Source organism: Simochromis diagramma, unplaced genomic scaffold (assembly GCF_900408965.1).
Source record: "Simochromis diagramma unplaced genomic scaffold, fSimDia1.1 OVJJ01000590.1, whole genome shotgun sequence".
NCBI lineage: Eukaryota > Metazoa > Chordata > Actinopteri > Cichliformes > Cichlidae > Simochromis > Simochromis diagramma.
Genome location: NW_024387057.1, coordinates 156,117 through 394,504, shown reverse-complemented (window position 1 = coordinate 394,504; position 238,388 = coordinate 156,117). Strand labels below are relative to the sequence as shown.

Genomic DNA, 238,388 nt, shown 5'->3' with positions numbered 1-238,388 from the left:
GCAACGCAGACACACACACACACACTGATGCAGACAAGAGACATAAAAACATACACTCGCAGTCTCACACATGCCGAAAAGGGGGATGAGCACAGCTGTGACTTCCTGCTTTTTGGCTCTGGAGACCCCTCACCAGAATTCTGTGTTGGTCCCATAGGACACAGGGGGGTGGTGGTGGATGGAGAGGAAGTTTGTGAATGTGTCTGCTGATCACACTGAATATTTAGGGAAAATATGTGAAGGATTCCAACAGACTTCTGTGACACTGATGCTTTCTTATATTTAATCCCCTTGGTTTTCTTCCTTTTCTGGGTTTTAAATGCAGCGCACAGCCACACAAGTTGTGCAAATACCTTAACTATTTCTAAAAAAAGTAGTGGGATTTGTCATTGTTGTGGGATGGAAAATTAAACAAATCTAAAAAAGGGAGAATAAATAAGCAGACAAATGCTCATCAAGTCTGCCACAGATCAAATTTAATGTTCGCCTTTCTGAAATTGCCATCAATTTGAGGCCTTTTTTTAGACGCTGACTCTCAAAAACAAAAATTAGAACTTTCTGAGGATCTGCAGCAAGCACGTGAATGGGGCATACGTGCACACAGACTGAAAGCAAGTGTGCGTGGAGGCCCCGAGGCACGTCACAGACCATAGTTTCCCTGTGACCGGTGCTTGACTACACTGAACCTGTCTTGTGGTCTCACACAACTATACTCCACCTGGACAGCAGCTACAGTACTTAATCAAAATTCAGAGTCTTTAAAGAATAAATCATGTTGCACAGGTCTGGACTGCAGAGAGGAAGTTGTCTGTTTTTCTTTAAGATACTCTTACAAAAAAAAAAACGTTACACCTTTTCCTTCATGTGTCTGACCCTCCTGTCAGCAAGCATAAGCTTCAGATACAGTAACTACAGCTGACAACACATTCCTCATATTTCCCGGCATTTCTCGCCTGAAGGATAAAACACTAATCTCAGCACAAGTATGGCCTCTTCTAAACATTCCTGCAATGCTCATCCTGATCTAAGAACCCTTCCCACATCTGATGATTTACAGTAAATGTGGACATTTAAGGTTTATGCACCTATGTTTCCTTAACTTCTGATCAAGCCTAATGAAGCTGATCATTTATGACAGTTATAACACACAAAAACAGCTTCTTTGCTTCTTTACACGAGTATAAATTATACATCGTTAATCTCTGGACTCAGACACTGTCACCTGGAAACTGTGACGCATTCACTATTTATTAAATACGTTGGAGCTTTAATTTTTTCCTCTAAAAAGGATTTTGTATTGATTTGTCCTCAGCATGTATTGAATCTTTGCAGCTCTCTGGATTTGGACTTTGGCCACTTATTTGTCAAACAGATTTGTGTGTTCAAAGTCCCAATGCTTCAATTAGGTGGAGCAAAATGCAACAAATGCAGTTGTTTTGTTTTATGTCAGCTAATGAGCTTTTAGCTTCGCTAGCCTGCCATCTAACATAAAACCTGAAACTGCCTTTGTGCATGAAACTTAAACGCTTTCTTTTTCTATTCCAGTCTATTGTCATCATTCGAAAGAGTTACAGAGCGTTTAAAACAACCAGAAGGAGCCACCACAGACCAGCAACACCAAGGCTGTCACTCTTTGTGGAGCTTTATAGTCTTAATTAGCTAATTAGCAACAGTTGGTGATGTAAACCCTACAAAGATGGTTCAACTGGCGGCGGCGGCAACAAAAATGTTTTAATGAGAAACCACTTGCTTTCATCCAAGTCACTATGGATCTGTATACAAACAAAAATACAACTTTACTAACCTGTTAACCGCCTGCTGCTTCGCTGCTCTCATATGCAGAAAAGGGTTGTCCAGGCTGGTACAGACTTGTGCTACACCGCCCCCTGCCGGCGGTTGCACATCAGTACATGATCAAGGATGTGCTGACACAATGAGACCGCTAGGGGGAGAACGCGATGAACAAGATACAGGCACCTGTACCCAGACTGGTACTGGGTACAGGTGCATTAACTACTTAAGCAATGCACAGTGTTACTTTCCACTGTGCATTTTCTCTGCTGTCATTAATGTTTTTTGTTGACAGGTTTCATCAGCATCGTGTCAGAAATGACTTGTTTTGATACATTTAATACATATAGAGAACATTTTATTCAGAAAATGCAACAAATAAATAAATAAAAGCTAATTGTTCTACTAATGATATGCAATAGGAGGCTTTATTAAGCAAAACGTAATAACTATTTAACACCTCTATATTCACTGGGCACTTTATGCTAACCTGCTCGTTGATGCAAACATCTGATCAGTACACCCAATAGCAGGAACTCAGTCTACATGACTCAGTATGACCTGCTGAAGTTCAAACTAGGGATCAAAATGAGAAAGGAAGATGATTTAAGTGAGTTTGAACGTGGTGTAGCTATTGGTGCCTTGTTGATGTCAGAGGTGAGACCAGGCGCAGTGAACTACCACATGTGTCCTTCTATACATCATGTTGCCCTGTTATTCAAATAACCACTCATTACAGCCAAGGTCTGCAGAAGAGCATCTGTGAAGATAGAACAAAACAAACCCTGAAGCTGGGCCACAGCAGCAAAAGACCACACTGAATACCACTCCTGTCAGCTAAGAATAGAAAACTGAGGTACGGTACAGAAAAGGTGTAACCAGGTACTTGCACACTGTATCTAATTAAGTGTCAAGAGTATATAAGTTCAGTACTATAATATAATTGAAATCTCTTCCATTTCAAGTTTCAGTTGTTGCTGCTGTTAGTATAACTGAAATGTGAGTATTTTTGCATGTTTGTGGTTGTGTGCATATTGCTGAGAGAATGTGTGGGGAAGAAAGAAGTAAGATTTTGTGCATATGACAAATTCACGTCTGCTGATGCAATACTTTGGTTTGCAGTTTTAAAACCAACTGAGCAGCTGTCGCCGCAATTCGTAAGACACAAATGTTGGCATGTGTGTAAGCTGTGGCCTTCACTTCCTGCAAAGCTAGCAGTGTGCATGGCATTACTAAAATACACCATAAATGAAAATGGAAACTGTAAATGAAGATGACAGAGTATGCTGTAATTGTATGTAGTTTTCACTGCCATATAGATATACTGCATATTTAGCCAAGTCATATTATCAATATTATATTTAGTCTCCCGTTGCCTGTGCAGGGAAATGTTTAATATTGTAGACAAGTGGGTCAAAGTTCCCCTGCTGGCACTACATGTGCGTTCGATCAGTGCAGGAGAAAAATACAGTTTTCATTCGTTATCACCATTTCGACTCACATTAAGCATTTTGTGAAACTTCTTCCTTAAACAGTCCGACTAAATAAACATTACTTCCTTACTGGAATAAAACACAGCCTCAACATTACTGACGCAGCGTGGCATCATCTTGACGGTGAACAGCTGCCCACTTTGGCTGATTTCTGCTGATAACACGTGTTAAATGGACTGATAACATCAGAAGCAGGTGGAACAGCACAGACTTGTTGAACAACTATAAGATGCACACCCCTTTTCCACGATGTCCAACGAGGGGTGAATGTTAACTGACTGACCGGTGAAGTCTTTCAGCCCTACACAACAGAAACTGTGTCACATTAAGAGCAAAACATCCATTATTCAAATTTTTCATATTTAAACTCATTTATGATGTATCTTTTTCAATTTATTCAGTCACTTCTAGTGAGTGACTTGCAGCCTTCAGTGTATTCTCTCCTTTCGTGTGACTCATGATTCAGCCAATCATTGATGGAAGAAAACCTTATGCTGCATATGTACTCTGACCTTTACCATTTTTTTCTGCATCTTTGCAAAGTTCACGTCCTTTGGAAAATCTATTAATGAACAAAGCAGAGCGAGCCCCTATAGGCTGGTAACGCCCGTGTAACCCTGCTCGTACAGATGCTGCACAGCAAGCTTGACACTGGAGCAGACTGCAGATTGTGTGAGTCTTGCGCGGACATCCAGAAGATCAAATATGCCTGCATGATAACACGCATAACACGGCATCTCGCACGACAGTGTAGATGTGAATGAACGTGTGTATTTGTGGGTAAAACACAACTGTGTGTGTGTAAGATGGCTGTGGTAAAGCGAGTGGCTTTATGTTTAGCTGAAGCTATTTATAGCTCAGACTGCACTCACACACAGCATAAATAATTTAAAGTCCAACCAGCCTGCAAGAAAACATCATCCTTGAGAGGATCGACCCCAAGGACTCACATTTATTTCAGTTTATAATTAACCTCTAGTTAATCCTCCAGAATAACTAATATAATATGACCACGCTTGCTGTCAGCTGTCATTACGTTATTTGTCCATCATGTCCTGTTTTGTCACTGAAAATGAATTGTGTGACCAATCAGTAGGTGTTGTTGTTCCAGCAAGCAAAAGCAAACCCAATTTAAAAACCTGTGAACGGACTGATAATCACATTCATATCAGGCGCAGCAGGGATTCAAACATGCTCTGCGATCTAAATGTTGCACAGTCTCTGAAGCCGAGTGCACGTGACTTTGTCTAATGAAACTTCTGCAGCTTTGACGTTAACTGCTGGGCGATGGTAAGCGAGCAAAGACTAACAGAGAACAAAATGACTCCAACGATACAGACGATGTCTGCGTCTCTTTGTGCTGCTCAGATCTGCATCTTCATCTTTAGTTTGAATCTTTTTGGGGCATTTTGTGTCTCTGCAGCTGCTTTGCATCTGTCCGCATGCAGATGTGAACACAACCGAAACAAGAGTTTAGTACATTTAACGCAATCGGCGGTTACACATCCTCTATGAATATGAGTGCATTGTGTTCTTGTTGAGGTTTGCATCCCTTTCAGTTCCACATTTCCCAAATGGCTGTGGTCCCTCCTCCCGTAAGAATCTCATCTTGCTAAATGAGCAGGAATGGAGGTAAAATAAAAAAATTAAAAGGTAATAAAACTGCATTTTGCCTGATAGAATGCGTAAAAACCAAAAATGACACCTGATGAGACCAAGTTTAGGAAAACAAACGCTCCCATGTAATAGATTTACTACATTTCAATCCTAATCCACTGAAAACTAAGACTGAACCACGCTGAGAGAGCACCGTCAGCCAAAGGAAAAGTCTGGTTTGAGTTCATCCACTGAAGATCTTCACTGGTCTTTTGACATATTTCTTTTGCTAAATGATGCGGGGGCTTGTAATGGGTTGTAATTATTTGTGTTCTGTGTGATCCTCTTTGAGCCCACTTTACTAATCCTCCCATCCTAAAGGATGATTTATGCACACAGCAGAGTAGAGAGAAGCCGGGAGAGAGTCATCGTGGGAAAGGTCCACGAAGAAGAAAGGTGTTAGATTCTACAGCTTCACGAGAGTGGTAGATCATATAGCGCACACACACATGACTGTACATACACACAGTCCTGCTCCCATCATTGAAATCCTGAAGACTTCCTCTGATCTTAACCGTGCCGACTCCTAACCCTCTAAAAATACGCACTTCATCTCTATCCAATTTTCACTGGAATGACCTTTTTGTCTCCACGGGTCTTTTTTCACTTAAGCCGTAACTATGCATCACATCAGGATAAACACAGTCATAGTAGTCCTGCTCCAGTCAGTGTTTAACTCCAATCCGGTGGACCAGTAGTGCAATATCCGGGTCCTGGACCATCTGAATGGAAGAAGAACCATTTCTAAGCTCATTAATTACTTCCGTGTTTACTGCCCATTAACATGTCCAAATGAGGTCTGTGAAACCGATTTATGTACCATCAATGTAAGTAATATATCAAATACAAACACAAGTCAAGCAAGCGTCCAAGACTGAGAATGAACATGTGCGTCAATGTTAGCATTTTTGTAGGAATTAACACTTAGCTTTGTGTTGTTTTGTGTGTTTTGTTAAGCAGGCTTACACTGCCTGTTCTCTGGGCAAGCTCACATCACGAGTAACTGAATAAATTTTCCATTTGTGTAGCTATTTTGTTATGTACGGTGAAAAATATGCAGATGAAACAAGCAGATCTGTCATCCCTCAAACAACAGCGATGATGCTGTGCATGAGTAGACGGCTGATTGGTTAAAACCTTTCATCGAACATAAAGAGGAGGGGCATCAAAGTTCTACACAAAGGGGAAGAAGACTGTAAAAAGATCCCCAAAAGCAGTGCGAGAAGCACACACAGTGGTCAGTTTTCATTGTTTAAGACTGTTTCACTTCACTAGGAAGCAGTGTGGCTCTGCTCAAGGAGCTAAACTGGAGGAACAAGAAGATCACAAACACAAACGAGAGCAGCCCACATCATCGTAATCATAAAAGTCTGCTTATGTGGTCATATTTTCAACACTGTTTGTAACCTGTTTCAACCAGATAAATGATCCATGGTTTCCCTTTATTAGTATTTTTATGCTCAAACCTGTTCAGGCCCTTTTGCTCTTAATTAAATAACAAGTTTAAAAAAATAATGTTTTTGTTTCTGTTTATTTCAGTTTTAGATTAGTTGTGCTTTTCTGTTCATGTGCCCTCTGCCTGCTGCAGAAACAGAAGCCCTGGCTGACCACCTGAGGGAACCTGAAGGACGGGGACAAAAACAACAGCTTACCCAGCAACTTGGGGCTTCCACACTTTAACATCCTGTATATCTGGACAGAAAGCAGTGAGACATACGTGTCTGAATATACGAATACACTCTATGCTCTTTAGTTCATGTTGTTTTTTGTTTTCTCAACTTGTTTCTTTGGACAAACAAGAGAAAAGAAAAAAGGAAAGCTGGTGACAGGAGAAGCAGAAGAGCTCAAGAGACAGGAGAGGAGGGTAAACAGTGGGGGTGGGTAGGGGGGGTTGACAGGAAGCAAAAAAAAAAAAAAGAAACGGAAAAAGGGGGACAGAAAAAGACGATGTGAAATTAAGTGGTAAACAACAGTACACCAAGGACAATGACAAAAATCAAAGGAACGATGATAGTAAGCAAAAAAAGGGGGAAATGTTGCAATCGATAGATGGAGAGAGGCTGGGAGGAGCGGGAGAAGGGGTGTAAGATGAGGTCGTGTCTTGAGGCAGTGGGAACTGGATTCAGCCAGACTTCCATACAAACAGCTGGGTAGTGCTGACAGTCAGGGAGGGCCTTCACCGAGGGGGGAAGTGAATACACGCAACACGCACAGACGGAAAAAAGAGGATACTCTATATGCTGTCTCATGTGAAAAACAACTCACTCTGATTTTTTTTTTATCTGTCCGTCATCCTCTCTCCACCACAGTCGAGTATCTACAGGAACAAAACAAACTCAGCTGATCGGGGTGACTGCGCTTCCTTGTTTTTCCTCGTATTTTTGTATTTTAATCAATGAATCCAACACGCAGAATCTCATTTTCTGCACCTCACTTTGAATTTTCACTTTTTTTCCCTAACAGATATCTTTCTATTCTCTTAGCACAGAGATCAAATCACTGTCCTTTGTCCCAGTGTGACCCAGTGTGAATTGTGAGTGTGAATTTGGCTATCTGAGCAAATAAAGAGCCGCGTGAGAAACATTAAGCGTGTCAACTGTGATTAAGTTTAATGGGGCATCACCGTGCAAGACAAGCAATAAGACAAGACGCAAGTGAGTTCAGACTGGCTCGAGTTTGATCCAGAGACGCACGCAGCAAGATCCCGAGCACGGGAGGTGATGTTTTATTCAGACGTTTCATTAATACAGATCAGGCAGATCGGCATAACTGTGAATGTGTGTGGTATAATATTAGCTCAAGAATCACTCAGTGGGACTAAACAATAAAATGATTGGATGGGCCTGGACCCTCAGTCAGGTTGATGCTGCTTGATGTATTAACTCATCTCCCTTTAACCCTTTCTTCTATTTGGCTAACCCTCACAAACAGAAGGTTTGAACAGCAGGTGGGTGGGGATTATGTGTATGAAACAGTGTGTCTAGAGCAGCCTGAAACCCAAGCTTTTGGTTCACTGGGATTACCTTTGCACACACTGATCTCATTATTTCAAACTGTGGCAATGTTTAATATGAGCAGCCACAACTGGAAGAGTACACACATGATAAAAAGTAAGAGAAAAGCTTTATAAATCCACATCAAGATAGCGAAAATCAAGGAGGAAAACAGACGAATGGATGGAAGCTGTGAAAAAAGTCACAAATCCTTTCAGTTTGTAAAATAATAAATTTAAAAAAATGATAAATGGGATTTAATGGATGGGTAAGCTGAAGTAAATGAGCTAAAACACGAAAGTGTACAGTGAGTTTCCATTTCAAGTTGACAAGGAAAAAGGCTTCTTCCTATATAATGATAAGTTGAGCCTTTAAATAAGTGCAGTCCAAGAAAAGCAGCTGGACATATACCGGAGAGTAAAATTCTTCTTGGTGTTTACCGCTTACAGAATGTCCCCAGGACCTGAAACCAGCCGTACTCATTCAGCGTATTTAGGTCTCATTCTCAGTATGTGTGATTCGAACACATTGTCCCAGGTACTCTTATGTTTTTGGGAACATGGTAAACACATGGCTCAAATTTCCATCTCCACGCCCAGCCTCACACACCTCCTTCTCCTCCTCCTCCCCGCCTCCTCTCACTGCCTATCAGTCTCTGCTTTCTCTTCTCTTCGCTCCTCCGTCTTTTCTCACTAGAAAGTCATACATTCCTTTCTCGTGTGCACAATTTCACAAACTTTTTCCCCATCCTTCCCTCTTTTTCCTCTCTCTGCACCTCTTCGCTTCCCACACCTCTCTTTTTGTCCATCCACCTTTCCCCTCCTCTCCCCTCTGTTGTGCAACCCCCGTCTTATGTTTCTGTCAATAAGTGTTTATAGATACATGAATGTGAATAAGCACTACGTCATGTTGCTAACCCCACACGCCTCGGTTAGGACGTGCGCTCAGCGTCCCCCAGGCCTGGAAAGACAAGGAGGTTTCTTGGAAAACAATAAGCAGTGAGACGGGATGTCACTGTTCTGCTCCTTATTTGGAGTTTGCAGCAAGCAAAGCAAAGGATCTATAGTGGGAGTAAAAACATCATTGTAGGAACACCGATTTATCCTAATGGAAACAAACAGTCGGGGCTTTTTCTTTCATCAGTTGCTTTCCCTCAGATTTAAATAGCAGGCTGAGGAAGGCTGGATGTTATTTCTTCCTTCCATTCATTTCATACACCGGTAAAGCTGAGGCGTCCGTGCCAGAAAGCACAAAAGAGCTGTTTTCATGTTTGTTATTATAACTATTACACTATGTTCCCTGGGAAAGTTTTTTTGGTCAGGAGTTATGACATTCTGCATACCTCACACCTCCTCTTCCTCCTCTTCCTCATCCCCTCCCAGTGCTGTCCTTCAGTCCCAAATGAAGATGTTTTGACTTGCTCCCTTTGCTTGATCAGATGGTGCCATTATCCAGGGCTTAGTATTGTTCACCTGCCATCGCTCAGTCACAATCAAATTGCAGGCAAGATCGTTTTTCACTTGGTATTGGGTGTCCAAAGCTGCAGCCTGCTTGTGAAGAAGCTGAACAGGCTCGTACAGGTGAAGGATTGAATTTACTGTAACTAGAGGAACCCATAATCACTCATCAACAGCTGAGGATAAAGGAAGGAAAAGACGTATTAAGAAAACGCAACACCTAAAATGACCCAGTGACCTTTGCTGCTCTCAACGAAAAGCAAACCAGCTGAATAAAAGCCAGCGACTGCCTCTAAAATCTTTTGTCTCAGTCTTTGTCCTAATTCATCTTTTTTCTGATTGACAGAGCAAACTCTCTGAACGCCTTTCTGTGTGGAAGCTGAGCCCTCGCCCTTCGGCTGGGTGGGTTCTGTCCGGGTACTCTGGCTTCCTCCCACAGTGCAACAAGATGTGCATGTGAGGTTAACTTAGCAAGTAGCTTAACCTAACCTCACAAGGGTTAGGTTAAGTTGGAGGAAAGAAAAGAGAGATTTATTCTATCCATCCTTCAATTTTCTTTCATCTATCCAATTTAGGGTCCTGGGAGCCTATCCCAGCTGCCACATGGACAAATCACCACAGGGCTAACACAGAGAGACAGACAACCATTCGCACCTATGGGCAAGATAACCATGAATTAACCTAAAACTGCATGTCTGGAGAAAGTTGGAGAACATACAAGCTCCACCAGAAAGGCCAGATGGTGGCTCAAACCCTGGACATTCTTGCTGTGAGGCAACAGCGCGAACCACCACGCCGCCATACTACCCTGGTGATGTAATCTAAAAACTAAAAATCAAATCATCGAAGCATTCATATATGCCAAAACCGTTATTTCTCAGTCAATCTGAACACGCAGTCTTCTTTATTGGTGCTTTTACTAACAGCGTACATTTAGGGCTTTGTTTCACATCCAGAGCCGCTCTCCCGGCCTGAGTTATCGTATGGTCCCTTAATAAACAACGAGACACAATAAAGAATAGAAGTGAAGTCTTCCAAGAAGAAATAGGATCTTTAAAGCTAACTCTGGTGGGGTGTGGCTTGAGGCGTGGCTGCAGGGGAGTTGAGGAGCATTGGGTTTCGGGCGGTGGCAGGGGAGGCTGAGACACACCGGAGCTCAATCAGCTATTCATGTCTCGCTTATAAAAGGATGTGCTGGGACCTGAGGTGTGGTTGTTGTGTGTGTGTGGCTGGCAGCTGAAAAGATGCGATCGAGGGTTAGAAGAAACAACAACCAAATAAAACGTGTCGTATATTTTGTCACACTAACATTTAAAAAAAAACAGTGTTTGGATTTTATCTATTTGACAATCACAAAAAACAAGACTCGAGTCAGCTCGTGTTGCATCATTAAGATTATAAGGTACTGCATGCTGAGGGAAAAGGCAACACATGTGGAGCTGTTGTTAAACAGAGCAGAGAGGCTCAGCTCAGCAGTGCATTAGCCAGATGAGCTGCAATGGCTCTGCCGCATGTCCACGTTCATGGCTTAACAAGATGAAGATCAGCGTAATTTTTCTCCCAGGACTTCCCTGAAGAATCTGGTGGCGTGTCATTTTTCATTTAGCAGGGCAGTAATCTTTCCTCTTTCATCTCTCGTTTAATTGGCTTCTGCTACATCTGACCGGAGCAAGGATTGGGATCATGTAAAAAAAAACAAAAAACTTTTGACTTAATCTCAAATTTTGTCACATGATTGCAAAGCAGAAATCAATTCTGTACGTGAGGGTAAAACTCTCAGCTTCCAGAATGCAGTCAACACAGTTTGTGCTTCCAAGAAGTGTGCTATATTTAGCAGAAGAGGCCATTCAAGCACAGCATTTTTCTCTCTTCATTAAATCAATATATGATGATGCAACAGTAAACTGTAATGCCCAGACGGTAGAGCTGTGCAAAGGTCTGCAGACACATGAATGTTAGTGTAATGAACTAAAGTGGATTCTCTTAATGCTATTTGAGATTTTATGGATTCAATTAAATTCAATTAAAGTAAAAATTAAAGTAAAAAAATATTTTTTTCCACCTTTGTCCTTGTGCCTTACTGCTTCATTGCTGATATCAGTAAACATAATGAAACAGACGAGTCTTGAATTCAGCTTGGCTTAGCCTATTTCAGTGGACAAAAGCACTGGGTCACACAGACTCTTAATCTTTTAATTCAGGTGTTTCTAGCACCATTACCACAGCTGTATAAAATCAACCTACATGGCCCTGTGGGAAAAAGTGATTGCCCCTAAACCTGGTTGGGCCAAACTTAGCAGCAACAATCAAGCATTTGCGGCAACTGGCAATGAGTCTGTAACAGCACCAAAGAGAATTTTTGATCCACTCATGTTTGCAGAATTGTTGTAATTCAGCCACACTGGAGGGTTTTTTTGAGTATGAACTGCCTCTTTAAGGTCAGCATCTCAGTATGATTCAGGTCAGGACTTAGAATAGGCCACTCCAAAGTCTTCATTCTGTTTTGCTTAAGACATTCAGAGGTGGCCTTGCTGGTGTGTTTTGGATCATTGTCCTGCTGCACAACCCAGGTGCGTTTCAGCGTCAGATCACCTCCTTTACTCACGGTACCGGATCTCACGGTACTGGGTTTTTGACCCAATTTGTCTAATTTTGGTTGAAGTTATATTCTTTGTTATATTTATAGTTCCTAGTTTTGTGTCACTGTGCCTTCCCTGTCTTCCACGTTTACTTACTCTTGTCTAAGTGTTTCCTGTTCCCTCTGTTCCCCCATGTCTGTCACGGTTTGCTGGGGCAAGCCGTGTGGAGTTGGAGAAAGGACCCAAAAGGCGGCAGCTCTGGTGCAGGTGAGTATTTATTTACAGGAGTGGGTACAAACAGCAATGGTGGGAAAACATGAACCTGGAAACCTAAACTGGGTAAAACTAACAAAACCAACCAGAAACGAAGATGCAGGGAGATCCAGGGAAATACACATGGAGAGATGCAGGGAGACCGAGGGGAAACAACACAGACGAACCAGCAACTACCATGACAGAAGACACAACTTAAATACACTCAGAGAACACAGGGAGATTACACACAGGTAGGGAACACAGCTGGGAGTGATTAACGTGACGAGACTAGGGAGGCAAACTGAAAACACTCACATAAGACGCAGACCTTCACAATAAAACAGGAAACACATACACGCAATGACATAACACACCAACTTAACACAGACTGGGGGACACAGAACATAGGAACATGAACCATGAAACAGAAGAGTACAAACACCCAAGGTAACCAAAACCACAGAATACTAATAAACTAAACATAAGAACGGAGTCGCAGGCTCCGGACCATGACAGTGTCGCCATGTCACAGTGTCAAGTCTGCATCTTTGTGAAGGTCTCATGTTTCTTGTTTTATTTTGATAGCTTCTTGTCCAGTGTTCAGTGTATTCAGTTTTTTCTCTGTTTGTTGTAGTGTCGTACCACATTGGCTGTGTGTTCTTGCATTAGTTCCATGTTCTCCAGTCCAGTCAAGTCCTTAGTTGCTAGTCAGGAGATTTTTAGTTTGTTTCTTGAGTATTCATGTATTTTGTTTTAGAGCATTTTCCCCAGCAAATAAAGCTGCCACTTTGAGTTGGGTTTTCCATTTGAGAGTCCTGCGTTTGGGTCCTAACCTTGCTGCCACACAGTTTACCATGACACAAGGATCTTTTAGTTTCTTTTGACAATGCAATGAGAAATGCGAGGGCTGCCTATTTTTCATACCTGGTTGCAAAGAGCAGAGGTAATCCTATCCAGTCGTTAAGTCTGACGTCACTAGCCGTGTCTGGGCCTAAACTCCGCTGCAGGTCCATATATCAAACGATCACTATGGCATTACTGAGAGTTGAAAAACTGTCTAAAGTCTTTCATCTTTAATAAAATGATCAGCGTTCTGCTCTACCAGGTGTAACAATTGAGTTTAACATCCAGGCATCCATGAAAACGGAATTTATGACATTTAACGGAGTTAGAAGTTAGCAGGAAGTTAGCTCGCTAGCTTCTATCTAAATACAATATAGCATGTCCTGACTGCGGGGTTTTGGAAACAAATTAAAACATACAGCTCTGTTATCACTTCCAACATAAATGAAGACAGAAAACTAAAAAGCAGTGACGTTTGTAGGGTTACTGAAGTTTGGCTAGCTGGTATATAATGATGTGCTACTTGACCTCTAGCGACACAGCTATGTTAGCATAATATAAACAAGCTAACTTTTTTTCCACTCGATAAAAGTTAACGTGAGTGTTCTCGGTGGTCAGGAACAAATGTAATCGCATGGCAGGATGCTGTAAAAGGACCAAACTTCAGCCAGGAGAACAACTGAGATAATCCATCCACAATACGAGGTTAGTCATTCATATACTGCTGCATGGGCTGGGCTGTAGTTACAGCCTAAGGTTTTAAAAACTGAGCTTAAATAAATGATTAGTGGTAATAAAAGCCGAGGGAGGTCAACAGTGATCACTGACTGTTTTAGGAGCTTTTTGAGATCAAATAGAAGAAAATACATAACATTAAACATGTTAACAACAGAAAAGCCATATTAAACGCAGACTACTTTAGGCCCGGAAGTAGGATTCGTCACGTCATCACTTAACGACCGGATGGTGTTATTTGACACCATTAGTGATATTATTACCCCTGTGCAGCTGCTGCTCCTATTTCTTCAAATGAAGAGACAATTTTCTCTCTTTCTTCCTAGAAAAAAATCAGTACTGTTAGAAAAAAAAATTCTCCATAAGCATCTTCATTGTCAGGTCTCACTCCAGCTCGGCCTGTTATTTTAGAAAGTTTTTCACCTTTTTCTTTACCAGAGCTGGTAAAATTAGCTAACTCAATAAAAACATCTTCCTGTTCATACGACATTTTACCTGCATCTTTATTCAAAAGTGTCTTTCAGTCTATTGGTCCCTGTGTGATCACCATGATCAACACTTCACTGGTTTCTGGCAAAGTCCCTGCTTATTTTAAAAATGCTGCTATTCATCCCCCCAAAAAATATATAAATACAGTATTTGTGATAAGTGTCAGTCTGGCTTTCCTAGAGATTGATCTACTGAAACAGCTCTTCTTAGAGTCTTGAGTTATATTTTGATGCAAAATGATGCAGGAAAATGTTCTATTTGGCTGATGTTAGACCTCACGTTGGCCTTTGATATGGTTGGCCACCAAATTTTGCTTGATAGGCTGAAGTATTGGGTCGGTGTATGCGGATCTGCCTTCGAGTGGTCCTCCTCATATTTTTCTAAACGATGCTTTTCTGTGACGGTTTCTAAGTACAGGTCATCTTCCACTTCCCTTACCTATGGTGTCCCACAAGGTTCTGTATTGGGGCCCCTATTATTTCTATTATGTCTACTTCCTCTTAAGCATATTTTAAAGAAGACATTCTGTTATACATTTAATTTAAGCCCCAAGATGTTTCTGAATAAGTGCTTAGACCGGATTAAGGCTTGGATGGCTGACAACTTTCTCCAACTTAATGAAGGAAAAAAACTGAATTCCTTTTATGTCCACCTGACAGATCTGGTATTTCTTTGTGAAGCACTTTATGATCTTTGTCCTAAAGGTGCTCTATGAATAAAATTTTACTTATTTACTTAATTCAGGATGTCTTGGTAGAGAGCAGAATTCATGGTTCCATTTACCACAGCTAGACTTTCATGTCCTGAGGCAGCAAAACAGCCCCAGACCATCACACTACCACCACCATATTTTACTGTTGGTATGATTTTCTGCCAATTTTGCCCAGTCTCTTTCTAATTATTGAATCATGAACTAGAAGCTTAACTGAGGCAAGTGACACCTGCAGTTCTTTGGATAGTGTTCTGGGGTCTTTTGTGACCTCTTGCATGAGTCATCGATGTGCTCTTGGAGTACTTTTGGTTGGAAGGCCGCTCTCAATTATGGCTCCCACAGTGTTAGAAATGGCTTTGTAACCTTCTCCAGACTGAGAGATCTCAATTACTTTGTTTCTCATTCATTCTTAATTTCCCCCCTTAACAATAACCCCTTTATTTAGAAACTGCATTTTGTGTTTTCTTGTCTTATCTTTGTCTAATAGTTAAATTTATTTGATGATCTGAAAAATTTAAGTGTGACATATATATATATATACATATATATATATATATATATATATATATATATATATATATGTATAGGAAATAGGGAAGGGGGCAAACACTTTTTCATACCACTGTATGTGTCCCAGGCTGCTGCCAGCTAGCGTAGCTCAGTTTCCCCACTCCACTGTTAAAGGTTACTAAAATTACATAATTTTTGTTTAATTGTTTAATTCATGGTCTACAAATGCTCATTGCACAAATTGATTGTCATAGTGCCGCACTGGTTTGTTTCTTTTGTCTGGGGTCTCTGTCAGGATCTGCGATGGCAGATAGTGTGCAGTGAATAACCCAAATGCAGACTACAAGAGGCAAAACTAGATTTTAACAAAAAAGCTGCCTTTTATTATTATTATTTATTTATTTTTATGGCAGTCTCTTGGTTACAGACTGGTTTGGGCAGGTCCTGTGTTTACGCTTGGGTACCTTTCAGTCACCGTACCTGCTCAGCCTTATTAGGAGCACAATGTATAAACCTGCTCATGCCTCCAATCGTCACCTGTATGTCAGCGTCCTCAGTGCTGGTAACCAGGTTCTTACATACTTTTTTGTACTCTGTTTGTGTTCTTCTATCTTATTGTTTTTTTGCATGGCTGAAGGACAACCTTGTACCCAGACTGGTTTTTCTGTCCGAGCTGAGTTATCCCCTCCTAAAAATAACTTCCGCATAACTTAGGTCTCATCCTCATCTGCACCATTTCTCCACGTACCTTTCCTCTCTCCCAGAGTCCCCAACTCCTGTGGCTGGCACAGTTTTCCAGATGATAAACTTGTTGCCTCTAATCACTGTTCTAAACCACTTTCAATAACTTAGTTTCAGCAGTCTGTCTCTGATCCCACCTTAGAGTCCACTTTAGACTACCTCCATCACCAACACCGACAAATACACCGCCTGAACACTCTGCTGGTTTGCACTTGTAAAACAAGCAAGATATTGTGTGATAGTGGGCACTGGTGTAACTTCAGAGGTACCAGTAGCTGTTTATGATATGTTTTCAACTTGTGTGCCAAGCTAAACACCTGCTGGCTGAGAGAGAGACTGATATATATACCTCCTCTTCGGATTCTCCTCAAGAAAGAGAAAAAAAACATCAACTAAAATGTCAAACTACTGCCTCTGAAAAACATCTCATTTTACAGCCATGTCTTGTGCCTCCCAGGATCCTGAAACAAAAACAGCTAATCTTTCCTATGATGATCATGTGATTATTTTTCAGTTTCTGTTCAAGTCTGGTCTTGTGCAAGACACTCAGATGTCTATAATCCCTCTGGCTGAGGTATTTGACCCAATGCACTCATATGATGCTTTTACAGCTTTCATACATGACTCTGGTCAAGCAGCCATTACTGTTGGTGTTTACTGTCCTGTCTTTCATCTCCTGTGGTCTGCATGCCTGACTCCACAGCCATTGCCTCCTGGGTTGGATGTTATTGTTCCAATTTTCCAGCCACTGAGTAGCAAACAACCTGGAACAGCGGGGTTACTCATTAACTGCCATATCTGGAGAATCTTGGTTGTTCACTGCCCAATCTGCCACCTGCCAGGTGTGCATGTGAGTGCAGTTTATGTGAATGCATATGTTACAGGTTATTACATCAGTATCCCTGCAATTAAGTAGGAAAGCGTGTATGTAAGAAGTGAGAACCTGAAGAAAGAGTGAAGAGCTGCTCTTTTCAAAAGCACTGAAAATTATCTAAAGAGTATATTTTTCTATATGTCAGCGCATGTCATTGTGTCTGTATAAGAACAGTCCTGTGTGCACATTTCCCCCCTACACAGGTATGTGTATATGTGCAGCACTATCTGAATATGAGAGCCACGGCAGGCTTTACCACACTGATAAGCTCCCAGCAGCAGCTGACTCAGGACGTGCTGCTGAAGTTCAGCTCACGCTGCCACTCCTCTAACTTTGTGTCTGTTTCAGTACTTGTTCCTTAAAACAGCCTCCCAAAACTTTCAGTTCTAGACATATAAACTCTGGTCTTTAGACTTATTCCTGATTTCAGTACAGAGTTTTTCAGTATAGATATAGAGTGCATGCATGTCTGCAGCATATTGGATTGGAATTTAAACAGTGAGTGTGAGGCAAAGCAAAGACTTTCACCTTTCATTTGAGGTAGTTTAACAATGATCATAAACGTCTTAAACTAACACTCAGAGTCAACAGGTCTGTCACATTCTGCCAGAGGCTGCAGGTCTGGTGCAGTTAGGTCCATAATATATTGGACAAAACACAGTTTTTGTAATTTTGCCTCTGTGCACTGCCACAGGGGATTTAAGGCGAACAATTAGGACACGACGGAAGTGCAGAATGGAAGATTTAATTCTAAAATTTATGAGACATTTATGGGATGACTGGCTGACGAGTAGTATCTTGGCATGTTCCCTTCAGAATCACAGTCAACTTTATTGACTAAGTATGTGTACACATATAAGGAACTGGGCTCTGCCGATTTCTTTGCTCTCAGTGTACGCAACAGAATAGACAATACTGACAATGAGACATAGACAGCAACAACATGTAAAGCATATTTATTGAGCAATGGTGCAGAGTGTGAAGATGTTGGAATAAATTATGGAATAAATAAGGGATAATTTACTAGTTACTATAGATTCAGTATATTAAAAAAGCCTGAGCGAGTGCATAGAATATGATAAAGATAAGAAACTCTCCGTTACAACATCAAACCAAGTCCAGAACACTCCTGAGAGATGCGTTCATGAGTGTAAAACAAGGTTCAAACCACTGCTTACACTCAAGAACAAGAAGGCCTGACTAGACTTTGTCAGGAAACATTTTAAAGAGTCTGCACAGTTCTGAGAAAAAAAATCTTCTGACAATTGAAACCAAGATTATCTTTTAAAAGAATGATGGGAAGAGAAAATCACGGAGAAGGAGAGAAAGAGCACACAATCAGAAGCAAAGTGCATCATCTGTCAGACATGGAGACGGCAGTGTAATAGCATGGGCGTGTATGAGTGTGATGAGTTGTCTGAATCAGAGGCATCACAATCAAATATTTGCTGAGACCTTTAAGAAAAACATTAACATGTATCATGGTGGGATTAAAGGAAAAGCCAAATGATGACTAAGGTCATTGAAAAGTATTCGTATCATACTCTGAATAAAGTCCTTACACCAGCGCTGTCAAACATAAGATTCAAGGGGAAGAATTGGCCCTGCAAAGACTTCAATCGAGCTCACTGGATGACTTTGGAAAATGTGAAGGAGAAGATAAAATTTGGACTTTTAATTGCATTTTAAGGTTTTTCAGCCTCCCAAAGGCCATCAAAACAGATATCAAGACATCAAGATACATTTCTTTCTGTTGAAGTAGCACTTCCTGTTTTTATATAAGATACCTCAGGGATTAAATGTGCAGTTAAACTTCTGTGCACTAATAAAAAGTGCACTTTCATTGATCCATCCCGCAAAAAATCAAAATGGGCTGGATGTGACCCATTATGTAAAACGAGTTTGACATCCCTGGTTCACACTGTTCATCTAATAATCACTTTCTGACTCAGCATGCTTAAATATTTTTTAAGCCTCTTTCAACTTCCACGCTTCTTTTCCTTCACTGCTATCTCGGTGCTCGTGTCCAGGGTTTTATCAGGAACTCTCTGAGCCTTATCTCTTTGCACAAATGCTGGACAAACACACACATGTGCACACACAAATTTAACAAAAACAAGCCATTTATTGTTGAAATGCCCGAGACCTCTGCAAATACTGACCCCCTCCTTTAAGCTGTTTGCAGGGCACGTGATGAGTAAAAGCAAAGGAGTGTTTACCGAATACTGACCCTGCATTAGATAACATTTCCTTTGCCTGTTTTAAAAAGAGAAAACCAAAAGGATCGCTGGCATCAGAGTGAGCACTGTATGGGATTTTGCAAGCATTGTTAGGTAGAAATGTTATTGATTAGATGACCAGTTAAGCAGCTATGGCCTTTTAATTAAACAGATTAAATGACTGACCTAGTTATATCTTTTCTTTACAGAAGCAGTGTTGGTCAGTTCTCAAACCTATTTTCTGGTAAGTGTTTTATCAGAGCTCTTTATCCTGCTACAATTAGAGTGACGTAATTAGAAACAGTCCAATCTAATCAGCCAAACAATGCCTACAGAAGGCTGCTTTGTTTCAATCAGCGAGTGAGGAAGACGATCAAGGATCAGGTGTCCTCTGTATCTGCAGCCCAGCACAGTCAACACTATCAGAAGCAAAGGGGCCAGTGTTTGATCACAAAGTTAGCTTGATCAGCCGATAATCGCAAGGGTTTTTACACATAATGAAGAAAGAGAGCAATCTAATTCCCCTGCCTGTTTTTATTTATATTAGAATATATTTAATTATAAAGCACTTGAGATTTTTGTAACTTGACTTCATTGTGTGATATTTAATTTGTTGTTAATGTGGATCAGAGTGTTTGGCAGCTTTCTGCTGGTTAGCTGATGATGGTGACAGAGGAAAAACAGACCCAGAGCATTTTACTTTGAGTAACTAAACCTCTTCTGGAAAAAGAAATTATAAATAAGAACCTTTGCACACTGTCTCATTTTATCAAATCACAACGTTTCAGTCCAACCGACCTTCATCAGGTACAAAAACACAGAGTACCTGATTCAGTTAAAGCCGTAATTAAACCTCTAAAGTGTCGACCAAAACCCAGACACACAAGGGTGTTTGAGGCTGAGCTTCAGTCTTCATTATAGCCACACATTACATCTTTAAACTAATCATTAATTCAAAATTAAATTAAGGAGGTCGATTTCTTTAAAGGAACTTTAATTAGATTAACTTTTGTTCTGTCTGATACATTTAAATGAAAGGCGGTCAATACACTAACATAATCAAGTGATAATGCTGAATTCATTTATTGGTTATTGGATTCTTGTGCTTCTGAATCCCAGAGAGAGAACACCTCCAACACGCTGTGTATTACATATATATGTACTCTGTTTAATGTGCATAATTTTCTGAGTCATGAAAGGAGGAAAAAAGTAAAAGTTGGACTATTAATGTTTTAATTTCTTTTCAGGCACGACTCTATAGCTAAAGGGAGGTCTAGTTTCTGTTCTTGCTGACCCACTAAAACCTGCTCAGTGCTCAGTTACTACAACAAACTGGTCCACTTATTTTTACTTTCCTAATGATGAAACACATGATGAATGTGTTCGTGACTAAAGGTGGATTTGCAGTATGAACTTTTTTGTCTGCGATGACAAAAATCTGGGTCATTTCAATCCAGTCTGCAGCGATTCGGGTGACCTTGTTGTTTTGTTCACTCGGCACAGAGAAGCAAGGCCTCGCACAGATTTGTAGATTCAATAACTCAAGATATGTAACGCCTGTCGTCTATTCCGCTATCATGAGTCAACAGTTGTTCAGGAAGTGCTGCTGGGGGTCTCTCAGGTGAAGCTTTCCTATAAAATCAGAGGAAATGCGAATAAAGGGAAAGATGTTTGACAGTAAATGTGTTGTGAAGCACTTTGGCTCAGGGCTTCTCATCCTGCCAGCTAGCTCCTGCGCTGAATGAGTGTCCTTGTGTCTCCTACACCGCCAGGGACTGCTTATTCCAGCTGTCCTCTTATCTCTTCAGGGAGAAAGGAAAAATGAGAAATTCCCACCAGTTATTGAGACAGTGAGGGGAAAATCTGGAAGAAGCGGCAGTGCTTTGGCTTTTAAAGAGACATGCTCGTGTTCTGCACAATATTCAGTTAGGTGTGAGCTCAAGAAGGATTAAGATATATTTATATAGAGATCTTTTCTATTTTAGCTGAGCACCTACAAATACTGGTGGTTGGACACGCTACAATAAGAGGTAACAATGCAAGTTTTTACAGAGAAAGAAAGAGAGAGTGTAATTTCGAGTAGTGCACACAAATTGGTTTTTTTTCTCTTCATATTCTCTGACCCTTCTCTCTGAAGGCGCCAAATTGTTTTTAAAAACACATTTTTTATCATTATAACTGATTTTCCAAGAGCAACCATCATTATGTGAATTCTAAATATAGATTTATTTAAAAAACATGCAGCCCAAAGATTCTGAACCAACAACATCACATGCAGGATGTTTACAATGTTGCTGTGTAACCAGTGTATTTCGCTCTTTAGCCCTCAGTCATAAAGGCTTAAAGGCTGGTTGGTTTCCCCCGGCAACCTCAGCTGGTTTGTGAGTGATTGCTGGAGGTTGCAAGGAGATGTGTGGTGCAGGATCAAAAACCTCCTTCCAATCACTGTGAGCTCGGGATGCTGGCAGCGAGTTTGCACGGAAGTTCCTGATACGTCTGCAAACACTCGCCAACTGCTCCTGGTAGAGTTCTACCTTTTATGCTGTGCCTAAGCGCCTCGTGTAATGTTCACCTACACACTCACTGGGGGCAGCTCAGGGTTTATGGAGAGAAAATATTCTCAGAAGGTTGATACATGCGGATGATGTGATCCACTGCTGTAAACTAAAATGTATAAATGTGTGTAATTCTAAGTCTTTCCAGATGTGGGTTCCACATGTGAACAGGCACAAAACCATTTTACATCCAAACCGGATAAGCAGTGATCACAAGCATTTTTAATTTCAGTGTCACATGTTTTTCACGTTCACAGAGTAGCTTCACACCATCACCGTGCACGTGCACTCCAGGATTTGGGACGATTTGGTGTCAGCTTCACGGAGCCACATGTTTAAGAAAACTGGGACATATGATAAAAAAAAAAATCTCAATTTTTAGTCGTGGAATGACGAGTTATCCACTTTATTTAGAAGAAAAAAGAGTTTTGTTTTTTGGCAGTGACACGGGAAGTCAGATATGCCAGTTTTCCGGTTGTACTTAAACGCATTTGCATTTGTTGACATGTGAAACTGACACTGTAAAAACTGCAAGCCTGGCGTGCACGTGCAACGTGATTCGCCCGTATCAGGTGATCATTTTAGGCATATTTGATGATTTATAGGCGAGTGAAAAAATGTCACAAACATTCTTAGACATCTGCAGACACAGGAAACTCTTTGGCCCGGAAAAACACCATATATGTGGTGAGGTAGAAATAAAGAAAATATGTTTGTTCAGGTCCGGATCTATTTGTAAAATATATGTGTGTATGTGGATTGGAACACACACACACACAAACACAGATTTACACACAAATCCCTGTGAACACTTGTACATCTTGGTTCATGTGAATCATCAGACTAATTTCTCTCCACAGAATCAAAATAAATGTTACACCCCCGATTTAGGGAAAGGGGTCTGTGACTATGTAAAGCTGCACAAACCCCACGGATGAAAACACACCGGCAGTGCTGTGGCGTGCAGCGTGAGGTGTGACGTCTCGGCGAAAGAGCTAAATTTAGACCGCATCTTGAATAATAAGCGAGAGAGTATGACAGAGGAAGGGGAGCAAAGGGAGCAGAAGCAATGAAGACTGAATCTACATATATAGCTTTTCTTTTCTTTTCTCTTAATCAAAAAGCGGTTTTAGTTGTTTATTGAAGGAGGAATGAGTAACGCAGCACGAGCTCATGGTCGTGAGAAGAAAAACACAGACTCGAAGTAGACAGGGGGCTGGGAGTGGGGCGGTGCTATGAAGAACGTGTATCTACTCAAATTCAGAGTGTTCTGTTCAAGGTTTTCACAAGTCGGTGTTTACGGCAAAGCTGAGCTACTTCTGAGTGTTTCCTGCACTGCTGGAGCAGCTCTCTGAGAGGATGTTTTTGTCTCTCCGGCTCACACCTGGAACAAGGAAAGACTGAGAGAGCTTCTTCTTCTTTCTTGTTTTGTTTCGAAGTGTCTCTTTGTTTGACACAAGGACCGTGTCACTGTATTTATTACCTACCTGACACTGGAATAAGCGTTTTTCTCTCGATAAACGGACTTATCATCACGCGCTGCTTGTGTCAGGCTCTACTGCGCGAGATCACTTTGTTTGGTTTGTCGGCTGCGCGGAAATCTTGAAGAAACTTAGCTGTCAGGAATCTGCGCTTTTTTATTTCTTTTTGCACACGGTTTCCAAAAAGCACTTCACATTTTTTGCTGACCTTATGCTTTTTAATATAGAGATTTTTTTTTCTTAATCTGACAAATTAATCAAGTTGCTGAAAGCAGCAACGATAAACGTCCTTTATCAGATAAGCGGGGCACGTTTCCTGTACGCACAAGGAAGACGCACAAGGAAGACGCTTGCGCTCAAGCACTCCCAGCGCACGGGCAACACCAAGTGCATAAAAAAGACATTTAAAACGAAATAAAATCGTCCATCTAATAAGATGACGGACGGCCCAAGACAACGCAGCAGCACGGCGGGATCTGCCAAGGATGGTGCCGCTGTGAAGGAGTCAGGAGGAGGTGTTGCGCTCAAGAAGGAGATCGGGCTGGTGAGCGCCTGCGGTATTATTATTGGTGAGTGTCACTGCTGTTGCGTGGGAATGACATGTGGTGCAGGCTGTTGTCTGACAGCACAGCGACGAATCTTTATGTTGAATGTCTGAGGGTCTGAGACTGTATGAAAAGTGTGTAAAAATGAGAATATGACAAACAGGGACGGGACTAAGCACTGCAGAGAAAATCAGAGCATACAGCCACCTGCTCTTCAGTTATGAGCAGGGTAAAAAAAAGCTGCACTGGGATCAAATTCCAGATTTGAGGAATGTAGTTTACAAGTTCATGATAATGATGATCATTTGTGTGACTCTAAAAGCAAGGCAGAAATATTGCCAACAAATATAGTAGTTAATCAAAAAGGGCGTTAAGTCTCCATCATGCTTAAAATGATTAAAACAGGCAAACACACTCTCTACAGAGCAACCTCACATGACACCTGGAAACAGCTGAACACAGGTAGACACCACAAACTAAACTTATATTGTAATTGAGTCTGCCCTGTAACAGTCTCCTGCCCTTTGCCCCTGCAGTCGTTAATCACTGAAGCTATCATCATTTTTCTGTAGTCAATTTTCTGCAGCAATCAGGATGTTGTCACTTTAACTCATCTCTGAGGATTGGTGCATGCAGTTTTTAGGCTCATGTGACTGATCTGAGCCTGCAGCTGTAATTTAGTTAGGATTGACTGGAAAATGCACCTTTAGCCCATTATAATGCACACACACACACCAAAATACACGCTCAAAATTTCAACCCTACAGTGATACTGGATCATATTACTTCTTTCAATCCGCTTACCATATATGGTTCATCAGATAAAGGGTTAAAGACATTTCTCCAGCCACTTTAACTTTTAGTTCAGTTATTTGACTCCTTACTCCTGTAAAATGCAGGAACCTTTGCACGGGAATCCACCATTCTTTGTAATTACAGCTGAATACTGCACCGTGACACTTTTGAGGAAAAGTAGTAATAGAAAGCTGCTTTGCTGTGTATTTGAGTATCGTGTTGAGTGCAAAGACCCACAAGACTGTAAAGTTTAAGATCAAATCAGTAACATTTTGATATTTTCATTATGGATTTTCAAAAATTTTACTCCATGACTAAGACTCCTGTAGTGATAATGCCCACTGTTCATGCTTAGAGTGTTTAATAAAGTATTGAGTACTCTAGCAGTCCCCTAAACTGCACGGAGTGAGGAGTAGGGAAATGATGACAAAGGCTTAAGTCTTCGAATCGTTCAAAGTGCTGTTTTATATTACACGAGGCAAATTGTAAAATAAGCTATATGTACTGCAGCGTAACATAACATGCAAACTTCTCTTGGAAGAAGCTTTCCGAGGTCAGAGATAGAAGCAATGATGATGAGGATCAGGTGTGTGATTGATTAGCATTAGAGTTTTAAATGTTGACTGATTGATTTTCAATCAAAATAGTTACCAAATAACCAGAAATTGCTTTTCATTTCAATTCAAATGACCACAATCAGCCTACTAGCACTGTCACTATCCTCATGGATTAGATGGACTCAGTTAACGCGAGCGGTGAAAGTCATCCCTCATTTGTCTAACAGCAACAGGGGTCTCTCGATGCATTATCATCATCACATGACAAACTGATCTATAAAAACTTTGGGGTAAAATATGGCACAGGTTGTCCTGCCAGAGTGTGCGGTCCTCATGCTGACCTTGCCAGGAGGAATAGAAGGGCGGGGGATGAGTCACTCATTCACGTGTTTCCACGGCAACGGGAGAAGAGAGGGGAGACGGCGGGGTGGGTTGATATCCCGAGAGGCTTTCAACAAGAGAGGAGTACAAAAAAAAAAAGACGTGGCAGGGAGAGATGAGACTGTTACTCTGTGAAATCAGACGCTGGAGATCCCTGCGCATGCTGACAGCATCCTTACTCCACCAGCTCAGCTCCACCCTTCAACACACCCGCATTCATCATAATCTAAACTGCTTGCTTTATCAATCTCCATTTACCTGCCAATCGTTAAGAAATGTTGGGGCAGCACAGGGCCGGGAGGTTTTTATAGCCCTCCATAGTCCACACTCCTCGGCGCTCAGCCCTCTTGTCCTTGGCCAAGTAACTCATTCATGCCACTTCAGTTCACGCCGTCATGTGCGAGGGAGACGTGAGCTCAGGTGACTCGACTGATCCTTTGGTTCACGAACATGCCCTGCTGGGTTTCCATGAAAAGGGTCGAGCACACGAGGACATCAAATGTTTTTATGGCCTATTGTACAGTTCAGGCATTTATCGCTCATACACGTACACACACACACAAATGAAGACACGTAACTGCAGAAAGGTCCAAAGCCTGGGATTAGAAGTGAACTTTTGGCCATTCCTGGCTCCACCCTGATAATGCTGTTTTATTAGCTTGCCTGGCTTAGCCATGCCTGAGCTGCACTCCAGTCTTTGTATTATGTAAAGAAATTCCTGGATGAATCGTACTTTTATTAAATATTAATTTCTTTTTAAACTGACTCACATTGCAGAGCCTAAATCCAGGAATAATTGGCAGGATTAATGATAAACAGACAAACAAGGCTGCCTTTATTTTGCTTCCTCTTTTCCTCTTCTTGCTATCAAAACCATTAATGCGAGTTACGTCCGATTAATTGCTTCAGTGTAATAATACCTTCCTTTCATATTCAAAAGCATGCACGCATGCACAGTCTGAGGCTCCGGCTGAGGGCCAAGCAGCAGGTTGCCTCAGCTTGGTAGCTGTTTAAACAGGGATTTGCAGCTGAGGGGAAATACAAAGACTAATTCTACAGAGCTTTGCAAAGGCTCATCTGGGTTATATCATAATGCTGCACAAACACACACACGCTGCCTAACATTTATAACTTGTGGATGCTGTTTGGTTGAGTGGTATCTTTAGGGGTGTCACAGGCAAGCTAATTTATACAATAGGCTGTATATAAAAGAGGGACATAGGCATCATTTATCTACAGTCTATGTAAAAGACTGCATATATAAACAGTGGTTAATGTCGAAACCATTGGCTTATAAACTACGGTTTCAAAGTGTTGAGTGTAGCATTTTAGCATTTTCTTTTTTCTTGTGGAAAGTTGTCTTAGCCACTTTCTTGAGCAACGTGCGTCTGTAATCCGCTGTGACATTAAGACTGATGCTGACTTTGCAAAAACACCCTTGGAACAAAATGTACTTACTGGGGGGGATGAACACCAGACTCCTCAGAAGGTCTTTCAACACAGCAAAGCAGCATGTTCCTGTCACTCAAAGTGGCCTCGCCCATAATTATGCACAACTAAGCCTGAAATTTTTTTAAATGGGTTTATATGTTGTTGCAATGTAGACTAAGACCTTGTTTTGTACCAGATTAGAAAAATCTTAAATCTGTTTTAAAGTCGGAGTTTTAACATGAACACCGCCTCATTTCTGTATCCAGCATCAGGTGTTTTTGTGTTTATTTTTCATGGCATTGTTTAGATTTTGGTTGTCGATGCCAAGTCTTACAGAAATATGCTCAGAGGGCACAAACCAATCCTCTTCCTTTATGAAACAACGATCTAATAAAAAATATATTATTTATATTTTGTAGTTAAAAATGTACCTGAATATGTAAAAAAAGAACAACTTTGTGGAGATTCGACAGCTCAGACTTTTTATCGCCTGCTTCTTAAAGGTGATGCAGCACTCAGCTGGTCAGAGATTGCAAAGAGTTTAGCAACTCCACATTAAAAAACCAAAAAAAACCTCCCAAATCTCTTTCCCCTTGGCCTGCTTGGAGACAAAGGGGTGTAAAACAACAAATGTAAGAACAGGAAACATGCAGATTCCACATTAGTCAGCAGTCTTGCACCGTAGTGCGCAATGATGCACATGACATGAATGCACTACATGCACGTGCACATTTGATTGCCTCTATAAAAAAGTCTCCATTATCTAAAGCTCAGAGCATAAACACATTCAAAACAACATAAATCAGACACTTTACACTCAAAAGCCTCTGGAAAGTCTACCAAACGTTATGTTGCACAGGCAAATCCACCCATCCAGACCGTTTTACAAGAAAAGCAACATTAATGCTGAGTCAGCAGATGGCTGCTTTCCCCCCCTGCCTCTAGATGTTAAAGGTGAGGCACTTTCTGTCATAAAGATGTCAACAAAATCAGGGGAGAAAGAGTTTGTTTGTCGCCTTTTTACCTTTAAGCTGCAACTAGCGTTATGTAAGCCAGCGGCTGCCCCCCCCCAACTCGCACACGATCCATATGGAGTCTGTTACAGCTAAAAAACAATGTGCATGTTTTTAGTTGTGCACATGCCTTTGACTTAGATTAGGCTAATCTTAGAAAGCCGAGGTACCACAAGCGCTTAAATAGAGCACCATTGTGTGTGTATGAGTGTGCAAACAAGGGATGATTTTTAAAAAAACATATTGTTTGATTTAGATTTATACAGGCCTGAAGAATCAGTCCTGTATTACACAAGAAATTAAAAAAGGCCACATGATTTCCTGGAAGATAAAATGGAAGTAGTTTGATAATATTCACAACTTAGAGCCCTAATCCCCCAGCTTGGTATGAACAGGAGTCGACAGCAGCTTAAATACTACACTTTATCTGCAGTTATAGCGGCCACAAAGGATCCACCTGATGATGTCTCGAGGCACAATATGATAGCATCGTTCATATCTCTGACTTTTTTCTCTGACCCTGTAACACTGCACTCACTGTGATTTAACCCAGCCAACCTTTGACCCCGGCACTTTTCCCCATGGCTGATGGCATCAAGCCTTCAAACCACGGTGAGCTGAACTTGATCAGTTCTCGTGACCGCCAACGTCAGCCTTATCAGAGGAGTGAACGCTTTCGTGTTAGACCTGAACCCAACCATCCGTCTCTTTCATCTGCTGTGCAAACTGCTCTCTGACGCTCATTGAATATGTCAGGGCATTATTCTCCCCCCTCTGCGTCCACGTTTCAGTCCTCCTCCCTCTTTGCACTCGTTAACCCTGCTCTCGGCCCTCTTCCATCTCCTCATAGCTATGCCAAGTCAGCATATCGCAGGTTCCCACTTTGCCAGGCAGCTCGACTGATTCATTGCTGTTGAAACTCTGCTCGTTCTCTCTCTTATTTTTTAAAGCATCTTTTCCATTTTACTCGTGACCTAACTATTTATTTCCTGTCTAGTTTGTCATATGTCTGTTTCCTCAGTCTTTCCCGTGGTGCTTCTGGGTGAATTCATACACCAGTGATCAGCCATCCACTTGTATAATAATCACAAGATAGTAATAAATTGGTAGAGCAGTTGCCCTTATAGCCACACTTTGTTTTCTAATAACATGGGTCAAGCCCTAAAGCTAGACAACTACTTCCCATAATGCTTTTGGACAGCACTTCTGAAACGTGAACCCTTTCTCTCTCTCTCCCTCCACCCTCCACCAGGTAACATTATTGGCTCAGGTATCTTCGTCAGCCCAAAGGGTGTGATGGAGAATGCCAGCTCAGTGGGCGTGGCTTTGATCGTCTGGATCATCACGGGCATCATCACCGCCATCGGGGCGTTGTGCTACGCCGAGCTAGGCGTCACCATCCCCAAGTCTGGAGGAGACTACTCCTACGTCAAGGACATCTTCGGCGGGCTGGCAGGGTGAGTGAGTCGTTCGTTCTTTTATAGATGTCACACATCTTCAGGGGTAAATCAGCACCTGTGTTTTAACTCTTCCCCCATTGGAGGTCTACTAGGGGTAACTCTGTTTTGTTTATTTTAACTGAGGAGTTTCTATCATTGGCCTGGTCATTGAACAAAAGGCCTCAGAGTAGCTTACTGGGGCCACCCTTCGAAAAAACAGAAACTTATCCTAATGGCCCTGAAACCATGTTTTTATTGATTATATACTGAGGTGTCAAAACTCAACATTAAGGATACAGGTGGGGGGGGGGGGGGGGTCGCCAGCTGTCTTCTTTATGCTGGAAAAAGTTAAGACCATGACGTACAAAAAATAGGACACCATTTGTTACTAATTGAAAGCTGATTTTCTCCATAACAAATGTGTTTTCAAAGGATTACATCTTTGTAATTGGAATGATTTATAGTTCAGCTTCTCTCTTGGGACTTTTTTATTCACTCTCACATCAGTGAGGGCTAAGAAGCCCCCAGTCATTCCACAAAAGGTCTGGTTATTAACTGCATAACAAAGAGAAGAAGGGCCTGAAATGGGCCAGAAACGACTAAAGTTAATTTGACATGGATTTGACGAGTCCTGGTGGATTATCCAGCTGATGGAGCTCAGATGTATGGATCCAAAGCAGGTCCAGAGGTACAAGCACAGCAACCAGATATAACATATTAAAAACACTAAATCCCACAATGACGTTAATTTTGTGAAATTTTTGCATCTAAAGTCCACCGTAGAAAGGTGGACTTTAGCTTGTAGCCAGCTGCAGATCTTAGAAACAGACATTCACCCAACTGACTCATATTAGTTGCCAGTAAATGAGCTTCCAGGTGACTCAGAGAAACCCAAATGGCACGCCACTGTGGGGGTTTTCAATCTTTAATGGAAAGTTTTGAATTGACTTTCCGCTCACGGCCTCCTCCCATTCATCCATAAATGGCTTCTTACAGCAAGAGCTTGGGAATCACGCTAAGTTAGTTTCCTAGCAAAAACAATATCGTTTGTTAGCGAAGATTTCACACACACTAGGCCTTTTCTCAGAAAGTAAACACACACCAGACCATTGTTGTTTTTTTTTCCAACTATCACAAGGATGCATATTATCAAGATATTCTGGGAGAGGAATTCAAGCAGACCAAACAGACAATGATTGTTTGTGTCTCTTTGTGCGCAAACTATCAATACACATCAATGAACATCTAACTCCAGAGACTTTGTACTCTGTGGCTTCACATGCTCAGTTTGAAGTGTTGGGGCCGCACCGCTTCCATGTGCCCTGGGTATAGCATAAATAAATCCATGTTCAAGGGATGTTTGTTTTTGTTTTGCTGCTCCCTTTGTCCCCATCTGTGTATATGGGGGCGTGCTTATAAGTCACTAACTGGAATGGTGGGTGTACTTACATCACCTTCGCAGCTGTGCGAAGGCGAGCTCGCAGAAGAAAGAATTTGAAAATTGTATCGTCAAACACTTGAATGGACAGCGCTTCATGCACAAAGGGCCTTTGTTGTATCAAACTGACGAGGGTTACGTAACACCTGTAATGTCCCCTACACGGAATATTGTAGGTGTAGCTGGTTTCAGTGGTTTAAGTGGAAGTTAAATGGAAACAAATGATTCACAAATTTCTCATTACATTCCATCATCCTAACTGCAAACCCTTCTGAAACTCTACACCGTAACTTTGCTGTGCCCGACACCGTAAACTGACGTGCATTTACTTAGAAATGTAACTGCAGGCCATGTTGTAGCCTCGACAAGTGGGTGACGCCGACAGCTGCATCTGTAGCTGTCGAGGGCGATGTATGGTTACATTTCTAGGAAGGTGCACGTCAGATTACGGTGTAGGATTTCCAAAGGGCTTGAAGTTATGACGTACCTAATGTGTAGGTTTAAAACAAAGTCGACTGAACACTAGCAACAGTGTCAGCCACTTGTGTAGTCTAGGTCAAAGACTCTACATAGACTCAGTGCAGAAGAAAGGCATTAATGTTAGCATTTTAGTTTTTAGGTGCAATGCTAACTTATGAGCTAACAGAATCTGACATTGTTTTCTAGCTGCATCCACAAACTTTATACACTGATATATTTAAATACTACTTAGTGCTAAATAACTTACAGATTGTTCTTTTCATAATTTATTAACAACCTAATATTCAACAAGTCCATTTTATAATATTATAGATAATTTATACATTAATTAACATTAAAATATTGCAGCTAGCTTGGTGTGCTTCAAAGTGTAATGGTAGATTAGCTTGTTTCATCGTTGTCACCTTAGTTTATCATATATTTACACATTAAACCCAACACATTATTTTTTTACTGTATTTAACAGTAATAAATGTAGGTTTTAGATCCTTTTAGTAAAGTAAAAAAAATACAACATTTACCTGAAATATACTGAATTTGAGTTTTAAAAATGCTAAAAGTGAAGCGAGCAGTGTGAAAGGGGAGTTATTCGAGAGTGACTTTCAAACACGGGTGTGGACGTTTTTTAACAAACACTCACAAATTCCAGCGAGCCGCCATCCCATTAATGCACTCGAGTGTAATGATCCCTTTTTAAGCTTCCAGAGAATTTAATGGAGATATCACGTGTACGGTTGTACCTGTCACTCCGTTAAGCCCCTGAGCTCTGCTAAATCTCGTGTCATCAGCCCGATATTCATTTTATTCCACTATTGCTGATATCTGCCTGTTTGCATGTTTTTGTTATCATGCTGAGGCGAGTGAGATAAGTATTGTCAGGCATGTCTATCTAAACAAATCATGTAAGATGAAAACGAGGTGAAAATTACAAAATACATCAATGTGAGTAAACACAATAAAAAATGTAACAAAAAACAATGGGCTGATGTGATATTAAAGCAGACAATGAGTAACATGCGGCGTGTTGGTGTATTGTTTCACTGTTGCGTTTCTCCATGACTACTGCTACTTTGGCAGGTTAAAAGACTGGATGAGTCACCCCATTTTAAACTGTTGCCAGGCAGAAATGTTAGTGGTCTGGGTTAAACTAAATGTCGTTTCCCTGCACAAACACAGGAAAATAACGGGGCAATGTGCCGGTAACCTAACATCAAAGTAGCTGCAAAAAAATGTTACTATTTTAGTCACAAGCAGCATGAGATTTCCTCTCTTTGCTTTGTTCTGAGTGATGCAAGGAAGTGGTTCTATTCAGTAACTGGGTCATTTGTTTTTTTAGTGTTAGCTGAGTATAGCAACTGAAGCCATTCATGGCTCCTCAGAACCCAAAGGTGACACTATTGTGTAGCTTCTTTTCCTAGTACAAACTATTAAATTAATGTAATGTGGAGAAAGTGAAATAGGCACTGGTACTTTCATAAATGATTCACTAATCATTGACTGTTACAAGCTTAATAAACCATGAACATATGAACTGTTTTATTGACTTGTTATTTTTGTTCGCGTAGTCCATTAATACTCAGTTAAAGTTCTTTCATAACTATCCCTTCTTTTTGCGCAGGTTCCTGCGGTTGTGGATCGCTGTGCTTGTCATCTACCCGACCAACCAGGCTGTGATCGCGCTGACGTTCTCCAACTATGTCCTGCAGCCTCTGTTCCCCACCTGCTTTCCACCAGAAAATGGCTTGCGTGTGCTGGCTGCCGTTTGTCTTTGTGAGTAGCACATCACATCTAACTCGTGTGCACACACCCAGACACAAATGAACCACAACCCAGAGGTGTGTTTTCCACGTCATGGAGGACAGACTTCCAACAACTAAGATAAACTGAACTACAAACTCTGACTGAATTTAATGGCGTTAATGCTAAACTCCTGAAGGCACTGACTTCTAAAGGTTACATAATAATTTGTGAAACACAAAAACATTTAAGCAGTGATGTCTGTGAAGGTTCTCAGTCATCCAGGTCATCGTAGTCTAAGGAGCTTGGAAAGAAAAGCGTCTGGACTTCTTTACGTTTCTTGAAGACGTTTCAGCTCTCATCCGAGAAGCTTCTTCAGTTTTAAGAGCAATTGGTGGAGAGTCCCAGATTTTTTAAGACCTATTGGGTGTGTCCATAAGAGGGTCGTGGAGTCCCTATTGATCCTCTGCCTAATCACACGGTGTGAAAACGGGTGTTGGATCTCATAACTGGATTATAGATGGCAGACAGTTGGTGTCGTCAGCCCATTGGTGTCGACACCAACTGTCTGGAGTTCTTCAAGAAACGCAAAGAAGTCTTTCTGAGCTGCTTAGAGTGGGGGTTTAAATTTGGCTTTAAGTATTGGTTATAGTTTCCTTGACGCATTGCCATCCTATTTTTCTCGGGGTCTCCGAGTGGTGTAAATGTCATCATCGGATAATGAGCAGAAGGCTCTATGGAGACCCTGTGGTTGTGTGATTGCTCCGAGTCTTACGTGGAGACTTGACCTTACAGCGGACTTGGAACGATGACTTGATCGTCTTGTCTCCGGCGCTCCGTGTCGGCAACAATCGAGTACAATCGAGGGTTTGGGAGACATGTTTCACCTATTTTAAGGCCTAGTTCACTTCTCTTGTGGGAGGGGCTTAGAGCAAATATCTGCTTCATGCAGCTTTAACAAATGAGTCTAATAACAGCATTTAGATGTTGTGGAGTTCAACATTTGAAAGTCCTTTCAAGCACATTTTCCAATGCAGCAACTGTTGCTTTGTTGACGTAATCACATCCAACCTATTTATAATTCACTGACTGGTTGAGTTATGACTTTGTTTATCCAGTTTATGCCTTCTATCCCAGTTTTCCCCTGTTTTATGAAGCACTTGTGTTTTTTAACCCTCAGTTAGAGGTCATGTGAGAGAGGAAGTGCACAGGGAGCTGGCAGAGTTTAGCCGTGAGGAGTAAATGTGTGGAGACAAATGGAGAAATGTGTTGGCGCCAACATGACTGTGGTAGATTTGAGTACTTTGACAAAGTTCACACACACTAGACAAATACTTCAGGGAGCCTTGAGACACAAAAAGAGACGGTCGTGAAGCCTGGAGAAGAATACGTGCACTGTTTGTGTTACCTGGCGGCGATTCGTGCGTTTCATGTATACATTGTTTTTATTGGGAGCTGTGGTCTAACCCCTGCAACTCTAATGAAATGTACTGGGGAATAATGAGAGCAACAATATTTTTAGGTCATCTCTTCTAAGGTACTGCAAAGTGCTTTCAGCTCTCAGGAGGACAACAGTTGTGTTCAGTGTGGTGTTTTCTGGATGCAGATTGATTTAAAATATCTCTCTCTGAGTTAAACTGCACACTAGTTCCTTCCTCGAGGCATTCTCACTCACTCATCTTGTATACTGCAGCTCTCTCAGATGTTTCCTGCATCTCCCTACTAAATCCAACTCTTGTTGTTTTTAAACTTTCTTTCTTTTTCGCCCTCCATCACTTTTTACCTTTACACTCAAAAAATGGTTGGATTTAGATCCTGAAAGTGAGTGGATGACTGCAGCATTTCTAATCAAAAGGCCGGTGGTTTGATCCCTGCTTCAGTCTGCATGCTAAAGCGTATAAAACATGCATAATTAAAAATGGCAAATACAAAGTTTCACTTTGTAAGTTTTTCAAGGGAGAGTGAAACTTTTTGCGGAGTATTGTATATTTTGATTTGCTTCCCATGATGAGCTCAGCTCGCTGTCCTGTTTGGCTTAATGATGCTGAAAGCTCACTTTCCAAAGACTTGCATGAGAATGCATGAAAAGACATTTAAATGTAGTTAATCAATTGATTGCTGCTAATGACCATAGCCAAAAACACTACTGCTACTTTACTAAGCTGGCAGAATAAGCAGCCTTATGCTCTGAGTTATTTGGCACCAAATGGGTGGAAAGCAATAATTGCTTGCTTACATTTGAAGAAATGTCATTTGAAATTGGCAGAAGAAGCCCTGTTACAACAACAAAATAGCTACATGGCACACTTCTGGTTGGAAACACTTGCAGCTTAATGCGGGAAAGCCTGTAAATACGCCTCTGAAAGGGCTGAAAGGGATCAAACTTGATAACCATCATGGTCATTGACAAGATATACAACAAGTATCTTGGTGCTGACGAAGCAGGCAGGAAACAGCTTCTTTGATATTGTTTAGTTTTTCTGTTTCTGTCTGAATACTTTGCTTTTTGTGTTTCTGACACATTGACCTGTATTAACCTGCCTTTTTTTAATCCAAAAAAAGGCAGGTTAATACAAATGCCTTGAAGCCAAATGTGCTTAGCTCTACCAAGAACTGCTAGCACATGCTTTATTGCGTAATTCTAGATTTTCTTCTTTCTTGAGTCGATTAGACAGATGTTGCCAGGCAGCTTTTAAGGGGGAAAAAAGCTTGCTGATGATTTGTTGCTCAGAGAAAAGTTGGTTAAAGGTCACCTGCTCATTTCCTAATTTGTGGATCTCAGCACTTGTTTATTTGGGTCTGTGTTTAGACGTACCTGTGATTTCCTAAACATGGCCTTTGCAGAATGGTATGTAATAGTTTGCAGGATATTGCCTTACTTATTTATTTCCGGATTAGGTGACAGGCAAACCAGACAGTACCAGTCACTGGGCAGTTTGACAGCGTCATGCTGCATGACAGGCTTTTATTTTTTAAATGGTGTACCATTTCAAAGACATGCAGGGGGATTCTTCGTGAGGTCTGCCTCTTCCTACAGATGGCTCCGTGCAAGGTCATAATTCTCCAATGTTTTCCTACAGGCTCATGGTTAATTCAGGACATTTTCCTATACACACACACATGCGCACGGAGCAAATAATGTCTTCATTTTGTATGCTGTGCTTAGAAAAAGCTCAGCAGCTCCAAGTTCCAATGGTGCCTTCAGGTGTTTGTCCACAATCTGCCAGTCAGCAGCAGAGCAGGAGGGAATGTTTATGCTGTAACTGAAATGCAGAGCAGTGGGAAACATCATCTGGCTCTTAAAACAGTTGTTTACCACCAGATCAGTTTGGGGATTTAATATGTAGTTAATGAGAGTTACATAAGAATCAGTCTTGAACTAATCTGCATGTCTTTTGTTTCCTGCTTTTGTGTGGAGGAAGTAGCAGCAGGAGATGCACACATTTCTGCGTAGCTCCACCACAACTATGTCCGATCTGCAAAGCCCATCATGTGCCCCTCTTTGTCTGCATCGAGCACACACCTGCAGTATGTTAATATCATGCATGTCCGTTCACGTGCACCTGGCTTTGTTCCCCGCAGTGGCAGCTCCGCTCAGAGTTATTTAATGTGATGAACTTAATCCCACAAAGTCAAACAAGCTTATTCTTTGATGGCACCCTATTGGCCTGAACCCACTGGCTTGTTGTGCTCAGCAGTACAGATCAAATCCATTATCTCTTGTATGTGTTAACTTTCCCATGAGGTCAAAAGCTTTTCTAAATACATTTTAGGACTTTCTAAAAAAAAAAAAAATTCTGCTAAATGCTAGATGAGCAGGATTAGAGAGCTCTGAAAGGACCAGACAGTTAGAAAAACATCCCTACCAAACTTTAACATGTCGAGTAATTTCTCGAGGCCGCGCTTATCTGGCTTCATCACATCAACCCTGATATGAAGCTCTCTAGTAAATACATCGACAGGAGCAAGTCCACAAACTTTCAAAAAGTAGCAAACACATGTAATGTTGCTCTATATAAACATGCAAGCATAGAAGTACTCCAAAGTGCATTCACACATTGCATTATTCATAAATTGCCACTCGTGTTGTAGCAACTAATTGCTTCCTTTTAAAGGGAAACTGCAGATGAGGCACACGACGATAATGGGTGAATGTGATGATGCAGCAAGGGAGTCAAAGGTTGCTGCTGTCCTACATGTGCGGCTTTAATCTAATTCACTGACCTGATATGAGAGATCTCATATCTCCTTTGCCTGTTGGGCAAAATTATGAGGGCTGCAAACAATGCAGTGACAGTGCCTTTGAGTGAATGAAGTGATAAAGCAATTAATGCATAAACCAGCACAGCCTTCAGTGTTACTGATCAACAAATTTTATTCAGTTACTATTACTTCAGCTCATAAACACCCGACTCCAAAGATAAGTCGACACAAGCATGCTCAGCAGAATACTTTTACACAATCTATACATGGTCTGACTGTTTCACAGTGCAAATTTCGTATATGTCCGGTAATAACAGTAGGAGTGTCCGATCATACGTGACAATCTGAAGTCAATGATATTGAAGGATTCGGTTGAAAAATTGGAGCAAAGTGAAGTAAAACAAGTCCAGTCAGGACCACAAGAAGGTCATTCTGTCCATCTGTTGTAGTTTTTGTTGGTGGTGTGGTTCTGTTGTTTTATGCTTGCAAAGCTGAAAGCAGAGAGGGCAGCAGCAAGACCTCAGACCAGAGCATCCATTAATGATGGTAGATATGCTCTTGGCTAACGCCTGATTTAGGAATCGCTGTTGAGGCTACCACATAACCTACGTAAGCTGTCAACGTCATTGCCGATATTTACGCTGGTATGCGGTGAATTATGTTAAATACCTTGTGGTCCTTGTCCCAGTGTGTTTCATGTGGTGCCAGCTGATAGAAACAAACAAAATGCTGGGACTTTTTCCCTCCTGGGTCTTTGCTCTTTGTTGTGGTCAGTTGTTTTTTTTGGGTACAAAACATTTTTGTCCCTCTAGTTCTTTCCCTTACATCAGTGCTGAGTTTAGTTTCAGCAATTGCCCTCCAGGACTTCACTGACATTTGTCCTTACATTTGTGCTATGATTATTGCTCCTAACTATGATACGATTTTTAGGCGATATTGTTATTCTCATTCATACACTGCTGCGAAAAAGTAGCCCGAAACATGGCACAGGTGTAATTGGCCAATCGCAGTAGTTGCTGACTGCACCGACTCGACGTGTAGTTACATTTTTAGGTAGGTGCAGGTCAGGTTACATTGTAGGTTACAGGGTTGGTTTTCCTGGGTTTCGCAGTTAAGACGTAGCCACTAAAGGCTAAATTCTCTGAAACCTCTTGATAAGACGGAGCTGGGGTGGAGTCGGGTTGCAAAGTGGCTTGCATATTCATATTAAATAAAAGAAGGCAGAAGCAGCCTAAATAGCACAGTTTAACGAGTTGGTCACAGAGAATGATATCTGCTGAGCCGTCAGCTGCTGCGAGCTGGCACTGAGATCAGCGACAGCTTGCAACTGAGCTTGATTTTGAGTATTGGCTGAATTAATGCTGTCCTTGATTTATAACTGTGTGCTTCTCTCTTATTAGTGCTGCTGACATGGGTGAATTGCTCCAGCGTGAGGTGGGCCACCAGAGTGCAGGACATGTTCACTGCCGGCAAGCTGCTGGCGCTGGTACTCATCATCATCATGGGAGTCGTGCAGGTCTGCAAGGGTAAGCTCACCGCTGCCATATGTGCATTCATATGTGCATCGCTCACAATGGTTTCGCCATTTCTTACAGACACAGACTTAGGGTCAGTGGGGACGCGCTCAGTGTGTCGGGACAGTAAAGGCTTCACATCAGGGGTCAGCGAGTTGCTGGGGCCCTTTTGCTAATATCAGCAGGCTTGTGAGGGTTTACAGCACAAACATGGCTGAGGAAGAGTTATTGTAAGGGCAAAACAGGGATTTCTGCACAATTGTCTGGAGATAATGAAGAGTTCAAAGGCTGATTTGATGGGAGGAATTTAGCTCATATCTGAGGAACTGTATGCAATAGAGAGAGTGGTAGACATATCTTTAAAAAAAAAACAAGCCTCAATAGGGGATTTAAAAGAATAAAAAAGAAAGAATGAGGAAAAGCAGTACACATTCTGCAAAGTCACTTTACAAGGATTTAATAAAATACCTTTTACAACTTGTTTTATACACGCTGATTTCATTAGCTGATAGTTTTCAGCTGGGCTCCCTACAGCATGGCCAGACCTCAGAGGAAACCAGGCTGTTTACCCCGGCAGCAAAACAAGTTATCAAACCAGAGATAAATGATTGGGAACAGGCCCGCTTAATTTGGGAAGGTCATGCAGATTTAAGAAATGGACACAGAGAACCATAAAATAAACTGCTTTTTGTTTTTTGTTATTTACTATGACTAGAAAATTGGAAAAGTTTGTGCTATCGTTGTAAATGTTCCATTGTGTTTGTGCCAAGCTGAAGATTTTCTCCTCTACCTGTAGGAGAGTACTACTGGCTGGAGCCTGCCAACGCCTTTGAGCCCTTCCAGGACTACAATGTAGGTTTAATAGCCTTAGCTTTCCTACAAGGCTCCTTTGCCTATGGCGGGTGGAACTTCCTCAACTATGTCACAGAGGAGCTGGTGGATCCTTATGTGTAAGACACTTTACGCTGCCTCTCATATACATATATAAATATGAAGCTGCTGTGTGTAGAAAACCACATTCCCACAAGATTAAATGCCACACTGCCACAGGAATATAACTGATTTACAAGATGCTTGTGACTGTTTGAGTAATTAGCAGTCACATACCAACAAAGCTTATGTTTAATCCCTGATCCTTTTTGCTAAAGCTCTCTGAAATTTATGTAACTTAACAATGGAAAAATTCCCCCTGACATTCCCAGTGTCTGGTCACAGATGTAGAAATAAAAAAGTAGTGACTTATTTCCTCATTTCCTATTCTTTGGTAACCTTTCTTATCCGTTAATACCCCACCTGTAAAACATCCTTTTTAATTTCCTTCCTTAAATCTTTTGCTTTTCTCTCAGTTCATAAGTGAAGTATTGTGCTGTATTGTCTTCAGGAACCTTCCTCGCGCCATCTTCATCTCCATCCCTGTCGTGACCTTCGTTTACGTCTTTGCCAACATCGCCTATGTCACAGCCATGAGTCCTCAGGAGCTGCTTGCCTCAAATGCTGTTGCTGTGGTGAGTAGCTGTGGTGGTCATGTCACTTCATTCAGACACACCTTGTTATTTCAAATGAATGACACCCTCTAATGGTTGTTGTTGGTAAATGCATGGGCAATAATACTATGACTGTGTAGGACAGGGGTGGGGAACTTTAGATGTGTCCTTGATCCAACACAGCTGATGTAAAGGCTAAATGACCTCCTGAACATGTCTTGAAGTTCTCCAGAGGCCTGGTGATTAACTAGTCATTTGATTCGGGTGTGTTGACCCAGGGTGAAATGGAAAACCTGCAGGACACCAGCCCTTGAGGCCTGGAGTTCCTACCCCTGGTGTAGGATCTCAGGCATCTAGGTCAAGGTAGCCTTGAGAGCTTGAAAAGAAGGGAGCTGGATGTGGTTTTTTGAAGATGTTTTGCCTCTCATCCAAGAGGCTTCAGTTCTCAAACAACTGGTCCAAGGTCCAAGATAATATACACCTAGTAGGGTAACCATCCCTTTAGAGGTGGTCGTGAGTCATCACCAGGGCTGTTGGAGACATTATGGTGGGTGAGTTTATTACCTGGGACTCTCTGCTAGTTGTTTTAGAAATGAAAACATCTTTGTATGAGAGGAGAAACATCTTCACAAAGTCAGAGAAGTCCTGTTGCCTTCTTTTAAAGCTCTCAAGTCAGTAACAGTGTGTTAGATTAAAAAAACAAAAAACAAACAGGAACTTTTCTGTGATTTGTTTGTTTATTACTTTGGCATAGTATGGATGTCCATGAGGGAGGTCTTTATCAGTGCCCTCGTTCACATTTTTCAAGCTGCCCAGTGGGCCAGATTGGAATCTTTGATTGGTCGTTTCAGGCCCATGGGCCTTATGTTTGACACCAGCAAGCTATAAGATATAAAAAGTAGTGTATTCAAAGGAGCTTGTAAAGAAAAGCGTCTGGACTTCTTTAAGTTACTTGAAGACGTTTCACCTCTCATCCGAGAAGCTTCTTCAGTTCTAAGGTCAAATGGTGGAGAGTCCCAGATATAAACCTAGTGGGAGTTTCCCCCCACAGAGGGACAAAAGGACAAAAGGACCCCCTGATGATCCTCTAAAAAAAGTAGTGTATGATTCGGTTGTAGGGTTAATTAGCATGTGACAAAACTTGAATGTAATCTATGAGTACATGTTAAGCAGTCCAGCTCCAGTTTAAAGTAAATGAACATGAGAGGTGGTGTTGAAGTGGGTTTTGCGTCTATATAGGTCTTCTGTGTGTACATCATCTATTTCTATCTCCAATTAAAACACATACTTATGTGCCTTTATGTCTGTTTATTATCCAACCCTTTCTCCATCCCAGACTTTTGGTGAGAAGCTGCTCGGAGTCATGGCGTGGATCATGCCCATCTCTGTGGCTCTCTCCACCTTCGGAGGAGTCAACGGTTCCCTCTTCACATCTTCACGGTTAGTTGGACTAGACTGACTTGTATCAACAGACTACGTACTATGTGAAGTCAGTGTTTGACATCAAGGCCAAAGCTTTACTATGAACTGCTCTAACATGACACATTTTGCATGGATTGTCTCAGTAGTCCTCAAATTTAAAGTCTGTTCTTCATAACCAAATGTAAAATGTGGCAGACAGAGAAGTCAACTAGGGCACTTGGGTTGGGGCAGGCAGCGTTTTTGGAGAGGTCGAAATGAGCTTTAACCTGCTTTTATGTCCACTAAATTCATCACAGTCGTAATACTGAGCACCCAGACTCCCTCCAGTCTTTCTTGCTTTCTTCATAATGTTTGGCTTCTCCCTCGTGCTAACATTGTTCGTTGTGTTTCTGTCCTTCTCCCTTTGCAGACTGTTCTTCGCTGGAGCCAGAGAGGGCCACCTCCCCAGTCTGCTGGCCATGATTCATGTGAAACGCTGCACTCCCATCCCTGCCCTGCTCTTCACAGTGAGTACTGCTCTCCCTGTTACACTCCTCCATATTACCTCTACCACATACACAAGTTCTCCTGTCTCCATTGACCACACTCGGTTAAACACAACAAACCTTTCTCATTCCTCAGTGCCTGTCCACCCTCCTCATGCTGTGCACCAGTGACATGTACACCCTCATCAACTACGTGGGCTTCATCAACTACCTCTTCTACGGAGTTACTGTCGCCGGGCAGATTGTTCTGCGTATTAAACAGCCCGACATGCACCGGCCAATCAAGGTCTGTTCATGTGGTGCTTTGGTTTAGCTTTGTACTCAATATATTTTGCACTTTGCTTATTTAAACAATGTAAATGTCCATCTAGTTCAGCTTTAATGGGAATAGCTTTTAATTTGAGTTAAATGAATGATTAAAAAGTGGTTTAAAAAATTGTTCTTTCTACGTTATAAAAATCTGTTTTCCTCTCTCTCCTCTCAGATCAGCCTGATATGGCCGGTAATTTACCTCCTCTTCTGGGCCTTCCTGCTCATCTTCTCCCTCTACTCTGAGCCCGTGGTGTGCGGCATCGGCCTTGCCATCATGCTCACCGGTGTCCCAGTCTATTTCCTGGGAGTATACTGGGACAACAAGCCACAGTGCTTTGACGCTTTTGTTGGTATGTCCCCATAAATCAGCCCAATATTTTTCCTCTCATTAACTTAATGATTCAATGTTCAGAAAATGCAAATTCATTCTTGTTTAGGAACTATTTTATAAGTCAGAAGTGTTCTTTGACACCGTACTTCATTTAGACACAACATGCTTTAAAATAATTATATATTTACAGAAGCAATCATGACCAGTGGAACTTCGTGTCATGAGATGTAGCTCTTGGGTTGTTTGTAGTTGACTTTGATGTGAATTTGTTAGGACGTCCACTCCATGACCGCAATGTTATAAAATGTTATAACTACAAGTAATAGCAGTTGTTTTTCTTTATGCTGTTTAATAACTGCATCATGTAGTCAGACAGCTTGCACCTCAATCTGTCCTCACTCCTTTTTTTTTTTGCTCTCTTCTCTCAGATAAAATGACATACGTGTGCCAGAAGTTCTGTATGGTTGTTTATCCTGCCGAAAGCGACAGCAGCAGCAGCGGGAGCGGCGAGGAAGGCGAGGAAATGAAGGAGGCCAGGGCTCCTCTGTCGAAGGAGGACAGAGACAACCGCAAATCAGCAGACTGTTGAAGTGCAACTTTTCATATCTCACCTGCTCACCAAACATATTCAGACACCCACGTGGGTGCACACGCACACACATGAAAACACACATCTATACACGTGCCCCCACGCCTAGTCTTTTATTTGATGTCAAATTAAGTAATCTGGCCTCAAACCTTCCTGTCTGGGGTCCATCAAAAGTGCAATAAACAGCAAGGTTAGCACCTTCCATTTCATCATCATCATCATCATCATCGCCCTGCCCTTTATTCACTATCTGCAAACTCTCGCTGTAAGAGCGACTTTTTTTATACGTTTTTTTTATTTCTATCACAAGACTGACTGTGATGACTTCAACGCTTTTTTTTGTTCTTAGTTTTTTTGATGTTGTTAATCTGTGTTTTCATGTGTTCAGCACACCCGAGCTGCATTTTGATTGTGAAAATCCGATTCAGATCAAGTCATTTCATGTTGTGATGTACACTAATACCGTTTTTGTGTTTAACTTTAATTCTGAAACATTTCTCATTCATTTATTTTGTAATTGTGATAATTGCTTAAGTTTTTCTAGTACTATTAATATATTAATTTTAGTGTTTTCTAACACCGTATTCAAGTCAGCTCTTTTTGTATTCTTCGAAGTGTGAATGTGGGACACCTGTATTGTATTAGTGGTGCACAGGTTTTTTTCTTAATTGCCTTAATTAGAATATACTCCTGTGCTCGTGTGCCATTCCAGCTGCGTTTTGACGGATGTGGGGACTTTTTCTTTTCTTTTATCAAAAGAAAACGAAGCAAACCCCCCCCCCCCCAAAAAAAACCCACACTACACAGCAGCACGGGCTGAAAGGAGCCCGCGGGTGAGTCGCGCTCGTTTTCTCCATGCTTTGCTCGCGTGCTCGTGTGAACGCCTGCGTTTAAGTGTTTCATGACCTCATGACCATGAAAATGTTTTTGTAGCTTTACTTTGTAGCTTTGTTGAAATCAGTTTTATGCTTTATGTAAGGCATAAGCACAACAGCTTTACAACAAAATGATATTTTCGAATAAAGTAATGAAGTAGACGACATTTTAGTGCAATATTACGACTGATACCAGCAAAATCTGAACACGCACCCCTGAATGAACTCATTACATGCTGTCTGGTTATGTTATGATTGTCCTGTACATTCTGGTAACAACACTCCCACGCACATAAACACTCACTCCTGTATCCACAGCCTTCTAGTTTTACACTAGTGTCTCAGGGCATCCCCACTGCCTTCTCCTTACATACAGTACACTGCCTAAAACCAAACACATCCGGCTGATGGCTTGTTTGAAAACCAGTTTGTTAGTGGTATATGTCTGTACTGGTGCTTTAGATATTTATTCCTCAGGAGTCTCAGTCACACAAGAGGATGATAAGTGTTAGAAACCAGTGTTGTAGAGATTTGTCTTAAACTGTAAGAGGAGCAGGGTTTCTTGGATGTCTTTACAAGTACAATGATGTGTTTTGTGCCTGATTGTGCATTTACACCAGTGTCATAACAGTCTGTAGATTGTTTCTTAGTAAATAAAAATAACCACTGACTAATGTTTGAATTTTTAATTAAGGCCTCATTTATGTCTATCTATCTATAAATGTACACAAAATAATTTCAAAGGATGCTTTTAATGTGAACACCTTCGATCGTGGCATTTCCATCAGTTTTTATGATGCAGGCCTGGAAACTTTTTCAACTCCGAAACAAAATGCTGCAACTTTATGTGACACGACAATGCAAACTGTGCCAGGTGTAACACAAAGTTTGAAGCTTGATCTGTGTTACTTAAAGCACCGCAGCGCCGACTTTCCTTCCCTGATGTGCTGCAGCTGCGCTTCTTGCTTGCATTTAGACCAAAAACAGACCTTCAGTGTGGTCGAACTATTTTTGTTGTATGTGCAAATAGCTAAGGTGATATGAAAGTTCCCTACTTGCAATATGTTATAATAACCACATACACTGTAATAAGAATGCCATTTTTTAAATCTGTCTCTAATTTAAGATGCATTTTACCTTCTGTGCTGAGACTCAAGTCTCAAGCCTACTTCTGTGTTGAAAATGTAAATGTACATGTTGGCGATGAGTGTGTGAGAAGAATTAAAAACATATGTGAGGAAGCGTTCTCATGTCTTCGTTTTTGCAGCTTGAGTTGAACTTAATCATCTAGTTACGTGTCCATGGTCCGGTATTGTCTGACCTGTTCATGCTGTTGGCAGACTGATACACTCGATCACACTGAGAAAGGTTAAAAAAAAAAAAAGATAGGGGTGCTAGATGCCGTTTATAGGTTTACATTATGGGTCATTTCAGCCTGTTGCTGCGTGGTTGCAAAATGTATACAATTCAACTTTTGTGGATCTAAAGGTTGTTGTGAAATGAAAACGATAGGATGGATCATAGGAAGGTCTAAAAAAAAACGTTATTTTAGCTCGTTGATATGTGGTTGCCAAGCAATGTGGTGACATCACAATATATCATACATAATTTAGCTTTTGAGTATTAGAAATTTTGAGATGTGGCTCAAGAGTTGGGAGTTCGCCTTGTAATCGGAAGGTTGCTGGTTTGAGCCCCGGCTTGGACAGTCTCGGTCGTTGTGTCCTTGGGCAAGACACTTCACCCGTTGCCTGCCGGTGGTGGTCAGAGGGCCCGGTGGCGCCAGTGTCCGGCGGCCTCGCCTCTGTCAGTGCGCCCCAGGGTGGCTGTGGCCACAATGTAGCTTGCCATCACCAGTGTGTGAATGGGTGGATGACTGGATGTGTAAAGCGCTTTGGGGTCCTTAGGGACTAGAAAAACGCTATACAAATACAGGCCATTTACCATTTAGATGTGACTTATTGAAATGAGATGTTACCGTCATGAAATAAAATGATGGAAGCTATTTTTGAGGTATTGTAAGGGCAAAAATGCTAAAAACTGATCACTTTGAGCCATTGGTAGGTGGTTGCTAGGCAACACAATGACATCATAATATCAGATGTAGATAAAAACCCTTAGGGACGTAAGATGTAACAGAGTGCCACGTTTGGTTGTTTAACTCCTGACGGTGGAGTTTGCGGACAAACAAACAAACAAACAAACACAGATCAGAAACAGAAAGCAGTAAACACGAGTCGTTTGCAGGATCAAATTTATTCTACTGACAGATCAATCCAAAGCAAAAGTCAGTTTCTCATAACTCGTCACACACTGGTGGGAGCAACGTGGGAACTAACACAGCAATGCTTCTCAAACAAACAAACCAACCACGTAAACTGAAGCCGCGCTCCTCACTACAGTCAAATATGCAATGAGAGCAAAAACCAACTCTGCCCAACACATTAAATAAATCAGTAGCTTACCCAACGGACATGCTCAGGCTGCTTATAAAGCAGGCTTACAATCAACTACCATATGTGGTCCATGATTTAGAACAAGTCGCAGGAGATTTTCCTGACATCACATGTTGGTCTGCATCACAGGAATAGTTTTCGATTTTAGGAAACGCAGATTCATGAAGACTTTTCCCACTCTCAGATAGTTTGGTCCATAATTTGTTGCACAAAGACACTTTGCCTCTGTACACGATCACAGCAGATATGTTTTTAAATGAAACAGTCTAGATATAATTTCACTCAAGCATTTTAAATAAAAATTAACATTAACCGTTTATGAATTATACAGACATTATATAGTCATTTTTATACAGTCTCCCATTTTCAGAGGCCTGCTCCTATGTTAATACAGAAGGTTTACAACAAGGTGCAAACAACTGGTTAGACTCGAGAACAGGAAGGACACATCAGACTGCCGGAAAACAACTAGAAGAGCTCACGCTGTTCTGGACAGATGCAACCCAGACTAGCTCATGGGGACGTTTGGCTGTTAGGTGCACTGGGGGGGTACTAGTGTTTACTGATGATGTGGCTGTAGACAGAAGGGTGTAGGATGAACTGTGAAGTGTGCAGGGTCGTACTCTCTGCTCAGATTTAGGCAAATGCTGCAAAGCTGATCAGACAGAGCTTCACTGTGCAAATGCATAAATGAGACAAAGCAAACTGCAAAAGCAACCCAAGAGTTTCTAAAGGCAAAGAAATGAGATTTATCAATGGGCGAGTCAGTCATCTGATCTCAAACCAACAGAGCACGCTTTCAACTGCTGAATACAAAACTGACGACAGAGAGACCAAAACAAGCAGCGACTGAAGCTGGCTGCAGTAATGGTAACGTCCATGGGCTACAGACTTCAGTGGTTGACTTCATCAAAGTATTGATAAAAACCCAATTTTATTTTGTGCTTTCTGAGTCTCTAAAAATGGCTCTAATTCCTAAACAGTTTATGCAATTCTGTTAAACTCTTTGAAAGCTGCAGGTCTGCACTTCAATCACATCTGGTCTGATTTAAAAGCCACTGCGGTGGAGAACGGAAGCAAAACTACAAAAATTCTCTTTGTCCAACAAATTATGGATCTGTTAGGGTTACATCCAGCAGGCAGGTAGATCAGCACAAAGACTGGGAGAAGAAACCCACTTACAAACACTACAGCGTGTCGCCATTTAACTCGCTTGGTCTTCTTTTAGGAACATAATCCAAGTGGAAAATTCAGTTAGAAATGACATTTCACTGTGGGTTAAGAAGAAGACTGAAACACAGTTTCTGTTTTAAACACTTATTTTTTGCACATATTAAACCGACATGTGTCATGTGACATGTTAATAAAAGATTTAGAGATGCTAACAAAGGAAATCTGTCACCTAAAGAGTGCAGCCGGTCTTATTGCTGGGTTATTTTTCCATTCATCACTATAGCACAGTTTGCACCTTGCACTACTCAGTCTATCTACATTTTTTACTCATTTTGAACTTTTGTGTTTCGATTTATAAAGTACTTATTCTACAGCTTGTGTTTCTGACCGTTGCATGTGAGCTTTTGCATTTAAACCTTCTATAAGCGTAATTTAAAGGACTTTCTCGGGACACGCCCGGTAAAGGAGCTTATTCGTGCTACACAAACAAGCAATTTAACCAGCTGATGATAGTGACTTCATGCTGAGTAATCAGATGCGAGAGGTGCGTCGGTTTCCCATGAAGAATGAGTCGGTGGCTTTCCTTAAATGTGGAACTATCCTTTTACATATGCAGCGATTCATCCTCCTCAAATCTAACTGCGCTACTGCACATCTGCATCATATAAGAATAACAAAACATGTACACAGCATAAAAAAACCAATCAATTAAAGAAAGTTTGGAGGCAGCATCGCAGTCCAGTCATCAGTGTTATCATTAGTGGAACTAAAGTAACTTTTTTACATGCCTCGAAAACCTCGGGCCTGTCTGCTTCAGACAAAATATCTGATTTGTTGACTTGAAGACAAAATTTTCTTTAATTCTGAGAAACTTTTCAACTACATAAGGGTGTCGCACCGTGGCAAATTTACAGTGTGGAAGGAGGGAGCGTTTGCGGCCAACACACTGTTGGCTACAGGGAAATGTCTGAAATAAAGAGAGCCCGATCAGACTTTTTAGACCAAGGCTCCGTCTTGGCTACAATACCACCTGGTGATCCAGCAGCCGCTGGCTCGGAGTCGTCACTGTTCTCGCTTCGTGCAGGCAGGGCAACAGCTGAGGCAGCGGTGAAGGCTACACCGCAGGTGTAGAACAGAGTGTTGTGCGATGGTGGAGCAGGCATCCTCCTCTCAGAGCAAGTACCAGGTGGAGAACGGAGCCTCCCTGGATTTTATAGTCTGCTGCTGTTTTCTCATCATTCCTGAGGAAAGAGACGATGCATTCAATACTCTTTTTTTTTTTTTAAATGAAAATCCATCTGACACAAATGATTTATTTTAATACGTAAAACAGTTTAAGCAGGTAAAGATGTGGAACTTTTCCCTAAACGTTTTGAGGATAATGTCGACGTACATCTGTAGTTCTTTGTATTAAAAAAAATGCTGCTTCAGAAGAGAAGCGGTGGCAAAAATTAAGACAAGAGATTTCCTTCTTTAGAACAACAATAAGCTGTAAACGTTACTAAAATTCAACGATGAGTAAAAGGCAGTCATCTCACCATAAACCTTACAGAGTCACTGCTAACAACTAAAGTGACCCTTTAGACTCGATTGCTTTGCAAACAGCAAAAAATGATGTTTATGAATCTAACTCGTAATGATTTAGCTGCATTTTTGTGCCTGATAAGGCTGAATATGGTGGCAAATGTGGGAGTCATTGTTTCACCCCGTCCACATTCAAGCACCACCCTGCAGTTTTCGAACTAAAACGGGGTCAGCAATGTGTCTGTGGTTGTTCCTAAAATGCAGTATATAGGTGCAAAGTGGATTTTGTAAAATTTACACTTTATAAAATAAAAACCTATATGTGCAGATGGATTTTTGAGTCCTATGTTTCCTTCTTGCTCCAGTCAGCTGATCTGAGTCTCGTTGGCACGAAATGGCCTTTAGCATATATTTGACTGATTTTAACTATAAATTTAATACATTTTATAATTCGCCTGGGTACATTAACCTGAGGTAAAGTTGATCATTCTGCTCTTGCCCTTCCTATCAGTATTAGCATGCTAATGCAGATTCCCCAACCTCACTCTTTAGTAAAAAAAAAACTGTATCCGGGTCTTACATCTGTTTTCCACTGTAGATTAGCCTCTGCTGTTGGGGAGGGATCCCCTCTTTCTCCTCCACCCTTTCTTTAATCCGCTCCACCTGGATGGACATGAATTAAAATGCACTGAAAAACACAGCGACTTACTATCTGCGCACATCAAAAAAAGATAAACATGTACCTTATCTGTGGGCTCTATGTCAATCTCTATCTCCTTGCCAGTGAGTGTCTGTGATAAAAAACATTGTTAAGCAAATGATTTCAACGGATCCAGCAGAGGCAGTGAGTCAGTAATAACAAGACGAGTCTCAAATCGTTCAGTATGACGGACCTTACCTTCACTTTAATCAGCATCTTTGTTGACTTCTTTGTAGAAATATCAGTCAAGTAGGATCAGTGGTGCGAGTATATATTAAAGGAATGTAAAATATCTCCAACTACGTTCTGGAATTTTAGGTTTCGATGTGGTATTTTGATGAAGATACGCGATATTCCTCCTCTTCACAGAAAATCAGTGGGTACTTCCTGTGTCTTTCCCCCTTCTCGTTTGTACGTTAACCGTTCCGCTTCATGGATTTCCGGTTTATATATTTTATTTTCCGCAAAAACAAACAAACAAACAAACAAACACAACATTCAAACCTAAATGACTTTACGTTAACTGGAGCCAGGTCACAAGAAAAGCAAACCCAAATTTCTCACCCAAGTACCTTAAAAAATCCTTACGACATCAGTATCACATGACGTAAAGCGCAAGTCGAGTTAGTAGTTTTTACGTGCGTCGTCTCCTCCGAGCAGAAGCCCTTAAAAACTACAAGGCGGGTGCCAGCGGGTGTCCGCCACAATAAAGTTTCCCGCCAGTGGAGACGGAAGCTGAAGCGGTGAGGTTCGGACCAGATCTGTTATTTTCCCAACGGTAAGTACTTTGTTTTGGTAAATTATTAAAATGGTAGATAACTCACTCATTTTATTGTTATTAGCTCATGCTTACATGAACGGTCTGTGAGTGACTTCAGCTATTAACCCCGTTATGTGGTGTAACCTTGAATTTTGGCATCGGAGCTAAAACAGGACTCATTAGCTACAGAAGGACTTAGTCCATTTTCATAACGCAGTCCCGGATTTTCCCCGAGTCTCTTTTTCAGTCCTAGAAGGATTCTTGGCTTTTTGAGGGTCCCTCCTGACGTCAACTTTGAGCGTACCTGCTTACAGTTACTTTTATTTCATATACATGGCTGTATGAATGACAAAGTAAGGGGTGTCCCCTTAACATATGAACTTTCCTCTCTTTCATAGATCCGCACTGCTCCATCTTTTTCCCTGTTAGACCGGCTGCTGCTGCTTCTTTTCGGAAATGCCTCGTATAGAGAATGACATCAAGCTAGACTTCAAGGATGTGCTCCTCCGGCCAAAACGGAGTACGCTGAAGTCTAGGAGCGAGGTGGGTAATGCAGCTGTGCGCAGTTTCCACAGGAAAGCAGACTGACCTACATGCAGATGTTTCCATTTGCTAAATCATTAGCTATTCTTGGAAAGTGAGCACACAGGCCATGCGACAGTACTTTAAAAGGGGCACAAAATACAGTCTTGTGTGGCTCTGCGAGTCACCGCAAATCATTGATGGGTATTCCAAATAACTAAAATAAATGTTTTGCCAGCTGGTTGCATAAATTAATTCTTAAGTAATTTTTTTGGCCTCCTCATCTACCACAGGTTGACCTGATGAGGAGCTTTACCTTCAGGAACTCTAAGGGCAGCTACAGAGGGATCCCCATCATCGCTGCTAACATGGACACTGTGGGGACCTTTGAGATGGCTGTGGCTTTGCACCAGGTGCAGAAATGTTTGCTGTTATGTATTATTTCAATGAGAAGTGATTAAAGTAGTCCGAATAGAAGTAGGTGAACCTAAATTTATCTAAGCCATGAGTAATGTGAGTGCCAGTAATCCCTACATTACACACCTGAGGATGGGCACTGATTCTCTTACCTGTCCCTGCTGAACGGGGGATTAAAAACAGGAGGAGTCTGATGCCTCAGTTTAAATATTGGTGGCTTACATGTGGAATATTTCTATATCAATAGAATGATAATACAAACAACTGTGTGTTTGTTTGTATTATCTTACAATTCTGTTAACCTTCTCAGCCACAAAAAGATGACGACCACATCACAAACACACACTTTTTTTGTGTGTGTGTGTGTGTGTCATTCATTAATACTGCCCCTAATGGCCATCAGATGTCACTGCATGAGCAGTGTAAATATCAACAATTCTTTTGATTCCTCAGAGGCATCCGATGGAAGACAAAACACTGCTCAGTAGACCATTTAACACTTTATTTCTCTTTCACATTACTTCTAGAAGGGAGATGCGTCCTGCATGACACGTTGCCGCGGATCTCAAAATGGTGGTGCGCCCCCAACAGTTTTATTACAGAAGCTCTCTCATTCTAGTCTAAACAACAGTGTCCCTGTAACTTTCCACTAGAGATGGTTCCCTCTTATCTACATTTTCCCAGGCAAGTGTGAGCGAGAGTCTGCAGCTTTCTACTCCCCAAGGACACACGGTCTCATGCCTTTATTTTTCAGGGCTGTGTCCACTTAATACTACTCTGTATAACTTTATAACACTCATTATTCATTATTAATGAAAAGCATAGCATTATTGATGCACTGCAAATTATTTAATCCCAACAGCAGTGACACCACTTTCCTGTACATCTCAAAATAAACCATGCAATGCCATCTGGAAAGTGACTGAATGGTAGCAGCTTCATTATTCAGCATGACGGTGGTTTCAAACACACTGCCAATGAAGTTAAATATACGCGAATATAAAAAACACAGTGGATCACTATCAGCCATGGATTGGCCTCCTCAGAGTCCAGACTTCAATGCTATTGAAGCAGCGTGGGATCATCTTGACAGAGAACAGAACAAAAGGCAGAAACATCCAAAGAAGAGCTTTAAATGTCCTTCAAGAAGCCTGGAGAACTATTCCTGAAGACTACTTGAAGAAATCACAAGAAATCTGCCTCAGAGAGTTCAGGTTGTGTTGAAGAATAAAGATGTTCACACCAAATATTGACTCTCAAACTCGTTAGAATTGTGCAAATTCTTTTTTTGCCTTGTATTTTGTATGTTCATGCATTTTTGCACCGATAAATCACTTCACCTATTTCCCATTTTTCTACCAAAATATAAAGAAACTCTGGTGGCTCGAGACTTTTGCACAGTACGATAGGCTGTGTTCTTGCACTGCTGTATGTCTGCATGGATAACCGAATTTTGTTCTTTGTGTCTTCCTCCAGTTTACTCTGTTCACTACAGTCCACAAACATTACACGGTGGATGACTGGTTGGAGTTTGCAGAAAAGCATCCAGAATGTCTGGAGGTACTCACTGCTGTTTGAACCAGTGATTCTGACGAGGTTATTAATGGCGTGTTAACTGTAAGACGAGCCTCACTCTTCTGTGTTCGTCTCTCAGAGTGTGGCAGTCAGCACGGGGACCGGTGACTGTGACTTTGAGAAGATTTCGGCCGTGGTGGAGGCGGTGCCGCAGCTGAAGTACATCTGCGTGGACGTGGCAAACGGTTATTCAGAGCACTTTGTCCACTTCGTCAGAGACGTCAGGGAGAAGTTCCCTTCGCACACGATAATGGTCAGTTCCTGATTGTGAATCCTTTTAAATGCCCGAGGAAAACGACATTTCTCGGATACGTGCTGATTTTTATTTTTGCTCAGGCAGGGAACGTGGTAACAGGAGAGATGGTGGAAGAGCTGATCCTCGCCGGCGCCGACATCATCAAAGTAGGCATCGGACCAGGTGAGCCTTAAGGCACTCTGCAGATGATCTTAGCTCACTCACCGTGAGGTTATCTTGCATATTTTCTGCACAGGCATATTTAAATTATAAGAACATTTTCTATATTTATATAAAATTACCCACCTTGTTTACGTTCCTTTTTCTCTGCTGGTAGCTATTCATATTTGCCACCATGCAGTCAACGTTCATTTGCCACATAAAGACTCAACAGTGCTTAAAACTGCTGTTTCCTGTTTGGCTCCTCCTTCCTCTTCAGGCTCTGTGTGCACCACCCGCAAGAAGACAGGGGTTGGCTATCCTCAGCTGAGCGCCGTCATTGAGTGTGCAGATGCAGCCCATGGCCTGGGTGGCCACATCATCTCAGTGAGTGCAGTCGCGATGAGAAGAGTTTGAAGATGGCATGTTTCCTGTGTTGAAAGGAAGCACACAGGAAGTGGTCGAAGGAATAGAAATAGAAGTGTGTCTCAAACCACAAGTTCTATTTTTTATTTTTTTAAATCCTTTTGAATCAATAACGTATGCCATTAATTTGTGAGCTTTCTAGATGCACATGGTTGAGTTTTAGCTGTTTCTTGTATGTAAAATATGGGCAGTACATTATGTTATGCACTTTAAAACCATTGCATTCTTTTTAACGGCCAGCAGGGGGCGGTTCCTGTGGTCGAGTCAGATTTAATACATCGATAAGAAACTGCCCCTTTTTTTGAGTTTTTTCATCTGAGATCTCAGTAAACACTCTCCTAAAGTGTTTAAGGTCTCAGTTGTTGCTTAAAGTCTTATTTATTGTAAAATATAAATTTTAATAGATTTTGGGTATATTTATATTTGGAGTAAAATAGAAGGTAAAGCGGGGTGTCCTCCACCCAGGGTGGTTTTCCTGTGGTTAATAAGTGACTGTTGCAGCGACATGTGGCTTAACAAAAACAAAATAAGGGCTCAGTTCGAGGTTTTGAAAAGGAAGTGCGCAAAACAAGCCCCACCAATATTATGACTGATGCTACTGGTCGGTCATTTGAAAATCAGATATGAAAGTTTGTTTAACTTGTATAACATTTATTTCGTGGAGTTATTTATTTACTGTTTTACACTTTCCCCAATTGCTTGGATCAGCTGGTTGTGTTGCCAACCAGAATCCCCTCTGGTGCACATCTGCATGGTTCAAGAGTGTTTGTCCCGCCTCTCCTTTCCTTTTTTGAGCCAAATAGATAATATCAGCTGATATCCAGATCTGACCATAAACTCTCAAAGCCCATCAGTTCAGACTTGCATGCTCTTCATTATAACATGTTCTTAGTCTGTTTACCCTGATGATCATTTTATTGTTATTATTACATCTGTCTTTTATGTACTGTGTGTGTTTTCCACTGTTCCTGGACAGAGTTTAGACTCATTCTTGTCATCTAACAACACAAAATGTTCTGGACTCTTCCTTTAAGCCGAGACCTGTGAGACAGAAACTGACATTGATTTATCTTTATTTTATTACTCATGGGCCGTAGCCTGATGAAACTACTGACTGTAATTCCCAGGTCAGTGTTATTTGTTAGAGTTGTGCAGCCATGATAAAGTCACAGTCGTAACGCCTTGTTTGCTTTCACACAGGACGGGGGGTGCACTTGCCCGGGAGATGTCTCCAAGGCTTTTGGTGAGTTGCTGTGTTTTCAAAGAGAACTTGAACTCCAATCTTAGAAAGTATAACTAGCGTGAAAACGGAGTTTGTTTGTTTGGCTCTCAGGTGCTGGAGCAGACTTTGTGATGCTCGGTGGTATGCTGGCCGGCCACTCGGAGAGCAGCGGCGAGATCATCGAAAAAAACGGCAAGAAGTACAAACTGTTTTACGGCATGAGCTCCGACACGGCGATGAAGAAACATGCGGGAGGCGTGGCTGATTACAGGTTGGCGTCAGGTGCTTGGCTGTTAGAGGAAAGTTATTTAGGTGAGATGTCATTCATTCATTTTCTTTGCCTCCAGAGCGTCGGAGGGGAAGACCGTGGAAGTTCTCTACAAAGGTCCGGTGGGTGACACCATACGAGACATCCTGGGAGGGGTCCGCTCCACCTGCACGTATGTCGGTGCAGCCAAGCTGAAGGAGCTGAGCCGCAGGACGACCTTCATCAGAGTCACCCAGCAGCTCAACACCGTCTTCGGGAACGACAGCTGAACGTCCGGCTTTGCAAAGAAAGAAGCGGCGCCGGTTTGACTCCCACATGCCATTTGTCTGTTAGTCTGGTGTAAACTGAAGCGAGCAGACGTTTTATTACTTAAAAACATCATATTTTGATACTCGTTCTGGTAGTATGATGTTAACGTTCAGCGCAGCTCTAGCTGCGTAAGTTCCACTCTCTATAACAGAAGTATTTTCCAGCACACAGACTCTGGGTCTCCTCACACTCTGAATATTCCAGGTCTGAGTGTGTTTCCAGGTAGTAAGATGCAGGCTGCCTCTGCAGGCCTGCTCTCTCATCATTCCAGTGCAAACTCCTAAACGCCTTTGTCACTGACATATAAAATTATAGTAAATGTCTTAAATTATTTATACATCCTAAATGTTTCTGCAATTGCTGTAACAAAATTATAACATCGACTTGTTTTTTAGAAAACCTGTCATTCCTTTGCTAAAGCTTTGCACTTTAATGAGTTATACTTTCTATAAATGATCTGTTAGTGCAATGAGTACAATCTGGGAGCACAGACAGCATGTAGTAATGTAGTGCTGAACTTACAGTACAGATGTTATTGAATCTATTTGTACTTTTGTCTTACCTGGTTCAGCTGCTCCTGATCAATACCAAAGTTTGTTTGTGTTTCCTTTTACAAACGAGAGCTTCAAGTAGACTTACTGTAATGATTAAAGCCTTTAAATAAACTGATTCCCTCATGTTAGCTTCAGAAGTCCTTCAGTGTGAGTATTTAACAGTATTTAGTTTCACACAGTTCATTTTAAATTGTTCTTATGTAAACTGTTATTTTTTTCTTTGGCATATTTGAGTGAAGATTAAAAAAAGGCAGTTGTTATATTTCAAAAGTCACGTTACATTTCATCCAGTCAATAAAAACATTCCACAACTTCAAACTCCAATGACTTTGTTATTGATCTAGATCATTTACTAGTGTGTACACATGAAGCTAAATATTTCTGTTTACTTACATCAGTATCTTAGCCTCCTCCCATCAAACCCGCACAGGGATAAATGCACATGATCCAGTATGGAAGACACATGATTAGCCAAAGTGCCTGCATTGATAAAGCCTGTAAGCAGGGCCCAGAGGATATTCAGGGGTGGTCTTGAAGCATGCTGAAAGGTTACTTTGATACAAAAACATGTCGACTACCCCAGCTGTGAAGCAGTAACACATTCAATACCAGCAGATGGAGACAAACACTTTAAAATGGAAGGCTGGATAAGAAAACTGCATTATATTCAAGCCCCAGAACAGAATGACAGCATTTAAATAAAAAACCTCAAGTTTGCAAAAAGGCAGCTTTTATATTTCAAAAACTCACATTTGTTATGTTTCCATAACAAATGTGAGTTCTAGTTTATCCTCACATTTAGATTTGTGTGTTTAGGTATAACCTTTGTATGCTCAGAAGGATGAAACTCGGGGCCAGCGCCAGGAGCTTCCTGGGAAAACATGGTGGGAGTTGCTCTCTGCCCAGCCGCAGCCCGTGGGACAGAAACCTGTTGTAACTAAAAGATACAGAGAGTTGTGTGTGGAGGGGTATTAAAGAGGAGCTGAGACATCCCAAGGGCAGAGCTGGCATGAGTGTGAACTGTGATGTTTGATGTGTGTGTTGGCTCTCCTGTGCAGTAATATATAGCTTGATCACACCTCTTTGCGTGTTACAGACTTTATTTACAAAATTCCAGAACACATTTCATCCAGTCAACTGAAATGATTTTATTATTGATTAGATCATTTACAGTGTGTACACATGAAGCTAAAGATCTGTGCCACTTATATCACTTTCTATCTTAAACTGCTTCTGGAACTAATGGTAAACACAACAAACACGGGGATATAAGATAGTTCCAGAAGATGAGGCTGCACGTCTTCTTTGTTGGTTTCCTTTTATCCTCTCCACGCATGTCACAGAGAACAGTTTGTGGCTCTGTTCTTCTCAGTTTTGTTTGTATGCTGCTGTTAGACATGTTTTCCCAGCAGGAATGCCTCCATGAATGCAGTCCTTGAAGCTCCCTTGTAATGTTTGCAGTTTGGTTTAATTAACAAGAAACATTCGCAATGTCACAAATACAGAGTAAGCTGTCGATTATATTTAAGCAGCAACACACCAGCCATAATTTAGCACAAGAGTGTTGAATTTGCACCAATTATGATGAAAAACCCTACTCTAGACTACTTTTGCAAGTTTTAGCAGTAGAGAGACTTTTGCACAGCCAGCACCACATGTTCATTTACAGATAATCAGCATTTTAAGAGGAACTAAAACTTACATGGTTAATAAGAAATGTGGTGATGTGGGTTTTGGACAACAGCATGAGCATTAGTTACAGAAGTTCACAAAGCACCGCTGTGATTCGTGCTGCACCAATAATATTTCCACAAGAGCAGGTTGATTTGGAATGCATGGGATAAAAAGCCCCTCCATAATGGTATCCATCAGTAGACTCACCATAAATCTTCCCACATGAGCATTTCCACTGATTCTGATATTGTTGCTGAATTTGTCCAAATTTAAATGCACACTTTGACCCAAAGATCGATACATTTGTCGCTTCCTTTTCTAAACCCTGGAGACAAACAAAAGGCTTGAGGTCTGAGCTGGTAGAGCTGATTGTTACTGTGAGTAAGTTTATTCTCTGGTGCTGCCCGATCTTGCTGAAGAATGATAATGAGTCTGGAAAGCTCCACACAACTTCCACTATTGGTGGTCTGTTCATCTGTGGTTCCACATTTCCACCTGGAGTGTTGATCACTTGTTGGGAAACCTTATAATGCTGTTGGGGCGTTTCAATTTTCGGCATCCCAAACCCCATCACAGGTTGAGTTTCTTTCATAACCCAACTAGACTCTGTTGTGAGAAAGAAGAGCTGGTTACCTTGGCAGCGTAGACCATAGATATATCCATCCGTCATATTGGTTGCGTAAGTGTCGTCACATACACCGATGGTCCAGTCACAGTCTTTGGAAATGCTGATCACCCATCTCTTAAAGTCAGGAACAGGAAGTGTACTCTTAATGAAGAATAAGCAGGAAGAACAAAATTTCATCCACTGACTGTGGAAAACCTTCCTGTTGTCTTTGGACAGCGACATGCCAGGACCCAGAGACTGTGGCTCAAAGATCAGGTGTGAATCAGTGGGAACAAGCTCCTGGTGGTGTTCAGGATCAACCAGAGTCAGCAATGATCCCCAGAACTGAGACACTTGCTTCACCATCTTCTCCCCATTCTGTCTCATCTCCTCAACCAGTTTGTCCCGATGGCTGCCCGGCTCCAGCCCTTTACTCAGATCCACAGCTTTGGCTTTCTCCACATCCTGATGCACCTGAGAATACATCTGCAGGAATCTGAAGGTGTCCTTCTCCTTCTGTGCTGCTTCCAGGCTGCTCTTGCTGGTTTTCAGGGACACCATACGAGCAGAGACCGAGCTCTGGACGTTGGTCAGAGAGATGTCACGCAGCTTAGTCACAGCCTCAATCAGACGCACACTGCAGCGACCCAGCTTCCCTCTTTCACTCTTCTCCCACTTTTCCAGACTCACATTCTCATCGTCTGTTTTCTCCTGTAAGATCAGCTGCTCAGCTTTCAGCTTCTCCAGGAGCTCTTTGTGGGCTGTGGAGAAGGTCTTCATATTGTGTAGGCGGTGCTGGTCCTCAATGGCGCAGGAAACACACACACAGGTCATGTCGTCCAAGCAGTAGTACTCCAGGAGCTTGCCGTGCTGAGGACATTTGGTGTTCCCACATAAAGCCATGGGTTCAGTCAGAGGATGAGTCTGCAGTAACACAGGTGTGGTCAGGTGGGCCTGGAGGTGCTGGACACACATGGAGATCTCACACTTCATGCACGTCTTCTTTGCTGGTTTCCTGTCCTCTATACACATGTCACAGAGAACGGTTTGTAAATCCATCTTGATGTTTTCAGACATTTTTTAAAGCAGGATGTCCCGTTTAGATAAGTTAAAAATGATTCCTTGTTCAAGTTCAAGTCTTTCAAGTCCTCGAATTTTGCTCGTGTCTCTAACGCACTTTACAAAGAGTCTTTGTTGATGCTCTGATTCACACTGAAGGGGTGGGGTCAGACCAGCGTGACAGCTGTTTTATAATGGTTTAACTTAGGTTTAATTTCTCATGAAACTCCTACTTAATGTAGGAGGTGCCAACGAGTATGGAGGGAAATTTGCTAAAAAAAAAAAAAAAAAAGGGCTACACATGCGCATGATATGATCCAAAAAGGTGAACTAAGATTTACAAATGCTTGGATCGATTTTTGTTGACATCTGGGTGCTCCAATCCAGTGGCGGAGCGGGGGTGGCCTACTGGGCTTAAGCCCGGGTTGTTTTTTCAGAAGCCCGGGGTCTTTTGAAGTGTAATTTTTTCATAGTTAGATGCCTGGCTGACAACTGTATAAACCAAAAACTACACACAATATTCGAAGCACATAGTGCACACTGTGCGAATTTACGTCTGTGCGTAAATCCCCCCTAATATTGGTATGATCCGAGCTCAGGCACTAAGCGGGGCGGGGCAGCTGCTGCCTACGAGTGCGCTGTTAGAGAAACGCAGCCAGGCAGACAGAGGAGAACTGAATTTTGACCAGGTACCAAAGCAAATCATTCGTACTGTACAAATAATGTAAATATGACGGTGCATCACGAAAGATTGATATCAAACTGATCACTTGACCCATATTACGTTACTTGCTCTTGGAATGAATCAACAAATGGCGAAATGAAAAGCCGAACAACAACAATGCTGTTTCTTTAGAGAGTCTTAGCTTACATGTGTGTTTATTTCATATTTTCAGTTGTTTCCCTCCACGGCTAAATAAATCGGTTTCAGTAATGCACTGATATACAAGAATGGACATAAGGAGCTTCTTTCAAAGAAAAAACTCTGGTAGTATTTTATATATTATGCTTTGTATGTTGTTCAGTATATTTCTATGCAAAACAAGAGGAACTTCAATACACAGCAGTATATTCACAGTTTAAACCAGATATTTGCATACACTTTAGGGAAAACACAAGAACATTTTTTTACTGTACAACATCAATTTAGAGTAAACTTGTTTTGTTTTGGTTAAATAAATATTGAAATATCTTTTGAATTAGTTAAATGTCAGAATAAAGAGAGACAGAGCTGTCTATTTTTTTATCACTTTCATCAAATTTAGGAGTACATATACACTAAGTTTATTGTTAATTAATAAGAAAACTCCAGACGATTCCATTCTGAGCTGAAGAAGCTTCTGATAGGTTAGTAGAGTCCATGTGAGTAAATTGGTGGCACACCTGTGGATGCATATAAGGCAAAACACAGAGCCTGTTTCTGTGACATGGGAACATCAAGAGATGTCAACCAAAACACCAGGAAAAGAATTGTGGAGCTCCATAAGTGTGGCTCAAGTTTGAATACAATTTGCAATTAAGAAATACAGATAGAAAGTTAACAAATATGTTTTTATATTTATCAATCTAAAAAAAACCCATTTAGTCTGATTTGATGTTACAATTAAAAAAAGTGTTTTTATCTGAAGAGTACATATCTGGTTTCAACTGTATATTTGATGATTGTCAGCACAAAGAGGGAGAGAGAGGAGCAGAGATGGAACAAGAGCAGGTGAGACACACATGTTAGTCAAATGGTTGTTTACCAAAAGTATCACCGTATCACAGGTCCTCATGTATCTCGTACCTAGTGTTTCTTTTTAGGTTTGTTATTTTTCAAATTCTGTATTTATTAAGTTTTGCAGGCTTGTTTGCACAACAAGGATAAATAATTATATAAACTTTTCACAGTCTAAATAGTGGACTTTGGTAGAATTAAAAAATAAGTGTAGTGCAGGTCTATGATGATTTTTAGTGCTACTATCATCTAGTTCTGATTCTGGTTCTGTCTTGGTTAAGTCCTCAGTAGTCCTGATTTTGAACTCTTGTAGTCCTGTTTTAATTCCAGATCAGTTCTGGGTCTGGTTGAATTGGGGTTTAGTCCCTGTGTCTTAATACAGCCCCGACTTTGTTCTGCCTTGCTGCTTAATTAAAAACCTAGCTTAAGGTGTCCTGCATATGTGATATATTTTTTTCCTATATGAAGTCATTTTTTTTTAACAAAACTCAAAACAGAGCCTTTTAATCTCAGTCATTTCTACCCCCCCCCCCTTTGCACTTTGTACCATTAAAACAAAAACTGAACAGGTGGAGTCAGACAAATTTCACAGCATAAATATGGATGTGTCAACACAGAGACACCCACCAAAGTTTAACTTGCAAACACACTTTTGTGATAAAGTAGAAAAGACATGGACTTATGATAAAAGCAAAACAAATGACGAAATTAAGGCAGCGATAAGGCGATGATAGTTTAGCACAAAATCTTATCATCTGTTTATCCTGAATTCACATTTTCTCAGTTCACATGTATCCATGTTTTTGCACAACTAAGACCGCATAATCATTTTGATGCAAATAAGCATAATCACTAAACAAGACAAAGAAATCATAATATTCTGGTCATAACAGACAGGACCTGCAAATGTATGTGATTAAAAATGAATAAATATAACTAGTGTGGTGTACACTCAGTTTTCAATACTGAATTTTTACTGGATAAAATTAAAAGACCTAAAATGCTTCGTTCAACTTTTAATGGGGAAAAATATGTATATAATAAACTGGCAAATTTCATAAAAAAAATAATAAATTGGTGTTAAAAAACTTAAAAATGCAGTGTTCTTGCTTGAGTTAATCAGAAAAATAAAAGCATTCCACATATTAAAATATACTCTGTTATTTATCAGATCATTTACATTGTATAAATCAACTCTGGCTGTACAATGTACAATGTGAGAGCACCACCAGTAGATGGACAGAAACATCTTCAACTTGCAGGTGAAATAAAGCAGAAACGGTTCAAACTAAAAGAATTCGTTGGTGCATTAAAAGCAAATACCAAAGCTAAACATATATAATTAACCAAAAAGAGGTTCATTTAATGAATATGATGTGATGTATGACATATGATGTACATTCCTGTGACAGAAACTAAATCGGATACATTAATAAATATTTGGTGAGTGGAAAAAAACATCAGCAGAGTTCGAACTACCAAAGTTTACAAACCGTCTTTGTGATGTTTTCACCATCAATCATTTCCCACAGGAACAATTACCATGAGGAGGGTAGAAAATATTATGATAAGAGTAGCAAGACAGCACCAGGGAGGGGAAATAATTACAATGAAAATTTTCTGCATCCCAAACCCCATTACCAAACCAAATGCAAAAGTTAGAAATTATTAAAACTGGAAAAACATGCAAGAAAATATACATTTCATATTTCATTTGAATTTTGTTCGGTCAAAGTCAAAATGTAACAATTTAATCACAAAAAAGCATCATACTGAATTTATCGGTCAGTTACACTTACATTCATCTGCTGAAAGGAAAAATAAAATAATGAATAGATCTACAATTAGCAAAGTTTACAAACCATATCTGTCATCACTAAGAGCTTTTCCACAGGAACAAACAGACTGGTGGGAGTAGCCGGAACTATGATCCAGAATGTGGGTTTTGGACAACAGCATGGGTGTTATTTACAGAAGTTCACAAAGCACCGCTGTGATTGGTGGGGAACCAATAATCTTTCCACAAGAGCAGATTGACTGGGAAGACTTGGAGCCTAAAGATCCATGACCAGACTTAAACTTCCTACATGAGCATTTCGACTGATTCTGATATTGTTGTGGAAATCCTCCAAATTGAGATGTCGTTAAACTTGAACTGAAGGAGAACTCATTTGTCGCTTCCTTTTCTAAACCCTGGAGACAAACAAAAGGCTTGAGGTCTGAGCTGGTAGAGCTGATTGTTACTGTGAGTAAGTTTATTCTCTGGTGCTGCCCGATCTTGCTGAAGAATGATAATGAGTCTGGAAAGCTCCACACAACTTCCACTATTTGTGGTCTGGTCATCTGTTGTTCCACATTTCCACCTGGAGTGTTGATCACTTGTTGGGAAACCTTATAATGCTGTTGGGGCGTTTCAATTTTCTTCATCCCAAACAACATTGAATGTTCACTTTGAATCATAACCCAACTAGACTCTGTTGTGAGAGAGAAAAGCTGGTTACCTTGGCAGCGTAGGCCATAGATATATCCACCCGTCATACTGGCTGCATAAGTGTCGTCACATAAACCGATGGTCCAGTCACAGTCTTTGGAAATACCGATGACCCATCTCTTAAAGTCAGAAACAAGAACTGTACCCTTAATGAGGAACAAGTTGGAAGAACAAAATTTCATCCACTGACTGTGGAAAACCTTCCTGTTGTCTTTGGACAGCGACATGCCAGGACCCAGAGACTGTGGCTCAAAGATCGTGTCTGTGGGAACAAGCTCCTGGTGGTGCTCAGGATCAACCAGAGTCAGCAATGATCCCCAGAACTGAGACGCTTGCTTCACCATCTTCTCCCCATTGTGTCTCATCTCCTCAACCAGTTTGTCCTGATGGCTGCCCGGCTCCAGGCTTTTCTCAGATCCTCAGCTTTGGCCTTCTCCACATCCTGATGCACCTGAGAATACATCTGCAGGAATCTGAAGGTGTCCTTCTCCTTCTGTGCTGCTTCCATGCTGCTCTTGCTGGTTTTCAGGGACACCATACGAGCAGAGACCGAGCTCTGGACGCTGGTCAGAGAGATGTCACGCAGCTTAGTCACAGCCTCAATCAGACGCACACTGCAGCGACCCAGCTTCTCTCTTTCACTCTTCTCCCACTTTTCCAGACTCACATTCTCATCGTCTGTTTTCTCCTGTAAGATCAGCTGCTCAGCTTTCAGCTTCTCCAGGAGCTCTTTGTGGGCTGTGGAGAAGGTCTTCATATTGTGTAGGCGGTGCTGGTCCTCAATGGCGCAGGAAACACACACACACAGGTCATGTCGTCCAAGCAGTAGTACTCCAGGAGCTTGCTGTGCTGAGAACATTTGGTGTTCCCACATAAAGCCATGGGTTCAGTCAGAGGATGAGTCTGCAGTAACACAGGTGTGGTCAGGTGGGCCTGGAGGTGCTGGAAACACATGGAGATCTCACACTTCATGCACGTCTTCTTTGCTGGTTTCCTGTCCTCTGCACACATGTCACAGAGGACAGTTTGTGGATCTGTTCTTCTCCTTTTTGTTTGTATGCTGTCAGACATGTTTTCCAGCAGGAGGTCCTCCTTAGATTTGTTGAGTATAATTCAGTGTTGAATAAAGTCCTTGTCAACTCTCTTTTAGAAAAAATTTGGAATTTGATGAACTCCTGAGTTTTGCTCTTTTCTTGCCAGTTTCTGATCAACCGTGTTTAGTCTGCTCAGGAGTGCTGCACCACACTTTCAATTCTCTGAAAACTCCACACTGAAGGGGTGGAGTCAGACAAATGTGACTGCAGCTGTTTTATAATGTTTGCAATTCAGTTTAATTTCCTCCAAGACTGACAGGAAACACTCAAAATGTTAAAACACTGAATAAGCAATCTATAAAATCCAGGCAGCAATAAGCCAGTTGTAATTAGCACAAGATTTTAGGAGCTATTTAATATTCACATTTTCTCACTTCATATGTTTGTACAGAACCACATCTTCATTTAGCTCCAAAATAAGCATCATCATTAAATGAAACAAAGAGGATACTGGAGTTCTCACACTTCATACAGGTCTTCTTTGCTGGTTTTCTTTCCTCTTTCACACAGAACAGCTTATGGTTCAGCCGGTGTTTTTAGATGTTTATTTAAATCCGGAACTCCTGATCTGACTTGTTGAATCTCATTCAGTCCTGAAAGAATCTCTGCTGCTCTTTGTTTGACTCCAGTTCAATGAACAGAAGTGTTTTCTAGCCTGGTCTCTCAGTTATTTATAAATCCAGTAGCACCATACAACAGTTTGGATCATCTGGAAGTTAGTTTGCACTTTGCACTGCTAAAACAAATAGCGAACAGGCAGAGTCAGGCAAGTTTAACTGCAGAAATATGGATGTGTTAGAAAAAATGATCAGAGTTTGATTGGCAAACACACTTTTGTGCTAGGGTAGAAAAGACATGGACTTACATGGAATTACGAAATCCACAGAGCAATTTTTCCATTGTTGTGCTGACATTAAAATACTGGTAATTTACCATAATGTAGCTTATGGATGACATTCATTCACTGGCGTTCAGCTGCCCTTATTTTCTATCATGTAGAACAAAGAGGAAAAACATTTTTAATATAAAGTCACAATACCTGGTGATTATTTAAAGGCTTTGATGTTTGAGGCAGGATTCCTGTCAGCACTGAACAACTGTATTTATCAGATTGTTGGAAACTGACCGCCCAGCCTGTAGATTATAAACCTTTATGGCAGAACAATAGTTCCCTGTATGTGCCTACAAGTTACTGTGAAACAATGAGCCTGCTCTTATCTAATGAGAAAAAAACTTATCAGATTATGTATCATTGCATTGGTGTAACTCAGGGTCTCTTTAACTGCCTGGGAAGTTTTTACCATATTTTTGCAGAGTGGTCTCTGCTTTTGAGGAATTGGCTCTGCAGGTGGGGGGATCTGCCAGAGGTGGAGGATGGACTCAACCTTAGTGTCTATTGTCTTATATAGTCTGGGAGTTTACTGAATGTTGGAGTGGGTGTAGTTTTTCGTCTGCAGTGGGGTTGGTGGGCTGCTTGGTGGGGGTCTGTGGTGCCATTGGTGGATTTTGGGTAACTCAGGTACCTATTGGGGTCAGCAGGAGTCAGCTGGCTCCAGGGTGGTCCTCCAGCTTTCCTCGCCATTACTAATTTGCTTCCTTCCTCCTGTTCCTTCACACCGTGGGTGGCACGTTGTCAGTCTCTGTGGTGCAATCGGTTAGCGCGTTTGGCTGTTAATCGAAAGGTTCGTGGTTCAAGCCCACCCTGGGGTGATATCACTGTTATTGCCAGGTAATGCAGAATGCTGCACAAACGTACAGTGCAACTGCTTCCTCAAAAAGCACCGTTTATGTTTCACAATAGAGTCCATGCTAGACTCGGTCATTTGATGAATTCAGTCAAACGTTATATCAAGGGTGATACACAGATTTGGGCTTGTGTTGTTCTTCAGCAAATGCATATTTATTGCCAAGTTCATTACCTACAAGTCACATATTTTAAACAATCAAGGCGGTATGGAGAGGAAGTACCAGAGCACCTCCATCCAGCCACCCGGTCCTCTCTCGACGTCCCTGCTTGGCTTTACTCAGTCTCTGTTGCACAATCGTATACCCCACAACCAAAAAGACCGGAATGTTATAACCAACCATGTTATAACCAACCATGTTATAACCAACCATGTTATAACCAACCATGTTATAACCATGTTATAACCAACCATGTTATAACCAACCATGTTATAACCAACCATGTTATTACCATGTTATAACCAACCATGTTATTACCATGTTATAACCAACCATGTTATAACCAATCATGTTATAACCAACCATGTTATAACCATGTTATAACCAACCATGTTATAACCAACCATGTTATAACCAACCATGTTATAACCAACCATGTTATAACCATGTTATAACCAACCATGTTATAACCATGTTATAACCAACCATGTTATAACCAACCATGTTATAACCATGTTATAACCAACCATGTTATAACCAACCATGTTATAACCAACCATGTTATAACCATGTTATAACCAACCATGTTATTACCATGTTATAACCAACCATGTTATAACCAATCATGTTATAACCAACCATGTTATAAGCATGTTATAACCAAGAATGTTATAACCAACCATGTTATAACCATGTTATAACCAGGACGGTCGTTTGATGAACTCAGTCAACTGTTTTATCAAGGGTGATATGCATCTTTGGGGTTGTGTTGTTCGTCCGCAACTGCATACTTGCTGCCAAGTTCATTACCTACAAGTCACATATTTTAAACAATTAAGGCGGTATGGAGAGGAAGTACCAGAGCACCTCCATCCAGCCACCCGGTCCTCTCTTGACGCCCCTGCTTGGCTTTACTCAGTCTCTGTTGCACAATCGTTTACCCCACAACCAAAAACACCTGAACACCCTCCCCCAGTCCCCCGTCCAGTCTAGACACCTGTGTGTTGCGCGTTGGCAGTCTCTGTGGCGCAATCGGTTAGCGCGTTCGGCTGTTAACCGAAAGGTTGGTGGTTCAAGCCCACCCAGGGACGATATTACAGTTATTGCCAGGTAATGCAAAATCCTGCACAAACGTGCAGTACAACTGTTATGTTGGTTATATCAGGTTATAACCATGTTTTAACCAACCATGTTATAACCAATCATGTCATAACCATGTTTAAACAATCATGTTATAACCAACCATGTTATAACCAACCATGTTATAACCCTGTTATAACCACCCATGTTATAACCAACCATGTAATAACCATGTTATAACCAACCGTATTATCACCAACCATGTTATAACCAACGAAGTTATAACCAACCATGTGTAATGCGGAAGGCTTTAGGACCCAGGGGACCCAATGGAGGGTATAAAAGAGGAAGTAGCAGCAGGTGTTCTTCATTTCCACTGACAAGCGGCTGTGAACAATGGTTGTGTGAGTAGGTGAAGAGCCTGAGAAGTTTTAATTGTCTGCTACCCAAACTGTTGTTTTAAACCTCTACAGCAGAGGTTTGAGGTACAGGCTGTTTTTCCTTTAGTGTTTTGTTTAAATTTGTTGAAATGTATTTGATGTTTATTGTATTTTATGTTTTTAGTAGTGATTTTAGAAGATAAGCCAAGATAAGCCAGGTGTGCAGCAAACACAGTTGTCTGCTGGAGGTATGTTAACTTAATATATTTGGACATTAAAAAAAGTATATTTGTGCATTATAATCTAATTTATATTGTATTGCCTCCTGCAGGGAAGGCTGCACATGTGAATTTGTCACTGTTTATTCCTCCTCCTTTTTGTTGCGTTTTTTTTGGTTAGTAGGGTCACCTTTTAAAACTGTTTATTATGCCGGGTTTGTTTTTATTTCTACTTGGCTGGTGCAATATTAGTCGGGCAATGTGCAATCCCTGAGCGGGGCTCTTACCTTAGGGGAATTAGGATTTTTAGAGGTGCTCCGTGTGGATTTGCAGTGAATAAGTTTTTATTAAGAGTGATTTTTAGTGCCACCGATTATTGCCTGAACTAGCACTTAGTGCATGCGATAAGTGTTCTGTTGGGCTCGTATTTATTTGGGGTGGATTTGTTTCTTTTAAAGCAAAGAGCATCTGGGACCGCCAAGGGAGAGCAAGCCCTCAGGTGATAGTTGCATTGCTGGCAGGTTGCACCAATAACACTATCTTGTGGTCATTAGTGACCTTTCCCATTTCGATGTTTTAGGCCTTTTGCAAACCCTTTGTGTTCTTTTAAAATAATAAATTTTAACATATCTGACTGATATTGACCCTCTTGTCCCGTTTATTCTGGGCTCGTTCCTGTGAGACCTTTGGGCCTGAAAGTTTGCACAAGTAGTATAGAGGCCCTTAGCGGTTGCTTGGTTGGCTTTCACTCGCTACACATGTTATAAGCATATTATAATCAACCATGTTTTAACCAACCATGTTATAACCAGGACGGTCGTTTGATGAATGCAGTCAACTGTTTTATCAAGGGTGATATCCATCCTTGGGGTGGTGCTGTTGTTCGTCCCCAACTGCATACTTGCTGCCAAGTATGTGTGACCTACAAGTCACATATTTTAAACAATTAAGGCGGTATGGAGAGGAAGTACCAGAGCACCTCCATCCAGCCACCCGGTCCTCTCTTGACGCCCCTGCTTGGCTTTACTCAGTCTCTGTTGCACAATCGTTTACCCCACAACCGAAAACACCGGAACACCCTCCCCCAGTCCCCCGTGCAGTCTCGACACCTGTGTGTTGCGCGATGGCAGTCTCTGTGGCACAATCGGTTAGCGCGTTCGGCTGTTAACCGAAAGGTTGGTGGTTCAAGCCCACCCAGGGACGATATTACAGTTATTGCCAGGTAATGCAAAATCCTGCACAAACGTACAGTGTGACAGTTATGTTGGTTATACCATGTTAGAACAATCATGTTATAACCAGGACGGTCGTTTGATGAACGCAGTCAACTGTTTTATCAAGGGTGATATGCATCTTTGGGGTGGTGTTGTTCGTCCGCAACTGCATACTTGCTGCCAAGTTCATTACCTACAAGTCACATATTTTAAACAATTAAGGCGGTATGGAGAGGAAGTACCAGAGCACCTCCATCCAGCCACCCGGTCCTCTCTTGACGCCCCTGCTTGGCTTTACTCAGTCTCTGTTGCACAATCGTTTACCCCACAACCAAAAACACCTGAACACCCTCCCCCAGTCCCCCGTGCAGTCTCGACACCTGTGGGCTGTGAGCTGTCAGTCTCTGTGGCGCAATAGGTTAGCGCGTTCGGCTGTTAACCGAAAGGTTGGTGGTTCAAGCCCACCCAGGGACGATATTACATTTACTTCCAGGTAATGCAGAATCCTGCACAAACGTGCAGTGCAATTGTTATGACAGTTATGTTGGTTATAATAATCATGTTATAACCAGGACGGTCGCTTGGCTTTACTCAGTCTCTGCTGCACCAGAAATGGTTCAAACTAAAATAATTTCTTCCTATATTTAAAGCAAATACCAAACAGAGTTTATAAACCATTTCTGTCACACATGGACCACCAATCATTCTTCCACAAGCCTGGGAAGAAAAGCGGGAGTTATTATTTCTGTATCCCTTACCATCCCTGTAGTAAACTTTCCCACATGAGCACTTACATTCTTGCCTCTGGGTCGTGTTTTGGACATTTTCCTTTCCCAGTACTTCAGTATCAGTTTGTTGGTGCACAGAATAAATTGACTAACTTTATTCTTTTTTCATATAAACAAACATGAAAACGCAGTGTTCTCGCTTCAGTCAATCAGATAAATAAAATCATCCTACATATTAAAAATATACTCACTTTATCATCTATCAGATCATTTAAATCGTATAAAACAGCCGCTGTGTTTCTTTGTTGTCATTAATAAGACCAAAAAGCTGTATTTATGCCGATCATAAACCGAAAACAACCGGAAAAGATGGACTCGACGATGCTAAGAATGACCGTGAAACCGAGAAGATGGAGTAAGCGATCAACCGACTGAGGCTAATGTTCTGGATGAAATTCAGTCACTCAAAATGCATTTTACAACTTACCTGCGAGAAGTTATAACATTAAATCAAGAAATAAAAGATGTAATCGGAGTGTTTTCCGAGAGCCTCACCTCAGCAGAATCTCGTATTAGTAAAGTTGAGGAAGTGGTTTCCTCACTAACAAGTTGGGAGGCCACTTGTTATTGAACTAAACTGTCAGGAACTCCTGCTGAAAGTGGACGACCTTGAAAACAGAAGCCGGAGATCCAACATGAGACTCGTCGGATTACCGAGAGCTGAACCAGGGAAATCACTGCGTTTTTACAGAGCTGGACTGTGTCCAAATTCAGGGGCTGCTCCTCCTTCAGAGTCCGGTTACGTCGTAATGTTTTCCATATTATTTCTGTATTATTATTCTATTTTATATTTTAAATTATAAACTTTTTAGATCATAAACCTTTATACAATTGTGCGCTGTATGTGCTGACAAGTTACTGTAGAAAAACGAGCCCTGTCTTATATAATGACACAAAGTTTTTGTCATTATATAACACCAGTAGTATTTTCCAGCCTGGTCTCTCTCTCTCTTAGTTTCAATCAGTTTTCAATTGAAACTGATTAAAACTAATAGAATCCAAAGTTATTTACTTTACTTTTTATACAGACAAAGGTGTACATAATAAACCGGCAAATTCAGCAACTTTCTTTTTTCTAATTAACAAAAATTAAAATGCAATGTTCTCGATTCAGTTAGTCAGATACATAAAATCATTCCACATATTAAAAATACTCTCACTTGATTACTTATCAGATCATTTACATTGTATAAAACAACAGCTGTGTTTCTTTGTTGTCATTATTAAGACCAAAGAGCTGTGTGTACAATGTGAGAGCACCACCAGTAGATGGAAACAAACATCTTCAACTTGCAGGTGAAATAAAGTAAAAATAGTTCAAACGAAAAGAATTAGTTGCTACATTAGAAGAAAAATCAAAGATAAACATCATTCCTGCTTCTGGGTCATGTTTCCTTTCCCAGTCGTACAAATGGAGTCAGTTCCTTGTCTTTCAGGCTCATCTCCATAGTTACTATTTCTTCCCTCTGGTGCTGTCCGGTTCTGCTGTAGAAGGACAGTGAGGAAGCATCAAAGTTCAACAACACCTCCACCTTTTCAAATGTAGCATGGCCTCATCACTATTCTCCTCCTGTAATTACCTCAGAAAACACCATGTGTTGCTTTGCTGTGTTGGCCATGTTACTTTCTCCTTCTTTAAACTCTGCATCACAATCATCATCATTCTCCATAAAAGACAACCAAATGATAAAATTTGGGCATCAGTGAGCCAGTGATAGTTTAGCACAAAATCTTAACATCTGTTTATCATGGAGTAACATTTTCTCCATCTATATGTATCCACAGTTTTCCACAGCTAGCACCACATGTTCATTTTGCTTCAAATAAGCATCATCATTGAACAGACAGGACCTGCAAATGTGTATGATTAATTTTAGATCATTAATCTAATCTCAGGAGAGGGACCACACCTCCATGCACACCCTTCTCTGAGGCCTTCCTTAAACTACAGCCTCAGTTCATGCTCAAGCTATCTGCTGTTCTCCACTAGAAACGCTGCCAAACCTAAATGACCATGTGGTCCCAGCCAGGGAATGATTTGTTACAACAGTCACAACAGTTTGAGGGAGGCTCCTTGTACGCTAAAGACTCACTGTGCATGTGTCAGTGCAGCTCTGGTTGTTTCACTCTCTATAACAGAAGTATTTTCCAGCACACAGACTCTGGGTCTCATCACACTCTGAATATTTCAGGGCTCAGTTTGTTTCCAGGTGGGAAGATGCAGGCTACCTCTGCATCCCTGCTCTCTCATCATTCCAGTGCAAATTCCTGAACACTGTGCTGAGATCATCCTGAAAGCTTTTTTTTATTTTTTATTTTATCAACATATGAAGTTATAGCAAATGTCTTAAATTATTTATGTATGTAAATGTAGTGCTGAACTTACAGTACAGATATTATTGAATCTATTTGTGCTTTTATCTTACCTGGTTCAGCTGCTCCTGATCAATACCAAAGTTAGTGTGTGTTTCCTTTTACAAGCAAGACCTTCAAGTGGATTTACTGTAATGATTAAAGCCTTTAAATAAACTGATTCCTTCATGTTAGCTTCAGAAGCCTTCAGTGTGAGTATTTAACAGGATTTAGTTTCACACAGTTCATTTCAAAGTGTTCTTATTCAAACTGGTTTTTTTTTCTTTGTCATATTTGAGTGAAGTTTTAAAAAAGGCAGTTGTTATAGTTCATCTAGTCAATAAAAACATTCCACATCCTTAAACTCCAGTGACTTTATTATTGATTAGATCATTTACAGTGTGTACAAATGAAACTAAATGTGTTACTTACGTGAATATTAATCTCCTCCCATCAGACCCGCCCAGCCATAAATGCACACAATCCAGTATGAAAAGACAAGATTAGCCAAAGTGCCTGCTGTGTGCTAGATAAAGTCTGTAAAACAGGCCCTAGAGGATGTTCGGGAATCTATTTGAAGTATGCCGAAAGATTACTTTGATACAAAAACATGTCGACTACCCCAGCTGTGAAGCAGTAGCTGGTGGTATCTGCTGGTGTTGGAAGTACCAGCAGATGGAGACAAAGCACTTTAAAATAGCTACATAAGATTGAAATCGCAGAATATAATCACAGCAATAAATGAAAATCCTCACAATGCATCACAATAAATGCATTTAACAAACAACTTAAAACCAATCAGTTAAGTTTATAGTCATTCAGTGACAGAAAAACAAAAAACAAAATCCCATCACTCAGTAAAGTTCACAAACCATCTCTGTGATGTGTGGACCGAGAACTTTTCCACAGGAACAACAACCCTGGTAATAGGAGCCAGAACTATGATCCCGGTACCTGTTACCATCCCAGTAGTAATCTTTCCCACATGAACACTTCCACTGCTGTTGCTGAGTCGTGCTGTGGATATTTTGCTTTCCCAGTTGGACAAATGGGGCCAGGTCTCGGTTACTGACGCTTGCTTTGAGCTTCATTGTGATTATTTCTTCTCTCTGGTGCTGTCCGGTTCTGCTGAAGAAGGACAGCGTGGAGGCAGTAAAGTTCCACAACACCTCCACCTTTTCAGGTTGTGGTACAGGGTCTTCTCCATTCTCCCCCTGATATGTGATTGATGCAGAGGTTGTCACGAGTTGGGTCCCAGTTTTGGCTGTGCCAGTATTTTGCACCTTCAAACCTTGTGAAGTGGATGATTGAGAACCTTCATTTCTCTTTGTTGTGAGGCTGCTGAGCTGCTTATCTTCCCAGCACAGTCCATACACAGCTCCATCCTTCAAGTTCTTTGCACACTTTTTATCACATAAACCAATCGTCCAATCAGACTCTTCAGACAGACTGACCACCCACCTCTGAAAGCTGCTGGCTGTCTTGGTACTACAGATTAGAAGAGTTGCACAGCACTGTCCCAGCCAGCTATTGTGGAAAACCTTCCTGTTGTCTTTGGACAGCGACATGCCAGGACCCAGAGACTGTGGCTCAAAGATCAGGTGTGAACCAGTGGGAACAAGCTCCTGGTGGTGTTCAGGATCAACCAGAGTCAGCAATGATCCCCAGAACTGAGACGCTTGCTTCACCATCTTCTCCCCATTCTGTCTCATCTTCTCAACCAGTTTGTCCCGATGGCTGCCCGGCTCCAGCCCTTTACTCAGATCCACAGCTTTGGCCTTCTCCACATCCTGATGCACCTGAGAATACATCTGCAGGAATCTGAAGGTGTCCTTCTCCTTCTGTGCTGCTTCCATGCTGCTCTTGCTGGTTTTCAGGGACACCATACGAGCAGAGACTGAGCTCTGGACGCTGGTCAGAGAGATGTCACGCAGCTTAGTCACAGCCTCAATCAGACGCACACTGCAGCGACCCAGCTTCTCTCTTTCACTCTTCTCCCACTTTTCCAGACTCACATTCTCATCGTCTGTTTTCTCCTGTAAGATCAGCTGCTCAGCTTTCAGCTTCTCCAGGAGCTCTTTGTGGGCTGTGGAGAAGGTCTTCATATTGTGTAGGCGGTGCTGGTCCTCAATGGCGCAGGAAACACACACACAGGTCATGTCGTCCAAGCAGTAGTACTCCAGGAGCTTGCCGTGCTGAGAACATTTGGTGTTCCCACATAAAGCCATGGGTTCAGTCAGAGGATGAGTCTGCAGTAACACAGGTGTGGTCAGGTGGGCCTGGAGGTGCTGGACACACATGGAGATCTCACACTTCATGCACGTCTTCTTTGCTGGTTTCCTGTCCTCTATACACATGTCACAGAGGATAGTTTGTGGATCTGTTCTTCTCCTTTTTGTTTGTATGCTGTCAGACATGTTTTCCAGCAGGAAGTCCTCCTTAAATTTGCTGAATATAACTCAGTGTTGTACAACAGTTTGGATTATCTGGAAGTTGGTTTGAATTTTACACTGCTGAAAGAAATAGAGAAGGTAGAGTCAGGCAACTTTTACCGCAGAAATATGGACGTGCCAACATGAAAACACAGATCAGAGTTTAATTTGCAAACACACTTTTGTGCTAGGGTAGAAGAGACATGGACTTGTAATAAAATGCAATCAAACGATAAAATCCAGGCAGCAATGTTTCTATTGTTGTGCCAACATTAAAAACTGTTAATTTGCCATAATATAGCCTTATGGATGACATCCCTTCACTGCTCTTGCCCTTATTTTCTATCTGTAAAATAGAGGAAAGTTTTCATGTAAAGTCACAATATTTGATTATTATATAAAGGCTTTGATGCTTGAGGCAGGATTTACTTCAGTATCAGTTTGTTGGTGCACAGAATAAATTGACTAACTTTCTTCTTTTTTCATATAAACAAACATGAAAACGCAGTGTTCTCGCTTCAGTCAATCAGATAAATAAAATCATCCTACATATTAAAAATATACTCACTTTATCATCTATCAGATCATTAAATCGTATAAAACAGCCGCTGTGTTTCTTTTGTTGTCATTAATAAGACCAAAAAGCTGTATTTATGCCGATCATAAACCGAAAACAACCGGAAAAGATGGACTCGACGATGCTAAGAATGACCGTGAAACCGAGAAGATGGAGTAAGCGATCAACCGACTGAGGCTAATGTTCTGGATGAAATTCAGTCACTCAAAATGCATTTTACAACTTACCTGCGAGAAGTTATAACATTAAATCAAGAAATAAAAGATGTAATCGGAGTGTTTTCCGAGAGCCTCACCTCAGCAGAATCTCGTAGTAAAGTTGAGGAAGTGGTTTCCTCACTAACAAGTTGGGAGGCCACTTGTTATTGAACTAAACTGTCAGGAACTCCAACTGAAAGTGGACGACCTTGAAAACAGAAGCCGGAGATCCAACATGAGACTCGTCGGATTACCGAGAGCTGAACCAGGGAAATCACTGCGTTTTTACAGAGCTGGACTGTGTCCAAATTCAGGGGCTGCTCCTCCTTCAGAGTCCGGTTACGTCGTAATGTTTTCCATATTATTTCTGTATTATTATTCTATTTTATATTTTAAATTATAAACTTTTTAGATCATAAACCTTTATACAATTGTGCCCTGTATGTGCTGACAAGTTACTGTAGAAAAACGAGCCCTGTCTTATATAATGACACAAAGTTTTTGTCATTATATAACACCAGTAGTATTTTCCAGCCTGGTCTCTCTCTCTCTTAGTTTCAATCAGTTTTCAATTGAAACTGATTAAAACTAATAGAATCCAAAGTTATTTACTTTACTTTTTATACAGACAAAGGTGTACATAATAAACCGGCAAATTCAGCAACTTTCTTTTTTCTAATTAACAAAAATTAAAATGCAATGTTCTCGATTCAGTTAGTCAGATACATAAAATCATTCCACATATTAAAAATACTCTCACTTGATTACTTATCAGATCATTTACATTGTATAAAACAACAGCTGTGTTTCTTTGTTGTCATTATTAAGACCAAAGAGCTGTGTGTACAATGTGAGAGCACCACCAGTAGATGGAAACAAACATCTTCAACTTGCAGGTGAAATAAAGTAAAAATAGTTCAAACGAAAAGAATTAGTTGCTACATTAGAAGAAAAATCAAAGATAAACATCATTCCTGCTTCTGGGTCATGTTTCCTTTCCCAGTCGTACAAATGGAGTCAGTTCCTTGTCTTTCAGGCTCATCTCCATAGTTACTATTTCTTCCCTCTGGTGCTGTCCGGTTCTGCTGTAGAAGGACAGTGAGGAAGCATCAAAGTTCAACAACACCTCCACCTTTTCAAATGTAGCATGGCCTCATCACTATTCTCCTCCTGTAATTACCTCAGAAAACACCATGTGTTGCTTTGCTGTGTTGGCCATGTTACTTTCTCCTTCTTTAAACTCTGCATCACAATCATCATCATTCTCCATAAAAGACAACCAAATGATAAAATTTGGGCATCAGTGAGCCAGTGATAGTTTAGCACAAAATCTTAACATCTGTTTATCATGGAGTAACATTTTCTCCATCTATATGTATCCACAGTTTTCCACAGCTAGCACCACATGTTCATTTTGCTTCAAATAAGCATCATCATTGAACAGACAGGACCTGCAAATGTGTATGATTAATTTTAGATCATTAATCTAATCTCAGGAGAGGGACCACACCTCCATGCACACCCTTCTCTGAGGCCTTCCTTAAACTACAGCCTCAGTTCATGCTCAAGCTATCTGCTGCTCTCCACTAGAAACGCTGCCAAACCTAAATGACCACGTGGTCCCAGCCAGGGAATGATTTGTTACAACAGTCACAACAGTTTGAGGGAGTCTCCTTGTACGCTAAAGACTCACTGTGCATGTGTCAGTGCAGCTCTGGTTGTTTCACTCTCTATAACAGAAGTATTTTCCAGCACACAGACTCTGGGTCTCATCACACTCTGAATATTTCAGGGCTCAGTTTGTTTCCAGGTGGGAAGATGCAGGCTACCTCTGCATCCCTGCTCTCTCATCATTCCAGTGCAAATTCCTGAACACTGTGCTGAGATCATCCTGAAAGCTTTTTTTTATTTTTTATTTTATCAACATATGAAGTTATAGCAAATGTCTTAAATTATTTATGTATGTAAATGTAGTGCTGAACTTACAGTACAGATATTATTGAATCTATTTGTGCTTTTATCTTACCTGGTTCAGCTGCTCCTGATCAATACCAAAGTTAGTGTGTGTTTCCTTTTACAAGCAACACCTTCAAGTGGATTTACTGTAATGATTAAAGCCTTTAAATAAACTGATTCCTTCATGTTAGCTTCAGAAGCCTTCAGTGTGAGTATTTAACAGGATTTAGTTTCACACAGTTCATTTCAAAGTGTTCTTATTCAAACTGGTTTTTTTTTCTTTGTCATATTTGAGTGAAGTTTTAAAAAAGGCAGTTGTTATAGTTCATCTAGTCAATAAAAACATTCCACATCCTTAAACTCCAGTGACTTTATTATTGATTAGATCATTTACAGTGTGTACAAATGAAACTAAATGTGTTACTTACGTGAATATTAATCTCCTCCCATCAGACCCGCCCAGCCATAAATGCACACAATCCAGTATGAAAAGACAAGATTAGCCAAAGTGCCTGCTGTGTGCTAGATAAAGTCTGTAAACAGGCCCTAGAGGATGTTCGGGAATCTATTTGAAGTATGCCGAAAGATTACTTTGATACAAAAACATGTCGACTACCCCAGCTGTGAAGCAGTAGCTGGTGGTATCTGCTGGTGTTGGAAGTACCAGCAGATGGAGACAAAGCACTTTAAAATAGCTACATAAGATTGAAATCGCAGAATATAATCACAGCAATAAATGAAAATCCTCACAATGCATCACAATAAATGCATTTAACAACAACTTAAAACCAATCAGTTAAGTTTATAGTCATTCAGTGACAGAAAAACAAAAAACAAAATCCCATCACTCAGTAAAGTTCACAAACCATCTCTGTGATGTGTGGACCGAGAACTTTTCCACAGGAACAACAACCCTGGTAATAGGAGCCAGAACTATTGTCCCGGTACCCATTACCATCCCAGTAGTATCGTTTCCCACATGAACACTTCCACTGCTGCTGCTGGGTCGTGCTGTGGATATTTTGCTTTCCCAGTTGGACAAATGGGACCAGGTCCCAGTTGTTGATGCTTACTTTAAGCTTCATTGTGATTATTTCTTCTCTCTGGTGCTGTCCGGTTCTGCTGAAGAAGGACAGCGTGGAGGCAGTAAAGTTCCACAACACCTCCACCTTTTCAGGTTGTGGTACAGGCTCTTCTCCATTCTCCCCCTGATATGTGATTGATGCAGAGGTTGTCATGAGTTGGGTCCCAGTTCTGGCTGTGCCAGTATTTTGCACCTTCAAACCTTGTGAAGTGGATGATTGAAAACCTTCATTTCTCTTTGTTGTGAGGCTGCTGAGCTGCTTATCTTCCCAGCACAGTCCATACACAGCTCCATCCTTCAAGTTCTTTGCACACTTTTTATCACATAAACCAATCGTCCAATCAGACTCTTCAGGCAGACTGACCACCCACCTCTGAAAGCTGCTGGCTTTCTTGGTACTACAGATTAGAAGAGTTGCACAGCTCTGTCCCAGCCAGCTGTTGTGGAAAACCTTCCTGTTGTCTTTGGACAGCGACATGCCAGGACCCAGAGACTGTGGCTCAAAGATCAGGTCTGAACCAGTGGGAACAAGCTCCTGGTGGTGTTCAGGATCAACCAGAGTCAGCAATGATCCCCAGAACTGAGACGCTTGCTTCACCATCTTCTCCCCATTCTGTCTCATCTCCTCAACCAGTTTGTCCCGATGGCTGCCCGGCTCCAGCCCTTTACTCAGATCCACAGCTTTGGCCTTCTCCACATCCTGATGCACCTGAGAATACATCTGCAGGAATGTGAAGGTGTCCTTCTCCTTCTGTGCTGCTTCCAGGCTGCTCTTGCTGGTTTTCAGGGACACCATACGAGCAGAGACCGAGCTCTGGACGCTGGTCAGAGAGATGTCACGCAGCTTAGTCACAGCCTCAATCAGACGCACACTGCAGCGACCCAGCTTCCCTCTTTCAGTCTTCTCCCACTTTTCCAGACTCACATTCTCATCGTCTGTTTTCTCCTGTAAGATCAGCTGCTCAGCTTTCAGCTTCTCCAGGAGCTCTTTGTGGGCTGTGGAGAAGGTCTTCATATTGTGTAGGCGGTGCTGGTCCTCAATGGCGCAGGAAACACACACACAGGTCATGTCGTCCAAGCAGTAGTACTCCAGGAGCTTGCCGTGCTGAGAACATTTGGTGTTCCCACATAAATCCATGGGTTCAGTCAGAGGATGAGTCTGCAGTAACACAGGTGTGGTCAGGTGGGCCTGGAGGTGCTGGACACACATGGAGATCTCACACTTCATGCACGTCTTCTTTGCTGGTTTCCTGTCCTCTATACACATGTCACAGAGGACAGTTTGTGGATCTGTTCTTTTCCTTTTTGTTTGTATGTTGTCAGACATGTTTTCCAGCAGGAAGTCCTCCTTAGATTTGCTGAATATAACTCAGTGTTGTACAACAGTTTGGATTATCTGGAAGTTGGTTTGCATTTTACACTGCTAAAACAAAAAGAGAAGGTAGAGTCAGGCAACTTTTACTGCAGAAATATGGACGTGCCAACATGAAAACACAGATCAGAGTTTAATTTGCAAACACACTTTTGTGCTAGGGTAGAAGAGACATGGACTTGTAATAAAATGCAATCAAATGATAAAATCCAGGCAGCAATGTTTCTATTGTTGTGCCAACATAAAGGCTTTGATGCTTGAGGCAGGATTTACTTCAGTATCAGTTTGTTGGTGCACAGAATAAATTGACTAACTTTCTTTTTTCATATAAACAAACATGAAAACGCAGTGTTCTCGCTTCAGTCAATCAGATAAATAAAATCATCCTACATATTAAAAATATACTCACTTTATCATCTATCAGATCATTTAAATCGTATAAAACAGCCGCTGTGTTTCTTTGTTGTCATTAATAAGACCAAAAAGCTGTATTTATGCCGATCATAAACCGAAAACAACCGGAAAAGATGGACTCGACGATGCTAAGAACGACCGTGAAACCGAGAAGATGGAGTAAGATAACGCTAGCGGTCAGCCGACCGAGGCTAATGTTCTGGATGCAACTCAGTCGCTCAAAATGCATTTTACAACTTACCTGCGAGAAGTTTACATGAAGAAATGACAGGTGCAATCGGAGTGTTTTCCGAGAGCCTCACCTCAGCAGAATCTCGTATTAGTAAAGTTGAGGAAGTGGTTTCCTCACTAACAAGTTGGGAGGCCACTTGTTATTGAACTAAACTGTCAGGAACTCCAACTGAAAGTGGACGACCTTGAAAACAGAAGCCGGAGATCCAACATGAGACTCGTCGGATTACCGAGAGCTGAACCAGGGAAATCACTGCGTTTTTACAGAGCTGGACTGTGTCCAAATTCAGGGGCTGCTCCTCCTTCGGAGCCCGATTACGTCGTAATGTTTTCGTATTATTTCCGTATTATTATTCTATTTTAAATTTTAAATTATAAACTTTTTAGATTATAAACCTTTATACAATTGTGCCCTGTATGTGCTGACAAGTTACTGTAGAAAAACGAGCTCTGTCTAACATAATGACACAAAGTTTTTGTGTCGTGTAAGACCAGCAGTATTTTCCAGCCTGGTTCTCAGTCTTTCAGTTTTAAATTGAAACTAATTAAAAGTTAATCCAAAGTTATTTACTTTACCTTTGAGACTGACAAGGTGTACTTAATAAACTGGCAAATTCAGTAACTTTGGTCGTGGTCAGGCATTTTCCTTTCCCAGTCGTACAGTTCTTCTCCTTTCTGTTTGTATGTTGTCAGACATGTTTTCCCAGCAGGAAGTCCTCCTTAGATTTGTTGAATATAAGTCAGTGTTTAAATCAATCTTTATTGCTTTGGACTCCTTTTTAATGAAATTCACCATGAACCTCAAGAATAACTGGGTTTCGCTCTTTTTATTTAACCTGTTACTGGTCAATGTATTAAGTCTGTAACACATTCAATTCTCTGGGCGATATTATCTCACTACTGCTAAACCACACTCAAGGAGTGGTTAGACAAGTTTGACTGCAATTGTTTTGTAATGTTAGTAATTCAGTTAAATTTCCTTCAAGATTAACAAGAAACATGTCATAAATACAGAGTGAGCAAGCGATGAAATTCAGGCAGCAATAAGCCAGCTATAGTCTGTCTTGAGCAAGTAGCTCAAGACTGTTGGAGTTGCACCATTTATGATGACCAAACTTACTTTAGACTTTCTTTGCAAGTTTAAGCAGTAATAAGACTTTTGCACAGCCAGCACCACATGTTCGTTTACAGATGATCAGCATTTTAAGAGGAACTGAAAACTGTGGTGGTCAATAAGAAACATGGTGACGTGGGTTTTGGACAACAGCATGGGTGTTATTTACAGAAGTTCACAAAGCACCGCTGTGATTGGTGGGGAACCAATAATCTTTCCACAAGAGCAGATTGACTGGGAAGAGTTCGAGCCTAATGCCCCTCCATAATTGAATCCATAACTAGACTTAACATTAAACATCCCACATGAGCATTTCGACTGATTCTGGTATTGTTGTGGAAATCCTCCAAATGGAGATGTCGTTAAACTTGAACTGAAGGACAACTCATTTGTCGCTTCCTTTTCTAAACCCTGGAGACAAACAAAAGGCTTGAGGTCTGAGCTGGTAGAGCTGATTGTTACTGTGAGTAAGTTTATTCTCTGGTGCTGCCCGATCTTGCTGAAGAGTGATAATGAGTCTGGAAAGCTCCACACAACTTCCACTATTTGTGGTCTGGTCATCTGTTGTCCCACATTTCCACCTGGAGTGTTGATCACTTGTTGGGAAACCTTATAATGCTGTTGGGGCGTTTCAATTTTCGGCATCCCAAACCCCATTACAGGTGGAGTTTCTTTCATAACCAAATTAGACTCTGTTGTGAGAGAGAGGAGCTGGTTACCTCTGCAGCGTAGGCCATAGACATATCCATCCTCCATACTTGTTGCATAAGTGTCGTCACAATCACCAATGGTCCAGTCACAGCCTTTGGAAATGCTGATCACCCATCTCTTAAAGTCAGGAACAGAAAGTGTACTCTTAATGAAGAACATGTGGGAAGAACAAAATTTCATCCATTGACTGTGGAAAACCTTCCTGTTGTCAGTGTGGAGAGACTATCAGAGAGATACAGCTGGATGACTCCGCTCAGTCATCAACTCAGGGCTGAAGACTGGAGTTCAATATTCACCTCTGCCTAATCACACAGACCACCTGTTTCAAAGTACACCTGCACCTTCCAGGAGGAGGTCTGGACTGGAAACTGAACCTAAGCTCATGGAGGTACTTCACAGATTGATGGAGGATAATTGTAGGCTGTAGTGACAGGTGATGGATATGCACAGAAGAACTGATGCAAGATGACACTGTGTATCGACCTCTGTCATTCCCACCAGCTGTCCAAAGTAATGGTCATGCTTTGCTTTCTGGCTGGGAGAATTTGCCAGACTCAAGGTTGCCCTGGAAAATCCACTGCCTGAGGATGGTACAGAGCACTTTAAGTACCAGATTTTGGTGGATCATCTGCAATATGAGGAAGCACTATTTATAGCAGATTCATGCACCAGTTCCCCACAATCTTCTACTGATACAATGGCCAGTATGGGTAACCTCACCAGATAGCTCTCACAAAAATTGCTGACCTCATGGAAGCCCCAAACGTTGCATGTGGTGACACCAGTGGGTGCATGTATTTCGCACTGAAAGTGAGAGCACTTATTTGGATGGTAGATCAGCTTGGACTCACAGGCCAGACTGAACCTAACTGTGTGTCCCATGTGACACGGCAGCTCACCAAGCTGCCTCAGGACATGCAGGCAGAGTTTATGAGGTTCTATGCGGATTATTATTCCCAGTTTCCCGTATTTCCCTGATTGGCTTGATTATGAACTAAATATACAAGAGACAACATATGAATCTTGTTATAGTGAAGCTCGGTGTAAATCAGCACCTCGGACAGAGCGCCGCATTGACTGCAAGGGTGGTAAGAGCATCAGAACTCTGCACACTATAACAGCCCTGGTAAACACCAGCCCCAGGAATGTCCCACCCCCCAGCACCGGGCCAAAAGAAGGGTCTCCATACTGTCCTTACTGTACCTACACCCAGCATTTCCTTGCTCAGTGTGCACATTTTCCACAGCTGACAGTAGATCCAAGAACACTGAGAATCAAAACCAACAGGAGGTGTTGGTGATGTGGTTGCATGAGCAAAAGCATCTGTACCTAAAGCCACAAATGTTGTTGAATCTATTTATACTTTTGTCTTACCTGGTTCAGCTGCTCCTGATCAAACCAAAGTTAGTGTGTGTTTCCTTTTACGAGCGAGACGTTCAATCGATTTATTGTAGTGATTATAACCTTCATGTTAGCTTCAGAAGTCCTTCAGTGTGGGTATTTTACAGGATTTAGTTTCACACAGTTCATTTCACCATTTCAAATTGTTCTTATGTAAACTTGTTCTTTTTTGTCATATGTATCTAAACTTAAAAAAAAAGGCAGTTTTTATATCTCAAAAACTCACATTACATTTCATCCAGTAAATAAAAACATTTCACAACTTCAAACTCCAATGACTTTATAATTGATTAAATCATTTACAGCGTGTACTCATGAAATTAAAGAGACTCTGTATCCTAACCTCTTTCTGAAACTAATGGTGAACATTTCAAGTGTTTTCTTTGTTAATTTATACAATATAAGAACCATATTATCAAGTTAAGTTTTCTGTTAGCCAAATTTAGGGGTTTTTATGTTGGTTTTCTAGTGAGAGTTTTCTTGTCAAATGCTAACTGAACAGCTCAGACAACATGATTGGTCAGTTGCAGTCATTATGTTATTGTAGGAACATCACTAACATGGGGTGATCAGATGCCATTGATTGAATTTATTAATTTCCCATAATATCTTATGTATGACATTCCCTTGCTGGGTTCCTTTATTTTCTTATTATGTATAAAAAAAAGAAAATAAATGTTATGTAAAGTCACAATACCTGGTGATTATTTAAAGGCTTTGATGTTTGAGGCAGGATTCCTGCCAGCACTGAACAACTGTATTTATTGCAGTATCAGATTGTTGGAAATCGACAGCCCAGCCTGTAGATTATTGACATTTATGGAGAACAATAGTGCCCTGTATGTGCCTACAAGTTACTGTAGAACAATGAGCCTCGTCTTATCTAATAAGACAAAATCTGGTGAGGTGTATGCTCAGTTTACAGTGTTTACTGTGCACCTGGATAAAATTAATAATGCCAAAATGTTTTGCTTTATGTCTTATATAGTTAAAACTATCTTCATTATGGAGTTATATGAATGCCCTGACCAAAAAGACACTCAGTTAAACACTTCGAACAAATCTTAAAGGATAAACTTTAGGATGGGCTTCATTTTGGACACAGACAGCAGGTATGCATAATAAACTGGCAAATTTGGGTAAAATTCCTTTTTTTATATTAACAAAAAGTTAAATTGCAATGTTTACACTTTAATTAATCAAATAAAAACATTCCACAATAAAAAAAAAATCAACTTAATTTATTATTGATCAAATCATTTACAGTGAATGAAACAACACGTTTCTTTGTTGTCATCAATAAGGCCAGAGAGCTGTACGAGAGCACCAACAGTAGATGGACGCAAACATCTTCATTTTGCAGATTAAATTAAGCAGAAAAATTAAAACTAAAAGACTTTGTTGATACATTGGAACCAAATGCAAAAGATAAAAACTTATTGAAATCGAAAAACATGCAAGTGAATATACATTTTAAGTTTGGTTTGAATTTTGTTCACTGAAAGTTTGCATTTCACAAATTCATCACTGAAGATTCCTCACTGAATTCATCCGTCACTTAAATTTATATCCATCTGGTTAAAAAAAAAAAAAAAAACAGAGCCCCAGTTAGCAAAGTTTACAAACCATCTCTGTGACACCAATAACTTTTCCACAGGAACAAGTAGACTGGTAAGAGTAGCCAGAACTATGATTCCGGTACCTGTTACCATCCCAGTAGTAAACCTTCCCACATGAACACTTCAAGTCCTGCTGCTGGGTCGTGCCATCAATATTTTGCTTTCCCAGTTGGACAAATGGGGTCAGGTCCTGGATGTTGACGCTTGCTTTGAGCTTCATTGTGATTATTTCTTCTCTCTGGTGCTGTCCGGTTCTGCTGAAGAAGGACAGCGTGGAGGCAGGAAAGTTCCACAACACCTCCACCTTTTCAGGTCGTGGTACAGGTTCTTCTCCATTCTCCCCCTGATATGTGATTAATAATGAAGACACCATGTATTCTTTCACTGTTTTAATCAGAGGTGTTTCTTCCCATTCATCCATTCTGAATGATCTATCTGAAACATGGGAAACTGTATTACATCTCTTTGTTGTGAGGCTGCTGAGCTGCTTATCCTCCCAGCACAGTCCATACACAGCTCCATCCTTCAAATTCTTTGCACACTTTTTATCACATAAACCAATCGTCCAATCAGACTCTTCAGGCAGACTGACCACCCACCTCTGAAAGCTGCTGGCTTTCTTGGTACTACAGATTAGAAGAGTTGCACAGCACTGTCCCAGCCAGCTGTTGTGGAAAACCTTCCTGTTGTCTTTGGACAGCGACATGCCAGGACCCAGAGACTGTGGCTCAAAGATCAGGTGTGAACCAGTGGGAACAAGCTCCTGGTGGTGTTCAGGATCAACTAGAGTCAGCAATGATCCCCAGAACTGAGACGCTTGCTTCACCATCTTCTCCCCATTCTGTCTCATCTCCTCAACCAGTTTGTCCCGATGGCTGCCCGGCTCCAGCCCTTTACTCAGATCCACAGCTTTGGCCTTCTCCACATCCTGATGCACCTGAGAATACATCTGCAGGAATCTGAAGGTGTCCTTCTCCTTCTGTGCTGCTTTCATGCTGCTCTTGCTGGTTTTCAGGGACACCATACGAGCAGAGACTGAGCTCTGGACGCTGGTCAGAGAGATGTCACGCAGCTTAGTCACAGCCTCAATCAGACGCACACTGCAGCGACCCAGCTTCTCTCTTTCACTCTTCTCCCACTTTTCCAGACTCACATTCTCATCGTCTGTTTTCTCCTGTAAGATCAGCTGCTCAGCTTTCAGCTTCTCCAGGAGCTCTTTGTGGGCTGTGGAGAAGGTCTTCATATTGTGTAGGCGGTGCTGGTCCTCAATGGCGCAGGAAACACACACACAGGTCATGTCGTCCAAGCAGTAGTACTCCAGGAGCTTGCCGTGCTGAGAACATTTGGTGTTCCCACATAAATCCATGGGTTCAGTCAGAGGATGAGTCTGCAGTAACACAGGTGTGGTCAGGTGGGCCTGGAGGTGCTGGAAACACATGGAGATCTCACACTTCATGCACGTCTTCTTTGCTGGTTTCCTGTCCTCTGCACACATGTCACAGAGGATAGTTTGTGGATCTGTTCTTCTCCTTTTTGTTTGTATGCTGTCAGACATGTTTTCCAGCAGGAGGTCCTCCTTAGATTTGTTGAGTATAATTCAGTGTTGAATAAAGTCCTTGTCAACTCTCTTTTAGAAAAAATTTGGAATTTGATGAACTCCTGAGTTTTGCTCTTTTCTTGCGAGTTTCTGATCACCGTGTTTAGTCTGCTCAGGAGTGCTGCACCACACTTTCAATTCTCTGAAAACTCCACACTGAAGGGGTGGAGTCAGACAAATGTGACTGCAGCTGTTTTATAATGTTTGCAATTCAGTTTAATTTCCTCCAAGATTGACAGGAAACACTCAAAATGTTAAAACACTGAATAAGCAATCTATAAAATCCAGGCAGCAATAAGCCAGTAATAATTAGCACAAGATTGATTTTAGGAGCTATTTAATATTCACATTTTCTCACTTCATATGTTTGTACAGAACCACATCTTCATTTAGCTCCAAAATAAGCATCATCATTAAATGAAACAAAGAGGATACTGGAGTTCTCACACTTCATACAGGTCTTCTTTGCTGGTTTTCTTTCCTCTTTCACACAGAACAGCTGTTTTTAGATGTTTATTTAAATCTGGATCTCCTGATCTGACTTGTTGAATCTCATTCAGTCCTGAAAGAATCTCTGCTGCTCTTTGTTTGACTCCAGTTCAATGAACAGAAGTGTTTTCTAGCCTGGTCTCTCACTTATTTATAAATCCAGTAGCACCGTACAACAGTTTGGGTCATCTGGAAGTTAGTTTGCACTTTGCACTGCTAAAACAAATAGAGAACAGGCAGAGTCAGGCAAGTTTAACTGCAGAAATATGGACGTGTTAGAAAAAATGATCAGAGTTTGATTGGCAAACACACTTTTGTGCTAGGGTAGAAAAGACATGGACTTACATGGAATTACGAAATCCACAGAGCAATTTTTCCATTGTTGTGCTGACATTAAAATACTGTTAATTTACCATAATGTAGCTTATGGATGACATTCATTCACTGGCGTTCAGCTGCCCTTATTTTCTATCATGTAGAACAAAGAGGAAAAACATTTTTAATGTAAAGTCACAATACCTGGTGATTATTTAAAGGCTTTGATGTTAGAGGCAGGATTCCTGTCAGCACTGAACAACTGTATTTATCAGATTGTTGGAAACTGACCGCCCTGCCTGTAGATTATAAACCTTTATGGCAGAACAATAGTTCCCTGTATGTGCCTCCAGGTTACTGTGAAACAATGAGCCTGCTCTTATCTAATGAGAAAAAAACTTATTCGTTTTTGTGTCCTTATATAAGACCCGTAGTATTTTGCAGCCTGGTCTCTCAGTCTTTTCAGTTTTCAATATTGAAACTAATTAAAACCAATAGAATGCAGATTGATTTGCTTTACTTTTATACTGACAAAGGTGTACTTAATAAACTGGCAAATTCAGTAACTTTCTTTTGTCCAATTAACACAAATGAAAATGCAATGTTCTCGCTTCAGTTAATCAGATATGTAAAGCATTGTATATATTAAAAGTATACTCACTTTATTATTTATCAGATCATTTACATTGTATAAAACAACAGCTGTTTCTTTGTTGTCGATAATAAGACCAAAGAGCTGTGTGTACAATGTGAGAGCACCACCTGCAGATGGAGACACACGTCTTCAACTTGCAGGTGAAATAAAGTAGAAACGGTTCAAACTAAAAGAATTTGTTGCGACATTTAAAGCAAACACTGGAGCTAAGAATATTTTAATTAACAAATTAAAATTACATAAAAAAACAAAATTGTTTTACTTTTTAAATTTACATTACTTTCATATGTGATACATCGCACAACAAGTTAATCACTGAAGCTAAAACAATTTCTTCACAGTTTATGAATGTGAAAGACAGTCAGTTACATTGATATTCATACAGGGACAGAAAATGACTAAATGATCAGCAGAGTTTGAATTAACAGAGTTTACAAATCATGTCTGTGACACATGGACCACCAATCATTTTTCCACAAGAACAATTAGCCTGGGAAGAAAAGCGGGACATATTATTTCTGGATCCATTACCATCCCTGTAGTAAACTTTCCCACATGAGCACTTCCATTCTTGCCTCTGGGTCGTGTTTTGGACATTTCCCTTTCCCAGTCGTACAAATGGAGTCAGTTCCTTGTTGTTCAGGCTCATCTCAATAGTTATTATTTCTTCCCTCTGGTGCTGTCTGGTTCTGCAGTAGAAGGACAGTGAGGAGGCATCAAAGTTCCACAACACCTCCACCTTTTCAAGTGGTGGTAAAGGTTGGAAGTGCTGGACCCACATGGAGATCTCACACTTCATGCACGTCTTCTTTGCTGGTTTCCTGTCCTCTGCACACATGTCACAGAGGATAGTTTGTGGATCTGTTCTTCTCCTTTTTGTTTGTATGCTGTCAGACATGCTTTAGAAGAAAGAAGATTTTGACAGGAATTGGTCTTGTTTCCAAAGATTCAGAAATGAAAAAGCTTTGATCAGTGTGCATACCCCAGTGTGATGTGATAGTTTGAGCTGCACTCCGTCCTCACCGGTATACTTTACTCAGAAATAACCCAGTGTCAGCTATAAATTCTTATCGTAGCAACCTAATCCTATATGTTCACACTCCCATAAAAAAAATCTGTCAAAAAATATGAAATTGTTTAACACAGGCAAAATAAATACACAGTTACAAGTATAAACACCTCACCTAAATAAAACGTATGTCAGCTAAGAAATGATTGACCTTTGTGGCCAGGGTTAGGCCACAAGGGCAGTTACTTCATATCATTTCTTAAAACTGTATTAAAAAAGAAATTCCTAGCATAGCCCACCTGGCTGAGCAGGTAAACCATGTGCCATAAGGTTGTTGCAGAGGACTGAATATGGGACCATTTACTGCAATTTTTCTCCCAGTTTTCCTGCCTTCTTTCTGTCCCAGTTAATATTTTTAAATGGGATATTTATTAAAACCAGGTGTATTTCTGGCTCAAAATCTTTGTGGGGTGTCATCGAGACAAAAATTAATTTTGTTTTGTTTTCTCATTTAATAAATTAAAATCGGGGAAAAAAAATGATTTAAGAACATTTCATTTGGGAGATTGAAAATGGTCAGCACCCCAGATGTACCTTATATGTAAAGTGAATGTAAGTCTATCACATTTCATGTATAACCTCTGTCATGAGCCAAACAACAATGTGTTCCTAATGATGTGACCAGTGACTTCGGGGAAGAATTTGTAAATTATTTTTTCGCCTTTTTATTGTATATTTCGGACAGTTTTCAAAGGGAACATCAGACAGGAGCTGACGTTGTTTCTCAAGGTTGGCGGGCGCCAAAGTTTTATGAATGCAAGGTAAACCCAGGAAATACTTTTATTAAGCTAACTACACCTGTGCACCGAAGTTAGCCTTAAACGTACCGCTAGTGCTAACAAACAGGCAGCAGTGCTCCGATAAAGCAACGGGGTGAACAGTGAAGGTAACCAGTACTTTTTAACATCACTGTGTGTTACTCATAACCGGGTTAGAGAGGTCAGTCCCAGTCAGAATATAACAAGCTAACATCAAAGTGTAGCCAGCTAAAGTTAGCTAGCTAAGTTAGCTAGACTTTGTTTAGTTAATTAGCTAAAAGTATTAAACAATAAGTAATATTTAATTAATTAAAGTAATACGTAATTAACAGGAATCAGTTTGGGTGTAACCTTACTTTGTTGGGCATTAAATCACTGAAACCAAAAGGATTAAAATTAACATTTAGAGTATTAAACTTAAAGATGTTTGTATTTAATATGTTCAGTTCTTACTCTTACGTCTTATGTCTTACTCTTGAGGTACTACTAATTTAGGGGAATAAATTGAGCTCCAGGTATGAGTTAATTTTATAATTAATATTTTAAAAAAATATATATAAAATAACCAGCTGTTATAAATTACACAGCACCATTAAGTTTGTGAAACAACTTTAGCAGCACCACGGTGAAAATGGTGATCATCTGCCAAAAAGTGATTTCTGATATTAAACTTTTGTGGACCTATCATCTATCAAATGTGTCTCTAATGAATGATCAAAAGCCATTATGTAAGCGAGTAAGAAAAGACCTGCCAGCATGTAGAAGTTGCAGCCACTCTTTGGCAAAGTCACTTTTATATATCTTTTGTTTATGTGGGCAAAATGTCTCATTGACATCAAAAATCTGGTATAAAAAACAAGAAATATAATATAACACTAATATCAAGACATTTAAGTGGCCAAAAGGACTGGATTGATTATAATGTGAAACACAGACTACATACAATAATGCAGAGTTATAAGGATGCTTACAAAGCAGGTCATTTTTAAAAATTTAAAATTTTATCTATAACACCTTATAATGCCTATTCATAATGTAAACAAAGATATTGGACTATTCATCTTAAGAACTAATCACTGTGCAATAGACTGACAATAGTCAAAATACTGGGCAATAGACATTTTCCTGGAGGAACCTACCCGAGGGATCTATCTATCTAGCCGTCTTCTGTATCTTATCAGTTTCTCACATAGCTGTGGAGAAATTTTGGGATATTCCTCGTTGCTTGTGTTCTGGTTTTGTTCAGATCTGCTGCCATGTTCATTCTAGACCAGGGGTGAGCAGGCCTCGAGGGCCGGTGTCCCTGCAGGTTTTAGGTGCATCCTTGAACCAACACAGCTGATTTAAATGGCTAAATTAGCTCCTCGACATGTCCTGAAGTTCTCCAGAGGCCTGGTAATGAACTAATCATGTGATTCAGGTGTGTTAACCCAAGGTGAGATCTAAAACCTGCAGGACACTGGCCCTCGAAGCCTGGAATTGCCCACCCCTGCTCTAGACAGAAGAGTTTTTTCCCTTAACCCTTTCTAACAAGCCATACTTTTTCAGTTTTTTTTTCTAATAATAATGTCATGAACATTAACATTAATCGTGCTAACTGAGACCTGTAGAGCCTGAGATGGAGCTCTTTGGTTTTTTTGCAGTGTCTCTGAACATTGCATGGTCTGATCCTGTTGTGAATTTGCTGGGACGCCCTCTCCTGGGAAGATTGAGTCTTTATGTCAACACACATCTGAATGCTCCAGACCATTAAACTGCCAAAACTTCTGCTTTTATAGACATGCTCATGCCTGCTGATAACTCATTAATCAGGTGCATTTGATTATCAGCACCTGGCTGCTGCTTACCGGAAGTGCACGATTAACAAATCAAATATCTAAGAAATCAGATACTTCATCACAGGCACTGGGAAAATCCTGCTCAGTAATTTTTGCCTTAGAGTATTTTATTTAGTTGTACATGTTTCTGTCTGCTGTTTTCAGGAGTGCATCACCACAGATGAGTAAGATGAGGCACTTTGCTGATGAAGAGCTCCTCGGACTCGGTCAGAAACCACCTGGCACTCGTGAAGAAACTCCAGCTTTCTCAGACATGAGCCCTACCCCCATGGCTAACGGCATGAACCAGAGCAGTGTGGTGTGTTTCCCCTTGATCTCTGAGAGTAGGAAGCTTGTGTGGGTGCATTCGCACCAGATCGACTCACAGATACACGGCGCTGCGGAGCTGGACGAGGCCTTTGACAGGTTTCCCTACCTAACACACAGACAGACCGCCGAACTGGCAGAGAGTTGCCACCTGCACCCAGACCAGGTGAAGGCGTGGTTCATGGCACAGAGGCTCCGCTACGGCATCAGCTGGGACTATGAAGACATCCGTGAGGTCCAAAGGAAGTTCAACTCAAGTCAGGAAAAGAAGGAGCTTCAAGGCGGGACGGAGAGAGAAGTAATAGAGGATGGAAGAGAGAAGAGAAAAGTGAAAGCAACTGGTGGGAATGCAAAGGGAAGAGGAGTGAGAGGAGACAGTGCAAATGTTAATGAGCAGTTGAAGAGAGACATGAAGGAGCAACCAGTGAAGGAGAAAAAAAGCAGCACGCAAAAACGAAAAAAGACAACAGCAACAGACCAGATGGGAAAGAAGATCATGAAGCGTGATAAGGAGGAGATGATGGATAAAGTGGAAAGCGGGGGAGAAAAATGCCCCAAGCGTCGTGGCAGAAAAAGAAAAAAACCAAGAGTGATCAAAAGTTGCATGCAAGAGGAGAGTAATGCACCTCCGGCTCCCAGCTCTCTGCTCGGCCCCCAGGCTGAAAACCAAACTTCTGATGCATCTCCAGCGCCTGACAACCAGACACGTCTGCTGCAGAGAGCCGGCGATCCCTGCTCTACCATAGACAGCGACTTCAGGGAGAAAAAAGAAATCGAGGGTGCAGATCTGCAAGCAGAGCCGGACCACAGCGTTTTCATCACAGATATTGACAAACTAAAGGCCCTCATCGAAGTGAAAAACACCCCCTCTTCCGCAGAGCCTACACCTACTACTCGGCTCCACTACAAGACGCCGGCCCAGCTGGCGATGATGAAGATGGCGTTCCTGCAATGCCAGTACCCAGACAAGGAGCAGTACAGCCGGCTGGCAAGGCTGGTCGGTGTGCCACGCTTGGCGGTCATTCAGTGGTTCGCCGACATGCGCTATTTCATTAAGAGAGGGAGGCCTCGTTGGATGAATGAGGAGCAGCACCATCAGGTACTGGGCAACATCATGTATCAGCAGTACATGAACGCGATGACTAAAGTAAAGTTGCCCAATAACATTAACTCCTGGATTATGATGCTCGAAGGGAACAAAGGCTACAGCGAGGAGAAAAATGTGAAGATCCCTCCAGAGTAGAAATAGCACAACAGCTCTTATGGCTCATATAAAAACACAGCTGGATCGTTTTTTAGTTCATCTGTTCTTCAGGCAGTTGTCAACTTGTTTATCAAGGTCCCATGTTAGACAGACCCCCTGATTCCATGTTTTTCCTGCTGTTTTAGTTAGTGTGTTCAAAAGATCCTCATTCGGATTCTAGGTGCAGTTTTAGTCTGTTTATGCTATGCAGCTGTTTTCACTGTCTTAATAAAAGCACTTTTATTGCTCTTCCAGCAGGACTCAGCTGATTAGTGACAGCAAAACACAAATTATTCCTCAGTGCAGACAGAAAACACAGGGATGTTTGAAAGAAGACATATGTTTCAGCATGTAATCCACACTAAATTACACCAACACTGGACACTTTAAAACAGTGGTGTCAAACATAAGGCCCGGGGCAAAGAATCGGCCCAATAAAGACTTCAGTCCTGGACTGAAACTGTGAAGGAGAGTGTAGATTTTGGGCTTTTCACTAAATTTTACATGTTTTCCTACTAAGAGCTCTGCAGGTCATTCATACTAAACCAAAGTAATTAGTAGCTAAATGACAGAGAAGTTATTTTTTCACCACTGTGTACATTTCTTTCATTTTCTGCTAATTAACAACAATTTTATTTAGGTTAGGTTCAGTTTTATACTTAAAGACAGTCTAGAAAATGAGCTACCAGAAGTTTCTCTTATTTTACACTTTTATTTCTTACAATTTAAACCCAAAGAGCGCTTCTTTTTATTATAATAACATACTATGTCCAGGATTAAATGTGCAGTTAAACCTCAGTGCAGGAGTTTTACTGGTCTGGCCCTGCTGTGAAAGATATTAAGTGGGTAATATTTCACAAGTTAGCCAGCTATCTTACTAAATCTTGCTTTGTTAGAGGCAAAAAGTATTAAAAATCAGTTTTAAACCTGAAATATGATTACAAAAATACGACATCTATTCATACAATCACAGTTAATATTTACAGATGCTACCTCAGCAGATGTTTCTCTTAACAAGGTGCTTTCTTTTTCCTCTTCTTAAGGAGGTAAAACATAATTTTCCAATACTGTAGGTACTGAAGGGTTAGAGTAAATTGAGAGGCTCTCAAACAGGTCCAGCAGTCACACAAAAGACCTCATTACTTTAGGTTTCATGCAAACGGGTCCATCTCAGTTCCATCTGGCTGCGTACTCCGCCCTCTGCGGCTGCCAGAGCTCTGCGCCTTCGATGATGCGGCGGATCATGGTGGCAGACGTGAGAAGCAGGTGTCCAGCAGCCTGAAGAAGGGTGGAGGCCACACGCAGCACTTCTCTGGAAACAGCACAGTGTTATCAGGATTAAAGGTCAGTGCAGATTCTTCGGCCTGAACCAGAAACATCTAATGTGATCGTTAAGCTTTTAATAGCTGGCTGTGAGTGACAGCTGCTATTTCTCTTATCCTCTTTTAAAGTTTAAAGTTAAATAATTCAAAATCTGTAGAAAACTGAGACTTATACACGAGTATTTCTTTAGTGTCCTTTTATTCAGATGTTATACTGTTATTATTTGAGGTACTAATCTGGGAGTATAAAATCAAGAAATATCAGAAAAATCAAAATAAATTTGTGTAATAAAATTTATCGTGTGGATCAGCTGAACTCCACCTAACTATTAAAATGTATTTGAAGTACATAACACAGGCTGGAGCCAGAGCAGGCAGGAAACCAGGTAACTTACTGCACCCTTACTACTTCCATAGGAATTATTGTGGTGCTGCTGATCAAATGCATTTTGTTAACTGAGAATCAGAAGTTCTGGCAGTCTGCTGGTCTGTGTGATAACACCATGCAACATCCCAGCAAATTTACCTCAGGGTCAGGTCATGCAATGCTCGGAGAAACTGCAAAATCGCAGTAGCTACAGCTGAGACTCTACAGGTCTGAGTTATGATGTCAAATATTAAAGTTAATGACAGTGGAGTTTGAAAAAGACTGAACAGGTCTGTGAGCCTAAGCCTTGATGCCCAAGCCAAAATTGCATCTGAACAATCCACAGAACATCTGAAACAATGTCCTTTAAGATGAGAACAAAGTGGAGATGCCCAGCACCACATTTAAAGAAAACCAAACTCAGCCTATCAGCAAACACACCTCACACCAACTGTGAAACACGGTGGTGGAGGTGGTGATGATTTGGGCGTCTTACAGTCAGTGAGTTGACTGTGAACTCCTCTGTATACCAAAGTTTTATAGAGTCCAATGTGACGTGTTAAAGTTATTGCTACTAAAGTTCTGTCCGTTCATTTGTATTAAGTGCAAACTAAAGTCTGTATTGATGCTAAAAGACTGAATTTTTCTTCTGCCACTGAAAGCTTGCACAGCACTACATATGCAAATGAACCTTTATTACCCTCCTAACCTTTTCACTTGGCTTACCTGAGAACTTTCTTGGGCCCAAGACACTGAAAGTCAGCGCTCACTGAGTACAGGCCTTGAAATGTGGCCTGCACATTCAATGAGCCAAACACATCTTTGGGGCTCATCCTGTAAAGGTCAAAGGTGACGCGGGCTATGTCTCTCCCAGTACGTGACTTGTTGTGGTCTTGAGCTTTGGGCACAACTGCACCCTGGGGGGCATCAGAGAGATTAGAAAACTGTCACCAAGAGACAAAAAGCACACCCTAAACCCAGACACAGCTTCTGCGGTCAAACCCACCTGTTGTGATCTCCACGTCTGTCCAGGCTCCAGGGCCATGAGCATGACGTTGTCGGGTAGGGTCATGAGGAACTCATCAGAGTCGACTTCTGTACCGTCATCCTCACAAACCAGAGACAGAGACACAGCAGACAGCGAGAGCAGCAACGCCTGGCATACCTGTCAGTATGAGGACAGTAAGCAGTCATATACAGAGAATATGAATTAGTGATATTTACTTCCCAGCTGTAAAAAAAAAAACAAACCTCATTCTTAATCATTTATTAGCATTAAATAATAATTCAACATGATATGGACTTGAATGGAAACATTTCCATGCCATCTTAAGGACTTAGTCTTAGCCTTTGTTAATACCATGGTCATCAGTTCATAAACCAGTTTTTATGGCACTCAATTGGCAAGAAAAAATGCATTTGATCAGCCTCTAGGTGGAGCTGTTGTACACATAGCTGATATTCAGCTGGCGTTTGGAAATGCAGTTTGGCCCTCTTATATTCTGCAGGCAAAGGCAGTGAATATTTGACTAATGACTTCATGTGATCCTATACAAAAATTATAGATTATGATATCATGTTTTTAGATGATGTCATGGCCTTAAGGTAATGAACTATCTTCTAAAAGATTATTTAATCCTCTTTTATTGCCACATTGAAATCATTCGCCCTATTAATTAATTTTATAATTTTAAAAGCTTATTTCTCTTTTTTCAAATTTAATAGATTTCTTAATCTTCTATTTTATTTTGACATTTTTGGCTGAAAATATTTTCACCCTATTGAGAACCTTTCCTCAGTCACTCTCACCCTCTCCTTCAGCTCCTCCAGCGTCCCGGCCGTGACACCTTTCCTGGTGTTCCTGTTGTGACAGCACACTCTGAAAGGTCTCTGTGTCGGGGACCACACTCGCTTGGTTACAGACCTGAGGACAGACGAGACAAAAAAAGGTTTGAAAATAATAGAAGGGTCTCTTTAATAAATGTTTGACTTTTATCTGAGAGGATGCTGGTTTTGTGTCCCAGTAGGTTATATTAACAAGCTGATATTACCCAAACATGACCCCAAAATCTATCAACTAAATTGCATTGAGCCGTTTTTAGTTTTGTTATTTACACAAAGTACTTAACGTGAGTCAAACTGTTATGTGAGTTTGATCCTTGTGTGATAGAGACCATTTTCACATACCTTCCCTATTTATTGTTATTTCTATTTTATGCACCATCTGTATTTTTATTTACATTAAATCATCCTCTCAATTCCACTCTTCCATTGTCACACTGATTTTACCTGCTTTTATTTTATTTTACGGTTTTTCTTAAACATTTTAATCTGAAATGAGAAAAAAGTTTTTTTCATACCTCAGTCTTACATAACTCACAGTACTGTACATTTTTGGGAACACCTGTCGAATCATTAAGTTACTTGTGCCTGTTTTACGATCGTATCAAGCTGCAGACAGCAGCAGTGTACTAACTGGTACGTTAAAACTCATTTGTCACTTACTTGATGAATGAAGATGTTGTATCCATGCTGGTTAGTTTCTTCCCTTCTCGTCTCTCAGCCTGATGTTTTTGGGGCTGTTTTGGTGTCACACACTGTATTAGTGTTCGTGCTGCTTGTGTTTGACCCAGTTGCTGGACTTTACCCTGGGACTTGGTGATAATTCAGATACAGAACAGAACAGGGTAAAGTTCATATTGATTGTGTTTGACTCAGACGTGCCTTCTTTTATCTGAAAAGCAGAATAATGATATCTACAGCTGATAATTCAGAGGTTGTTTCCTGTGTTTTTATAACTGAACATAAACAGTTTTTTAAGAAGTCTCTTTTTTTTTTTCTTTAAAGAATTATTAGACGGTGTTAGCTTTGTTGGGTCTGTAAGCCTGTATACTGGAGACTGTTTTATGTTGTAGGAGATAACTATAGTGCGTTGTAATCTTTTTGTAATTTTTGGCTGACATAAGGTGTTCAATAAATCATTTAAACAGAACCTGTCTGACAAAGTGAAGTAGGCTAAAAGATCTCAAAAAGTAACACATTATGCCACGATCTAAAGAGACTCAAGGACAGCTGGGAAGCAAACTGACATCTGTCTGTATGGAAAGGTTTGAAAAAGTTATTTCTAAGGCTTTGGGACTCCAGTGAACCATACTGAGAGCGATTTTCCACAAAAGGAGAAAACTTGGACCAGTATGAACCTTCCAAATTCATACTAACAGTCAAACATGGTGGTGGTGGTAGTAGTGTGATGGTCTGGGGTTGCTTTGCTGCTTCAGGATGGCTTGCTGTAATTGTTATAACCATGAGTTCTGCTCTTTACCAGAAAATCCTGATGAGACTCACTGAAGGACAAGTTCACCTGGGCTATGGAAAAGACCAATGATCCAAAACACATCAGCAATTCGACCTCTGAATGGCTTAAAAAAAGAAGAAGAAAGAAAAAGTGTGTCAAAATTCCTCCAATGTCACGTGAAACACTTATTGCAAGCTATTGCAAACACTTGACCGCAGTTTTTGCTGCCAAGTTGGGCACAACCAGTTATTAGGTTTAGGTGGCAGTTATTTTTTTCAGAGGATCAGGTAGATTTGTACAGATTTTTTTTCGCCTTAATAAATAAAATTATCATCTAAAAACTGCAATTTAGAAACAGTAAATAAACACTTTCGGGTCGTTATAAAGATATAAACTAAATTAATTATTAAATTAATCTAAATTAATATTTTCTGGTATTCCTCGCCTCAGCTAATATATAATTTTCATTTCTATTTACCTTTTTTCCATTAAATGTTTTCTTTAAATCATGAAGTGTTGGCTGGCAGGCAACGTCAATACGTCATTTCCTGAAACCAGATTGGGTGCGCTTGTGTAAAACGTTTCAACACACGCCAGGGGTGGAGTATTGTGTTTTGATCTGAAGCACCGCCCATTCGGCAGATTCCAATGAACACTGCGAATGACTGCGAGCCTGTCAGTGAAGGCGGGAGGACGAGAAGGCAAACTTTTGATGGACGTGAACGAGCTTTATTTGCATCGCCGGAACAACAGCAGTGCCATTTATGTTTATCAACAGGTGGCTCCAAACAGTACTCGAGCTAGTATGTGTTATTATTCCTAAATAAGTTCCTCAGCATTCAGTGTTAGTGCCCGTGCTATTTTGAAGCTCAGTGCGGTTAGAAGCTCTCCAAGTTGCTAAGCTAACGTCAACTTTAGAGCCGGTTTCCTTCTGGACTTTTTCAGTGGAATGGCCCCCAGAAAACCAAAGGGAAGCGGTAAGCGTAACGTTTAAACTGGACGTGTGGTGATTGATGCCACTATTTCCAACTTTTACTGTCAGGAGCTCATGCAAGTGTGATTCAGTACTGTAGTCTATTTTTGTTTCTTGCGCAGATGCCAGCCTTCCTTTCGCTGCTCTCCAGCTGCTTGCCCCGCCTGTGCGTCTGGTGTCTGCAGCCCTGTGGAAGGTGCTGAAGCGGAGGGATGTGATGCAGTATGGGGTTGTGGAGGAGTTCGTGACATCTTCCTGTGAGGCTGTGCCTGGGTTGCTCACTGTGAGACACCAGGGCAGGCTGACAGTGGGGCTGAGAGCAAGAGTGAGTATAACAGGAGAAGCTTCACCTCTGTTGCTTGTGAAGCTCGCACACAAGAATTTCACTCACATGTACTGTACCAGTGTACCTGCACATGTGATGTGACAATAAAAGTGATTTGATTTGGAAATCGGATTTAAATGTGTGCTTGAACCACTGTACTGTGTCCAAGAATGGCACAGTCCCAGTCTCCACCTCTGCAGCTTTAGCCTGGAGTTTGCATGTTTATTAGGGCTTTGACATAGTATTAAAAAGGAAGCACACCATCCTAACCTCATTGCTGGAAGACAGCACAGCATCGATTAGGAAAAGTAACACTATGAACAAACTTGGAGTCATTTCTGACCAGGATATGTCCTGCAGATTGCAAATTGAAATATTATGCAGGACTGCTTTCTTTTATCTGCTCATCATCTTTAAAATTGGAAGCACTCTGTCTCAGTGAACCTTTTTTCATGCATTTATTGCATTTATTGCCAATTCTAACCTTTAAAATTATAATTCATGATTATCAAGTTGCTCTAAACACTCCCTGAAAACCCTTCAGTTGATCCAAAATGCTGCAGTGAGAGTACTGACAGGGACTAGAAAGACAGAGCATATTTCTCCTATATTGGCTTCCCTTTGTTGGATCCCTGTTAAATCCAGAATTTAAAATCCTTCTTCTTGCATACAGCTTGTCATTAATAGACCTTATATTATCCCTACAGTACACTTCCCTGTGAGAGTGCGTGTTTACTTGTGGTTCCTACAGTATTTAAAAGTAGAATGGGAGGGAGAGCCTTCAGCTTTCAGGCCCCTCTTCTGAGGAACCAGTTCCCAGTTTGGATTTGGGAGATAGACACTGTCACTACTTTTAAGATTATGTTACTCATTTTGATCCAGAATACTGTAGGGTCTTTATATTACAGTATAAAGTGCCTTAAGATGGACTGAATTTTATACCAGTGGGGAAAAAAGCCATAAAGACAGACTAAATCTTTGAACCTTTCAGTTACGAACCTTTCAGCAGACAGACGTTAGTGCCTATGTTATGCCCCTCAGCACTTGTTGACGCCGCTCTGTGCCTTAAAGTGGTCTGACACTTCATGGTTGAGTTGCTGTGGTCCATAAACACGTTCACTTTGCAATAACACCACTAAGAGTTGATGCTTGAATATCTAGGAGGGAAGAAACTTCACAAACTGACTTGTAACAACAGTAGCAGTTACCACGCACTCATTCTCACACCATGCAGACCTTTTTATAGAAGAGAGGAAAAACACACCAGTGATGCAAAATTACAAAAATATGATGGCGGTCCTCTCGGAGGCTATGAGAGTGGAGGCGGGGACTGTACCTGGTGTTTCTCTGTAGTCAGATGATCTTTACCTCATTCTTTTTTTGTTTGTTTGTTGTTTAACAAGTTGATCTTGGAGCTGTGCAGTTCACAGCCTGATGCTGAGGTGATTGAGGAACACCTGGAAAGAGTCCGTGTACCTGCTGGAACTTCTTCAGTAAGTGACCTCACAGATCACACTGCCATTTTTGACAACTTTTATTCTGTGGCGAAAATTTGATACTGATTTTCCTCAGTGTTTTCATATTTCTTCTGCTCTGTGATTGATTCATTTCAGGCACTGACCCCAAAACGTGGAGGTGATTTCGGAATTAAACATTGCTCAGTTGAACCTTTGATATTTAGGGAAGAGCTCATAGTGTGTTGCAGCACAGTACTTGTAGCTGAATACTTGCATTGTGATGCAAAGATTATGTATTCAAAAAGACGATGTGCCAAATGGGGATTTTTATGTTACCAATCTACATGTCTTATTTGCTTACTTGCAGATTTCCTGATTGTGGAGAAAATAAATGTAATTTCTTCTCTTTTTCTTCCCAGAGTAAGGATGTAAAACTAATGAGAACAGTGAGAGATTTCCATTCTTTGATTCACACGCTCCTCACAGACCCAGCGATTAGAGAAAAGTTCTACAAAGTGAGTACCTCGCCTCTACAGCACACACTTCAGCACCTCCACCCGCTGATGAACTTTCACGCCCTCTCCTGACAGGAAGTGTTTCCTGTGGATTATGGAGCAACGTTTGACCAGGAGCTGGAGAAGCTGCTGTGGGAGTTTTTGGTTCGACTGGACCAGCTGCTTCCTGTTCCCAACCTAGTACAGGTAATGAGAAAATGGCTGTTTCCATAGCGTTAGCCATGATTTATTGCTCTTATCGTCACTGCTTTAACAGTTTCTGTGTGCAAGAATTGATCTAATATTTGAGTTTTATTTATTTTTTTGTCAGACTGTAGCGTGGCTCAGTGACGCCCCCCCTGTCCTGGAGGAGTGTGCACGGGCAGCCACGCAGCCCCAGCTCCTGAAGATTTTACTTCAGCATGAAACCTGCCTTGGCCACCTGGAGTCAGCAGGTTGAAAAAGATAAGATCTGTGTTGTGACGACTGTGACAGGAAGACTTTGAGTGTCAGCTCATGATAATGCTCTTTGCTCTTTACAGCGTCACTACCTCCGAATATGGGAGACTCCATCCTGGCTTCACTCTCTCTGCCACCATCGGGAAGAGTCCCATCAGATCAGCCGACAGCAGCCAGGAAGTTGTCAGTGGATAAATCTGAGGGCGCCGAGCCAAAAAGCAAACCTTCATTTATCGCACCTGTTATTGGACTAATATCGAATGAAGACGTCCCGGTCTTGAACTCTGGCATTAAAAGAACACAGAGAAGTGATGGTCCAGCTGACAATGCTGGACATGAGCAGCTGAACTCCAAATTCACCTCAGTGAAACAGAGGCCAAAAGCCAAAGATAAAGGAGCGAAAGAAGGGCGAGAGCAGCTGGAGGAGGAGGAGGGATGCACCCTAAGTCAAAGGAGTGGGGTGAAGCGCAAGAACTCTGACAGAGGAGAAAGCGATTTGGAGGAGGAAGAAGTTCTAAGTGTAACAACACCCGTGGAAAAGAGACTGAGCGGGCAGACGCAGAGTAAAGGTGGCCAGAGGAGGAAGGAAGGCCGAGCAGAAACTATAAGAAAAGAGGGATGCAGCAGGGAAGTCCTGGCAGCCCGGATGAGAAAGCTAGGTGTTAAAACACTATATCACCCTGAAGATCAACACCTCTACTCTGTTTTTGTCGATTGTCTGATCATGGAGCCCAGGGTTGTCATCGAAGAAATGTCAGCTGCTTCTCTCAGGGCTAGTACATCTGGGACAGAGGAAACATCCTCTTACCAGGCACAAAACAAGCAGAGGAGGAAGTCACCGGCCACAACGTCAACGCAGAGACAGTCAAGCAGCCATCTGTCGTCTGACACAGAGTCTCCCGGCTCGCAAGACAAAGAGTAAGGGACTAAAGTGCATAATGGCAATAAACCAAGCACTGTGGTCTGTGTGAATAAGTAATATATGGGTAATGCTATGGCTGCATATTTGTTTAAGAACATGTTTGAAGTAAAAATAGATATTGTGGTTCAGTCGACTCGTTTAAACATGGTATAAACTGTCTGAATACAATAAAAACATCTGATTTAGCTCCACAGATTTCTGGTTTCTTTTGTCTGATATTAATGACTTAACTATGTGCAGCTAGATCACACACACTGATCAACATTTGTACTTCAGTGTTTTCTGGTTGCCTTTAGACTTCAGTTAGAAGTGCACGAAGCTAAGCAGGTCAGCTCTATGCCCCCCCCCCCCGTGATTACTCACCAGTTAACAGCTACTGTTGTTTCCCCTCAACAGAAACCATCCTGCACTACACAGCACGAGAAGCTCTCCCTCTCAGCAGCAGAGTGACACAGGTGAATGTGGGGTGTAATTATGTAAGAAATGTATCACCTGCAAAGGTTTGAGCTTATGTGTGTTTACTGTTCTGTTCAGAGGTGCTGGCCGGTGCAGAAGATGACGACTACGTGGCTGATTCAGAGGATGAGGCGACGAAGAACTTCAAAGTCAGGGTGCGTATGCAGAACACATCCAGTCTTAGCTTTGATTATACCTGAATGATGTGCAGTTTCAGACAAAATAGTATAAATGGGAGTGTAAAGCATAAGACTCGGGGGGGGCAAAATCGGCCTGGCAAGGACTTCAATCTGGCACATCGGGTGGCTTTGTAAAATGTGGAGGGCATGAATTGCAGGCTCAAATACATGTTCATGAGTTTTTACAGTTCTTCCTGCTGATAGAGAGCGCCGTCATGGCCATTCAGACTTCACCAAAGTAATTAATAGATAAAAAAATTAAATGACAACACATTGCTGTTTTCTCTTTGTTTTTCTTTATAATTCATTCACAGAAATTAAAAAAAAAAATAAAACAAAAACATTGCTTTATAATTACAAGACCTTTTCTGTATATTTATACATTAATTTACAGTTGAAGCCCAAAGATCAAGGCTGACATTTCTCTCATAGCTGAACAACTGAGATGTGCTGAGGCTTGTTTTTCTAATTTTAGATCTCAGGGGTTAAATGTGCAATTAAACACGTGTTTACACTGATAGAAAGACGAGTTTCTCTGGTCCGGCTCACTCAGGACTAAAACAGTGTAAAATGAGTTTGACGTCCCTGCTGTAACTGATGCCTGTAACACAGTAAACTCTTATTCTTAGTGCTTTGAATCCCTTTGTCTCCCCCAGCTGTTTATGAAACGCTACTACAAGACCAAACACGGCACCTACGTGCCCACCCTGAGGGAGTTTTGGAAACCTGCGATGACCCGGCGCCGCTTATTGTCTGCTGGACACAAACGGAGGTGATGAAATGATTTTTGTCCTCCACCGGCGACATGGTCGGAAAGAATAACAGGTTTTTAAATGCTATTGAGACTGATGGACACTTTTATCTTCCATTTGCTTGAAATAAACCTGACTCAGGGCGATTAAAACTTGAACAGGTGCTTTGACATCGTGGATAAACGTAGCCACGGTTACAGGCAGTGTCATACAGCTTTTTTTAAATCATTTAAATTGTATTTTTTAAAAACATATCTGGATTGTCTGTTACAAATGAAATATTTTTAACTTGCAATATGTAATAATATCTCTGTTAATAAAGTTTGTGGTGTTTTGTATGAAATATATGAAATGAAATGCAAAATAAAAACTGGTTGATGATGACACTGGTGCACGCTCCATTTGGTTCATCGATGAAGGCGAAGCTCTCAAACGGCTCCTGACGTTCAGCTCATGTAATGACTGATATTACATCAGTTTATAAAACCATCCCTGGCCTATAAATCATGAATATGTTTATGCACTGAAATAGCTTCTATCTCATAGCTGCTGCAGTTTAAAATGACATTTCCTCATTTTAAATTATTTTCTTTTACAAAAACATCAGATTTTTCATTAGAAACCTTTACACAACAAAAATCAACCTAGAAAACTCAAGACGCTCACAGTAACCCAGAGCTCTCTGTGCTTCAACGATTAAAAACGATGCGTTCAAAGTCGACAGTTCATCCCTCCGGTCACTGTGATGGTCTCTCCGGTGATGTAGGACGCTTCCTTGGAGCACAAGAACGCGATCACACTTCCGATTTCCTCCGGTTCTCCAACTCTGACAGGAGAAGCAAATTCAACGTGTCAAATCCTGGACTCTGAATATTACCAACAAGCTTTCCTGTGACCTCGAACTTCACCTTTTAATGCATAGCTGCTTTTTGAACTCATCCACGATGCCTTCATTCTGCCACAGCTGGAACAAAAGAGTTTATTATAAAAAGTACAACACTAATAAGAGAAAGCACGACTGAAATGCAACAAAAACCACATTTTTAGCAAAGGACTCCAGCGCGTGTCCTCACCGCAGAGCTGAAGCGGGTCTTGATTATTCCAGGGGCCACGCAGTTCACTCTTATGTTGCTCTGAGCCAGCTCAGGGGCCAGAGCCCGGGTTAGACCCAGCAAGGCCGTCTTACTCACGCTGTAAGGACCCAAAGCCTGGAGAGGTGCACATGCACACCACGTGAACAGGTTTGCAGAAACAAAACAGAGCATGTCACTTCTTTACATTCAGGTTTATGTCTCACTCGTTTTAAGTGCATATATCCATTATTAGCTGCTTTCAGCTGCTTCCTTATTAACACGGCGCCACAGCGGGTGCCTCTGCATGTTTGATTTGGCAAATTTTTTTATGCAAAATGCCTTTCCAGACACAACCGCCAAGGGATTTTTATGTTCTTCTGAAATCTCCTGGTACACTAAGACTACCTTACCAAACAGGGTTTCTAAGACTTTTCTCCCACTTCAAAAGCCATAAAAGCTCAGGCTCCACACCTCTAATGCTGTGTCAAACACTGGCAGATACTGGAGTCTGTGAGTAACATAGATGCTTAACATTACAGCTTTTCTCCAGAGAATTGCTTTCTCACTTCCATCTCTATGTCTCGATGTGATGTAAGGAGGCGACCAACCAATCCTGACCGCACTGATGAGATTCAGTCACAGCACCACACGAATTCCTGCCAAGGAGAAATTCCTCACTGACCTGCATTGGTTGGTATCCAGCCACAGATGACACAAATATGACATTTCCACCTCTGAAAGAAAAACACAGACCTGTGAGAGGTGTTAGAAATATTACAGCAGGCAGGTTTTTATGGACGCCCCTTTTGGTGCCATTGTCACTCACCCTCTCTTCTCCATATGAGGCGCCACCAGCTTGGTCATGAGGAAGGCTGATTTTACGTTCACATCTAGGATCTGAAAATGTCGACACAGTGACAGTGAATACTTTAAATAACAGAGTGATCTCAGAGTGACGTAAACAGCTCTTCAGAACCACATTTTGGATTTATGTTGTTTTTTTATGACAACATATCAGTGCTACTGTATCCTTCATTTAAAAAAAAAAAAAATGCTAATTTATGTCGTACATCATAAATGATTGGTGTGGGCTCAATTTTTGTACGTACCTTATCCCAGACCTCCTCTGTGGAGTCCATGATGTTTCCAAAGAAAGGATTGACTGCTGCATTGGACACCAGGATGTCAATGGCCCCACACCGATCCAGAGTCTGTACCAAACACAGAGCCAAGCATTCGTTCACGCTATTACACAGTGACGCCAACAAGTGGAGGACATTTTAACAGACACGTGCACTTCATCTCTTAATGCAGTTTGAGTCACAAAAGCAGCTGCTGATGTGAACCACGCTTTGCCCAAAAGATGAACTGTTTGCTTTCATGAAACTCTTACAAAGTCGTGTAAAAGACACTGTTCAGCAATCACAATCAGATACACTGTCTAAAACTCAACGCGTTTTAATTGTGTGGCCGCTGTCATCCTTAAAAACAAGCGTTGAATACAATAAGGTCAAAGGTACGCCACTAAATACTACACAAAGTCCAAAAGGAGCTCAGAGGAAAAGCTAAAGGAATGGCTGGAGCTGGTTCACATCTGTCTTAATGAGTCTACCATGCAGGCATGTTTTACGTGGCAGGACTCCACAGAAGAAACCACAAAAAAAAATGTAAAAAACCTCCACTAACGTTTTCCACAGAGCACCTTAGCAGTCCACAGTGCTTCTGGGAAACGTCTGCAGTCTGATGAATTGTCTGAATTGCTCATGAGCAGTTGAGTGATGCAGCATGACAGCGACCCCAACCTTAAAAATACAGCAGACCAAGAAAATCTGCTTCAGCTTAAACCCATCGGTTATTGTGGAATGACATCACGGACCAGACATCCTAATATGGCTGAGCTGGAGTGCCTCTTTAAGACAGAGGGGTCCATTATCCCCCCCTGAGCATGTGCAGCTACAGAAAGTGCTCTAGGTAACCACCAAACCACCAAAAGAGGCTCAGCTAATGGTTCCCACTTACTTTTTTCCACCACCACTGAGGATGATGAAAGGGGACTTTTTGCTCACAGTAACATGGAGAGTTTCAAATAATGACACCAGCATATGTACAAGTAATCACTGTGAGCCAGCTCAGGCTCAGACCGCCCGAAACGCTCAGCTTCAGGCAGCTTGTTCTGCTTTTAGCTCTCTGTGATGTCACTGAGCACAGATATCCTTAACATGCACATCTCAGGCACAAAGCTCTGACTGTGAACACTGAGGTAAATAGAGATAAGCTCCAGACTGTCCAAATAGTCTGTTTTTGAGGAGCAGCCAATCAGATGAAAGCACAGCAGTGCATGATAAGTGGACTTAAATAGCATAGACTTATACAGACTCATTCACCCAGTCTCACACACATTCATACGAGCTTTTATCTGTTCACACACACTCAGCGGGTGCAGTCAAACACCGATCCACCAACTCTCTGATTGGTAGATAACCCGCTCTACCACCTGAGCCACAGTGGCTCTTAAACTGTGGGGAAAGCCCTGCAGGTGTGGTGTGGATGATCGGGGACTTTAATGAGTTTGCGTCAGAGCTAAATATGTTAAAACACCAAAGTTACAGGGTAACTAATAACAGATGTAGACAGGCAGCTAAAGGCAAAATTACAGTTTTTGGACAGTCTGGTAAGACCATAAGAGTGGGTTCAGCTCTTCGTGCGAAAGAGCTGTGACAGCAACTTAAATCGTGAAAACGCTTTACATACAGTCCACATTAGAAACGGGAGGTATTTGAAGCAGTCATAGTGGTTCTCTGAGTCGTCCAGTCGCGCACAGCTGTAGTTTCAGTGCTTGTGTTAGCAGCATGCTCTGACTCTGCCCTTCACACTAAGCCTGGCAGAAGTAAGAAGCATCTGGGGTGATTTTAACTCATTGCCAATTAGTTACTTATTTCCTGCATAGAAAAAGAGGGAAACTGTAACTGGAAGCGTTCCTGTTGCTGACAGGGCAGAGGAATGTGGCAGTGAGGGACTTTGGCTTCATATAAAAACATTATAAAAACACATTTTCACAAATAGCAACTTTAAGTGGAACTACATTGAAAAAACAGGGAAAATATCAGGCTGAACTTTATTCTACTAAAATCCAGCTTGGATTCCTTTTTATTGTTAATGATTGATAAAAATTGTTAGGTGCACGTTGGCTGAACTTTTCTCCACCTCTCAAGTGGCTCATGCCAGATAAAGTTTCATAGGTTTTTTTTTTTTTTTTTTTTTTTTTTTTTTTTTTTTTTTTTTTAACAGAGGATCAACTGAGGGGCTAGACATATAATAATTATTTTGAACCATGAAGCTACTCTAATAGAGTCCAAGAGTAAAAATATATGTAGAAATGAGCACCCATTTAATAGTTGTGTTATAATAAAGAGCCAAAGCTTGGTCTTGTATAGTTTATGTGCTGCTCTAACACCACTGAGCACTCCTGAGCACGATGGATGGCTTCTTACCATCTGAACCAGTTGTTCTCGGTCTTCCCCTTTCCCGACATTACAGGTTGTTCCAGTCACTTGGATGCTCTGGCTCTGCAGCAGTGCCACAGCTTTGTCTACATTGGCCTGCCGCCGGCTGCTCACAACCACATGGGCACCTCTTTTTCCCAGAGCCTGAGCCGCAGCCAGCCCGATTCTGAGGAGGGGGGAGAAGAGCTCTATGATGCATCGCTTTAACCCCTTTACAGCTGTAATTACTCTCATGAATGTGCTGAATCTGAGAAATAAGCATTTTAGAACATACACAAAACAATCAAACAAACATGGACTAAGCTCTTCTATTACTAATTCTCCAATAATCAGTGATTTGTCATGATTGGAGACAGGTGACTAACACAGTCCTTGCTTGGTTACTGTTTGTTTTTCCTGGACAGCACCAACAATCAGGGGTCAATAACGTCATTCTTACCCATCTGTGGAGGCAGTGACTATGGCTACTTTGCCAGAAAGACTGCTTTGAGACATATTTCTTTGGCCAGCTACAAGATTGGTCCTAAGGCACCTGAATACACTCCTCAGCATCACCTGTGGACAGAGAGCACGCACGGATATGTTTTCAGCGCAAACAGCAGTTAAGTAGGGCAGAGGCCATGCACTTTGTTGAGCTCTCATTCCCAACTTTATTGTCACTCGCAGTCCGACACTTTACAAAGCAAATGCAGTTGTGCAAATGTGATGAAGAGGATTGTCTCACCCTGCAATGCATGAAAAGCTCAACACGAAGAGGTGCAGAGGAATAGTTTGATAAAAGACTCTCAAAGACCTTTGACTACTGACGATTCGTGTCGCTACAGTCGATATTTTCCGGGTAAACGTCCCTCTGTCAAAATAAAAGCATACAGCCTACTTCGCTCGCAATTGGCTGTGTGCATATGTATATAAAAGTGCTGAAACCATGCTCACTTTAATAATACTAGTAATTGTGCAAATTTATCTTTTTTCTATGGAAAATAAAGATAACAGCAGTTGCCAACAGCAGCTGACCGTTATTTTTCCCCATTTGAAAATCGTTTACCTGGTTTACAGAGTCAGTCGTCCTTAAACGCAACTTTTGGGAACGAGCCAATCAGAAGAGCTCTATTTTTGAGGCGACGGCTAGCTGCGCGATTTTACACATGTCGGGATTGGTGTAAACGCTGGAATTTACGCCCTGGTGTTACTTGTAGATCAGCGAAGCTCCACGACCTAAGAAAGGGGCGGAGATAATTTTGTTGTCATCGAAGATGATTGAACGGCGATGACCGCAGATTTTCACGCATGAAAAGAAGGGATTTACGTATCAGAGGCTGTACCCCAATGGGAAGTTTATCGGCGATAAGAAGAGAGAAAGGTAATAATTTTCATTACGGCGGTCCTGAGTGCTAACGCTGTTCGGTAAATAAATCGCCTTTGGCCGCTTTATACGGCGGTGCCATTGTTGTTTTGAACTAAAGCAGCACTAGCTAGCGCAGCGTTAGCCCGCGTTGGCTGGTGTTTAGTGGCTAGGCCGCGACTGCACGTCTATTTATACTGGCTACTGTTCAAATGAATTATCGTTTGACCTAGATAGCGGTTTCATACACAGCTGCATGCCGTATTTTAGACGCTCACTGCACACCGCTTCTTTTTTGCAAACGATGCTAAGCTGTTGCGGGCTTCCCCCGATAGGGTTGCCTTTAAAGAAACGTTACTGGGCGTGGAAGGCATAGACAGGTGTTACCTCCGTCCGCCTACCTTTCAGTTTCACGCCAGACTCAGAGCGCACGGGTGAAGTTTTGCTGTCTATACCTATTACATGTGACTCGTGAGAAAATAAACATTTAAAAAAGCGTTTCCGTGTGGATTTTAGGAGCCTTATGAAGACCGGGGACGACGGAGCCCCCAGACCGGGCGATGTGTCCTAAACAGAGCCAGCTGTGCCTCGGCACCGAGGGTCTCTGCCCACCGGAATATCCGTGACAGCTGACCTCCCAAAAATGACCCGACTGGTGTGGACACTTGAGTGATAATTTCTCGGAGACTAAGCTGATCACTTGGCAATCATGTCTGTCTCGGTGAGTACAGTTTTTCTCTTTGTGTTCGTGGATTTGCATGTGTTCGTGTGGCAGTGTCGCAATAGCTCGGATACTTTGAAAGTCAAGGAATAATTTGCTTTCCTCGCTTTCTTTCTTTCTTTCTTTTTTTTAAACAGGTTTATTTGTTCTCTGTGTCTTATATTGGGATCCTCAGTGCCTCCATTGCAAAAGAGGTCCCACATGGCTCATTGGAGCTCGGTTGTCCCCGGGGGGTTGGTTTAGAGAATGAAAGGGGGCCTGACTCTCTGGCTTTGGGTTGGCAATTAAACCCTAAACAGCAAGGGACAGATGTGCCTCTCATCCCCTCCCCCTTCCCTCTCATCCCGCTCATTACCATTAAGCTCTTGTGTCCATTTGATCATTGATCCTCCCTGACTGTGGCCCTCTTTCTCCCTTCCTCAGGATGAATTGCACAGCTGTGAATTTTGATTTGGCTTTTAAATTTTCCATCTTTTTCTTTTTTTTGTTTTGTTTTGTTTTCGTTTGCTAATTCCCCCCCCCCCCCCCCCCCACCAGGTCTTTCACACAGACATTTAACGAGATCTTCCCTATTCACTCCCTTTCACTCTCCATTCAGCATCGAAACAATCACCCTTTTTATACTCCTCACTTGGCACTGCCACGTCAATGTACTTGTTTGTTTGTGGCGTGCAGGGAGTGTGAATTCAGGCTGTTGATTAATTTGTGCTTTCATATGGCCATTTTAGTTGTTGTTTTTGTGTGTGTGTTTTTGTGGGTCAGTGCTGATCACTGCTGCTCTCGTCTCTTCCTCCTGCACAGACGGTATTGGCAAAGGCGTTGTTTGACAACACGGCAGAAAGCCCAGAAGAGTTGGCTTTCCGAAAGGGCGACATCCTCATGGTTCTTGAACAGGAGCAGAGCGGCGGGCCCGGGTGGTGGCTCTGCTCGCTGCATGGCAGACAGGGGATCGCCCCCGCTAATCGCCTTCGACTCCTTCAGACCGCCCCGCCCCCTGGCTCGGACCCCTGTCGTGGCTCCAGTGAAGACTCGGTCTACCTGTCGCCTGGTGCCCCGCTGGCTCGGACCGCGAATGATGCGGACGGAGTTTATCGCTCCCCGCCAGCGGTGGGCGAGGGACGAGGAGCGGGGTCGAGATCAGGGGAGCTACGCAGAACTGAGGGCGGGCGGCCACGCTCGCACTCTAGCTCTGGCACCCGGCCCAGACCTGACTGGGATATCGGGGTGGTGGGGCGTCCACGCTCACCCTCTTTGAGGGGACGAGGAACAGACATGACAGGAGCGGTTTATCAGAGCCCAGTGAGTCCCGCGCCTGCAGCAGCTCAGCATGCGAGGCAGCCAGGAGCTCACCTGGCTTCAGAGTCTGTGTATCTTGCCCCCAGCGGAGTGCCGAGGACGGCCGATGAAGCAGAGGACGCTACATATCTTGTTCCCAGAGAAACACTAACCACGGGGGCCTCGGATGACTGTTACTTGGTGCCCAAAGGCACGCCTCTTGCAGGCGATGATGTTTACCAATCCCCAACGGGAGGCTCTGTGGCCAGTGCTTTTTGCTCTAATGGACCATTGATAACCAATGGAACTACAGCTACCCCCCAATCAAAAGCGAACCAGGACACACCTGGGATGTACCAAACACCCACTTCTGCGGGAGTGAGCCTTCCGAGGACACCAGCGACAATTCTGGCTCACCACTACCCGCCTCAGATAACCTCTGCCCAAGCGTCTCCTCGAGCCCTGCTCAAGGGAGCTTCGCCCACCCCTGCCGCTGCCAGGGGCAAGCCCGGCCTTGCCTCTCACCGGGGATCCCCATTGCTTATCAGAGCTGGCCAGGTCAGGGCTCCTGGATCGCCAAATTTCGCCCGCAAACCACCTCCACCAGCACCTCCAGTAAGGAGCGTCACCAGGAAGGACACACAACCATCACTGCCGTCAGCTGACTCTAACTCTGTCCCCAAATCTGCTGCTCAAGCAACTTCAGCAAGCCTGCAGCAAGAAGAGGGCAAACAGAGGGCAGCCCCCCAGGGAAAGGAGGAAAGGACGAGTAATGGCGTGGAGAAAAGCAGCAGTGTGCAGAATCAAAAGGGAGAAAATCAGGATTATTCAGATCCTGTTGACGATCAGGTATGTGACGATTGTACTTAAAGCGATAAAAAGTTGTTCTATCTAATTCTCCAGTATTTATAAAGTAAGAATAAAGTTATTACCTGTTAATAACAGGGTTTTTCCTGGCTCAGCAGCTCTGCATGCTGTGAAGGCAGTGAGCCTGTTTCCTTGCCGGACAGAAAAAAATCTGCGTTTCCTGTTCAGTTTTGACCATTTGATAAAAAGAAATGTGACTCATATCAGTTAAAAAATAAGTGTTTCGTTTTTGTTAAATGCTTGGTTTTTGTTTCGTTCTTTGGAAACCCTGCTGGGTTTCATCTAGGGGGTGGGGGAGGAGGCATTTTCAGTGGTGTGTTAAACAGGTTGGGTGACATCATAAGCAGTTTTTTTCCTCTGCATACAGAAGATGTTTGTGAAAGAAGTGGAAAAATCACCAGAAGTGTTACAAAATAACTTTAAGTCAGTATTTTTTTTTAAGCATGGCTTGATTTACAACAGTTTTGTTTATCAAATATCAGGAAACTGCATAAACTTGTGTTAACTAAGGTAACAAAGACTGTTCCCTAACTATATGTGGACTGATTGTTCTCATGTCCGTTGTCAACGCCCCGCACCAAAACTTTAAAGACGTCTATTTTGAGCCAGGAAAAGCCCTTCACCATGTACATGAATCCTTTTATTACTCCTGGATGGTACTTGTTTGGCAATTTATTGGGAATATTTTAGTGTTAAATTAAATATTTTTTTTATGATTTTTTTCTTTTTTTAAATTCTAATGTTGCCTTGTTAGGTATACGATACACCTCCGAAGGGCAGGTGGCAGCATCCAGTCCCCTCTGCACTTGGAGAAGATGACAGCATTTACGACACCCCCCGCAGTGTGCCACCGCAGGCCGACGCTGAGTCAGAGGTAAAGACTTTGCACACGAGGCTGACTTATGGATAAACCTCTGAATTAGTGTCTAAAGCAACCGCTTATTTTTTGTTTGACCGTGAGCTGTCAAGTGGCTTTATATCCTCTTTGCCTTCCTTGTGTGGCCACGATGAGCTCCACTGCTGGCTGTGGTAGCTTGGAAGTTCAGTGTTTTATAATGATTAAATGTTTGGGACAAACTGTTTTCCTGTGGTCAATCCATCCACCTGTTTTCATATCTAGGTCCACACACATTTATTTAATTAATTAAACCAGTATTAAATATCACTTAGAGGAATTACTGAAACAGTGGTACGTTGCAGTTGGTGCTTCATCTCCCGGCACACAGAACGCAAAATCAACTTTAGAGAGCGTCTGACAGAGAATTACTCACAGGGCTTCTGTGTTTCTGTTTTGTTCCTGTCATATTTGTCACCTGACAAACATCCAGCAGAATCAAAATGCTCTGATTACCCCCAACCCTAGTATATTAATTTGCTGGGAACTGTGGGAATCTGCTGTGCTGAATGCATGCCTACACAAGCAAAGAACAAGAGATGACTATCATATACCCCGCCACTATTTCTTCCCACATTCCAGTATTAGCCTGTCTCCCTGCCCCCCTTCGAGGCGAGGCCACACCTGTCTCTGTGTGCTCCTGGAGCCAGTCTATCCAGTACAAATGCTGCTTCTATTTTTCTCCCAGTCACACCCATCTGTCACAACCATGCCAAGGATACACCACCGCCATCACCACCACCACCACCACATCCCTGCCCCCAGTGGTCTCCACTTTAAAGTTGCTTGAAAATGTGTGCCAGCTGCTGGGTTATTTTTTCCCTCCTTGCCTGCAGTCACTGTATGTGGACTGCAGGCTCACTTGCTTTAAGACTTAATGAATAAAAATGTGTTTCCTGCATCAGTGGGAGTCAGTAACTCTTTGCTGGATGTACCTACGGAGTGCGTATGGGTTCCTTTTTTTAATGTAGCATATAATTGGTACTTACTGCATTTACTGCATGGATGAAATGTTATTATTATTATTATGCCATTATTGGACTAAATAATAAAGAATCTACCTGGAGTATCTTCCTTCCTTTCTTCATATGTTTTTCAAATTTCAAAGTTTTGCAATGTTTTCTTTATTTATTTAAACAATCAAATCTGCTTTTCCCTCTTCACTGATAGGTCTATGATGTCCCCACAATCACTCTGACTAAGGCCACAGTAGATGTTCAGCCTGACGAAGCTGATGATGAAGTCTACAGTGTCCCTACACTTCCGGGCGTCCCTCTGGCACCGGGAGAGTCGACCAGCAGCCTCTGTGGGGAGGAAGTTCCTCAGGTCGGACGGGTTTCTTGCGTTCCTGGATCCGAGAAACGAGCCAGTGGTGGAGATAATAGCCGTGGTGACTCTGAGCCCGATGGTGGGATTTATGACATGCCAGCTCTGACTGTCGAAGTCCTTCCTCATTCCTCATCATCTTCTTCCACCTCCACACGCCGCCTCTCTGTGTCTAGTAACGGCTCTGGTGACATGCAGTGGCGAGCTTCGCTTTCCAGTCTGGTCCACTCTGTGCTCACCACAGTCTCCAACTCGCCCTCCACTCTGTCGTCACGGGACCTGGCTACCTCACTGGCTGAAATCCTGTCCACCTGGAAAGCCAGTCATTCAGGGGATCCCCCGCCACCCCTTCAGCAGGCCTGGGCACGCTTATCGGACCTGCTCCCAGCATTGTCTGCCGTCGGTAGCGCTCCTCCATCCGAAGGGCTCTTGTCGCTGGTCCAGCGCTCGCTTGAGGAAAGCACCCTCCTCTTACAGGCTCAGGGCCGGCCCCGTCTGCCTTCCCAAGAATCTCTGTCACGTAGGCCGTTGCCTGCGCTCCCGGTGCCTGATGGGAAGTCATCTGGAGGAGGAATGGGTTCCCGTAAAAGCAGCTGGATCCAGGAGAGGCCTCTGCCTCCAACCCCTCAGCCTGCTTTCCCCTTGCCTCCTACTCCAGCCACGGTGATGCTCACAGTGGGCCCTGCTGATGAAGAAGATGACCCCAGCAACGAGTATGCTGGGATCGGCTTGACTCCCATCCCGGCTCCAGCTCCTACTGGAGACAGTGTTGGATATGTAAAGCTGCAGGTTCGTTTTTATTATGTTAGGAATGCATTGTTTTATAGTATCACATTAATTTCTTCCTTACCTTGATATTTATGCTATATATGCATCTAATTCCTTACAGTTTCTGTTATTGTGCTTTAACACATTTTTTCCTTTGCTGGTAACTAGTCACACATGTTCTCTGGTCACTTTGCTCTAGGGTAAACCTGAACCGCCTCCTGACGCCCGCACTGAGAACGGACAGACACAAACTATCACCTCAGAGCCACGGGTGAGCTGTTCCCTCTGTGTTTTTACTTCTGTTTACGTGATCCTTTGCTCCTGACTCACTCACAGTGATTCCCCACAGCGAAGGCATCGATTCACTCTTGTTTTCACAGTCTGCTCTGTTTACTAGTGAACAGTATGACTCTTTAATCCAGTTTGCAGCAGCTGTTTGTTTTAGCAATACAAGCTTTATACTCCATAAGTTAACCTAGTGCTGTGTATTTGTATGCTACTGCAGTCTTTCAAATGAATCTGTTTATTCCGCAGTTAATTCTGAAATCAGTCATCCAGGTTGACAGGAAAGTCAAGTAAGCACATACATCAGCAAAAATGTATGAAGTGCCATCAAAAAAATGAAATTCTTTTTATCTGTATTTGGCCTCCATCGCTTCAGAACTAGTCACATTGTGGATGGATACGCCGTTCCTTGGCCCATTTTGTAAGCACCTCAGGCACCTGGATCTCCTCCACTGTGCCAAAAGAAATCTTGAATTCCATTTTGGAAAAGCGCATGAGGTTGAAATCTGGAGAATAAAGCAGAGCAGCAGGGAAAGATGGTGGTAGAGGTGCAGCCAAAAAAACTTGGATGTGAGCAAGCATCCATCAAAACTCTGGGTTAGCGCTGATCCTCTCCCTCAGTCACCTCAGGGTGTTTGAGGAGAACTCTGCTTTGATAGCCTGACAAATTGTGGCCTTCATCTCTGTGAACATGGGCTTCTTGCATCACCATGTGTCAACCCTAGATGTATATGTATGTGTCATCTGCACAGCAATTAAAAATATACGTTCACATACTTTTGCCAAGTGAGAGTATGAAGACGGAAAATAAAATGGGGCTTTAAATTGAACCTTGTGGTACACCACAGGCATCAACACGACCATGCTGTGCTCAGTTTACACACAACGACAGTCTCTGAGCTTTTTTTTTTAATCACACCTTGTCCTGTCTTGCGCAAACTCGAAGTCAGTTCTGTTGCATCAGACTGAAGTCATGTCTTCTTATTGCTCCGTCTGCATTTTTCCTGCCCCTCGCTACATTCCTTTGTTTTGTCATCGACGGGTAACAAGAGGTCACTTGTGGATCTCAACAGACTTTCTTACATAGGATGGAGACTCCAGGACAATGAGTGACAGAAGAGCACAGTCATCCTTTGAGCAGTGGCTGACGTGCTGTATGGACCCTCTGTTTGTACGACTCGGGTTCAGTTCAAGGCTGCCTGCTTTGACTTACCATATGCTAATTTGGTTATATATTTTCTGCTCTCATTAGCAGCTTTTTCATGTGTTATTAATACATTTCCTGTTATTTGACTATTATATTAGGACCATTTTTTGTGTATGTATCACATGCTTTGATCCTATTTGGATTTTATGAAGACAAACAGCCTTAAACAGTTATTTGGCACAATTAACAGTAGCTGCAATTCTTGCGCAACTCTGATAGGAAACTCTGACATTTAGGACTTTGTCTTTGCTGGCTAATATTAAAATATGAAGTCAGTTGACTGAAGCCTAGAACTACGTTGACAATCAAATGCCTTCTCTGGCACACGATTTGTAAGTGGGGTGTTAATAAAATGTGAAAATGTCTTAAGCTTTGAGATGAAGGAATTTCTGGGCTTTAGGATGCAGTCCTGTGACAGTCTGTTTTGGTATTTTGGAGCTCAGTTAGGAAAGAAATAAATCAGAAGGAGCCATTTGGACTCTAAGACGTTTATTGCAGGTGGTTTCTCAGCGTCTTTTACACTTTGTGGACTAAATGATTAGTCAAGACATGGTTGCAGATTATTGCTAAGGTTAAAAAATAATATAGAATACTTTGCAAAAGTCTTGAGCCACCTTTCATTTCTTTATATCTGACTCTATTGTAATTGTTTAAAGTGGTCTTGAGCAATAGTTCTCCAGTCTTTCTGAAGCTCCCTTAAAGTTTTTCTTTGGCTGCTTTTTCACTCATTTTCAGTCCAGTCCTCCTACCTGACCATTTTCAGACGTATGAATCATGCAATCGTAAAAAGCACCTAACTCAAGTGATGAACCAGAGTTCTGTCTACACATCATAATTTAGCAAAGAACCAATATTAAGTGGTATCTTTAGGCACTTTGTTAGTAGCTGCCTGCTGCAACAACACATCATTTGATCCCATTTTTTTTAAAACATATATTTATTGGATTTTGCGTTCAAAAACATCCAACACTTTAAACATCTTGAACATATGGCAGTAAGAAAGCAATAAAAATACAAAGCGCTAAAAAAACCAAACAAACAAAAACGCATATTCCCAAATTTAGTTATGTATTTTTCATTACCTCACTCTCTCCCCACTTCCTCAACTTCCCTAAACAAACTAAACTTGATGTTACATTGTTTAACCATTGGTCAAAAGAGGGGCTATCAACATTCTCCCAGCATACTGCAACACAACGTTTGGCCTGCAGTAAGCAAAGGTAAACAGTCTTTCTCTCTGTATGAGATAAATTACAGTCATCTGAATAAATGCTTAAAATACAGAACACAGGACTTAACAGAACAGGGGAACATGGGACCCGAGAAATGCATTTTAACACTGAGCACCAAAACTTTTCAATCTTTTTACACTTCCACAAACAGTGATACAATGAAGCTTGGTGATTGGTACACTTACAACATTTGTCCAGTATATTAGGATCAAATTTATTTAGTTTTGCAGGGGAGACATTTGTTCGATGGTTTGGGTGTGTGTCTTTAAACATATTTTACTCCACTCAATGGGTGAAATATCTTCTTCTAAGTCTTGTATTCACTCCTGTCGCTTATTGTCTGAGGTGCCTCTGTGCTTCTCAACCAACATGTTATAAAACTGAGAGACCGAAGCAATTTTTTGTAACGTGTTTCTAGGATGGAAAGTGGAGGCTGTTGCACTGAATTATTTGATTGAGCCAGAATAAAACTTCATTTGTTATTAGTTGAATATATAACAAAGATGACACAGTTACAGACATAAAATTGTATTTTTGCATGAATTAGGTGATTCCCAAAGAGCAATTAGCGGAATATGTAACTTTTCTCAGCATTTTGTGAAATGTGTCCTTAAAATTTTTTTTGAAGAGACAGAACAAGTGGAGGACAAAAGAAATGTCAAGCCCCCCAAAATTATCTACAGCAGATGAACAGTTTCATGTTCTTTGTAATACATGGGGAAAAAAATCCAACAAAGACCCTGCACAGGGGCTGAGAGATGCTTCAGTTGATCCATCTGCTGCTCACTGAAGCCTCATCAGAAGTGAGTGTCCACAGGCATCTGTAAGACACGGAGGAGGCTCTGTCATGGTTTGGAGCTGTATTTTAGACAGTGTTGTTTGAGATCTTGTCAAAATTGGTTGAATTATGACCGCAGGTCATCATGAACATCAGATTATGATCCATTTAAGAACATCTCACACTGGCAGCATCTTCGTTTTTCGGCATGACCGTCATCCCAAAAACACTGTCAGTGGAGTGGCAGAGCCTGGACCCTCAACATTATTGAAGCAGAGTGGGACCATCTTGACAGAGAAGAGAACCAAAGACTGCTTGAAGAAATGACACCAAGGATTGCATAAGAGAGTTCAGACTGTGAAGAATAAAGCCAGTCATAACCAATATTGTACCACCTCTGTTTTTGCCTTATATACTATATTTTTATGTATGTTTCCACATGTTTTAATAAATCGCTGCTCCCATTTTCCATGCAATATCCTAAGAAATAATGAGATTTGCACAGTGCTGTAAATATGTGCGTTGTGTTTTTTATTTTCATTTCTCAGGACTTCTTTCAGTTTGCTGTTTATGTATCTGAAAGTCTTGTTTTCATTCTCCTTAATTCAAATTAGAAACCTTCTGGCTACTTTCCTACATTTCTTGTGCTGATTTTCATTTTCCTTTCTCATCTTTTTCAGTTTACCCCCTCCCCTCCTCTGCCAGTTTCCCTCTCCTTGGAGGACTCAGAGCTGCTCTCCTTCTACTCCTCTCAAAGCCTCGCTCACCTCTCCTGCCTGGCGGACGCCGTCGATGTGCTCTTCAGCAGCGTGAAGGGAAACCAACCTCCTCGAATCTTCGTCGCCAGAGGAAAGAGCCTCATTGTAACTGCGCACAAGCTGGTATTCATCGGGGACACGCTCTCCCGTCTTCTCACGTCTGCTGACCTCCGGGCCAAAGTATGTGGAAAAGTTGGCATGATGTTTAGATCCGGCATTTCATAGCGGTGTAATATCTTTAATATTTTTTTTCCCCCCATCAGATCACTACCTCGGGGGGACGGCTCTGCCAAGCTTTGAAGGCCGTCGTGGTGGCAACAAAGGGTGCTGCACAGAACTATCCATCAGTATCTGCCACCCAGGAGATGGTGGACCGTGTCGCAGAGCTCTCCCAGCAGGCGGCCGGCTTCTCCACTCTGCTGCAGCGTCTGGCAGAAATATCTTCATGATGTTTCTTAGTGCTTACGTTAAAACAAACAACTTTGTCTACACTACACATCTATTTCCTCCTCTCTGAAATGCCTTATTTGTTGTTACACTCGTTCATTACCCCTGTGCTTGAATGGGATGGAAGGAAGCGAAGCCGAATCCTGCGGCGAGGCGTTTGTTCCTCGCCACAGCTGTTATCCAGCTGTTTTCACCGTGTTGGTTGTGTCGTCTGAGCGCGTGCTGGTTTGCCTTTGTTTCTCCACTGACCTCTGTGCTTTGATGCCAGGCAAAAATAGTTTTTTAAGTGTTAATTTATTGAAGATTTTGAAGCCCCTGTGTGGTTTAAGTGTCCGTGTGGACTTCCTATTTTGGGAGCTTTGCTTTAATGTGCTTGCCATATTTTTTTCTCCCCCCCCACCCCACCTCTCACATGATAGCCATTTTTCCTTCCTTCCTCTATTTATTCAGCCACCCCCGATTTCCAGAAATAGTCCAGAGGAGGAGACTTTACATCCTTTTTTCTTACTGTGATACCTGAAGGGCCTTTTGTGATTTTCAATTCAGAAGCTGCAGAAGCAGCATGTTGTGTGTGTGTGTTTGGGGGGCTTTATTTGGGAGAAATGTTGGAAGTTTTCCCAGCTTCTATTCTCAATCTGTGCAAGTGTTTGCGTGTTTTGTGTAGTGCCCCATTTCCACTTAACAAGAAACATCTCCTTACTCATTCTTCAGTTTGCACGTGTTTCACATCTCTATGAAGAAAAACAAAAGCTTTTTTGTCACAGAGGGAGAATATGTCTGTGGGTCGATGAAGGGATTTTTGATTGAGCAACGTTAGCTGGGTGACAAATTGCCTCATCCTATTCTTTCCCACAGTCATGTGGCAGGTTTGGTAATGGATGCGAAACCTGTTGACCGAGTTCACCTGTCTTCACACGTCTTGTTATGACTTGCATCACTTCTCTTCTTTGACTTTTGCTTTTCAGCATCATTTTCCCGTAAACTGCCTGTCATCGCCTCTTATTTATGTCCACTTTGATAGTTTGAAGCCATCTTATTGTGGAAGTGCACACCAGAAACCAGTTGTCATTATTATGACGGAACAAAGACGGGGACGATGGTTAACTCTACATCAGTTTGTGGGACTTTATTGTGATCGTGAACCTATGCCTGTGGAATGAAGCATAGTCTGCTTTTCAATTTAAAAGAGACACTTTTTGTATTTTACAATCCATGAAAACAAACCTGTTTTGTGTCTAACACTACTCCACTTTTCATACTGACAGGTGCACAGCACGGCCTGTGAGTCATAATTGGTATTATGCTCCTCTCTGCGACAACACGTCAGCATATTCACACTACACATCTTGTTTGTGAGAGAACACAGCCAGGGGGATAAAACTTGAATATAGCACTACCTTCTCTTCTGGCAATCATATTACTTTACCCCCCCCCCCCCCCCCCCCCTTTATTTCCCCCTACTTTTTCTTTTTCTAATGTTTCAGATTTAAATTGTTGACTTGGTTTCCAGCTTTTACATTTTCTTTGCTGCAGTGCCACCCTGTGGAGGTTTGAAGTATTTTCCAATGACTAGCAGCCTGTTAAAATGGGGTGTGTGTGCGCGCGCGCGCGCGCGCGTGTGTGTGTGTGTGTGTGTGTGTGTGTGTGTGTGTGTGTGTGTGTGTGTGTGTGTGTTAAGGGAGCATGATGGGCAAGTAACCTTTAGCTGTATATTTATTGTATGCCAACGTTTATGTTCCTTTGCTTTCCCCATCTGCATGGCTTTAATTTGCTTATACTTTATACATATATATATATATATATATGCGCACATCCTTCACCTGAGTGATGTGATTGGGTGATTTGCAATGAACAAAGTTTTTCTTTTTTTTTTTTCCGAGTTACAGTTCAAAAATGGCTGTCTTTTCTTTTGTAACTGGATGGGTTTTTTTTTTTACACTATTTGAACTCAGTATGATCTGTTATGCATATTGCTGACATATAGAAGTGAATGCTTTTCCTACAGTAATAACAGACCTAATCCTCCTTATTTTTAACACTACATTGGTTGTCTGTCTTGTATTCCTGTTCAGAAAACACAAATACATTTTTTTGCAAATAAAATATTGTTTGTTTTATTTGTTGCTGTATTACTATATTAGTCATGTTTAAAACAAACAACTTTATTCACATTTTTATTTAAAAAAAAAAAAAAGTGGCTAAAACATTTTGGTAAGAGGATCGTTCGGACAGGCCGAGCGCTTCCGGAAACTCCCGAGCTGTGACGCCGAGCAGCAGCCGTAGCGACGGAGTTTAGACAAGCGGAGGGAGCAAAATGGCGGACGAAGATATTACGCTTGATGGAAAACCTCTTCAGTCGCTCCGAGTTGCCGATTTGAAAGCGGCTCTGGAGCAAAGAAACCTCCCAAAAAGCGGACAAAAGAACACACTTATCAAGCGACTCAAAGGGGTAAGTTTTCTCTCACGTTACGGACGTCTGTGCCGAGTCTGGCCAAGTTCAGCAGGAGGCGAGAGACAGTGGGGGGGTTAACAGTAGAGGCCGTAACGATGTGTGTATGTGTGTGGGCTGTGAAGCGGGAATACATAAATCGCCGTGCACGCGTTATTACTCATAAACAACAGTTTTCCTCTTCGACTGGTTGTAACTGACAGTTTAACCCGACGGCCCGGCTACCGAGTTCGGACTTAATTCGTAACTACTCGCAGAGCACCGTGTTGCACACAGTTGAACTGTGCACCTGTCAAGTCCAGGCCTAAGCTGAGAGTAAGCAAGCCAACAGCCGCACATAGTGTACATGACAGTGCCCGCGCGCGCACCGTGCTTGCGTGTGCGTGCGTGCGTGTGTGTATTAGGGTTACGGGGGGCGCGCCTCGTGATGTAAACACATTCCGCGCATAACCAACAGCTATTTCATTCAAATTTTCTTCAACTTATATTTTTGTAAACGCCGTTTTCACCGTTAAAAACCGGGATCATCTCCTTTGCTAAAGTCACATTTAAAAAATATGTTACCAATTGATTGGTCTTTTTTTTTTTTTAAATAATACGTTGCTTTATGTATTTATTTTAATCATAAGATTATAGTGAAGCAACACCTCTTGATTGCGATATAAACTCCCCATATCTGACTCAAACCGTGCGTTAACGGCACAGTATTAAAATAAACTGATATCAGCATGCATACAGTAAAAAAATACGGTGCTGATAAGATTAAAGCAATAGAGTTGATCTTAAAGTCTCTTTAAGGCTTTGTTGATGGAGAATAATTTTATTGTGATTTACCTATATTCAAATTATTATTCAAAACAATGATGTGTAGGATGCCTAAAGTTTTTTTTATGTGCCTTTCTTGTCAAAGAATTTAATACACACTCACTAGCTACTTTATCAGGTACACCTTACTAGCACCCTGTTGGCCCCCACACGCCAGATGGGGTTTCAACAGGGTGAATGAATGTGTTTATATGAAGCGCTTCAGTCAGGATTCAGAGTTTATCTTTGCACAGAAAAAGCACTGATGGAAAGTGTCTTCTCTTTACTTCGAACAAACATCTTGGATCTTTTAGGATTTAGGCAATAGAGAATGTATAAAGAGAGACTCATGCATGCTTCATTAGTTAGACAGCGCTAGTACTGGGTTGGGCTTCATTTTTGAATTTCTTGATTCTTCGTGCCAAAGATTCAACAAGGTGCTGGAAACATTACTCTGGGATTTTGGTCTATATTGACAAGATAAGTTCACACAGTTGCTGCATATTTGTCTGCTGCACATCCATAATGGCAATGTCCCATTTCACAAAATCCCAGAGTTATTCTATTGGATTGAGATGTTGTGACAGTGTAGGTCATTTTAAGTACAGTACACTCAGTGTCATTTTCAAGAAACCGTATTGAGATGATTTGACCTTTTGGACACGGTGTGTTATCCCTGTGGAAGCAGCCATCACACAATGGCTAAACAGCGGTCATAAAGGGATGGACACGAGCAGTGAAAATATTCAGGTAGGCTATAGTGTTTAAACAATGGTCAGCTGGTAATAAAAAGCCCAAAGTGTGTCACAAAATATCCTGCACACCATTACACCTCCACCACCAGTCGAAAACATTGTTACAAGCCAGGATGGATCCATGCTTTCACGTTGTTTACAGCAAATTCTGACCCTACCTTGCATATAATGGAACAGAAAGCAAGTCCAATAAGACCAGGAAACATTTTTCTGGTCATCTATTGTGTAAGACATGTGAATTGTAGCCTCAGTTTCCTGTTCTTAGCTAACAGGAGTGACACCTGGTGTGGTCTTCTGTTGCTGTAGTCCATCTGCTTCAAAGTTAGATATATTGTGCATTTAAGATGCTCTTCTACATACCTCAATTGTAACAAGTGGTTATTTGAGGGAATCATTGGCTTCCTGTCAGCTTGAAGCACCGTTCTGACCTCTGCTGTCGAGGCATTGCTGCTGCTTACGGGATATTTTGTCTTTTCCACACCGTTCTCTGTAAACCTTAGAGATGATTGTGTGGGAAAATCTGGCTTGAACAACCATTCTACGTTCAAAATCGCTTAAATTGCCGTTCTTTCCCATTTGATGTTCAGTTTAAACTTCAGCAAGTTGTCTTTATCATATCTGCAAGCCTAAATGCTCTGAGTTGTGATTGGCTGATTAGATGTTTGTGACAATGAGTAATTAAACAGGTGTACCTAATAAAGTGGCTCAGGAGTGACGATGCTTTTTAGTCATAAATTTATTGCATGTGATTAATAGACTATTAAGTTAATATACATGCATTTATGTTAATTCTTTTTACAATTCTTAAAGTGCCCTTTTTTATTAAGTATCTTACATTGTAGGCACATTTAGTATTATTATTGGGTTTAGGTCTGCCTTTTTAATGTTGTGCACAAAATGCAAACCTATATGCGATATTTAAATATGCAAAAAGTCAACAGGTATAACAAGCGTTATAATTAGAGGACTCAGAATTCTAGTATCTGGTTTACAGTTTTCTTTAATATTCATTCTGGCATTACGTTAACATTTAAATGAATTCCCCTCCCCTCCTCCTTACCTTCAGGCTCTGATGCTGGAGAACCTACAGAAGACATCGTCCACTCACAGTGGGCTGCAGCCCAACTCTCAGGTAGGAGATTTTAAAATCTGCGGTAGTCTGGTGATGTTTTGACACAATGTCACATTGTTTTAAAAACGCTGTGTTACAGATAGGAGAGGAGATGTGCCAGAACAGCTTCATAAAGCAGTACCTGGCCAAGCAGCAAGAGCTCCTTTGCCAGAGACTGGAGAGAGAGGCCCAGCAGGGGCAAGACGCTGATGGTAAAAGACTCAGACCACAAACACACACTTGGCCCGTCCTTTGGCTCAGACGACTTGCAAAAACTCCCTGGTGTTCAAATGTCTTTGCTTACCTAACTTCATGTGCTTAAAAATTAAAAATAACATTTAAATAAATGTGTAAAACCTACAGTGGCTTGTCAAATGAGCATTTCACACTATGGGAAAAACTACACTCTAATCTCTGATTTCACAGCCATTAAGACAGAATTTCTCTAAAAAACGATTCAAGTTTTTATTTCTCTTTTTCGGTGTGAGGAAAAGAAATCATTACAAGTTATTGTTAGAAAAGTTTTGCTTGTGTGAGATCCAGTAGGCATGTCCTGGGAGTATAATTCTCAGACCGGGGTCGACCTTTAACCTCTGCCTCGTGCTTCTGCCTCTCAGAGAGCCCAGCTGTACCCGAGGAGGATGAAGAACACTCGGAGGACAATGACAGCTCCTCCTATGCCTCTGACAAGGTCAGTACCCTCGAGGAAAACAAAGGTTTTATCCTGTGGAGCAGAAAGGTACAGAAGAATCAGATTTTCCGCATTTGTCAACATTCTGTGTACCAAAACAAAAATAATAGCATGGTGCTTTTTGCATGATATAAACTATTTTTTTCTAATGGTTACAGATTTAATCTGATTAAACTCATTTTTTTTTAAAAATACATCAGCAGAATTAAGTCATCATGTTTCGTCTCCCACTGACTCAGTTATCTGTGCACAGCCACGTCAGGTTCTGGCCAGGCCTGAGGAGAGAGGGGCAGGAGACTCAGTGACAGGTCATGGCACCACCCTTCATCACCAGGAGGCCCATGACGCTCCAGGAGCTAGGATGCAGCGAGCCACCTTTCACCAAGGACACAAGGAGCCACCAGCACCCTCTCCTCCCCGTGCAGTCGCCTCCCTGTCCGTGCGCGTTCTGGGACAGCCCGACTGTCCTCCAGCAGTACCCCCAGCTCAGGAGAAGGAAGGCACCGCACCGAGTGAACCAGGATCGGCTCGTTCTGTGCTGCACCTGAGCCGATCTGCTGGGGGTTCAGCATCAAGCCATGTCCATGAGGATAGTGATGAAGGTGATGATGGTGATGATGAGAGTGATGATGATGAGGACTGGGGGCCTGGTCCCGGTGGGGCCCGAAAGGGAAGCAGGGGACCTGCCCCATCGCAGCAGATGCCACCCAGCGTCCCATCATCAGCTGGAAGATCCAAACGCAAACTTCAACCTCCGCAGCACATCCCACCTCCACAGGTACACCACACCCCCATGCAACTGCGCCACCCCACACCTCCTCCCTCTCCACCCCCTAATCTGTTCCCCCTTCCTGACACTCCCAAGCAGAGCCCGCCAGACCCAGATGACCGTGAAGAAGCTGGACGCAGCCAAAGGGTGGTGTCATTCCCACCTTCCAAGGTGCAGAGGCAAGATTCTGACTCAAGTTCTCGTTCCAGCAGTCCCGAACCACGCGTGAAACGTGGGACAGGGCCCCTTTCTCTGCTTGTACACAAGATGGAGTCAGAGGGGGCTGGTGTGTCAGGAGAGACTGCACACTCCACTGCTGAGTCTTCCAGTGAATCCCCACAGCCAGGACGGGAGACAAAGATGCAACAAGAGGACAGGAAGATGGAGGAAGAGAGGCAGCTGAAGGAGAGGGAGGACAAGGAGAGACAGCAGGAGCAGAAGAGAGAAAGAAGGAAGGAAGAAGAACAGGAAAGAGAAAAGAAACGCTTAGAAGAAGAGAAGGAACAGGAGAGGAAACGAATGGAGGAGGGGAGGAAACAGCGTGAGAAGGAACGAGAAAAAGAGAAGAAACAACAGGAGGAGGAGAAGAGAAGAGAGGAGAAACGGCTAAAGGAGGAGCAGGAAAAGAAACAGAAGACGGCAGATGAAGACAAGAAGCTGGTGACTGAGGTCCAAGATTCAGGTTCTTCATCAGATTCTGACTCCAAATCAGACTCGTCGTCACGATCATCACAATCGTCCTCCTCTCAGGATAAAACACCACCTGCCAGGAAGCTGAAGGTTAGTAAATAAACTGTTGTGGATATCAGGGAATAGTTAGAAACCATGCACTATCTGTAGCACCAGAATAAATTTAACCTTCAGAGTGAAGAGCATTTTGAAGCTGAATCTCTTTTCTCTATATAGCTTTTTATTGTTTTTATTTTGAATCATCTCACAGAAGGTGGACCAAGAAGCAGATGGTGAGAAAAAAGCTGACCCGAGTAAAGGGGCAGAGACACCACACCTTTCCAAAAGGTAAGCAACCTTTATTAAAATATATAAAACCTGAATAGCAATCCTAACCCTCACTCTTAAAATGAGTGCTTTACGTTCTTCAACATAGCTTAACTTTTCAGTTCACCAGTTAAATGGTTTACAAGACAAGGCGATTAACACTTGTCTCACCTCTTTATATCAGTTGTATTAAGCATTGCTAAATATGCCATACAAACATAAAATTTGCTTAATAACCTGTCATACAATAGACAAACACTGGGACTTAATTTGTGGTTCCATTTTTTTGATTCCTGTATTCCAAATTTCTGAAAGTGATTTATAAATCACTTTTCAGGAATAACCTCACAGAGTTTGGTAACTAATTCTGGTGATGGATTTACAAAGAGATGCTCACTGGCTACTGATGTCCAGGTCAATTTTCAGCTTCTTGTTCTTGTTCTTGTTCTTGTTTCTTTCATGTTTCCTCTCCTCATAACTGTGTCTTCCTCACTTAAATCACAGGATGTTTTGGGTATCGTAGATCGTGATTCTATTTCATAGCTATATGGTCAGGCAGGGTTCAGCATAGCCAATGTTGGACAAGCTTATTGGCCATGTGCTCAGGCCTGTGATGGTATATGCAGCAGTTGTGAGGCACCCTGACCAATTAGAAGTTCTTCTTACAACCATTAAAATACAGTTAAAAGCTCTTCATTAAAACCCTTGCTCTGATAGTTTTGAGCTGCTTGGGTTGTTTGGGTCGCTACAGAAAAATACACACATCGACCACCTAGTGCAGTATTTCACAAACTTGCAACAGCTGCTGCTCATGTTAAAATCAGAAAATCTTTTGCACCTGGTCAACCCTGTAATCACAACTCTGGCTGTCATATGAGGCTACGATAAAGTATGTCCTGTTTGTGTTTGTGTGTTTGATTTTCTGATAGTTGACGTGAGGTGCTGTACTTGCAGCACGTGATAGCCACTGTGCTTTTGGGCTATTGAAAATGTATAAAAACTATTCATGATTACAATGGCTGAAGAACACAAACCGAAAAATATAATGTCATTTTTTTTGTGTGTCTGTTTATCTCGGCTCACCGGAGCGATGCAGTCGCTGTGTGCAATGTTTCTGCACAGACGATGGGCCATATTATATATATATATAATACACAATACTATTATGTTACTGTCAGCAAGGTTTATGATGGCCTATACAGGAAAGTGGAAACTGAAGAGGAATAGGCCTTTCAGCTTATTTTGCTTTACTATATCTATAACAAGGCTGTATAACATGTTACCGAAAGCCGCTTCTGGTCACACCCAGGGTTAAAACACAGTGTTTATTGTGTAATTGTCATGCAATTATTGCTATATAAAGACTATATTGCTGTAGTAGTTATTCATGCATAAAGAATTCAGAATCATGTGTGATGGTAGATAAATTGGTGTGCATGTTTGTAATGGCAATCAACTTGAGTTTTATCCCAGTAAACTAGTAGTTTAATTGATAAAGATTATTTTTAAGCCTGCTTGGTGACATAAAGAGTGTTATATGTAATTAATGGGCATCTAATGGCACATATCTAAAAAGTTATTCATTTAAACCTAAACATATCTTAATGGTTTCCTTCTTGTAGCACATATTATGTAGTTTTCTTTTCTGGTGCTGCATTAAAGTTTAAGTACTTTTTCTTTCGATATGCGCCAAGGTTGGGCGTTAAATTGGGCTTTTATTTTGGAAATCTCAGACCGGAAGGTAGCTGTTACTCTTTCGCGCTAGCCAACATGGCCGTCATGCATGCAGTGCATCCCTGATACCGACGCAGTGTATGGCTAATCAGTAATTGAAACATACGAGCAGGATATTTTTTAAATTTCGCGTTGCCGGTTTCAAGCAGCGCCTGACCGAAATAACATCCAGCGGCACGGTGTCATCTTTTATCCCCGGGGGTTTCCTTTCAAGGCCGGCCATAATGCTGTCCGAAGGCAACAAAAACGGGTAAGAGGGAGCCAGAGGGCGATTCAAGGCTTCAGGTTGCCGTTTGTACTTTCACACCACTTATATAGAAATCTGCCGGGATACGTTATCCGGGTTCGGCGTGTCGTTTTGCGCCGATAAGCTAGCAGCTCCTGCTCGGCTGATGAATATCATATCATGTGTCCACATTGGCCTGGTTATGAGCGTGTTCGCCCATGTGAAGAGGACCGGGGGTGGGGACGGCGGTGAAAGCCTTTTGTTGGGTGAAGGAGCAAGGGAAGACTTTTTTTTTTTCAGAGCGGGAAAGTGGGGGTCTCCTTTCTTTGAACAATCCTTGAATTAAATTTGCACTGAAGGAGATGTTGATGAATAAATAATGTCCTCACATTTCAGGATGTGATGAGAAGTATGTGGACATTGATTTCTCCTCTTCCATCTTTCCTTCTGACCTCGTATTTTTCCTGGCATGCTTGCAGCCAAGATAAAGGACTTTCACCCCCCTCTTGTTTTAGAATATCTCCTTAAAAGCACACTTATGTTTAATCTCCGCATGCATTTTGATGCTTAAATGACAGTGAACAATATTTGCATTTTTGGCTTTGTGTTGCTGTAGCTGTTAATGATCTCACTGTTGTCAAGGGAGATCATTAAAGCAGACATCTGTTAGCTGTAGAGTCAGTGTGAATGGTCCCTTATGGTGTGATAAAATTGTCCCAGCTGGTACCAGCACTCTCGCTCTCCTCCCCTGGGATCTGACTGTATGTCCAGTTTGATTGGAAACCATGTTTTTGTTCATCTTATGTGGTCAGATTGTTAAGTTGGCCCTGAGCCGCTTGCTTTTTTAAAAATCCATTTAACGTTAATATGAAAAAACGTTATGCTTCAACATTTTACAGATCTTGTTTCTCACCTTTTAACGGGCTTCCTCATTCCTGACTGGTGACATTATTGCAAGACTGTTTGAGTAGCGAGAGAGGGAGCTTTAAATGTGTTACTTGAGAAGAAAAAGCTGCTCATTCTTTCTCTCTGTGGTCATTCGTCTTAAGATCTTAAGCGGGGGTTGTATTTCTAGCTGACATCTGTCTTCCCTTTATAGCCGATGCAGGTGTTCCTCTGGCCTTGCCCACACACCCGTAGACAATGAAACCAACACCTAGAGCAAATGTGTAGTCTGTGTGTTGTGTGGAGGAAAGGGAATGCTGTCGTCTTCATGACTGTCCTGCTGGTGACTAATCTCAAGAAGAAGAGGTGAAACCGGTTCTGCTGTTGCCCTGGGTAGATTTCAGTACTGAGACTAACATTACAGCCCTTCCTCTAAAAGATGCAGTAAAACTTAACACTGGTTGTCTTACATGTCATGGAGAATGTGCAAAGCTAAGATTTGTCTGTCTTTAACCAAGACTTGTGAGAATGTTTGAGTAAGTATTGTTGGATTATAGCGAGATTGTTGTCACTTTAAAAGACATGGATTTGAATGTGTAGACCCACAGCTAACACCTCGCTGAAGGGGTTTCTTTGATGCCTTTTGGTAAAAGTGACTCAGTTTTGGGTGTAAAACCTTCCAAATATATTGAAAACAAAATGATTGAAAAAAGCTTTTCCTTCATGCGTTATATACCCAATATGACCCTGTTCTTCAAACACTGTCCTTCAGACTCGCTTGCTGATTAGTTTAGTGCAGGTTAAGATATCAGAAAGACTTTGGTCGGCCAGATTTGTGTAGATGAAGTAGAAGTCACAAAGAGATTTGTGTAGGTGAACCTGAAGGAGATGACCCTGTGTTTTCTACCACCTCCATCTTCACGTGATCGTTGCCCTTGTGAGATGGGCTTTAGAGTCAAAAATACGCCAGTTTTTATTTTCCATTTTATCTCGTGTAAATTAGATTTAAAGCTGAACCCATTAAAGTCTTTTTTGCCTAGTAATAAATGCTAAATAATTTCAAAGTTAGTTGTTTGGGGTTTTTTTGTTAAATAAGTTGTTTTAATACTGACCCACAATCCTATAACCATGATTCATATTTTTGGCATTAACAAACTAATCAATGAGTCACTTGTGTGGATAACAAACAAAAATGAAGGAGTTTCATCCTGTACCCTTTTATAATGATCGAATAAGTATTTTTGGAATAGACACACGTTACTTTATTCTTAAAGATTTAATAGGCAACTTTTATTCTTTTCCTCAATAATTAGTGAATTAAAAACATGTAACACGCATCACATGCACTGCTCATATTTGTTTGTTTCTTTCTGGAGGTTATAGCTATCACTGCTGTTTTTCTGCACAGGCTGTTGAATAAATGGCATTGAACTAGTGCCTAAACGTGTTGGAGATTTTCGCATCTTGAACTCATCACAGGCTTTTTGTTGCCTTCAGGTTTTTTAGTATTGAGAAGCATTTTTCAGTGTGTCCTGTTACATATAATGCAAATAAGCATGCGAACAGCAGTGGGTGATGAGCACGGTGATTAGAGTGAAGGATGCTACAGGATGTGATTCTCCCACCTACAGGGTGCTGCCTCGCTGCCCGTGGCATCACATGGAGGCAGCGGAGGCGGCTTCTGATAATGCTGGTTGGGGGAGTTGAGGGGGTAGCTAAAAATATAATGATGCCATCTCCTGTTTTTATCTTCATCTGAGATATGAGTAATAAAATATCACAACATGAGGGGAAGCATTTGACTGTGTGAGGTCCGACTCCATTAACCGCAGTTCATGGCTTTTATTGGTTGAATCAGAGGTGTTGTTATACTTTTCTTTACCCCCACAATGATCCAAATGGATAAGATGAAGACCACACACAGTCTTCTGTGAGGTTATGTCTGAGTATGAGTTAGTCTGAGAAAGGTTTGTGACCCTGGGTGTCAGTTAGCTGGTGAGTTATTTATAGCAGGAGTGACCCAGATCACTGGCCTTCACCACCCTTCCTCTCTTTTCCTACACATTGTTTTTTCTCCTATTATACAAACCCTAACACTGCCCAGGCCTCAACAGCTTAGAAATTAATAGCTGCCTGACTCATTTCTGTCTCAGTTGTCTTTGATTGGAGCCTCAGCACTGGTTACTTTCTATGCTTATTAAAATGTGGCCATGTGGGACATCCTTCCCCAGCAATCAAATAAAAATAATACTGGGACTTTCTTTTTTTTAACTGTAATTTATGGTCACAGTAGTTTCTCTCTGCTCTCGGTTTCACCGTGTATGTGTGTGAACCCCTCCTCGATCCCAGGAGATTCGCCAGTTGTTTTCACACATGTTGCCAATCTGAGACTTTCTAGACGTTTATGCAAAGCTGGATGTGACAACATAAATGTCAGACATTAAATGTTTTAAAGACTCTGTAATCCCTAAACGGTTAATATGTTAACCTTGTAAAACCCCCTTCATGAAAGCTAAAAGTATGCATTTCATATCCACTGGGGTGGTTTACAGAAACAAAATTTAAAAAAAAAAAAACTGTCACTGGCTAAATGTTTACGGCTTGGACTGTAAGTTGCCTATGTGTTTATTATAATTGATTGTGTAGTTATGGTCAATGTGAGGGTTTTTTTCATGGAAATAACCTTCACTCTTATCCTTTCTTCCACTGTTTTCCTCCTGCAGGGAGGTGTCGGAGCCCAGTGCAGCCGCCGTGACGGAGGTGGAACCAGATTCGGAGAGCTCCATGGACCAGCAGCCAGCCTCCGGGGCTGAGCCTGAGAACAGTGAGGGCCGCCATGAGGAGGTAAGGTCACTGGGAGGGTGTAGGAGCCTGGGTCTTTTCCTGTCTCCCACTAACCTGCATCCTCACTCATATACAAGCATGTTTAATTATCAGTGTAATTTAAGGATGGGTTACTCAAAACCAACACACCCCAGTTTCTTTGCAGGCCTTAATGTATTTTTTGCCTTTGATTAAATCTGACTTTACAGTGTGTTCATCAGTTAAAGCGTCGTAAAAGACAAATCACTCAACTGGATATTTTTTGCACAAATGTTTAGTGTGAATGACCTGGGGCTGAGTTGGAATTGGGTCCAGGGTTAAATAGGAATCACCTCATCCCTTCCATCTGCTTTTAATTCAACTAATATTTCATAACAAGCTCATTCATTTAGATGATCTCTCACACATGTCCATTGTTTGTGTGGGCTCTGCAGAGGTACATTAAGTGGTAAAAGCTGCTGGAATGAAAGTATTGATGGTTATACTGTGTTTAAAATAGATATCCATGCTGCAGAGAGTGCATGCTTATATATCCATTAGTGTGTGTGTGGGTGGGTGTGTGTGTGGGGGTGGGGGGAGGTAATGGCCTTAAACATCTAAAGATCCTGACACACCAAGGTGACAGTGACCCACTTGACATTGCTGTAGTTACTCCCTCAGTTGTGACAAGGGTCTGGTTGGGTCTGGTTTGATCACCATCAGATGAATATGAGGCTGTGTGTGGACATCTTCATGCATATATCCATCAAGTAAGCACAATAGAATAGACTACTTGTCCATCGTGTCCACAGCTGTTTCTTTGCCTGTTTCCTTTTGTAAGAAGCTATTTTAAAAGTTACTCGATTGTCACTTTTTGTTAAGTATCCTCATTAAGTTTTTTTCCTATTAAATTTGATATATAACTTCTTTCTCAGCACAAGTTCTTGCACGTGGTGTGTCAGGGTCTTTAAGAGGCATCATCACATCCGACAACATTTTTACAAGTACTGCCACCATTATAGTCTAATTATACCACAGAGAATTGTTGATAGTGCTAACAAAGCTCCCGTTTGTCGGATAAAGCTTTCATCCATCACCCTCAGAAACATTAGAAAGGGCAATCATGCATTACACTCCAGCCCATCTAAAGTGCTCGAATTAGATTTTCTGGTGAGCTTCTGTGCAGTTTGAAGTTGTTATCGCTTTTTCAATGTGAGTGTGTATTTGTGGGTTTTGTTTTCCCCCTTTGGGTTTGCATGAATAATGGACCCTGACATTGTGTGTAGAGATACATCAGGGCTTGTTTCTGCTGTTTCTTCCACCCTGTTTCTCATCTCCTTTTGTCCTCTTTCTTGCTCCTTTCAAGCTGCCTCCCTTTTTGTCTTATTCGCTCTTTCTCTCTCTCTCACTGTCTCTCTCCACCTCTTTTCATCTTTTGCCTTTGTATCCCATAATGAACACTTCTCTCTCACTATATATATTTATGGTGTGATTGCTGTTTAAAACCCCATTGATTGCTTTGTTATGAAGGTGCCCATGCCTCTTCCATTGCCCCTATTGGTACCTGCTGCGTACTACTACTACCACCAACAACACCACCAACACCTCCTCCACTCCTCCTCCTACTTCTCCTACAAGTCCTGTCCCGCTATGCCCAAGTGCGTCGCTGGTACCTGAGTTAGGCCCAGAGTCTGCAACCCCATGGCACTGAGTAAAGCATCAGCCTGCAAGGCCTCCTGTCAGCCAGCAGTAATGGGAGCTTGCATCAGAGCACCACCGACAGCAGCAGCAGCCACAGGGCGTGGAAGCCTGCTCTCTGTTCTGGACTGGACTTTGTACTGTACTGTGTGGTGGTGATGAATGAAGGGTTAAAGGAGGGGGAGGGTGTCTGATGCTCTGTATCCCTCTCCCTAGCCCTTTCTGCCATTTTGAGGATAAACACAGTCTGCAAGTGTTGTCCTCCAAAATCCAGACAAAACTTCGGTTCTTCAGTTTGGTTTTTGATGCTTCCTCTGTTCCCACGCTGCCCTCTGCTTGTGGAGTGGAGTAATGACTTTGGACTGAGAACTGTTGCAGTAACTGCTAATTAATGCTGCTGTCGCCGTTTTGGGTTTTAAGACTCTTTCAAATGGAGCAACTAAGACAATCTGCTAGTAAGCAACAACCTATGGGCTTTTTTTCTTTTGTTTTTGTTGGACAACTTTGTGGATAAGACAAAAATCTATGGATGTGACACATCTGGATTTCTGGTTTTGTAAAGCCTGCAGCTATCATCTGCCTTGACAGTGTGGCACACCTTTCAAATGAGACTCAGATTGAGCTAAGATCACGACAGTTTTCCTGAATGGTTCCAGTTTAGTAAAGACACAGAGAGACTTTTAAAGACATCTGTCCAAGGACAAGTAATCTGACCACAGTGATGCACTTTTTCTGTGGTTGTATTGATCATCTACGCTTTGCCAGGAAGGGTGGATCTGCTCCACAAACTGCTGCCCGTTCTTTCCCTGCAGTGAGCACCAGTGTGACTCAGTGGATGTCTCACCGTGAGATTGTGATATTCTCTCTCTACTGTGGACCTCGCAGATGGACTCCTGCGGTTGTTGCTGTTACGTATTTATTTATGTATCCATCTCTTCGCTACACCCACAGCTTGGCCCTGGTAATTTTTTTTTGCATGGTTTCATGCGAGTGTGTGGGGGGAGTCATGCTAGCACTGCTATGAGCCCTCTGTCTTTGACTACATCCGTGGATTGCAGTTCAACAAAGACTGGATTATTTTTTTTCCATCTTTATTCCTGTTAAGAGACTTGATTCTGATCTTCTGTGCGGTGAGCTTTCAAAGCAAGCGTAAGACTCTCGCTGCATACTTGGAAACCTACGGAAACCTAATGGGTAAAAAAGAGCTGGAAGGCATCACAGACAATCTGGGGTTATCATGTTGAAAATCCCATTTTTTCCCAAGTATCCACGGGGAATGGAGAATATGTAAGCACCAATGAAAATGAAAGACATTAGCCTCAAGCGTTAACAAAAGACTCATCAGATGTACGTCACAGATCCTGGACTCTAACAAAGTAAACCTACATCCCTCCCCTGACTCCGTCAGAGTCCACAGAGAGGCTCTGAAACCTCTGCCACCCCCCTCAAAAAGACTGAATCGTGACTGTGTGACCAGCAGTCAGTCAAGAAAAGTCCTCCCCAGAAAAAAAGTCCAATCTGGTGATCAGTTCCTGCCTGGTGGCTAATCTGCACTCTCAAATCGAGCCCTGCCCTCACTTCTCTGCCTTCTCTGATTGGATCCTTGTTGCCTAGATACAGTGCACACTGTCGTGAGGTTGGGCCAGTAAGGAATCAGGTGTTAAATGGTACCAGGAAATGACTTGTCATTATACCTCTATTTAAAAATGTGTAAATATTTGACAGGAGTTAGTGTATAAAATATTTTTTTTCCTCCTCTTGTAATTTAGTCCAAAATTCTGGAACTGTCATGTGTACTGCAGTTCAATTTGATATGTTTACATCAAGCCGAGAGTGCTCTGTATACATTTAAACACAGACTGTGGATCTGCAATAGCCTTTTGTTAATATGATGCATTCTTTAAGGTGAATTACAACTGCAGTATTGATAGTTCTGCTACAGATTAGTACGTCTTCAGCACTTGGTTTTCCACCTCTGCTCATTAGCACTAATATTTTACCATCATTCAATTGCACCACTTGACTCAGCTACACACCATTACCTTAATGCTTATCGAGTGCATTAGCAGCATCAGCACCCTGTGAACGCAGAATAATAGTTACAAAAAGCCACACAAGTTCAAACCATTCAAATTTGCAGCCACAAGAGGGCAAACAAAATATACCCTTATGTATTTGCATTTGGGTTTTTTTTGTTTACCTGTACACTGCAAAATATCTAGAGATAATTAAGTAATATAGTGCTGTCGAAGAACACAGATCAGTAATGTTTCCCTCAGCACGAAATGGAATTAATGAAACTGTCAGGAAGCCACTAGCCACTTCATACGGCTTATTTAGGAAGCAAAGGTCCTGCACTTCCTGCCATCTACTGATCAAAACCTGAAACATGGCGAAACTCTTTTAAATCTAAAACAGTGATTTGAATGTGTTCGTTCTGTCAGGACCATAGTTGGGTTTGTGTGGAACATTTGCAATCCTATCAGCTGTAGTCATTGTGAAACATATTTGTAGGGTGTTTCTTATTGTAATAATAATTATTTTGCATGTAGAAAGCTAGTAAACATGACTTTACATACTTCCACATTCACTTATTATCGCTGCTAAAGTAACGCGAGCTCTTTCTCGTTACATCAGCAGTAGTGTGTGTAAAGTTAGGAAGCCTCTGAAACTTCACAACTTTGCCACAGTATGTAATGTTGTCACCAATTTTTTTTTGGTGTCTGAAGAATTGTTTTAGTTTACTAAGACTTACTTGTGACTTTAGTCTGCAGATAGACACCATCTTGCTGCCCTACTTGTGTCCTAATACTGATCCTGTAGTTGCTTTGCTCTTAAAGTCCATATTGCTGTCAAACGCATGTAGAAGTGAAGAAGCATAAAGATTTATCTCAGCGGCTCTGAGCAGAGGTGGATGGCAGAAATGTGTCTGGAGCCTCTTGGTATAAACCAGAGATTTCTTATTTTTAATGTAATACAATTAGAGCCTCCGGGCTTCTGTTACTTTAACCCCCCCGTCCCCCCACCCCTCCTCCACTTTTCCTGTTTCACCTCGTCTCTGTTGATGCCTGTTTGGGTCTGGACTCCCGGTTCTCATCTCACCCCGCACCCCTGGGGTTTCTGTATGTTTTTTTTCTGTCTCTCTCTCTTTCCAGAGCACCACCCCTAAGGCTTTTGCTGCTCGCAAGATATCCCTGACCAGTAAGTATACCAGTTCTATCGTTTTTCCTGGAATCCTGGACCAGAAACCTTACCCATGTTACAGGATACATGACGATAGATTCAGCAGGATTTAAAGTGAAAGATTAGACACTCTTTTTTTTTTTTTTTTTTTTTTTAAGCGGTGTGCTTGCATGAGCAAGATGGCAAAAGTAAACTCTTTGTAAACTCCAGCACATTATCTGGTTATTCTTGGACTCGACTACCATAGCTCCATGGATTTATCCTACATAGCACTTCTGTTTATCCACATTCAAACTGATGGGAACTTCTTCCAATTGGCTTCCCCTCACCTGGCCTCCTCAGTCAATCAAAACTTTATTTTTATAGGAATTTTTATGCATTAAGATGCAGAAAATAAACTGAAATACACACATACACCACCTTCTCTGCACTCTCTCAACACCCCTCCTACACACCCACGTCTACACATTAGACACCCACCTATCATACAGAGTAGGAAAAAAATAAGTAAAGGGTAAATATAAGGTATAATAAAATAATACAATGAAAATCAAAATAAATGAAAAGTAAAATAAATAAAACTGACACAAAAACCTTAACCAGGCGTGCTAAAAAGGAAGGTCTTGAGTTTTGTATTAAACATCTCAACAGTTTCAGCAGCCTTCAGGTCTTCAGGTAGACTGTTCCATAAACCCGGAGCATAATAACTAAAAGATGCCTCTCCGTGAGTCTTGGTTCTAATTTTAGGGACAGTCTCCTAGCAGAGGACCTGAGGGCTCTGGAGAGTTTGTAGTGTAAAATTAAATCAGAAAGATAAGAGAGTCTTAAAAACCCATTAACGGATCTTTAAATCTTCCGGCTAAACCTGGTGATTGTGAGCACCGCTACTTCATCATGCAGGTGTGGACATTAAAAAAACAACCTAACCCTACTTGGAAACGCAGTTCCTCGCGTTTTTTGAGCATGACTGTCGTCCTGAATGTGAGTGTGCGCTGATTACTAAGACTGTGTCGGATATTACTGTCATAGCCTGCTTATTATGGAACCTAAAAGCAGACTTAGTCTTTCCATCAGAAGACAGATTTTTTTTAAAAAATGTGCATGTGAAAAATCTGTCAGATGTCAGCAGATAAAGATCCTGCCAGGAAATACAGAAGGAACGTGGCACATATGGCGTTCTGCTATCACCAAACTATTATACAGTATCTCCCTGCACTATTGGTTATATGTAGTAACCTGTAATAAGGGCCAAAATCCCAGATTTAGTCCATACAACAAAAAAAAACCCCACCACACTTGATCACTTGATTGCGATTTGATCATACACCAAAAATAAATTTAGTTGTCAACTGTTTCCACGTCACTTGTTACATGAACAAACTTTAAATAGTACAGCTTCAGATTGAGGAAAACTGCACTGACGTCAGTAGGAAAAACATAGAAGTCTACGTTTACCTCAGTGACTGAAGGTTTTGCCATATTTGAAATGAACAGCTGATGAAACCCTGTTATATCTTGGAGATGAGACAGCTGCTCCTCTGCGGTGTGTGCTGTACACCAATGAATGTAGTCTCTGTTGGATCGTAGCATTGATGGTATTAAAACAACATGACATCCTTTGTTTTCCGTTCAGACCCAATAGCTCTGGTAGCAGCACAGTGATTAAGAAATGATAATGAAATGAAATGGTGTGCTAGTTTGACTCAGAGTGGGTTTAAAAAAAAATTACTCACTGGTCTCTCCAATTTCAACACACTACAGCAGGGATACTGTCCATGCTTGTTGCCTCAGAAATGCACTTTGCCTTTATCCACTACAGGATTCCTAGTCTCCTCTCTTTAAAAAGTGCTGCCCGTTAGCTCTGTGTTAGGAGAAAGCAGGTGTGCAGAGGCTTTCTATCAGACTCTCTGTGGAAGCAAGCCAAAACAAAAATGGTCCAGTATTAGAAGATTGTTAAGGAAATTGTTTAATCTCTCAATTACATTTCTGAATTTTGTCCTAAATTACTTACTGCCACCATTGCCAAAACAATTTGGGTAAAAGCATTTGGACAATCATTGCTGCTTTCAGGCTGTGAGCTTGCAGTAACTTGTCAGTGAAATCCTTTTCACCAGAAGCCAAATCGCTCACTTTCATGATGATAAATTACTTTTTTTTTTTTCTCTCCCCCAACTCCTGCAGACAGTAAGACTTCTCCCGCCACCACAGACGGAGGAGCAGGAGAGACTGAGACGGGAACCGCAGCGGGGAGAAAGAGGCGATGGGGTTCCAGCACGGCCGTCACTGCTAAGAAGCCCTCCATCAGCATTACAACGGACTCCCTGAAGGTACCAACACAGCACAGGGATGAGCACCTGGCCTCCAACAGATAGTAGAGAAGTGAAGGTTATAAAAGGTGGTGTAAGAAGAAAGAACACTTTATTTTTTTTTAGAAGTTTCTGATTGAAGTGAAGCGTTTTTTTTCTGGCTCCGGATCAAAACTTACATGATCATTCTTGTTCAAAGTGAAGACACACCCAGCACTTCTGACATTGTGATGACTTATTTTGGGAAGATTTTCCGTTTTAAATTGGAAAGAGTGATTTATCATGAGGTGTTCTTATTGTTTTCATTTGGTGGAAGCTTCACCTACATTTTACACTCGACTGCTGCTGTGAGGTGTGTCATATTATCAAACAATTGTGTAAGGAAATTGAAAATTTGGAAATTTGATTAGAATGTGTGAGAAGCTGACAGATGTTCCCACATTAACATAATTCTTTTTCTCTTTTATCTCTTTTCTCCTGTCCACATCTCTACGCTTCAGTCTTTGATCCCCGACATCAAAGTGAACCAGGAGGCAGTCGTGGAGCTTCACCCAGAGGAGCTGCAGTTGTCTGGTGATGAAGAGAACCCGGATGCCAGCAGAAGCGACCCAGACAAAGGCCTCAAGATCCGACGCACCGTCACACAGGTAAGGGAACGCCTGTAGGTGGCGTTGAGTGAAATACTTTGGAAACTACAAGGCTTCTCTTCATGTTCCTGTTTTGTTTTGGGCTTTTTTTCCTCTCCAGGTTGTCCCAGGTAGCAGCCAGGAAAATGGACAGACAAAGGAAGAAGAAGAAGAAGAAGAGGAGGTGGAGAAAATGGAGGCAGAGAAACCACGTCGGACTTCCAGAGACAACAGGAAGAGCAGTCTTTCCGAGGACGCCCCAGAAACACAGACGTCTGTCAGCCTCGACGGGGAAGCGAAGAAAGGTGAAAGTTTGTGGATTCTTAATTGCTATAATTAATTGCTACCTCCAGCTTTCCGTCATGCCTGTGGCAACATTCCAGTGATTCCCTCTCACTCTTCCTGGCTCTTTCTCATTTTTTTTCCAACAGTTACCCCCAGCGACAGCCTGGTGCGTCGCTCCATAAGTCAACAGAAGTCCGGTGTGTCCGTCACGATCGACGATCCCGTCCGCACAACCAGGCAGCCCTCACCACCTCGTGGAAAAGTGTCAAACATCATCCATGTGACAAACCTGGTGGGTTTGTTACCACACACACACACACACACACACACACACACACACACACACACACACACACACACACACACACACACACACACCTCCCCAATCTGTAAAATTCCCCTCTTAATCGTGTGTGTTTATAACAGGTTCAAGAGTTAAACTTTTGTACAGTTTTCCATGAATGGGATATATTGTATGCCAGTGGTAATCACATGATCATCACCATCTTTCCCATAATTACAGGCAGGAATGCTTACCCAGGTGTTAAGGTTGTAGTCAGGCATCAGCTTAAGTCAGGGGCACAGAGCATGACTAAACAGACTGTGACAAGACTAGACGTTACACATTTAATCACTGCCATTTGGAGATTTTTGTTGCTTGCGTCATATGTGGGTTATACGTTGGTCACCAGGGCTCAGTAATCTCAGGTGGCCTTACACTTTAGAAACACAGGAGCTGACGGTGTAAGCAGATGTCAAACCTAGAAATGGCCGTCTTTGATCGTCAAGTGGGGGAAAAATATGCTGTTTGGCCTGATGGTGGCACTAGAGGAGAACGTTACCTAAATTCAAAAGGGTTATCGTCTGAGCTGTGACCTTAGGGCATTCCCCTGTTTAATATGCTGCAGCTTTAATCTGTAATACAGCTGAAAGTGGTGAAAATACAGATTACATTTCATAAAACGATTAAAAAAATAATATATTGGTAGGGCTTTCTTTACCAGACCATCATTATAGTATGTCTTCAAGTCTGAATCTTTTTTTTTTTTTTTTTTTTGTCCAACAGGTGCGACCTTTCACCCTGGGCCAGCTGAAGGAGCTGCTGAACCGTACAGGGAGCGTAGTGGAAGAGGGCTTTTGGATTGACAAGATAAAGTCTCACTGCTATGTCACAGTACGTATTGCCAAATGAACCGTTTCACTGCATCAGGAGTGGATGCATGTGGTTAACAAGCTACATGTGGAATTATGCAGCGCTCAGTTTCTAAAGTATATTGTTTCCTAATCAGCATCTGTCAAACGGCTCGATACTTTGTTTTTGCAAATATATGTTAGAAAATTCAACAAGGAGCATTTGCATAATATTTTTGACCTCTGCATTCTCATCCATCTGCTTCCATCTGTTTGTGCCGTTGCCTGTTTTCACAGCTTGTGTTGGCTGAGATGTGATTGGGTTGTTTTCTCTCCGTTTCCTTTCCTCCTACCCTCGTAGTACGCTACAACAGACGAGGCTGTCGCTACCAGAGCTGCCCTCCACAGAGTCAAGTGGCCTACGAGCAATCCCAAGGTCCTCAACGTGGACTTCTGTGAGCAGGCTGAGGTAATAACAAGCCAGAAATGCCACAAATACAAATGCACTGCTTTCAGCACACACAAAACTTGAAGACTTCACATTGGGTGGTGGCGAGGACAGTCCAGCCTTAACATGGTTTGAGCTCATTTTATTATAATGGATCATTTTTCTGCTACTTTTAATGTACTGAGGAAAAATAGGGCTTCGCTATTACCTCTTCTTTAACTTCTAGTGAGTAGAAATAACTTGACCTCACTGGTTGCAGTCTAATATTGAGTGTTTTTTTAAAAAATAAATCTATAAATGCACCTTTGTGTGCATTTAATAATCTCTCCACAGCTACTCTTTAACCTGCCTGCTTATGTTTTCAAACAGCTGGACTTTCACAAAGGTGTCCTGAAGCCAGACAAAGAGGAGGAGCCTGTTCCCCCGCCCGCTGCCCCACCGATCCGGCTGCCCCCTCTGATGCCTGAGCGAGACAGAGAACGAGACAGGGACAGAGATAGGGAACGTGAGCGCGAACGCGAGCGAGACAGAGGTGTACGGGATCTGTGGGCAGAGCGAGAAAGGGAGATGCAGCGCCGAGAGAGGGCGCGAGGCGAGCGGGAATGGGACCGGGATAAAGTGCGGGAATTTGCACGGCCGGGAGAGGATGGACGACGATCTAGATCCAGAGACAGAGACAGGAAGAGGAGAGAGAGGGCCAAGAGCAAGGAGAGGAAGACTGATAAGAAGGGTAAGACAACTCACTAAGAGTATCACAGTGGGGGAGGGGGGAGTTTAATCCAAGTACACCTTACTGAAACAGACAGTAATGATTAATTAATCAACACGGAAAGCTTCCCGACTGTGTCACTTTTGGGGATGAAATGAGCTTCATGTATTTAAAAAGAAGCAGAGTGATCTGGGAGCTGGTTCAAAGAATCTGAGGCTTTTGAGAAATTGGCTCATTAACGCTTCAGTGTCCATCTCTTTGTGCAGCTCTACACTGCTCCCTGCACTCCTGCTGCATTTGGCTCACTCCTGTAAATATCTAACCATTTGCACAGGTCCACTTATCTGTGTCCTACCCTGCATTTGGAAAAACAAACCAAAAAAAACGCTACGGTAAGGAGAGATCAGTGGAGATAACTGAACATGATTTACTGAAGTTCAGAGCTTGTGATAAATAATTTGTCAATTAGACTCAAATTAAGCTACACAGCTGAGCTGAGTCCCAGCAGTGGGAGGAATTGGACTTTGGTGGTGGCCAGGATGAGGTGGAGATGGAGGTGAAAGGCGGAGTGATGGAAGAGATTCAAAGAACGGGGAGCAGAAGCTGATTGGCTTCTGAATGTGGGGAAGAAAATAATTGGACTGGATTGATGACACAAGTTTGGCAGCGTTGGGAAAGCTTAATTTTTTCATAGGGATCCAAATCTCTGTTTTATTAGATTGATGTTTCCACTTTGTGAGTTTAAGGTTTGTGATGAAATCACAAGTGAAAATGGTCAGAATGGGAGGGGGGTTCAGTTCAACTATATTTATACAGCACCACCTCCAGTAGGCCATTGGTGTGAATGTCTTACGGGGCTTTATATCGTAATAATACAGAGAAAACCTCAACAATCAGATGACCAGCTTTGAGCAAACACCTGGCAACAGTAGAAAGAAAAACTCCCTTTTCACAGGAAGAAACCTCCGGCAGATTCAGGCTCAGGGAGAGTTAGCCATCTCCCGCTATTGGTTGAGGTGAGAGGAAGAAGACAGGACAAAAGACACACTGGAAGATAGCCAGAGATTAACAATAACTATTGATTAAAAGCAGAGTGACGTATAAACACAGAGTGAAGAAGAAACACAATGCATCATGGGAAATTGCCAGGAGCCTTTGCTGCTTTATGAAAAAAGGAAAGTTTTAAGCCTGATCTTGACATTAGAGATGGTGTCTGTTTCCTGAATCCAAACTGGGAGCTGGTTCCACAGAAGAGGGACCTGAAAGCTGAAGGCTCTGCCTCCCATTCTGCTTTAAATAAAATCTAAAGGTGCACAATTTGGCAAAGTAACTAAGATTTTGTTCCCAGCGAGCCCTTTACTCATATGCAATACCCAAAGTTGATAAACACAAGCAACCCCACATCCCCCAACTGTGCAGCAGTGTTTGCTGTGTGGTCTGTGAGTCACAACTTTAATCACATGTATATTTGCGCTCAGGTTTCCATGTGTAACAGCCTGGTTCTGTTTCCTCACTGACAGAGAAGGCAGATGAACCTCCAGCCAAACTGTTAGACGACTTGTTCCTCAAGACCAAAACAGCTCCGTGTATATACTGGCTTCCCCTCACCGAGGAGCAGGTTGGTCCTTCGCATGTTGACATTTAGTGTCGAGTGACTGGTGTGGTTGTACTTGCACCTGAACAGTGCGCCGTGTTTGTGCCCCCTCTCAGGTGGCGCAGAGGCTTTTGGATCGCACAGAGCGACAAAAGGAGCGCGAGCGAAGGCATAAGGAACTGCAAGAGGAGGAGAAGAAACGCGAGGAGGAGAAGGAAAGGCTGAAGGGCCGGGAGAAGGATGGCAGCGTGGCGACGAGCGGCGGAGCAGCCGGGCGAGGCGCTGACGGAGACAGAGAGCGGGGCCGAGACCGAGATCGGGACCGTGAGGGGGACAAGAAGAGGGACGGCAGCCACCGGCCCCGACGACCTTCGCCGGGCGCTGCTAGTGGACGCCGGTCTCGTAGTCGGAGCAACCCGAGGGATAGGCGCCGCTGAGGGATGGACGGAGGCCGCAGGAAAAGCTGGAGAGGGAAGCAGTGTAGCTGAGGACGCAGCGGGCTGGCACTGGCAGGGGTGTTTCGGTGTCTGCTCCTCCCCTACCTGCCCCCACTGTGCTTGAATTCGTCCACTATGACGCCAGCGTTGTCTTCCACACACTTCTGCCACCCACCCCACTCCCCATCTTTTTAACAAATTCCTTTGCAGAAACATGACGGTTCATCCCGCTCCCCTCCTCCTCCTCTTCCGTTCTCTTTCCGTCTTCCAGCAGAACACCGGCTCCTTCCTCCTGTAGAGAGCAGCGTTTCCTCCTCGTCTCTGTTTCAGTGCTGTCGGTTCCCCTTTGGTTGAAGAAAAGAAGAAGGGCGGTTGTTTTCTGGCTCGCCTCTTCATTTTTTTGTCCCACTGAGGTTTTGGGAGCCCGCCTCATTATTTTAGTTCTGCGGGTGCACAGTTCCTTCCTCCTCAGCCCTGTAATAAAACCAGTCCAAAATAGATCCCTGACCTTCACATATTTTCTAGGATCAGTTTTAATGTTCTCCTCTTCAGCACAAAACATTTTTTCTTTATCTTTGTTTTGTTGTTGTTGTTTTTTTTAATGTACCTTTATGGGCGACCTTTGTTGATATAAGTTAATTTTGTTTTCTTGGAAATTTGATGAATCATGTTTATTTCTTCAGCCTTTGAAGGCTTGTTGTGCGAGTGACGTCTCGACACTGCGACAGTACAGTGTTAGAGAGAGATGTGGCATTATGCCTAACTTTGTCCTTTTGTGGGATGAGAAGGAGAGGATATGAAATACTCAGATGATTATGGGAAGCTGACCTTCCCTGCACTGATGTCTATTTGAAAACGCCTCCTCTGATCCTTCAATCTTATATTTAAGAGGAGGTGAAAATAAAAAATCTTTATCTTCTAATAGAGTAATGGTTAGAATTTTAAAATTTTCTTTTTTTAGTTTAAAACTGATTTTGTTGCTTTTTCCTCCTACAAGTGCTGAATGTACCGAGAATTTAAAAAAAAATATGAATAAACTTTAATTGGTTATCACATTGTCTGCTTGGATGTTTTTGTTTACATGCATTTCTTGTCTGGAGTAGCTTTGGATGATTCACAGTTAAAAATAATCCTTATTTATTCTCATACTGAACCACTCTGTTCACCCAGACTTAAACATGCTCCCTTAGCTCCCTTCTATTCTAATGATTGGTTGCCTCTTGCAAACAGAAGATATGATTAGTAGCAGGTGGGTGGGGCTTCTGTGCTGAGATGACCATATTTGGAAGATCCCCTCTTGCTGACATCATAACTAAGAGCAGAAAATGAATTAAGAGCAGTCTGAAGCCAGGGGTTTTGGTTCATGGGGATTTTTTCTTGAATATAACCGTGCCTTCATTACTTGACCATTTTGGTCATGTTTAAATAAGACTGTTTAAATAAGACTGAGGTGATGATCGGTGATTAGTAGTGTGGCTTCATACTTAAAAGGAGCTATACAGATGTGATATTTGCTTTGAGAGGTCAGGCAGGAGTGTCTGTGGACTCTTAACTGCAGATGACATTGTAATTGTACAGGTTAACACCTGTAGAGGGAGTGAGTTTAAATACCTGGAGTCAATCGTTCAAAGCTATGGACAGTGCACAAGACAGGTGGAGTGGGTGTAGAGGAGTGTCGGGTGATTTGTGACAAGGTTTACAAGATTGTAATGAGACCTGCTATGATGTATGGTCAGTGTCATTGTCTCCTGACAAAAAGACAGGAGGCCAAGGTGGAGGTGTTAACATTTTCACTGGTAGTGAGCAGAATGGACTGGAGGGGTGAGCAGTTTGGAGACAAAGTTATTATAGAGACATGCTTAAGATGGTTTAGACGTGCAGAGGACAGAGAGTGGACATATGGGACAAAGGATGCAAAAAGAATATCTCAGAGGAGGTTCAGGATATTAGAGATGGAGGCAGATGATCCACTGTGGTGACCCCGACAGGCAGCAGCCAAAACAGACACGAAACAAGAAAACACGATGACTCCTCTTTGAATTTTGACCTAGCTACACAATCTGTGTGAGCAGAGAAAATATTTATTACAACATAATCATTACAGTAATGTTTTTTCCAACTTGTACAGATTCACGTAACAAATCTTACAGTAAAGTCAAATTTAAGTGCAAAACTTCTGATAGCAATAATGTATGTACAAAAACAAAAAAAAATCCCTCATTTCTCTACAGCAAACAGTAGCCACATTAGGGTAAAGAATTAATAAAGCAGTAGTTTTCCTGTTCCCTTTTAACTGTTGTACAGTAATAGTACAAGAAGTACAGCAGGCAGTACATGTGGCAATCAGAAACTGATCCAAGTCAGACAAAATAAAGGTGAAGTGTGAAAACATCTCAATCTCAGCAGGTTTGTTGTAAAGAAAGAGCGAATGGGAGGGGGATGGACAGCATATTAAGACCAGCTTTTACATAAAAATAAATCTACAGCTGCATAGAAGCCGATCAGTGTGTGTTGTGAGGGGGGACGTTATGTGTGGCGCACACTCTGTTCACATGGCACGAGTGGCAGAGGAGGTGGGAGTCCAGAGGGAAGCACTGCGAGCCGGGCTTATCGGAGAGCTGCTTGCCGCACTCCTGAGGGTGGAAGAGAGGAGACGGGGAGAGGTCAGCTGTGGCTTCGCTTCAAAACAAAGTCAGAAACGTTAAGTCGTCACTTACCTCACAGTGGTAGCACTCAAAGTGGTAGTCTTTGTTCATAGACACGACCCTGAGGATGTCTTCACTGCCCTGAAACAGCAAACAGAGGTCAGCAGAGCCACGTTTCCAGTGCTTTCCTGCCTGTTCTGTGCCACACTGCTGTGTAAAGTTTGGAAAACTGCCCAAAACAAAGTAAATTATGAACACATTCTCTCCTGAGTCATGCTAATTCCTTGCTGTGGGACAGATTCTGGTTCAAACATACACCGCTGAATCCGAAGTGTTGTGACACAGCAGCTTTTAGAGGGCAGTGTCTACACTCACGGTTCATGAGTGCAAGCCACAGCTCATTTTTTAACCAGGCCAGCTGACCAATCAGAGCAGATGGGGCCTTCTAGGAGGGAAGGCTTAACCAGATGGGAGCTTAAATGGTAGGAAGAGGAACAGTACGAGATAGGTCAGCGTTACTCACCTCAGTAGGCAAGATGGGTTGTAAACAGGCAGCGCACTTCGGGGCAAAAGTCCTGCAGTGAGACACAGGAGCGGTTATTTTTAAGCAGCAGCACATTCTGCAAAATGTTAAATTATGCAAACCTCAAACTTCATAACATCTTCAGTACAGAACAGCTGAAGCTCTTATAGCAGGAGTGTCAAACATAAGGCCCAGGGACCAGGATTTGTCCAGCAAAGGCTCCAGTCTGATCGTTTTGTGCTCGGGTACAATACTCACTTGTTGTAGTCTGCAACGCAGTAAATTTTGCTGTGCTGGTCAACGGTGAAAGGCACCCCATCCAGAGCCTTGGAGCACACCACACAGCGGAAACAACCGGGATGGTACGAGTTCCCAAGAGCCTGCAGGATCTGAGGGTGAGAACAACCAGATCTAAGTTAAAAAAATAAAAAATATCAAAGGCTGGATAAGGATCCACCAACTGCAAGGGAGTGGTTGGCTATTGTGAAGGATGTGTGTGTATGTATGAGCATAAAGGGAACAGAGAAAATTTTGTTAGGTTTTACTTTTTCTAGTCTTCCGTTTCTTCTTCCTCCAAAGAAAGCAGATTACATCAAAACAGACTACATCGGATTTGATGTAGGCCGCCCAGCTTTGACGATATCTCCCTCATCTTGAGTATAATGGCATCAAAAAGCAAACATGTCTCTGACCAGAACTTACAATCTGGTTGCTCAAAAAACAAATAAAAGAATACAAACCTTGAAGCTGTTCTGAATATTTTCAAATAGCAGTGATTTTTCCCCCCACCAGTCAAAGACTCACACAGCCAGCTAAACAGTACAGCCATTAATGATGACATCCTGTCACAGCCCTCTACTCCAGCTCCCTTTGCACCGTGGCTCTTCTGTTTACCCTGAAGTTACATTTTCTAGCTACTTGGGGACAGCTTCCAGTTAAAAGTGAGGTTTTTTGTCCCCATTGTTGTCAATCCCTTGCACATAGATGATTACAGGTTTTCTTTCTGTAATGCATTAAAGTCTCGAGTGATTTGGTGCCATATTTAAAAAGTAAAGGGGGAGGGGGGACTTCCCATAAAGCCAAAAAGAGCATCAGACTCAGGTAATAATAGGTTTAGCATTACCACACTGTCCTGCCAACATCCTCCACTTTCAATCAGTAATCCAGCAGAGACCAGACAGCGTTCAACAGGAGACAAAAGAATAAACTTTATTAACTTGAATGTTATACTTTAAGCAGCAGTGTTTCCAATTAAACTCCCAAGTCCAGCAGGAATGCATTTTTCCCCTCTCAACACTGTTGCACCAACAAGTTTTCGAGCCACTGATGCAGAAAATAATGCTTGTGGATCACAGACACAGTGACAGCCTGCTATTTATATTATGGGTATTATGTGGTTCAAATATGGTGAAAAGTTTTAAGATAATCACTGCAGAGCCATTTTTTTCCCTTTATCAAAAACCCAAGGCAAACATTCCAGTGAAAATCTGTCGTGGGAAACCAACGAGCAGCCAACAGAAGGACGTCACTGAATTTCTCTACTCTCCGAGGGATTCTTCGAAGGCATTATGGGAAACGTTGGATGTAAATAACTAAAAGGAAGATTAAAGATTAGAGCGTTTCTTCTGAGTTCTTCCAAATGTTTGGGAGGTATTTGGTGTGCTGGTTCTCACACACTCACACAGAGCCCTCACCTGTTCGAGAATAAGGTGGCCACACACGCTACACTTCTCCGCAGCCGCCTGGAATCCCGAAAACTGTAATTAAAACAAAGAGATTACTAATATCGCAACCTCGATTCCCCCCAAACCGACTCCGAGCACGTCTGAGTGTGTTTGTGTGTGAGAGAGGCGGATGACAAAACAAGCCTCGGCCTCGACTCTTACCATATAATCCTCTTTACAGTACACAGAGCCGTTGACATTGTAGAAGTCCTTGTTTCTCAGGGTGCGTCCTGCAGATGGGGGCAGAGGTGACTCAGCATAATTAAATCTGCACATTTTTGTGGTAAATGCTTCAAAGAGGGCGTTTGCAGAAGGTGTGGCGGTGGCACAAATTCATCATTAAGCCTGATCATCATTGCTGTGTTTGGTCAGGTGTGTGTGTGTCTGTGTGCGTGGGTGGGGGGAAGCCGTACTCACCGCAGGACACGCAGGTGAAGCAGCGAGTGTGATAGAGGTTTTCCAGAGCCTGGCAGGCGTTATCCGCCCCGTACACTCCTTTCCCACACTTCACGCAGGTTCCTGCCGGGACACAAACGCGCATTTAGTCGGGAGCAATGGCTCGGCGGGGGCTCTCAGCGCTCTGTTTACGACGCATTCCTGGAGAATGTGTCTGAAATCCAACTCCACACAAAGTGTCAACACTTGTAAATCCTCTCGTTCGCACCACCTAGGGGATTTTCACACAGTTAAAACCTCGTTACCCATGCCAGCCTGTTTGCTCATCCACTCATGAGTGTCTGCCGAGCCTCTCTGTTATTAAAGGGAAACTCCGCCGGATCTGACTTCTTGGCAGCTTTTCCAGAACATAGACGATTCTTTCTTCTGGAGTTTGGAGACCGAGACCTTTAAATTTAAACTTAAACCCCCCACATTAAGAGCAATTTGGAGATTTAACATCATAGCCCTTTTTTCCCCTCCCCCTGCCATGCTGGGGGCCAAAACTACAAAGCAAGCAACGACAAAATTAATAGAAATTAACGCTTGTGCAGCTTTCCTTAAATTGCTGGCCAGTGGCTAAGAAACAAGAAGCTTGGTGGCATTTTTGGGGGCTGAAATACTGAAGATAACCAAGCAAAGTGGTCCTACAAAACAAAAGAAAGAAATGCAAGTAATCAGTTTTACTCCTGTGAAAAAGCTTAAAAAAAATGAGCCTGTTTGTCTCCAACCTCATTCCACAATCAGATGTAAAGCAGAAATGTGGTGGCCTGCGCATCACTCTTTCTGTGATCCATTTAAGGGTTGGTCTGAGCTTTTTTCCCCCCCTTCTCCTTTCTAATGTGGCTCAGGGAGTGCCACACAAATCAAGAATTCCTACACCCTGCTTCTGCGAGCTTGGACAATCCCTCCGATATTTAGGAAGAGGCATGAGCCGGTGCCAAAGCCAAAAACCAAAGAGCCGAAACTTTAAATATAATGTATGAAAACGGCTGCATATAGAAAGAGATGGAAAAGAAAGTTAGCGGGGCTGAAATTACTCACTGAAAAGAAGGGAAAGAGAAGACTGAACTTAGGGTTTAAAAACAAAGGGTTTTTCAAAATAAAGCTCACTAGTGGCACAAAAGTCAAGTTGAAACCAAAGAAAATGACAAATGTCACACTTTGAACTACATCTGCTCTCCTTTCATGACTTAAAACTAATCAATAGACACATCGCATGACTACATTTGTGTGACTACACCTTGTTCTTTTCACATCATGAGACAATATAAGGTATTTAAGGTGGACCTGTTATTCTTATTTCCATTTTGTTTTAATTATAGGACTCTACTAGAGCAGCTTTGCATGAGTCACAGCGCAAAATAATCCTTACTTATCTTATACTGGGTCTGTGTGGCCCCTCAGTTCATCCTCTTCCTGCTTTTTTCTGGTTGACTGCCCCTGACAAACGGAAGCTTTCTATGCTCTGAGCCACATCCTATTAAAATAAAATAACACTCGCTGAAACTCATTTATAGCAGCCTGAAGCCTGAACGTTTGGCTCACACTCTCGCATACATGCCGCCCTCCATGCTGGAAACTCTGAGCATGTACAAAATGAGCGTGAAACAGTGAAGCTTAAAAGCTATAAATCGACATCTGTCCAGTTTATGTTCCTCTTCTTCCATTTTTACTTTCTTTTTTCATTATTACTGCGTTTATTTTTTTTTATTTTGTTCAGCTTTACACCTGAACGCAGGTGTGTGCTGCCGAGCTGAGCTCAGGGCGTCTGTCTTCACGGCTCAGAGCTTCTGATTCCTCGCTAATGGCTGAGAGGAATACAGTATTGTATGTCCCCTCCAGGCACACATACCTGAGCTGAAAAACAGGCTACAGCACACCACCCCTGCACACGCCAAGGCAGCATTACACACACACACACATATGCACATGACTCACACACACACTGCGTTACTGTGGCCTGAAGTCACTCAAAGGGGGGGGGGACACACCCTGCCACAAAGAAACAATATACACACAGAGACATACGCACATTCATCTAGCCATCCTAACACACACACGCTCGTGCACACACACTGGCACACTGAGAGAACTGGAGCCCTAATCTTGTGTGACTCAGTAATGGCTGGAGCTGTGTTTATATGGAACCATGTAATTTATGTCTGAGTGTTACAGCAGAATTTTGCACTTTAATCGGCGTGCAGATCCGCTGCATTAGCCCTCTGTGCGCACCACCACTGTGGCAAATTGGCAAGATGTGTAAACATCAGCTGACAACCGTGCGTAACTTTTAGCGCACGGATTTTCTTTCCTCTCTCCGGTCAAACACGTCTACTTGTCTGCATCTCGGTTTCTGAAGCCTGGCTGATGTTTTTTTTTTTCTTTCCCCTCCTCCCCCCTCCCCTTCTCCACTCCTTTAATGCTTTGTGTGTTATGACCCTGCATGTCTCTGCAGGTTCTGTGGCACCATCCACCTATCCATACACACTCTTTCAACTATTAATCTGTCCATCCATCCATACAACCCTTTCATTTAGAGAGAAACCTGTGATCCGACACCAGGCGGTGAGGACAACAGTAATAACACAGTGAGGGGCGGACGCCCTGGGGATGGATGAGCAGTGAGGCTGCTGGCTCGGGTTAGGGATGTGATTTTACTGTTTTTAAAGTTAAACACAGCTGCCCATCTCCATCCAGTCCCACTGATTTGCTTCTTTTACTTTTTGTTTTGCAAAATAAATTTATAAAAAAAAATATTAAAAAAAAAAGGATCTCACCAAAGAACTCCTGCCGGTTTTCTGTTGCCTCTCTCCCAGGCAAGGCTCCTGGCTCCTCCTGAGGTTTGGCCAGCCCTCCTGCTGGCGTGACGCCCGATTTGGCATGAGGCGTGAGGCCGAGAGCCTGCTCCTTCAGCATCAGGCCCTCCAGCAGCCCATCGCCCTCCAGCGCAGCATCTCTCAGCAGAAGTCGGGTCAGCTCTTCCTGGTATCGGGTGCCAGGGCAGGTCTGAGTATCGGGCCCTCTCTCCCATCGTGCCTGGATCTTTGCCTCGTACGCCCGCCTGCTGCTCTTCCCACCAATCTGGAGCTGTCTGATAACACGTTGCCGCGGGACTCCCAACCGCAGGCGGGTAGGAGTGACGGCTATCGTACACACCTGAACGTATCCCTGCCTCCAGGTACTGAGTCCAGGCCTCTACGGGGGTCACTCCGGCCCTGCCCGGGACTCCGTATCCAGTTGCAGAGCCTCCGGTCGGCACAGATGGGGACTGCTGCTGGGTAGGGAGGCCTCCGGATGCAGAATAGCGCAAGTCGTAGCCGAGACTGATGCCACTGGTCCGGTTGCTGCTGCAGCGGCTCCCCATGGGACTCCCTCCTCCTCCTCCGCTGGCCGTGCTGGAGGCAAAGCTGGACCTGGGGCTGACCAGCACAGACTCCTGGAAGCTGAAGGATGAGCACGGACTCAGGGTTGGCCCTGGCGGGTAAAAGAGGCCTCCACCTCCTACACCTCCTCCGCTCATATCAGATGGGCGATGTGGTGGATGAGAGAGGGATGCCGGCCGGGTGCTCTCCCACAGATCGTTGCCTGTGCTCAGCCGCTTGTAGAACAGGGTTTCCTGGAGAGACAGGCGTTTGTGCCGCTCAGGCTCAGAGAGGTAGCCGGGCTCAGCCAAGCCGCCTCCGCCGCCTCTGGGCGCCGATCCATATCCCGCTGCAGCAGGGTATGGTGGCGGGACGGAGAGTGGAGGCGGCTGGGACAGGAGCTGCTGTCGTTGGACCAGCTGCTGAAGCTCCAATGAGTATCGACGTTGATTGAGGGACACCTTGGAGCCGAACGCTCCCATGGGGTCGCACTCGGGACTCAGGCCGGACTCACGCCTAAGATGGGAATCTACACCTTCACCCAGGTAGCAGGAAGCCCGCTGCTGAGAGGAAGGACGCCTCAGCGGTGCCAAGGTAGAGGGGTGAGGTGGTTGCTCAACATCTGGGGGGATGGTGCCCACTGTAGAGGAAGTAGATGGTGTGGTGAGGAGCTGAGAGGAAGTCAACCCCATTCCTCCTCCTCCTCCTGTGCCGCCTCCTCCTCCTCTCCCACTTGCTGGCACACATGGATCACTTGTGGTTGCCGAGGCAAGCGGGAACTGGCCAGGTCTTGCGGGCGAGGCAGCTGCAGAGCTGGGAGCCAGCGGCAGAACGCTGCCCCCTCCTCCGCTGCCGCCCACAGGGACGCCGGTGTTGGCGTTGCTGTTATTGGAGTTGCTGGAGGAGTCGTGCTTTTTCTTCGACACGTTGAATTTCACACTCCCCGAGTCCGTTAGCTTCAGCTTCTCCAGCAGCTTGCTTATCGGCCTGTCCATGATTAAGCCTTCCTGTGCTCCCTCTCACACACACACCTGCCTGGGCAAAGTCAAGTCTTACAGCAACTCCCCCCCCTCTCTTTTTTTTTTTTTAAATGTTACAGAGTACTGCACTCAAATACAGTGTGAGTGGACGTACAGCAGAACAAAGACTGAAATCTACAGTTATTCCCTTGTGACGGCTACAATAAAATCTGTAACAAGAAATTAAAAAACTGGCCTGGAATCTAGCTCAAAGCTACAAAACAAAAACAAAAGCAGGACCCCTTCTATACAGATACAATAAATACAAAAAAAAGAGCAGATAAATAAAAACTTTTAAGACATTACAGGGTGGTTACATGACTTGAGTCCTGTGAGTCACCTGGCTGCCCTCATGTGGTAAATCCACAGGTACAGGTAGGCTGTGGTGAGGAAGAATCCATTGGAGTACAAAAAAATTACTAACACAATTCAATCCAGCCAGGAAACGGGAGAGACAGACATCCAGGAGACTTCTGCGTGGACCTATGATCGCAGAGGGCCTCCTTTGTGGACCCTCATGTGGCTCCACAGCTGCATGGTCTCCGTTTAAAGTTTTTAAAAAGAAGACTTAAATACACTCGAGCCAAGTCTCGGGCTGCTATCGCGGATCTCCTCCAGTCTGAGGTTTGAATTTCCTCTTAACGAAGCACAAAGCGGGGGGAGAGAGAGAGAGAGCGAGGGAGAGAGAGGTTCAGCAGGATGCAGGCTATCACCTCTTCATGTGGGTCCAGTGTAGACGAGAAAAGCAGAAATCCGCTTGTTCGCAGATAGTCGACTCACCCGACTTCTGCCATTCATCTCAGGGGGAAAAGTTGCTCGGAGGAGGGAAAATAATGACAGAAAAGGCGTATTTTAGCTGTAAGCGAGCCAACGGAAAGCGCACACACCGCACTGGCTTTACACTCCTCCGTCCATCCGCCTGTGCTCGACTCCTTTTATCATTCCCGTTTTCAAAAGAGAAATCTTGTTCGGGACTCGGTAGGAAAGCAGCGGGGAAGTTTGGGAGGACAGCAGGAACTTAGGGGAAAACCGGCGCGCCGTTACACTCGAATCAACCCCCAGCAGGCCGGTGCAGGACTAAAAGAGCCGCTCGTGATAAATAAAAATCCCTCCCCGTGAGCACTGCACAGTCGACAACTTTGTTTCTTTCTTTCTTCCCCCTAAATAATTACTTACCTCCCCCTTCGCCCACAACGTCGTCAGGCTAACGAAAGCGCGACCAAGCTAGTTCCGGTTACGTTTTTTTCAAAATAAACCCCTCCAGACACGTGTTATGTTTTACTCAAGCAAGAAGATAACAGGAGCTCCTTTGTAGCATGGGTTTGTCCCAGATACGAAACAATGCTTTCGAGTAACGTTTAAAGTGCAATTTTGTAGTTTACAACGCCACAAAATCGGATTTGATAGCCTCCGTGTTGAAAGCGTTAGTTTAACGGCTTTTATATTGAAGGCGGAACATCGCGACCGTTACACTGCGTGTGATTGGTGCGTTCGACTTAACGCATTTTAAACGGCGGCTCGTATCCCCCAACAAGGCCGGAACACCTTTTTACCAGACATGCTGTGTCGTCATTCATAACGCAAAACTCCACAGAGGATAACGCCAGCGAGACCGTCTCTACACAACTACATACTCAACATTTAATAAACATCATAATAATATAAAAAGAACACTTAAAAATAATCAAATTCAAATTTTATTTGTCACGTACACAGTCATACACAGTACGATATGTAGTGAAATGCTTGGACAACTGCTCGTGACCTAAAGAAAACAAAAAAGGAAAAGGCTATGAATAAGATAGGAAATAAATATGAAAAATTAAAAAGGGTAAATTTAACTAGGAAGGAATAAAATATAAATTAAGGTTAAAAATGAAATAGCTGTACAACACAAATTAGAATGAAGGGTAAATTTAACTGGGAAAGAATAAGATAAAATATATAAATTAAAGTTGAAAATAAAATAACTGTACAACAAAATACCCAATATAGAACTATATAAGAATGTATGAAGAAATATAAATATAAATAAATATATACACAATAACAGCAGCTGTACAAGTATTAACCGGAAATGAAGAATGTAGTGACCAGTGTTGTGCAATCCACATTATGTCTTGTGCAGTGCAAATATGCTTAAAGTGATTTAAGTGATGAAGTGAAAACAATGTCCAGAATGTCCAGTGTGTGTGTAAGAACTATATGTGTGGGGTTTTTTTTGTTTTAAAGTTTCCTGTAACTAAATATTTAGACCAAAATAGATTGAAAAATGTTTCTATTCAGTTTCTGACTTTTTAAATGGAGACTTCAGCCTCACCCAAGGCCTTAGGAACCACTGAGGTAATGTCTAAAGTGGTGGAAGTAGTCATCAGAGTAGGTCAAGGGAGCAGCTCCACAATTCAACACTGCATTTACATTATAAGCACTGGACAATAAAATACGCTTAAATCCGTCATATAGCTATGCTCTACTTTAAAAAAAAAGAAAAAAAAAAGGTTATTTTAACAATAGGCTGTGATTTATTAAAGTGCAAACATAATTATTCTGGCTGCTAGTGATCTGCTTGATATACTACTTAAACTTCGTCAACTATTTTATTATTGATTACATAAGCTGCCAAAGAGATCTGCTCTTTTAAAAAGAGAGCAATATTTGCCTTAAAAATTTAGTTAACTTGTATTTATTTGTTCACCACTGGGGTTTAAGTCCAGTAAAATCACGTACTTCTACAATTGCACCGTTTTAATGCTCAAATTAGACACTTCCTGAAAAATAAAATTCAATAAAGTAAATAGGATTCAATTCATCTTAGTTTAATCTTTGTGCTTACATCAGTCATGCAGCAATGCATAAAAAAGAATGGTTTATTCAAACAATAAGTACCAATTCATTAGGTAGGTGTAAACATAATTATTCAGGCTGTTCAACTGTAGCTTCAGCTATTACACTAAAATTCACTACTTACTTTATATGTTTTATATAAGCTACCAAAGAGATGTTCTGGTTTAAAAAGTTCAATATTTGCTTTTAAAATGTAGCTAAGTGGTATAAACTTAAGGAGTCATTTTACTTAGATCATTTTAGCACTGGTGTATGAGTCCACGGAAGTGACATTGTTGTACATTACAGTGTTTTAAAGGTCAAATCAGACATTTTCTGGGGGACAAAAATCACATTTCAACAAGGTAAAGAGGTCTAAATGCATCCCCACAGGACTATTGCACATGAGGTGGTAAAACAGGGGCACATGTTCATGCTTGCTTAGCTTCATTTAAGTCTTCGTTTATTCTTTAATATGTTAGTTTATTTTATAATTGGCCTGTTTTTTGACTTTCACTGACTAATACACTTGGCTCCAGGAGAAGCATAAACAGGACCCCCCCCCCCCACCCTGGGGGCCCCTGAGAGGGTTAACCTGCCCCGAAGCGCTTCTAGCCATTAGGTTAGCGTTGTGATGGAGCTCTGGATACACACGTATTCATGTGGTTGTGGCTTGGCACAAGCTTAAACTGTGAAATGACCACCAAGCCAAACCAACAGTATAAACAGTCCTGTTTTCAGAAATACCCTCATTTTGTCTGTGCTCATATAGGCTGACTGTAACCAAAACCACGGCCCTGTGCAGTTTACTGTAGCGCCAGCTGTAAATCCTAATGTTACAAAGCAGTAATGGAAAGTGACTACGCTGAAATACACATTGAGAGTGGAGGCCACTTGGACTTGTCTACTTCAAAATAAGAGTGATACACTGCAGTTTTTTTCACACTTCTTCACTTTAGCTGACACCAATATTTACTAGTTACCTTTCAAATTAAGACTTCCTCTTTATTTTTTCAACTTCGTGCTGTTAAAGCACAACCAAAAGCACGTATATTTGCGGGAACAAGCACCACCTCGCTCTCCCTGCACATTAATGCATCAACACCGTAATAATAAGCTCTTAGCTTCAAGGATATACATCCCTAATGTTTCCCAGTTGCTTGTAGTTCATTAAGAAGCCTCTGTTTTGACACAGAGCGCCTCTCTGGCTCTGTTTAACATTTATAATCACGTGTTGTTGCACATTAGAGTCACAGCAAGTGGATCCGCGTCGTTGAGGCAACGGGCCTACTTTGTTGTACCACCAGCCTGTGGAATGCGCGGAAGGACACGGCGCGGTGAGGCGGCCGGTAAATTTTTTCAGCGTGTCTGAGCTCTCCAAGGACGATACAGAGTAAACATCCCGCTGCTATTTCAGGACTACCCGGCATTAGTCTGCGCGGATTCCGGCCGATTTGCGGCACTTTGACGGAAACACCAAAAAACACAGCAAACCCAAACACAGTCCGGCTGTATGCTGTGTTTGCAGGAGGCTCGCTGACCTTTCAGTTTATTTTATTTTTAAATATATGCCCCTCAGATCTCTTCCACACGGAGCCCATCGCAGCTCCTGCGGGTTTCACCGGAGTACCTTGCAGCAGCCTCTGGCAACCTCTGGCGCTCGCCTCACGGCTGCGAGTGGGAACTTGTCTGCAAAGCTAACAGAGAAATTCTTCAGGGCTTAGTGTCGGTGCTGTTCATACAAAAACAGCACTTTGAAGAGCTGCGAGAGCGGCGGTGCTCTGCCGGTAATGATTACAGACAGGCACGTGAAGTGCAGACCCATCTATCTCCATCACTGTGTATATAAATCACTCACTATTTGTATTATTTCTCTTAAAAGGTAGCTGCAAATAGAACAAACACAGCTGCGAGGTGCCCCACAACCTCAAGTTTCTGGCAAAAGACCATCAGCTTTTCCCAAATGTTGATTTTGGTGATTTTATGAGCATTTTGTTTTTCAAAAAAAAAAAGTAAGACTGAAAAAATGTGGAGATTTAAGCTTATGAGCTTATTAGGCCTACGCTTTATTTTACAGGCAACATGTTCTAAATTCAAGTTCGGATTACTTATTCAGCACCAAAACGCAACATCAGTCACCTCAACAAGCTTCATATTATAAGGTTAGAGGTCCTAAAATAATATGGGTGATGATTTGGCGACAGCAGGAAAGAAAAACTCCCTTTTAACAGGAAGAAACCTGCAGGTTCAGGGAGCTGTGAACAGTTGGGGTGAGGGAACGAGAAAAATGGCAACACTTACCAAAGCAAACACAAAAAGTTTAATGAACAATGGTAATCATACTCTACCTTAGAATTGGAGGCACAGAGAACTAATATAATTGTTCCTTTGATGTTTTGGACACTTAGTTTTCAATGTTTCCTCCTTTTTGCGCTTTAAAGGCCCCAGCTGTGGGTCAGCTGATCTCACATTAAGGCTAACCTTATGCAGGATCAAAACATCACACTACAACCTTTTGATCAGCTAAAAAAAAAAAAAAATCGGAATAACCTTTACACGATGAGCAAACATCTTTACATTTGAAAATTTCCAGCTTCCCATTAGCAGTCTGGATAACCTGCGGCCTCTCTAGCACGAAAAACCTGTTTTTTACTGCTCTTATCACATCTGACATGCTAAAAAATGAATAAATCACCAAAGCTGTTCTTTGAAAGATCTCACTCCTATTCATTTCCATTATAACCTCATTATAAGTGCCGTTGCACTCACTCAAGAAACAGGTGCTCTTCAGACGTGGAGCGCCACAGGATGACCACAGAGGCCTGACTGGTTTGAAGTCGGCGAGTGCGACGGGGATGAAAAGAAATCAGCCTTCTAAACATTCCCAGATGTCTTGCTTCATCACCTTGTCGTGCCTTTGATATGCCAGCAACGACCACGCCATCCATAAACCGTGATCACACAAGAAAAGTGTGCTGTAACCAATTTCCCCGGCACATATCTGTACTTCCAAGAAAAAGCACAGGTGCCACATTAAACAGAAATGCTGCGTGGAAGCATTAACAACAACACGAGCTGCAGCCATTAAAGTTGTTACTTACAGCTGCACCTTTCCTTCACAGGTGGGCTGCGATGGTCCCAATGCAAAGGTTTCCAGCTGGATTAACCTCTTAAAGGCCCCCAAGGGGGAAAAAAAGAGCTGCTGGGCCACTATTTACCCCTCTCCTGTCTGCATTGTTGCCCGTGTGTTCCCACCACAGAGTACACACACCAGACTCCATCAGACACACGTATGGCAGCTTTTTGTGGTCATTTTAAACACACATAGATTGAGGGATATGTACCATGTGTAAAGTTTTAACAGTTCTTTTATACATTTAGCAGTGCTAATAATATGAATAAGTCTTTATTTCATTTGCTGCTATGCAACTGTGGAATGAACTGCTGACCCCTCAATCCACACACAACCACACATTCATACTTTACCTTTTTTCTCTGTACACTTCAATCACTTTGTTTACCTCACATCCACGGAAACTTTTAGATGAACCGTTTAACTTCACATGCATGTCTTTGTACTAGTGAAGGAAGCTGGGGGACCTAAAGCATACTTGCAAGCTCATTACTAAAAGGCCCCAACAAGGTTTTATACCAGGATACTTTCACAGCCCACCGTGTGGTGTTGTGCGTGCTCGTTTAAGGTCACATTTTCATCTCTAAGGGGGGAAATCAGTCCTGAAAGTACGTTCTAATTCGTTATACTTCATGTGTGCTTTCCCCTAATTTCAAATACAGTTGTTGAGAAATATTTGAAACAAAGAACACACCTTTAATGTTTTAAATTACTTTTTATGCATGTACACCTTACTGTCCAATTTATTTGAATGTATTTTAATTCAGATGTGTCAAATTAATTTAATTAATTTATTAGTTTCTTTATTTAATTCGTTTATTTTTTGTATATATTTTATTGGACACATAGATTGTCTTATTGTCTTGCTGCTTGTCAATAATAATGGATTGCATTTATATCATTTTTCGAGACCCTCAAAGCGCTTTACAATTCCACTACTCATTCACACACTGGTGAAGGCAAGCTACAGTTGTAGCCACAGCAGCCCTGGGGCAGACTGACAGAAGCAAGGCTGCCATATCGCCTTGCTTCTGGGCCATCGGCCCCTCTGGCCATCACCAGCAGGCGGTAGGTGAAGTGTCTTGCCCAAGGACACTACGACAGACAGAGCTGGGGATCAAACCGGCAACCTTCCGGTTACAAGATGAGCTTCCCAACCCCATCAATCACTGTCTGAATGGAAAAAAACATCCATAATTTCAAAATTACATTATTGCAAATGAGGAAAACGAGGCTTAATATATTATATGTACTTTTTTCATGAAAGCTTTTTTATGCCACTGGGAAAAAAAGCATAATCCATGAGTAGGAAGAATATAATTTGGATTTAATAAATCAAAATTTCAAGTTATTTTGTCTCTATTTATAGATAGTAATTCGACATTTTGAGATAATAACCGAGATTTTTACTGATGGATGTGTAAAAACAAGAATGACGGGGCAAAGTGAATAACAGGACCTCGGCGTGTCTTTGGCGCCCCCTGGCGGTAGGTTCAAAATTGTGCAGGCAACATGGCGGCCCCCGTAAGGACGTTGTGCTGCTCAGGTGAGACAGAGGTTATCCTCACATATTTCCCCGTGTGTGTGTAGTTTCATCGCTGAAGCTGAGTGTGGTAGCTGTAATAACCTGCTTTTACCAGGCTCCCTGCCTGCGCGAGTGACCGGCGTCAACGCGGTGATGTTGACGAGCAAAGCTAATGCTAATGCTAACAGTGTGTGTACCTGCTCGTAAACGCCACATATCTAATTAAACAGGCTCGTGTAGGTGACTGTTTGTGTGTGATGTTGTTTTCAGTGCTGAGGTACTCGAGCAGACAGTTCAGCACGACGTGTGGAGTCCAGGCTGGAGAGAAGTGGCGGAAAGAGTGAGTTCACTGTCATTTAAATAAAGATTTCCGCTGTTTGAATGTGGATTGATCGACTGGATGAAACCTTTAATTAAAACCTTTAGACACCCTCACAGCAGCCTCACAGGCAGGAGTGAATGGTCGTCAGCAGCAGCTTCATTATAACACATAACGTTTGCACTCACAGCATCACAACAGCATGAAGTGTACGAGGAGAAATGCAGATGTTTCATCTTTTCTTTGTTTTTAAGAACCTGGGATGGAGTCAGGTTAAATGTGTAACAACTGAAAACCATTTAAAAACGAGACTGTGCAGGTTTATTGAAGCGTGTGTTATCTTGCAGACATGGACTTGCTAGAAGCGGCACAGAGTACGGGCCTCTGACAGATCTGCCTGATTGGTCGTTTGCAGGTATTTATATTTTTTTATAGAGAAAAATAAAAATCTGTAAAGCTGTATTGTTTGTGGACCATCTACAGGACATCATTTAAAATGTAAATAAAGGAAAACAGAAGAAGCAGCTACTTTTGTCTGCTGTTTTACTCACAAAGGGTTGGCACAGTGGGTAGCTCTGTGTGTTTCTAAGCAAAAAGACATCGTCCCTGGGTGGGCTCGAACCACCAACCTTTCGGTTAACAGCCGAACGCGCTAACCGATTGCGCCACAGAGACTGTGGGTCATGTGCAACTGACTGAGCTAGCCATGCCAATTTATACTGATCTTTGTGAGTTTCATTGTGTTTCTTTTCTTCTTATCCTGATAAATTTTGAATGCATTTTGCCTGAAATTATTTGACAAAGCTGCACCAGCTGATTGCTTTTGTGCCAACTTTGTCTTCTTATATGCACAGATGGACGGCCGGCACCTCCAATGAAAGGCCAGCTGAGGAGGCGGCAAGAGAGAGAAGCTCTATCTGTGAGTGTCACATAAAAACCTCCTTATCATCTTTAGCACTCCCACTCATCTGTTCATCTCTTTTTCTTCTCAGAGACGTATTGTGATGCTGAACTCGGAGGTGGACCGAGGGATGGAGGCGTGGAGGGAGAAACAGGAGGAGGCCAAAAGAATGGAGGAGCACAAAAAGTCTCTTTTGCTGAAACCCAAAGGGAAACTACTAATGAAGAAGAAATCTCAAAGTTAGAGGCCGACTATCCTAACTCTGATATTCCATGCTGATATTCAGGATGATGGATGTATTTATGATGGGTTTTCGTCTGCTCTGTCATTTGTGTTTTTCCTCTACTCATGCAATAAAATGTTTCTTCTTTATACTCTGTCATGCATTCGTGGGTCCTTGTGGTAAAATCTCAGCTCATGTGCATCTGCTTCCACTAGAATGCAGCATTTCTCTTCTGTGAGGACTCGAGCTGGCTCGAACGCCATTTTGTCTGAGGCTGTGCGCAGAGCAGTACTGCTGGGCTGGCAGTAGAAAGGGAGGAGCTGGCACACATAAAGCAGCAGTGATACAGGACCAGAGCGAGGGGTTCACCCCGTGGCACGCTGCAGTAACCGTGTTATTAGCTGAAGACAATGACAAACCCCTCAGTCCTGAGTGGCTCTGGGAGACCTGCTCCAAACTAAAACACTGATTTGTGTGAGATAAGGTTTAAGAAAAATCCAAGCTATAAAAGCACAAGGTCTGATGATAACAGTAAGCTTTATGGTCAAAGAATCACATTCTTTATTTTTCCTGGGGAATGCACTAAGGAAAAGGAAAATCTGGGGTTTTCATCGGGCCTTCCTGCAAGCCTGGTGCCTGGAAAGACGATTATCCGGCTGCAGGCGAGTTTTTGGCAGGAAGTTTAATCCCATGGAAAGTGATCTTTTTGGTGTTGACTCAAAGTTTTTTAGGTGGATAATGAAGATGCAGAAACACTTAAAAAAGCCAATAAGATGACGGTTGAGTTTCAGCACTGGTAGATTTGCACTGACCTTAATCTGTTTTAACGTGTGAGACGGCACAAAATCCAACCCTGGCTGTTAAAAGGAGCAGCTGTGCCTTTGTTTAGTCAGCATTAATTCACTGCAACTTTGACTTGTAAACTCAGTATTTACGAAATGAGGTAAGCCCCCCCCCCCGCCTGTCTTCTCACCCTCCTTTCTTCCCCCTTCCTCACATTTTGCCTCCGTCTCTCTCTCTTTGCCCGGGTCTTGTGCAGACTTCAGCACAGTCCCATGTAATTAGGGCTGCTAGCCGCTGAGTTGCAGATTCTTTTCCGTGGAAGATGGGAAGTTTTTCTCTGAACCTCCCCCCACCTCCTCCGTGTCTTAACGTTTTCATACAGCTGACCAAAGGAGCTGACTCTTTGTAGTGTTACAATGTGGGAGGACGTGGTGCAGACCACAGAGGGACTTAACAGACAAAAAAAAAAAAAAAAGAAGTGGTGTAAGAAATTTCAGCAAGGTGACTCTAAGTTCACACACATCCTCACACCTGGATCATAAAAGACTCCCGACTGCACCGGCAGTGAGAAATGGAGCTCCTCATTCTTTCTCTTGACTCACTGTCTTTTCACATGGATGTCTTTTCTCCTCAACAGCCTCTCCCTCTCGACTCCTCCCAGCCTCCCCCTCCCCTCTTCCTCTCCTCCCTGTGTTGTTTTGGTTTTGTGGAAATGAGAACCAGATGTTGCTTATTGTGCAGAAGTCAGCGATGGATGGATGGAGGGAGGGAGAGAAGGCAAGAGGAGGTTTGGAGGGGGGGTGTTAGGTGAGGTTACAGGGGCTACAGGATAAAGGAAAAGGTGGGCGCTTGAAGGATGAGACAGATGTGGTTATATTTGAGGATTAGCTGACAGACCTCTGTAGCTTCAGCCGGAGACCAGACATGAGGAGGGTAGATACTTCCTGGTGGTGCAAAAGGTTGGGGGGAGGGGGGTTCGTTTGTGGAGGGTCTGATTCAGCAACTTTGTCCCAGAGACCGCTTCCTGACCTGGGTGATGTGGGGGTGTGGGGCAGTTTTAGTAGCGTGTTTGTCAAAATTACACAGTCTGAGTATCCTGAATGTACATGACAGAGAGCTGGCCCCGCAGGCTGCAATTATCCTTGTTTGCTGCTAGTTGGACAGTTAACCACACGGCTTCCGTGGTATAACTTGTTTGCCCTTCATGCTACAGAAGCATCGGCATAAATAATCTTCAGCGCTTTATGGGAATTGTTGGTGACAAAGCTGAGGTTGGGCTGAAGCTGGAGGAGTGAAACATAAAATCAGGACATGTACTTAAAATAAATGACAGCATGTCAGTGTAAAAACAAAACTCATCTGGAATCAAAGAGGGAAAGAAATAGTAAAATTATCAACAGAATACTCGCTTGTTCTTGCCAAAGTGACTACATTCATTCTGTTTTTGAGTTGTGGCTTTGTAGAAATACAGCCAGGTTTACTAAGAGAAAAGGATGCAAGGCTTTCTAATATTGTTACCTGGTAGAGCACAAGTGAAATAAGGTGTGAAAAACATTTTTCAAACCTTTAATCCAAATAATAGATCCCGATTCTGTAATTAATTATTAAAATGTTCCTGATATAAGTGATTAAAAAAATTCAGACACCTATATTGAAAAAAACGGTCCCTTTGACCACCTGCTGAAGTTCAAACTGAACATCGAAATGAGGAAGAAAATTGATTTGTGACTTTGAAAGTGTATGATTGTTGGTTCACACACAACCATCTCTTTACAGAGAATAGTCTGAAAGAGACAAAACATCCAGTGAGCCGCAGGTGAAAGTCGTCAACGCCGAAGAAGAATGACCAGCGTGCTTTGAGCTTACGGGAAGGAAAAGTTACTCAAATAAACACCTGTTACAAACCAAGGTACGCAGAAGAGCATCTCTGAATGCACAGCATGTTGAACCTTGAAGAAGCAGGGCTACAGCAGCAGAAACACACTGCTTCAGCCACGAACAGGAAACGGAGGCTACAGTTTAAACAGACTCATCAAAACTGAACAACAGACAAACAGACAAATGGAAAGAAAAGCTCCACCCTGCCTTATATCAACAGTTCAGACTGCTGGTGTTGTAGGGTTGGAGATATTTTCTTGGCCCACTTTGGGCCTCCCAATACCAACTGACCATTGTTTAGACACCACCGCCTGCCTGAGTATTGTTGCTGACCATGTCCATCCCTTTATGATCACAATGGACCCATTTTCTGATGGATGCTTCAAACAATTGACCTTTTTATAACCCATAACCAGTCAAAGATCTCTTGACTTTAATGGGGTTTAAATAGTTGGCTATTCAACCTTTTAAGACAATTTATTTGAAGATCATTACTTGCTCAGCACACGCCAGTAACGTCCTAGATTTTCTATGTAATAACATGGTTTTCTTTTTTAACCATGCCAACAAGTATATATAAAAAAATAAACAATCCATTTAAAGGAAGTTTGTTCCCATGCTACAGTATTGTTTGACCTGTTTGTGGTGTTGACCGCTATGATGCATGTTGACTTAAATGCTTGTTGACTGAAAACGAGGCAGTGCTGCCGTACACTGTTATAGGTGCAAAAATGCAAACAAAGAGTCATTTTAGCCCTCAGCTGGGTGGTTGCTAGGCAACACGCTAACATTGTTTTTTGTAACGTGTAATTTGGCTTTTGCAGACATAACTGAGACTGTCATGAAGTTAAAATCACAGAATGCATTCGTGAGACATAACATAACAACTTTGACACGACACACCATGTCATAACCCTCAAACTGGCTTCTTGAACATGACAATGAGTTCACTGTATTCAAATGACGTGCACAGTCACCAGACCTCAGTCCAGTAGAGCACATTTGGGATATGGAGGAAAGCTTTGATTGCAAATTTTAAATTCCGATCAGTTTATCTGCTTTTCTTTGGCTGGGCACAGATATGGTTTGAGTGAGCGAGTTTCTGTCCACCACTGAAAACCAGCAGAACGAGAAAAAGGAGAGACAAAGAAGTGGTACTGAAGTTTTAGAGTAGAAGTCATAATGTAGGTCACCCAAACAAAGTCCCAGGTTGAATTGCAAGCAGCTGTCCTGGCCACTTCCTGCCTGGCATGGAGAAGGAGTGCTGAGCCCGATGGTTGGTCTTGCCCCGCCCAGCCACACTGTATGAGCTCAGCATTAAAATGGCTGACAGACAGAGACAGAGAGAAAAGGGAGGAGAAAGAAGAATGGAAGCCAACATGGCTGCCAGAGGTTTCATGTGCATCCTTCTCTGTGACCGGACACAACTTTGAGCAGATGCTTGGCAGTCAATTCTGCAGCAGCTCCAAACAGACATCCAAACTGGTTCACAAAACAAAGGGAACGGAGTGAAAGAATGTGCTGCTTGTCACAGTTTGTTTCCTTTATTGCATTTTCAATCCCCGCAACTTACCAGCAACATCTTTCTCATACATTAAACACAACTGTGTCCTCACAGTGTCTGCCCATCAAGATGGCATCACCTCAAAAACACAACTGATTCCCAGGCCAAAATATAGAGCTGTCTGGGAGCACCACCACAGTTTCCCTAGAACTGCACAGGACATATGCAGTATCATTTAAAAGGAGCACAGGGAGAAGACACTGTTAATCTGACACTCTTTAAAGTAACTGAAGCCACATAACTACTTGCGGTATGCAGTGGTTCTTAACCTGGAGTTTTAGATCCCTACAATAATTCAACAGGAGGAAAAACCAGAAAAATGTCTGCTACACAAAATGTGGCCTTGTTTCACTGTTGTGAATTCTTATTTAATAGGTTTAATTGTGAACTGCTGGTGAGATTTTCTGCTGTAGTGTTTGAAGTTTTGGATTTCTGCTTTTAATTTCCTGATTATTCTACAGTGAGTCCTTGTTTTATTACTCAGTCTCTGTTTACTTTATGGCTGTTTTTGTCATGGGCTTTGCTCTATGTGTTTACTGATGTTTTGGTGTTAGGGTCAGTAACCGTAGTCATCATTTCTGTCTCAGTCTGTCTATGGATCAACCCTTTGTTTTCTTTATCCTGTGTTATATCTGCGCCTCCTTTGGTTTTTCCCTGTCTTACTTTGAAGGGCTGTTTTCTTTGGTGTCCTGGGTCAGTTTTGCTTCCTGTCTGTCCCATCCTGATTGCCTGATTTATGTTGCTCGTTGCTAACTGTTGGGGTGGCTGTAGCTCAGCTGGCAGAGCAGGTCAGCCACTAATCAGAAGGTCGGTGGTTCGATCCCAGGCTGCCTCCTGACTGCATGCCAAATATCCTTGGGTACTAACCCCATGTTTGCCTACTGGTGGTGGTCAGAGAGCCCGGTGGCGCCAGTGTCCAGCAGCCTCGCCTCTGTCAGTGAGCCCCAGGGCAGCTGTGGCTACAATGTAGCTTGCCTTCGCCAATGTGTGGGTGAATGACTGAATGTAGTGTGAAGCGCTTTGGGGTCCTTAGGGACTAGAAAAGCGCTATACAAATGCAGGCCATTTACCACCTGTGTTCAATCTTCTGCGCAAATGGCTCTATCTTTCCATTCTCAGATTTTTCTTTCATTTGGTCGGTCCTTCCAGTTTAGTTAGTCCTTGTTCTTGCTTTGTCTCCATACCTTGGATTTCCCCCCCTCTCCTATGTTTTTGGACTTCTTTTTGGCCTTTGGTTTCCTTTAAGGTCTGTTTTACCTCCGTAGACTTGGGTTTCAACCATTAAAGCTTACATTTGTTCATGACCTTTGCCACTTGTGTCCTGTGTTTGGGCCCTTCCAATCTAATAATCATAATAAATTAAAGGTTACCATTTATTCTTCAGATCTACCCCCCCTCCTCCAACACAATTGACTTTTTTATAACCCATAACCAGTCAAACATCTCTTGACTTTAATGGGGTTTAAATAGTTGGCTATTCAACCTTTTAAGACAATTTTTCTGAAGATCATTACTTGCTCAGCACACGCCAGTAACGTCCTAGATTTTCTATGTAATAACATGGTTTTATTTTTTAACCATGCCAACAAGTATATATAAAAAAATAAACAATCCAATTAAAGGAAGTTTGTTCCCATGCTACAGTATTGTTTGACCTGTTTGTGGTGTTGACCGCTATGATGCATGTTGACTTAAATGCTTGTTGACTGAAAACAAGGCAGTGCTGTCGTACACTGTTATAGGTGCAAAAATGCAAACAAAGAGTCATTTTAGCCCTCAGCTGGCTGGTTGCTAGGCAACACGCTAACATTGTTTTTTGTAATGTGTAATTTGGCTTTTGCAGACAAAACTGAGACTGTCATCAAGTTAAAATCACAGAATGCATTCATGAGACGTTGTAGTTGCATGAAAGCAAAAAGGAAAAAAAAGGTAATTTTAGCCCACTGGTAGGTAGTTGCTAAACAACATGATGAACTCATAATGTCTGATATAGATAAGGACCTTGAGGGGCCTAGGAGGTACCTGTGTGCCACTTTTAGCAGCTCAACTCTTAATCGTGTAGGAGGAGTTTGCGGACAAAGAAACAAACAGACATATATGCATATGTTTTATAGCAAGATAAATGAAAAATCAAAATGCAGCTGCTTTAGTTAACAGAAGCAAGTTAACTTGCTTCTGTTATTGCATCTGTATAAGACACATTAGAAACTTTAGGATAAGTGCACGGGTAACTGAAGCCTAATGTTTTGTCTGCTGGAACAGGAAGCATTCCCACACAGCATCTACAAATCCTTCACTGTTCGAACAGAGCAGCAGCTGGATAAGTCGACAGAGTGCGGGAGAGAAGTCCACTGAGACAAATGGAAACAGCAGGTGACAGAGAGTTTAGCCAGAGGAGGAGGAAAAAGGTCGAGCAGATGTGCAGAGAAAAAAAGTGGAAACTGAGGGGTTAGTCAGGTTACTTCTGTCAGGTTTACTCCTGAAAGTGAAGCAGAGGGTCTCATTCAGTAACACACAACCTTTGCATGACAACAGGTTAGTTAATGAATTTGAGAAGAGTAGAAACAGAGAACCAGTATGTGTGAAAAACTACACACACCTCATGATTCAGTTTCTTGTAGATCCACCAATAACAGCGATGACTTAAAAACTTAAAGTTTTTTGTGTCTCTCACATCACAGTGGAAGAATTTTGATCCAGTTACAGTTTACAGTGTTGCTTCTGTTCATTGAAATTTGCAGTCATTTATGCAGAGCTCTCTTAAACTCCCACCTCAGGATTTCAATCAAGCTGCGGTTTGAACTTTAATCGGGCCATCGCAACACTTTCATTCTTTCTTTTTTCAGCCATTCTCTTGTTAATATGCCACTGTGCTTGGGATCCCTGTGATCACTGACCCAGTTTGGGCAAATATGGCCTCATGTTCGACTCTTTGCAAACAGAGAAGTTTGTGGTTGACTCAGTGACTGCAAGGTGGCCAGGTCCCACGGCTCCATCATGCCTCTACCACTGCGCTGACAGTTGGTATGAGGTGTTTGTGCTGATATAGCATTTTAAAGAGGGTATACTTTCCTTTTACCGCGACTGTAGGTACCACATTTATGCAGAAATGTACTTCAGGGTGGGCCGCTACTCTGTAACGTCCCTGCTGAATGTGCATTGCTCTCTATCAAACTTTACCCCCACCTCTCTCATTTTGCTCTTTTTGTTTAGAGTTTTGTTTACAGAACATTTAACAGATTAAAGACCCAAATTTCCCCTCCTGATATGCTGGCGTGCAAAACTGAGGTTTATAATCACGAGTTTGCATGAAACCTGAGCCCAGAGTGTTGCTGCATAAATGCTGGATGTGTAAATAAACGATTTTTTCTCTAACAAGTTTACAACATGCAGTGATTTGTCAGTGTTGTGATGACAGCTTCTTTCTCCAGAAAACAATGACCCCAAAAGAGAAGAAATGCAGCTTTAAGAAGCCAACGATAGCTCGCCTTAACAAGGAAGTGGTGCATTACATGGACTATATTGCTCTTTTTACTTTCTTTTGTTTTCCTTAAAAACAACATTAAGCTAGTTATCAAATTACAATCTAAAATAGATAAGGCCTGAACAAAATCTGCATTCATAAAGAACAAAATGCACAAACAGGGCCGCAGATAGAAGTGCTGAAAACTAAAAGTAAAACAGGCGAGGTCAGAGTCGCTTAAATATTCTCCTTAAGTTTGTGGTTAATCCATCATTATTGTTATTTACCATTTGCTGTTGTGTGGATGTGAAGAGTTAAACCAGAGAGGAAAAAAAGGGTAAGGGGGGGAGGAAGAAAGAGCAAAAACAGACCAGAGATACTTGTGGTAAGAAGAGGAGGGGTGGTTCGAGTCTGCAGCCTCATAAAAAGAACAATTTTGCAGCGGGTGAGGAAATAAGAGGAATTAAGGGACGGGGAGGAGGCTGCTTGCAAAAAAAAAAAGTTTTTGGAGAGGAACTTGCAAAGGGAATCATATCCCCAAACCTATGAGATAATTTCTGGCCATCCCTTCCCTCTTCTCAGCTGACTTACTCGCTTCTTTTTCTTGTTTTTCTTTCTGTAAAACTGTTTTTATTTGTGTGTTTAATAGCATGTTTTAAGAGAAAATGTTACCTTTAAATGTGAACACACACACACACACACACAAAGAGGTGCAGCATCCACACACACGCATGTGCAGGCTGCAGCCGATGTTTCAAGAATACCAGATGCTCGGCTGGAAAGCATTTCTCTGAAAAATGTGACCGTTCCATCATTTTTTCCAGCTCGTTCCTCGACACATGACTGCCGGCTCCGGGTCCAAATCAACCAGCGGTGTAACTGTATCCAGACGGCTCCTCTGCAGCCCTCCAGCAGCTGCACCAGGCTCTCCTGCAGCAGGCTCAAACCTGGTGAAAGCCCTTTATCAATTCAAACGTGACACGTGACCTTTGACACATATCTCTCTCTGTCTTTTCTCTTTTTTCCCCATCTTTGTTTTCGTGCCGCTCTGCTTATTAACCCTTTCTCCTCTGAAGGCCCAGCACCGCGCTGTTTTCTCTGCTTCTGAAGGTTGCAGAGAACACTTACTGTAGATCGAGGTGCTCACGGCTAGAGCTTATATGGATACTTACAACAGATTTTAGATGGTTGTGCACAACGGAAATCAGACAGCTTTTTTCACTTTCTCTAAGGCTGTGCATGAAAACACAGAAACACTGCAGTAAGAGTGTAATCACCTCAGTTCAGTTCTGATGACTGTTTTTATCCCACACAAGAGCATATAATGAAACAAAACACAAAAAACCCTCCTGAATGGAAAAAAAAGGAGGAGAAAACCACAGATGTTGATCTGGAGACAGCAGAAGTTGAAACTGAAGGCAGCAGGAATGATGTAACCCTCCCAAACAACCAGTTTTGTCTATAAGAAAGACAAATTTAGTAGGAGACATGGCAGTGAAATAATATGGCATCAGCTGGCACACATTTTGATTGCTGTTGTCAAACCTTGTTTACTGACGTACCTCTAAAGCCGGGCCAGATGGCCAGGGTGTCAAACTCCCTTTGCAAAGGGGGCCAAATAGAGTTCAGCTCGATCTTAACTAATGTCTTATAACCTATAAAAACAGAGTGGTCCCCTTTCATTCAGTGTAAAATGTAACTATGAATTTAATCAATGCCATGTTTTTAGAAAAAGAATTCGCAATATCAGTAATATGTCACTGAGAGTGTCGCATTGGGCTTACGCTTTGAGTAATGCCCTTTTTTGTGAAACCAACTTATAGTAAAATAAATAAATGTTATTCAATAAAAAACAATAAAAAACACAAGGTTCCATTTTCTGTCATTTAAGAGTTTATTTAGTTTACTTTGGTATATTATGGCAGGTCATGCGTCTCGTTGTCAGTTAAATATTCAGTATTTTCACGTTTTCCAAAGCCTTCCCATGGGCTTGATTATACTGTGGGTGAAGCATTTTCTAGCACTGTGGTCATATGTTTGACACACCTGACTTCACCAAGCCCACCTGGTGATGCTCAGATGTGGACTTACCATCAGTGATCACATTCAGCTACCACTAAATGAAGCAGATCTCATTCATCTGGTGTGACAAGCCAACAATGTCTCTTGTTTAACTGCACTGTAGGCCTGAAATTTCAACCTCTGACGCTGATCATTTACATCTTTTCATTCATAATTTTCACCAGATTCTTAAACTGTAAACTAGCATCTGCTGAGCTTATTAGTTTAACCGTACTGTTTGCTAACAATTTCATCTCTTTAATGCAACAGATCATTTTTTGTCATTAACTTCCTTTATTTATATCTTGACCGTTTCTGCTACTAAATCACATCTCTGACTAACTTCACAGCTCAGATGTCTTCAGATCCACTCAGTGCTTCAGTTTTTGACCCTACTTTACCTACAAAAGTGTCCTCTGGGTTACATTTACCTTTTACTCGAATGGCTAGTAGCTACACACTTGGCATTTACTGTAAACTTTCATTTTTCCGGTATCACTATTAAGACTGTGTATAAGTGTGGCGTGCAGAATGGGGAAAATGTAGAAAAGAGTTTAATTCCACTCGATCAGATGAAATATAAACGTGAACAGGCAGGGAAAAAAGTATTTGTTCAATTTTATTGATAAAATCATCATTATAAATATAATTACCATTATCATTGTTATGAATTAAATCAATTTATCTTTAGATTTGACTGGTGTAAAAAAAAAAAAAATCAAGCACCATTCGCATTAATAAATAGAGTTGCTTGTGCCAACATCTGGGTTATTTTGGGTATTACAATAAAAAAATATCCCATATCTCACATTCACCCCCCTGATCTGAACTAATTCTTCTCACACTGGATGTAAACTGGGATTCATTTCCATCATTGTCACGTTATGCCTCTGTCCAGCAGGACTCCAAATGACAATGCGCAAAAACAAAGAAAACCAAAAGTATTCAAACTTTTCCAAGAGAACAATAATAACAATAATCATACTTATAATAACAAGAATTTCCATGAAAACAATCATAATTAAAAATTGCACCATGTTGTAGCTCTGCTCGTATTTAACATTACTGTACTTCAAAAAAAAAAAAAAAAAAGAGATAAAGCATCACATTTAAAAACATAATCTTTACCATCTGACTGCTTGCACTGAGTTTGGTTTGCAAGTTTGAGTGTAAGACAAAATCCTTCGTGTTCATGTTTCGGTTTTTAGACTCGGTGTGAAGCCTGAATTACAAACCCACGTGTGTGCATGTTTAAGCCTGCATCAATCAAAGCTAACACTGTGCACAAGAAATGTGCTTTTACATAGAGAGCCACTACATACAGTTACAGGGAATACCGACTGCATCAAGTACCTTTCATTAACAAATAGGAACATTCACCCCCATAAACACCAATTTTAGATTTAAAAAAGCTCAGTTATTGTAAACGTTGCAAAACAGAATTAGTACTTTGTGTCATTTGTGTTAGAAAATATTGAAATCTTGGATTTATTCTCAGTGCTGTGGATGCTTTAAATCACTATTATGTACTGAGGTCATAGTTCCCTTGTAGCCTTGTTATTGGTTAAAAAAGAAAAGAAAAAAACGAAACACTGATTTAAGAGGAAAATGTCATGTTGAAACTTTAAATCGCCCCCCTCAAAAAAGTCCCAACACTGTTACCAGAGACAAATTTCTTGGTAAAAGTCAAACAGAAACACAGTTTTCAGAATTATAAGTGAGTCAGACAGCAGTTCAGGTGGAGTCGTCCAGTTAAGGGTAAGGATGGGATGAGATGGGGGACAGAGGGGAGAGGTGGGAGGTTAAGCTGCTGATGAGGATGAGTCTTTGTATATCTCCCTCCTCTGTGTGAGACTGCGGGTATTTTCTTAATCTCTCAACACACAACAGTACACGTAAATAGTTAACATACAAATATACATTTTCCTGATTTCAGTTTCAAGGGCCTTTATTGTTTTGTTTTCCCCTTTTTATGGCACTTACAAACCACCCAAAAAAACTTTAAAAAATGTCCCCCTCCTGTCTCTCATTTCTTCAGGTTTTTCTCCAGTTTCTCTCTTCTTCTTCTTCCTCTCGATTTCCATCCTCGCTCGGCCCTCGCTCCGTCTCTTTCTGTCCCTCTGCGGCAGTCTGTCAGCTACCTGCTGCTCTGTCTACACCTTGTCCAGCAGGGATCTCTTGCAGTAGAGGAGGCGTCGGGGCGTGCCGTACTTCCTGAAGAACAAAAGCGCTCCCAGGGTGATCACAACCAGCACCAGAAGGAGGACGGGGATCACCACGGCCAGGGGATTGGCCCAGCTCTCCGAATCCGACTCTTTGCGACCCTTCTTGGGGTCCTCGTTCTCGCAGCCCATCCAGTCTTTGAGCACGGACTTGGGGTAGCCGGACTCCACCTTCAAGTACTGGTTGTTAAACTTCCAGTACTTGTTGGCTTTGTAGAAATAGGTGTAAGCTGTGGAAACAGGGTCCGAAATGGTCACAGAAATTCTTTAAGTGTCAACAATGGCGCTGCAATCTAATAATTTTCATTCTTAAACTAATTCTGAGACTATTGTTGTTTCAGAAATCTAACGAGTGCATCTGAGATCTCAAAAAGAAAGCAGCAGATTAAAAAACCCTTACATCCATCTTCACTCATGATGGTTGCTTTGACGTTATCTGGTGCACCGGTCCACTTGCTGATGGGCTTCGGGTAATCTTTGTCCACTCTGCGAGTCTTCTCGTTGAAACGGTAATATCTGCAAATGACGGAAACATTAAAGACAAGAAAGAAACGGCCTCGGGTGGGCACTTCTAGCAACAGAGGCAGAGCAGAGGACTCAAACTCGAAATCATATTATAGGCAGTAGTCCTACATCGGGCTTTAAAGGGTTGCTCCATCTCTTTACAAGTGGGATTTTTTTTTAAAATATGGCCTCAAGACGTGCAGATTGGTGGCCAATCAAAGGAAAAACTTGAGCCCTCGAGGCAATGACGAAACATGTGTGGTTCTTCCAGGATTTCAAAAGCCCCGTCCACGAGGCACGAATGATTACTCACTGGTTTGAGCGAAAATATGACAGTGCTGTGAATCATATGTTAACGCCTTTTAAGCATCTCGACCCAGTTAAACATGTGTGGAAGATTTTGGACTGGCATATAAAAACAGTGCTCACCATCAAATACAGGGAGTATCTTTAGAGAGGACTGTGCTCCATCCCTGCAGCAGAGTTCAGGGGACTCAGAGGTCAACGCTTTGCTGTTCACACAGACGTCAGCGGCCCAACACATTACTGAGATGCTTCATGGTGACTTTTTTCCCCCTTTAATTAGTATACTGTTTGTATTTTATCATAAAACCAATGTTAGGTCTGGAATTTGATCTTTTAAGATGTCTCGGAGCTTTGATGCAAGTCAGCCCTCACATATTTCCTCTATGTTGTTATTAAAAAACAAAACCTACAGTTACTGCTGGGGTAAAAATCAATTCTCATGCCCATCTGCAACTGTGTGTATGTTAGACAGCATGAGAGTAGCAGTGCTTATTTTTAACAAGTTCACAGATGAGCTCGCAAAGTGTTTATGCCCACAATCCTTTAACTTACATGTTTGAAACATGTTACATGTTCAACGTAGATCCTTTAACTGGAATACATGTAAGTGTGTTACAAAAGCACAAGGTAAAACGTAAAATTTTACTGAAGCTGGTTAAATTACACTTCCTTGATAGCTATACATTAAGGTATATTTTCCTTAATGATTGATTATTTTAATAAATAAAACTTTGATTTGACATATTTCTGTTGGATTTTACTTAAAGTGATTCATGTTTATGAAAGCAAATCATTTTTTTAAGTGTACAAATACTGTTTTATGGGGCTTCACAGTAAAACCCATTTCATGAGGATATAACAAGAATTAAAAGTATAAAACGATTTTTTTAATCAATCTAACACCTAACATTACATGCAGATTTGAAAAGAGGTTTGGTATGATATAAAAAGTTACAAATACCTTAACAGATAAGGTTGCATATATTGTGAGAAAGGTTTCTTCTCATTTAGGAAACAAAGTAAAACAAACGGGGAATAAAAAGGAAAACTCACTGAGAGTCTTTGAAGAAGTACGTCTGTCCTGTTGGCGTGTAGAAGAGAGCGGCGTCGATCTTATCTTCGGGCACACCGGCTCCCAGTTCCTTCAGGCTCTTTGGAGAGTCCTTGTCCATGGTGGACTCACTGAAAACCCAGTATCTGCTACCTGGAAGTTAAAAAAGAACAAAGATTGAAAACAGACCATTTCGGTCAGATTAGAGTGTAGAACACATGCAACAGCTGCAGCGACGCAGTCATCATAAATCTGATTCTTCACTGATCCCATATGGAACCTACCCTTGAAGAAGACAAATTTTCCATCATCTCTCTCGTAAGCGGCATTGATGTTTGATGGTAGGCCTTTCCAGAAGTGGCTTATGAGCATCGGGTAGCCAGGCAGCACCTTGTGGTTGCGCAGACGCCAAAACCACTTGTCCTGAAAAGATACACGGGAACCGATCGACCCATTAAACAACCAAATCATTAATAATTAAAACTTCTGAGATTTCCCAAATGTACCACTGAACGACATAAGAACTGTAGTTATGCCCTTTTGCACATCGTCTACAGCGAAAATAACAAAGATTTACAGTTTAAAGTAAACTTATAAGAGCTATTTCTTATATTGTGTAACTTTGTGATGTAGTGTATTATTTAATTTAGTTTACATAGTTACTATTATTACATTTTGTAACCTTAGGGATAAATAAAATATTCTAATTCCGATTCCTCTACAAGCTGTAGTCAAGATTCCCAATATTTCTAACATCGATTAAAACGTTGATTTTTCAGAGTTAGCCCTGATTGTGCATTTTTATCTGCTGGGTTATGTTATTGAAAACACAGCACTGCCCCAACTCAAAGAAACCGTCTTTTGTACCTTAAATACAAACTTTTCCCCTCTGAGGACAGCGATGGTGTCAAAGTGTCCATCACAGACGTCAGGGCCGTGGTCTGGCTTGTCGGGATTGGAGGGTTTAGTGGGACGAGGAGGAGGAGGAGGAACCCCAGACTTTGATCCTATGATCAGAGAGAGAAGTGAAACATGCTTAATTTGCAGGACCGCAAAAAAAAAAAATTAAATCTATTTTTAATTATGCTTAGAACTTCTTTTTGCTTTGCTACATATTGCAGTATTTAAAATGATGATTTATTGCACTTACTCAATATTCGTCTTAAATTTAACTAAAAAAAGAACAATGCTGACACAGTGAAAGAAGGTTTTGTTATTTGGACATATTTTTTCAAGGACATTGTTTTAATTGTTAGTTTTTACTTGTTAGCGTCGTATTGTGTAGATAATTCAGGGGGAGAGCCACGCAGTCTCGTAATCTTTGAGTTCAGGTGTTGCCAGTCCCATCGGCACAGGTGTATACAAACAGCCCATATAGTCTACTTTACAAATTTTTATAAATGAATGGGTTTTTCTAAAGAGCTCAATGAATTTGAGAATGGTGCTGTAGCAGGATGCTACTTTTACAACAAGTTAGTTTGTGAAGTTTCTTCACTCCTAGATATTCCACCATCAGCTGTAAGTGGTTTTATTGCAAAGTGGAAGTTTCATGAATCACAGCAATGAATCCACAAAGTGGAAGACCACATGAAGTCACAGAACGGGCTCAGTGAAAAACACCCTGCAGACTCCATAAGTGCAGAGTTCAGGGCTCCTCTGGCATTAACATCAGCACACCAACTGTGCACTGGGAGCTTCATGGCATGATTTTTCCATGGTTCAGCAGCTCCCGTAGGTGCAACGTGTAGGCGGCCCAATTATTTGTCCATAAAGGGTAGTTTATGGATTAAGCTTGCTAGCATTAGCTAATTAAGAAGAACTCTAACTTTACATATAAATATGGTACCTTTTGCCTCTAAAAGCAGATTTTAAAAACTCCAGTTTACAAAACAGACAAGTGATGTCAAGATAACTGTTTACTTTTTACTTATAGGCCATGGGACCGATGGGGTTTCTTTGTAAAAAAGTGACCCAGTAGCCTCAAAGAGGGGAGTCTCATAAAGTATTAGTGTCACCAAAAAAGTTGGTTCATTAATAAATAAATGCCTGCTTCTTCTACTAAACCAACGCACCATAAATTGCCTGGATTCCTCTGCGGTCATCATCAGGGAGCTGGAAGTTTTCGGTGTCAAACCATTGATAGAAGGGGGCCATGATGGCAGCGGGGTCGTTGGAGTGCTCTAGACCCAGAGCGTGACCAAGCTCGTGGACAGCGACCAGGAAAACATCGTTACCTTCAAAGAGAAGATCAGAATGTTGCCAAAAGCTCTGTTCAAAGTCCTGAAACTATCGTTTTCATGATTTCAAACAATCTGCAATACACAAAGTTTGTCTTGTCCTCTTCTTCTCAACCTTTCACCCACTTCTCTTCTTTCTCTTACCTCCCTGATCGACTGTCCCAGTGGTCCAAGGTTCAGCAAGGTCAAAGTGCGTGTCCCCACCAATGGCTGGACCGGGGAAGTAAGCGTGAGCTAGGAAACCGCCCTCGCCGTCGAACGGTGTGCTGTCGCCGTGGAATCCCTCTGCAAAGGAGAGCATGATGTCTGCGTACTTATCAGGTGAGCCTCTGATCTGACTGAAGGGGATCTCTCTGAAGGTGAGCGGGATGGCGCTCTCCCACACCTTGAAGGCCTTTCGAATGGCGTCGAACGTGGCGCGTTGGCCCACTTTAGGGGTATAGTTCTCTATGCTGGAGAAGCAAAGAGAAATGAATTTGCTTACATCAATAATAACAATTTGTGATTAGCATTAGTCACTGTGTTTTCTTGAGCTAGAACCCAGTACACTTCATATTTCCAGAATAAATCAGATTCTATATGCAAGTTGTAAAGTAAAACCAAATCACTGAATAGTGTGGCGAATTCTGACCTGAAGGTCACCTCAGACTTGTCCCACTTCAGACCCTGCACAGCATATCTCTTTCTCCTCAGGTTGCTCTTCAGCACTGGTCCAAACTTGTCAGGAACGCCACATCGCGGCCGTTTCATCGCCCTGGAAACACAAAGGTAACACTTTCAGTTTTAATCCAGAAAGTATGTGGACTCCTCTGAAGAACTTGTGGTTATTAAGTCTTTAATAATGGCAGTTTTAGCTTCTCACACAGCCACTTCTATCCAAAAGTGTATAAAGAATGTGACAGTCCGCTATTCACCTGTAATAATCTGAGGCCAAGCTGTTATCTTTAATGTAAACCAGGACTCACTCTATTGTGTTGGTGTCTATGGAGCCAGTGACGGTCAGTCCGTAAAAACTCTGCATGGCGGATATCGCTTTACTGATGGTGTCTGGTGAGCGGATGGCCTGGGCTCTCACATCACCTGGAGGCAGGTAGCCATACTGCTGCAGCCAAGCCTGATGGAGAGACAGAGAGAAATAAATGTTGAATAAGACCTTTAATGCACAAATCATTTTCTGACTAGCTGGACTAAGCTAAACAATGATGCTTTACTGAAAAGAAGAACTGTCTTGTATGTATTTAGTTTTAGAAATTCAGTACTATTAACATGAGCATTTTCATTCAAAGTGGTGTAATTTTGGCATCAAGAAACACGTAACGTTTAGGTACAAATGAGACATGTCAGTTATGGAAGTTGCCCATAGTTTGCATGGAAGATATTAACTTGCAGACAACTGTAAAAAGTGTAAACTGGAAACAAAGACAATAAAAGTTGTATCTTTTCAAATTTGTTCAGTGGTAAAATACTGGTACTGGTTTGCAAGTAGTTGGCAAGTGTTTGCAGACAACTCAGCATCTTTGATACAAATGGCAAATGTGGCAGTCACACCCAGCGACATCTAGCAACTATTCCCCAACTACGGAGGGAAAACACGTTTCCCTCGTGACCACGTGTTGCTGTGGGGGTTGGCGACTGCTAGTTTTTTGGCCTAAGTGACAGAGACCTTGATTGGTAATTTACTTTGTGATTTTTCAGTCACACAAATGCATGTTTTTCACATTTTTTGATGAAATAAGTAACTGAAACATAAAGAAAACACAAATTGTAAAACAGACAATAAGATGGATTAACATATTTCTATAATGTAAGAAAGTTTGTGGGCACGCTGCTTTAGAAACACCAAAACATCCTTTATTACTGCAGTATTTTCATCTATGAAGAAAAGTCACACTCCCACTATGCGTAAACATTAGAAATCTACTGATGCATGAGTGTAGAGTAAGTGCTGAGTGTGCTCGAATAGGCATGCTCACAAAAAGGAAAACTTCAAGCTTGTAAAAAAAATTAATTTATTTGCTAAAATAATATTGTTGCTATAGGAGACTTTTATTTTCTATTGGGCATATAATTGCTGTTGAAATCTTTCTGTTTTACTTTCTCTCTGAGTTAATCAGACGGGCCAAAAACAACAGTAAAACCACCTGAAAACATCAAAAAACATCTTAGTCAACAGAAAAGAAGGGACTGGCCTCCCGTATGAGCCTGTGGGTGTTTGTCTACTTCAAGTCAACTTTCAGAGCTTGTTTGGACCTGCTTCTCTTAGTTCAGCTGTACATCACACATTATATGGCAGATAATGGGTGTGTGTGGGTGTATGAGTGGGTTTTTGTGTGCCATGCTGTCTTGCTTAACCTCCCTCTTCAGCAGCCAACACACGCTGAGGTAACTCAGCATGCTAAATTTATTGTCTTTTCTTCATGTGACTGTGACATTACCCAGTTTATGGTTTCTTTAAAGCTAACATCAAACCCTCAAATGTCCCCTTGATTTCTGCTGGACTTGTAACGGGAAACTTTGTTGTGGGGTCATAAGGAGGCATGAGAGAGGAATTGAAAGCCAAATAAAACACTGATGTCATCTTTGTCACAATGACCCAGAACTCTGTCTAGACGATCGCTGCCAAATACAGCTGTCATGAGGCTGGAAAAAAAAACACCTTCGGGAACATTTGGGCTCCACAAAGCTTTAACTTTAAGATCCCTTTGCCACTGTCTGTGTCTATTGTCCTCCTCGCTGTCTGCCTATCTGTGCTCTTGCCAACCGAAACCACCACTGTTTATCTTTACACACTAAAGGTCGGTCTTTTCTTTCCACTGCCTGCTGCTGGTGGTCAAAAACTGGGCCACTGTAATGGAGAAGTTTGACAATGGGGGAAAGGGGAGAAAAGTCAGATGCCACTTTCGATGGCACTCCTACTTGCGAGGAGATAAAAAAGTCAAAGAGCTAATAGGTAGTAGCTGACAGTAAGTAGTTGTTTACCCATTTGTAGATAGAAGCTAAACTAACTAAAAAGCTGAGCTGAGCAACCTTTACACTGGTTTAAGGTACTTCTTGAACGCTGCCTTGAATTTAGATGTAAATGAATGTTAATAAATTAACATGGTACATAGGTTGCCTGCTCAACCAGGTGAGCTAAAGGTTCACAGCCATGTATAGCACACACGATATGGTAGACAGTGGGTGTGTTTGTTTGTATGAGTGGGTTTGTGCCACAAAAGATAGATGTATTAATCCTTTTATGGCAGTAATCTGTGCTTCTCGCTTTCTAAAAACTCCTCTGCGTAGATCTCTGCACGACACGGAAACAACGTCAACATCCGTCCGTCCACATTTTAGTCTATGCCATCATGGACCACAAACTATTTTGATCAGGGAAATGAGGTCAAGGTTTTAACCATGTTTGGCTATAAATAGACAGTCTAATATGCATAATTTGAGTCAACATATAAAGGTCAAAGTGTCTAACAAATGGTTGAAACAGCTAGCTAAACAAATAGCTAAATTGTTAACCAATACAGAAAGTGCTAAAACTGCTCTCAAGTACCCTGGCGCATTTAAAACTGTATGGTTAAATAAATAAAAATGCTAATAAACATACTTGACCTTATGAATAAAAAATGAATTTTAACTAAAAACAAATTGCAATTGCAAGCTAAAAATATGACAATAGAAAACAAAATCGCTAACAAGGATAAACGGTTGAAATAGCTAGCTAAAAAAAATCTGGATAAGCAGTTTAAAGTTGTCACTATACATAGCGGATGTTGTTTTATCACTATGTTCTGTTAATACTGTGATGACAGCAAACATCACAGCTGGTGTTGATAAAAGGTTCTTAAGTCAGTTTCGTGACATTTTAAAAAGGCTGTAGCTTTACATTTGACTATCAGATACTGGAGTTGTAGCTAACTCATCATCTCCTGACTCCCTTGTTGAAGCTAAATGCATCTTCAAGTGTGTGTTTCCAATTATGTATGTGCACACACAGAGTTAAAACAAATTTTTATCCCCACCACAAATTAAGCCAGTGGAATTACCCCAAATTCTTTCGTTAGCGTCATCTAAACCTCAGATATCTCTCTTGTTCCACCATATGTCCTGGTTTTCTCTTCAAGCCTGCCTCCAGCAAGTGAAGGGCAAACCATGGATGGAAAAGGAGCAACTGGGCAACAACTGGGCCATCCACAGCCTGTGCACACACAGCTACTGTTAGTCATGTGGTGGGCAGAGAGGCCAGAGAACAAGGTTCACTTATGTTAACCCGCAGAGAGACGACTTATCCCCCTTCTCCCTATCTTTGCATATTCAGTCGGATTATTTAAACATCTAGTAAATGTATTTTATCCTCTGACTCTCTAACACTAACCAACCAAATTTACTTTCTCTGCCTCTCCACTAAATACGACTAGTGTGCCCTGTGGCTCCAGTGCGGTGAAGCGTCTGCTTCTATAAAAACACTCTCTGCTCCACTGCATGAAAGTCTCTCCCACACTGTGAGGACCTCCACTTCTCTCCTCTAGTCCCAAACTACTCCACACACCGCCACCACCTCCGGTCGGAGCGCCAGGTATCCCAGCATGTACCTCGCCTCTGTGGAACTCCCTTACAGCCACCATCAAAGCTTCTATTTATTAAGATTTGTACATGGCTGGTATTGTTGACCTGTGGGTAGCCAATTACCTGGCTACACAGCCATGTGTGGTCAAAGTACTGCTGCTGGTGGTTGGTAAACACACCTTTGAGCCTGTGTAGTGACGTGTGGTCTGAACATATAATGCACAGAAACACAACTGATGCAACGTAGTGGAAAAGTTGGCAAAGCTGCACGATGTAGCTCCACTCTGTCGCTTTATCGATAATTAATCATAGATTGATTCAGTTGCCTAAAATGCAGTTGTTCCAGCTCCCATGGTGTTTTTGCTCTTCTTCTGTGTCATTTACATATCTGCTGGGCTTAGACTGATGAGGAAAACATTTCACTTTGGGGTCTGGCAGAACTGACGTGACATTTTTCACTATTTTTTTCTCCATTAAAGAGAGAGGACAAAGTATCCCAACAAATATGGTTGTGATAAGAAGCCAAATACTGAACCGCAGACAGATGGATGTTGATGTTGTTTCTCAGTACAACAGATCAACGGGTCAGACTGTTTCTTAAAAAGAGAAAAATGCAGATCAAATGATGGCAAAGTAGGAATTAAATGCATTTGTCGTCGTTTTTAAACAACGAGAAATAATGGGGTTAGTACACAGGCAAGTAAATAGAATCAAGAACACGTTTAAGGCGCTTAGGAGTTTGTTTATCTGAAATGATTTAATGGTACAATTAGCTCAGTAAGTCTAGGCCCAAAAAAGTGAAGGTATCAGTTTGACTCATTATTCTTAATTTTTTAAAAGAAAACTTTTCCTATTTTCTATATTCCAAGTGTCCAGGTGAACTATTTTTCAACCATTACTAGATTATGACTTGGTTATTCAGCACTGAAATGTTTGCTGGGGCATTGGTGGCGTCTGGTCACAGAAGAGTTGAAGAAAAACGCAGAAAGAACAAACTGCAACGTTTAAGTTTGAATCTGGATCATTGGCTTTGGCAGATGTTCTTTCAATGATATCCTGTAATTCCAACAATCTGCAGATTAAAGATAGAATTAAAATGCTCAGCAGCAGTTTTACCCTTCACTGTAAATTAGATGGCAACGTATTAAGCTCGACGCAAGTCCCTGAAATTGAGGAAACATACTTTTAAAGCTCATAGCTGCTTTTTCTTCTTCAGAAACTCTCGAGTGCTGTTGGGAGTGTGTTTTTGATCGTTATCCTGCTGGAATATTCTTTTTCTGCCAAGCTTGTGGAGCCTGGCAGTCACCTTTTGCACTCATGCAGCCCCGTATCCCAGCACCTTAAACTCCCTGCTCCCTGCTCTTTATATGCACATTTCCGTATAAACAGTTTTGGCACCAACTAAAGAAGTTTTTGCTTTGATCATTGTTAAAATCAGGCTTCATTTCCTCACGTCATAAAATACACTTTTGTTCATCGAAAGGCCAGAAGTACGAGAAAAATGCCCAGACTTCTGTGAACCAAGGTATTACAGACTGATTGCCTGGACGTTCTGCAGACCAATCGGGCTTCCAGACGCCCATTTTAAAGCAGAAAAAACCCCCTGATTGTGAGGACGGAGCTATCTTGGCGTCATCTTATCAAAGGAGACTATTCATCGGGCTTCTTTTCACAATCTTTAGAAAAGTCTCACAGTTTTGTACCCAAAAGCACGCAAGGTTATTTTTCTGGGATGCAGCACACAGAGATGGACCTATGTGATATCCTTTGCAATGCCTGAGCTGTCACAGCAACTCATCCCATTCCCTTTCCATTGGAAACATCTGTGCTGAGACAGGATGCTCTTATCTTTCAGAGCTCAAACTGCAAATACTGGCACTGTGGCTATCGCCTGGTCACCACTGCTGCTTTTTTTTGTTGGTCAGAAATCTTCTTCCTTTATATTTTCCCGCTTTTTTGAAGCCAAAAATCAGATTTTTTTTTTGTCATTTCTTTGTAAAGTCTTCCCCACATGGAGCCAAAATGCTGCCACGCAGACACAGCAGCACACTGGAACTCAAAGGTGCGGTAAGTTTTGCTTCTGTGATCACAGATTCTCTTACTCATTCTACTTTTAGGCCTATATTCTTCAATTTAAATACCATTACTCACAACAGGAACTTTTCCACTTATCAACACAAGATCTCTATTATGTCTGAACGTAGAGTTGCCCATCACAGGCCATGTGGGTGCACTCTCATGAGACTGGAGGTGCGCACACATACGTAAACCCAACCACAACTTCCTCAAGATGTCATGAACTAGAGTTAAGAAAAAAATTCCAGGAGCATTTATAGTTCTTGTGGTCAAAAACAAAGCGATGAAGACACTTCCTCTTCAGAGGAAGAAGCATCATATGGGATTTTTTTTTTCTATTTGTGCAATAAAAAAAAATAGACAACAATAACAAGAAGGACAATGGTGTGAGTTTCACGGACATATTTAACCATTTATAAAGAGCAGTTCTCTCTTAAACGATGCTAAATCACGCTCCTCTGTCCACTGCACTGCTGCTAAAACACTAAACGCTGCCTCTTTGACTTTTATTGATGAAGACTAAATTTTCCTGTCTTTAAAATCTCAGCAGGAATGAGCGAAGAAAACAGACTGACCAGAGCAATGAGGGCAGCAGAAGATGATTTAAAGTGCAGAGTTACTTACATTAAAGAGGGAAAGGTAAAAGCATTAAGGACAGAGAGTGGGCACAGACACACAGAGAGAGAGAGGTTAGGAGTATGGTTGAATTTAAAGTTGAGGGACTGAGTCAGTTGTTCCTCTCGCCGTGTGCCAACGGAAAAAACTGAGAATTCTGCTCATGAGCGGCTGAACCTCTCATTGCTTCACTTCTTGGCGTCTCTGACCCAGTTAGCACTCATACCAGCGCCGTGCAAAGTTTTGTCTGCTTTCATGTGTCTTCCTGGTCAAACAGGTCATAAAATGCACTCACCGGAGGTTTTGGTTATGGTGAAACACTATTATACTGATGCTCGACAGCTTTATAGAAATATTTACTGAACTGTCTCTACACTCTGCACCACAGCACAGTTCTACTAAAGTTCTCTTTCTTATTTTCATGAGGGAACATATTAGACTGTTTATTGGATTTTTGTTACAACTATAGTTAATATTTGCACTGTGTGGACAAAAGTATTGGGAGACACCTCTGAATCTTTACATTCAGGTGTATTAAATCAAACATCTAGCCACACAGTCTGCTTTTGCAATAATCTGTGGAAGAATGAATCGTTCTGAGTCCGAGTGTGGCGTTGTAACGGGATGCCACCTTTGCAACAAGTCAGCTTTTGAAACTTCTTCTCTCCAAGATATTCAACAGACGCTGATTATCAATGAATTATTGCAAAGTGGAAGCATTTAGGAACCACAACAACTCACAGTGCGTAAAAGTCACAGGCACTCTGCTTACTCAGTAACTGCAGAGCTCCAAAGCTCCTCTGGCATTAACATCAGCACATAGACTGTGCACCAGGAGCTTCATGGCCGAAGCTGCAGCTCCTGCAGGTGTAACGTGTAGGCGTTTAATTTAATGTAAAAATGAAGGTTTTGTTCCAAAGCATTCGTAAAACGGCTGTTTAAAAATCGTTAATATGTCAAATAGTACTGCACATCTGGCCTTCAATCAGCTGTACACCTGAGACCAAAACCAGTAAGAGTGCAGTTTTAAACTGCATCTATTTTAAGTTAAAAATAGCTTAAATTGAAGCCTCCATTAGTGTCACAGTTAACTATTTTCTCTTTGATGTCCATATTCTTAGCCCGGTCAGCACAGATAGCCCCTCAGCTCTCTCTTGAAGTCCATCAGTTTCTCATTAGGCCTGGTGCAGCTGATTATTTTGACATCTCTTAGGTGACAGCTGCGGCCTGTCAAAGCAGCACGCAGCAGATCTCGAGCAAGGGCTTCCCTTTGATGCTACATCAACAGCGGCTCCAGTCAAGATAAAGGGAATTGAACCCATATGTGTTTTGACCAGATCTGTACAAGCCCGCTGCTAGGATCATAAGACATGCGTCTCCAGATGGCAACAGGAAATCTCCAGATTTTTTTTTTTTTAAAGTCAAGAATGGAGAGATCCTGTTTAAGAGTCTGTTGTTTTCATTGCTGCCCACTTCCTCTGCTCACGGCGTCTAACTAAGCATTTTATTTAAGTCAAGAATCCATAGAGAAGGCAGAAAAAAGGGGGAGAATGAAAACAGATGGTGGAAGGAAAACTGGGTACTTCAGAAGAAGTGATTTAATTTTCAGAGCATAGGGGGAAGTCTTACTTCTCTGTTAGCCGGGCTTCTCTTTTCACTCAGCTTGGATAAATTGGGATTAGTTTGTCAGAGCGACGTTAACAAGTTGAGCAACACTGATAAACCACAAAATTCCCGTAAACTCAGTATGAGTTACTCTCCCCCCCCCCCCCCCCCCCCCCCCCAAAAAAAAAGGATCTTCAGCCACTTCAAGTAAACACTGATGTCACTCACTTGTTATTTTGTCTTTGCTGCTCTGGTTTTTCCACACTTGTTATTTTGTCTTTTGCATCTCATATCTTTCCAGCAGCAGTTTATTCTACTTTCTCCACACAGATGAGTCTCCTGTTTGATCACAGGTTTCATATACAGATCTTAGGTGATGTAATCCTCAACCTATAATTAAAACTTATCCTTCTTCTCCATCAGAGCTGACTGTTGTGTCTGACAGTAAAACTGTGTGCACAGCCTCCATCGCCAGACGTGACAGCCGCAATTCACCCGATCGTGTTTCTTTTTGCACTGAGGGTTATTGATACATCGCTACGTTGGTGTTTTCTAGCTGTGAGAGGCGACGCTGAAGTACACAGCCGTGTTTTCTCACTTTGTTTACAGACATTCATCACCGTGTTCGCCACGGGACAGCAGCCTGCGGCGTCTTATAAACTGTCTGACTTTGAGTTATCCACCTTGTCTGGCTTGACTCACACGCCAGCAACTTGTGGTCAGTGACTAAGGTCCTCCTTCGTGCTTCTCGTCTCCGCACAGAGCTGCAAAACACTCTCGTAAATTGAAATGACTTCTTTTGCACAATTGGGATGACTCAAATTTCACATTAAAATCTTTAAATGGTGCATCCTGTCCGTTATAGGAAGTGGATGGTAGACTGCAGCGTGCCTGAATGTCACGGGACATTGCACCATAAATGGTCACATAAATGTACTTTTGACCGATGATGTTATGGTAAACTGGAACTTTTAGTAGGTATGTTGTGCATAAATGGACTGAGACTACAACCACCCGCGGTGCTTGAACTCAATTATTTTGGAGATCTGATGGCAGAATAAGTTCTTCAGAAGAAAGCTGCACTCTTCCTTAGTATTTCCAGGCTGCTGACACCTCTGTGCATCATGTCCGGCCTCACCAGCTTCCCATCTGTGCTGCCTGTGCAGGCAAATGAAAACCATTAACCCCCTCCCCCTTAGTACCACCACAGTACCCCCCCCCCCCCTTTTTTTTTTCCCCAGAACAAAGCAGCTCAGCTGAGATTTCCACATTGTACACAGCCACTGCACGGCTGGGTCTCTGCCACTTACTGCTGAAAACTTTTGACTCATGGCTTCTTTCCCCCTGGATGGAAAAATAAAGGTTGGGAAGTTCTTGGAAAAAAATGTCAGTCTGTTTGAAGAGGAGAAAATAAACATGAACTGTGGCGGCTTTTAGTGGAAAAAAACAACTAAAATTTATAAAGTTATAGGGAGTAAAGGTCACTGGAGTGTCACAGTAATAGATTACTATACAGTTATTAGTAATACGTTCTTTAAGTACATGGAAACCTCAACTCTTCAAAAAAAGTGAGCAAACACAGACAGAGTTTCACGAGTATTGTGGGAGGAAAACACACCTGAAAATGCAGACACGCTGCAGCTCGTATTGCACATGCAGAAATGAACGTGTAGCCTCTATAAATGTGCACTGCATAAAGTAAATGCACCTCCAATTCACTTACCTCGGCTTTTAGTACGTCTGCGATGACGGAGGTAAGACCGAAGCACCAGAGACCGCAGGCCAGGGCGAGGACCCGGAGTATCATTGTGATATCTGGAGATTATCTCGGAGATTTCAGGAAGCTTTCACTCTACACAAATCCGTCCTGAATAGGGAGGACAAAACAAACTCCAAAACAAAATCGACTGATGCTACTCCGCGTTGTAAAACGTGGCACAAAAACTTTGTCGTATCCGCATGGACACTTTGAGGGCAGTCAGCAACTTTTACGCACAGAAACGATCGCAGCAGAGTCGGAGCCGAAACAACAACAAAAAACAAAAGCAAAAGGCTGAAATAGGGAAAGAGAGATGCTGCAACCTAAAGCCTCGCAGTCTGACTCCCTTTCCCCTATAGCAGGACTACCTGTGGCGTGTGTGGACGTGGAGAGAGTGAGCAACAGAGAAGGGAAGAGGGGGGGGGGCTCATTTTCTTCAAGGTCCTCCTCCAGTAAAAAAACGTCACGCTTCGCAAGGAAGTTCAATTACTACACTACTACACTTTTATTTATTTATTTGTAAATAAAAGCTCCAACTGAAAACACTGAGGTCGCACTCCTGATGCATTTTCAGTATCAGTATGAAGCAGAAATGTTAATTTCTGTATTTGGAAGCTGAAGATTTGGGCACCGGCTGAAGTTAACATGTGCAGAAATGTCTGTCAATGTCCCGAGTGAACACAAGGACAGCATGGGTTTAAGGAGAAGAGTTAGGCCACGTTTCACGTTGTGTTTAAATGCGCATGCCTCACCCATTAACATTTAGCTGATTAAGATTACCACCTAAAAGTCCCTGCAAGTTCAAAATAGGTAAAAAACAAAAAAAGGCTACACATGCAATGATTTTAAGGTCTCTTTTACATTTAGACTGTTACTGAGTGTGACTGAAGGCAAGATAGTCAGGCAACATTTCCTTCAGATAAGTTAGAAGGACTGGGAGCAACACTTGAGACTTTTTTTTCTCCCTCTCATAACTCGCATAGTTTCCAAACATTTTGAGGAGAGAAAAAAAAAGTCTTAATATTGGACCTCCTCCTTTTTTCTTTGTGCTCCTCTGTGCCAGACAAGAGGAGAAAATGCTGTGCTCCTACTCACTGAGAGTGGGCTTGTGTGCTGTGGGGTTTTAGTTTCACAGCAGTGGTTGTATGATCTCATAATTCACAATACTTAAAAAGACTGTTTAAAACAAAATTGCCAGTTTATGATTTTGTTGAGCGTGATGAATGCATGTGTCCTGTATGTTGTTCGGGGCCCTGTGTCCTCATTAAATCTCCAGCTGTGGGTGAAACTGTGCAAAACAATGTTTCAAACTTGATGCAAGAAAATTTTTAAACTAGCTCTGTCCTGTGAATGAAGTTGTCAAGCTTACGCTCTACGCATAAACTGTTATGCTTTAGAGAAGATTGGAAATCACTGCAGCCGTGCAACAACAGAGTTAAAAGTTAAAAAGTTAAAATAGAGTGAAGTGAGTCAGTTGAGTGGAGTGAAGAAAAAGAACAGGACTCTGAGGGATTAAAGACAGCGTGTTTATTTCCAGTGAAGCAAATAACAAGACTGACAATAGAAGGAAAGTAAGTTGGTGGGTCCAGGACTCTAGTGCGAACAAGCCCACAGATGAATCCATCAGAGGAAAACTCTCAGTAACTCACTCAGACACAGCTGGGATTCCTGTGCAGAAATGAGATACAGGTGAGGAGAAGACAAAAAGCAGAGCGTGTGAAAAGTACTGAAGAAGGAGCCAACTTCACTTCACTGTTTCCAGTTCAACTATCAGGCATCGACTGAAAGATCTCCTCAGTCTTAAATAGCAGACAGCACTTACCGACAAGTGAGTTCATTATCTCCAGGTATGCTGGAAAGGCAGGAGAAAGTAACCCGCCCTGCAAGAGAAGGTGTGTTTAACTCACACACACACACACACACACACCACACACACGCACGCACACACACACACACACACACACACACGCACACACACACACACACACACACACGCACGCACACACAAGTTAACCATGTGAGGTCTAAACCATCATTGGTGACAACCCTGACACGAGCTCCAAACCCTAACCAGACTGTTTTTTGGGGGAAAAGTAAATATTCCGATTTCTGTTTTCTTCACTGTCTGATTGCCAGATCTTGGGACAACAACTTAAAAAAACAAAATGACATGTTATAATTGCTCATGGTCACTCCTGATGATGACTTAGACCTCACAGGCCTAAAATCTAACATCTGCAGGGAGACACGTCATTCGGGTTTTCTTTGATCGGATATGATTTGGCACAAATGGACTTCATTTGTGCCAAATCATATTTTCATCTCTATTCACCATAAACACCACAGACTTCTACAACTCTGCCGAATGCTTTCTAAAAAAGTTTTCTGATAACTCAGCAATTGTTGGCCTCATCACTGATGGGGACTGCAGGGAGTACAGAAAACTGACCGAGGACTTTGTTGACTAGCACCAACAGAACCTCTTCCAGATCAATAATGGGAAAACCAAGGAGCTGGTGGTGGACTTCTACAGCTGCAGACATCTTCCACATACACCAGCAAACATCCAGAGAATGGACATTGAGATCTTGGACTGATATACGTATCTGGGTTTTCACCTGACTGATAAACTGGACTGGACTAACAACTCAAAGGTCATTTACAGGAAAGGTCAGAGCAGGCAGTATCTGCTATGGAGAACGAGGTCTTCTGGAGTGCAGGGATGAGATCTTATCTCATCTTATCTTATCTTATCTTATCTTATCTTATCTTAATTACTCAATCAATCAACTTTCTTTCTCCTTTCATTTAAATTCAGTTGTGAAACACGCTTCCACTGGACATAAGACTCGTGGACAGACTCATGTTGATACCTTTAAAAAGGAACTTAAGACCCACTTGTTCAGGCTTGCCTTTATCTAGTTTTATCTATTCATCCTATTTTAATAATTGTATTTTATTCTGTATTGTATAAATAAACTTTTCTCACTGCCCTGTTTCTTCTAGCATCACTGGTGAAGTTTGACAGCAGAATAAAGTTCATTCAAATCAGACTCCATTTTTATGAATTAAACCTGGTGTTGGATATTTGTGACAGCTGATACTGACACCTTGTGTTAACAAATGCACATTTCACCTTTTAAGACCGTGTCCAATCAGCAAATGTAGTTTGTAGACACTCGTTAATTTGCTATATTAAAAAACACTATGAGTTTGTTTTAAATTCAGCATAACCGCTTGATATTTAAAATTATATATATACAGAGAAACATATTTTTATGAATGAGGATTAAAGCTGTAGTAAACCTGCAGCTCCATTCAGCGGCTCCGGTTTTAGCATGACAAGCCCCGCCTTCCCTCCCCTACGTCACGAGTTGTGATATACGGAAGTAGCTTCGAACTTGTCAACAAGAAAGGCCGACCGACATGGTAAGGGCTCTGTACTTTTTTATGAATTACTTGTGTTATTTCTGCTTCTGGACTCTATATTTTAGTTGGTTTGTGTGTTTAAGTCGTTCGTGTTGTCCTCACAGAGCTTTTATGGGGGTGTCGCGGTTTGAAAAATGCCCTTTAAACGACGCGAGCAGTGAGATTTGGCGTTAGCCTTTAGCTAGGCTGGGAACTAGCTGTTAAAGCTGTAAAGGAGAGCAGCTGCTCCTTTCTCCAAACCGAAACTGTGGCGTTACCTAATCTGTGATCGCAATCTTAACACGTATCGACATAAATATGACTTTAATCAAGCAGAACTCGATCTCGGTATAGTGTTATCTTAGTGGGAAGAAGAAACAGGGAGGAAAGTGTTAGTTTTCACGGGTTTTTTTTCCCTCGGAAATGGGAGCGTTTCTGGCGTCATTGTTGAGAAGATTACGGGGAGGAAATCGCTGTGTGTGTGTCGGGTGTTACGTCTGACTGTGTGTAAATAAAGATCAAAATAACATCTGTGTTCAAGGGGCCTTTGCTGAGTTTTCCTGCCTTGATACTTCCTCAGTAACTGATTATTTTCGTGTGTATAAATACATGCTGGTGCTTGTGTGTGTGTTGCATAACGCAGAGGCATTTTTCCGCTGCTGTCATATTTGTAATTGTGGTTATCTTAAAAGTACCTTGTAACAAAGGATCTAAGGTAGTTTTAAAGCATTTTCAATATAAATAATGAAGTTTATAAAATGTAGTATGTGTAATATTACTATAGAATTAAAAATGTTATAATCCGTATATGAAGATAAGAAGTGATGGACGCCCAGTTTATTACTAGTTATAAACTCAGTTCAGGGATGACACTTAATTCTGCTCCACCGTCAGCTTACATATGACTATATTCTGCTATATCTACAGCATGCATTACTCACAGTATAGTTTAAGTTACTCTTAAACACATGCTCTAGTGGTTTACACCTGCACCTAACAAGGGAAAGATTGCCGGTTTGATGCCAGGAGGAGATACAAATCCCCTTTGGGGAAGGGGGTTGCATGAGGAAGTGCCTCCGGCATGAAAACACATCAAACGCCTAATGAACAATGGAGCATCTAAACGTTATTCCTTAATTTAAAAACTTACTCATTATAACTGCTGCCGACAGCTGATTGTTTCAGAGAAGCAGTTATTGTGGATTTGATTGCGGAAATGGCTATTTTATGATGACTACGATGGATAGTAAACAAATTAAAATAGCCAGTGTTGGCTCAGATGTTTTTGTGTTTCTCATTTGTCGTTCAGCCAAACTTTGATAGTCGTTCACCCAGATCAAAGATGTGTCTCACTCATCTTTTCTTTTTCTCTACAGGCGAAGTCTTCTTGAACAAGACCTCCTGCCATGGCACTTCTCTAATATTTCTTTTTTACCCCCCCCCCCTTAACTTTTTATTAAAAAACATTTTTAAACATTAAGAAAAAGAAACGTTACCACAATGAAAATCAGTTACAGCTTCCCTGCCCTCCTGGTTTTCTGCATAACAGGTGAGTGAGTGAGTTTTTTTGGCTGTTTGTGTATCTCTCTTAGGTGGCTGCTTTAAATGTTTATCAACCAAAGGTCATGTTTGAACTTTTTGTGTCATACAGCATTTACAGTCTGTGTGAGTGGCGATAATAAAGCACCTGCTCTGTTCTCCTTTTGCTTATTTCCTCTGCAGCATGGAGCCGTTTTGAGCCTGCTCTCAGCTCATGTAAGGAAAACCAGTCATTGCATGTTTCATCGTGTTATGAAAATGAATATGCCTCAAACCCACAGATAATAAACAACACCATTCATGGTTTAGTGACGTTTACATTTACATTTTCTTCACACCTGACAGGTTCAGCATCAAACAACAACAACACTTAATTTATTCGCAAAACCGGGAACTGCTTTTATTAACTCTACTTGTGTTTATCACAGCCCACTGTGGGCGCTCCCTTCAGGTGGTGGACGATAAGGTGGGAGTGATCAGGAGTTCTGTTTACCACAGCTGGTCCTTCTGCTTCGGCTCAATGTCCGACGGCTGGATCATCACGGGTCCAGAAGATGAGCCGATCGTTCTCAGGTACGGTTGCTCAAAGGTGTCACATAAAGGAGATGACACTTTGAAAGCTCGAAGACGTTAAATAATTGACTCCCAATTATTTTACCGCAAATCAGGTGACCTGGGATAATTATTAACAGAGTAAATATACCAGTTGTGCAATGCATTGATTGTTTTTTATTTATTAAAAGTATATAAATGCTTAATATTGCCTGATCATTTTCTGTTATCGTTTATGAAGTAATGAATGACCCAGATATGGAAATAAAGACAAAAACAAAAGTTTTCGAGATGCAGTGTCTGCGATTGAGACACTGTGGGTTCTGTTCACTGATACAAACTTTCTCTTATTGCAAATCTTTCCACAGCTTCTCTCAGTTTTCTGTCCGCTGTAAGAAAGAATGGGTGTCTATAAACTCGTCGGCTGGAGGTGATCCAATCATCCTGTGTGGCTCTAAGTTGCCGCAGCCAATCGAGCTCCCAGGGGGGAATATTACAGTGATGCACCACTTCCTCCCTCATATGTTCCCTGTGTCATCATTTCTGTTGAACTATGCCAGAGGTATGACGTCCTGACATGTGCCTGCTTGCAGTTCCAGCTCTTTTTTTTTCCCCCCAATTATTATCTAAATGTTCCTTTTATCTTCCTCCCTTTGTACAGATCCATATGAAGGCGATTGCCCAGAAACATCTTTTAAATGCTACGGGGGTCGCTGCCTTCCCCACTCCTGGCGCTGTAATGGGCAGGTGGAGTGTCTTGATGAAGAATCTGATGACAACGACGAACTGGGTTGTGACTGTCCTTGTGGAGGGCTTCTTCAGACCTTTTATGGGACCTTCTCCCCTCCAGCTTGTCAGGGTCAAAGTCAGTCCTGTGTTTGGACTTTGGATCCTGAGGACTCCAGGCCGCTGAGTCTGGAACTGCAAAAGCTGACGCTATCTTTTGGGGACCGACTCACTATCTACAACAGAGAAGAAGGCAAAGGAGACATTATTAAAATCGTGAGTTTCCCAACCCAAACATTCATTACTGGCAAATGTTTTTCTCTTTTTATTTATTTATTTATTTTTTGAAAACCCTTCTGCATTTTCACAGATTACCAGCTCCTCCAATTCCAAATCGGTCCAAGTTGAATCCAACACCGGCGTGATGTCAGTGGTGTATAAAAGAGTTCTTGGCACAGAGAACTCCAACTTTAACGCCACGTTTCATGTTAAGGGCTACTGCCCTCCGTGGGAAGGTCGGTGCGGGGGAGCGGCAGGAGGTTGTTTTACACAGGAGCAACACTGCGATGGGAAGTGGGACTGTCCCGAGACCGGAAAGGACGAGGAGGGCTGCAGGAACTGCAGTCCGAATCACTTTCCCTGCGGAATGGCAGGACAGAGGACGACAGCGACCAGCAAACCGCAGTGCTACTCACTGACGGAGAGATGCAACTACCAGCTGAACTGCGCTGATGGCAGCGACGAGAGGGATTGCACCGTGTGTCAGCCGGGGACCTTTCATTGTGACAGCGACAGGTCAGTGTGCACCTGTGTCACACAGCTCCACACACAACATAAAAGGAGTAAGGGGGTGCACTAGGGTTTGTGTCAGAGGGCGTTCTCACCCTGTGCATGCTTATTTTACTCACCGTGGAAACGGGTGCTGCTGTTTTTGTTTTGCTTTGTTTCATAACCATTCAGGTTTGTGGAGTTTCAGGCTCGGGCGTGTCTGTATGTGACATATGACCATCTTAGAGTTTAAATTGGCTTTGCTGTGGTTTTTGTGGTTCTGTTGTTTTTCTATGGAAATATCACCCATCCTGCAGCAGTGTGTGACAGGCACAGAGTTACGTATGAGGAAATAAATATGCAATGTTGACAGTAGAGATTCTGCATTCCTCCAAAAAGCATTGATACAGGTTATATTTATATACAGCTGTTTATTATGGTTTTACATTATTGTGATTATTTTTGATGATGCTATTGCTATTTATTGTGTAGTTCTGCAATAGTGCAATGTTAACTAGTTGCCATTGTTTGCATGTTTTATCAAAAGCCACAGTGTCTTAAAATAGGCCAACGTCCTTTTTCTAAATGCAGCTCGCTCTGCAGTTCGGACTGCAGTTCCTGCTCTGTAACAAAAGCACAAAGTGTGTATGGGAAAGTTTTGAGCTTAAGCGTAGGGATCCTTTTAACTCAGCCTGTTTCACTTCTCCTTGTTTACATCGTTGTGGTTTTATTGTGAGTCTTAATTCAGGCGGCGTCTGTTGTTTTCTGTGAAACTGAACCTGCCACTCATTTTCTTCCAGCCTGCTCTGGTAACAAACGGCTCTTTGTTCCCTCTGCAGGTGCGTGTATGAGAGCTGGCGCTGCGACGGCCAGGTGGACTGCAAGGACGGCACAGACGAGCTCAACTGCACGGTAATCTTGCCCCGCAAGGTCATCACCGCGGCAACGGTGGGCAGCCTGGTCTGCGGACTACTTCTGGTCATTGCCATGGGCTGTACCTGTAAACTGTACTCGCTCAGGACGAGGGAGTACAGGTAAGTCTTTGAATGGTTCTGCTGCGTTTTTGTTTGAGGTTTGCAGCCGAAGCTCTTCTGCTCTTCAAAGTAGCTGCTTTAGTTTATTTTCGTTCCTTTGATGAAGCATAATGAGGCTTTCTTGCCACTTTTAAAGAAGAAAAGACTGACTCGTATATTGTGCTGATAATCTCAGATGATGAGTCAGGAGATGCAGACATTGTTTTCTAACTTCTGGCTTTAATTGCTGCCAGAACTGCCAGACAGTAACTCTCAGATGGATAGCACAGCCTCCTACGACACTGACAGTACACTCCACACAAAAACAAAAAAACAGCCTGTTCGTTGTTGTTGTCAGCTAAATGCTTGAGTTATGTACAACAACAGGAACCAATAACCTGCAGTGTATTAAAAGCTTTAACCTTTAATAGTACCTCTTAGAGTCAAATCTATTTCTAGACTTTATATTTGTATACTTTATGTGGATCTGCGTGATGCTTCAAAACAAAAACAAAATGTGCTTTGCAAGTTTGCAATGTGTGTGACTGCATCTAAAAGAACCTCTATCCTCTCACAGCATGTTTGCGCCAATCAACCGCCACGAGGCGGAGCTCATCCAGCAGCAGGCCCCGCCTTCTTACGGTCAGCTGATCGCACAGGGCATCATCCCCCCAGTCGAGGACTTCCCCATAGAAAACCCCAATGAGGTGAGAGAGCAGAGCGCCAGAGATTTTTAACTGCCCGCATGGACGCACCTGTCAGGATTTCATCAATCCAGGATCCTGTCAGGACTTTAGATCATGCTCGTTTGTTTAAAGAACCCATGTGATTGACTGCAGCCTGTCCTGCAGAGTTACAATATACATTTAAGGCATTTAGAGGCGTTTTTTTAAAAACCCTAAGTGTTGAAATTTCAGCAGGAAAAACTGATTAACTAACTTCAATTTTAATTAATGTGTTAAAACCTACAAATCAACATCTTATTGAAGGCTTTTTGATTTAAGGGCTTTAATAAATGTAATTAAATGCAGAAAAGCCGATAGCTGTTACTACATTAAACCACACGCTCTGATGTGTAGTAGTGCTCTCTGTCTTAAAGCTCATCTATAGCAGCCTAATTGATCCCCAGCTGGATGTGGGCTGAAGTTGGAGGAGTGTTAAGATGAGGCTAATGTGCTGTTACTGTGCAAGTTTACTCTGAGCTTCTTTTATTAGTCCTTGGTGAGACAGCTGAGGCAGTGGAGGCGGAGGGATAAAGTGGCTGGCTCTGCCTGATGGGATTAGCTGAAGCCGCCTACACTAAGCTCAAACTTTGATTAGTGTCGCGTAAATAAATTCAGCAGGTTTAATGATTTTTAATAATGATTTTAGGATGTTGAACACGAGCTGCTGAAGGTAGTTGAAACAATCTGCTCTGTTTCTTTGTCAGACCTCGACTCTTTCTCTGAGAGGAATCCTGCAGCTGCTTCGCCAGGATGCCGCCAGCTCCCCACACCGCAGACGTAGGCCCCGATTTATCCGCCGGGCTGTTCGCCGCATGAGAAGGTGGGGTCTGATCCCCAGATCCGCATCCAGGCAGACTCAGTCGTCAAGCTCCAACCAGCAGCAGGCGCAGCAACAGCAGCAGTCAGACAGCGCTACATCAGGCCAAGAAGGAGCTCGCTCCACGCCCGCGAGCTCCCCATCAGCCGTGGAGGCGGTCAACCAGCCGGTGGCCCAGAAACTCGGCTTGTTGGCACAGCCAGCGCAGCACCAGCTGGAAGCTCCGCCTCCTTTACTGCCGCTGTCTTCAGCTCCTCCTGTCGCCTTCCCCCCTCCCCCTCCCTACGCACCCCCAGCTCCACCTGTGGACGCCCCCCACACTCCCCCTGTTGCCGTGCCTCCCAGTAGCCCATCTCTGGCCTCCATCTTCCACACGATAGGCTTGAGCATCTCCCGCTTCAGAGCCTCGCCCTCTTCCACCAACTACGTGCCCCTCTCTGCCTCGCCTTCCTTCTCCTCCTCCTCCTCTTCATCGGACGACGATGTGCTGCTCATCCCCCTCTCGGAGGACAACACTTCAGAAGACGACGTGCCCATGCTCACCTGAACAACTTCCTCACCCACCCCTTCCCACCCCCTCCCTCTTACTTTACCTCCCACCAGTCTTTCCACATTCGTTTGAACTGAAACACAGGAGCGGCCGGTGGTGGGACTCTTCCTCTCTGTGCCAGTCTGGTGCCTTTTTTTTTTTTTTTTTTAAATCGCTTTGCGTTGCTGACATATATGAATAGAGTATTTTTAAAGAAAGAAAAAAAGACTTCCTTAAGAAAATGCAGACGAACGGCACGGCCGATGAAGAAGCGCAGATGAGTATTATGCGTGAGCACTTACTGAACGCTGGGCTGCACGTAGAAGGTGAACTTTTATTTTTTTGCACAGAAGAATCTTCCCTATCCAGATACTGAGGCAGGCTACTGTCAGGTTGAATGATTATAGCTCTTATAATAGAAATTGTTGTGTTTGTGTGACTGCGACTGTGTGAATGCAACTGCGTTTTAGTCTCGCGTAGACAGCGGAGTGTGATTGCACATGAGGAGTGTCTTCACTTGCACCCAGTCTCATGATATATCACGAAACAAATCCCCCCTTTTTAAGTGCCTTTAAGGAGCCTCCTGCAGAGACCTCAAGGATGTTGAGAATTCCTGAACACACACTGCATGCAGAAACACACACGCACACAATGAGGGTCACTTTTTCCTCACGTCGTCATGGTGACTTCACTCCAAAATGGATTTAAAAAAAAAACTGCATGTGTACTCTTCAAGCTGGCAATAACTTTTTGGATACCCTCGTTCTAGTGCACATCGATTCCAACATTACTGCGTGTTTAAATACTTCTTCCCCCGGTGAATGAATGTAACCTTCAAAAAAACAAAAAGCAAACGTATCAAAAGACAATCTCTTTGGTGCCTGATTTTATGACGTGTGTAGGTGTGCACAGGAAGATGAGGCACCCTAGTGATAAAAAGGGTCGAGGGGGGGCCTCCAAATTCACAAAAGAACCTCACATCTGACGAGACTCTACAGCATTCGGTCACATTTCGACTCAGCAGACTTGTGGTGTGCCATTTGTAATATTAATATTAATATTATTACGAGTTTTGTGGTCTTTTTTTTTTTTTTCTTTTAGCAGGTTTTGTCTCTCTTTCCTTAAATTGTTCCTGTTTTGCTTTGTTGAATGTATTTTTTGGGGAGGGACAGTTTTAAATTTACAGATATTTGGGGGGGGGGGATTTTATTTGGGTCAACTTCACTGTATATAAGTAAAAAAATATGGCTGAGATTAAACGATTTGCACTTTTAGTTTTATATTTTTTGTCTTTTTTGTGTTTTCTTTTTGGGGATATCGGCTGTGGGGGTGCCACCTGACACCTCAGTGAGACATGTCAGAGGTGTTTCTTTGTGCTCTGTATTCAAAGGATCTGTGGTAATTCACACAGACTCCCCACAGAAAGAAGGAGAGAGCTGTTCTTGGTGGGAATGCAGAAGTTGTGCTCATTGCTCTGGTTTGGAGGATAAAAGGAAAATGCTTTTACTTTAGAGCTCTGAAACTCCACAGATGGACTGAGGTCGCAGCCGTCTACCAGGTAATAATACTGACTCCATTTAATTATTGAAGCGGTTTTCTACACAGCACCCCACGTGCAAGTTTCAACGCGATAACCTCTGTTTTGGCGACTCAATGATGACTCAATCTCCTTAACAGACCTGACACTCTACAAAACCCTGCACCACACAGTCCAGTTACACACCTGTTCGAGGAAAAACCTTACTTCAGATTATTCATGATGAGGTTTCCCAACCTTTCTGTCAGATTGACTCATGCACTCTTTCTTCATCGCTGCCTTTCATGTTTAAACTTGAACCAGCATCAAACAGGATCTGGACTGCTTCCTGTTTGCTGCTTAGTGTTTGTGCTTAGCAAACTTGCTTATCCATAGCTGTTCATTATGATTTCCATCCACTACTTTCTTCTTTAACAGCTTTTCACTTCATTTAGTAACCACTTTCTGTTCAGTATGTTTATTAAACAGTTGCAGCTATTAGCCAACTTTTAGTGAGCTGAAACCTCAAAACCTTGATTTGTTTGTTTTAACTATTTCTACTGATGAAGTATTTATTTTAGTTAATGGCGCCAGCCCAAACTTGTTCTCTAGAGACTCTGAAAGTTTTAAACTGTACTTTACTATTATTTAAATAGTTTGAGTGAATCTATCCATGTAGCTGCTTCTGTGGACCTCTGATTGGTCATTACTGACCTAAGAAAGCTCAAAGCTGCAGACAGAAGAACTCAGTGTTTACAGTTACTTTATTAACTGTTCTGTTTGCAACATGGCAGCAAGATTTGCTATGATGGTTTGGAGACAGAGGAGGAGCTGGAGTTAATGATGTTACGGTTAACCCCAAATTGTCAGAATAATACTATTGATCCTTTTTTATAATCTGTACAAATACATGACACAATGACAGAAATAAATAAAATCAAATAAATTCACAGCCATATTTTGGGATCCTCAGCGGCCATCTAAAACATTACATCATCTCCTCTTCCTCACTGTTACCCTGAAATAGGTTTCCACCACAATTATGGCTTCCCCTCCATCCTCGAACCTCTGGGTGGGGATGGTGCTGGTGGTAATGGTGGTCGTGGTGGAGCTCCCAGGAGCCCTGCAGAGGTGCATCTTTGATGAGCTTCAGGTTCAGGTCAGAGTGGTCAGAGCTACAGACAGCCCACCCAAGCAGCTCAGGCTCAGAAGGTCAGAGGAGCAGAGGAGCATCCTGGGAAAATCTGGCTCACCTACTCCTACCTCACCACAGCCAATGAGGATCCGGACCTGGATTCCGAGAGAGAGCGACAGCCTATCAGAGGCTGAGAAAGGAAGGCTGGAGGCAGCGGTGGAAGAAGCTGTGAGAGTGGTGTCTTCTTTACTGTCAGGTGACTGTTGAACAGAAACGGCTGGTGTGCTGTAGATTATTACACTCCACAAGTATGACAACAAAGAAATTTCAATGCAATCAACATTGTCTTGTGCGATAACTGAATATTTGTGTTTGTGTTTTTTTAAATAAGTAACACTGACATTTTTATGTCTTTATGTGAGCTTGTGCAGCGTAATTTCATTCTGCATTGTGTCTTTGAGGTAGTGCTCAGTGACAATATAGTAAATCTTGGATCTGAACAGACACACACACACACACACACACACACACACACACACACACACACACACACACACACACACACACACACACACACACACACACACACACACACACACACACACACTCATAAACTGCTGACATTTTAACAGTGAACAGAGTGCCGGGCCCTTTACTGCTCAGCAGAGACATCAACAAATACTGTAAGTTTCTCTGGAGGGATTCAAGTACTATCAACTACAACAGGTAAGTACACATGAGTGTAGCTCCAGTCCCTCAAACAAACATCTCTGGCAAGATTTGAGTCTTTAAAATTATTTTTCCCCTATATTCTTATTTTACATACAACACAAAAATCCAACCAGCTAATCATATGACATGCAGTTAGACATGTATACATTGGTAAAGGACACTCTTGAAATTTAACTGAGTATCAGAACGAGGAGGAAAGGTGATTTAAGTGACTTTGAAGGTGGCAGGTTGTTGGTGTCAGGCAGCTTATCTAAATATTTCTATATTTTTCCCACAAACCACAAAACCAGAGTTTACAGATAATTATCCAGAAAAGAGAAAATATCCAGACGACTTTTTAATAAAAGCTGAGTATCATTTGAGTATTGTTGCTAACCTTCTGTTGGCTGCTTCCAGCAGGATAACGCACCATGTTTCAAAGTTAATGAATGCTCTCATTCTTTAAAAGAAATGTACACATTAGTGCAAGTAACTATGCATTTAAACTCACCAACAGGTTTGTATTTGCTCACTCGTACTGTCCCGTATCTCTGAGCTCTATCAGCTGTCAACTTATGCAAATAAATGGAAATAAGCAGACTTTTTATTCTCTCAGGTGTGGTAGAGCCAACAAAAACTACGGAAATGAAACTTGCCTGGATGCGACCGTGAGTATCAAATGTTTTTGCTGTCACACACAGCATGTACTAGACTGCTGCTTCTGAATAATACAGTACCAACATCAGTAGATCCCAGATGACCACCTGGCTGGATGTGATATTTACCCCGAGGCCGATTCACACAAAAGGACTGTTCTCAGACCTGAAGGTGCTGGAGTCCCTGATACCGACTTCCTGCTTTACCTCCATGTACAGGACACAGACAAGTGCAGAGCAGAGGTGCAAACCTACAGATAACAGAAAAATCTTTGATATAAAACCATTGAAAGTTAGTTTTGCTTCATTTTTTCCCACTCAAATCCCAGCAGTCCTAAAACATTTTGACATTTCTTCATTAAGTTTCTATTCATGATTGAAAACAGCAGTAAATTGTTGCTCTATTTAATCACATATTTCTCCACTTTCTTATAAGAATTTTTTTTAAAGCGTCTAAATTAAACTTCGCCCACGTGGCTTTCACCTCCTCCTCAGTGTATCTTCTTGTTCCTCAGCCCAGTGTGTTGGCCTACGCTGTTCACTGCCAGACGGACAGTCACGGGCGACCTGTAGCTGGGGTGGTGGTCATCTGCAGGGACCGGCTGACAGGAGCCACATACAGCCACCAGACTACAGTACAGGTACGATTACTTTTATGGATACATGATGTGAAAAGTGAGGTTTCTGTGGCTGTTTTAACAGAGAAGGATGGATCATGATGACAGATTATATTCTTCTGCTCTCCAGACTGTCATTCATGAATTGTTCCATGCACTTGGATTTTCTAAGGATCTCTTCAGCACCTGGAGAGACTGTTACTCCTCCTCCTCTTCCCAAGGTTTTTAAACACATCATTTACACCACTTTATCCTTTTTTTTAACTGTAATTTACCAACCATTAGTGAATGTGTAATAACTGTGTAAAAATTCATTTTTCTTAATGTGTGTGAGTGAGGATATTATAATAAAATCTAACGACGATTGATATTATATAAGCATTCATCCTTCCACACATGGGCTGCTGTCTTCAAAAGTTTGTTTACTTTACTTTGAAACTGTGCAAAGTGTGGACGAAGAACAAAAATTGGGAATTAAAAATGCAAATATTAAGTGGTAACACGCAAAGAAGAACACTCAAATCTGATTAAAATGAAGAAAAAATTTTTTTCATTAAAACAAGTTAGAGTGTATTGAGTCTGACCTTCATTAAAGATCACATGCTTTGGTCAGAAGGTGGTTCTTTATCAGCGATTTCTTTGCTGGATCCTGCAGTGGGTGCTGATTGTTCTCCTCGAGGCAAAGCGAGTCACTCTGACGGATCCGGCCGCATGAGGATTTACACCCCGTCTGTCATTTCAGCCCTGCAGAAGCACCTGGTGTCCAGCGATCCGGAGCTGGGAGGGCCACTGGAGAACCTGGTACCGCACAGCTTCCAGTGCAGAAAACTTTAACAAACTAAAAAGGAAACCTAACGGTGCTTTCACCCCTCAGGACGCAGCTCCAGGCAGGGTGTCCTCACACTGGGAGTCCCGGGTCCTGCAGGGCTCCATTATGTCGGCAGTGCTCGGGGATCCTAGCACAGTTCGGATCGACCCAGTGACCTTAGCTGCATTACAGGACACGGGGTGGTACACCGTCGACCTGAGCCGGGCTCAGAGTCTGGTCTGGGGAGACGGTAAGGAAACTGAAATATGAAGAAAATGCACTGAAAACTGCATCATCATAACAGGAGACTTAACAAAAGCTGAACATGGACACTCTGTGATCATACTTTTTAAATAATAAACAGTTTTTTATGACTTATTAATAGGTGAAGGAGCCATGTTTGGCTCCCTGTCAACCTGCCAAGATAACTCCTCATCCTTCTTCTGCACTGGAAGGTAAATTAAAGTAATTTAGTGTTAACACATATTTTCATACAGAAATTCTGTCACTTTGTCTTAAATGTTTGCGTTATTTGTACTTCTCAGTGGACGTGGATGTCATTTTCTTCATCTCCACAAGGGGGAGTGCCAGACTGACCAATACCTGGAGGGCTGTCGAGTGTATAAACCCCTGCAGAATGGAGTAAGCTCAGTATCTTCGTGCATTCACCCTAAACACTGAAGATGAGAGGACATTATTATTATTATTATTATTATTGTTATGTATTTATCTTTAGTACACGTTTTGAATCTCGCACTTCAGAGTGAATGCTGGAAAAAAGAAAGCAGCAGGTGGACAGCTGAAGATGAGCTGAGCGGGGAGAGTTTTGGCTTTGACAGCAGATGCTTTCTCTCCAGCCTCAGCACACAGGTGTGTGCGTGTGTGTGTGCGTGTGCGTGTGCGTGTGTGTGTGTGTGCGTGTGCGTGTGCGTGTGTGTGTGTGTGTGTGTGTGTGGTCCTCCCCTGTACTCTCTTCACCCTTTCTTTTGAATCCTTTGTAACTTCTCGTCTGTCTTTCAGAACCAGAGTCAGGTCAGCAGCTCTGTGGAGGGCCGGTGTTATAGGCACAGGTGTACCGGACCGAACAGGTATCAGATCCAGGTGTTTGGCTCTGAGTGGGTGGACTGTCCAGCAGGGGGCAACATTCAGGTATAATAACATAATGGCTTATTACAGTGTTATGTGTTTTTGGATGAGCATTAATTCAGAGTTAAAACTTGCAGTTTTTGTGCATATAAACAGTTTCATTTATACAGATGTTTCTATTATTACCACATTTATATGATTAAGAGCATCTTAGTATAAAAACATCCTAATGGATAATACAGTCAACATCTCACATATAAAAATGATTTATTTTTGCATCAGATTAAAGGATACAATGGTGCAGTTTTCTGCCCTGACAGGAGGTTATGTCTGTACCCTGATGTGACTCCTCCCTTAGATGATGTCAGGACACTTCCTGCATGCATCAGATGGTGAGTACAACTTCAAACATGCCCCGGCGTCCGTTAAAGCAACATATACTTCATTTCAACTTCTCTTTGTCTGTGTAGTGAGATTTCTACCTCAGCCCATGATGGGACCTGGTCTCCCCTCAGACCACCCACAGACCCACCTGTATCCACAGCGCTGTGCCTCTCTGCTGCTGCGTGTCTGCTGGCTGCACTGATGGTGTCCTGCAGGAAATGTCGCTCATGTATGTTCAGAACACGCATGGTGGCCCCTGACCAGCAGGGTCATCTGTAGAAAGCCTGTTCTTAGGAATGGGCAAAGACTAAATTTTTAATTTTAAAGTGAATTAAAAAACTGCTTTTACTTTTATTTCCTGGGCTGTTTTTATTTTCTACCTTTGATTGTCTCGCTGTGGAGTTCTCTATCAGCAGGGGAAGACCCAAGCCACAGAGATGGAGAAGCTGGATTTATACTTCCATAAATCAGTTTTTATTTTTGTCAAATGAGATTGTGACGACTAAATGTTAGTTTCGTCTATCAAAATCATTTCCCTGTCATGGACATTTCTCTAACCTACACTTGTTTATGGCATTAAATACAATGTAAAGTCAAAGAGGATGAGGGTAAACAGTAAAATAATCAAATATATGGTAACAAATTGTAAATTTTTAACTGTATTTAGATTTTTTGCACTGATTAAACCTCCAAACTATCCCCATCTTCACTTTTGAACATTTAGGTTCAGTAATTTAGAGATAGTCTTACTGCTGATACAGCAGAATCGAACGAGCAATTTCCTTTAAAACTCTTCCTCTAGAACAGTTTTGTCATCTCACAGGAGTGACACAGATGACAAATGACCTGTGATTGTTATTGTAAGTGAGCATATTATTTCCACAAGATGCAAATGTAGATATGAATGTCATGACATGCCTTGGAAAAACGCGTGCCCAGACTTGCCGAGACTTACAGGACACAAAGTCAGCCTGTTTTCCCACCTCGAGGTTCTTTGTTGTCATTCATCACGAAGGGACGTGACAGAACAAACACCTGCTGGCAAACTGACAGATACTTTGAAACCAGTTTGGCAGAAAGCTGCTGCTTCCTAGTGCTGTGACCCAACACGAACATGAATGAATTAAACTTGTGCTTTTTAAATCTCAGCCTGTAGAATATAGTTTGGCTCACACCAACAGAAGCTGAGAGCAAAAATGATGGTGGCTCAAGACTTTTGCACAGTGATACACATGCCTGAAGTTGTTAAAGACAAACAGTTAAAGAAAAAAAAAGCTTCAGCATAACATGTATCAAACAAGTAAAGGAAAATAAATAATGCTTAAACATTTGAATGAACCAAAGACAATTTCTGAAGCAGCCCTTTATCCCAATCTTTATGTTTACCAGAAGGTGGACGCAGTGATTTCCCAGGTTAATGTTGTGTCACAAAATTGAAAGCAGTGATGTCCTCTTTCACAGGCTAATCAGAAACTGTCAAACGCATGTCCATACTGTCTTCATACATGTATTTATGCTTTCAGACACACAGGGATATTGAAAACGAGACACAAGCAGGTTGTGTTGAACACGAGGTCTAGTTTAACAACCAATATTCTTTATTAGTAAAAATTAGTTTTTGCTAAATTACCACAAATGTTTATTCTAACTTCTTCTCTCACTGCTTTAAAAAATAGCAAAAAAAATGTTGTGTTGTTGTTATAATTAATAAATATCATCTCTTTATTTGTGGCTAGATCAGAGAGGAGAGCAGCGTCAGAGTGAGGTCATCAGAGAGAAAATATAAAAAAGTCACAGTGGACTGGAAGCACAGCTGGTTCCAGTCTCTAACCAGTTTTCAAGCCTTTTTCAAATACTGTCAGCGGCTAATAAGAGTCGATCTATCTTATCCCATTTAAATGAGAAAAACAACATCCAAAAGATATTTTTAAATAATAGAAAAGTACAAAACGTGTTTCATTTCTTGAAATCACAAAATCAAACCATTAAAAGTTGAAGCCCACACAGCCTGCTTTAAAGGGTTGTCCTCGAGCTACACCAGTGAACAAGCATTAGAAGGTGAAGCACGGTCTGCAGTGAGCCTCAGGCACGCAAAACAGAGCTCCACCCTGCAGCGAGGACAGGAAATGTTTTTACTCTTAGTGCCATCATGCACCACCAGTAAGCCCCTTTTTGAATGGGCTTAGGCTGAGGCACAGCCAGGATCCCACATTCCTCACATCCCTGACGCCGATGTTGTGTTCACGATTTCCCACGGCTTGCTGATACATCACTGACCTCCAGGTAATTCATGACAGTGCTGCTGAGCATCTTTTTTTCAAAGTATTTGATTTCTGCAGGAGTCAGAAGAGCCATTTTACAGACCTCTTCATGTGACCACTCAGCATTGCAGTCAGGCTGGCCGCACACAAATCGGCTCTCGCCCTGAGGGATCAAAAAGAAATCAGTTAATTGCATCTAAGCATGTTGACATGGTCAAAAGAAGCTGCCGAGGTTCAAACTGAACATCGGAACGAGAAAGAAATTTAATTTAATTGATTTTGAAAGTGGCATGGGTTTTGGTGCTAAACCAAAGCATCTCTGAGTGCACCACACACTGAACCCTGAAGCAGATGGGCAGCAGAGGACCGCACCTGCCAGCTATGAATTGGAAACTGAGGCCACAATTCACGTGGGCTATTTTCTTGCCCATTTTGCAACCAGCCACCAGATCTCAATTCAATGCAGTACTTTGGGATGTGGTGGAATGGAAGATTCCCATCACGGGATCTGCAGCAACTGTGTGATGCTGTTGAGTCATTATAGACCAAAACATCCAAGGAATGTTTCCACCGTGTCGAATTATATTCTTTTAAACTTTGCCTTCAAAACCTCTGAAGGCAAAAGCAAGTCTAACAAGGTGTACTTAACAAATTGGCCAATGAGTTTATAATAGATTTAGAAATGATTTAGAAATAGATTTTAAATTATGTAAAATAAATTTCATAATTTATGTGGAAAGTTGGGAAGATAAATGTGCAAGAAGGACAATGAGAGACGATGGAGAACTAATACTTCAGAATCTGATTAATAATAAACATGTGGTACCTGGTCCAACAAATGGTGACACCAGCTGGTGAGAGACATGGGGGTGACAGAATGACCGCAGGACATCCGGGCTCTCAGAGATTTATAATCTCTGCCCTCAACTATGAGACAAAAAGGAAGACTTAACTTATAAAAATCCTTGAAGCCCATGCTGTCAAATCTGAAAGTATTTATCTGGTTCTTTGACTACTTACAGTCCATATCATCTTCTCCTTCAACAAATGTAAGGGTGGTGTCGTTTGGGTCGTAACATTTCTCCTCTCCAGTCACCAAACTGGCGTCCAGACCTCCAGAAACGTCTTTTTTGCCCTTATCTCTCATCCTCCGCCGTGCATTTTCCAGATGGTTCTGCAGTTCGTGGTAAAGGTCCAGGTCAGTTTCCAAGTATCTGCGCCTTGAGGGATCAAAATCATCCCAAAGCCCGGTGCTTCCATCTATACTAGCAGGGCGGTTTTTCAGTCGGACGGACTGTTTTCTCTTCTGAGGATTTAAACTTAAGCTCCTTTTAACTCTCGCTTGGTTGCTCTGGGGTCCTGTGTAGTCTGCGGTCGTTCTTTTCTTTGTCTCGCTGTTGCCCATCTTTGCCACGTTTATCTCCACAGGTGAGCGGCAACGGACACACACGGTTACTGGTTTCATTTACTAAAATCACGTGATTTTCAGTTACGAGGCTGTAACTCTCCGGTTGCACAAGACTGTGTGCCAAAGTGAGGCGCGACATTCCAGGTAACAGGAGGAGGACCTGTGGGCGGAGAATACACCTGGAGCACAGGTGGGTCCGTCTGTGAAGGTGAATGTCAGAGGGAAGTCCACACTGATGAAGAGCGTCACTGTAAACTGAAGAACAGAATCTGTGAAGAGTCAAAGATGTGCAACTTTCGCCTTTCTGAGAAATTTCTTTGGCGTTAACACATTTCAATAATAAAAATATAATAAAGTAGGGGAGATAGTTGTAACGTGGGTCAGTTGTAACACTTCCAATTTCTCCAATCAGGGCTAAGTTTCAAATGATGTGACTCATCCTGTGCATGCCCAACTCAGTTCTGCTATCACATGTGAAAAATCAGTACATTTTGTCAAACACAAACAATTTAACACAAAAAAAAAGTAATTTGTATGCCAAAAAGTAAGTTTTTCTACTTTATTTCAATGTTTAATAGCATTATCTGCTTTGCAGTTAAACTCATCAAACTTAAATTGTGTTATTTGTATGTCTATGGGGATATATTCTGTGTAGGTCTTTAGTGCTAATGTTTTAGCTGTTGGCTGTAATGTTAGCTAGTTCATGGCTATAGGAGTCTGGGTCAGTTGTAACAGCAACAGTCTGGGTTAGTTGTAACAATAATGCAGATGTTACAACTTACCACACTATTACTTTAACTTATATTGAACAAGTTGGGGCAACGACATCAGCAGAGAGAGGTTCACTGGTCGCTTTTGTATATGCGGTTAATGCCATTGGCAACACAATTCCTCCACTGTTTGTGTTCCCACACATACATTATGCAGACCACTGTGTCAGAGATGGACCAGTAGGAAGTACTGGTAGTGGAAATAAATCAGGATGGGTGCAAGAAACAGATTTCCTCATCTTTCTGAAGCACTTTGCAAACCACACCAAGGTAAGCCATGATAAAAAGTAATGGAATTGCGATGCTGGTGAACAACTACATTTTTTCAGCTTCATTGTTATGTTCAAAATTGGTGCAAGAGTTGTAGGTTATGATGCCCACTGAGCCAATGAGGCCAAACTCAAGGAAGACCAACCAAAATTAATGAAATATTCAGTTGCAGAAAATTCCATAACTTGTCTTTTTTGGGGGGGTTGGAATATGTTCAAAAGCTAGATTTCTGCATTCTGTCACACACACACACACAGCTACATAAATGGATGTAAGTGCATTCATGTGTTGAATAAACAAAGATTACATGTTAATGTTTTGTTAGTACCCTTATTTCATTGTGTTACATTTCACCCCAGGATATGTTACAACTAACCCAGACTATGGGGTTAATTGTAACATTTCACTCTTTGTGTTTGAGGCCATACCATGCAATGGGTAATTGTGCTGCAGAGAAAATCGCTGCACTATTTAATAGCAGAGACATGTAAATACTTTGCATTACATTTTGAATCCACTACCTTAAAAGAGCTCCAATTTACAGACAGAAATGCCAAAAATGTTACAACTATCCCCGGTCTCCCCTACAGTATATCGATCGGCCCTGCAGTCAGACGAATCAATCATCAATCTCTCTGCTGATGCTGTTTCCACTCAAACCGACCAGATTCTGTAACTTTCCTCTGTGTTTACCGTTATAGGCTTTGCTCTCTGCTTCTGCTCAGCTGGCGACATCCGGGTGGTGTTCAGGGCAGATGTTGCTGTTATGGGATCAAACACGTCCATCATCCACACAGTGCTACTACTCCTGCTGCTGAGGAGACGATGAAGACGAGACCACGAAGAACAAGAAGATAAAAACTGGACTCTGCATCACGGTTATTTAGGCTTATTAATCTTTACTGTGACACTCTGACATGTGTCATAATAATGATATATAACAATACATAATAATAATGTGTCAGAGGGACCTATTTGTAAAAAATATATCCGGAAGTCTTAACTGCTGACCTTTTTTATTTAGCACACTATAAAAATATATAGTGCATATAATAATTCCACATATTATTTTTATTATTTTGACAGAGGGAAATGGTGAACATAAACATTATACACTGAATAAGATGCATCTCATTAGACTGGATCTCTGTTTGTTTTTATGAACTACATTTACATGTCTGCATTTTGTTTCAGGACATAATGCAGGTGTAGTGAGCTTGATTTTGTAGATCTTCTTTTCCTGCGTGGTGTCTGTGAACGCAGCATGAAGATTCACCCCTCCCCTAGTTGTCTAATCCGAGGATTTAAGTGTTTGGGACTCATTTCTGTCGTAGATGGCGACGATAACATTTGCGTTGCAGATCGGATTAATTTCCCCAGAAAATTATTTGGCTGTGGTGAGTAGACACGTTTGGTGAGGTTCCCTCTTAAGCATTGTGAGTGTAAACACCGGGATACAACTATAAAGCACCATTTAGGTTGCAGTGCGACGTCACGGGTGTGTAACTGGTGGCACCCCTTGGGCACTCCTCCCTGTGGGTTGCCTCCCCACGTGGCCTGTCTTTAGCCAAATTGATTTTTTTTTGAGGTGCTATTTTTAACCAGAACAACCTAGTGGCAGTGAATCTTGTACTTTTAAGCAATTTCTGGTTATAAAGTGTTTTAATAAATAAATATAAATTATTCTATCTGACACATGTTGTTTGACATGCATGCAGGAGGCAGTACTGATGCTGTGTAATCAAATAGGACTTCCTTGTGTTAAAAACACACCACTTATTTAGATCATGCCTGTTACTGGTAATTTCTAGGGGAACCAGCCAAGAGATATAATCTCTCCAGCGTGTCCTGGGTCTATCCCAGGGCCTCCTCCCGGTGGGACATGCCCAGAACACCTTAACCGGCTCCTTTTAATGTGGAGGAGTAGCTGCTCCGAGCCCCTCCCAGATGGCCTAACTAAATTCAATTCAATTCAGTTTTATTTATATAGCGCCAAATCACAACAATAGTCGCCTCAAGGCTCTTTACAGAAAAACCCAACGATCACATGACCCCCTATGAGGAAGCATTTTGATGACAGTGGGAAGGAAAAACTCCCTTTTAACAGGAAAAAAAACTCCATCAGAACCAGGCTCATCTGCTGCGACCGGTTGGGGTGAGAGAAGGAAGTCAGGACAAAAGACATGCTGTGGAAGAGAGACAGAGGTTAATAACAACTATGATTCAGTGCAACCCCCCTTTCCTGTCTGGTCCCTAGCCCAGGACCAATTTGCCATGGGAGACCCCTACCTTGGGGTCTAGCTCCCTGACAACAAACCCCCTGGGTTCCCTGGGACACACAAACCTCTCCAACACGATAAGGTAGCGATTCATGGAGGGGACTGAAACTTTATTGAAAAGTAAATGGACATTATGTTGTCACAACTTTTAATTGAAATATTCATCTTTGTAGTATACCATTTTATCTCTGAACACTAAAAACCTTTTAAAAGCAGGAAGTTGTTTTTTTTTTTTAATTTGCAGAGTTCAGGTGTGAAATTGAAAACAATGCTATGAATAAGTTCATAGTAGCCATGCCATTTTCAGCCCCTTTTTATTTTTGTGCATATTTTTAGTCCGTGCAAATATACATTTTTTTTTTCTTTTTCATTGTTCTCTGTACATGATATGAACTTTGTTTTGGCTGTTGGAAGTCACCTGGAAAATATCAAATAGGTAATATCAGCAAAACATCAAGAGTTGTTATGAGAACATAAATGCTCTCAAAAAAGCTCCACTTGGCTCTGGCATTTATCATCATCATCATCATCATCATCATCATCATCATCATCATGTACTGTACTGCACATGCTGCTCTGGCACTGTTGTGAAACCTGAGCCTAAAGGTTCCCTCTCTTGGTAATGCTATTCTCTTTGTTACTCCACAGATTCAGTGATTTGGCAGCACAATGCTCTCTAGTCTGTGTGCCACTTGCTATTGGTCCAGATGTTCCACAGGTTTGGCCCCAGCAACACAATGAATAAATGTTATGTGTGGTGCAATGTGTCTCTCATAGGTTTTAATATAGTAGGTAAGAGTTAAGTAGATGCAGGGCACCACCTTTTGGCCAAACTGTCTCCCATAAGGTCTTTGGTATGGCTTTAAATTCTCCTGTTGACTTTTCATGAAACTTTAAAAAGGACATCTGGTGTAGAATTGACACATTTTCAAGAAAAAATGCCAGTCATGTTTGAAACAGGCTGATATCTTTTAGAAAGACCACCATGTAGATGTAGAAGTAGAAATGTACCCCAGCAAATGAAATAATTTCAGTGATAAAAATGTTTTATTTTATTTATTGTATATGAAATAATGCAATATAAGGTTTGTATTCAGAACACATTTAAATAAACTGTGGTACTGTCTGTCATCCTAATGGTGTCTTCAAATCAATACATGGAAAAGACAATATGAAAAGGAGGTTGGGATGGACACACACGGGCAATTGTTGGTTTGTGTGTCCATTTTTGTTTCACTCAGGTGCTTTACTTGGATTGTTCTCTTGCAGGTACAGCAGTTGGTAATTCGTTGTGTTTTTCTACTTGTGCTCTGACTTTTATTCTTACCCTTTGTCCTTTTTACAATCTCCATTTCTCTCTTGCATTGCTATATAACATGCATAATCATGAATAATAATAATATCAAAGAATGACTGAATAAAAGAAAAAAATGCAAACAGGAGCATGTAGTGTTTATAAAGCTTGACTTGGAAAAGCAAACATATTTGGCTCTACAATGAATTCAGATCATGATTCTGATTACTAAAGCTGCCAGATGTCAGAGCCATAAGGCCAGTGTGCAGAAGAGGACCCCAAAACAGTTTCTTTCTATTAAGCAAAAGCTGATTTAGCACAGGGGTCACTATGGTCACTGCAATGGCAGGGAGAAAGCTTCACAGGAGTGGGGACCACTGTAAAAGAGGGAGAGATGCGTTATTCCAAAGTATGAAGGTGAGTTTATTAATGGAGGGCAGTGAGGAGAGATTGCTGATTTGGTGAGATGATGAGAGCCAGAGATTAATAATAAGTAATGATTTAAGGCGTAGAGGTGTATAAATGGGGTGATATGGTTTATAAGACCATTAAGATGGGGCCTGATTATTCAAGACTTTATATATGCTCTCTCTTGTCAGTACTCTTCCTGCAGCATTTTGATCGACTGAAGGCTTTTCGGTTTTTAGGACCTCCTGATAATGAATTACAGCCTAGAAGTAATAAATGAATCAATTTGTTTTTCAGCGTCACTCTGAGACAGGATATTTCTAATTTTAGAAATATTGTGCAAATGGAAGAAAGCAGTCCTACATATTTGTTTAATATGTGCATTGAAGGACATATCCTGGTCAATAATGACTCCAAGGTTCCTCACAGTGTTACTGGAGGCCATGGTAATGCCATCCAGAGTAAGAGTCTGGTTAGATACCATATTTCTAAGATTTTCATGATTTTCAAGATTTACATCTTTAAACTTAGTTACAGCACTTTCAGACAGACATCTATTGTGATGAAATGTATTCCCCGCTGCTCTTTAATCCCTTACAGTAAATTTAAATGTTATGCGAAAATGACAGGACAAGAGACGGTTTTCAGGAAATACTGTTAAGATATAATATGTTTATAGAAATGATGAATATAAACAATTATTGTAATAACCAGCACACACTGAAATATTATTTTTAACATTTATATGGAATGCAATGCTAATAGAATTCCACGTGTAAAGCATTTGTAAAGCACTAACCTGCACTATTAGTATTTGTCCACAAGGTGTCACAATTTCTACCTCAACAGAGTTGAAATGAAATCTTTAAGGCCACAAGTTCAACTTCAGATCTTTGCTGGAAAATAAGCAAGCGCTCACAAAGTTACTGAATATTTTTCTGCAGCCATGAAAGTTTAAACGATAAACATTTCATGTATGTATGTATGTATGTATGTATTAGGGGTGCAACGATACACAAAATTCACGGTTCGGTTCGGTTCGATACTTTGGTGTCACGGTTCGATATTTTTTCGATACAAAAAAATGTTCATGCATTTTTAATTTGTCATTTATTAAAATTATAAATATATATTTTAACTCAAAAGTACAGTTTTTAAATTTAACCCTAACCCTTGTGCGTGTTTTTTATTTTGACAGCGAATGCGCACCTGCGGACCACTTATGTGCAGCCCTGGTTATTTAGCTCATCATATTGCAGCCACAGAAATTATTTTGTCCATATAAACCATAAAGCTGCACTTTCTTTTTGCCTTATAGTCTGATTTGTCATAACTTCTCCGTTTTGTGGTAAGCTTTTCTTTGGCTGTCACTTCTTCACCCTGACCTGTCTTATTTGGCTCAGCAGAACTGAAATGCTTTTACACACGCACTCACATAAGATCAGCGATTCTCTGCGCGATCAACCTCTCACATGTTTAAGCTGCGGGAGATTTCACTTGTCATGTTTGCATAGTAAGCTAATGATTAATAAGACGATGTCAGAGGAATTGGTGCACAAATTATCATCACTCACAGATCAGTGCTGTCGCTCTCTATACACAGTTCGCACATTGCAAAGTGAAAGCAAAAAAACAAGCGCAAATTCAAACGCGACTTCAATATGTCACATATTGACAGTGGCTCACCGATGCCAATGACATAATTACCCAGCTACATTTCTGAAAGAATGCAAAAGCATTGACATATATTTTTCCTACAATAGCCCGACGGGCAGGGAAGAGATAGATTTTGGTAGCCCGACTAAAAAAATCGCTAGCTCCGGGACGTCGGGCTAGCGATATTGCGAGCCCTGTATCTGATTGAGGAATCACTCATCTTTGGAAAAGAGAGTTTATTACAGAGAAATGGCTCTTTCCAAAATAAAAGCTATACTATCCGCTTCTTCTGGGCTATATTCTCAGCAGCATAAGGAGAATCATGTGCTAACAGCTGTCTAAATTACTCGGCTAAAGTTAGTAGCATGCTTGCTTTTTTTTGTCTGCTTCCACTTGTCTTTGCACTAGGATGATGTCGGCGTAAATGTGCAGTCATATTCGTTGTGTTCCCACTAGTGCTTTCAGGTTAATCTTGTTGAAATGACCTTAACGCCACAACACGGCAAATCTCCGTTAACGAGCTACCGCCGATCGCTCCGTGCATGGGGCTAGACGGCAAACACGTTAACGAGCTAACTGCGCTAACACACTAGTTCACACCAATGTAATTGAGCATTGCATGGCACATCCAACATACTGTTTTACTTTAGTCCATGACTCGCTTACCTTCAGGGTCATACGTCACATGAAAACCAAAATAATTCCAAACGCCAGATCTGAATGAGAGTGGGGGAGGTCCATGTTAAAAGGAGAGCTTAACTTCTGTCTCGCTAGCTTGCCCTGCGCTCTTCCTTCTGACTATGCTGTCTGTGTTGAGCGCTCAGTGGATCTGCGCTCGACAGTGCAGCCTAGGCGGAGTAGTCGAACGCAGATTCACTGAGCGCTCAACACAGACAGCATCGTCAGAAGGAAAATTGATAAAATAAATTACAAATGTTGTATTGTTCGATACATATGCGTACCGAACCGAAAGCACTGTATCGAACGGTTCAATATCGATACGAATATCGTTGCACCCCTAGTATGTATGTATGTATGTATGTATGTATGTATGTATGTATCTATCTATCTATCTATCTATCTATCTATCAATCACCGCAATATAGATGTTAGGCTATATTGCCCAGCCCATAGGAGACACCCCCTAGGGTGCTAAGATCCTGTGGGACTCCCAGATACAGACGGACAACATTGTGATGGCTAATCAACCGGACATAGTAGACAAACAGAAGAAGATGGCCGTAGTGATAGATGAAAGCAACATCAGGTGATGTTGCTGTCCTAGGGGGCGTCTCCTAGGGCTGGGCGATATAGCCTAAAATCAATGTCGCATTATAATTTGAAGCATGTGCGGTAACGATATATTGTGATATATCTATCTTATATCTCTTCTCAAAATGACTGAACATACTTGGATACCAGATACATTGCAGAATAATAAACACACTTCAAAAACGTACAGAATGCCATTTCGAGAACCTTTATTGCGTAAAACTTAAAGAAGAATGTTTAAATTACAAAACTTTTCAACTTTTTCCAAACAATGTAAAACAAAATTCTTAAATAACAAACAAAAATGGAAATAAATGCACAAACATTTTTGAATAAAAAAATGCAGGTAAAATATCACTAAAACACAAAATTCTAAGTTGTTTAAAATAAAGTGCAAAGTGTAAATAAATAAACATTGCAATTCTTCCTGCTGTCTTGATTAGTTATTTATATTGCACAAAAATAGAGCTGCACATATTTGAAAACCCTATAAGTTTAACAGGTTTCTTTTCTGTTAAATATAGAACAACAAATTTCAAACTTACAATATGTAGCACAAATACAAACAAAACATCAGTGTTTATGGTCCTTGTGTGCACATTAGAGGTTGTTCGCCAGGAACACAAGTTTGTCAACCGTCTCTGGCTTTAGTGCAGATCGGTGGCATGTTACTATGTTGCCACTGGTGCTGAATGCCCTTTCTGAGGGGGCACTCGTGGCAGGAATGCAGAAGTATTTCCTGGCTAGGCTTGCCACCCTGGGAAAATTAGCCTGGTGCAGCCTCCACCAATCCAGTGGGTCAGCTTCTCCGTCAACATCCAGTGCCTGCAAGTAACTCTTAAGCTCAATTTCAATCACTTCTCTGTCAGTGAGGGCAGTTGGGCCAGGCTGAGAAGATGCCTTTTTGAAAAAGTTGCCCAGACTTCTTTTACTCCTCTTGGGTTCTTTCTGGGCTTCTCCAGCAGCTCCTGTGCTTGTGTGTGATGGTGGTGACTCTGTGGCAAACACAGCTTGCGTCTCTAGCAGTGACTGAATTTCTGCTGTTGCTTTTGTTAAAATGAACTCTCTTCGGTCATCAGCTATATATGATGATCTGAAGCGTGGGTCGACAAAGGAGACCATATCCAGGAGGTCATCAGTTGCAAGGTCTGAGTATTTCTCATTTAAATACTTGAGGATGGCACTCTTCATGCCCTTCGTCAGTTCTGTGTCTTCATCAGCTAGAGGAAGAACTGTGTTATTTAGAAGGTGGAGCACAGGTTTGACATACGAAACACTAACATATTCTTCTCCAGACAGAGCATCTGCGAACTCCATCAGGGGATTGAGTATCTTGTTCACAGATTCTAACACGTCAGTGTCCTGTCAAGTTTCAATTCAATTTCAATTCAATTTTATTTATATAGCGCCAAATCACAACAAAAGTCGCCTCAAGGCGCTTCATAGATACAGAGAAAACCCCAACAATCATATGACCCCCTATGAGCAAGCACTTTGGTGACAGTGGGAAGGAAAAACTCCCTTTTAACAGGAAGAAACCTCCGGCAGAACCAGGCTCAGGGAGGGGCGGCCATCTGCTGTGACCGGTTGGGGTGAGAGAAGGAAGACAGGATAAAGACATGCTGTGGAAGAGAGACAGAGGTTAATAACAGATATGATTTAATGCAGAGAGGTCTGTTAATGCATAGTGAGTGAGAAAGGTGACTGGAAAGGAAAAACTCAATGCATCATGGGAATCCCTGGCAGCCTACGTCTATTGCAGCATAACTAAGGGAGGATTCAGGATCACCTGGTCCAGCCCTAACTATATGCTTTAGCAAAAAGGAAAGTTTTAAGCCTAATCTTAAAAGTAGAGATAGTGTCTGTCTCCCGAATCCAAACAAGTCAGTTGGTACCAGGTGCCTGGTTTTTCTATCTGCCTTCAGGACCTGTGATATGGCCTTCTCCTGTTCAAGTACCTGCTGAATCATCTGTTGTCGAGACCCCCATCTTGTTGGCGTTTCAGTGATTAGGCAGTGAGGAGGCAGGTTTAGCTCAGCCTGGGCATTAGCCATTTCAAGTGTAAGAAAAGGCACTCACTATCTTCTTGCACTTGCCAATTGCACGTTCAACACAGGTGTCTTTCATGCTTCTCTCCAAGGATTAAAATTGGAAGATATTATTATTAGTCCCGTTACACATGCACAAGATAACAAAACATCTGTACAAACACATCATCAGCATGTACAAATACCAGTATTATCTAATCCTAGATAAGACTGAACTAATTATTTTATTTGATGATTAACACCACACCGTACTCAGTAATACTACATATTAATGACTAATATATAATGTTAGGAGTAATTATATCAGATTACATTATATACTGTATAATGATATAATAAATAACACACACATTGTGTGTGTGTGCGCACATGTTAGAGAAATCCTGTGGAGAGTCATAAAATCAGGGGTTGACTTTATTTTTTGCTTTAGAACTCTAATGAGTACCTACATTGGTACGACATTATAATTGGTACGCACCAAAATTAAAAATGTTTTATGTATTTCGGCCCTGCTGGGAAGAGCGCGCCCTCTCTTCGTTATCATCGGACTACATTTCTCCAGTTCGAACGATATTCCGATGTCATTGCTATGTATCCTGGTAATCTCGTTCACTCTTGGCAAACAGCTTGATGTATTCCATGTACAGGAGGTGGCTGACAACTGCTCCATTCTGTAGTCGTAGCCAGTCTTGTTAATGATCTCAATGAGGGGGTTCAGGTCTATACAGAACAGCAGTGGGGACAGAGCATCTCCTTGGTAGATCCCGCACTTGATGGTGACTTGTGCTATGGGCTTGAAGTTGGCTTCTATGTTGTCCGCCACATCCCCACTGAGTTCCTGATGAAGGCTCTCAGAGTCCTGTTGATCTTGTACAGTTCTAGGCATTCCAGCTGTGGGGCATTGAGTCATAGGCCTTCTTGTAATCAATCCAGGCAGTGCACAGGTTGGTCAGGCTAGTCTTGCAGTTTCAGCTGACTGCTCGGTCTACCAGTAGCTGGTGTTTTGCACCTCTGGTATTCTTGCCAATACCTTCCTGTGCCCCACTCATGTATTTAACCATGTGCCTGTTCATCTTAGCAGCTATGAAAAGGCAAAAAGAAGGTACGACGAAAAAAAAAATCAAAGGAGTGAAAGGATTAGACCCATACGAGCATACAGAGCGGACTAAGACGTTAGTGTGCTGCCCAACTTAAAACATAAAAACAACAGTAAAAGTCCAGCGGCATCAGCGACAGCATTAAATTGGAGCGGGGCACAGAAAACCTGGCGACGTCCCCGGCCGCCCTGTCTGTCTCTTTGCTCCGGAGTACTGGAAGAGAGAGGGGGCAGCGACAGTCACTGTTCTTTCCAGTGAAAGGGATTTCAGTGTGTCTCGGGACTTACCCCGCAATCCAGGCCCTCCGTCGCCTCTTCGTGACTTTGGAAACATGACTTGAACAATTTTTCTTCCATGAAGGAATCCGATAAAAAACGATCTCTTCACCCGTTGGCTTCCCATGGCTGTCATGTGACCGGCTATGGTAGTTAATAACACAACAGCTTCTTGCCATTCTCTGTGTCTCTGTTTATCTCTGTGTGATTGTTGTCTTATAATAGCTCGCGCGCTAGCCACTTGTACCTACAATCCTTTGCGGTTTTACCCCCGAAATGACGTCACATTCTCGAACTCTATTACAGTTTTTCTCCATTGGTTTGGCTCATTTCTTGAAACAGAAATTACATTCTCAAAACTCTAAGATCATTTGGCAAAACACTCTTACAGTTTAGCACAACACTATAGCTCACCTGCAAAAGCTCATATCTCTTCCAAAACTGTCCACTCAGGCTTCAATCTAAATCCCTTTCTCATTTAAATAGTCAGTGTCTCCAAAATGGCAAAGATCCTTCTCAATAGCTTTGGCTCATTTCTCGACACAGATCGGACATTCTCATCATTCTTGGTGCTTTTGTCAAAATAAACCTGGATGGTTGATCACAACAACATGGTCCACCTGCAAAAGCTCATATCTCCCCTAAAACAGTTCACTCATGTGTCAAAACTACATTTCTTTCTAATCTGAATAGTCAGTGCCCCCAAAATGCATCGTCCCTTTGGCATTGTGTGAGTACTGCCATACAAAATGTTTAGATGTTTTGTCACTATGGCAGAGGACCAACAATATACAACAGAAAAGAGTAACCTCCAAGGTTTGACATCACAGATTGCACTCACACTACCAAGGAAATTATAACCATTTTTTATTCACACGCAAAGAAAGTTTTATACATATGTAAAAAGAAAATGTACATTACAGTAGTAAATTGTATGAACACAAAATCAAAAAACAAGGACTTATTCAGTGGTCGCTGTACTCATTCTCCCGCTCTTGTCCACTGTCTTCACCCTCCTGATTATTTACACGCTGTTGTCCATCTGGTCCCCTGCATTGATCTCCTGTAATGTCGTCACACGCTGCGTCCATAGCATGGAGCAGGGACGGCTGATCCTGAGCATGATGCTCATACACTCTTCACCTCCAAGCAGAGAAAAACTCCTTTATCGGATTGAGGAAAGGAGAGTAAGGTGGTAGGAACCCCATGACCATCCTTGGATGCGTTGCAAACCAGCCCCTAATGAGTGGGCTGTGGTGGAAATTGACATTGTCCCACACAATTACATAAATGGGTAGGTGAGGCCCTATGAGACCTCTCTCATTTTCAGGGATAAAATCGGTATAAAGGCGATCCAAGAAGATGAGGAGCTTGTGTGTGTTGTATGGGCCAAGACTGGGGATGTGAGTGGCCACGCCATTCTCAGAAATGGCAGTACACATAGTTATATTGCCCCCTCGCTGACCTGGGACATCCACTGTGGCCCGGTGGCCAATAATATTACGGCCACGTCTTCGGCCCTTGGCCAGGTTGAAGCCAGCTTCATCCACGAACACCAGGATGTGAGGGGTCTCATGTCCTTCCAATGCCATTATTCTCTAAAGTAGAGTAAAGAAAATAAAATCACTCATACAGAAGAGTCATATACTACAGTTAGACAATTACATGTTCTCCCCCACAGGTTCAATATACTACAGGCCACTGCTCCAGTGGTTCTAAACTAGTGATAGGCCTATGAGGAAGTACTGCAGGGGTATTTGATAGAAAGGGGAGTGGGAAATACTGATGACTTACTGAGATGTTACAGTGAAACCTACAGTATTAGATAGATTTGATTGGGAGACAACAAAATAAGGATTATAATGAGAATTGTATCATACAGTAAACTGCAGTTTTCTGTTGAAATTGTTGAAGTCAGATGAAGCAAATACTGATTCTGAAATCAGGTAAAGGAGGTATTGAAACCAAATAAGTGAACTACTGCTTACTGTGATTACAGGTAAGGTTATAATGAGAGACAACCAGTAACTGACCTACATTTACATACTGGTAGCGCAGCTCCTTCACTCTGTCAGAGTTCCTCTCAAATGGTACCCTGTAGATTTGTTTCATTGTCATCTGATGCTTCTTCAAAACCCGGTCTATTGTGGAGATGCTTATTGTGTTTATATTCTGGAATATATGATTGTCCTGAAGGATGGCATCACGGATCTGTCTCAATGTGATGGCATTATTTGCGGCCTCTTCCCCCTATTCCTCCACCACGCATTCTCAGTCCTCCTCCTCTTCCTCTTCTTCTTCTTCTTCTTCTTCTTCTTCTTCTTCCTCTTCCTCTTCTTCTTCTTCCTCCTCTTCCTTGAGGAAGAACTTCCCCTTTTCAGTTTGCTTGGCCTTGTCTATCCATGTTCAGAGATCGGACTGGCTCTGGTCAAGCTCTATATATCTGTGTTTGGCAGCACACAATCATGGAACACACCTGTGTGTGACGCTTCCCCTTCATTAGTCTAGTTTCACCTGACTGTCAATGACTGTCATCAATTTATCAAATATTCAAAGAAATTCATATATGGTATTCATGGTATTATGTTCTTGACCAATTTTGACAATTGAACAGACAGTTGTGCATGCGAGTACTTATACAATGAAATCATGCTGACATGTTTTGGAGAGAATGATCATTAGACTGAGAATCAACTAATCAGTTTAGATCTACAAGATCTATTCATTTGGAAAATGTGCTAAATGTGGGCTAACTGTATAACTGTAGGCTACTTGTACTTAATCATTTGCAAAGATGCACTGAGATAATTGAGACATGTACTTAGGCATTTGCCACTTGATAAAATGAATGAGAAATGCCATTCTGTTGTGAACATTTGCCAAGAGGTTTGGAGGTTTGTCCATGTTATTTTGAGAATGTAATTTCTGTTTCAAGAAATGAGCCAAACCAATGGAGAAAAACTGTAAGGCCCATGATCAGTAGTGAGTCAGCGACCCTCCTAGGGACACTCCCACTAGGGGTTAAAGTCTGTGACTTTCCAACATTTGACCTTAGAAGTGAAGAACCTTCTCAGATGAGAGGTGAAACGTCTTCAAGAAACAAGTCCTGTCACTTTCCCACCTCAAGCTACTTAGAGAAACATGACTTCAATGACTGAGAACCTACACAGACATGTGTAGTGTAACAGTGTCAGACATGACATTTGGGAGGTGCAGATCATGAAGAGGAAAGGAGAAGAAAGAAAGGAAAAGAAAAAGGAGGAAATGGGGAAAAAAGAACAAAGCACAACAAAGCATAATGGATAAAGAAACAACCCCCTTGAAAAGAGCAGAAAGAAGACGAAAGCACCAGGCAGAGTGTCCACACCCAAAAAGCTGAGCCTGCCAGAGGCCAGCACGAACTGAGGACGGCCTCAGGGCTACAGGCACATGCATGCACAAAGACACACGCACATCCACATCAACCCACTGCTCTAAAACCCATTTAAAAACCTGTTAACTCTAATGTCTTATTCTTGCTATTAAACCTAGTACAAAGAAGAGCTGACAATTTGGTCCCGTTATAAGTGAGGTATTTAACACGACGAAGCAACACATGGTTTATTGTTGTTGTTATATAGATATGTGTATATTATAGAGATGTATGGCCTGGACCAAAAATACCAGGTGCCCGACTTCCTGTCCCAGTCCTGCCCTGTTTATGGCAGTGCTTTGTGTATTTACTCATTATGCAGTCAAGTTGTAAAGGTGCTGTAGCAACATGAGTACATATAATGGTAAAGGTTTGGAATAATTATTAAAATACAATTACACATGGAACAAAAAACATCCTGACATCTCACTCCTCTGTTTTTCACCCTGTGCAAGCAATTTACTGAACTACTATTATTGTTTTTTCTTGTTTGTATAAGTCAAAACTTTTGTAACCTGAACAGAGACCAAACGGAAGCATGTGTTATGCCCCACAGGTAAGTGTTTGTGTCTCTGTGATCAGTTCTCTATAACTGTCTTTTTGTCATTTGTTACCATTGTGGCCTGAAGCGCTCAGCTTTATCATAAAGGTCACCTTTGTTTAGTACTGAGTCCTGATCTACATTTGGTTCTGCTTTTTAAACTGATCTGGATTGGCAATATGTAGTGTTCAACACAAACATCAATATTACATATATCATATTACAGTGTTTCAGTCAGTGTTTCAAATCATCTGTTTTTCTTCCATTGTGTTTACATTTAATCAATGTGACATTCAGTGTGCATTTGCACACATACATGTCAAAGCAAGACAAAAAATTCAGAATAAACAAGCTCCTGCTTTGTTTTGATATATCAACAGATAATAAAGTTAACCTTAAATTTATTTGCTGCCTTTGTTACTTTAAAAAACAAAAACAAAAAAAAAACCCCATACAGGTCTTTAGTTCAACTACAAGAATTGATGGCATTAATCCCAACAGACACTGTTTTTGTGTCCGAGGCATGGGAAACTGTCCTCCACAGACTTAGGATGCGGGTCAGATCGCTCTCCTGGACTGAGCCTGTCTTGGTCGTGTTGTTTTGTCATGTTGTGCTGTGGCAGGCAGGAGGAAGGTCCCAAATGCAGGACTCGGTACACACAGGGATGAACTTAAAAGGCAGCTTCATTTTGCTGTTAAACCTTAGTGTAATGAACCGCTGATCTGTACCATAAATCATCCTTGCGGGGGTTGTCGGAACTGTATGTGCAGTCGCACTAAGGACAGATGTGCTCAGAGGCATGCCCCGTAACGTGTATAGAGCAGTCTGTCGCGGCAGGAATAAGTTGTACAAAGTCCATGTAAGTTACGATAATACTTTGATAAGTATGATAAGTGTGTTTCTAATGTAAGGTATGTTGCTGCGTTTGTATTGTGAGCTATCTGAGAGCTGAGAAACGGGCCGAAGTGTTTAAGTGTTTACCGGAGTTTTGCACCCTTGGCAAGCGGACTGAGGTATGTGATGAGAGATGATTTGTTGTTATATTTTATTTAACTGAACTGTGTAATCTCTTGATGCTGTTTGAAGTAACCCCTTTTGTTTTATTTAATCTGTGACTGTATATCTCAGAATTACTTGTTTGAACTTGCCTGAATTAACTTAAGCTCATTGTTGTTATTGCTCATTGTTATAGTTCAAAAGGTACTGTACGGGTATCAATTTTTTCTTATTTTATAGTTTTCATGGTGCTCAACGTCCAGAGAATGAGCCGTGTGTGGAGAGGAAATAAATGGCTGCACCCGTTAGAGACTCTTCTGTCGTTCTTGATGCCAAGGGCTGCTACACTTAGGATACTACAAAACAAAACCTAACCTGGGAAATTTAAACTAAGACTAGAGAACAGGATACTAAGAGTTACAAGGGAACACTTAGCACAGGAAAATCACACAGCTAAGAGGGTACAAGACAGCAAAGGGCAATGGAAAGCACAGGGCTTAAATATACCAAGGAGGGAACGGGAAACGGGGGGAAACACAGCTGGGATTAATTAGATATAATACATGGGACCGTCAAAGTAAAACAGGAAATAACACAGCCCATGTTTTTCAAGTCATTTTATTATCTAAGCAGCGAGCTCTGCTGCATCTGAGCTGTCAGCCTTCATGAAGTCAAGAAAGCCCTCATGTATGACCTCTCTGAAAGGTTTATCTGATGATCAGTGACATTTTATCTTTTTTCTGAAGGTCTTAGGTTTCATCAGCTATTACACTGAACTCCCTACTTTGTTTAACTTCCCTTTTTATTTCCTCTTGAACACTTTCTGCCAGAGTCTCTACTGATGGAGTGCTCTAACCATGTGTAGTCTCTGTACCACAAATGAATGCCCTCTTGCTGTGTCCATGTTGCGTCTTGGGGAAAACCCTAAGGACAGGCTGCACTGGACCCTCTGCTCTTGACTGGGAAATGTCTGGTGGGAAGCAAATTGAATTAATGTTTCGGTCAGTTGTTCATATTCCTATAGCTTCAGAAAGTAATTTGAATGAGTGCATATTTTAGAGAAATTTAAAGACCATGTACAGAATGAAAAGCATACCATCAGGTCATACTGGAGCAGAACGTTCCTTTGACTCTGGTGGCTCAGCAGAATGCAGGGTTAAGTTTATTAACCTCACCCTGGTTGCAGACAAAGTCCTGTCCCAGTATGTGGCTAAAACACAAATATGTCACAAACTCCAAGCATGTATCAAGCTAAAACTATTCTTTCTATAAGACCAAATTATTTTTTCTTTAAAATTGAAGGAAAGAGTTGGAAGCTTGGACTCTAAACTTGAGTTGTGGTAGATGTCAAGATATGCAAACCAATAAAAATAAAGCCATTATTTTAAAGTTATGATAAATCATGTCACCAACCCGGTGTACAAATTCAGTAAACTTATGTTACATTTCACAAGATGACAATATAGTTTTTCCAGATTGCGATAATCATTTTTTTTTCCCAAGGATAACAACAACTCAAAATCACAGGATCTAGAAGAATTTACCCTGATCTCATTTAATCAACTATTATAAAAAACAAGCTTCAAAAACAAGAGAAACACTACACTTCTGGTTTGTCAGGACATATCAGATATAGGAGTGGGTTTTGATTTTTCTGACTAAAATCGATTTTAGCTTGAATGAAGCGAAACTGATTTATTACAATCCTAAATCAATTTTTAAATATAAAGTTATTTTGTGCGGTTAAATCTCACAAGAGTGTTTTGACAACTGGTGAACAGGTAAAACAGTAAATGAGAGCAGGTAAACAGATTCTGCAAAAAGACGTAAAAACAAAGCGCGGAACCGACGCATCAGAATCAGTCAGATGTCGGCTTTCTCCCTCGATGGCACGTACACTGACACGCCGTCAGAGCTGATAGATCGGCGGGCCTCCCTCATGTTCCTTGTGTTGTGTAGAAACTATAATTGCTGGATTGACAATTTACATTATTTACATTTTACAATTTACACTTGTTACACTGACACCCCCCCCCCAAAAGAAAAGAAAAAGAAAAAGAAAGAAAACCCCAACAACCACAAAACACATCTACAGAGCATGAAACTCGATGTCTCCTAAACACACTTTAGCTCTGATGTGAATGTGGTGTTGTTTTATTTTGCTGTCAAACCTCAGTATTTGCAAAGAGGAACTGGATGTTCAATCCAATTATAAGTGAAATGTTTAACACAGTGAAGCAACGTGTGGTTTGTTGCAATACTTTGTGCATTTACTCAGTATGCACTGAAGTTTTAAAGTTACTATGGGAACTTGAGCAAAATAAAGGTAAACGTTTTTAAGCAATAATTGTTATAACCCTATTAGATTCACAACAGAAAACATCCTGACATCTCACCTCTGTTTTTGAATTTCTGCAAATGATTTGTTTTAAATAAATAATTCAAATCCACAGTAAAACTGAAAACAGTGAATAAGTGTTGATAATGTTTTAGGGTTAATTTACTCATATTGTAGGGACACCATAATATCTTCTATCAGTCTATACATAGGTATAGGCCCCCTGAACTGTCTGCTCATCGCCACCCTTGCCGTCCGCACGGTCGGCCCCCTGAACGGTCCGGGCTCCTGTGCTGTTGGCCTCCGGGCCGGTCCTCTGAGGTGTTCTGTTTTGGACTTTGTTTTCTTGAGTTCTGGTGTGTTTCCTTTTTTTTCTTTTGATTTTGGACTCGTGATTTGTTTTTTTTGTTTTTGACTTTCCAGTGCTTTGGTTTTGTTTTCAGTTTTCAGTTTTCAAGTTTTAGTTTTCCCAGTTTAGAGTGTTTTCAGTTCTGCTTCTCGCCACCCTTTCTTTTGTGTTGTACTTCACCCTTTTGTAAATAAAGCTCACTCACTACTACGCAGTCTGCATCTTGGGTTCATTATTAATCCTCACACGGCCTGCCTCGGCACCCCGTGACACACTCTTTTTTTATTTTTATTTTTACCTTTCTGTTGTGATGCTCTAAACCTCACAAGTTCACCCTCAATTTTCAACCCAATTTCCTATGCTCTCATTTTATCTCTATCTATCTATCTATCTATCTATCTATCTATCTATCTATCTATCTATCTATCTATCTATCTATCTATCTATCTGCACACACACGTCAAAAAACTGCCACTGACTGCCAAGATAAATTATTTCCATTACCATATCACAACTTCACTTCATCTTCCAAACCTTAGTACCGGTACACCAAACTTTCCGACAAATTTAGAAGCCTTTATTTGTGTATTTCCAGTACCCAGAGGAAGTACTGGGATCCTCTGTCAAGCTCATGTACATGTACTAGTATGTACAAATGCACACTGAATTTCGCATGTGATTATATGTAAACAAAAAAAAACAACCAAAAACCCAACTAACAGAGGATTTAAAACAGACTGAAACACTGTAATATAATATATGTAATAATGATATTTGTGTTCAACACTACATACTACCAATCCAAATTAACTGAATCTGTCCAGAGTCAGTTCAAAAAGCAGAACTAAATGTAGATCAGGACTTAGTGTAAAACAAAGGTGACCTTTATTATGAAGATAATTGCTTAAGGGTACAATGGTACCAAAAGAAGAGAAGGGAAGTACAGAGAAATGATCACAGGAACAAAAAGACTTCCCTTGGGCATAACAATTTCTGTCTTTATATATATATATATATATATATATATATATATATATACATATATATATATATATATATATTTATAGAACTAGAGATTGACGAGGTACAACACAAATGCTACGGCAAGGAGGGGTCAGGGGGGAGATATCATCACCCCCACCCGAGGTTGGGTACATAGCCCCAAGTGCGATAGGAGAAGGATCGTTGAGTGCGAGAGGAACTGACCTGAAAAATAGGATCATGGCCAAGCTTGAAACCTGGATCCCCCGTAGCCGGTTACCAAGATTACATGAAGTACCCTCAGAAGGTCTGCTAGATGATGTTAATGCAGCACTACGGACAATACCTACAACCACGATTACCGACACTAACAAGCTGATCTACAATACGGCAGCAGTGATCAGTGAGATGCTTGGCTACAAGTTGAACAGCCACAAGGGGCAGTACCCTCCATGGAGAAGGAGGCTAGAGGGCAAGATCAAAGTAGCACAGAGGGAGGTTAGCCAACTAACGGAGTTGCAGAAAGGTGCGACAAAGAAGGTGCATAAGAAATACAGCAAGCTGTCCATACCTGAGGCCTTGGAAACTGCCAAGCAAAGACTCACAGCCTTGGCCAGCCACTTGAGGAGGTACACCAGAGAGATAGAAGGCAGGAGAATAAACCAGCAGTTCTCCACAGAACCAGCAAAGGTGTACTCTCAGTGGCAAGGGAACAATAAGAGAACAGCACCACCAAGGCTGGAGATGGAGCAATACTGGAAGAGCATATGGGAGAAGGACGCAACCTATAACGGCAATGCTCAGTGGCTAGTGGATCTGAGGGCAGACCACAGCGACCTCCCTGAACAGGGTCCAGTAACCATCACAGTGGCAGATATCCAAGAAAGGGTCTCCAGTATGAAGAGTTGGACAACACCAGGGCCCGACATGGTTCACGCCTACTGGCTAAAGAAGCTGACTGCACTCCACGAGCGTCTGGCAGCACAAATGAACCAGCTGCTAGTTAACGAGAGACACCCGGAATGGCTAACCGAAGGTCGGACGGTCCTGATCCCCAAGGACCCCAAGAAGGGACCGGTCCCCTCCAACTACCGACCAATAACCTGCCTCAGTACTACATGGAAGCTCCTGTCAGGCATCATATCAGCTAAGATGAACAGGCACATGGGTCAATACATGAGCGGGACACAGAAAGGAACTGGCAAGAATACCAGAGGCGCAAAACATCAGCTACTGGTAGACAGAACAGTCAGCCGAGACTGCAAGACCAGACTGACCAACCTGTGCACTGCCTGGATTGATTACAAGAAGGCCTATGACTCAATGCCCCACAGCTGGATACTGGAATGCCTAGAATTGTACAAGATCAATGGGACCCTAAGAGCCTTCATCAGGAACTCAATGGGGATGTGGCGCACAACACTAGAGGCCAACTCCAAGCCCATAGCACAAGTCACCATCAAGTGCGGGATCTACCAAGGAGATGCTCTGTCCCCACTGCTGTTCTGCATAGGCCTGAACCCCCTCAGTGAGATCATTAATAAGACTGGCTACGGATACCGACTACGGAACGGAGCAGTTGTCAGCCACCTCCTGTACATGGATGACATCAAGCTGTATGCCAAGAGTGAACGAGACATCGATTCACTGATCCACACTACCAGGCTATACAGCAATGACATTGGAATGTCGTTCGGACTGGAGAAGTGTAGTCGGATGGTAACAAAGAGAGGGAAGGTAGTCAGAACTGAGGGGATTGAACTACCAGAAGGCAACATTGCAGACATAGAGGACAGTTACAAGTACCTGGGGATCCCGCAGGCGAATGGGAACCATGAAGAGGCCGCTAGAAAAGCTGCAACCACCAAGTACCTGCAGAGGGTCAGGCAAGTCCTGAGGAGTCAGCTGAACGGTAAGAAAAAGATCCGGGCCATCAACACGTACGCCCTGCCCGTGATCAGGTACCCTGCTGGGGTAATAGGCTGGCCAAAGGAGGAGATAGAAGCCACTGACATAAAGACAAGAAAGCTCCTTACCATGCATGGAGGGTTTCACCCCAAGTCCAGCACCCTGAGGCTGTACGCTAAGCGGAAGGAAGGGGGCCGGGGACTGGTGAGTGTCAGCACCACAGTCCAGGATGAGACAACAAACATCCAAGAATACATTGGGAAGATGGCCCCAACTGACCGAGTGCTCAGTGAATACCTCAGGCAGCAGAAACCCAAGAAAGAGGAGGGAGACGAGGAACCATCATGGAAGGACAGGCCCCTGCACAGTATGTACCACCGGCAGATAGAGGAGGTGGCTGATATCCAGAAATCCTACCAGTGGCTGGACAAAGCTGGACTGAAAGACAGCACAGAGGCACTAATCATGGCAGCACAAGAACAAGCTCTAAGTACAAGATCCATAGAGGCTGGGGTCTATCACACCAGGCAAGACCCCAGGTGCAGGCTGTGTAAAGATGCCCCAGAGACAATCCAGCACATAACAGCAGGGTGCAAGATGCTAGCAGGCAAGGCATACATGGAACGCCATAACCAAGTGGCCGGCATAGTGTACAGGAACATCTGTGCCGAGTATAACCTGGAAGTCCCGAGGTCAAAATGGGAGATGCCCCCAAGGGTGGTGGAGAATGACCGAGCTAAGATCCTGTGGGACTTCCAGATACAGACGGACAAAATGGTGGTGGCTAACCAACCGGACATAGTGGTGGTAGACAAACAGAAGAAGACGGCCGTAGTGATCGATGTAGCGGTTCTGAATGACAGCAATATCAGGAAGAAGGAACACGAGAAGCTGGAGAAATACCAAGGGCTCAGAGAAGAGCTCGAGAGGATGTGAAGGGTGAAGGTAACGGTAGTCCCCGTGGTAATCGGAGCACTAGGTGCGGTGACTCCCAAGCTAGGCGAGTGGCTCCAGCAGATCCCGGGAATAACATCAGAGATCTCTGTCCAGAAGAGCGCAGTCCTGGGAACAGCTAAGATACTGCACAGGACCCTCAAGCTCCCAGGCCTCTGGTAGAGGACCCGAGCTTGAAGGATAAACCGCCCGCAGGGGCGTGCTGGGTGTTTTATATATATATATATATATATATATATATACGCACCTGAGCGGCACCCGCAATCACGCCTCGCCGCCTTAACGTCTGTGCTATCTGTGCTGTTGTGTTGGTATGTGTTGGGCTGTGTGCTTTAACACCGGCTGTATGCGTTCAGCAAACGTGTGTGAAAAGTTGTCAATAAAGAGATGCTGAAAAGCATGTTCATGGAAACATCGTCGGGTCTGCCGTGGTATGTTTACAATGGGACTTCTGCTCCTGAACCTCTGTGCACAGAGTCTGCAAATCGGGGCTGCACAAAGTCACTTTCATCTTTACGCAGGACTAAACTGTCTTCTATGAGGCGTGAGCTGTGTTTGTTTTTAACATAGTTCACGGTGGAGAATAGCTGCTGACGTAATGTGGATCCGAAGATCCATTACTGGCTTACCGGGGGTTGAAAGTCTCGATAAATGCATGGCGTTTCGGCGGGTATATCGGCTTCTGCAAGTGTGACGCTTATTTTGAGCGATCAAAAAAAAAAATAGAATATAATTTTATATTTATATTTCAAAATCACAATAATCTTCCAATTTAGAACTACAAGTTAAAAAAGAACTAGCATAAATAAAATACACTTCAGCTAATTACTTAAAAAAAAAAAAAAAATTTCCCAAATCACGCGGAGCCGCATGCGGCTCTTTAGTCCTTTTAGTGCGGCTCCGCGTGATTTGGGAAAATAAATTATTTTATTTTCCGACCCCTAATCTAGGTTAAGAAAACCCCCCAAAATTGATTCTGGATTAAGTCACTCAGATGGGTGGCAAAACACTTTTCCCACTAAACTCGCTATATCCCTCATAAAAACAATAGAAAAATAAAAAATAAATGTAAAAATCGATATATCTATCTTGTATGAATGTATCAAATCTACCGCCCCATCACCACCAAAACTGAGGCAACTGATTGTACTGAGATTTTTAAGTTGATGAACATATAAGCTGAAAGTTGTCAGAACTCCAGTATTTTGATTAAGGCAAGAAAAGAAAAGTAAAATGTTTAATAATTAATTTCAAAAATATTTTATAACTACAATTTAAAGTTTTCATTCATGTCTCCCATGAGAATAAGTTTAAATGTAATAAATTTAAAATGAAAGAGTACGACCCTTATTCAGTTTAGCAAGACTTGTAATCCTTTTTAAAATAAACAAAAGTCAAAGGTCTGGTTATTGAAAACTCAAAAACACCAAGCTGCACACAAATCTTGAAAAAATATCAAGGCATTAATTAAGATTTCCTCAGTGCAGTCAATACTGCTAAATTTAAAAGCTTAAGTACATTTCTTCATTTTGAAAGTATTTTCTTGATCTCTACCAATAATGGACAAGAACCTATGTTGATCATCAAAGTGAGTGAAGTGGGTAGCACATTTGGTTTCTGGCAATATTAGTTGTTCTTGCAAGAGACTGAAATAAGAATTGTGACTTTCAAAAGGCAGACATGCAGAAACATATTCATATCAAAAAGTCCAGCCATTTATCTACATGGTCATGGTCATAAGATGAACTTCTCTTTGCTCATGTCTTTTACCTAACAATT

General features: G+C 41.9%; 16 protein-coding genes and 4 non-coding genes across 39 annotated transcripts; 12 read left to right on the top strand and 8 right to left on the bottom strand.

The window, feature by feature from the left end:
* Positions 1–22,973: 22,973 nt before the first annotated feature.
* On the top strand, positions 22,974–45,655 carry slc7a8a (solute carrier family 7 member 8a). The gene is made up of 11 exons (XM_040045062.1): positions 22,974–23,952; positions 29,358–29,562; positions 33,081–33,232; positions 38,803–38,928; positions 39,713–39,866; positions 40,298–40,421; positions 41,737–41,840; positions 42,232–42,328; positions 42,444–42,593; positions 42,792–42,969; positions 43,379–45,655. The coding sequence occupies exons 1-11, from the start codon at positions 23,820–23,822 to the stop codon at positions 43,537–43,539; spliced, it is 1,584 nt and encodes a 527-aa protein (XP_039900996.1). The 5' UTR covers positions 22,974–23,819; the 3' UTR covers positions 43,540–45,655.
* Positions 45,656–46,648: 993 nt separating this feature from the next.
* nedd8 (NEDD8 ubiquitin like modifier) lies at positions 46,649–50,649 on the bottom strand. Its single transcript, XM_040045114.1, has 4 exons — positions 50,463–50,649; positions 50,308–50,355; positions 50,145–50,227; positions 46,649–49,281 (listed from the first exon to the last, which is right to left on the bottom strand). Exons 1-4 carry the CDS (start codon positions 50,478–50,480, stop codon positions 49,155–49,157), a joined length of 276 nt encoding a protein of 91 aa, XP_039901048.1. The 5' UTR covers positions 50,481–50,649; the 3' UTR covers positions 46,649–49,154.
* A 279-nt stretch (positions 50,650–50,928) lies between these two features.
* gmpr2 (guanosine monophosphate reductase 2) lies at positions 50,929–56,953 on the top strand. The gene is made up of 10 exons (XM_040045074.1): positions 50,929–51,042; positions 51,423–51,567; positions 51,840–51,959; positions 53,440–53,523; positions 53,618–53,791; positions 53,875–53,956; positions 54,213–54,319; positions 55,559–55,601; positions 55,692–55,851; positions 55,928–56,953. The coding sequence occupies exons 2-10, from the start codon at positions 51,481–51,483 to the stop codon at positions 56,115–56,117; spliced, it is 1,047 nt and encodes a 348-aa protein (XP_039901008.1). The 5' UTR covers positions 50,929–51,042; positions 51,423–51,480; the 3' UTR covers positions 56,118–56,953.
* Positions 56,954–56,955: 2 nt separating this feature from the next.
* On the bottom strand, positions 56,956–93,139 carry si:dkey-183c6.9 (tripartite motif-containing protein 34). Of its 17 annotated transcripts, XR_005697716.1 has the most exons (4): positions 81,625–81,871; positions 75,648–75,803; positions 58,305–60,024; positions 56,956–57,938 (listed from the first exon to the last, which is right to left on the bottom strand). XR_005697716.1 is itself a non-coding variant. In XM_040045055.1 (3 exons), exons 2-3 carry the CDS (start codon positions 75,705–75,707, stop codon positions 58,468–58,470), a joined length of 1,617 nt encoding a protein of 538 aa, XP_039900989.1. In that variant the 5' UTR covers positions 75,708–75,803; positions 82,130–82,349; the 3' UTR covers positions 57,840–58,467. The 17 variants fall into 17 exon arrangements, 13 of the variants coding, with proteins under 13 accessions (XP_039900989.1, XP_039900991.1, XP_039900981.1 ...); XM_040045055.1 differs by lacking the exon at positions 81,625–81,871 and adding an exon at positions 82,130–82,349 and having other exon boundaries at positions 57,840–60,024; XM_040045057.1 differs by lacking the exon at positions 81,625–81,871 and adding an exon at positions 82,130–82,349 and having other exon boundaries at positions 57,840–60,024; positions 75,648–75,800.
* trnan-guu lies at positions 68,276–68,349 on the top strand. Its single transcript has one exon. It is a non-coding gene; the product is annotated as a tRNA-Asn (tRNA).
* Positions 70,066–70,139, top strand: trnan-guu. The gene has a single exon. It is a non-coding gene; the product is annotated as a tRNA-Asn (tRNA).
* Positions 70,551–70,624, top strand: trnan-guu. Its single transcript has one exon. It is a non-coding gene; the product is annotated as a tRNA-Asn (tRNA).
* Positions 90,982–94,892, top strand: homezb (homeobox and leucine zipper encoding b). Of its 3 annotated transcripts, none has more exons than XM_040045067.1 (2): positions 90,982–91,075; positions 93,264–94,892. In XM_040045067.1, coding segments are annotated over exons 1-2 (1,407 nt in total). In that variant the 5' UTR covers positions 90,982–91,073; the 3' UTR covers positions 94,669–94,892. The 3 variants fall into 3 exon arrangements, with proteins under 3 accessions (XP_039901001.1, XP_039901002.1, XP_039901000.1); XM_040045068.1 differs by lacking the exon at positions 90,982–91,075 and adding an exon at positions 91,112–91,409; XM_040045066.1 differs by lacking the exon at positions 90,982–91,075 and adding an exon at positions 92,766–93,093.
* A 474-nt stretch (positions 94,893–95,366) lies between these two features.
* On the bottom strand, positions 95,367–99,005 carry cideb (cell death inducing DFFA like effector b). Its single transcript, XM_040045094.1, has 5 exons — positions 98,863–99,005; positions 98,167–98,281; positions 97,364–97,522; positions 97,084–97,274; positions 95,367–95,980 (listed from the first exon to the last, which is right to left on the bottom strand). Exons 1-5 carry the CDS (start codon positions 98,886–98,888, stop codon positions 95,839–95,841), a joined length of 633 nt encoding a protein of 210 aa, XP_039901028.1. The 5' UTR covers positions 98,889–99,005; the 3' UTR covers positions 95,367–95,838.
* A 1,209-nt stretch (positions 99,006–100,214) lies between these two features.
* On the top strand, positions 100,215–106,053 carry tinf2 (TERF1 (TRF1)-interacting nuclear factor 2). The gene is made up of 10 exons (XM_040045039.1): positions 100,215–100,629; positions 100,748–100,950; positions 102,354–102,443; positions 102,827–102,922; positions 102,998–103,108; positions 103,233–103,356; positions 103,444–104,278; positions 104,679–104,737; positions 104,817–104,893; positions 105,574–106,053. Exons 1-10 carry the CDS (start codon positions 100,602–100,604, stop codon positions 105,691–105,693), a joined length of 1,743 nt encoding a protein of 580 aa, XP_039900973.1. The 5' UTR covers positions 100,215–100,601; the 3' UTR covers positions 105,694–106,053.
* dhrs4 (dehydrogenase/reductase (SDR family) member 4) lies at positions 105,639–111,095 on the bottom strand. The gene is made up of 9 exons (XM_040045091.1): positions 110,970–111,095; positions 110,685–110,800; positions 110,234–110,411; positions 107,852–107,953; positions 107,569–107,639; positions 107,425–107,476; positions 106,743–106,877; positions 106,578–106,633; positions 105,639–106,495 (listed from the first exon to the last, which is right to left on the bottom strand). Exons 1-9 carry the CDS (start codon positions 110,979–110,981, stop codon positions 106,381–106,383), a joined length of 837 nt encoding a protein of 278 aa, XP_039901025.1. The 5' UTR covers positions 110,982–111,095; the 3' UTR covers positions 105,639–106,380.
* Positions 111,096–111,490: 395 nt separating this feature from the next.
* efs (embryonal Fyn-associated substrate) lies at positions 111,491–123,705 on the top strand. The gene is made up of 8 exons (XM_040045014.1): positions 111,491–111,605; positions 112,104–112,308; positions 113,110–114,432; positions 115,205–115,324; positions 116,516–117,460; positions 117,639–117,710; positions 121,622–121,879; positions 121,963–123,705. The coding sequence occupies exons 2-8, from the start codon at positions 112,297–112,299 to the stop codon at positions 122,146–122,148; spliced, it is 2,916 nt and encodes a 971-aa protein (XP_039900948.1). The 5' UTR covers positions 111,491–111,605; positions 112,104–112,296; the 3' UTR covers positions 122,149–123,705.
* A 716-nt stretch (positions 123,706–124,421) lies between these two features.
* acin1b (apoptotic chromatin condensation inducer 1b) lies at positions 124,422–148,838 on the top strand. 2 transcript variants are annotated; one of them, XM_040045012.1, is made up of 18 exons: positions 124,422–124,595; positions 127,221–127,286; positions 127,366–127,477; positions 127,883–127,956; positions 128,210–128,734; positions 128,825–129,505; positions 129,666–129,742; positions 135,290–135,410; positions 140,222–140,267; positions 142,431–142,576; positions 143,056–143,202; positions 143,303–143,486; positions 143,613–143,758; positions 144,533–144,640; positions 144,959–145,066; positions 145,415–145,775; positions 147,275–147,372; positions 147,465–148,838. In XM_040045012.1, exons 1-18 carry the CDS (start codon positions 124,461–124,463, stop codon positions 147,783–147,785), a joined length of 3,456 nt encoding a protein of 1,151 aa, XP_039900946.1. In that variant the 5' UTR covers positions 124,422–124,460; the 3' UTR covers positions 147,786–148,838. The 2 variants fall into 2 exon arrangements, with proteins under 2 accessions (XP_039900946.1, XP_039900945.1); XM_040045011.1 differs by having other exon boundaries at positions 128,210–129,505.
* A 981-nt stretch (positions 148,839–149,819) lies between these two features.
* Positions 149,820–158,914, bottom strand: ajuba (ajuba LIM protein). The gene is given in 9 exon segments (XM_040045024.1): positions 149,820–150,418; positions 150,503–150,571; positions 150,954–151,005; positions 151,212–151,342; positions 152,648–152,710; positions 152,840–152,907; positions 153,095–153,196; positions 155,893–156,115; positions 156,117–158,914. Coding segments are annotated over 9 exon segments (2,196 nt in total). The 5' UTR covers positions 157,473–158,914; the 3' UTR covers positions 149,820–150,286.
* A 5,987-nt stretch (positions 158,915–164,901) lies between these two features.
* On the top strand, positions 164,902–166,576 carry mrpl52 (mitochondrial ribosomal protein L52). The gene is made up of 5 exons (XM_040045108.1): positions 164,902–164,998; positions 165,248–165,317; positions 165,644–165,711; positions 166,151–166,215; positions 166,289–166,576. Exons 1-5 carry the CDS (start codon positions 164,965–164,967, stop codon positions 166,439–166,441), a joined length of 390 nt encoding a protein of 129 aa, XP_039901042.1. The 5' UTR covers positions 164,902–164,964; the 3' UTR covers positions 166,442–166,576.
* On the bottom strand, positions 165,898–165,971 carry trnan-guu. The gene has a single exon. It is a non-coding gene; the product is annotated as a tRNA-Asn (tRNA).
* A 10,193-nt stretch (positions 166,577–176,769) lies between the features above and the next one.
* On the bottom strand, positions 176,770–193,504 carry mmp14a (matrix metallopeptidase 14a (membrane-inserted)). The gene is made up of 10 exons (XM_040045044.1): positions 193,066–193,504; positions 183,455–183,603; positions 183,121–183,243; positions 182,634–182,941; positions 182,325–182,486; positions 181,120–181,259; positions 180,537–180,675; positions 180,255–180,405; positions 178,792–178,907; positions 176,770–178,621 (listed from the first exon to the last, which is right to left on the bottom strand). The coding sequence occupies exons 1-10, from the start codon at positions 193,147–193,149 to the stop codon at positions 178,323–178,325; spliced, it is 1,671 nt and encodes a 556-aa protein (XP_039900978.1). The 5' UTR covers positions 193,150–193,504; the 3' UTR covers positions 176,770–178,322.
* A 2,925-nt stretch (positions 193,505–196,429) lies between these two features.
* Positions 196,430–204,111, top strand: lrp10 (low density lipoprotein receptor-related protein 10). Its single transcript, XM_040045025.1, has 10 exons — positions 196,430–196,530; positions 197,886–198,058; positions 198,232–198,264; positions 198,477–198,621; positions 198,969–199,162; positions 199,262–199,602; positions 199,697–200,121; positions 200,934–201,128; positions 201,685–201,814; positions 202,537–204,111. The coding sequence occupies exons 2-10, from the start codon at positions 198,010–198,012 to the stop codon at positions 203,194–203,196; spliced, it is 2,172 nt and encodes a 723-aa protein (XP_039900959.1). The 5' UTR covers positions 196,430–196,530; positions 197,886–198,009; the 3' UTR covers positions 203,197–204,111.
* Positions 204,112–204,569: 458 nt separating this feature from the next.
* On the top strand, positions 204,570–210,445 carry LOC120741920 (leishmanolysin-like peptidase 2). Its single transcript, XM_040045034.1, has 14 exons — positions 204,570–206,085; positions 206,462–206,555; positions 207,157–207,208; positions 207,290–207,439; positions 207,712–207,837; positions 207,944–208,034; positions 208,469–208,614; positions 208,688–208,871; positions 209,007–209,076; positions 209,167–209,263; positions 209,384–209,491; positions 209,642–209,770; positions 209,990–210,099; positions 210,178–210,445. Exons 1-14 carry the CDS (start codon positions 205,737–205,739, stop codon positions 210,368–210,370), a joined length of 1,899 nt encoding a protein of 632 aa, XP_039900968.1. The 5' UTR covers positions 204,570–205,736; the 3' UTR covers positions 210,371–210,445.
* A 1,139-nt stretch (positions 210,446–211,584) lies between these two features.
* Positions 211,585–213,993, bottom strand: LOC120741950. Its single transcript, XM_040045093.1, has 3 exons — positions 213,373–213,993; positions 213,179–213,279; positions 211,585–212,515 (listed from the first exon to the last, which is right to left on the bottom strand). The coding sequence occupies exons 1-3, from the start codon at positions 213,815–213,817 to the stop codon at positions 212,333–212,335; spliced, it is 729 nt and encodes a 242-aa protein (XP_039901027.1). The 5' UTR covers positions 213,818–213,993; the 3' UTR covers positions 211,585–212,332.
* Positions 213,994–238,388: the final 24,395 nt, after the last annotated feature.

Coding starts and splice junctions, on each gene's coding strand:
- nedd8 (XM_040045114.1), bottom strand. Junction 50,228..50,307: donor ACATAGAGCCCACAGATAAG/GTACATGTTTAT, acceptor ATGTCCATCCAG/GTGGAGCGGATTAAAGAAAG. Junction 49,282..50,144: donor ATCTACAGTGGAAAACAGAT/GTAAGACCCGGA, acceptor CTCTTTCCTCAG/GAATGATGAGAAAACAGCAG.
- slc7a8a (XM_040045062.1), top strand. CDS start 23,820: ATGACGGACGGCCCAAGACAACGCAGCAGCACGGCGGGATCTGCCAAG. Junction 23,953..29,357: donor CGCCTGCGGTATTATTATTG/GTGAGTGTCACT, acceptor ACCCTCCACCAG/GTAACATTATTGGCTCAGGT. Junction 33,233..38,802: donor GCTGGCTGCCGTTTGTCTTT/GTGAGTAGCACA, acceptor CTCTCTTATTAG/TGCTGCTGACATGGGTGAAT.
- tinf2 (XM_040045039.1), top strand. CDS start 100,602: ATGGCCCCCAGAAAACCAAAGGGAAGCG. Junction 100,951..102,353: donor CAGTGGGGCTGAGAGCAAGA/GTGAGTATAACA, acceptor TTGTTTAACAAG/TTGATCTTGGAGCTGTGCAG. Junction 104,279..104,678: donor CCCGGCTCGCAAGACAAAGA/GTAAGGGACTAA, acceptor TCCCCTCAACAG/AAACCATCCTGCACTACACA.
- dhrs4 (XM_040045091.1), bottom strand. Junction 110,412..110,684: donor GTCACTGCCTCCACAGATGG/GTAAGAATGACG, acceptor CCCCCTCCTCAG/AATCGGGCTGGCTGCGGCTC. Junction 106,496..106,577: donor AAGCAGCTATGCATTAAAAG/GTGAAGTTCGAG, acceptor TTCTCCTGTCAG/AGTTGGAGAACCGGAGGAAA.
- efs (XM_040045014.1), top strand. Junction 114,433..115,204: donor CAGATCCTGTTGACGATCAG/GTATGTGACGAT, acceptor TTGCCTTGTTAG/GTATACGATACACCTCCGAA. Junction 117,461..117,638: donor TTGGATATGTAAAGCTGCAG/GTTCGTTTTTAT, acceptor ACTTTGCTCTAG/GGTAAACCTGAACCGCCTCC.
- acin1b (XM_040045011.1), top strand. CDS start 124,461: ATGGCGGACGAAGATATTACGCTTGATGGAAAACCTCTTCAGTCGCTC. Junction 143,487..143,612: donor CGACGGGGAAGCGAAGAAAG/GTGAAAGTTTGT, acceptor TTTTTCCAACAG/TTACCCCCAGCGACAGCCTG. Junction 144,641..144,958: donor AGTCTCACTGCTATGTCACA/GTACGTATTGCC, acceptor CTACCCTCGTAG/TACGCTACAACAGACGAGGC.
- LOC120741950 (XM_040045093.1), bottom strand. CDS start 213,817: ATGAAACCAGTAACCGTGTGTGTCCGTTGCCGCTCACCTGTGGAGATA. Junction 213,280..213,372: donor AGGAGAAGATGATATGGACT/GTAAGTAGTCAA, acceptor TTTGTCTCATAG/TTGAGGGCAGAGATTATAAA. Junction 212,516..213,178: donor GTCACCATTTGTTGGACCAG/GTACCACATGTT, acceptor TTGATCCCTCAG/GGCGAGAGCCGATTTGTGTG.
- cideb (XM_040045094.1), bottom strand. CDS start 98,888: ATGGATACAACATCTTCATTCATCAA. Junction 97,523..98,166: donor TGGAGGAGCTGAAGGAGAGG/GTGAGAGTGACT, acceptor TCATACTGACAG/GTATGCCAGGCGTTGCTGCT. Junction 97,275..97,363: donor AGACGTGGAGATCACAACAG/GTGGGTTTGACC, acceptor GATGCCCCCCAG/GGTGCAGTTGTGCCCAAAGC.
- homezb (XM_040045066.1), top strand. CDS start 93,062: ATGCTCATGCCTGCTGATAACTCATTAATCAG. Junction 93,094..93,263: donor GCTGATAACTCATTAATCAG/GTGCATTTGATT, acceptor TGCTGTTTTCAG/GAGTGCATCACCACAGATGA.
- lrp10 (XM_040045025.1), top strand. CDS start 198,010: ATGAAAATCAGTTACAGCTTCCCTGCCCTCCTGGTTTTCTGCATAACA. Junction 199,603..199,696: donor AAGGAGACATTATTAAAATC/GTGAGTTTCCCA, acceptor GCATTTTCACAG/ATTACCAGCTCCTCCAATTC. Junction 201,129..201,684: donor CTCAGGACGAGGGAGTACAG/GTAAGTCTTTGA, acceptor ATCCTCTCACAG/CATGTTTGCGCCAATCAACC.
- mrpl52 (XM_040045108.1), top strand. CDS start 164,965: ATGGCGGCCCCCGTAAGGACGTTGTGCTGCTCAG. Junction 164,999..165,247: donor AAGGACGTTGTGCTGCTCAG/GTGAGACAGAGG, acceptor TGTTGTTTTCAG/TGCTGAGGTACTCGAGCAGA. Junction 166,216..166,288: donor AAGAGAGAGAAGCTCTATCT/GTGAGTGTCACA, acceptor TTTTCTTCTCAG/AGACGTATTGTGATGCTGAA.
- gmpr2 (XM_040045074.1), top strand. CDS start 51,481: ATGCCTCGTATAGAGAATGACATCAAGCTAGACTTCAAGGATGTGCTC. Junction 53,792..53,874: donor TCCCTTCGCACACGATAATG/GTCAGTTCCTGA, acceptor ATTTTTGCTCAG/GCAGGGAACGTGGTAACAGG. Junction 55,852..55,927: donor GGAGGCGTGGCTGATTACAG/GTTGGCGTCAGG, acceptor CTTTGCCTCCAG/AGCGTCGGAGGGGAAGACCG.
- si:dkey-183c6.9 (XM_040045055.1), bottom strand. CDS start 75,707: ATGTCTGACAGCATACAAACAAAAAGGAGAAGAACAGATCCACAAACT. Junction 60,025..75,647: donor CACAAACTATCCTCTGTGAC/ATGTGTATAGAG, acceptor GTTCTCTGTGAC/ATGTGTATAGAGGACAGGAA.
- LOC120741920 (XM_040045034.1), top strand. CDS start 205,737: ATGGCTTCCCCTCCATCCTCGAACCTCTGGGTGGGGATGGTGCTGGTG. Junction 208,615..208,687: donor GAGGGCCACTGGAGAACCTG/GTACCGCACAGC, acceptor TTCACCCCTCAG/GACGCAGCTCCAGGCAGGGT. Junction 208,872..209,006: donor GAGTCTGGTCTGGGGAGACG/GTAAGGAAACTG, acceptor ACTTATTAATAG/GTGAAGGAGCCATGTTTGGC.
- mmp14a (XM_040045044.1), bottom strand. CDS start 193,149: ATGATACTCCGGGTCCTCGCCCTGGCCTGCGGTCTCTGGTGCTTCGGT. Junction 183,244..183,454: donor ATAGACACCAACACAATAGA/GTGAGTCCTGGT, acceptor TTGTGTTTCCAG/GGCGATGAAACGGCCGCGAT. Junction 180,676..181,119: donor GGGAAAAGTTTGTATTTAAG/GTACAAAAGACG, acceptor GTATCTTTTCAG/GACAAGTGGTTTTGGCGTCT.